Below are 288,358 nucleotides of genomic sequence, written 5' to 3'. Positions count from 1 at the left end.
ATTCTGTCCTTAACACGGATCAGTCGTCCTGTCCCCTTGGCAGAAAAACAGCCCCATAGCATGATGTTTCCACCCCCATGCTTCACAGTAGGTATGGTGTTCTTGGGATGCAACTCAGTATTCTTCTTCCTCCAAACACGACGAGTTGAGTTTATACCAAAAAGTTCTACTTTGGTTTCATCTGACCACATGACATTCTCCCAATCCTCTGCTGTATCATCCATGTGCTCTCTGGCAAACTTCAGACGGGCCTGGACATGCACTGGCTTCAGCAGCGGAACACGTCTGGCACTGCGGGATTTGATTCCCTGCCGTTGTAGTGTGTTACTGATGGTGACCTTTGTTACTTTGGTCCCAGCTCTCTGCAGGTCATTCACCAGGTCCCCCCGTGTGGTTCTGGGATCTTTGCTCACCGTTCTCATGATCATTTTGACCCCACGGGATGAGATCTTGCGTGGAGCCCCAGATCGAGGGAGATTATCAGTGGTCTTGTATGTCTTCCATTTTCTGATGATTGCTCCCACAGTTGGTTTTTTCACACCAAGCTGCTTGCCTATTGTAGATTCACTCTTCCCAGTCTGGTGCAGGTCTACAATACTTTTCCTGGTGTCCTTCGAAAGCTCTTTGGTCTTGGCCATGGCGGAGTTTGGGGTCTGACTGTTTGAGGCTGTGGACAGGTGTCTTTTATACAGATGATGAGTTCAAACAGGTGCCATTCATACAGGTAACGAGTGGGGGACAGAAAAGCTTCTTACAGAAGACGTTACAGGTCTGTGAGAGCCAGAGATTTTCCTTGTTTGAGGTGACCAAATACTTATTTTCCACCCTGATTTACGAATAAATTCTTTACAAATCCTACCATGTGGATTCATGGATTTTTTTTTCCACATTCTGTCTCTCACAGTTGAAGTGTACCTCTGGTGCAAATTACTGACCTCTGTCATCATTTTAAGTGGGGGAACTTGCACAATCGGTGGCTGACTAAATACTTTTTTGCCCCACTGTATATATATACACCCTAGTAAGCTATAGCACTTTTTCCTTTGGGAAGGTACCATCTGTGCAGTCTGCAATTCTGTTGAAGAAAGATGTTGAATTTATTTAATATTTTAATATATTGAAAAATAATTGATTTCTGTGCATTTTTTTTTTTCACACTGCATCAAATTAAGGTTGATTACGTCGATTAAGCATCATGAGGTGGAGCGTGAGGGGTGGGTCCCTATTTTTTATTTATTTATTTTTGTTGTTGCTGGGAGTTGGAACCCTATTAGTTAGGTTGCTTAATATTTACGCTAAGTACTCTTTAAAATACCAGAATAGGGAGGATGGTGTAGGTTTAAGTTTATTAGATTGATCAGTATTGCTGAACTATGAAATATTTTTTTTGCATACAGGTATAACAGAATATCTTTAGTGTAGTTGTTGTTTTAAACTTGAGTATGAACTTATACAAAATGCAGCAAGATATTTAAAAAAAAACCAGTTTTGTTGATTAAAACACACTATATCGGATTCATATCGGTATCGGCAGATATCCAAATTTATGATATCGGTATCGGTCATAAAAAAGTGGTATCGTGCCATCTCTAGATAGAATATGGGTAAAACGCGCATGCGCAGTGCCTTTGTTTACATATGCACACGGCGGCGACGCAGAATGAGAAGAGCGAAAGTGGATCGTTGAATGAAACGGATGAACCAGAATTGATTTGTAAAAATGCTGCAACTTCAGTGGTGTGGAACTGGTTTAGCTTTCGTCCGTCAGATACACAACAAAGCACTATTTTTAGTAGAGCATGCTAGCGGGCCGTGTTGTTTGGAAAATACGGCACACTTAAACTCAATCCTTTGATTTTTCTGAAAATCGACAGTGCCCCTTATAATCCCGTGGGCCTTATGTATGAATTCTGGTTGTGTTTACTGACCTCGAAACGATTTTATGTCGTACACGGCGCTCGAAAATCTGTCAAATGTTTTAGTACGACTTTGCTAAGCTACGAACCCGCACCGCTTGATGGATTACGGCTATATTAGGTAGGCGCCTCGCGGAGTGATACGTACTGTGCTTCAACATAATATTACCGTATTGTGTGTGTGTATATAACCTCTTTTTAAGTTTTGTGGATATTATACATGGTTATGCTGAGGATATGTCGGCCAGTTTCCACTGGAAATGCCTTTTGGTTAAACTGTCAGCAAGGAATTTGCATTTGCACTGTTACGTCTTTATATAACTTTAATGCACATAAAAAACAGCTGCTTGTTTAAGTGAAAATACATTGATGGGGTTTTTTGCACTAATAAAGTTGGGGAGTTGTAAAGCATGTTGTCTAGTGTCAATTATATAGTCAGTCATATCGTTATCGCAAATTTCCAAATGTATATCATGATAAATATTTTTGGTCATATCGCCCTGCTCTACCCATTAGTCCTCCTTTCTCTTTGCTCATTAGGAAAGATGCACCACTGACTGACATCTGCAAATAAGATGACATTTACCAATGGAAGAGGCTGATGTTTCTATCTTCCGTTTCACACCAGTGTTCAAAGAGAGAGTGATAAATACAGAGTTCTTTGTTACCCCCACACAAATGGAAAAGGGAAAAGAGAGAGAGAAAAGAAACCCCAAACAAACCAAAACACACACCCCTAAACACACACACAAAAAAAACAATAAATAAACTAAATTAGCAACAGCAAGAGCAGACAGTTTTTTATTTTCAACATTGTTATCAGGCCAGACCTTCACAATTGGCACAACCATACTAATTAGCAAAGATAAGTACCTGTTAGTCGGTGCAGACTTTCACTTTCACTGTTTAAAATGACAACATCATTGGCTAAATATTAACCTCAACTCCAAATTAAGCCCTGTTATTGCCTGGTTTCTGTCACTCCTGCAGCCTGTACAAAGACTCATAGCGATGTAGAGGGAGCAATGAGTAGACAGCAAGTAGACAGTCTAACACCACAGTATCAAGAGTTAATTTTGATTAATAATAATTTACCAACTTCATGAACATATAATAGCAACTCCAATATTTTGAGCAAGTCGCTTATGAAAAATAAGTTGTGGTTTGGATGTTCAGTTTTATTTGGGGATATATGTGGTAGCCATGTTTTTGCCAGAACAGACGTTTGACCTACGGTAAACTTAATATCCTGCACTGTGATCTGTACAAGGTGAAAAAGGAAGTAAAGTTGCAAGTGTGTAAGAGAGACCAAATGAGAAAGCAAATGAGATGGCTGGCCGTGTGCTCTGCACCTGTTGATCTGTCTGACAGTATGACCTGCTCTGCACAGCAGCACAGCTGAGCTTCTCTGTCTGTCCTATCTATAGACTGGCCCATCCAGCCTTGCTCTCTGACTGCCACATCATGGGCCTGAGAAGGTAACCCGAGCAGTAGAAGTTCGCCATTAAACACTCCTCCTACACTTGAGGCAATAAGATTAATCCACCATATGGGGATATTCACCAAAATTCAAGTAATAAGAAATGTAACAGAAGGCTCCTTTTCCTCTGGTTTATGTCAAAGTAAAGTGACTTGAGTGTTGGGAATAGTGTTGAGAAAACACTTCAAGACATCTGAGCTCTCTGAAAATGTGAAACTTATTAAAAAAAGAAAGAAAGAAAAAAAAAGAGCAGATTAATCGGTACACGATCTATAAAATGCCACTGTAAAACCTGAAGCAAAACACACACTGTACAAGAAGTTAATGTAAATGTCAAAGTTATTGTAAAATTAAAAATAAGTATGTGGAATGAGGAATCTGTATTCAAGGTTACTGTAATTAAACCCCAATTCTCTGCAAAATAAAAAAACAAACAAAAATCTTTCAGTCCGTAATAACTGGAAAATGCCGGGCTGTGAGAAACTGACCAATAACTTTTTAATCACCTACAATTCTTCATAATAAATTCAGCAGTAAATGCTGAAATTTATGTAATATTAATATTTAGATAACATACTGTACATTATCGCAATCTGAAATGAAACAGTCAATATTGAGCTTTTTAAATTGACCTTTATTTATGCAACAATCTGCTAAACAAGATTGTTATGTTGTGTTTGTGCGCTCCATAGGAGACTCAATGCCACATTTACAAGGGAGGTCTGTTTGAGCTTGTTTTAACTCCAGTGGAAATAATTATGATAGCTGATTAGTATGTCCTCTATACTAGTCCTGTAAATAGCAAACCACCAGGTCTCGGCTCTCTTTGAATTATACTCAACCAGTCTTGAAAATGCTAACTCCTCTATGTCTTACTTTTAGAAATCCAAATAATAATTGTTAAAAACAGGTTTTAATGGGGATAGGAGTGGTAGTGATTGTATCCCAGCAGCCATCCAAACGCTTATGAACACAGACTGTAATAGGTGCTTTGTTCTTTGAACTCTTAACACTCCTAACCATATAAGGAAAGTTGTACACTTTCCATTGCAACAGCGACTTGGTGATATCACAAATGAAATCAAATGGACTACGAACTATAGTTTGTGCACAGACACTCCTCTCTCTACATCAAAAAAGACATGCATGGCTTTGTTCAAATAGTTGACTCCTTAGATCCCTATCTGAGGGACAACACCTATGAGGTGATAATCTAATTCTAATACTTGTCCCCTGCTTGATTTGTAAGCTGCCAGTATTCCAAAGATTGAGTGCCCAGTAATGTAAGGGGCCTCAAAACTAGTCTGGTGATGGTGCAGGCTCAAATTCACAGTCACTCTCAGTCGGGGACTGTGCCAAGACTTTAGACTGGTCGACTTTTGGCTCTCCTGACCACAAGGTAGGAGCTGCAGAGGTTTAAGAATCTGGGCAGGTGGTGACGTGAAACAAGTTAGACACTGACCCCTTGAACTCCCTAAACAGTCTAATCTCTGGTTAGCAGCACAAAGAGAATGAGACTTAGGACCTGACTGGGAGGGTTGGATGACTCATGTTTCTATGATGAGCCTGTGTAACTATAAAGAGAGCAAATGGAGCCTTGTGCTTAGAGTTCAAGAATGAGGAACTGCACCGCTTTCGATCATCAAAGACTTCGCTCTTAAAGGTCAATATAAACATCAACTAAAGGCTGATATTTATCGTTAGGTTTAAGCTTTTAAAGGCAAGAAATTATCTGATTTAGCCTAAATTTTACAGGAAAAAAAACCTGCAGAATCACTATTACATGCAAATATGAATTTAAAGATCCCTTTAAAAACTATTTAAAACAATACAACAAGAACCAAAAACAATATTTGCTTTTTCTGCTGTTATCCACAATATTGTGGAGAAAAGTGAAGGAATGAAAGGCTTGTAGTGGAACAAAATGGAATAATCCCAGGGCATGTTGTTACAAGCCAGGCAGCTTTTTTCTTTGCCTGCGTTTTTCCTTCGTGAACAAAAACACTACAAGTGAAGTCAACCTCTGTGGACTCCAAAACAGCCATCTTCACTTGCTTCACAACTTAACTAGAAAAACACAAACATCAATATCTAAATATAGATATGAAGGTTTTTGATAATGCAACTTTGAGCACCACACTTCAAATTAACATCAGTCGCCCTGCAGTCTTCGTACACCTCTCTAATTCAATGTGCTGTTAAACTAAACTGATAGCTAACCTAGTCTGAAACCTGATAGATTGCATACAAGTTCTGCTGAGTAGCCTTTGGTCTCAACTTTCAACCAGTTTTTCAAAAAACAACACTGGAACATCAGTAAGGTCAGCCAGGTTACTCCAAACCTGGGCTCTAAAATTGTTAGCTCAATTTCAAATGGTGTAAAAGCTATTGGTAAATACTTTCCACAATCTCTCAGGCCAAAAGATAATTAACATTTTTAATTCTTTTTGTTTGAATTCACACAAATGTAAGTAAAAAAAAAATACTTCTGTCTTCTTGAAATGTTTCACATTGATGAAAAATCATTACGATGACCTGAGTTTTTTCTTTGGTTTAAGTAATTGCAATGATAGAATAAGGGTTACAAAAAGTAAGTAGACACATGCATTTACATTATAAAGCTTAGGCAAAAGATTTAATCGCCATGTTCAGTTTAAAAGGGCTCTCACAAACCATAATGCTGCTTAGGCAAGCATATGAGTACTGACAATGCTCTTAAGAAACTACTTGGTACTACAACTGGTAGTTTTAAAAAGTGATGGTTCTGTTGCCCGGGTTAGCCACCCTTAAATTGACAAATCAGTCTTCTGTCTATACTTGAAGCCCCCATTATCTCAACGAGGATAAACAAGAACATTTGAGCTGAATAAAAATCTGATTTGCATTGATTCAGATTGCATAAGGGGAACCTTTTATGGAGAAAGCATCCCAGGTTCATTGCAGTAAGCTTCAAAATTAATGTAGGTGATGAATGACCTTACCTCACGAGCAATGCTACTCAGCGCTTCATCCTCTGCTGAGAACCGATCTTTTAGAGGAGCACGCTTTCTACCAGTGCCTTGTGTCCCCATGTTAGTACTGGAACTCATACTGCGTAAGCCCAGGAGATGGAAACGTGTGTTAATTCCTGGAGGAACAAAAGCAGATAAAAATAATTTCAACAAGTCAGTAAACAAAGTCAAATGATAGAATAATTAGACATATGCCTTTTGGCTGTGTTTCACGGTGTATGCGTTCTGCACTCCCAACTCAGACACTTCATATCTCTTATTTTCACTCCTGCAAAAACAGACCCTTGTATGGCACCCACAAGGGCTTTGGATAAACACTTGTGACTGACATGAACCAGCTTTAATGTGACATGCATATAGAAGGAGCTCTGGTAGCTTAAACCAGCCAGAGATACCAACCCAAAACGCAGCATGATAAAGTGTACAGAATGAATAACACAATTAATTAAAAAAATAAATCTACAAACAATACCTGTCCACTGATTACGCTTGCATTTTAAGTTGATGTAATGGGTATTCCACATGCGTTGATAGACATAAGAGTAATATTAGAGTTAACATTATCACTAGACAAAAGCCCACTGTGGATGGCTGGTACAGACACGGGGGGGAAAACGCCTAGTTTAGGATCCGGCTGAGTCAGAGGATCCAAGTGAGACATGAGCACTCCATGCAGACGTTTGATGAGCTAAACCGCGTAGGTCCAAGAGTCAAACGCACTAATCACAGACGCTGCAGGCAACTTAACGAATACTGATCCTTGACAAAGAATAGGGTGATTAGCCACCCATCATTAATCAGCTGGGTTAAGTTACCACCCACTAATAAAGCTGGAATTACCCCCTGTCATATAAGCAAAATAACGGCCTCAGCTGGGTTAGAACAAAAGTAATGCAATGAAGTGAGGCAATGTGTTGCTCCTTAGCGTTAGCTACCAGCGTTAACTACTGTTAGCTAGCTCTTTGCTGAGCTAACTGGGAGTGCTAACTAGCATTTCGTCGTTCCCGAATTCATATTTGAAAAGTTCCCTTATTAGGTTCTCATTGAGCTTTCAGCCCAGCTAACGCTCTAGAAAACGAGAACTATTTAGACGTGTCCATCCCCCGGCAATGACCCCCACCCCCCAGTCCCGAAGACCTACCTAAAGCTAGTTCACTTGTTTAGCTGGGTAGTTAGCTTGGATAGCTAGTGGGGCTAACCTCGACTCTCCAGAGACAGACAGGGCAAATTGGCACTGATCCTCCAGTCATATTTCCCAGCCCCCCAAAAACAATACCTCACCTTCGCGACACCTTTAAATAACCCGCGATACTGTCGAGGTGTTATCCCTTGTCTCCTGGAGTTTCAGGGGTGAGCCATTCGGGTTCTCTTCAGAGATTGTTAGTGTTTTTGTCCGCAGTGACAGCTGTCATCAGTCCGCCTTTCCACCGCTCCTCACTGCCCTCCTTACCCAGTTTCCACACACACTGGTTGGTTCCAAAGGACCCGGATGTTGGAAAAAATTAGGGTGTGATGCTGCGTTCACGTCCCGCAAGAATAATCAGAATCTTAACTTTTTTTCAAACTGATGCAGACCTTCTAGTTTTTGTATTACCATATAATAATTTTAGGCGATAGAAACATTTCTTTCTTTAAACGAGAAATAAATCAACCCTCTTGTATTGTTATTACTATATAAATATCCCTTTGTATTGGACAGTTTCTTGCTTTGATGAGCAGACTTTGTTAAGCTTGCTCACAAATGATATGATATCTGTAAAGCTTGTATCTTTTAGCCCATATTTAAGTACAGTATAAATTTAATGTAGTTGAAAATGTAGTGTAGAATATATTGTATGTAGACTTTTGCCAAAATATTATCTTATTCAAAAAATTCCATCCAGTACATGTTATTATTTTATATTATTATTATTATTTCTTTTTTATGCAATGTTATATTTTTAATTTCAGCATTTACTTTTTTCCTTGTCAGAAGTTTAGTTTGGCCTTATTGATGGGGCTCGGGGGTCCAGACCCACCCACTAAAGATGGTGTACCCCTTCATCGGATTTCTACTGATATGCTTCAACTGTAAGTTCCATTAATTCATAGAAGTTGCTAATAAAAACAAACAAAAAAACACCCTCCATATCGGTTAATAATATTTTAGTGCTTCTTCAGCAATCATGTAACCATCATGACTGAGGAGGTCATGCTGGTAACCTTCATGTTCCTTTGAAACTAAACAGAGGTCATTCATCAGCTGGTTCAGCTATATTGTATGAATGTAATTAATAGAACAAACCGAATACTCCAATGAACTTGGATGTCCGTCCAATAGCATATGGTGTGCCACCAAAGCTGCAGAGGTTACCTAGGAAGGTCAAAGGGCACTGTAGTCACGGCTACATAGTTTGTCCACATGAGGGCAGTAATGTATAACGATTTGTTCTGCATTATGTAAAAATGCAGTGCTGTATGGAGTTACGCCATACTTTCCTAATTGTATGATGTGGATGCAAACATTTATGTCGTTTAATTTAAATGCTGAAGTTACCTGTTTAACAAAATATAGATGGCAGTCTGACAGAGCCAAAAAAAACCAACCCAAAAACAAAACTTATACAAGGGCAGTGACCTAATATTTATATGTGTATGCATGAGAACAGTGCAGAAAACTAGTGTCTTATTAGCAACAACTCCAAGAATATATGCAAACAAAGTACTGTTTATCTCTCTTTGTGTTTTTAGAGCACTTGAACACCTGCAAGGGATTTTCACGCAGAGAACCTGTGTGGGAATTTCCTGACTGACACCCATAACACAGGTTACACGAACTCACACACACACACACACACACACACACACACACACACACACACACACACACACACGCACGCACGCACGCGCGCGCGCACGCGCGCACGCACGCACACACACGTATTCTTATTTTCCCTCATTACAGGAAGCTAATACTAATGACTGTTTTGTCCCTGATCGCCTCTCTCTGTTTGCTGCCGTGCAGACAGGGTTTACTGGAGTCTTAACCCAAAGACAACATCAGCCACACTGTCTCCACACTTCTACTCCTGATTAACTTTCTATGTAGTCATCACTTCAAGCACTAATTAACTACTGCAGCTGTAATAGCTAAATAAATAGGCAACAGATGCACAAGATTGGGTTCAGTTATGCAGCTGCTCATCAGTCACTGATAATAGCGATTGCAGCTCTTTGTTTTTCTGGCTGCTATCTTGGCAGAACATAGAATCATTGCATGTTTGGCAAACTGCCTCAGATGCTATTTCTTGGATTCTTCAACACAGTGTTTTACTGTAACAGGACAAAGCAAACAGCCACGGGACTTGGATATCAGTCTAAAGTAAATGATGTGTGTGAATATCACCGGACAAGCAATAGTGGAGTGGGTGGAGAAAAAAACGGAAAGCCTTGAGGCAGCCAGACAGTACTTAAATGTGTTTTCCTAGTTTTATGGCAGTTTTGACTCATAAACACTTAAACACTTGGCTTGTTTTCCTGGGACCGAGAGGCGTGTACTCAGCTGCAGCAAATCTTAATGTCACTCTCCCTGTTTATAGTATCTTTAACTGACCTTATCACTTGCTTCTCTCAATTAATACGCATTGTGCAATAGCATGTATTTTCTTAAAATATGCTGTTGAGGGTGGATTTGTATAGTTTTGGATGGTATACACCATCAGTTGGTGATCAGTGGTTGGAATAGCCTCCCGCTGCGCTAACAAGACTGAGTGAATTGTTAACTGGTCTGGTCTGTCTTTAAGCCAGAGTGTGCACAGAAAAGAACTAGAGACCATAGAGCCTCGACTTGTAATTACCCCATGGAGGGCAATAGTTCTCCTAGCCTACATCTCTTCGGGGCCCCTTTGAAGATGCTCCATAGGGAGCTGGTTGTAATCAGGACACATGACTCATTGATTAGTTCTTTGCGGTCTTCCAGGAACACAGCACAAGGAGTGGACAAATCCTGGGGGGAGGGTAGTCCCCTCAGAGCTGTGCAGGCAGACTGCAGATAGACTGGAGGTAACGATGCAGGATGGAGAGTGTGGTTTAGATACAAATTAGATCCTATAAACAATTGAATGTGCATTTTTTTTTCTCAAAAAATGGCTATTCATTAATGTCTCAAACAAGAATGTGGAACCATGTGTCAAGAAAGGCCACAAATCTGCAGGTTTTCACTCCAGCCACACTCATTAGTACACTGATAAATAAATACAATGCTAACCAGGGAGAGAGGGACCTAACCGCTGTAGGCTGTAATACATTTTCCTCTTACATTACAGGTGCTGGTTGCTGAATTTGTCGGTATTAAACTACATGTCATCTAAAACAACAGTTTCTACAAGGTTTTGTGCTGCAGAGAGTTAAAACCTTCCAGTATAATGCCATCAGCTGCTTGATAACTTCCATTTTTCTATTCCTTCTCTAATCTCCAAGGCAAGCTTACCGTTACCCCGTGTTCTCGACTATTTCTTGTCCTTCTTGATCTATGATTTCCCCCAAACTCTATTAAACACAAGGTTACAGGAATGCTGTGTTAAACATTTTAACAGCTATCCTCAAGATGAGCGCTGGCTGGACTTGATTAATTGCTACGGGAGTCTCAGCCAACACGGAAAACTTAAGTGCACGCATATAACAAAGTCTAAACACTGAGTAACTTTAGCAACAATTGCAAGACTTTTAGTTAACAATCTGAGTTTTAAATGTGCATTCTTGTGAGTCTTTGTGCTCACCAAAGACAAAAGTTTGTTCAATAACTAATGATAATGCAAAGTTGTGTAAAAACACATAGAGAGAGAAACGAGGTGAGTGGAGAAGAAACACTCAGTACATCATGGGAAGCCCCCAACAGCCTAAGCCTACTGCACTATAACTAAGAGAGGGTTCAGGGTCACCTAAGCCAGCTTTAATTATAAGCAAAAAGGAAAGTTTTAAGCCCAATATTAAAAGTGTAAAGGGTTTTCTGTCTCCTGATTTTAAACTGGGAGCTGGTTCCACATCTTAATAAACTGTAATCAACTACATTATATTATAAACATATACTGTAGGTTGCTAATATATGTTTTCATTCCCTCACAAAGAAGAACATTTTGCCATACATTTCCTGTGTTTTTACAGCTATTAGTCACCGCGTCGATTTAAATTACACGCATTAAACATCCAATGAATGAATTTTCACGTTTTAGGTTTTGTTATTATAGCCAGTATTACTTGTTTGTTCAGTCATAAGTGATGCCAGTCACCTGCGTTATGTGATGATGCCACATAATTATGCAGTAAACAAGTATCGGGTAGTTTTGCAAATAATCTGTTTGAACCTGGTCGTAGAGCTCAAAATAAGTTCACACAGCTCCTAATGAGATATATTTGCCTGTCCGTAAAGATTATAATCAGTAACATAACCAGCACTTATGGCCTCAACACCCAGCTGACGATGGTTGTGCAGAATATAGAGTTTTGGCAGAAAACAACAACAAAGCAGTCATCTTTAAGAGCTCTGCAAAGTATCAGCTGGACATTCTTCGACGATACTTGAGTTAACATTTAGAGAGGCATCTCTGCTAAACAGATTGGGCAAACCGAGTAGATCATAAACATGGTCTTAAAAGGTGCCTTTTGATGTTTTTCGGCTTGCAGTCTGGACACCTGTGGGGTTGAACCCGGTGACTGGCTGTCCTATGTGAGCACGGTGCGCAGGGGGAATTGGGTCATTACGCAGCAAGAAATAAAGCTTGAGGTAATGCTTAAGGCAGTGGAAATTAGTTTTAATTGCTCCGTGCATGGAAAAGTGATTTGTGGTGTAGTGTAAGTGCAGATTTAACATCTCATTTCATTTCATCTTTTGTTAAATTAAAAGCAAACAAACATCCAAATTAATTTGATAATTTGTTCGTGTGACTTTGCCCCTGCAAACTTACATTAATAACACCACACACAGATGCTTTTTTTTCAGTTAGCTGTCATAAGTGATATATGCTGTATGGTTTCTATTTGTATTGGATTGTCCTTTGTCAGTCAAGCATTGTGGACGTCTGTAGCTGATCCACTCTCTTGGCTTCTATGAGTGAGCGTTAGTGATGCGGGGTGTGTCATTCCGGCCTGTGCTGATTGCAAAACAAGAATCAGGGGAGCGTGAAGCTGCAGACAGGCTGCATACACGCCCATTTCATTGTTGATGACCACACCGGAACAACTTAGAGTAGCAGAAAAGGCTCGCGGCAAAGAAAGTCAATCAAGGACTGCAGACTTGTAGAGGCCCATTGATCATATTGTGTCTATGTTTTGATGGATATGAGAACCTTGTGTACTCCAGATGCCACGTTAGCACACTTTCTCCTCTTGTTTGTCTTCATTTATTTTGTGATGTCTGGATGATAGCGTGTGACCTTTCGGAGTAAGACTTTCTGGGTAAAAGCGAGCTATAAATAAGACAGCTGTCACGCAGGCAGCTCCACGCACTCGCCCTGAGCATTTGTGTGTCTGGAGCACTTTTGCAAAAAGGCAAACATTTAAATGTCTATAATTCTTTATTTGCCTGTGTTTAGCATCTTCCTGCCTCCCACCTTTTACAAAGAGAGTGGTTTGAGTAATCTTCTTTGCGGGGTAGGCTGGGCTTATTTGCCAGTTGACATTTGGTGAAAGGGTGTTAGATGAAAAAAAGCACCTCACACCATGAGGTAGTACCCTCACACCAAAACCCATTCAGACATGTTGCGTTTGTGTGTAAAGAGGAGCTCGTTTTACCGCTCTCTTCTCAGTGCTGTGGCAAGTGTGCTGATCTGTGCCCAGAGACTCTTCTTTAGAAAGTATTTTTGTGCAAATAAATAAAGATAGTTTGAATAAATTTGCCTGCTTACTCCTTTTCATTGTTTTGACAGCATAATGGATGTAATTGCATGTTGATAACCGGTTTTTGGGACTTGTTATCTTAGCATTATCATTAGAGTAGTCCCGGTTAATTACATTACTCACCGTATAATTACTTTAGTGGGACAACAAGATGAGGGCAATTGTGCAATAGTAGCACAGGTCAGGTTCATCCATTCAGCAGTTAAAATGTGTATCTTTATTGAAAGAGAAATACTTTTAAGTGATTTTTTTCACGGATCTAATGGGTCATTACATTTTTGGAATCGCTCATTTTCTGCTTAAAATGTTTCAAACCATTAGTGATGCTCTAAATTAACATTATCTTTATGTTTTATTCATTTGTGAGGGTGTTATTCTGAAGGAAAGTGTGCTCATTCATCCTCCAGTACAGACACATTTACATATAATGACAGCAAATCAAGTCAAATCAGGATTTCAGCTACTCTTGAGCTATTACTGTACAGCCTGAGGCCAAAAAAGTTAATAATGCTTTAAAGATTCAGCAATGCTCAATAATAGCTCTGCACTTTTGAGAATAAAGTCCAATTTTAAAGATTAGCTCACTGCAGGACTGATGAGTCTTTATTTCGAGAGTACCCTTTAGTTTATCTGCACAAGAGAGAATATTTTTGTCTCCAGTCAGTTCAAGCAGTGAACACTTTTCGTACCACTCTGAACGATAAAGCAGAAAGAGGGCAAGTCCAGTAAGGCTGAACAACGTGATAGGAAAGACAGGCCCTGGACAGAGATGAAGTAATGGGTCAGAATCTAAGCCCCTCATTAGGCAGGGGACTCGTTCAGGGATGAAGGAAACTGCAGGGGGTTGCAATGTTAGATTTACTATAAAGAAATGGCAGAGTGCTAGGAATGTGTAGTGAAGTGCAAGTCAGCTGACGTTTCTTTGAACTGACTCTTTCTTTCTCTTCAGTTACCACACATCTCTTTGTGTATTATATGTAGGAAACAGGGATATTGCTTTTTAAACGTATATTAAGATTCACATTTGCAGCTCTGGACTGGAAAGTTTACAGTGAGCCACCTTTTAGTTCCCCAGTAACACAAACAGAACTGTTTAAAGCACCATTTGATCACACTGGTCTTGTAAACAGCTTCGGCCAGTCTCAGTAAAAGTGATAGTAAGAGATTTTGTTGATTGAAGTAATCACTGTCATGTTTTTGCCTAAGTACAGTGATTCTAGGTACAATGATTCTTCTTTAGGCTATGTTATTAAAGGGTATTATGGAGGTATTTCAAGTGTATGACGCAAAGGTCCAGTGTGTCTGCCTGATGAATGTGCTGTCTGGGCTTGTCTTCATGGAATGAAAGTAAAAGAGCGACTGGCCTCGTGAAACAGACAATAATAGAACAGAAGAATTTGAAATGAAAACAAAAAGTAACTGCTGATTAAAAACAATTTTTTTATGGCTTCAAATTGTAAGTAGTTAACTATATAGGAATTATTTGAACCACCATTCAAATACAGATGCAGACGAACTTTAGCAACAAGCTAATGCAAAATGTAGTCAAAGTACTGGTCTAATCAAATATACTCCATGACAATGAAAATATTAAATGCCCTTTTCAAATGTATACAACTTAAATTAAATTATACTTATATTATAACTGATTATTGAATTAAACATGAATGTATGTTGTTCTCATAAAAGAAAACACAGAAAATAAATGCCTTAATATTGTTTTATTTTATTTTAAAATTTGAATTAACATTTGCTTGGTTGCTCATGTAAACTGTGGTATGTTTTTGAAAATGAAACTGTACAAAAACCATAAACATTAAATGTAAAACAGCTTTTTCACATTCATTTTAACACACACACATGCGCACACACACACACACACGCGCGCGCGCGCGCGCACACACACACACATTCTTACTCGAATAACACACATATTTGTGGATAAATATAACTGTTGTGGAATTACATTTTCATATGTAAGCTTACATTTTCATTTAAATATAGGACCCTGCAGGAGCCTGAATATTAGTAGTTTTACCAAATAATTCAGAAATAAATGTAATGAAAACTACTGATGAAGCTGTATAAACCTCAGGGGATCACAGAACTATTGCATTTCCTTCATCCTCAGGGTGAAATGACTGAATCAATAATCAATTAAGTGCTTATTGAGATATCTCACTCAAAACCAAAGGTCAGGTCAAACTGAGTCAAGTTAAGGCAAGCCCATTTTCTGTGTCAGGTCTCCACAAATCCAAGTACAAAACACAAAAACACACATAAACAGCACATTATTTTGGAAAGCAAAGCTAGCTAGCAAGCTCAAATGATAAAAGGAGTCGAATAAAAATGAAATATAAATATAAATATTAGGAACAAGAGCTAAAATAAAACAAAAAAGAGGTAAGAAAACAATTACAGTGGACTCGACAAAACCATAACGCGTCTCAGAATAACAGAAAGTGAAAATGTGTAGGTCTTTAGAACTGATTTAGATAGGTCCTTATATGGATGGCAGATATTTCCAGACCAGAGGAAAAACAGAGAAAACCTGCTTGGTGTCAGTGTTTAGGCAGCAGGGGGGCATTGACAGAAATGACTGAGTTGCATGAATATTTGTGAAAAACAATATTACAATGCAATAGTTGGTGAGACTGAACAGACATCAGACAGATGACACGGCTGCAGCACCAGCTTGGCTAAAACTGATCCAGATTATTATATCTCCAGCTCCAGAGTCTGCTTTTTTCTGCAGTGGAGTGAAGTACTGATTTAAATTGCTAAAACAAAACATGCAAACAAATTCAAAAAATTAACATAAATGTTACATGAAGTTATACCGCAGTAATAAAAGCAATGGAAATGCAGTGTGCTTTCACAGTAAAACAATATTCTAACAAAAGTATTTAATCAGTAATGTTTGATCTGAGGATTAAGAGAGAAAATGATTGCTTTCAACATTAGAGGGATCCAGTGTTCTCCAGTAAAAGCAGCTCCACCATACTGACTCCAGCATGTGTCAGGAAACAGCCTCTACAGTAAAGAGCCTTTTGTCAGCAGGGTAGCAGCTTGCTCTGTCATTATGCAACAGCAGCACACATCACTTCTTAACTGAGCTGTTTACATTAGGTGATTGATGACAGTTATTCCCCTGCCACCTCTCCAGCAGGCTCAAAGGTGCATTTAAGGTTTACAGTACTCCATTACTGGTGCATATGCATGCCTTGTTAAGAGGGAACAATGTCTGAGGAAATTGATCTCACACATGGATATGCTGCTTGGACTTCCAGCCCAGATTGTTACTGATGTCAGGCTAAAGTGAGGCCAGATTACTGTCCTCTGACCCTTACTTAGAATCTTCTATAAATACAACCTGGTTTCCTGGTTGACAAATCCACTTATGGGACAGAGATGTCCTGTCTTCTTTGTAAGAATGTGCCATATGTTGATGTCCTGCCTGCTGATGTGATGAAAGGAGCGATGAAGCGGAAGAATAAGAGCAGAGACGTTGTTTGCCATTAGCATTCTCCCCAGTTTGATGGAAAAGTGATGTACAGGCTCAGTTCTTACACTGTTGACGCCTCAGATTAGCTTCCCTTCTGTGGCTGTGTGTTTTTCCTCCACGGAGGATCCATAGACTTCACTGCTGCTGCTGTGGTGACCAGCATCCTGTGCCTCACTGTAGGACTGCCCAAGACGCTTGGTAAACACAGGAAATACAAAGCCACTAAATACATCCCTACTGTGTTTGGAGGACTGCCATGACAACACATAGTGGATCTCCTGGAGAGCTGGGGTGTTTGTTAGGTGGATACACACTGAGATATGCCCAAGCGTTGCCCTTCTGTGCAGGGGCATGCAGCTTTGGCTTATGTGCTGCCTGTCACTCCACTAAAATAAGAAGCTCTCTGGCTGCAGGGACACAGTTTGTTTAAGACAGGAATCTGTTCTTGGCTTTCACACATGTTGAACTCTACTGGAATGCTGGGCTAAAACTCTCAGCCTTAATCTGCTTCATGAATCTTTATGCTGGAGTTTTGAGATAAGGCCAGTGATCCTCATGCGTGCACCATAGAGGTCAGAGCAAGTGCGCGCTGACTTCTCTGGTACATGGATGAGGATCTTCAGACAGCTGCAGAAACGACCGTCAAGGCTAATGTGCTCTATAAGCTGGAGTCAGCTGGAGACAGGATCAAAACTGGACTTTCCAGCCAAACGGTCCCTGCCTTATTGTATTTTTTTTCTTCCTTGCCCCTCTTTTTTTCTTTAGAGTTTAATAGCTTTCCTGACTAGAGAGGAGGAAATCCAAATCTGCACACACATCCTGCAGAGAGGACGTCTTTGCTGTCATTGATCGCACCGAGGAAGAATACGCTTTTTGGTGCAGCTTGTAAAAAGCAGTGAAAAGAGACAGGCATTGATCAAGCTAAAGCACACCCAGCACAGATCAATAAAATAGATCGGCTGGGGAGCCACGAGCATGAGGGCGTCAAATTAAACTGAATGAGGGCTGAAGGCTGCTGGAGAGCAGTCTGACAGGAACCTCTAAAGCTGTGCGTCACCCTATCTGTCATCGTTTTCTTTATTTATTTAATGATTGTGGCATTTGTTAGGTGGCGCCGAAAGGTAGCGTGACTACATAAGCCTACCTGAGGCCATAGTGAGCAGAGTTCCCACAGAATATACTTTAATAGTTGTTTTGACATGAAACTCCCCACCACCTAACCTTGCAAGAGCCACAGACCTGTATTGTTTCAAAAGAGCTTTTCTGTAAAAGTAAAACTGCTTGTACTAACAAAGTGGCACGTGGTTCACTGATCTTTAGCACTCCCTTTCTCCGCTTTTTGCAAAACCATGTAGTGTACATTTCTATGAGTCGCCCGGACATGTTGCTACGGATTTATCTGTTGGATTTGTGCCATTAGTCAAGGCCTATCACTGCCAAATATTTATATGGTTAACTGAATCTACGCAGATTTTCAGCGATGCTTTGATGTTCTTGAACTTCTTCATGTGAAAACACCTCCAAAAGCTCAAAGGGTGTTATGTTTTTGATACAGGTGAAGCCCAGCTGCTCTTATTGTAATGAATGACACACACACACATAAAGATAAGGGATCTTACTTGCATTCCTCCTTTGAGACCCTCTAAACTCTCTGTCCTTCATGTGCAAATCCCTCAACAAGCTGGCATAGTGTGTCCCCCTGGGTTGTCCTGTTCAAAGGAGCTGCAGGGTCAGACTTGGCAGGTCAACCTCAGAGTGCCAGAGTTTACCCCCAAACTATCCCCCATCCTTCTAAAAACACAAGGGCCCCCAGATCTACTATCATCCTTCCTCACGACCCAGCCCCGTGTTGATTTACTGCCTCAGTGCACACCCCGTATAAACATATCATCCTCATGTCATCATCCAGGCCTGCTTCACTGAGCTGACGTCCACATTTGGATGAGTTATCCACTTCTCTGCAGTTAACACCATGAAACATTAGTCATAACCAGGCCAGTTTTCTCCAGAAGCCCCTTCATCTTTGCCTGCAGAACATTTATCAAACACTAATCCTGGTTTATCTGGAAGCACATTCACTCTCAGGTGTTAATGTTTATCTTAAGAGCCATAAATGGGAAGTTCATTTGCCGCCCTTTTAACATATTTATGCCAGGAAGCTGTGGCGCTAACATCCAAAAGCGATAACAGAAGCCTCGCCGTATGTTTCCTTCCACTTCCACAGCATGCAGCTCATACAATATGATAATTAGTGAAATAATAGATTTTTTTCTCTATTTGAAAGATCCTTTTAGAATGGCTTAAACCCCATTTCCTGTCGTAATTCTTCTCTTCAACTTTCCCTACTACCACAGTAAAAGGGCTTAGGGCCAGCCCTCCCCCATCAGCTGCTTTTGTGTCATGTTTCAAAGACCCATTCCTCAGTACAACATAAACAAATGACACTCGAGTGCATTCAAACAAACTTTGGCCCTCTGGAGCTTCAAATTATTAGGTTTCACGTTACGTATTTACGTAAATGTGTAGCGTAAACTGTCCATCTCTTATTCTTATAACTATACTGGCCTTTTATGTTTTTTTTTCTTTTACGAATCTATAAATTAAGCTATGAAAGATATTTTGGAATATTTTCTGTTATCTCTGTGTTTCCTGAAGGTGCAGTGAGTTGATACCACTTGGTCTGTTCCCTGCATGACCCCTGACCCCTGTGATGAGAGAAGAGGCCTGTCCAAATCAGCTCTTTGACAAGACCTCAGGGTGTCCTGCAGTTTGTTAGTGGAGCCAGATGAAATTACATTTGTCTGCTCCACAGTTTTCTGTTTGTTTGACTTTTGCCTTGAGACACTGAAAAAAAAAAAAGGCGAAATAGAGACTAATGCAAAACAAAAGGACAGAAAGGAGGTTCTGAGTTAGGGTGTGTTACGGAAAGAGCCTTATTATTTCCTGCAGTTTCTTAGTGTTGGATCTTTTCCATTGCACCTGCGAGCTGGGACCTGTCTCAGATGAGGGGTGTGCAAGCTAACCACTGTACCTTGGAGACGGAGGCAAACAAACGAAACGGCAAGATACTGACCCCAAGGAAATGTGGCACTTTCCACCATAACAAGCAGTTTCCCCCAGCTGACTCGAATTTAATTGGATGGTCTCGGATGCTTTCAAGAAAATACAGCGTGTGTATTTCATTAGAATTTCTTTATTTGATGGTGCTTTTCCTTTTAAATCAAGTAGCTATTTAAAAAATGTTTGAATTGCTTAAATGAATGAGGAGCACTTGGGATCATAAATCTGTGACAAACAAACAGTTTAGAGCTCCTAAAATTAACAGAATATTGACTTGTTTAAAACAAGCCAGCTGAGCCCATCTTTAACTGGAACACATGGGCTGGAAAGAGACAAATGGGGAGTCCTCGCTCAAAGTCTGAAATATTTTTACAGGTGTTAGGCTCGAGTCCATTACGGTTGGAGCTGTAGAAAGCCACAGCTTTCAAGTGGTCGGCTGCAAACGCTCCCAATGGATTTACGGCATCTTGTGGAAGGAGAGCAGTCACATGTGAAGGACAGGCAAACAGAGTGGAGGTGATAACTAAAGATAGCTAGAGGTCAAAGATAAAATGCCTGTAGCTTGGTGGGTGAACGAATAAACGCTTTATTTTAATAGAGATATTATTTGTATGCACAGATGTGCCTGAAGTCGGAATATTCACGGAAAGAACTGACATGTTGGTAGGTGAGAGTCTTGTTAGTGGCCATATGGGAGCAGTAAGGAGGGTGACGGGGCGTGAGGGAGGTACCTGTTGGGTCTCATGTACTCCTGTCACTCTGATCTTATCAGGGGGCCAGACCAAGAGGAGGACCAGCTGTCACTCTCCCCGCTCTTTTGATGTCCTCCTTCAGAGCTCTCACACAACACTTCAGAGGAGTCAAGGCTTGTTTTTTGTTCATGATGAGAATTGGTGGCTTTGTTGGCGAGCCAGTTGACAAACCCAACAGTAGGGGGAAAAATGCAAGATAAAGCAAGATAGTTAGTGCTCTCTGAGGATGTATGAGGCCCGGGTGGTTCAATTTAGTAGTTTAGAGCCTGAGGCTGGACAAAAGAGAAGCAATTCCTTGAGCTGAAACAGGACATCCTGCTCATAAAAACGCCAGGACATCCTCACGGAGACACTGAAACTGATAAAAACAAAAAGGGGGAAATGTTACCTAATACTTCACAAATACACTCTCCCTTTTCCATAATGAGCTTATGATTTTTTTTTTTTTAAATTGCACACTTTAGGTACAGTCCCACTAAGCTACAAGGGGACTGTGGAGTAATCATTTTCCCTATCCAAGCGTGAAAACACTAGGAGTGGACTGTTTTTTAATAAAAACACAGACATGCTTGAGCGTTAACTAATAAACTTAAAGCATTACTGGATTAAAAGTCAATTTTCCATATCCGACTGATTTATATAATCTCAACTGTTTTTAGCTGAGAGAGCATGTTCACACCTTGCTTTCTGGATCCCTACTTCAATGTTTTTAGCATTTATATATTAACAAAACAGGAGTGGTTTTTAGCCAAGCAGGGAAGGCAATATATATTATATGGATAGTTGGGTGAAAGTGATGAAGTGTTCAGATATTTGTGGTTTCCACAAGATAAACCCAACCACTTAGATTTACAGGAAATGTCCCTGTTGAATTACAGATAGCTTGTAAGTAAGGTCAGTAGTACTGTTAGATGTGGCAGCATTAAAATCTTGTTTCCGTTTCAATTCCTGAACAGTGATAAAATATCATGATTTGCCCCAGTTCCACGACACCACAGGCCACACAAAATACCATTTTACCACAAGGAAGCAATTTTTGGCCTTGGTGGCTCATTGTGTGCTGTTCTCTGGTAGTCACATAACACGTATGCAGAAATCAAAGTCCAAGCATAGCGTTACTGAGTGAGAGGGACAACAGTGTTATATTACTGATTTGAATTTAAACATGCCCACCAATATAAAAAAGCTACTGTAGTAAAAATGTACCGTCGCTTGCTGTTAATATTTCTTTTCTTAGCGACATCAGCATTTTATTATTCAAGGAATTGCACATTATTGTAAATGACTAAATTTGGAAAATACTTTTCCACTTGCACATCTGTCTGTTTGACATTTATGATTTTTAATTGAAACGCCTCAGCAGCGTGTGGATTTATTTAACCAATCAGATGTTACTTTATTATCTGAGATTACTTTGATCTCCATCCAAAACTGTTATTTGTTTACTTTCGTTGATGATCAGATACCTGAGCTTCCACTGAGCTTTGTATTCGCTGTCAAATTGATTATTATTATATTGTCGTTAATTTTGTCTGCACATATCTTCTCACAAATGTGTGTCTTTACATGGATTGCTAATACAATCTGTACTGTAGTCTGCCCAATTATCTGTCTGCCATTGTTTTGGTTTTTTTTTTTCATATTAAAAAAGCTGATAATGTTGGCTTCAAATGCTAGAACCCCACGACTCCCTCACATGCGTGCACAATCTTTGTCTCAGACAATTGCTTAGCAGGAGCGAAAATACTCACAATGCCCTCAGTTACTGAGAGTGCGTGCCCTCCATACACTGCGAACTTTTGAACCAGCTCTTGACCACAGCTTGAAGGGAGTAGAGACAATGGTTAGTAAACATGCTGGAATGAATGAAGGGATTAGGTATTAAATGACAGGATGTGCTTAAAGAGGAACAGGTGGTAGCTGAGAAAGGGCCAGCTAAGCCCTAACATCATGCATCTCCCTGCAGCTTTTTCTCAATTTTCTGCATTTTCATGCTCTGTCTCTATTGCTCTCCATCTTTCACACTTGTCTCTGGTTGCTCATCTCTTCCTGTTTACATCCCTGCTTTTCTAAAGTGTTGTCTCTCTGTTCTCTATCTCTATTGTCCACTTCTACACAACCAACTCAGACTATTGACATTCATTAGATTGGACATTCTGGTCCAGCCCCATTCATATGTACAGTAAGCAAAGGGACAAAAGCCTTCCCACACACTACAGAGCCCATCCCCCATGCAAAGGACTGCAGTTGAGTTGCTGGTTGAATCAGTGGCTTACCTAAAAGCGCAGAGACTACAGTTAAAAACCCAGTCATCTTGTCAACATGTTCGCTCACCACAAAATATCTGGTGACATTTCAAAATACAACCACAGTTTTCACTAAGATGTCATGTTGATAAGCTGTATCATTGCATTTTGCACGTTTGCACCATCAGGTAATAATCTGTGTGTTACTGTGCCAACATACATCTTTTTCAGCTGATCTTAAGTTCTCATATGAGCCAAATCTGCAATCATCCTTCAGAAATCAGTCCATGATAATCTGAAATAAAAACATGACTCGGCTGTGGCTGTTCTCATGAGTCAGTCTGCTTTGGCTCTGTTATCCAACATGTTAAACTAAAGTTAATCCTTCTTGTTTTCTTGCAGAATCCTGGAAAAGCATGAGACCCCCTCCTGGGCTTCCGGGGGGTTCCACTTTGGGCAGGAGAGGAAAGCTCCTCTCATCGGAGTGGTAATGAGTTTCTGAGCTCACATTTGTCAACATAGTAAATCCACATCTTATATCTGAAGCCCAGCACCCTCTTTCACATGAGGGAAGCAACACAGCCTCAAATAAATCATGTAAAAAAAAAGAACTAGATGATGGGAAATATACAAACAAGAAATGAAGAGAATTACACAATAAGCAGCGTGAATTGAAAAAGGAGTATTATATACTGGAGTAACTGTGATGAGGAGATGAAACAGACTGCTTGATGTGATATTATGCGCTGTGAACATGCAGGCAGATTGGGAAGGGCTGGTGTGGATCGGGTTTTGGGATTACCTCGTGCATGTGTAAGAGCAGAATCCCTCCTCCATCTGTGACCCAGTGTGAACCAAGTCAAAATTGAATTAATGTAGTACCTGTCTGTGACACGCCCTTTGTTGTTCTTTTTCTGCTCTCAGTCACGCTTGTTTGTGATATTTACCTTGTTTTGCAGATGTGACATTGTTACAGAATTGCTAACTTCAATCTAAAATAATCTGATTCCCCTTTTTTTTAAATCTCTTGTTATTTTTGGGTCTTTTACAGAGATGGAGCTGTGAATGGACTATTAATCAAATCACATGCATGTTAGCTGAAGAAGTAAGGCGTTCATGCATAATAAGATCACTGTAACTGTAAAAGCCAGCTCAGTGGCGTGCGTTCTTGGCACCGTTTAACTGTCCTAGTACTGAAAGTAAATCAGCATTACACATGCACCTATTTATAACTCCCTGAACACTCACAAGCCTGGACTGCATGTGCATGTAAGGAAACCTAATGTGCTATTTAAATTTTTCTACTTACTTAGGTAATGTACCATCATTGCTTTGATGCTATTTCAATCAAGACTTTTTACAAAAGTATGATATTTAAAAACACTAAACGAAACACCTTTGTTAACACCTTTGACTGGCAGGTGTGAGCCAGGAAGATGTCTCATCTTGATTAGATGTGATCATTTGCCCATGTGTTCACACGTATATGGTGTCAGACTCAGAGCAGAGTGGCTGTAATGAGATCCCACACGACATCTGTAGTCCTTCAGTATGACTTGACCCGTATCCACTGGGAATCCTTCTCCTATGTGTACACAACTTTAAACCCTATAAAATGTCATGGGAAGATCCTGTTTGCAGGTGTTTGCCTGCATACCTGATGCTCAGCGTGCAGCTTTCAGTTCCACCCACCGTGGTTTCATCACCTTGGCAAATTATTTCCCCCAGGTATCCGAGTATAATAACAGTTAAGATCCTGACTGATTCTGCATGAAAACGCAAGATTTTGCGTGGAACGGGCTTGCAGTAGACAGCCAGGCTTGCCCTCTTGCCACGGTCTCAAACAGCGAGTTAAAAGAAAGTTACTGGCTGATATGTCGGACACGGAGGAACACAATAAAGAAAGCCCAGAGACGGCAAGCATAAAACAAGACCCCTGACCTCTTTGTTATGACGAGATGCTCTCTCAGAGATGAGCTGGCCCTACATCTGGAAAGGTCACTGAACACACAAGGTCAGGCCGTCGCGATCCTGCAATACTCAACATCAAAGACAAGTCCAGCTCCTGTCATGCTCTCTCTGAGCTGGGCTGAAAACAACAGCGTTAATCCCACCGACCACTTGCTGACACTCTTACAAAGAGGACAGAGGTCAGCTGGATGTACGAACCCTAATAAGCTGTTTTGATTGTTGCAACTTTGTGAACTTAAAGTGCTGACTTAGATCAGCATGCACCCCCTCCCCCTTTTCCCCTTTGTGTCTAAAACGAATAGAAGAAATGTGCTTCTGCTCTTTATCGAGCATTTCTATTCAAAAGAAAATGCATTTTTTAAACCTCTGAAGGTAAAGTGAACATTTCTAGTTAAAAGAGAGCGAGACTCATGCTGAATAAATGATTCATGAGCCAAAAATAACGGCCTTCGTAATGACTGGATTTGCAGGGACCACATCAAAGCAAAATTTGATCAAATGCTGAAAATGTTTGTCAGGCCTGTAAGCTTCTTAGTTGTGAACTTTGAGGTCACTGTGGCCTCCTGATGGGAGAAAACATTATCAAATATGACCAAAGTAGAGAGGACTGATTTTTGGAAGTGCTGCCTACCTTCATTCATGCCCTTTCACTCACCCCATCTCTGAAAGAATTTTAATGGAAAGATACCGAGGCAGGCTTTTTAGAAACGGGATTATTGGGCAACTTCGTGCAGCTGCCCTCTGCCTAAGCTTCTCATGACAGCTCAGAAATGAGGAGGCTCTTATCATCTGTCATTACTTCTAAATCCCATGTGCCCCTTGCTATACACACCGACTGATTTAAAAACTGCACGTCTCTCCACAGAAACCCGAACCTCTGCAGCGACCGTCATCTAGGTGTCTGTTTGCGAAACTCTAGGAGTGGGAGTGTGTGTTTTAGTTCGTCATTGCATGTATTTACTTACATTTAAACGAATGGGGCTGATAGGTTTAACCCTGTAATTAAACACGACCGGCTGGATTGATTGTTGAAGCTGCGACTTATTAAACCAACAGCTGGGCAGAATCAGGAAAGCAGATAAGGAGCTATCTATGCTAAACTGGGCAGCCACAGTGGGATGTTTGTGAGGATTAAGCAGAGACTTTTCCAACATGACTGATAACAAAGAGAGAGCAGAAGAAGAAGGAAGTTACCAGATAAGACACTGGCGACACTGTTTTGCTCACTGGTTCATTTGAAAAATGTCTACAGTATCTAGCTGTCTGAATATATGAGGAAAAAAGGACACAGTGTACATTAAATATCAGTTTATTCAAATAAGATGATTAACTATAAGCAATCAGCAAAGTGAAAGTAAAATGGTAACTAAACAAGATTTATTTCTCATGTACAGACAGTTATAAGACAGAGAAATGAAATTGTTCAATGCAGCTGCAAGCTATGAGAAAATTCCATTATAGCAATATGTATTTTAAAATAATTAAGTGTAAAGGTTGCATTTTTATACATGCAGTACATACAGTGATTTTTTTACACTTTCAGATTCATTCATACATTGTTGTTTTTTTTTCTGTGTTTTTTGTCATAGTAATTACACACTCAGTGCACAAATGCGATCCAACTTGAATTAGGGGTTTTCTTACAATAGACTGCATTAGATCTTAACAGTTCTGGGAGGCTAAAGCTCTCTGTGTTTTCCCCAGGAATTCTCATTGTGCCTGGAGGAAACTCTTCTACACCAGGGTCATGACCTTTAAGGAGGCTGGCTGGAACCGACGAATCTTCTTCTTCAGGGCTCTGGAAGCTTTGATGCGGCAGGCTGCGGGCTCGGGGCGGGGTGGGAGCTGCTTGAGGGGCCTTCCAGCTGCGGTGGGTCCCAGCGCAGCCTCAGCCCACACCATGCTTCCCTCCTCATCGTGGCTTTCTGCCTGCTCTCCCTCGTACAGAGACAGGCTGCTGTCGGAGTCTGAGAAGGATTGGAAGCTTTGGCTGGACTCGCTATCTCCGAAGCGGTTGGTGGTGTTATCGCTCATCTCTCCCTCGCTGCTTTCAGCGATGGTGGAGTGAAACAGTGAGGCGCATTCAGCTGAATACTCAGACTCACACCTTGGGGGGTAGTGACTGGTAACGTGAAAGGGTGCTGGAGGGTATTTGGCATTAAGACTGTGGAGAAAAGAGCTAGAAGACACGGAGGACTGGAAGGGGAGTGCAGGTCGTATCCACTGGCCTGGCTTGGCACTCATACTCCAGACCATCTGCATGCTCCCTGGTGCCAGAGCGTGGGGCTCTTTTGACCTCAGACGCTGACCACACGAAGCCAGGAACATGTCCGCATCAGAAGGCCATTTGGCAGTCATCTGCCTCTTCTTCCTCTGCTCTACAGGCTGCTCATACTCCAGAGACTGCAGTCTGGGGCTTTTGCTGGACTTTGTAACCACATGGCTGGGATGCGACTTTGGGTGGGTCTTGTGGGCAGACATGAGTCCAGGACTGTAGAGGCTGGAGTCTGAGCCTGAACCCTGTCTGTATCCCTCTGTTTGACAGGTGGGATTTTTCTGGGTCGCTTTCCCCTTTCCCGATCTTCTGTGGTCTCCCTTTCTTCCAGTGCTCATCTCTCTGGTCCTCTCACAGAAGGAGTCAAAGTTTTGGTGCCTCGCAGCTCGAGGCTTCTCGTTGGTTTTCCTTTTCAGTTTCAAAGCCTTGCTTTTACGATCTGCCTGCCTAACTTTGACCTTCTGAGATCCTGCAGGCACAAATTTGGCATGGACAAACTCAGGTGAAGCTGTGTGACTGCTATGAACCTCAAAGCCTTGACTTTCCTCTGCACTAGAGCTATGGGTCATCACCGGTCTTTGCCTGTGATCCTTCCTATCTTGCGGCCTTGGCTCTGGATTTTCTCCACATCGTTTGTCAGAAAGGCTCTTTGCTACACTGCCATACCTTTCTTGTGGTTTATCATTTCTCTTCAGCGATGAATAGGTGACCTCATCAGAGCTGTACTCCTTTATGGCAGCAGGATAGGAGTACTGCTGTGGCACCTGTGGGCCTCTCACCGACTGCTTATGGTCTGCAATACTGACCAGCTCTTGGCTGGAGTATGCCATGCAGTGTCTCTTCTCTGTGAAGTCTAATGGAATGATGTTTGTCATCTTAGTTGGAGGAGGCTGCAGCATAAGCACCTCTTTCTGAGCCACTTCAGAAAAAACACTTTTATCTTCAATGGGTTTCCTGCAATAGTCACTGTGTTTCTCCAGAGTTCGACTTCCTGCATCACTCTGGATTTTGCTCAGACTGCGCTGGAGAAGGTTGTCAATGTAATGTGTCAGTGTCTTTGTCTCATAGGGCTTTTCTAGGGTGTTGTAATTGTTTCCTGGGGGTCCTTGACCCTCTAGTAGTCCATACATGCTTGCTTCACCCCCATTGGAAAAGATGGGACTCTGGAGAGCCACCGCGTGCAGGGGGCTGGGATAGTGGTACTTTTCAGTCCCAATGCGGGACTCCAGATTGCGCTGAAACTTCGGGTCCCCTGTGGAGGTCTTAAGATTTGGACACATTGGGGGTTTCTTTGCATCCGCAGACTTGTAGTAGCCTGGAACTTGAGCCAGCATTCTGTCAAGATCACCTGATGGAAACAAAAACAGACATTAACTTTCCAAAGCTCAGGCTCCTTTTACAAGAAGAAAGACTGTCTTAATAAAAAATTAAGAGATGTCGTTACCAGTTGACACAGGTCTTGGCCGCGCCTGTTCGGAGCCTGTAGCGCTTGCTCGGATCCTGCTGCTGCCCAGATGAAGGCCTGAACCCCGCGGAGGGTTAGGCTGGGTAGTGCTCTCATCAGCAGAACGTCGGCGGCATACATCAACTTGTGGTGGTGGAGGGCTAACGTGACAATTAGAAGGGCTGATGGGAGCGAGGAGAAGGCTTGTTTGTGAAGATGACAGGCTCTCGCTGTACACTGAATTGCACGAGTTTGACAGGGAGCAAGAGCCGCCATCACTGAGCTCATAGAAACCTTGAAAGAAAACGAACAATTCAATGAGGATCTTCTCAGTATTTAAGAGTATGTGTAGTAGGTTGGGTGTATGCTTTAATATAGTGTGCCACCACACCCGAACTTGGCCTGCTGTCACTCTCCAGCTGCTCCGTGGAGGCCTTGCTCACATCCAGCTTCAGCTCACTGATCTGCTGGTCCAGCTGCTGCAAGTGAGTCTTCAGGCCCACATCCTGCTTTCGAAGACGAGACTGAAAAACAGGCAACACATACAAAAGTGTGAGTGGTACACCCTAGAACAAAGACCGTCTCTAAAAAGATTTCCTTAGAAAGGTAGAAGATTTCTAAGCTACACAGTAAAGCTTCCCATGCAAACAAGGATTTCACTCAGAGTTTCTTTGTGCCAGTCTCTGAACAGGAAAATTGGTCTTAAAAGTCAAAGTCTATGTAAGTAATGCTGTAATTCCATTAAGATTAGGTCTGTTGTTTAGATAAAAGAAGCTCTAATGTAGAACCATCAGAAAAACAAAAGCGACTCAGCTGTGGCTGATGATTAACCCCAGCAGGACATGGGGGAGCATGGAAGAAGCAGTGGTGGATAACTCATTTCTCCCCCACAGCGAGGGGCTGGCCATTGTGTAAACTACTACAGGAGGAAAGCTTGGGGGTTGGGGCGAAGCACTGCTTACTTTGCAGCTTGAGTGGGGTATTTACTGTTACAGTGGTTCTTAAAGTGAAATCTCTGGAGTCAGTGCCTGCAAACACACTATTTTATGAATGCTACATTCTCTTGGAAGATCACGTTAGATCATCTGGTTTCTATTTAAACTGAGACCATTCTTGGAAAACTCCCAGTGGTTATCAGCATGATTGCAAAACGCAATTTAAACCTTATGCTGTCTGATGCATTTGACCAGTGCTGCATGTCAAGTATAGCACCCTAATCCCTTGCACTTCCTTTAAAATGCTTATAACAGCAGCCTGCATGGAAAAAGCTTGTCATGGAAAACTCCACAGAGCTCTCTGTCTCCACAACTCCTCTGATGAACAAGACTCCCTTGATTCTTATCCACAGCAAAAGTTCCATTTTTTTTTTAATTTCCCAGCATTAGTGGTTAATGATTGAGGTTTGACCCCCTGCGGTCCTCGTGCACCAAGTGCGCGCGCACACACAGCTAAAAAGTCCTCGGGTCCTGCAGTGAACCTTGATTTATGACACCCATCCTACTTCCTACCCCCAGCTGAGGACATAAAAGTGTGTCTGGTAATAATTGAAGGCGGACTGCACATGAGCATCAGCTGACGGAAACCCCTTCTATACAAATAAACTGTTTATTAAAAATAAATAATAAATAAATAAATGTGAGCACAGTGAAGCTCTCTAATATTTAATGAAAACTGCAATAAAATATCATGACAGCATCAAGCTGTGCATAAGCATAGTATCACAAAAGATTCTGTTGTTTTTATTCTTTATAGATTTTTAATGAAATGATATCTTACCAGCTGTTGCTTCAGGGCTGTCAGGGTCGCCTCCAGTCGCTGCTCCTCGGCCCCCATGAGCCGCGCACCTTCTGAGTCTGCATTGACCGAAGTGACCGGTTCTTCTTGGTCGACTCTCAGCGCCCAGTTCACCATATCGCTCTGTCTGTCCCGGAGAAGCTGCAGCTCGTGCAGCCCTGCCAGAGCAGCCTGCAGCCTCTCTCCGACCCTGCTGCGGTCCACTACGGCTGCTGCGCTCAACATCCCCATACAAGAGCCCTTCCTGCTCAGCATGCTGAATGATCAGCGCCGCCCGGGAACATCCAGAAACACAATGTCGTTAAGGATAACCGCTTCCCTTCTCCCCCGGCTCTTGTTGTGCTGTTTGGATTTTAAACTACCTGTTAGAATAAATTTTGAGTAGAGAATAGAGACTAAGCTCCTCCCACAGACAAAACGGTCCTCCTCCTTATTGGCTGGCACGTCGGTCCCAATAAACATCTGGTTCCAATCCTCCCCATTCAAGTCCTCGTTGACTGAAGCTGCCCAGGCATGCGCAAAGTTCATCTGCGTATTACCACAAGATACCGCAGACACTTTATTATGCGATTTCCATCATTCTTTTGTTGCTATTAATCTCTCCAGTAGCGGAGCAAAACAAAGATCCGGAATCATCTTTGTGGACATCTGCCAATGTTTTCAGGGAAAGTAGACATGTGAATAAAAACGACAAGTATTTCTGTAGTCACGAGACAACGCATTTAATCCCATCAGAGGCGTGAAATTCAACAAATTTGAGGCAGAAAGTTCATCTTTAAATTGGTGTGATCTCGATGGCGCTTTTGAAAAAAGTCTTCTTCAATATAATCTTCATCGGGTTAAAACTCACACAAATCATAGTTGTTCATTTTTGTTTTTATTGTTATTATTTTGGAAATGGATTAAAGATTAAACAAATGCAATAAAAGAGACTGGCCAGTTGATATAGACCAATGACAGATAAACAGCTCCATCGTGTGGTTGAACAGAAAGATACAGTTTATGACACTGGCTATTTTTTTTAAACTCATCATCTCTATAATGAGTTAAAAACAGCTGCTTTAAGCTAAGAAAATGACTAATAAACTCAATTTAGGCTTTTAGAAATTAAACTGCATTTTATTAAGGGATTATAACGACACAGCATTTAAGAATGAAAAGCAATGCCTCACCTACCTCGTGTCACTAAGTGTAGCAGCACAAAGTGGGAAGGTGGTGATGACTATGGATAAACTATGAGAAAATGTATACAGAACTGAAAAGAAAGACAATGATTTTTGATGAGACAGTACTGATATTGTAGGGTCTAACAATATAAAGCAACTTGGGGCAACTCTTGTTGTCAGTTCATGTTGTACAAATAAAGTTTATTTGATATAATATGAATCACGTGGAATGCCCACCAATTACATACAGTGTAGTTTATACATATATTTAATGGGTGAAAAAAAGCCAAAGTTAATAGAGTCAACGATTGGAACAAATCTACACACCCGAAACATTGGAAAGCACAACTTCAAATAAAACCATTCTATGAAGATAAACTCCACAGTATCTACTTTTGAGTAAAAAATGAAAATGTTGTGCCTTATCGGATGAATTTACATATACAGTCACAGTAAAAAGGAAGAAAACTCAAGCTTTCATGTATCAGGACATAATAACAATTATCTCTTTCTAACCAGGTTTTAAATTAAGCAATTACAACCTCACATGAACAACAACACATGCCAAGTTACACTATCATTTTTTATTTAACAAAAAGAGTCAAACTACAGAAAGAGTGTGTGGAAAAACTGCATACGACCCATGATTCATGACCTTGTAGAACAAACTTTGACAAAAAATTGAAGTACTTGTTTTCTGTGTGGCTTTATCAGTGTCTCACCTTGTTGTGGAGGAATTTTGACCCACTCTTCTTTACAAAATTGCTGAGGTCAGTAAGGTTTGAGGACATTTGTATATACACAGCTCTCTTAAGGTCCCGCCCCAGAGGTCTGGGATTGTTGTCGATTGCTGCTGTGCTTGGGATCAGTGTTGTGGTGCATGGCCCAGTGTTAACCACACTTTAGCTGTCAGGCAGATGGCCTCACATTTGACTCTAATATACTTTGGTATACAGCAGAGTTCATGGTCAACTCGATGACTGAATGTTTTCCACTTGTGAATAATCTTCCTCACTGCAGAATCATGGAATTGGCATTTTTTGAAAATGGCCTTATACTCACTTCCCAGTCAGGTTGGTAGTAACTATTACTTCTTTAAGGTCATTACTGATGTCTTTTCCTCCATGGCACTTGAGCGTCAATAGCACTTAAAAGGGTGTATTTACAACGTTGAATTCTCTCAATTTTTTGTGTGTTTGTCACACTTAAATATTTCAGATCATTAAACAACATAAATTAATTGTGGCGTATCGCATCTTTGGAAAGCTGATTTCAATTTCTCCAGCCACACGCAGGCCTGGTTACTGCCACACCTGTTCAAATTCAAATTCAAATTTTATTTGTCACGTACACAGTCATACACAGTACGATATGCAGTGAAATGCTTAGACAACTGCATATCGTACATATCGTTCTCGATCAAGAAACTTGAATTGGACCTGCCTTAAAAGGCAGTCATCATGCTGCAATCAGAGGAAATTCAGAAACAAATGAGAAACAAAGTAATAATCTTGAAAAAGAGGTCTTTGATCTCAACGGGACATTCCTGGTTAAATAAAGGTTAAATAAAAATAAATAAAAATAAAAATAAAAGGTTATAAATCCATTTCTGCAACAAAACATGGTGAGAGCCATTATCCACAAACAGCAAAAACATGGAACGGTGGTGAACTTTCCCGGGAGTGGCCGGCTGACCAAAATTACCCCCTAAGACTGCAGTGATGTCTCATCCAAGGGGTCACAAAAGACCCCAGAACAAAATCCAAAGAACTGCAGGCCTCATTGCCTCAGTTAAGAAGAAAGAAAGACTCAGCTGCTGTTTCAATAACTAAGAAAAACAACCTACTTGATTTTTGCCAGAAATCAGATAAGAAATAAATGACAGAAAATTACTGAGCCACCGCTTCATGCTATGGGGGGCAGCATGCGACTGTTCATTTACAATTAGATAAATAATATACATTTATTTATTTAACAAAAACTACACCGAAATGAAGATACATTGTGTGGAAAAAATAAGTACATCGTCACTGCTTTTATAGGGATAACAGAATAAGTAGCATCTATTTACTGCTAGTCAAATGAGCAGTGCTTGATTGACTGATCATCATCAAGCGTGAGCAAAATTTTGGCAGTTTGCTGATCTGGAGCATTCAGGTGTGCATTAACTCAATGCCACAATAAGAAAAGATAGAGGGCCAATAATGAAATTATATAAACATCCATCCATTTTCTTTCGCTTATCTGGGGCCTGATCGCGGGGAAACCAAAGTGTTCCCAGGCCAGCCGAGAGATATAATCTCGCCACGTGTCCTGGGTCTGCCTCCGGGCCTCCTCCTGGTGGGACATACCTGGAACACCTCACCCAGGAGGCATCCTTGTCAGATGCCCAAATGACCTCAACTAGCTCCTTTCGATGTGGAGGAACAGCGGCTCTACTCTGAGCCCCTCCCGGATGGCCGAACTCCTCACCCTTCGGAGAAAACTCATTTCCACCGCTTGTATGGGCGATCTTTTTTCTTTCGGTCAGTACCCAAAGCTCTAAGGGTAGGGATGTAGCTCGACTGGTAAATTGAGAGCTTTGCTTTTACACCATCAATTGCTACCTTATTGTGGTGGAGGGGTTTGTGTGTTCCAGGGATCCCAGGGGCTTTGTTGTTGGGGGCTTTTTGTCCTCTGGTAGGGTCTCCCGTGGTAAATTGGCCACAGTTCACACTGCCTGGGATAGCAAGACCCTGTCTTGGAGCAAGGCACGGGGAGGGTGCCCAAGGGTGAGCGTCTGATGGCCGGGCCTCAGTCCATGGCATAGCCCAAAAAAAGGGACATGTGCTCACCCTCCTGTTGCCCACCACCCGCACACATTGTATGCTTTGCGGTGGAAGGGGGCAGAGACCCTTGCGGGCCAATCCCCAGCTACCAAGACTAGCGACGAGGACATGGAATATATAAGCAATTATTTCCAACATTAGTTAATTAGTTTCCAATTGTAATTCATTAATGATATATTTACATTATTATTTAATGACAAATTTATTTAATTCATTTTGGCATTTGTGGCCCTTCAATGAAATATCAGGAATGATTTAAAACAAGCAATTCTTGTAGTCCATCAGTTTGGGCAGCGTTAAAAGCAGGTGTAATGTGTTTTTACTATGACTGGACATTGCTGCTGTTCACACTGAATCACAGGTGGAAAATCAGGCTGCCCGAATTGAAAATAAATGTTTGTAAGTGCTAATAAAACAAGCCTCAGAATGAAAACAAAATGAGGCTAATGAGGCTAATTAGTTCTTTGCCTTATATAGTGTACAAAGGTTGCAGCCTTGTTCTATCATGGAAATGTTAGTAGACTCCTAACAGTATGACTCGCAGAACATTTGAGAAAAAAACGAGTAAATTAATTAATTAGTTAAATATATACACAGTTAATCAAATATTAATTTATTTCATTTTAACATTTAATAAACTATTTATCTGTTCATTTCAATTTTTAATTCATTAATGACACATTAATCAACTCTAACTCCACCCATACTTACACATACCCACATGCATGCTACATGGGATTAAGAAAGCTTGACTAACAACAACATGGCTTAAAAAAAATGAAGACACCAGACACTAGAGGGTGGTGTTACACAACTTCTCAATTTATGTGAGAATCCTTTTTACACTTTGCTATATTGTTGGTGCATACACTTTTATGGACGTGGCATTATCGCTCTCACCTGGAATTCTGATCCTGGATGGAAAAATAAAGCCATGTCACTCCTTCACTATGTAGCGGATCGTGAAACATGAAGATTATTTTTAAGATACAAAGCTAAAATCATTTGTTTACCAACCTCTGATTGCACAAACACATCCGCATCACTTTGATAGAACACTTTGGCAGGACCCCCATCAAGATGCTCACATTATAGCAAACATATACAGTGCATTGTGAAGCCCACTCCTTACAGGGATAGCGTCATGTCCTTGTGATGGTGCTGGAATAAAACACTGCTTTGTGATGCCTGGATGTAGCTGTGCCCTCATCGCCTTCAAAGCACTTCCTCCAATGTGACATCACTTGGGGTACTGCTCCAAAAATGTCCCCCCTTTAGCAGGCAAGTACGTACCTAGTTTCTTATCCTCTTCCACTTGGACTTCCAAAAGCACATTTAACTACTTTGCCAGGCCAAGTCCAAAAATATCTATCTTTGTGTGCCTTTTTTTTGCGTGCTGCATTTATCAGCATATTTTCCATCCTCCCACTTTTTCCACACACTTAAGGTATGATAAAACAGACAAAAGCACATGGGTGCAGATCCCTTTTATGGTATTCATGACACTTCTTGAAAACAGCCAAGACAGGACGAGTGTTTTCTACATGCTCAGGTAGATTTCAGAAACAAAGCAGCAGACGATGATGCCACAAACAGGATGCGCGTGATGGAAGGGGTAAACATTAGGTGCTGTCATATGTGGGAGGGTGAGAGGAGGAGGACAGGAGTGGATCCATTGTTAGCTCTGTGTACATGGGAAAAAAAGCTTTTTACATGTAGGCATTTTGACCTTTTAACTTCAAAAGATGAAAATCTGATATCATAGACAAGACACAGGCTTAAAAAAGAAGCAGAATTCCTCTGAAGGGAGTTGCTGATTTTAAGTTATTTCCTGGCCTTGTTGTATTGTCACATCTTTCTGTGTACTGTTGATCTTGTCAGGGGATTCCCATGAAGGCTCACTAATTGACAATCCAGGTAACAAAGCCAAAGATGGGGACTTTCAGAGATCAAAGTGGCCCCTTGTATCTGACAACAGAGCCTCCCTTGCTTTGCCACCTCTGGCCACCACAACACGAGTATCACTCGCTGCACTGAATGAATGAGTCTTGTAGAACCTCACATGGCGAAAACTGCTTTTTTGATGTTAACACGCGGCTGCTCACCAGTCTCCTTCCTTCACTAGAGTTACTTAGAGAGATTATGGCATTAGATTTTATGTCCAAAGTGAGTTTTACTGGGAAAGTTAATGCATCTGTCCTTCATCTGCAGCTTCTTGCACATATATGTGCTCTTAAAAGAAAGGCTGGCGGTAGAATCGCTCTCTGCTGCGGTTTTGTATGTTATGAAACTGTTGGCTTACTTTTAATGCCTCAAGTGATTTTTAATCTAAAGAGATCCAACTCGATCTCGCCCATGAGACATGTCAGGAATTCCAGCGGGCTGCCTGGGAATTCATTGCTCTCAAAGTTCCAAAACAGAAAGCAGAACTGACATTTGTTGATCCAACTTATGTTACTGACCACACTCAGAACAGTTCCCAGGAATTTTTGTTTTTTACAAGGTATTTGAGATATGTTCTGCTTGTGTCTACAGTTACTGACTTAAGAGCAAAGATCAGACAGTCACTACGCAATCCACCATGTAAGTTTCCAATTCATTGCCAGCGGAGCAGATCCAAGATTTTGTCTCTTGATGAAATCCCAGATTAGAGGTTTGTGTGTGTGTGTGTGGGTTTTTAGCCACGAGTTGTCCACGATAAAACATATTGAATGGCCTGTCTAATATTGTTAGAATTCTCCTTTGGGTTAGTTTCATTACTCAATCGGGACATTTATTTAAATAATAAAGAGAGATATTCATTAAAGCAGGCATAACACGGGTTCCCTCAGGTAGAGCATTTAAATCCTGAAAAGCTTATATGAGGTTTGTAAAGATGTCATAGTTTAAGAAGACCCGGAGGATAATTTAATTTTGAAAGGTACAAAATAAATCTTGGGGGCGCATGGGCGTATCTCCAGTGTTGGACCGGACTGATGGTATCGCTCTCTATCATCTTGTCTTGTGTGCTGAACTAACTCTTTAGACTTTCATTTGATTTGCCCTCTGAGTGCAGAAACCCCGCACAAGAGAGAGACCTTTATACTGCAGGCTCGCAAAATTATCTCCTCATCAAATTTTATTTGGGTTGAGCAAATTTTTGTTTATTCAGCAAGTGAAGGAGACTGGCTTCCACGCTGTACTCCTGCAAATCATAAAGACATCAGTCTAAATTAACTGATTTAGTATTGCCTTACCTTTTGAATGCAGTGTGCTGCTTTCAGCCAAGTTCCACTGGATGGTCTATACCTCTTGTGTGACAAGCTGGGAAAGCTGTTTGGAAAGTCCCCCCCCCCACACACACACACACACTTATGTATCCTCAGTGGGATTGGTCAAGGGGCACAGTGTGCTGTGCACAATCGGCACAAATGTGGAGTTTAAAAAAAAAATCATATTTATATGTTTACACCTGCTTCACTCTCACCCTCATATATTTTATAGAGATTTGAGATAACTTATGTGTACCTATGTGTACAGTATGCATGTCTGTTTGGGCTTCAGAAGGAGAAAAACAGAATTAAGACGTTAGTCTGAAAGACATCATTTACCAGGGGAATGGTTACATTTCACGCATGAATGTAAAAGTGTCAAAGTCCATACAAGGGACACTTATCATGGAGAGTCTCAAATGGCCTGTATCTTTTCATAGGCATGGAGACATTCATCTGAGCAGTGGAAGGCTTGGACATCGTACTTAGCTAACCCTGTCTGCAGTGCCCTGGAGACCCATGCTACTCCACAGACTGCAGCATAGGGAATAAACTGAATTCCACACGTGCTAATAAAAAAGAGAATTTTATTATTGCTAATTAGATTTAAATTAGATTAAATAGTTTTACACAGACCACACAATGACACAGTCCACATATTTCCTTGCTGTCATCTCTTTGCTTTGTTTCTAGCCAAACAACAGCAGAGACCAGACACTTTAATTTTCTGCTTTTTTCCAATTGCTGCAGCTGAAAAGATTGTTATTCCCATAAACTGTATATAAAAGAGAGATTTGGTCCCAGGGTCTGTGCTGTGAGCATAGAAGTGACCTAAACTTCCAATTTTTCCAAAGGCCTGCAGGGGGTGACTCCTCTGGCTGTGAAAAAAGAAAGACGGTACAGGAGTCCATGGGGAAAAACAATGTCTCAGTAAAGAGTTTATGGTCTCAATTACCTTCAAGTCTTATTTCATAGAGCATGGTGTTCATTTTGTAAATTATGATCCCATTTACAGTAAAACAGAAGATAGAGCAGGGTATTATTTAGGGCATGACAACCTTGTGATTAACAAGTTGCTACTCAGTGTGTAATGTTCCTTGTTTTCTCAATCAGATTCATCACTCACATCTACATATGAATTAAAAAAAGAAAGAAAGAACAAAGAAGATTAAATAAAAATACTTAAAATAAGGTTTTACAACAGGAGTCTACAAACCAATAGGCGATGACACAGCGGCATGTTTTTATATACAGTGTAGTAGGGGTGCTACTTCTGGACAGAGTTGAGCAATAGCCTTAGGATTTGCAACGAGGTGGAGACTGAAGGTCACTGACATTTCTTCTTTTTTGCCAACAAAGATAATTGAACAGTAGTGGTTGAAACAACAGCTCACTTCTCTGGTCCAACTCCTGCCCAGATTGAAATGAGCTGACAACAATGGAACGGTTTGCAATTAAAATTCGAACAGATATTAATGCAGTGAGCACCCTGTATGTGACTCTTGTTTGTAGCTACAAGTCTACTGCAGAAGACCATTTGATTTTAGCCATTAACTGATCGATCGGTATCCACATTCATAGTTGCCAATAAATGAAATGGAAAAAAATTGAAGAAGAGATGGGAGAAACACCATTCAGCCATGTTATGAGTGCTGATGCTGTCCACTAGAGGGCACTCTGCGAGTTTGTTGTCAGCAGTATGCAACAAACACCTAATTTTATCTGGTGTTTAAGGCTACGTTCACACTGCAGGCGAAAGCGCATCAAATCCGATTTTTTTGACCCTATGCGACCCATATCCGATCATGGTGTGACAGTGTGAACGGCACAAATCCGATATTTTCAAATCCGATCTGGGTCACTTTTGTATGTGGTACTGAATCCGATACATATCCGATGTTTCAGAAAGCGACTGCTGTGTGAATGGTCAAGTCGCATTAAATCCGTCTTTTACGTCACTGACACAAGACAGACGCCAATTATCAGCGCCAGAGAAGTGCCCGAGAAGACATCGTGAACGCTTCCTGGCCATCCGGTGAAACTGCTGGGAAGACAACGTTGGAGAAGCATTAACATTTTATTTGTACTGCATAATCTGCAGATTCTGACAGAAATCTGCAACTATCCTTTGAAGCACCGCTCCTCTAAAACAGCAATAAGGATCATTATTAGGTTATTTACATTATTATGTAAATAACAAAATAACTTAAAGTAAAAATTGGGAAACATGAAGTCCGAAGTCTTTATATTAAGGGCCATCAGTCAAACAATATCGTTTGCTCTGGGTCTAAACAGAGCGAGTTGTGTGTGACGTCTTCTTTTGCGCATGCGGGCCGCTTTGAGCGTTCACACTAGAGCGCATTTGCTGTGGCATTTTATTTGTAGGATTCATCACGCCATCACTTAAACACCTGACAGCAGTTTTATGAGAAAAATTAGAAAAGATTCTGACCCCCCAAAATTCTCTGATATTAGTCCGAATATCAGCCACTAGCAATAAATTTGAAAAATTAAACATGTTCTGTTCAGGTCTAGGAAAGACTAGAAAAATGGCAGCGAGGGGCTGATATCAACAAGAAATTATTGGCTATGGGTAACACAATAAGCCAGCAGTCACAAAAACTTTCCACTGTAAACTGTCTGCAAGTTGTTCCAAGTTGTCCTGCTGTTTGAGTTGTCTACATTGGTTAGGGTAGTTTCTCGCCGTTTCTCCTTGGCTTTTGAATGTAATCATTCTGTGATTCCATGAAGTACACAGTGATTCATTCAGTGCATGAAGCTGTAATGATTGGGGGCTGTGCAGATGGCAGAAGACGGGCATTGTGAAGAAGAATAACGCAGACCACCTAATTTAAAATACATTAGAAATGAATGTGAGCTGCTTACATTTTCGAATTGTGAATTTGGTTCAGAATTAATTATTGTAAACTATGAAGGGCAGCTAGCCCATTTGAATCTGTATGAAATTTACTTTAACAGACACACACACACAATGTGTGAAGCTGCACAATCCTGACCATGACACACATTTGTGGTTCTGAGTCAAAAGTCAAGCCAAATACAATCAGTGTGCCGCTATCACATTTCAAAAACTGATCAAAAGTGTAAGTATACAATACAGGCTTTTATCCACTGTCTCTCTATTGCACAAATGCTCGTGAAGAGAGGAAGTTTTGTTTTCCACCCAGCTTCTGTTATCGCCATCCAGTGAAGGGAAGTTCTGTTGTTAAAGAGAGCTACGTGTAATTTGTTGTGTCCTTTCTCCTGCATTCGCTGTTTATGTATGTTTATCACAATGGTGGTAGGGACATAGAAGCTTCTTTTAGCTACAACAAGTAAATCTCCTCTCCTCCTTTCGGGGGGACAGAGCATGTTGCTTCTTGTACACAGGAACACCAGCAGACATTGCTTTAAGCCATCACAATGAAGTTACAAGACAAACTCGGGAGAACCAAACCTGCCTTGTCTAAACCTCCCTCATGTCCGATCGGAATCTGATTTTGGCATCAAATCTGCGTGAGATGAGTTTGTGCTGAGATCTGTTGCTGGCTTGATAGGAACATAACCACAGGCTATACAGGCTGAGTGCTGAAATGCTGCAGCATGCAGGTGTGCAGTTTTAAGGGGCCTCTTTATTTGCAGAATCCCCTCCTGTGGGGAGTGTGACAGAACTGCTCATGCCCCTAGGCTAACGTTACAATACATCTGTCCGCGCAGAATGGTCGAATTCATCAAATGTGCCCCCGACTGCCCCACTCCCCTCTCCCTTATACACAAATAGAAAAATGTGAGCCCCTGCTTCAGCTCTCTGTTTTTGAGACATGAGAACCTTGCTGTTTGTCAAGACAAATCGATGTGCTGTGTGATTTGTAACCACAACCCGCAATTCATCAAACTGAGGCAAACTGCTGCTCTTTCCCTCCTTGATTGTAGTCAACAGGAAAACTTCAGACTCAGGTGATCCTGTGCCCCTCGGACGAGCAGATTCTTCAGTGTGAATGTGAGAAAATTACACCTGATAGGTGGACGAGCTGAGGCGGATATCGGCGCAAGGAGGCTCAATGAAAATAATACATCACAGCAAATTAATTGAGGAGATCAATCCGAAACCTCAGCCTGACCCCTAAACACTTGATCCTAAACCCTTTCCCTCCTCTGGTGTGCTAATCCTCCTAGAGCCCTCCACGGGAGCTCATGTGGTCGGGAAGCAATGGACCAGAGCCCAATGAGGCTGACAGCACCAACACAGCTGGCCTGCTGAATCAAAGGTTGGGACTGGGACCCGCCTTGGACGCTCTTTCACACAAGTGATGATTGCCAAGGAGAATGAAAACCCTCTCCTGCCCCATGCCCGTGTTGCGCCGGCCCCTTCAGAAACCACACTCCATAGTTAACATTATGTGCTAGCTAGTGATCCGATGGCCGTGAGAGGCATACGTGAGTGTGTTTCATTAGACAAGGGACCACACAAGACTGTTGTTCGGTATTTCCATAAACATTCGAAATAAAAGGCAAGATCTATCAAGAGCACCAGATTAAAGTTTGATTTTGCACAAACAAAGGCTCAGGGCTGCGTTCCCAGAGCCATCATAGAGCGAAAGTCCGCTGAAAAATGTACCTTTTTGTTTTTGAGGTGTTTGCCCACAACCTCTGCAACTCACATGTCTTTAAAATTATGAGCAGACTTTTACTGAGGCCCAAACGGGGAGAACAAGAGCCATTCTAGAGCGTCCTGTTTCCCAGGGCTTTAGTTTTATTGTATTTTCACTCCGGAAGCCCACTCACGAACACTAAATCAGCAAATTTATCTGCTATTTAAGGTAGAACGAATCGAACAAACAGAGCTCAGCACAGTAAGAAAAACAATTGCTGCTAACCGCTCTCTGAGCTAGAGCAATTATGCTTCCCTCCTATCAGGAAAAGAGTAAGAATTAGGAGTGTTTGTAACAAGATAATGCGCAGCAAATGTTTGCAAATTCCTCAGCATTACTCCTTACATATCTAAAGAATGAGAGCTCTAAACTGTACTGGCAGGCCGTTACTCAGACCTTATATGCTGAATGATATCCTCCTTTGACCAAGACTTGACACCTAATATAGAGGAAGCCAAAGGTCAAGCTGTGGAGCACATGGAGTCATTTATAAAATGTCAGAGATCGGTTGTTGGAGGCTGTGGGAAAGTATTATCTGTTGGATGGCTTAAATCCTCCATCCTAGCTTGTCCTTTCTCCTCAGAAGATTCGGCTCACATTATGTTTATGGAAGCAGGGGTGGTGGGGTGGGGGCACATTCTGGTGTAGCAGATGATGGAGCTGTTCTTTTTTCCTAGTTATTATTTATTAGTAATTAATTTGCTGTATTTATTGGTCATGTATTTCTCCCCAAAAGACCTACAAATCATTAAATCCTTCTAGGATCACATATCAGGGAGAGTATTTAAAATGGAACAGCCAAGCGACTATTTAAATAAGCGTTCAAGCTCTGAATTAATGTATCACTGTGTTTGGTTGGCAAATAGATTTTGATGGAGTGGCTGATAGCGCAGACGTGTTTCTGGACAAGACTGGGTGCTGAGTTCCCCAGCTTCTAGAGCCAAGAGCTAAAACACGTGAGCAGAAGAGGAAAATTTGGGGGTGAAATTAAAAAAAAAAAAAAACTCCATCCCTGACATTTTCTTGTGGTGAAAAAGTTGTGAACTACAGGGGAGAAGCAGAGGCCAAGGCGCCATAATATAGCCCTTCTCTCCAAGGCCAGGTCTGACGCAGGGAGTCCGACGCTTTGCAGGTCGGGACAGAGCAGGTCTGTGTGGTGAGCCAACCACAGAAACTCTGTCACCTCTGTGTGCCGCATGGAAACCCCTGTGTGCTGTCGCGGACAGCATCCCGCAACAGCCACATATTGATTCTGTCGATCTGTGAAGCATCAGCTGCATTTTGTTTCCCACATAAAGGTACTTAACAAAAGCTCCTGGTTTAAGAAACTGTAAGAACTCGCTTGATTAGGTGAAATATCTGCAAAACATTTCCCTTTGTTTACTACCCCAAGTCCAAAAAAAGTTGTGATGCTGTGCAATGCCCAGTTTACACTTCTGCTGGGAATCTTTGTAGAGGTTATGACACAATCTAGCTATGTCGCTAATGTTGTTTTTGCTTGTGCTGATGCATTACTTGTTAAAAATGACTTTTTTCCTTCCTGGTTACACTTTGCTGTGTCCATTTTTTCAGGTGCAGATCTATTTGTCCCTCTAGTTTTTCCATTTCTTTGTGCATTCCCTCAAGTCCATTCCAACAATTTCAATAATTTTCCTCCAGGAATTTGCTGATATTTTGAGTGGAGTATTATCCTTCATACTGGAACAACTGGTTGTTATTCCATCACTGAAACATTCAAAATCTGTAGTGTAAAAGTAGCCTGAAATGCACAGAAGGAATTGTCAGATATGCATGTCAGGTTACATTGTAGGTTTTTGGCATAGGTTTCAAAACTGAGGAAAGGGGTTCATTTAAAAACACGTCTAAAAAAAGTTGGGACAGAGGGAAATATGACAATATCATATGATGTATGATCCATATGTTGTCAAATGGTGAAAGGTCTGGACTGCAGGCAACACCTGGACTCTTCTAGTATGAAGCCATGCTGTTGTAATATTTGATTTTGATTTTTTGAATATTCTTGCTGAAATATGCAAGGCAGTGCGTACACGTGGTAGATATATATATTAGTGAGCTGATGTTCCAGGCTGAAAAATGCAGGAAAAATAAGAAACGTTAAAATTATAAACAGACAGAATGTTTTGCACTACAGAAAGTCAAACTTTGCTTTTCAAAAGTTTAATCATTACATTTTTCTGTGTCAGCGAGCTACTTGGTTTGGTAACCAGCTGTTCATGTTTCGTACGTAACCAGAATATTTTTTTCAGTTTTTCTTGAGTACTAGCCAAACAACCATTACTATTGATATCTACTATTGAGGGTTTCAAATCCTTGTAATTATATACATGTTGGAATCTATCAATTTCTGCTTGTTTGTAATTTTAATATTTAGCTCTGATCTTGCAGTGTTTTAGTGGTGAAGTAAATAAAATAAAAACATTTAAAATTTTATATCTTTGTTCAAGAGAGACTAAAATAACAACAATATTCAGGATATGATAGAGGGAAAATGATCAGTCACAACTTTGCACTTCTCAAAAAAAACCCACTCAATATTAGCTGAATATGAATAAACACTGTGCAAAAGTAATGGGCCACCCCTTTCTTTATAATTTGCTAGGAAAATGGGAAAGCTATTTATGGACTGTTAATCTGGAATACCCAAACACTGCCAATGCAGTAAAAGCATCCAGGGGAACACTATCAGTCATTGATTGGCCTCCCTGCAGCATGGGGACACCATAAGACCCATTGCCACTGATTTTCAGTGTAATTTGGCATACTTCAGCCTTTTCTCCCTGTCCCTTCTTCAAGATTGGCTTCTTGACAACCACCCCTCCACTGAGTAAATTTCTGATTAACCGTTTGCGATCAATAAATTGATCAGATCCTTTATCAGCTCTTGGGTGGATGTTTTCTTTTCCCATTTCATGACTTTGATATACCACTCATTTCCTGTAGTATTTTTTTTAAATGTGCCACTTCTTCTTTTACACTTTACACTCTTTACATTTGTCCAGTTTCCTCAAATTTTTTAAGGAAAGGCTGAACACTATGCTGAGAGATGCTATGTTTTTAGGTAATAGCTCTTAGGAATGATCTTTTACTTTATGCCTTTTAAACTATGTGATCTTTGGCATTTTACACAGATTCAACTTAAGAAATTGGAACAAATGATTTTATGATTGTTTTTTGATTGTTTTTTTTTTTTGCAACAGGCTGCTTGAAACAAAGTGCATAAATATATAATTTACAATTCGTTATTTGCAAAGTTGTCATTTATATGTAGAAACAACACTGCTTCATCTGGATCAGGTGTTGAATGATTCATAGGTCAGTAAAAAACCCCAAAACATTTCTCTGAAAATGGTCAGATGGACTGAAAATGAGTGAAAAAGCTGCCAAAATAGTGCAGAGGAAAAACCTTCATAAAGCCTGGAGAACTATTGCTCAAGACCACTTTCAAAAAAATACAATAAATCTGGCTCCTTGAAAGGAAAATAAAAAGAAATGAGTGATGGCTCAAGGCTTCTGCAAAGTACTGAATTAACGTGTAATTAAACGTGCTTTTTAGTAAAATACTTCAGGAGCTGCCACTTATGGTGACCTTTCATAACATTTTAATTTCTTTATGGAGACCCGGTCAAAGTTACTGTATATCACCAAATATTTTTTTAAATCATGACCATTAATTCCAAATTTACCAACATTTTACCTTTTACCAAGCCAAGATAAGGGAAACAGAATATATTAAAAACTTCAATATGCTAGCATTCTAGCATGCTAGCATTCTTATTATTGACGTGTTAGCATACATAGCATTATGTCAAAATACAAACTAATCAGTTTATAGCCTATATGTAAAGACTCATGCTGGGTGTTGTAAGTGTACCACAAGAAATTACTGTCAAGAGCAATGCTTCTTCATCCAGGGAAATAGAGCATGTTTTGTTGTGATAGAATCTGTCTTAGCTTCCGACAGCATGCTGGAGATACAGTGAGGTGCAGCTACGTTAGATCATCCTGCCAGGCTAAACCACATTTGCTGATTAGTTCCTATCTGCCCTCTGCGTGATACGGATGTGCACGGCGAAAAGGCCAGAATATCTCTCTGAGCTATGTAAACTCACCACTGCTGGTCATGGCGCAACAACTCCTTCCCCCACAGATCTGCTCCGAGAGACAATGGCAAAGGTAAAGAACAACATGGCTCTATTTTGCAGGATGAGTCACAGATAGTGTCATCACCACGATGAGATGAAGAGGAAAGTGCCAGGGTGCCATGTCTTTATCGTGACTGCTCATCTCTCGCCCCGCTACATGGCTATGCATGAATGGTTGGTGATAATTTAGTGTAATCATAAATATGGGTAAAGATTGCCTCATTACCTCGTTATCTACCTCAATATCTGGCGGCAGGTTCTAAGAAATGAACGCTCATGTTGCAACTTGATGAAACTTATTAACCCTGATTTTGCGTTAGATAAGATGAGCACAGACTAAAGCCTTGTGAAATGGTCAGTGTAAGTGGCTCCAGCCCTTTGGAGGATCACAAAACGTAAATGAATTTTAAACCACAGTTTCTGTTTAAGCTACATTTCTTGGATTTTATACCGCACCGCTTGAAGTTACCATCATGCCACACACTCTGTGGCCTGTGGCACTGGATGGTTACATCACTCAGTTACATCGACTTGGGTCTAACAGGGAAATGTTACAGCATTTCCCTGTTAAAAAAAGAAAAGTGAGTTTATGCGTGTGTAAGAGATATCCATGACTACAATCAAGAGCATGCAATAGGGGCTTTGCATATGGGAATATGGGCTTGCGTTACCTGGGGCTGAATAGAGTCTGCGAGGCATGTCTCGGTGGCTAAAATGAAGAGGTACATTTAAATGCTAATGAAAAACATTAATGATATGCAAAGAAAAATATCAGGATTGGAAGCAGCGTGGGGAGCCACACACAAATAAGTCACATATAAAAAGCCAATAAAAACTTCATGCAAAATGAGGCATGAATGCTTTCTTGTGCCACCAAATATTAGATTATGCAAGTAATCCTTTCAGTCAGTGATGGCTTGGAATTTGAGGAGGCACCGAAGGCCAAGCCGTGTCAAGCCATCGGCTCCTTTCGCCAGCTCGTCCCCACTATTTGTGATTGATGACTATGGCTTGCACATGACCTAGCACAGTGAGGAGCCTCTTGAGCACTGACCAGCACTGAACAGTGCAGGGTTTTACTCGGTTTACATCATGATAAAAACAGTCATCACCCTCCCTCATATTTCCAATACGTTGATGTTTTCTTGAACGCTGAAAAACATCTTGATATCGCAGCCTTAGATCCTCTCTGTAGGGACTCATAAACTTTACATTTTCAATCAGATGAATTTAGCGCAGACTTCCAACTAGAGCATGGAAAAATACGCTTTTGGTTGATGTCTCCTTCATGGTTTTGATTTCAGCTGTTGTCTTTTGTTGCCAGATATTCATCAGAGTTGCAACATAACCTACGTTGTTGATATTTTCATGGAGAAAAACCTTCGTTCTGCTGGGCTCAAACCCAGCATGGCAACAACTCTGCATTCACGTGCCAGCTGTGAATGTCACACCAGGTTTTATTGACAGCTGCAATGATTGCGTTTCATATATACTGTAATTACCACAGTCAAAATATTGTCTCAAGGCATGAGAAATGCTAAGGGGCAGGAATCTACGCAAAATACACACACAGCTGAGGCTTTGGGGTTTTTTTTGCTTACACTGGTAATGCAGGCTTTTCAGTGAATTTTAGAGAAACCTGCGTCATGCGTGCACGTTTTGGCGTGGAATTGTTCATGTTGAATCATTTTAACGTGACAAATCACTGGTGGAGGGACAGAGATGAAGATAACAGATAACAGAGCGGTGATATGAGAGTGTCAGAAGGGAAGACAAAGTGAGAGAGAGTGGGTAGCGCCTCGCGTTCTTTGGAGTGCACGTCTGAGCTCTGAATTATCTCTTGTGTCTCGGCAGACGAGGCAGAGGGCTAGGGTATCTGTGCTGGTGACTGTACATGAAACATTCCACGCCGGGTTCAGGACGGGGTTCCTCTTGACTCGTCGTCCGTCATTGCATAAAGCTCGCTCTCAGCTGTGAAGCAGCCAGTTCTTTTGTTAACGGCGCGGCGAGCAGTAAATTATCATGGTACTCGCTCACTGTTGAAAGCTCCATCACCTCCCTTTTTCCCTGTCTCCCTAATCCACCTCTTGTGAACATCTGCTCCGATGGCCCACGGAGCACAAGCTCATGCCAGAGCTATTGTGCGCCACACACAGCTGTGGCTGAAGCGTCTGTCTTCACCTCAGTAACATTGCAGACGAACTAAAGAAGATAATCTTTAAAAGAAATGGCAGGTAAATACCTGCATGCTTTTTTTTTAAAACCAGTGATTCAGAACAAGTCTCTTTCTGCTCTGCTGAAACTGAAGGCAAACTTGGACAAAATCAACCAAAAGCCAGTGAGACACACAAAAGCGCCTCATTAAAAAAATACATTCAGTGGAAAGTTGCTGAGCAGGCATGCTCTTTACAAAAATATCCACATTCACACCTGGGAGCCTTCCTGTATAAATATTGCAATTGCTCAGCAGATTTTCACTGCTGTGCTCAATTGCATCTCAAAGAGGAAGTCATTGAGAAGTATCTGGAGATGCGCTCAATATTCGGGCAAGACGCGATCTCCAGAATGCTGTATCTGCGCTGTGTCCGAGTCTCGCTCTTAATTTCCATGTGTTTATGTGGCTAATTCTTCATAATGCTTTTTGGAGAGGAGTGAAAAGCTCTCCTCAGGGAGCGAACGGGCCCAGGTAGCCCTCACATCTGAAGAGTGGCCTAATGGGAAAGCAAACACGGTGATTACCAAGGCCCCTTTACAAGGAGCAGCCTGCAGCGAGAGTGCAGTCCTGCACCTGAGCAAGCATGGGTGTGTGTGTGTGTGTATTTTCTCGCTCATGTAGTGTATGTAGTTGGAGTTGACTGAAGCACGTAGGTTCCTTTCTTTTGTTTGGGCAAGATTGCAAAACTGCATTATCTATGATATGCTATTGCATAAAATAAATGTGGCATCAGTGCTGTGTAAACAGGATTCAAAGTACATTTTAAAGCCTTTTGTGTTAGCATTATGGCAGCTGCCTTATACTTGTTTTTGTAATCTAAAAATGCATTTGGATGAGCTGATGGTGTTATCTAGTAGCAAGCTTGATTAGCAAGCTGCATCAATAAACTGTATGGGTCTGTGGGGATTAATTCACTTTTGGAGCGAGCCTCAAGGGGCAACTCCAGGAATGGAAGTTTGGGGCTTTGTTTATTGTCTTTAGCTCCCAGTGTACCCAAGCTTGAGGAAAAAGGATAAATGTGACTTGTTTAAAGAAATTTCAGAAATATTGGATATGATCTATGTAAAATCAAGAGTCCTACATGAACAGGCCTGACAGTTCACCTCACAGCTACCCTATAAAATATGAGTCTTTGCCCTCGTAAACATGAAATGCAACGGAAATGTGTAAAAATGTAAAATATGATTGGTTTATTTAGAGTTAGAGTTTTACTTTGTAACTATGCAAAAATATTAATGGAAGATTTACATTTAATGACTTAAAGTCAGCATTTTGGGCATACATATTTGAGTGTATGATGAACTCTGGTTAAAAATTACACTTTAAAGTTGGAACAAAACTTTAGAAGACGCACTGAAAAGTCTAAATACTTTTTTATACATATTGTAGCATTCACCACCGGCATCAGTCAGCTTGCTGGCCATGTACGGGTAACTATTGTCATCCCTCCTTTCTCTCCACTTGCCGTCTCTAACACCATCTACAAAAGCACTAAATGTCATAAGGAAACCTTAACATGCTACTGCTATCAAAACTAAACAAAAGGAGTTCATGCAGATTTGTGCACAGTATGTTTACACATAGATGATAATAACAAATAGTGCAAATGTTTTACATGAAGGATATAAATGTGGCAGGCTGATTCAATCAGCAATCGGGCTACTGATTACTAAGACTGGAAAACTAATACAAGCCAACACCGGTGACATGTCTTTGTATCATACTCTCATAGTGTATCATCAAAATTCAGTAAAATGTAATGGTACTGCTGCTAAGATTATTGTGAACTCATACATAACTCAAACGAACAGAAACATGGAACTGGATGTTAAAGAAATACTTTTTCATGAACCATTTGTGTACTTTTAATACATATTTTAAACATATACTATAACATATATTTATCATCTATTTACACTCTTCCTCTTTAAACAACAACAACAAAAAAATGATTCCCAGCATGGAAGCCTGCTGGTGTGGTGTGCCATGTCTCCTCAGGGAGCATATAGAGGGGCTTTCTCTGAAAGCACACGGGCCCTCTTCACTCTGTGTTGACTTAGTAAATTACTTGGGATGTCAGGGCCCAACCACAGCTTATCCTCTGAGAGAGGGGGGTGGGGTGGGGCACGGGTGCGGGAGGTGTGGGGGCTGGGGGGTGGTGGGTGCAGCGTGGCTGTGAGAAAACAAGTGAGTGTGAGAGCGAGGGAGGGAAATCATTGTAGAGGGCTAAGGTGCAGGTAGGAGCCAAAGTGTGCATTTACGAAGAGGAGGCCCGACTCAAGAATGAAAAAAACAACAACAAAACAAACAAAACAGTAATCATGAAATCATTTTTGCACTTTATCTACAGCAGTACAGACAGAGTATTAAACTTGTGCACATAAAAGAATATTTGAGCAGCTATAATGGAAAACGCATGCTCAATTTCAGAATAAAAGCTGATTTTTGGATGATAGCTATTACACAAAATCTCTTTTATGTCGTGTTTGAAGGTGCACAAAACAATCTGATCTTTTTCCCTAAGATATGCATGCTGGTACTCTGCAATCATGACATCCTTACATTCACAAAACTTGTGCTATGTTTGCAGAAAAAGGCACCGCACGTTGTTTTCTGTCTCGTAATGGATCATTTTCAGAGTGCTGTGCTTCTTGTGCAGCCATCCAGGTGCTTGCAGGAGGTCAGTCAAAGAGACTCCTGCAGGACAAACTGCTGTATATGTTTTGTACGCTGGCCCTTGGAACTGTCTGCAGTCTGCGCTCAGGTGAGAGGACTGCACACCTGTGGCAACTCTATCCTGTTTGCTTTGACACCTCGTATGCCGTCTCCTTCAACAACATATCTGTCATGCCCACACCCTCCCACACCAAACACCACACACACATACACATACCACTTTTTTTATGGTATATGCAGTTAACTTGAAATGCACCAATTATGTCCCATCGCTGATTATTTTCTTGTCAGTTTTGGCAGAAAAATTATTAAAAAACAAATTAATTCCAAATATTTTACCTCAAGTGTGGCAAACTGTGTGGCAACCTCTTTCTGTGACAGCAGAATTTCTTTTCTCGCAGCTTAGCGTGCTGTTCTGCATAAAATGTGTTGAATTATGGGCTAAAACGGGCTTTCTGTTTGATGATGGCCTGCTTCCATCAACACTTGAACTGAGTCCTATGATCTGTTCTCTTACACTTCACTGGCTTCTTACATTTTTTTCCCTCTTTTTCCTAATTTTTTTCTTCAGAATCACATTTTCTCCTTCATCTGTCCGCAGATCACGCTAAGCCTTTGATAGAGATGGCAGTAGAGGGGGCATGGGAGCGACGGGGGTGGAGGTTGATGTGCGATTGTGGGTCGGGGTGTCAGTGGCTCCCCCAGGACCTACTATGAAAGGATGTGTCTGAATCCAGGGCCAAGTGAAGACAAAAAAAAAAATGCTCTCAAAGAATAAAGAAGGGCTTTGTGTGTAACCATCTAGCCGTGATCGTGCTACAATCAGCGTTTCTAATTTGTCATAACATGTTTTGCCATTTGTTGACATCCGTCATCCACCCTTACAGAGAAGTTTCCACACTTGGATGCACGCTATTTGGATTACAATAAAATGTGGAAAATGTTCTTCAGAATTAAGTTTTTGTGGTAATTTAACCTCGATGTCACGTGTTTATCCCTTCAAATACAATACAAAAAGTGTGAAAATGTGTGAAGATGGAAAAAGGTGGAAAAAGTTGATTGCCTCACGGTGTAAGGTGCAATAAATCTATTTTTCTTTGTCCATTTTATGTAAATGTACTGTAGATATATGCATACATATTAACTGAGCCCCCAAAAAGTAGTGAAAGGTCCAAACAGTTTAATGTAACAGGTCCGGTATTTTCATTTAGTGCTTTCTAAAGTGGTTTTTAAAATAAATGTTCTTGTAGTGATGGATGTGTGCAGGGATCTGAATCAGCTGCAGCCATCTGGTCTTTTTTTTGAAGAGTCCCATTCTCAGGCCTACAGATCTGAAGCGAAGCGCTAGAATGTCTTCTCTGATATAGACATTCAAAACTAACGCCATAACAGCAGCCCTCTGACACTGGACATTCACATAACGTGACTTCTAAGTTTTCCAGCGTCTAGAAGGAAGGGAGGGCAGCAACAAGAGCCTCTTTCAGAGGCATTTCACCATTGATTACAGCGGCTGACTGCTCCCCGCGTTTGAACAATGCGACCACGAGGCCTTCGTGATTTGTAGCTTTGCTGGATTCGGCACTTTTGATAAATCATTGAATCACCTTTTGGGGAAAAAAAATGAGGTAGAAAGATTAAACCAGCATGAGAACCATATGGAGACACGGGGAGGAAAACAGGGTGCACAGAAAGAGATATGCTCAGTATGTCACTCATAAATGTTAAATTCGCGACTTATATTCTTGTATAAATTAACTTTTGTCCAAATTTATGAAGCAGTCTCTCAAAAGACAGCTTTGTGCTTCAGTTACAAATACAGAGTTAGTCATAGCATGCAGGATTAATGAGGGAAATGATCACGAGACATGTTTACCGTTGGCCTGTCGAGTTGCTTTCCTGTTGCCTCTGGCTTGTTTGTGAGTCGTGTGATTTAGGACTCTATTAATCTACCTCTATGTTGTTCTTGATGTTTGCATCGAGTGACTGGCGGAGGGTTTATGTGAGGTGTACCTCCTTCGTCCTGGACTTGCTTAAAGCTAGAGCTCAGACAGGGAAAGTACAAAGCCTTGCCTGGTGGTCTGCACATATGCCTAGATGATCTGCCCAAAACAGCCTGGATGGTGGTGTGGCAAAGACACACCTGCTTTGTCAACACCATCTTCCTCACTACTGCGGCCAACTGAAAATCCATCCTGTATAATTGCAAAGACTGTAAGGCACCATAGATTTGAAGCAGATTTGATAGGAGAATACTGAATACTTAATCTGAACACTTAAATGGAGTTTGAGCCATGTGTGTAGATCCTTTGTTTCCTGCTGTTTGCTATTTACAAGCGAAGGTTTAAAGTTATTAGATTAGCATTTAGGTATTGATTTATTGCGGGAAATTTGAGAGTTGTGTTACAAAAAGCAGTTTAGGTTATTGTTTAAGATGTTGCAAATTATGTAATTAACCAAAAAAAAAAAAAAGACTAAAGCTATCATTTAAAGCCATGTGAAAAAAAAGTTTTCACAGGACCTTCATGGAGTTCTGTAAAAAACTAAATACTCCCCATGATTTAGTAGCTCGTAGAACCACCTTTAGCAGCATCAACCTGAATCATTTTACTGTCACTTTATTATCTCCCGTAGTTCTTTGAGGTTTGCAGGCATTCATTTATGCACAGCTGTTTTAAGGTCCGACCAATGTTGTCAGACAGATGTCGTTACATTTGACTCTAGAGTACTTTGGTATATAGAGGAGTTGACTGTGAAGTGCCCAGGTCCTGCGGCCCTTCATGCTTGAGAGTTAGTGTGCAGTGGTGGGTGCTGATGTGTTTTGTTTGGGTGGCACTGTGCATTATGGTCAAACATCTCCACTTTGTTCTCAAATGCCAAAAGAACATTCAATTCAATTTCAATTCAATTCAGTTTTACTTACAAAGCTCAAATCACAACCCCCTTTGAGCAAGCACTTGGCGACAGTGGGAAGGAAAAACTGCCCTTTAACAGGAGGAAATCTCCACCTCCAGCAGAACCAGGCTTAGGGAGGGGCAGCCATCTGCTGCGACCGGTTGGGGGTGATGGGAGGAAGTCAGGACAAAAGACACGCTGTGTAAGAGATCCAGAGATTAATAATAATAACTAATGATTAAATGCAAAGTGGTGTATAAACAGAGTGAAAAGAGATGAGTGGGAAGGAAATGTTCAGTGTATCATGGGAAGCTCACAGCAGCCTAAGCTTAATGCAGCATAACTAAGGGAGGATTAAAGGTCACCTGATCCAGCCCTAACTATAGGCTCTATCAAAAAGTAAAGTTTGAAGCTTAATCTTAAAAGTAGAGAGGGTGTCCGTCTCCTGAATCCAAACTGGGAGCTGGTTCCACAGATGTGGGATCTGAAAGCTGAAGGCTCTGCCTCCCATTGTACTTTGAAATATCCTGGGAAGCACAAGTTAGCTTGCAGTCTGAGAGTGAAGTGCTCTCTTGGGGTGATATGGTACTATGACATTTTTATGATACGATGGAGAGTGATGATGAGGAGAAAGATTTCAAATTTAGTTCTGGATTTAACAGTATGGGGGAAAACATGGTCTCTCTTTCTAGTCCCTTACTGGATTACTGATTACTGGATCAGCTGAAGGCTTATCAGGGAGTTTTTAGGACAGCCTGATAATAATGAATTACAGTATAAGTAATAAATAGCATCACTCTGAGAAGTCCTCTCCAGAAGTCTTGTGGCGTTCAGATACAGCTTTGCAAACCTAGGTTGTTCTGCCATGCTCTGTGTTATGGCAAAGAGGCTTTCTCATGGCAACCCTTCCAAACAACCCATCCTTATTCAGTCTTTTTCTCACTGTACTGTCATGAACTTTAACATTTAACGTTCTAATTGAGGCCTGTAGAGTCTGAAATGTAGCTCTGGGGTTTTTGCAATTTCTCTAAGCATTACACAGTCTGACCTGGGGGTGAATTTTCTGGGACATCCACTCCTGGGAAGATTGTGACATTGTGTTAACACACACAAGAATGTCTCAGACTAGCAAACTGCCAAAACTTCTACCAAGAGTAAAATGATGAAAGATGAAATTGGCACACTCATCCAACACTGACACTGAAGCGTGCAACCCTATTAAAAAAACACCGTACCTACAGTGCAAGTACCTTGAAGAGCAGTTGTGAATATTTTTACTTTATAATTTACTGCTTTACTTAAATGGAAGTACAAATCTTTTAGACAGATCCCTTGTTTTTTATTTGTTTATTTTTTCCTTAGCAACAAACAAACCAGAAGTCTGTGATGTTCATCCAACAGAGTGATCCTGGTTTATCACCTTTGACCTCAAAGCCTCACCACCTGAGTGTTGCCGTACCCCCTCCACACACCAACGTTCACCTGATGTTGGGACAGACAACCTGGTTCTCGAAACAGGGGAGGCATGACAGGGCAGGTCACCGGAGAGAGCGCAAAACAAAGAGTCAGATTTCACAGACCCTCTATCAATCAAACATCTTAGAAGCACAGTCCCACTACCTTCAGGAATCCCACTGGCTTCAAAGGGAAATGTGTGAGGGATTTTTTTTCCTCACTTCTGAACACAGGATTGTTGTAGATCAGCGGCAGTGTTTATTGTCCTTTGTTGTAACATCCTCGGGCACAACCTTAGGATGTCACTAAAACCCTTTTGTGTTTACCCATATGGTAATAATACAACGCTGAAATAATACAGCAAAAAAAAAATCCTTTGTTTCCCATATTTGCAAAGTAATACTCAACGCTGCACAGCAAGCAGGGGCAAGATCTCGTACATTCCCAAACACAAATTAAGGCATGACAAATGAATTCACTTACGCTGTTGTGTGTGTTGCTAAATGCCAAGTCTGCTTTGTATACAGCTCGACGAAATGACTGGACTGAGACAAATGGGCATTGTTTTGGTGTGAAAAGCAGCCGAGACGTTTGTGCTGCTTTTCTAGATTTGCCACAGACTCAACTAAATCAGCTCAGGAAGGTGACTATAAGCATTGTTTGCAAAGTGTGTCAACCTCTGCCTCTATCTATTGTTTTTAGCAGTTTCTTTAAATGGTTATTGATCGGCCTGTTTTCAGGTGCTCTATAGGCTGATGTGGTTAGGCATGGATGTTTGCTTTGCTCCTTACCACCTTAGGCACTCTGTCTCCTTCGCACATCTACCCACCTCCTGCCTTGATTTGGCTGTGCACCTGTCTGGTGGAGGCAGCTGTGGGTGGGCGGGCCTTAGCTGTCAGTGGAACATTCCAGAGGAGAAGTCACCCCGTTAATCCCTTGGGTTTAGGCCAGACAGCTCCCCACCTCCTTCCCTCCCACCTTCATTACCTCCAGTACCCTCGGTTGCCTCCCTCTCTCTCTCTCGTTGTACTTTGCACGCGGTTCCCACTCTCAGCCCTGGTCAGGCTCAAATGGAATACTGCTATGTCAAAGTTGGACACTGAGAATGAGATTAAAGGACAAGTAACCCCCCTCCGCATGCACACCAACCCTCCAGCTCCCAGGCCCAGAGGTTTTAATCCCCCCAAATATTCAAGAATGGAAGAAAAAATCATGTCCAAATCTGTAGGCTTATTTTTGGGAAGGAAAAACATTAACAGACACAAAACTTATAGTGTCCATTTTACGTTTATATGCAATAAAACTGTGACTTTATCAGTCTTGAATCAATAATTGTTGTCATGAACACACGTTTTTAGAAATCTGCTGTCCATTCCCTCTGTTCTCCGAATGTGTGCCCGTGTGTGTAATTAGTGGGTGTGTGTAGGTGCGAAGACCATGTGTATAACTCTGTCTATTGGAATTTAAAACAAGAGTCTCTTTATCTCCCTGTGAAATTCTGATGTCAGGCCAGATCCCGAACTTGGCAGCCGCTCCATTCAGCTGGAACACATAAATGAGAAAAGTATCACAATTCACCCTAAAAGCACAGAAGATGACGCTCCCTTCAAGTTTTCCTTCGACTCTGCCGGCGCTCTATCTATAGCAGAACATTTTATCTCGCTCAGTCGGCTGTGCGGAAGGGGTGACTAATGCCGTGTGTGTCCGTGTCCAGCAAGGAAGGCTGAACTAGTTCTGGACAACAGCAACACTTGTGTTTTGGTGCAGGAAGTTTATAGACTACAGATGACTGATTGAAGCAGACAATTGAAGCAAACAGGGCCATATTAAATGTTTTGAAAACAAGTCTGATGTGTGTATGACAATACAGTGCATGTGGAAAGTATTCTCAGCACTTCACTTGTTCCACATTTTGTCAAGTTACAGCCGTATTCCACAATGGATTAAATTAATTTTTCACCTCAAAATTCTACAGTTTCTTCAGCATTGAAGGTCCCAATGAGCACAGTGACCTCCATCATCTGTAAATGGAAGATGTTTGAAACCACCAATAAGGCCTGTATGGTAGAGTGGCCAGACAGAAGCCATGCCTATTAATTAATGAAAGACCAAGACAGACTTTTAATTCATTTGAAAGCCTGATGCTTAACATTGTCCACCCCAGCTGTGAAACTCAGAAACCAGTCTTACTTGTTATCATCTATCATCCACCTGGGCCTTACACAGAGTTTCTGTCTGATTTCTCAGACTTTATATCTAATTTAGTTCTGAGCTCAGATAAAATAATTATTGTGGGTGATTTTAACATCCATGTAGATGCTAAAAATGACAGCCTCAACATGGCATTTAATCTGTTATTAGACTCAATTGGTTTCTCTCAAAATGTAAAAGAACCCACCCACCACTTTAATCACACTCTAGATCTTGTTCTAACATATGGCATCGAACCTGAACATTTAACAGTGTTTCCTGAAAACCCTCTCCTGTCTGATCATTTCCTGATAACATTTACTTTTACAATAATTGATTACACAGCGGTGAAGAGTAGACTTTATCAAAGTAGATGTCTTTCTGAAAGCACTGTAACTAAGTTTAAGAATATAATCCACCCACTGTTATCATCTCCAATGCCCTGTACCAACACAGAGCAGAGTAGCTATCTGAACGCTACCCCAACAGAGGTCGATTATCTTGTTAATAATTTCACCTCCTCACTACGTACGACTCTGGATACTGTAGCTCCTGTGAAAACTAAGGCCTCAAATCAGAAGTACCTGACTCCGTGGTATAATTCTGAAACACGTACCCTAAAGCAGATGACTCGTAATCTGGAGAGGAAATGGCGTGTCACAAATCTAGAGGATCATCATTTAGCCTGGAGAAATAGTTTGCTGCTTTATAAGAAAGCCCTCCGCAAAGCCAGAACATCTTACTATTCATCACTGATTGAAGAAAATAAGAACAACCCTAGGTTTCTCTTCAGCACTGTAGCCAGGCTGACAAAAAGTCAGAGCTCTTTTGAGCCAACCATCCCTTTAACGTTAACTAGTAATGACTTCATGAACTTCTTCACAAATAAAATTTTTATCATTAGAGAAAAAATTACCAATAATCATCCCACAGATGTAATATTATCTACAGCTACTCTTAGTACCATTGATATTAAGTTAGACTCTTTTTCTCCAATTGATCTTTCTGAGTTAACTTCAATAATTACTTCCTCCAAACCATCAACGTGTCTTTTAGACCCCATTCCTACAAAACTGCTCAAAGAAGTCCTGCCATTAATTAATTCTTCGATCTTAAATATGATCAACCTATCTCTAATAATCGGCTATGTACCACAGGCCTTCAAGCTGGCTGTAGTTAAACCTTTACTCAAAAAGCCATCTCTAGACCCAGCAGTCTTAGCTAATTATAGGCCAATCTCCAACCTTCCTTTCATATCAAAAATCCTTGAAAGAGTAGTTGTCAAACAGCTAACAGATCATCTGCAGAGGAATGGTTTATTTGAAGAGTTTCAGTCAGGTTTCAGAGCTCAGCACAGCACAGAAACAGCTTTAGTGAAGGTTACAAATGATCTTCTTATGGCCTCTGACAGTGGACTCATCTCTGTGCTTGTCCTGCTAGACCTCAGTGCAGCGTTCGATACTGTTGATCATAATATCCTATTAGAGCGATTAGAACATGCTGTAGGTATTACAGGTACTGCACTGCAGTGGTTTGTATCATATCTATCTAATAGACTCCAATTCGTGCATGTAAATGGAGAGTCCTCTTCACACACTGAGGTTAATTATGGAGTTCCACAGGGTTCAGTGCTAGGACCAATTCTGTTTACATTATACATGCTTCCCTTAGGCAGCATCATTAGAAGACATAGCATACATTTTCACTGCTATGCAGATGACACCCAGCTCTATCTGTCCATGAAGCCAGATAACACACACCAATTAGTTAAACTGCAGGAATGTCTTAAAGACATAAAGACCTGGATGGCCGCTAACTTTCTGCTTCTTAATTCAGATAAAACTGAGGTTATTGTACTCGGCCCTGAAAATCTTAGAAATATGGTATCTAATCAGATTCTTACTCTGGATGGCATTACCTTGGCCTCCAGTAACGCTGTGAGGAACCTTGGAGTCATTTTTGACCAGGACATGTCCTTCAACGCACATATTAAACAAATATGTAAGACTGCTTTCTTCCATTTGCGCAACATCTCTAAAATTAGAAATATCCTGTCTCAGAGTGACGCTGAAAAACTAGTTCATGCATTTATTACTTCCAGGCTGGACTACTGTAATTCATTATTATCAGGATGTCCAAAAAACTCACTGAAAAGCCTTCAGCTAATCCAAAATGCTGCAGCAAGAGTCCTGACAGGGACTAGAAAGAGAGAGCATATTTCTCCTGTTTTGGCTTCCCTTCATTGGCTTCCTGTTAAATCCAGAATTGAATTCAAAATCCTGCTCCTCACATACAAGGTCTTAAATAATCAGGCCCCATCTTATCTTAATGACCTTGTAGTACCATATCACCCTATTAGAGCGCTCCGCTCTCGCTCTGCAGGCCTACTTGTTGTTCCTAGAGTATTTAAAAGTAGAATGGGAGGGAGAGCCTTCAGTTTTCAGGCCCCTCTTCTGTGGAACCAGCTTCCAGTTTGGATTCGGGAGACAGACACTATCTCTACTTTTAAGATTAGGCTTAAAACTTTCCTTTTTTCTAAAGCATATAGTTAGGGCTGGACCAGGTGACCCTGAATCCTCCCTTTGTTATGCTGCAATAGATGTAGGCTGCCGGGGGATTCCCATGATGCATTGAGTTTTTCCTTTCCAGTCACCTTTCTCACTCACTATGTATTAATAGACCTCTCTGCATTGAATCATATCTGTTATTAACCTCTGTCTCTCTTCCACAGCATGTCTTTATCCTGTCTTCCTTCTCTCACCCCAACCGGTCGCAGCAGATGGCCGCCCCTCCCTGAGCCTGGTTCTGCCGGAGGTTTCTTCCTGTTAAAAGGGAGTTTTTCCTTCCCACTGTCGCCAAAGTGCTTGCTCATAGGGGGTCATATGATTGTTGGGTTTTTCTCTGTATTTATGAAGCGCCTTGAGGCGACTTTTGTTGTGATTTGGCGCTATATAAATAAAATTGAATTGAATTGAATTGAATGCCTCAGTAAAAGTCACATGACAGCCTGCTTGGAGTTTGCCAAAAGGTACCTGAAGCACTCTTGGACCACGAGAAACAAAATTCTCTGGTATGATAAAACAAATATTGAACTCTCCAGCCTAAATGCCAAGCATCATGTCTGGAGGAAACCAGGCACTGCTCATCACCTGGCCAATACCATCCCTACAGAGAAGCAGCATGGTGGCAGCATCATGCTGTGGGGATGTTTCAGTAGGAACTGGAAGACTAGTCAGGGTCAAGGGAAAGATTAATGCAGATGAAAGATGAATGTACTGAGACATCCTTGATGATAACCTGCAGTCTGGACCTCAAAGGTTCATCTTCAAACAGGGCAACGACCCTAAACACACACCTAAAATAACAAAGGAGTGGCTTCAGGGCCACTCTGTGAATGTGCTTGAGTGGCCCAGCCAGAGCCCAGTGTTGAACCTGGCTGAACATCTCTGCTAATAAGTCTGAAAATGCCTGCGCACCCACACTCCCCATTCAACCTGATGGCACTTGAGAAAGTCTGCAAAGAAGAATGGGAGAAGCTGCCCAAAAATAGGTCTGCCAAGCTTGTAGTGTCATACTCAGATAATTTGAGGTTCATGCTGCCAAGGGTACGTCAACAAGGTATTGACCAAAGGCTGTGAATACTTATGTAGATCTTATATATGATTTATTTAGAATAAATTTAAAGCATTATGGGATATCGTGTGTAGATTTTTGAGATGAAAAATTAATTTAATTTGTTGGACTGAGGCTGTGACATGACTCAATGTGGAACAAGTGAAGCGCTGTGAATACTTTCCAGATGCACATTATGACAGAAAGCTGTATGAATAGGAAATAGATTGTCTGTCTTTGTATGAAGGAGAAAGAAAATCTACTTACCACTATTTTCCTATTTTATTTATTTAGCATTAGCATGTATTTGTCTCCCAAATGCACTCATACACTCTATGGACTCACCCTGCCTAAGCTCACTTTAGGCTCCAATAAAAACAGTACACACAATTTATGCTTACTTGAACAAAGTAATCCCATTTAAATTGTATAATGAAAGCAAACAACCACTAAGAAAGTTGCACTAATTAAGCCACTGTAGCAAAAAGAATTATTCAGAGGGGAGGTAAAGTATGAAAAGGCCCCTTGTGTGAATTCACCTAGTCCTTTATGCTGCTTATTTTTCGTTTGCACCCCATTCATTAAAAAGTCACACCTCCTCTAGCAATTCATTTTCTTGAGTGTAATGTCAGACCGTGCTCTGCCATACTGGCTGGACTGCTGGGGAAGCAGTAAGAGAGAGGCTCCCAGGGTGCACGCTGTCCTCATGCTATTTACCCACAGACCAGAACCCCCTCTGAAGGCCAGGGGGAAGCCATGGCTGGGCCAGAGGCTATTAAAGCCCTGATGGCTTTTGACAGTAATTTCTTCATGAGTCCACAGCCCGCAGGGCCTGCCAGCAGTAAGATCGGGTGCCTCCTCTTGCCCATTAAAGCACACAAACTGTGCCCACAAATCACGCTCAATGGTATCTCTGTGCTCAGGGAGTGTGTTTGCACATATGCGAAAGAGAGAAGTGAGGAAGCACGACTAAGGAGAAGAGGAGGGGGGAACTGTGAGAAGGTCCTGGTAACTGGGCCAAAAGGTTTGGATGCCTTTCTTCAACTACTCCATCAGTTCAGGCAAAAGTCCAAGCCATCAGGGAAACATATTCGGAAAACCACACCTTGACGTGAAGCCAAATCATAAACTGTGTTTACATGCATTTGAGCCCAGGGGAGTAGAAACTACACAACAAAGCTCTAGCATTGTGTTGGTTATGGGACGGAGCTTTGGTAGCAGACATCTGGCTTGCTATAGGTTGATGCATTTGCTGGTACACCTGCAACTAGTATGGTGACCTTAACAGATTGTATGGTTGTTTGAGAAAAGCAAATGTTTTCGTGGGCATGGTGCTAACATCACCTTCAGGTTGACAAACCAGGAACATGGTTGGAAATTTAGAATTAGCAGATTGTATTTTAGTACATAGAGCATCACAGATGGCTGGAGCTAATCAAAAGGTGGTTTTTAAAATTATATATAGACAGGCTTGGTTGGATACTTTGTTTCTGGGAAACAGAAATCTAAATATCCTTACTACTTTAGGCCTGTTGCTTCAGATATAACTTTTCCTTTGCTGTGGATGGAGAGGGGACTTAAAAAGGCCGTAGGTTATCTATAGCTAATCCACCATCGGTTATAATCTCTCCTCTGGTTCCCCTGTGGTGTTAAAACCAGACCATTGGGTCGGATTATATCAAAGAAAGGAGAGCAATGTGCTAATCATAAATTAGAGGATAAGCCTGAGTGAGCAGGTCAGCCTGAGGTCAGCCGCTGAGCCCTATAGAGGATTGTATGTGTGAAAAGCCACAGCTTACCACTTAGCCTCAACATAATAAATAATCAGGCAGGAACAATGTACAGTAGTGTAAAGTGTCACGGCTGCTCTGAGCTCAGAGCTGTTTCTTAACAAAGAATCTATTGAAACTTTATTTTGACTCTTTGGGTTTACATTTAAGTATAGCATAATCAACCATACATGCGCGTGCACACAAACAGAAGCTCATATAATGCCCTTCTAATGGGCACTCATACTGTACAGAGCTGAGAATAGTCTATTTATCTGTCTTCAGTCAATATGACAAAACTGTAAAACAGTACCATCTATTTTTTTCAATTCTCCAACGTTGCCTTAGGGGAATTGGAAAACTGTCTTTAAATGGGATGATACACGACCTCTGCTATGTATGACTAATACTTGGCTCTTAAACACTGTGTCAACAAGGTGTTTTATTAAAGACACAGCAAGAAAAGACAAAATGGCAAAGACATTACAAGATTTATATAACGAGGGAAAATACAGAAGACTAATTGGATCCAAAGAAAGTCGCTGACCTGATTCCTCCTCTTTGACACATTAAGCAGACACAAGGAGCAAAATATATAAAAGAGTTCTTTATTTCTAGTAATCATGAATATATGCGAACATGTAGAATGTTGTTTATGATGCATCTTCCAAACATTCTTGCAAACTGCTTTACAAAGTACAGGAAAAGATGAAATAGGTCAGTACGTGAGAGATGGTAAGGTTATTGTAGCTGTGTAGGAAACGATCAGTATAAACACCTCGATATCATTAATACAAGAAGAAAAGTAAACTGGGGAGAAATGGGCACAAAAATGTAACATCAAACATGAAAACTTAGACAACTTTCAAAAGTACACTTTTTAGACACAAAAGGACACATACATTGTATGTGTTAAATATTTTTTGTTTTGTCAGGACATAAAAAGCTAACTACATAATTCACAGATTCAGCAGTCTGTTTAAATACCTCATTTCTACAAAGTGAATTTACATTTTTTTTTTTTAAAGTACAAAGTGCAAATACTATGGTTTCCATTTGCCGATTGGTGAGGGCGGATTCTCCAGATGAGAGGGGAAATCACTGTTGTAGGGCTTAGCCTTGCTTCTTTGAGGGATTCTAGGAAGAGGAAATTGAAGTTACTTCATTTGAATGTGCCCCTTTTTCAGAAATACACATTTTAAGGACTGCTTCAGTCAACACTACCGGAGACAATAACATTTCAGTTAGGCTGGAAATATGCAATGAAGGAAGAGTGTACTTACTAGTTTACTGGTTAAGCCTTCTCCTGGTATGGACCCTTTAGGATAAAAGAAACGTGACATGAATTTGAAGTATTATGGAGAAACTTTTGCAGAGTATAATTGTGCTGCGTAATTAAGCACTGCTGTTAGTGGATTCTGTTATTTGCAAGTACTGTAGCTAGGTGCTAGCTGGCTAATTATCACTTAAATGTTTTTAGTTGGTTAAAAACTATTGTTTTCCAGCTGACTCTGGTACAGCGTGCTGTAAAACATTATATTATGCCATTCAAGTGCTAATTAGACAACTTAGCTTACTCTTTTCAGGGGTGGGCAACTCCAGGCCTCGAGGGCCGGTGTCCTGCATGTTTTAGATATCACTCTGGGTCAGCACACCTGAATCACATGATTAGTTCATTACCAAGCCTCTGGAGAACTTCAGGACATGTTGAAGAGGTCATTTAGCCATTTGAATCAGCTGCGTTGGATCAATGACATATCTAAAACCTGCAGGCCCTCGAGGCCTGGAGTTGCCCACCCCGCTTTATGTCATCACTTGGCGTAGGTCACATGTTGCTGTTGGATTTTTGTTTTTGAAATGTGATTATAACTGCCCTTTGTGCATCACTTTGTCATATGGATGAACCCAAAATCTTTCTGGTGCCTCGTTGCCCCATTACTGGGCAATAACGTTTGGAGGAGAGGTTTAAAAAACTATGTAGCACAAATTTAGGGTGATTAGTTTACATTCATCTAACCTTCTTCCTTGGTCACCCCAAGGCAGCCCATGAGCTCCTGAAGAGACAGTGCTTTGTCATTGCTGATGTCGCAGTACTCCACGAACTTCTTAACACACTTCTTTGGCTTGGACTTCTTGCGCAGGAAGCGTTTGAAAGGCTTGATCTCCTTCTTTCCAATGTCCCCACTGGAGTTTTTGTCCAGCTGACTGAAATACCAGTGGACAACCCTCTCCTCCAGGGTGTGACTGGGGTCTGGCTCAGCCACCCTAAAGGTCAGGTACAAATCAGATTATCAGCAAGTAATCACATCTCTCTTTATGCAGCAACTAAAAAACAACTCAGTGAAATGCAGTCGCTCACTCTCAGTGGGGAAAAAAAGCTTTTCCCACTTTTCAGTGCACTCAAAATTGGTGAGTGGCATACATTTATGTGTTTGTGGTGAATGATTGAACCCACTGATCCATAACTAACCATAGCATGAATATACACACTTTGAAATGTCATACCTTCCCGCAGATGCTGGATCTGTGACAGCGTGCACCATGTCTGTCGACAGCGCGTCAAGAACACTTGTCAGGAACTCTGTTTTCTTAGCCCCGGGACAGCCTGGAAAATCAACCACAGATACATCGATGTGTGAAAGCAGGAATTATGCCCTTGTATGAAAGCGAGTGTGCAAACAAAGAGATTCTCTTGCAAAAAAAGCTTTGCAATAATGTTAAATGCTCTCATCATAGGTGGCCCAATAAATGTCTGGGGAGGGATGTCATGTAACAGCCGGCGTAGTTTTAATGTAGACGTCACATAAAAAGAGAAAAGAAACCCAGGACACTCGCAGTTGCTCCAATAAAGAATCAGAGCTCCCCTCCTGTGGAGGAGTGGAGGAAACCTGCCAATCATTGTGCAGTGTTTTTTCTTTCCACAGGTATAGGCATACCTGTTACTATTAACAAGATTTTACTAATTACTGAGGTGTTTGCTTTAAAGATATCCAAGCAGAGAGCAACAGACAAAATTTAGAACGCGATGTTCAACGTGTGGCGGGGTTACTCTATAAATGACTGACAGAGAATGGCAATATAATCAGACCATGAACCTATAGGGTGAAATGTGTCATTATCCACCCAGTAAAAACTAACAGTAAAGCATTATCGCATGCAGACTGATGGGAAAAAATTAAAATGAAGAACAACACTGGGTGAATGACCCTAATGACAGTAATTGTCTGTGAGCCCATTTTAAGGGTGAGGAGACCAAAGTTATTCCTTTAGAGCTGAAGGCTACAGAGACCTGAGGGATTCCAGCTCTTTTCTCCTTTCTCACAATCTTGTTTCCCTGCGCCGTTGGAGAAGAAGAAATTGTCCATAGTTTTCTGCTTTTTTTATGGCCCAGGCCTGCGGGGCCCGATTCTCCTGTGTTGGAGATAATAGCATGCTTTGCGTCTCTAACAGGTGGCGACCAGCATCGGCATAAACATCCAGCCTCTGCTCCACCTTTCAGGGCTTTAGCAGCTTGTACCGAGACCAAGGTTTTAAAAAGTCACATCCAAACTCTTCCGCGGTCTCCTTTACACGTTAAACAGACTTGTACTTAACTTTTAGTAGGCCCTCCCTGGCTCTTGCCCAGTAAAATATCTGACCCACCTGATAATAGCCAAAATGGTGCCTTGTGGACCTTCTTGTGGTAAATTAGTCTAGACAGTCAAATAATTGCACCCTCAGAAGGCAAAGTGTTTTTTTTATCTGGCTTCTAAATGAAGAGAGGTTCGTGGGATGCAGTGAGACTTGTTTGAGGCTCAGTGTTTTTCATGGAGAGCACCGGCGCTCTCTGTAATGCTGCAGGAATCTTAGCACGTCTGCAATTCATTCAGGGAGGGAAGCCATCATGTAATGTTTCAGTCGTTTCCTCTTAGCAGCAGTGCTTTCACTGTGGGGGTGGGACAGATCGGCTTCTGTATGTCTGGACACTGTTTAGCTGAAGGGAAGGACACGAATGTGCCTGCTGTCATTTGAGGGAAATTGTGTCTGGCCATTTTCCGTCCATTTCAAGGCTGCAGCAGTACACGGCTGCTGTCTTATTCCATAATAATTATAATTATGTAATACCAAAGTTTGACAGCTGCAGGACAGAATCAGGTTGAGAAAGCCTTCATGATTTCAATGTTTTTTCTTTTTGAAACGCAAAGAGCTGCACCACCATTCACAAGCCTCCATATATCTGCGGCCTGTAAAAAGTTGGCGTGTAAGTGCGTGTTTACATGTGTGTGCCTGTGCGTTACTGTCAGTAAGGAGCAGTGTTTTTGTACGGAGCCACATGGGGCTGAGCCCTGTCAGCACTCGCGGCCGCAGCTCCCAGCGCCTGCCCCAGTGCTGTCCCATGAGCCTGCTGCGGGGATAGAGTTAGCCAAATACTCAGCTTTACTTTCCTGGCTCTTCCTGGGCAAGTTGCTCCTTTCTCAAGTCTCGCCCCATAAACCTCTCAACACCAGCTCTTCAACAGCAAATGGGTTGCAGCAATGTGAAGGCAACGTTTATAATTATACCTGGATCGTACAGTAACACGGTTTACAGCCATTGACGCAATTGCTCATAAAGAAAACAAGATGCTACGTTTTTTTCTTCTTCTTCTTCTTCTTTTTTTTTTTACTGCATGAGCATACTGACTGATCAGGTGCAGATTTTTTTTGACAGGTTTAAAATTCGGTCTGTGCAACTTAACACATGCAGAGACATAATGTTTCAGTCTTAGGGTCTTTCTCACGGGATAGCGTCGCTGCTTTTTCTTCTTTTCTTTTTTTACCCCCATTGCCACCGCATACTTTCTGGAAAGCAAAAGATGAATAGCATTTGGTGGTCTACCAACCATTTATGTCTGTCTATGTCCCTCTGTTTTATATTAACTGTACAAGAATCATTGATGCTTGAGCAGAGACAGAGTGCTGCTCTCCTGCTAAACGCAGCACCTGCGAGCAGAGAGCTCAGCTCTGGCCTGGCGCACTCTTACATAAACAGTTGTGGAGAGGACTGGAACAGTGGTGGCTCTGTTCACATGCTGCTGGACTATTAACATGTTTACTAAACCACCAAAAAAAATTGCAAATTAGCCAAGCACCATTCATCTTTAAACTGTGATTTGGTTGTAGGCAGCGGTTGAACGCTGTATCTCTACTTCACCTATCTTTGGCTTAATGAGAGGTACAAGTTGTGCAGTTACGTGATGAGTAAAAAAAGCGAGTGCAGCCGAATGAAAGCTGGCGCATCTTTAAAAATGGTTTAGTCATCTCAGTGTGGTTTTGAATGTGAGTTTCATCACAGGGCAAGAAGATCATTTTAAGATCCACGTGCATACAACAACTTTAACTACAACTTGACTTATTTTTAATGTAATATCTCCCTTGCTTTAGGAAAACTGGACATGAGACAGTTTTCCAAATTTTACTAACCACGGCAGAAGTCTCCTTGAAAAGAGTCCTGCAGCTGCATTTTCCTTCCAAAGTGACACATGTAAGTCAGATACTTTTGGCAGGTTACCGAGACCTGATTCTGTTTAGCGTCTCCAGCAGAAAGTTGTTAGTTCAAGTCCTACTTCCAGCATGAAGAGAAAGTGAGGCAGCACCAAATCATGTTTTAACTTTGTCTACATATAGCAATAAATTAGCCAAATGTTTTAGCCTACGGAACATGAATGAACAACTTTTTTGTGCGCATGTGTGTGCTTGTGTGTAAAAACAGTGAATGATAGGATAATGTAACACATTAGCTAATTTAACTCTGAAAAACATCTTAAAAACCCCTCAGTGCTTAGGCCCAGTAATGTATTGGCAAGTAGTTTGTTTTCTAAATATGCCTAAAAATAATGAAATATGCAGTAATTTAATTAATATTTAGCCCTATATGTTTGTAAGTAACATTCACATACTATATGCACCCAGCACCAGCAGAGTTTCACCTGTAACTAAGTCCGCTACATGACCTCCACCCCCAAAGTGATCTTCTGCCCTCAATATAGTTATCTACACTGTTATCAATCCCATGATCACCACCTATCTCTGGCATCCAATTATCCATTATCACTCACCTCCCTGCTGTTTCACCTCTTTGCTTTCATCCCACTATGCTCCAGCTTCCATGTCACTCGAAGATGAATTCTCCCCCAATCTGTCCCTATCTCCCTGCTTATTGACCAACGAAGGGCAGGGTCTGGCAATCCTCAACTTTTTAACAAGCGTTTCCTTGACCAACAGCACTAATGATGGTTTTACACACACGCATAGTTGCACTGTTATCACAACCTTGGAAACGAGGCAGCAGTTAGAGGAAGGCTGCAGAGGAACATCCCCGTGTGGTCTGGACACAAAGAAAAAACAGAGACCGAGTCCAGTTTTGAAAAACTTACCTTGGAGATGTCTGCTTTTATAATGGTCCTTAGGTTTAGCTGGGTGGGCCCTAGCATTGCCATCACATTTTGGCTGTTCATACCTGTGACAGAAAATGCACCACGTAAAAAATAAATAAATACAAAATCTGTTCAATCAAGGGAAATGGGTGAAAGGGACTGTCAATAACAGTGAAACTATCTTTACTGTAAAGTCAGAGAGGACTCCCATGCTTTCCAATTACCCATTGCAGTTAAATCTTAGGGATAGAAATAACTGTTTTGTGGCAAATCCAGGGGCTGTGAAACACATCCAATAAGAGGGGAAGGATTTGGAGCTGGTATGAGGATAGAAATGGGAAGGGAGATAGAAGTGTGGGAGACAGGGAGCGTGGGACACAAGGAAGCTTTCACAGTCTCCGTCGCAGAGCCCAGATTGCTGCTGTGCAAGTGGGCCAAAAGCTGGCCTGGGACAATGAAGAAAATCCATGCTTCCATATGCGTGCTAATGTGCTGTCTGGCACTCTGCCTGGAGCCTTGTTAATTTGATACCCAGCCATGCTGCTCAATAAGAGTGTACCAGTTCTCCAGTCTGCCAGGCTCACTGACCTATGACCTGCCACTCACCAGACCACCGAGACACTCTGCGCCATCAGCAATGGAGATGTCCATGTGTGTTCTTAGACGTGCAATCTCACAAGTCTGACATTTATGCAGTTTTACAAATCCCTGATAGAAAACCTGTTTTTAATCTCTGAAATTTATTTTTTTTCTAAGAGCTTCTTTTCAGTATTTTCAAAGTTTGCAGGGTTGAGAGCCTGCAGATATTAAGACCTGTTGTAAGATAATTCCAAATCTAGTTTTAGAACATTTAATGCAGAAGATGCTTGCCAAAGGGCAAAATGCAAGGTCATCTAGTTGAGCAGATTCTCTTTCTTGTGACCTCTCTGCTCTGTTAAGCTTGGCTAATGATCACTTACCTGCTTTGTGTAGCAACTTTTTAGTTTGTTTCCCACACAGAACAAGGCAATAAATGCCAAGGATATTTGCACAGGGTAATTAAGTACCACACATAAAGGTGCAAATATCTGTATACCACGTTGTTTTTTTTGTAGGTGATATTTTGCCCACCTTGTAGAGGTCCCAGGTATGGGCCGTCCAGTATCCACAAGCACACACCAGCAGTAGCCAGTAGAGGGGTGGCATTGGACAGGCTTGTAAAGTCCTCCTTGGGCACAGTCTGGTACAAATACAGCGTCGTTCTTGTGCTGCCTTGCCTCTTCTTGGGCAGAAAGCTTCTCCTGGTCACATGACGAGGCTGGGAAAGATCAGAGGTTATATAGGAATCAGCAAAGGTATTAGCGTATTGGTCACAAGAACGTAAGCACACATGCATGTGGTCTATAACCTGAGCTTTTGTTTTGATGGTCTGGGTTGTGTGACTTGGCAAACACTCACTCCAGAGAGGCACATTTGATATGAACAAGAGGGTATGTTTGAAGTTTAAATTTGGACTTAGTCCTAACCAGATCTGGCAACCACATTTGGAATTATACAACGTGCATTATGGTTGAATTAATTTCTGTATAAAAGCAAAACGCATGCAGCTGCTCTCTCATTCCATTCTAACCATTGCTGCAAATCCCCGAGGAGGAGGAGGAAGAAGACAAAGGGGTGGAGGACGAGCGCTCGGAGACAGGGTGTGTAGACTGCTATATCAGCCCCCCATGGCACTGTTTACGGACATTAACGGGCTAATGACTAAGCACGGGCTCCCCGTGCCCCAAGTTAAGTAAATATTTGGACACTCAACTGCCCTTTGTGGATGTGTGTGACAGCGAGAGAAACAGACAGGACAAAGGCAGCACAGTGGTCAGTTGGGGCTATGCTGTCAAACACCCACACAGACCGACACATAGCTGCAGGATACTGTAAAGTACCACAGACCTATATGTTTATATGTTCAGAATTCCCCTGAAAAAGTGCACGTTCCTGTCTTTTATCCATACATACAGAAAATGAAGTGGCTTGATGGGATTTTACTGAGCCTCACCAGGATCTAATCAGACGTTTTTTTTCCTGCACAGCAGCCGCATTAAACAGAGGAATGGAAGGAGAGCTCTTCTGGCCATGAGGGATTTTTATCTCTTCCTCTTTTCGGTGCTTGCCTCAAGGCTCGCAGGCTTCTGCAGGATTATGGATATCCCTTTTCTTTGTTTATTTTCATTAGAGATCTTTACCCACACAAAAGAGACCAAATGAAATGCCTCCCCACTTTCTCAACCAACTTTCTTCGCTCCAGTTGTTCCGTATGGGCTCTCTTTGTTGGAGCGGGTGGGGTTTTTTTTCACCCCAATACCCCAAAGAGCATGTGGTAATCAAAACCATCAATGCTGCATTTCTCAAGCTTTTTATTGGTTGTAAATTATGATAATGGGATTCACACAGAAATGCACACATGCACAGAAGTTTCTCGTCTCTAGGCCAGCCTAAAATACTATTGTTTGTTACGAAAAGCTGCACATTTCCGAGACAACTGAGCTTAACGCGCGTGTTTGTAAAAAGAGAGCAGGATTGACCAAGCCGACTGACAGAAAATCATCTGCCCGTGCCATGTGAGGATATTTACAGGAACGCTGCAATGAGAAGAACCACAGAGAAGCAGATCCTCAAAGCCTGACGCACTCCAACACCAAGATGTATTGGTTTCACAACCCGCCATCTGTCCTTAAAAGACAGGAACAGCCTCAAACCACGATTGCTCACACAAGCTGGAAAAACACAGCGGGCTTTCAGTTGAGGTTTGCAAACACCCGCTCGCCATCATTAAGTAAAAAGCGGCCTTTGAAAACTCACATGGTGCTCTGGTTCTATTGTTCTGTCGGCTGCGAACCTGCTCCGTCCACAGAGTGGGGTACTGGGAATTGCTATCTGAAAGAAATCACCAAGGCAGCTTCATTAGCTTCAGTCAAACACATGCTCGTAAATCATCTGAAGCAAACCAAAACTCACAGCCTGTAAAATGCACATGAAGGTTATCATATCTCAAACTGCTGCAGTGGATGCGGATAATAAATTGCATATGAAAGCTGTGACCAGAGTTATAGCATCAAAAGATGGGTGGGTAGGCTAGAATCTATTATTTATCAAATGATCGCATTAGCGTGACGCCGTAAAACGCTACTTTGCTCAAAAAATATATAAACTAGTTATAAAAGTGCTCAAATGCAGCAGCTTTCCATTCTTTATCTTTGAAGTAAAACGTGGGAAGCAACTTTTCTACATATATAAGTACCACATCCTCCTGCTACTGCATAGCTGCTGGTTATTTAACTGACAAGTTCAATATTTCTGGCAGATTTCGATAATACTAATTTAATGACTCATTTTCTTATGCTACTGTTGGACTATGCTTTAGAATGAAATATGCTTCACTTGCTGTATACAATACACAAGAAAAAAAATTTCATCATATCTCATCATTACAAAACAGTGTTTTACTATAACGTTTTCCACAGTGACCTTTTTGGAGCATGGTGCTGTAACTGACTCGGGCAGGCTCTTCTGCCCATTTAAGGGTTTTTTTCTTTTGAGTCAGTCAGCGGTATGTCAGTAAACACAGGCACAGGACCAAACATTTTTTACTCACAGTCTGATGAATAACAGCTCACCTTCTTCGTGTTCGGGAGGCTGAGGATCGATCACTAGGTCGGTGTCATCTGCATTTAGAATGGAGAATATTTGCAAGGAGACTACAATTACGAGAGTACGCTAGATTAGAGAACACTTGAACTATGTGAGATTTGCACATTGCCCGGTCAAGAAGGATGGAAGCAGAGTTAGAGGGATGAAAAATGACCAAGAGAGGCTGCACGTGTGCTGAAAACTGAAAGATGTGACTTGCAATATGAGAAAAGGAAAGCTAGGAATGTAGTGGTCACATATTCCAATGGTATCACGTCATGCAACGGAGGGAGATCACAGTGCTACAGAGGACAGATTTTGATCAATTATAGTAAATTAAGAGAGAATTAGGACTGATTGTCCCTGATGTTCTTCTTCAATCTTTCATTTCCTGCACTTGGATTAGGAAAGCTGTGCGGAGGTGGCGGCGGCGCAGAAGAGGGTTAAAATGCAGTAGCCAAGTTTCAGATGAACCAATTAACAGCGGGAGAACTGAGTATGTTTGTTTGGTCTCCGTTTGTTTGATTTGTGGTGAGAGACAGCGATGGAGGTTTTGGAGCGCTTCGGGTGAAACCATGGCTGTAGGTGTGGTTAACCTCAGAACTGGTCACTCCTCCTGCTTGAAGTAAAGCCCCATTAATGTATGAGTCAGAGAATCTCTAATGGTTGGCTCCACAAACAGGGATTAGGCTCAAATACATTTTCTTTAACAATGACTTTCCATGGCAAAGTCAAATACAGTTATGGCAGCCATTCATCTCCTCAAACACGTAAGGTGGATAAAAATACGTAGAGTCTGTGTGCAGTGTAAATAACTGAGGCAGACGTGTTATTACTCTGCTCACTTCAAGGATGGAAATGCCATTTCAAAAAGTGCATTTATGATTTGGATTTATGATAAACCACTAATGGCCTATCTTTACTTTGTGGCCTTTTACATGACTGTAACACCTCTTTAAGCATGTGCCAGGAAACCCCCGTGCTATTTGTGGTCATATGGCATTAGTTTTACTGCTGTTTGTCAGTCGTCAGCTGCATATGATTCCAGCATGTGAATTTGTTAAGTCAAGTAACAGAAATGGCTTTATTGCAAAATGCTAAGTGCACATCTCTTCCTACTTTAAGAAATGCTGCAAAGGCAGCTGTGAAATGGCTTCTTTTTTCTTTATTTTTTTTTACTGATGGGCTTTTGCTGAATCAAAATATTGATGCAATCACTGCTATTTTGAGCGCTGGCACACCACAAACCTACAGTTTATTCTGCTTTTCACCACCCTGTTTATCCAACCAGTTCAGATTGAACCACAACCAACCCCTCCACCTCTTTTCCTCCCTCTTTCCTTCTCCCACAATCCCACCTCCTCTCTCAAATTTTGCATTCCCACTTGATCTATGCGTAATGACTTGGCTGGGTTCAGACAGACGCTATACCCAAGACTGTTTACACAGAGAGAAAGAGAGAGACAGAGCGAGAGAGAGGCACAGACATGAATGTCACACTGACAGGAATAACCCATCTGACAAACACAAGTGGATGTGCACACACTTTCTCTCTCTCTCTCATGCAACCATGCACTGTCACATACAATCACATAATGAGTCAATCTGAATGAACCCAAATTGTACTCTTTGTGAGTCAAATCACAGCAGTTAAACAAATTGTCTCTTAAGAGATGAGAAAGCTATACAAATTTTGGAGCGCAGTCACAGGGAAGCTTAGTGGTTGTATATCTGGAAGAGGGAAGATGCTTGATGAGAGACACAGAAAAAGTAGACTTGAGTGTGAACATTTCGCTGTATCTTATGACACTGTGGCTGAAAAAGGAACCAAAATGGAGAGAGGTTAGTGAAGGAGAACTTAAGATAAGTCAGCGGTCCTCCGGTCTTGCTCCTGCTGCTTGCCTGGTAAAGACAACAAGCAAGTTATAGGCACCAAAGCTGCCAGTGGTGTGCAAAGTTTATCACACACTCTTAACTCAAGACTGCTTTTATATCAGCCTTCAGGCAGCTCGAACGTTCATGAATTGACAAAATATTAGTGAGGCAAGCCTAAACAGGCGACCTGTCTTGAACATCTCTGACAAAGATGAAGACAAATAGACAGATACAAAGGAACACACACACACATTCTCAGTGCCAGCGTTGATAGGTACATACATGCACACGAACAAACACAAAAGCAAACATGCATCGCCAAGGAGCCAGCGTGCCTATGAGGGGGAACTTTTCTTGAATTCTCACCTGATTTACCAGGCTCTCTTGTGGTTGTCTTCTCCTGCTTTGATCCTGAAAAGCAAAAGGCTCAAATTAACTAAACATTCACAACCGTGCTGCTGATTTTTCCTTTTTGACAGAGACAACAGATTGGAAATCTTTGGCACGCTTTAAGAATAAAATAGGCTGACACACGGTAACTCTTAACCCCCTACCCACTTTTATTAAAGCCACCTAATTTAAAAGTAACACGCTGCAAGTCAGCTGGAATGTGTTTTATGAAATATTTAGGCTTCATATCAGCTTACCCCCATACCCTAACCCTAACCCTGCCAAATGCAGCAGAAACACTGCTGCAGCAAATATTACTTCTGCAGGCTTCTTACTATTGAGACAGCAACAAACTACAAGGCAGCCCCTTAGATGCAAAGGGATTTGATATTTTTAAATTTCACCTTTACTTATACAATGGGAGAGACAGTGCGTCATCTTCAAGACTGACCTGTTTTAAATATGTTAAAACATACACGTCATATAATCAGCTAACTGGAAAAATACAACTAAAACTAAAAAGACAGTAACAATAACACATCATGAACAGGAACGGCCATCCAGTAATCTTTTCTCCTTTGTCCTTAGAATTTGTTTAAATTCCTTGAGTTCAGTTAAACTGCACAGCTTCAAATCCTGTTGCAATTTGCTCCAAGTATAAGGAGCATTGTAAGAAAATGCTTTTTCCCCAAGTTCTGTATGTGGTGAGGGAACAGTGAATGTAATAAAGGCTTGTGAGCGGAGGCTGTAATTACTCTGTTTAGGTGACATACAGGAAGTTAGATACAATGGTGGCAATTCAGTTATTGATTTATAAATGAAAATAGACCAATGTATAGTCTGTGTGTAGACAGTGAAGGTAAGTTAACCAAAGAGTATAGAGTACAATGGTGGGTACAAGTTTTACATCCTGTGATGAATCTCAAGAGGATAAACCACATCCAACATCTGTAAAGAGCTAACAGCAGTGTTCATAGTGTTTGGCAGATGCTACCCTCCAGTGACATTTACATTCCTCGCAGCTGAACTTCGTTTCTCAATTCTGCAGCACAGATTTTCTGCCAGGCTTATTTTTACTAACGCCCCATGCCTTGAGCAACACTCAGTCCTCGTATGGCCCTCGAACCCTCTGGCCGTCAGTCCACTCGCTGACCGCTTTCCCACAGGACTGAATGCTACACCCCCACACAAACATAAAATGCCATTTTATGCTGTGCTGACTTTGATTTATCATCATTGCTACACTGAATTACTGAAACCAAGTGTCATACGTCAAGCATATTACAAAATTAGATGCCAAGAGCTGAGAACTGCAAATCTGAAAAGACTTGGGTTTTACTGACCTTGGCATCGAGGTTTCTTATTGGCCACTGCTGAGCCACTGATTGGCCGGCCATTGGGGGTAACACACCAGCAGTATCCAGTGTAGCTATGGCACTGAACCTGCAATCAAAACAGCATACACACACAGAGTCAGTACAAGCTGCATTTGGAAACCCATCATGTTAGAATCAAATGAAATGAAAGAAGAGTTTTATTTGTGCGGAACAAATGAGAATTTTTAGAAAAATGTTGACTGTTGGTATGGTTGTTAGCTTTGGCTTGTGCAGTAAAGTTAATATAATTCATAGAGTGTTGTTCGTTACCTCGCTGTACGTGCCATCAGGGTTGCAAACAGGCACAAAGACCTGTGGGAAGAGCTTCTTGGCCTGCTGCTCTGTGTACTTCTTCTCTGCTACACATCTGGATGTATCTGAGGAGCATCACAAATCAGCAAAATCACTAGACACGCTATTTTCTTATGGTCCACAACTATGTAAGCAACATACTTAAAAAGTCAGAAGAAGATGTCGAATTTTACAGACGATGAAGAATAGAAGAAACATGCAGGGAGAGAGCAGCGACGGAGGGGGAAACAATTCAAGACATTTCGGAAGCAGCAGATACTTGTGTGGCTGGGAATAGAACCAACACCCCCACTCTTATTAGGACAAGTCAGGCAAGCCTGCACACCGCCTGGTGGTAAAGCCATTACTGAGCGAGACAGCTCATGCTGCTCTTGTAAGAACATTCCAGTCACCCAAGAAAAGGGCTGATGCACGGGGAAAACCTGACCCTTCCTTAATGTCTGAGTCTGCCTCACTCTCCTCTAAAAACCTCGACCGTCTGAGAGGTTCAGCCAAGGTTGTCCTCTCAAACTCAGCAACTTTTCATCCAAGTGTGCCTCCAGTTTTTGCACATCCCTCAAACCAGTCTTCCAAAGCTGCTTTATCTCACCTGGCCAGCAGCAGCAGCTGTACAAATGAGTCTGATGGTAACTCAGTGTAATGCAGTAGCTACTGCAAAGTGCTGGATGGGCTTCAAATCGCACTGAAACAATAATTAATGCCAAGTTTAAAAACATTCACCAGTTTGATGGCAGTCTTGTTGCCAGCATGGCTTCTAGGTAGATTAGCCATGTGCACTGCTTTCTCTTACTCTAGTGTGCACCCTTTGTGTGTGTGCGTTTTGCTGACTGGTGAGGAGAGCAGGCAAGATGCTGGATGCTCTGGAGGGAGGAAAACAGTGAATTGAGGAGCTCTAAAGTTAGCTGCAGTGGAAAACCCCAAAACCATCATCCTTCTCCAGGGGGCTCTGACCAAAAAGCTGACTGGAAAAAATGACAGGACACTTGAATCATCCTAGCACAGTGATAGAAAACAAATGTGGTGCCACTCTCACCATCTGCACAATCCCATCTCTGTGCTTTTAGGCAAGGCGAGACCTCCGGTTTATTTCGGGTGCTGTTGCTGTGTCTATACTCCGCCCCCCGCCCCCCTATCCAGAAGCAGTAGGGGGGTCCAAACTCTTATAGACCCGATGTTATTGACGCATACAATACGACTTTCATGGACCCTCGTGCCTTTCAGCTTCCTGGCTGGAATCCTCTATTCTGCGTCCCGGCACTGTCCGCCACATCCAGATGTCCGCTTAGAGACGTTGCCATGGAAACCCAGCACGGGCATAAAATTGTGGAATGCTTTTCCATCATATGACACCTCTTTTTAAGCAAACTTTTTTGCTCACATTCCCTGTATTAGAGGTCTAATGTAATGCGGTAAGAATGGGTCATTGTCCCCAGTCTACAGAGCGATGAACTAGCAGTATAGAGTGAGCCTGTGGGGCAGGGGTGAAAGGGTTCGGGGCTGAAGAACTGGGGTGTATGGGTTCTTCTTCCTTCCTTCAACGACTAACAATGAGAGAGTGTGTGAGCTTCCTGACCTCACAGGCTCTCCTTCCCTTTCCCTCTCTTCAACTTATCATATATATAAAGCTTTACATCCAGGATGATGAAATCTTTGTCACGATTTGTCAAGATATTTCTGCAATTTCCATAAATGAGGAAATCACTCATGTAATCAAAATAATTCATGATTTGTCAAATTAATGATGCGTCTCTCATCACACAAATGGTGTGAAATTATAAAACCACGCAGGCAGCAGTAAGCCCCCACTTCTACAGTGTCAAACCCACTTGTCCTCCCACCACTCAAAGAATCAATTATGCTGAAATGAATTTAACCCACAAGTTTCTACTGTGACCCCCCTCTGTGCATTTGAGAGCATCAGGCGGCGATGAAGCGTGACTCATGACCTGACCTTTGCATGGCCCTCGGCTGACCTCCAGCTGGGAGTCGCGGCACTTGGCTCGGAGGTACTCGCAGCGCGATGTGAAGGTCCTGCCATCGGAGGCGCACAGGGGCTTGCGAGGAGCTCCGCTGCATTCCATGTTGCAATCCTTATCCTGATCCACCCGCAGGAACTGCACAAGTGAGAAGGGAGGAGATAAGCAGAGAAATCAGTTGCTAAATGAGCCATTTCTGGGAATAAGTGTACTCTGCACCAAAACATTTTAATCTGCACACCAACAGGTAGGAGTTTTGAGGAATTTAGGAAGGCTGGGAGCTGGTGCTGATGGAGCAAAATGTATTTTTGTGAAAACAAGCTACAACAGAAAAAAAAATGCCTATTATTAAAAATCAAGTGCAAGAAGACACTGATAATCTGTACAAGACAGACACAAAGATGGGGCAGTGTTGCTGCAAATCTGCAAAGGTGCAGCTGTGCTTTGTCTTTGTCTAAAGGGCTAAAGAGGACTTGACTAACACTTCCTCTTTTCTTTGTCTGTGCCAACACCTGCACAGGTATTCACCTGGAATCACTGCTAAGGATGTTTTACTCAGCCATGAAAAGAGGAACAAGGACAGGAGAATCCAGGCTCAACGCATCGGATCACCTGTGTCAATGCCACCATTGTATCTGCCACCACGGTATGAAACTCCCTCGCCAGGCCACACAATGGGGCCGTGGTGGTGGAAAAGGTGGGGGGTGGCAACAAGCTGTGACGGCTACAATGAATTAAAAGACAGCGAATGGGTACCTGAATAAACTAGATGTCAGCGGGGTTTGTGCTGCTACAGTGTGAGCGGCTTCATAAAGTTTGCATGATTCATTCACTTTGGGCAGACTGAAAAAACCCCAAAAAACAAACAAACTTGATACTCATGCAGATGCAGGTGCACTTTCAGTCAGTCTTATCCACAGAGAAATACCTCGGTGAACTTTTGTCTCCTCTTTTAATAGAAATAATTGCACATATGAGACACTGTTGTTTTGTTCTAATTTTCCTAGATTCACAAACACCCCAAAAATCTCTGCATGTCATCTATTATACGGCAGACAGATAGACAGACAAGTGGGAACTTTCATCCACTCCCACTTATCAATCTGTGGCAAAAACCGTTTGCTAAAAAGGCTGTGGTAATGCCAAAGACAAAATTTGTTGTGTCTGACATCTTACAAATATACTGAGGAGGAGGAGGGGCAACTCCCCCTCCCCACCCCCCGCATTCTGACAGGCAGAGCTGCAGGGCTGCATGCACCTGGAAGAGGGTTAACAGGTAAGGTAAAGTTGCCCTGGGCCAGTGGGAGGGAGGTGTGGGGGGGGGGGGGAGGTAACACAGATACACTCTGTCAACCATGCTCATAAATCTCCCAATGGGTAGATCAGAGATGGTAGGCCCGTTCAAACACACTAGAAGAAGGAGCTGTGAGGGGGAAGATGAATGTGTTGGAATGAATCAAAGATTTTCGAAGGGTAAGTATAAAACTGTCACGAGGAAGACAAGAAGCTTTATACAGTGTCACAATGTAGATGGAGATGATTTTTGGGGCTACATTCATTTATAGTCTGTTGTTCTGAAATAAACAAGAGGTCTTACTCTTACTGTCTGTAATAACATGTCACAAATCATCAAACAGTTATCCTTTTAAGGCAGAACTGGGGAAATTATCCATTATATGTTTGCTCTCTCTAATTGATACCTGATCAATATAGAACACTTTGCTGTGACTCCAAGCTCTGATGTTCTTAAGATATTTAAAAGTAGAATGGGAGGCAGAACCTTCAGCGTTCAGGCCCCTCTTCTGTCAAATAAGCTCCCACTTTGGATCCCTTTCTACTTTTAAGATCAGGCTTAAAACTTTCCTTTTTGATAAATCCTATAGTTACGGCTGGATCTGGTGACCCTGAACCCTTTCTTAGTTATGCTGCTCTAGGGCTAGACTCCTGGGGGCTTCCAATGATGCATTGAACATTTCCTCCTCTCTCACATCTTCTAACTCTGTTTATACACCACTTTGCATTTAATCATCAGTTATTCTCAATCTCTGGCACTCTTCCACAGCGTGTCTTTTGTCTTGTCTTCCTCCCCTTATCCCCAACCAGTTGTGGCAGATGGCTGCCTGGTTCTGCCGCAGATTTCTTCTTGCTGAAAAGGACTTTTTCCTTCCCAATGTTGCCAAGTGCTTGCTAATGGAGAGTTGGTGTGATTGTTGGAGTTTTCTCTCCACCATGAGGTGATGGTTGTTATAATTTGGTGCTATATGAATGAAACTGAATTTAATTGATCTGTGCAGAAGATTCCTGTTCATAAAATATTAGTGAAATCAAGATTGAATTTGAAACAAACATCTGCACTTTTTGTCTTCAACTAAACACTTAAGATGTTCTATTTTTGGTTGCTTATGTATTTGGCTCGCTCTTGATAAACACAAGATCTTACATGTCCTGCCCCCACTCCCTCATTGCATCTCTCAGCTGTTTGAATTATTTGCATCATTGCATTTAACTGACAGAGTCCCATTAGTACAATCCTCCCTTCCTTCTGTTCCTCTTCTCTCCAGTGCTACTAGCTTCACACACAGGTAAGGAGGGCATACGTATTCAACACAGAAAGTCTCTCATAGCTCCCCCTTCACATTCAGACAGTTCTGAAGCCAATTACTACACTGATGGTGTCTTAGAGCATCCAACCCCACTTGGTGGTGACTGTCCAGCACTTGCCACAGCCAATGTACTGCCACTACACCAGCATTAGCCCCTGCCAGCCAGCAGACTGACATCGCAAACAGAGTCATTCAGCGGCTCAGCATCCTGCTAGAAGTCTGCTCTCCAGCACACACAGCATAGTGCCAAGCTCCAGCAAGTTTACAGTGAAGCTCCAAGAACGCAGCATGGAAAAACACAGTTGAAATCATGAAATCAGCCACCCATGAAATCAACCACCCAGACTCAGTTTCAGACATCCGAGTATTTATTTCTAAGTCGTTTCAAAGTTGGCCACACTGAAGGAAGTACAAAAAAATAAGATGTGAAAGTGAGGGAGAGGAAGAAACTTTGGAGACTAATGGTGCTTTGAGGGCTTCTTCCTCCTGTGTCCACCTAATTGTAGTTAGCTCTCTGCTACAGATCTCTGTGTGTTTTTTGCCTGTGGTGATGGATGGGTGAGGCTGAGGCAGAGCCCCGACACTCCCCTGATGTCTCATTCCAGCCTCTCTGAGTCGACACCATCATCCTGCACAGGAACATGGTGGAGAGTGATGGATGGCCTCTGCTTCAGCTACATGCGGCACAGACTTCCACCCTGAATTATCATAAAAGGAGACTCGTGCAAGTCTGAACACGCATTTTGACTCAAATCAATTTATTGCTCAAATCCCACTCCCGTCTACTTGCAGACATCTGGCGCTCACTTTCTCTGTTTGCCTTTCTCTTTATTTGGCCTCTCTCATGATTTTTTCCTTTTGTTCTTTGTGGGATCTCTCTTGGAAGATGCTTTTTGCATCTGCTCTAATAATACAGGAGGTTGGCAAAAGAACAAGAGACAGGCAAGAGAGGGCGAGGCGGGTGGAGTGTAAGGGAAATTTTTTTTTTCTAAGATCAACCAGCATACAAATCAAATCCTATTACCTCCCCCTGGCTCGACGGCATTGTGGGATTGAATGGGGTATGGAGGAGGCGAACCTCCAGCAGAGAGCGCATTGTAGGCTGATAAGAGCCTTCTGGGCTGGGAGGCCCCTGCTTCCAGCGCCTTGAGAGGCCCCTCACACCACAGCCTCACAGGGTCAATGGGGGCCCCAGCTGAGAGCTGTGGCAAACGTGTTAAATGCCCTTGCCGGGAGTTTCCTGTGTGGATGCTAGGATGCAAAGGGAATCATTAGTTTCCAGCATGGTGGAAAGGGAAGAAAGTGTCAGCCTTTAACCAGCCTACTAACTCAATCAAAGGAAAAAGGCATTTAATTGCTTTGAAAGATGTTAAAAAGAAAAGGAGGTGTCGCAAAAGGCCAGTGATAGTCATGTGATAAAGAAACCCGCCTCTTTGAGCAGGTGGAAAATTTTAGGAAAGCACTTGGGGGGCAACAGGGCCCATGTTAGATCAAGATTTCTACATAAAGATTTGAAAATGAGGCAGCCACTATTCTGTGTGCCCTCATCTTCTCACACACTATTTCATATTTCCATAAACAATGGAAAAAATTGGTCTCATGAATAACCCTGGGCAAATATCTCATATATTTAACTGCCTGTCTGACCTCAAATATGGACAAAATATAACATGAAGACATTTTCTTTTAACTAGTAATGGTCTCTCCTGTATATGTTAGACAATAAGCCATTAATCACTTGCAACCTTCTTTGTATAAGAAAGTTTCATGTGTTATTCCACTAAAGACAGTCTGATTAGCCCGTGTTGGGAGGTACGGCACACAATATGAAACAAAATTAAACTGAGGCACGCAACAAAGTAGAGAAGTTTCTCGTTCTTACACTCGTCTCCAGAGCACAGCAGATAATGTGTCATATCCACACAACCACAAACACAGCTACACCTGTGTAACCTTTCTATTAAATGACAGTAAATGGTATCAACCATGGCACAAATAGAGAAACGCTCCTCACACTAATTATCTGTAGCCTTGGTCTGTGTGTGTGTTTGTGTGTATCAACTCAGTGAAGCATCTGCTCAGTACAACACTTCCTCCCACATTCCACAACTCTGTAGTGCCGTCAGGCAGAAAGGATCTCCGACCCTTCACCTGAAGGTTAACAACTCATGGCCATTTGTTTCCAATTGGATACCGAGGCATCTTCTCCAGAACCATAAATACTGGTGCTGGGAGAGGTGGCTGTCACATCAGCCTCTAAATCAAAAGGGGGAGCCTCTGACAATGCACATTCCACTCTCTATTAAGTGTCCTTTAGCACTGTACCTGCACTTGATCATGGCCATGAAATTCCCCAGAAGATGCACTTTCTGTCAGAGTTTAATGTAAGATGGAGAGGATGCTGCTGTAAACAATGCCATGTGCTTTAATGCAGAAGATCCCGGCAGCTCAACCTCTGAAGAGCAACTAGAACAACAGGAGCAAACCAGACAGAAAGGCAGCAGAGCCGAGAAGCTGGCAGGCAGGTTACAGCAGCAAAACCAAACCTGCAAAGGATCTGCTGCACACCCACCAACTGCTTACAAACCTGTAGCCTTTGCTGTGCCAACACTCTGTAAGCTGTGGCGCTCAGTTTACATGACTGACAAAAAACACAGAGCCATTTTCTCAGTGCACAGCTCTAGTTGATGCTCTCTTGAGCTCTAAAATGGATTTCTGCCTCATATAAAACATCCGACTAATACAGCCCACTTCTTTTAGAGCAAGATAACCTCAGACTCAGACTTCGGTGTAAGAATGTGGCACAGTGTAGTAGTAATTGACTTCAAATGCGTCATTATAGGTATTGACTATTTTATTATTTCAGATTCTTAGACTAAATAGATCACAAGAAGCTTGACTTTTAAGAAAAGGGTGTGTAGGAACTATTTCTTTTATATTAAAAAATATTTTCCAGATTGTGAATTTTGGAATTTTATTCATAGAAAGCACAAGCACATCCTTTCCCTTTAAAACAACTTTTACTCATGAAATTGAATGACATTCATTCCGGGAGTTAAGTGCCTCCTCATACCTTGAGAGCGGAGAACTTCTGAACGCCTCCAGCGCACTGTAGACAGAGGAAGACCAGCAGTGGACAGATGCGCATCCTGACGCAGCGTGGTAATATACTCTCCAAATTACGCACGGTCCAAAATCGTGTTGGCAGGAGTTCACCTAGGCGCAAAACTGTCTATGGGAGAAGTCAAAAATTGTTTAAAATCCGCACCAGTCCTTTCGAAGAAGTCACTGGGGGTCGGTGGTGTATTTCACGTCGTTTCCTTGGTTTCGTCTGCCAGCCCGTTTGTGTAGACACGCTCCTTATTTCTGGCAGTCCGATAAACCCCCCCGTGTCCCTGACCTTTTCCCCTCCCACGGTGTCTCTTTCTCCCTCTCTTTAACTCAACTTCGTTTCTCCACACCCCCTTTTCTGCTACACTTGATTCTGTGGACTAGATCCCTTATCGGATGCAGGCGGGTCCCCTAGTCAGTCAGGTAGGCGTAAGCTTACGCCGTCAGCTGCTGGTAGTCAAACACGTCAGGTATTCTTTTCTTTCACGCAAGAAAGTGGTGTGAGGATGCTCAACCCCAGTGAAGAGAAAACACAGGAAGGGGTCAGAAAGTGTCTGCTAGGTGGATCAGCAAATACATTTTCGTTCTGGTGGACGCATACGCAATCACATTCAATTTTTTGATTATACGGCTATATACAATTCTCAAAACAAAGTTAGACAAGCCCCTGAGTTTCACACAATACAGATTAAAAAAACAAGGGGCGCCTAGAATAACAGATATTTAGGCAAACCATTAAACCATTCTCAGCTTTGTAACTATATGCTGTATGAGCACGAATCAGTTTGCAGTTTCTTCCCAATAACTCTCCATTCGCCGAGTCCACGGCCACTAGTGCAACGTTTCAGAGCGTCCCATTACGACTATAACGCCACCTAACGGTAGATGATAGTCTTCACAGCCTGCTCGATACACTTCATATGGTCAAATAGCTGTCGGGGATTTCGAAATTCTACACAGTCAGTTCTGACTTTTGCGTTTGTCAGAACTCCGCGTACTGTGTTTTCCACAAGTTTATTTTATTCTCCACTAGAAAAATTAGGCTGAGTTTTCAACATACATTTTTTTTGTGCAAGAATCAAAGAAACGTGACAAATAAGAACATAAAGCCTCAAATTATATCTGTTCCTCTTGGTGGTTTGTTTTTCAGTACCTGCACAAGAAGCCCTTCAGTAGGAAGGCATGTCTCGCCAAGAGTCCGTTTGTTTCCCGAATATATGTTTGGTCAAAACTGGTGTAGCCGAATTAGTATCATTAGTCATCTTTACAATACATTATGGTGAGTAAAAAGCACAGCTGTAAACAAATGGACAGATGCCGTCTCACGAACAGACACTAGCAAAACAATGAGGTTCATAAAATACATTTATGAAACCCTAATCAGAGCCCTAGCTTGCTCTTGTTCTCAGTTACACAGGTTTCATTCCCTAAGAGAAACTTAAGAAGAAAAAAACGCGGAAAGAAATGGTTATTCGTTTTTAAATTCACCACCCTCTACATATTTTTTGGCTTTTAGAAGAGATATGCGAAAGTTTGAGAATCAAGTGTTTCTTTTCGTGAACAACAAACTCAATTTCCCATAGTGCTCCAATTACGATGCGTGTCACTCCTACGTCACAGCTACTTCCTTCCGCTTCTTCCCATCTCTCCACCGCCAGCTGCGTGGTTTAGCGGCGGTAGCTAATTGAGCACATATTCTCTTTTTTCACTCCAGCATCTAAACTAGCTTGGACTAATAGCTAATACAATGTCATACCACGACGAAGAGGATGTAAGTACACATTTACTCCATCAGACATTTGTACGTTTTGACTGCAATAACAATGGCACACTGTTAGCTAGGTAGCTGTGTAGCTAGCTCGACTCCACCGGCATAGTATAACAGTGGCTTCAATGAGTTAGTGTGATATAAATTTACTCTTAAACCCTGCTTTAAGACAATGCAACCAAAAAAGTAGCTAATTGTCTGTAACTCTTTTTAGTGCATTTTTATTATTATAAAATATCACTATATAATCGATCAGGTGGTCGTTTCTCGCTGGGCAGATCAATATCAGATGCTGTAGCTGTATCAGTAACAAATGCCTGATTGCTTTGTTTCCTTACAGTACGATCCTTACTCCTACACAAACGACTACGATCTGCACACTGGTAAGTATACAAATAACCATCCCTTTTATACTCATACTATCTATTTTTACAGATACAATCCTCTTGTTTAGTCAGTCACACAACATAAGTAACTTTTAGAGCAGATTAAAGGATGTTCTTTTAATTTTCCTTGCAGGTGACCCTAAAGCAGACCTTGCCTACGAGAGGCAGTATGAGCAGCAGACCTACCATGTCATCCCAGAGGTGATCAAGAACTTTCTGCAGTATTTCCACAAAACCATCTCTGACTTGATTGACCAGAAGGTTTATGAGCTGCAGTCCAACCGGGTGTCTAGTGAGAGCATTGAGCAGAAGATCTACGAGATCCAGGACGTCTATGAAAACAGGTAAACTTAACTCTGTGCACATAACTCTCACACCGTGCGTGATCAATATGCTGACTTTTTCATGCTCTTACCTATCAAGCTGGAACAAGTTGACTGACCGTTTCTTCAAGACCTCTCCCTGGCCAGAGGCTGAGGCCATCGCATCACTTGTTGGCAATGGTGAGAGCGTTATCCATTACTTGTTCTACTTTTGATTTTGTATGGATAGTATCATTTTTATTCTTTATTGTTTGAGTGTGATTTAAAAAAAAAAAAAGATAAACTTGCACCGCTTAAGATTATTATTATTTATTTTATATATTTAAGATTTTATAAGAGTTTTAGGCCTCCTTTGTGTGGTTCAGTGGAGATGTTTCATGTTGTTTTTGTCTCTTGTGTTTTGCAGATGCTGTGTTTCTCATTCTCTACAAAGAACTCTATTACAGACACATCTACGCTAAAGTCAGCGTGAGTAGCTGCTAAATATGAACAGTCGTCTGTGTCTTTTTTATCACTGTCCAAAAAACTTTCTAGAATTTGGTTGGAAAAAAATATTTTCTGTATAATCAGGGTGGACCAACTTTGGACCAGAGATTTGAGTCCTACTACAATTACTGCAACCTCTTCAACTACATTCTCAGTAAGGAGCACATATTGTCCATACATTTTCTCTGATCCGTTAGTGCAAGAACAGCAGCTATATGAGATCATTGTTGACTCTAAACAGATGCTGATGGGCCGGCCCCCTTGGAGCTGCCAAACCAGTGGCTCTGGGACATCATTGATGAGTTTATCTACCAGGTACATTACAGTGTTTTTAGAGTGCATGCTCAACAATCAATAAGATCCAAATAAAGAAAAGGGCTGATAGCTGTTGTTGTTAATGTTATCATTACTTTAAGCACCAGATAGGTGACATATTAATGAAGATATTCATGGTCTTTAATGATCACTAGTCCACGTGGCTAGAAAGCATATTTAAAATCCACTAACAAACATCTCTTCCACCTTCAGTTTCAGTCGTTCAGTCAGTACCGCTGTAAGACAGCCAAAAAGTCTGAGGAGGAAATTGAGTTCCTGAGGAGCAACCCGAAGATCTGGAACGTCCACAGTGTCCTCAATGTTCTCCACTCCCTGGTGGACAAGAGCAACATCAACCGTCAGCTTGAGGTCTACACAAGTGGAGGTAAAGAAGAGTGTTTTTATGATATTTATAGAAACAATGGAGTATTCATAGAAACCTAATTATTTTAAAATCTTGAATTATGTCAATTTAAGGCTTTAGAGTCCAGGACTGTATAGGTCGTGAACATGTTATGTGTTCTTGTAATGCAGGAGACCCAGAAAGCGTGGCTGGAGAATATGGACGTCACTCTCTGTACAAGATGTTGGGTTACTTCAGCTTGGTCGGGCTTTTGAGGCTTCACTCTCTGCTTGGTGACTATTACCAGGCCATCAAAGTCCTGGAGAACATTGAGCTCAATAAGAAGGTACGACCTTATTTAAGACCTCATGTAGAGAGAGGTCTGGTCTGCTCCCACTAGTGATGATGAGCGCTGGGATTGAGTGTCATTATGGAAATGTGTTGTTGGTGTTGTTTCCTCTTGTCCTAGAAGGATTGATACAATGCTGACAGATACTGATGTTTTTAATTTAAAACAAACAAACGATATTCTCCGAGGATTCTTGTGATAATTTGACTCGACACAGTTTCTGCTTTATCAGTCTTTATGCTCATGAAATTTAATGTGGGCAAAGTGAAGTTGCAGTAAAAAAGAAGGAACTCATTAATTTACCTGACACATTAACAATGAATAACTATTATAATACTTTATAAAGCAAATACATAATTCACAGTTCTCAGTTCTTCAGTAGCACGGAGTCATATAATTCATTTCATCTCAGAGTTTAAAGTTTCTATTAAATCAACCTTTGTAGCAACAAATAAAGTTTGGCTGATCTGTTGAAATTAAACATTAAAAAATGACACTGCTCATTTTCTCTGTAATTCATATTTCTGCATATTTTTTTTTCTCCCTATCTTTCAGAGTATGTACTCGCGTGTTCCAGAGTGCCAAATCACCACATATTACTATGTGGGTTTTGCCTACCTTATGATGAGGCGCTACCAGGATGCCATTCGAGTCTTTGCTAACATCCTGCTCTATATCCAGAGAACAAGAAACATGTTCCAGAGGTCAACGTATAAATATGAGATGGTCAGTAACAGCAGTGGTTTTATTGTCTTATCTTTAGCTGTAGGTTCTTTTACTTATGTCTGTACAGAACGTGGTGAGAGAACTTCAGACAGCAACATTTGGGATGCGCTGATTTTCTTTAAAATGCTTTGACATGTGAATAATAATCAGGCACTCTCATTGTGTTGGATGATCAAACAGTATTATGTTTGGAACAGGTGTCATAATACCTGTATGTTTTCTTCAGATTAACAAACAAAATGAGCAGATGCACGGCCTGCTGGCTATCGCTCTGACCATGTACCCGATGCGCATCGACGAGAGCATCCACACCCAGCTGAGGGAGAAGTACGGAGATAAGATGCTCCGCATGCAAAAGGGGTAAGACCTACACTCACTGCCTTGCTTTACAACATGTTTAAGTTGTGAGTCAGTCCTTTTCTGTTTTACTGTTATGATTTTGTATTATGTAGAATGTTATATAAAGTGTGGAGCTTTGCTTATGGGATATGGAATCAGTAATGTATGACTTTATTAGCATTTGTGCTCATAGCCTCAAACATTTCTTTTGATGCAAATGTTACTTTTACCATCTCAGAGATCTGCAGGTGTTCGAGGAGCTGTTCAGCTTTGCCTGTCCCAAGTTCTTGTCACCTGTAGTGCCAAACTACGACAACGTCCACCCGAACTACCACAAAGAACCTTTTCAACAGCAGTTGAAGGTCTTTGCTGAGGAGGTGCAGCAGCAGGCCCAGCTCTCCACCATTCGAAGGTGAGTCCCCCAACTTGTGAGTATGTGGAGGTTGTAGTTTTACCTGTAAAAGCTGGAGTAATGTACAAAAATATCCTGAATCTCCTCCAAACGTTTTGCCACACTTTACATATTTAAATCCTTTACATGAACTATTAGATTGTGTCTGAGTGCTTATACATGTCATCTAAGTCACAATATGTCATTGTAGCTTCTTGAAGCTGTACACCACCATGCCAGTAGCCAAGCTGGCCGGATTTCTGGACATGACAGAGCAGGAGTTCCGCATTCAGCTGCTCGTCTTCAAACACAAGATGAAGAATCTGGTGTGGACCAGCGGCATCTCAGCGCTGGACGGAGAGTTCCAGTCTGCGTCTGAGGTCGACTTTTACATTGACAAGGTGAACATCTTTTAAATGAAAGTGCTCTTTTTGATGTTTCTGTGCTGCTGTTTAAATAGCATGTCACAGGGCTGGATGGCTCTGAGGAATGCCTCAGGTGTTTAGTTTGGGTAAAATTAAGCATAAGATTTAAATTAAGTTTTACAGAAGTTAGATATGTGGATGTGGCTTGTTGTACTTTATATTTGATGGCATTTTCCCCACAGGACATGATCCACATTGCCGACACCAAAGTCGCTCGTCGGTATGGAGACTTTTTCATCAGACAGATCCACAAGTTTGAGGAGGTAAGCAATCGTCCATAATGCCTCTGAATGGGAAAATATTTAATATGTTTCAGATGCTAACTATTACAAGGTGTAACAATCTAATTTGAATATTAAAAGTTTGGAAATTAAACAGTTGTCTCTAATATTAAAATTAAAAACATCACCTGCTCCTTTGGTTTGCCCCGCACTGAAAAGATTTTGAATACAGGACTAATGATCACTTCTTGTGTCCCTACAGTTGAACAGGACTCTGAAGAAGATGTCAACCACTGCTACCACTGTGACATCAGGAACCGCTACAGGCCGATGAGACATCACATCACGTCTTCTAATGCCTCCTTCCAGTTTTTTGACAGCTATTATTAATGAAAAATTTTCTATGTAATCTAATAACAATAAAAGGATGGATTGGAGTGCAAACTAATTACTTGTATGTTTTTGCTCCCTAATACCAGGTGTGTTCCACTAGGAGGCAGTATTTACCACCTCACCACAGTTGCTAAGTCTTCTTTTGTAGTGTTATGTTCCTACTTAAGCTTTTGTTTGCGGGTAGAACAGACGTCAACTGTGAGGTAACTGGGGGACTAATATTTAGGTTTATTAATGTTTATTTTCAGATTCCCAAGCTTTTTGTTCCTGCCTGAGCTCGTTCTGCTGCATCAGACACCAGACATATGGCAACATCTATTGAGGTCAGAGGCCATTGCATAAGTCTTTTTATTACCACAGACCATCCCACAACATTTCCCAACACAGATCTCAGGGCTGGTGACAAAAATGACAAAGAAATAAAAACTTACAAAATGGGAATATAAAAAATCATTATTTTTTAAAACACACCACTCATCAGAAACAGCATTAGTTGTCCTGCAAAGGAAAACAGAACGACATGTCACCATAGCACAAAATACACATACTCAAACATCCAAAGTTGTTCCCTACCGATTTTGGTAAGCCAGCATATTTTTTTTTCTTCAAAAATATCTTTTAATTCCGTCACATATTCTAGAAAATAAAAAAATAAAGCAAACATTGCTCATTGGAGCATGACTTTTACTCCCTCAGGTGGCAGTGTAAAGTCTCTGGGCACAATGCCTTCTTTATGTCTAGAAAATGGGATAATTCATAGTTTCCCCCATTTATAAGTCTTTATCAAGGCTTTCTCTAACTGCCCTTAATATCAAAGATTTATTTACTCCCTGTAACCCCAGTACCAGATAACAGTCATCCTTCATCCACCATGTTCATCATTTAAGAAGTCTTCCTCTTCTTATGCAGGTTCTTGCTTTAACTGTGACTGACACAGTTATGCTCTTAAAAGTGAGCTGGACTAGAGTCTGAATGTTCTCTGCTGCTCTTCAGACGATCAAAAAGAGCTCAGGCCTCCTCATCCCTTTGTGTGAGGCGAAAACGCCACTCCGTGAGCATCACTGGGAAAATACAGAGGTTCCCCTGTATCCATAAAGTGTTCATCAATAAAGTCCCAACAACAACATCTAATATCTCATTCAACACAGACATAGGCATCTTTCAATAAGGAAAAATATCAGCGTGATAAGGAATTGTTATTGTCTCAGTCTCCCATTGACGGCCATCCGCTGGTCTGAGTGTGTGTAGCATCATTTTTATTCTATTTATTTATTTTGAGTGTGTGTGTGTGCGTTTGTGTGAGTGTCTGCAGTCCAGGCATGCCTTCAAAAAGTTTAGTGAGAATGAGGCACCTTCTGACGATTTTAAGGTCGTGGTTCAACAAGCTTCTCCCACAGGGAGGCTTAGTCCCTCTTTTCCACTCAGCTCTTCAAATAAAAGTTGATGAAACCAGTTTTTTTTTCTGTCTCGCTGAAGGAAAGTGTCAAGCTTGTCACTTTCCTTTATTAATATGTTTTCTTTTTAAATAAACCATCTCTTGACAAAATCCAACATGGGACCGTTTCCAATGCAAGATCCACCGACGCTGACCCAGTGCTGCGTTCGTCCTTTATCGGGATGTCTCAATGATGCACTGACGTTCGATGATGATGTTCCCTAGACTACACACACTGCTCCTCCAGTCCTTCCCAAACTTATCAGGGTGGCGGTGTGAAGGCACAAGGACACACACACACACACACACACGAGTCGTGGTTTGCTCTCAGACCAGCGAGGCCTCGGCTAGTCATAACTCTGTGATCTCCAGCGGACTCTCAGACAGGGTGTCCCCATCCTTGTGGCGGTGCATCGGGGTGGACTTTGCAGACTCTGTACGGGCGTTGCGCTCAGAGTACAGCACCCCATCAGAATTTAGTGCCTCCAGAGAACGTGCCAGGGCCCGCTGGTCGTCCTCAGGCAGGCTGTTGAGGTCAGACGTGAGGAGCGTGCCTGTGCTGCCGTGGACCACGTGCACACCCTCAGACCCTTTCAACTCCACAGGAAGCTTGTGCTTGAAACGGAGAGTGCCCCGACCTCCACCCATACCCAGATGCTCATCGTCCTCGTCATCCAAATCGCTCTGGATCAGCTGTTAAAGGAGGACAGGAGAGGAGAGGGAGAGTGAATGAAGCTGCTAGCTATTAATGCTGGGATTAAAATGCATTAGGTTGACAAAGAAATAGCTTTGACAAGGTGCTAGAAAGGAGTAAATCAGTGGAATGAAACAGAAGTGAAATTAGTAGGTCACTGGAAGAAAAACACTTGAAACAAATAATCAGCAAATTTTAAGCTTAAACTCTGTTTGACCTGAAGTCTGGTTCACAGTACACGAGAAAGGAGAACCAGCAGGAAGGAATCATGTCAGAGTACTCAGACAAGCTGTCAGAAAGGGAACTGAGAGAAACAGAAGATCATTCTCCAGCAGACAGCAACACCTTCAGCAGGTGCAGAGAGCTCGTCCGTTTTTTGTAGCCCACCTCAGTGACAGATGAGATGTCTCCTTCGGTTGTGGATGCTGTGACAAGCCGTGCTGCAAAGAGCTTTTTCAGTCTCAGGTAGTCGTCCAGGACCACCTTGAGCAGGGAACCCTGACAGGATGGCAGTCATGATCAAACATAGTATGTAACACCATCCACCTTTGCACACCCGCGCTGTCACAGGACAGATAAATAAGAATCCAGAGCAGGAAGGCCTATCCCTGAAGGTACGTTAAAAGCCTATAATAGAGTCCTCAGGGTCTGCCTCTATATTTTATACTCAGGACCTCCTCCACTTCTTAAAAATAGGGGAAGGCTTGAGTTCTGGGAAAAGAAACTGTCCCGACAATTATGAGATGGATGGAGCAAAAATAAAAAAGAAAGTATGCGCATGTGTGAGTGCATTACTCCTGGTCTCACCTTGATAGGGCCCTCTCTCATGATATGGCCCAGTTTAGCAATGTTGTCGTACTCCTGAATTGCTGCCCTCAAGTAACAATCATCCTCAGGTTTCGCTTGAGGCTCTCGACCAAATGTGCCCTGTGAGAACAAATGATGAAAACGTTATGGTAGAGTATTTCATGGTAAACGATACAAACTCCCATATTCTACATCTCTTGAGTATTAAAACACATAGCAAAATTGTATCTATTAATATACTTGGGGTGTTATTGAGAAATACAAATGGATGTTGGTACTGACGTGAGTGCGTGCGGGGCTGTTCCACAGGTCAGTTATCTCACTCAGGTTCTCAGGCAGGTCATCCTCATGGTCAGCCTGAGCAGCCAACTCAAGGTTGCGACAGAATGGGTCCAGCCACACTGGATTGGCCCTGCAGAAGCATTAAATCCATCAGTGAGAGGTTATACAAAGGACCTTGCCTTTGAAGGCATCAAAATAAGCTTCAAGAAAATGGTTAATTCAAATGAACTTCCTGATCTATGGAGAAAGGAAAGAAATGATTGGATTATGTGTCTCTTTTCTCATAATTTGTTGTGCTATAGAAATGCTGAGGATACCTAATTATGGTGAAAACAGCTCAAATAGTCATGACAATGCAGTTAACTATGATTTTTACAACTATTTTGTCTGTAAGCTAATTATAAAGCTAATGTGCAGTTAGCTTAGTTTGATATAATGACACTGGAAACAGCTAGCCCGGAGCTATGCAGAGATAACACTTACTTACACTTAACACTTACTAATTAACATGTTAGTCTTGCTGTCACACGTTAAAACAACACTTTAGGGTTTTGTGGGGAATTAAATTCCAATAATATTTCTTGGGGTTGCAGGACGATGATTTTTAACTTTCAACTTTTTAGGTTGTTCACTAGTTTTGTATACTGGTCTTTTTATTTTCTTGAGCATTTTGGAGCATTTAATTCTTGTTATAATTTAGTCCTTTTAATTTGTTCCCTCTTGTAGCTTAAGATTAAGTTAAAACGTTTAGTTATGGCGCTTACTTCCTGTTTTATTTTGATAAAATCTAGTGGTGTCTAGTGTTTAGTTTTACTTCCCCTCCTGTATCACTGTCTTTCATTATTGTCAAGTGTCTTGTCTCTCTCCTGTGCCCTGCTCTTCTTCTGTCCTTTGTTGCAGTGTCTGTTAACCTCCTCTGTTATATTATTAATAAATACACTTATTAAGCATTTATTTGTTTATTGTTTTCTAAGTCAAGGAGAGGCATGCCTGAAAAAACAGAAGTTGTCAAACAACAAAAATCAAGTGAGAACTTTGTTGTAAGTGAGAACTTCTTGTAAATAATGTTAGCCAGTAAAATGTAAAAATAAAGCTATTATCTTACCCCTCAAAGGAGTACTTGTTAGTGTTGGGCATGTCCAGGATATCCATTAGTCCCTGGTTTCCTGTGAGGTAGAGGAAAGTTCAATGTAATGGAAAAACAGCTTTGAGTTAACTGATATTTTGTACTGTACATCAGCAGATAGCAAAGTCATTTCCTGATCAACAGATAAAGGGACCGTCCCATCAGTCGAGCTGCTTCTCACCTGTTGATCCTGCGACAATTGCTTTCAACTTCCTCTCATGTCTGCGTCAAACAAAAAGACACATTATGAGATCATAAACATGTTGATCAGCTGCTCAGACTGGTAGCGTGACTGAGCGAGTTTCAAACAATGTAAACAAATGTGCCTTAATACAAAATTCTTACACTCTGCGATAATGCCAATTCATTGTGACAAACAAAATCCCCGCAAAGCACAGCAGCACAGCCAAGATAATGATGACCAGCTGTGAAAGAGAAAAAGAAAGACACCTTAAAAGCACCAAAACCAAATAACATCTGCAGCAGGCTGGAGACTTCCAGAGTTGGCAGCTTTGCACACCTGCAGAGTAGAGATGTCGTCTGGCAGTTTGTCCCCAACAGCTGGCTGGACATCCACAACATTGTATTTTCTGAACAGGTTTCTCAGCTGCTCTTTGTTTTCATCGATCATCTGAATAACCCTGGAAAGTATTAAAAAAATCGGTTCAGAATGTGTAGTCCTTATATAAAAAAGGCCTTATTGCACTGGCCTTATTATTCCTAGTGTATGTGAATCAAAGTGCAACCACGCTGCTTTGGAGCGCTAGTGCATACACGACCTTTCAACGTCTAGGATGGTGTTGGTCTGATTGTTGACAACGTGGATGAGCATATCAGTCTGAACATAGCTCACTCTGCCCTTCTTGTCCACATGAAACTGAAAAAAAGGGTCAAAGATGTCAGATATCTACACACTGCAAACAAATCAAAGCATTTCTCTAAGAAAGCCTAACCTGTATGTCATCTAAATTGACAATAGCACCGGTGATGTTGGAGAGCAGGTTGATGAAATCTTCCTGGTTTGCACGAACAAAATCGGGAATCTCATTGAAGACTATCTTGACCCTCTGGTCATCCCGGAGAATATAGATATTCACATTAGTTGTTGTGCTGTGTCCAGCAAAATCACATGCCAAAATCTCAAGCTGAAAGTAGCCGGGATTAAAGGCTGTGAAGAGATCGTAAGTGCGGATGATGCCATCTGTCAAACCTGGGGAAATCAAGGGACAGCATTGTTTCTGTGTAAGAAATTTGCTTCACTCGGGAGCAAAAAGACTTTTGTCACTGTATGTACACCAGTACAACTGAAACCATGCAGAAAAGATCTGAAAATAGGCGGTGGTTTAAGTAACTTTCTCTGCGTCTGCGTGGGAAAATGGTTACGGGAAGCAAAATGTTCATGTGTGAGAACGCTGTTACTATTTGTTAACTCGGTTTTATTGAAGCCATTTCAATTCCTATAATTTGTTTGCAAACGAGTTCAAAGTCTGAACTTACTCATTTGTGACAGAGTCGTCCTTATCTTTTAAAACAATATGTGAACAGTTTTTCATCAAGTTTTTATTATGAGATATTTGACATCTGCATTTACTTTAAATCTCTCGCCATTGCTACACAGTGTTTTTGCCCTCTAGAATTCAGAAATACTTGTTGTGCAAGTTTCTTAAATTTCTTTTTTCTCACAGGTCAAAATGTACCCAAGATTAAAATACAATGCATTTTGGTTCTCCCTTCAGAGGATTTGCATTACAGCAATGCATTATAGAAACGCACCGATGATGAACATATTGCCAACATCCTCACTGCCGTTGCTCTGTGAGTGGAAGTAGCGGATCGTAACAATGTGGTACTGGACCACGCTGTTGTTGCCTATATCATTATCTATAGCCACCAACTTGATAAGCTCTGAGCCCACTTTGGCGTTTGCTGCAACTCCTAAAACAAGAAAGAAATGTATAAAGTAAATGTCGGCATCACATAGTCCATCATACAGATTTATGCAGGAAAGCAGGTTACCTGCAGTGTACTCTGTCTTCATGAAGCGTGGTGTCTGGTCATTGATGTCTTCCAGTTCAATCCGGACATCCAGCAGACTGGGGTCTTGAGCCGGATCCAGAGCTTTAGCCCGTAATGACCTCTGACCCCTGGGGGGAGTCCAGCTCTTGTTGCTGGAAGCCTTGATTATGATGGAGTAGACTGGGATCTCCTCTCGGTCCAGATCTTTGAGCACTTTTAACTCTCCATCTAGACTCAAGCCAAAGTTTCCGTCGCTGTTTCCTCCTTCAGGAAGAGACACATTTGGCCACATTAAACACTGAAGCTTCAAAGAGCGAACAAAGACAGCTAGATCCATACAAATGTCTTCATTATTCTCAAGCTTTTGAAGTACAAGGACTTTCATATGGCCACACAATAGAGATACAATAAGTTGAGAAAAACTTGTTTATAATCTTCCTAAATTCAAGACTTTGGCTACATCAGTTATTGAAGTGACTGAGAAAAAAAATCACAATTAACAGCAAAAACATGCTACTGTGTGTAAAGCACCGAGTGACCTGCAATAAAGTAGTAGACGATTGCATTGGAGCCCTCATCGGCGTCCACAGCTCTGGTTATGTTGTCCACAGTGGTTCCTGGAGGGGAGTGCTCAGGCACTGTCAGCTTCTGGTAAGGCAAGCCACCACGCTGGGAAGTGCACACACACACACAGACCATGGGAAAATATTACATAAAAACACATGAACACAATCTCTTATGTACAGATGACCACATTTATGATGTATTCCTAGATCTGTGTGCTCACAGGCGGTTTGAGGAAGACAGGCTCATTGTCGTCGATGTCCGACAGCGCCACCTGCAGAGGCTGTGTGGTCTCATAAGGCACTGGCTGGCCCATGTCACGGGCCACAATAATAAGCTGAGAGAACAGTTTGCACAGGGTTAGCGTCACATACCTACAATTACACCAACTGAAAACACAAACAAACTCTGGTGACTCACGCTAAGCAAGGCCTGCTTCTCTCGGTCAAGCTTTGCAGTAGTAGTAATGACTCCAGTCACGGCATCAATGTGAAAGTTTTCCCAGTCTCTGTTACCGGCTCCCGTCTGCAGGAAGGCATAGCGCACTTCTCCATTGAGCCCCTCATCAGCATCTGTAGCATGCACTTCATACACCACCAGTTCTGGACGTTGTTCCTGTACAGAGCAAAGAAGGGCAGTGAGTGTTTGTGTGACTTGAACTAAATAACCTATCTATATTACTCAAATGCAAGAAATCTGTGGTTTATGAGAGGTTTCTATATTGTGATATGGTATGATGTCTCTCAGTTGGAAGATAAACAACTCTTGAAAGACCACAACCAAACCACAATAAGGGTTATTTTATTAGAGCCATTTATGATACTGATGGAGTGTCAGACAAATATGACTAATCCACATGAAATACATTTTATTAGCAGTGTATTAAAAAGGAAGTAAAAGTATAAGTTCAACTCTTCACAGTAAAACCAGTGACTCATTTCTTTTGAGCATTATAGTAGCACTAGAGTAAAGAAATCAGGACATATATATCCTTGCACAACAGAAGCGTACGGCAAAAGCACATGCTGACAACGATGACTTAAAGAAGGCTGTGAATGCAGATGGTACCTCTAAGATATGGATGATAGTTCCATTGGCAGGCCTAACAAACACAGGTCTGTTGTCATTGACATCTATGACTATGATGATCAGGTCCGCTGTGCCCCATAGGGGGGGACGCCCCTGGTCTGTAGCCACCACAGTCAGGTTGAAACGTTCTGACGACTGAAGCAGACGTCGAGATCGCACCAGTCCTGTGTTTGGATCCAGGGAGAACGCATCTGAAAAAGCGCAAGAGAAGACAAAGTTGTGATACTATTCTCTTTCCACCAATTATACAAGTGATTAAAAAGTAAAGTGTGGATATTTATTGGAAGAATTCAAGCTGTACCTAAGGTAGTAACTTTTAATTCAAAGCATAGTTCATTGAAAAGATTTAGTCATGTGACCCTATTGAGGATTTTATTGCATCTTGCGTTTTCATACCTGAATGGGGTCCTAACATGTTGTAGAGTACTGCACCATTCTCGCCTTCATCCAGGTCAGTAGCCTTTATTGTTATCACGGAAGTACCACTGGGCTCATTCTCAAACACACTGGTGTTGTACACTCGCTCTGAGAAGCGCGGCCGAAAGTCGTTGATATCGAGAACAGTCACCAGGACCTGATTTGACACATTATAATGCAAAAGGATATTAGGGATAGTATTAGCTTGGGCTTTAAGATCTGCAGAGTTTAGCTCAGCACGCAGTTAAAACAATAGTTCAAATTATAAAAATTATATATATATTATAAGATAAGCATTGGCTTCAAATTCATAGATTCTCCTGGTCGACACCCTTAATAAGTATTTGATCAAGTGTTTGCATGATTTGCTATTTTTTGACTTTGACAACACAACTTGTAAAATTGGCCTATTTCTCATTTCCATAAGGGTTCAATGAATCACCCAAATACTAAAGACATATTTACAATATTGTTTATGTGTAAACCAAATATTTTTGCCATCACGAACTACGATTTCTACCTGGACAGAGTTCTCTCGTCTCTTGTTTGGACTGTCGCCGGGATTGTCTCGGGCGACAGCTGTTAAAGTGTAGTGATCCTTTGTCTCTCTGTCTAGAGGGGACAGGATGTAGATCTCTCCCTAACGCAGAAGAGAAAGAATGATGAGGGGAAGAAGTAAAAGTGTTGACTGGGAGAACATATAGTTGACTCTGTGTTTATGACAGAACAGAAGTCAAATACGGTCAAATATGTACTGTAGATATTTTTAGATCCTTTTGCATAAACTTGTGTTTCCTGGTAGTATGCTCCTCAGTCCTGCCAGGAGAGATAACACAGTAAAACACTCCTCACTACTCAATAAATGTTTATTTTTTTCCCCAGAGGACAGAAATTCCACATTTTCAGTGGAACCTGCTGTTCAAAGGTTATGGATTGCTTCGCTTTAACCTTTCCACTAAAATCTCACACAGTGGAATGTTACATTTACTGTAACTACTCTGAGATGTTTTTGTTACACTTTAAGCAAAGCTTTGTCATTTTGGATTTTCTAGGAAATGCTAAAACAAAACTCTAATTGCAGAAACAAAAATAAAGCAATTTTATTTACACTAGATCAGATTTTGCTGGTGTATGAGTTCACTTACAGTAGATGGTCTGATTCCAAACTTGCCCTCTCCATCTACCAGGCTGTACTCAATCACTGCAAAGAGGCCAGAATCAGCATCTGTAGCACGGACGCGAACTATGGTGGTGCCTAAGTCTACATTCTCAAACACAGGCTCCTACAAACAAGAAAAAAAGAACAAAAAAACACTCATGCAGTACAATGCTTGATGACATTGCAAAGCAAGCTCATTTTTACAGTTAATACACTGGTGGCAGTTTACTGTGGTGAATTAATTTCATGGATTTTGTGTGCTCTTATTCATAATTTAATGACTTTGTTATTTCTCGGTTTGCTGTGTTTTGTCCTTTTCGGGCTCACGTGCGCTGGTACTTTATTTAATTTAGACATAGATGTAACTAATGACACTAATAACACTGGCATCCTGAGGCTTGTACTTCTCCTGCGGTAGGCTCTTAAAATCTCCACAAATATCAAGTTTAAGCAGTGATCACAGAGAATATAGAAACATTTTAAGCAACAGTCCTACACAAATTTGCTTCAATTGTGTTCGTGTTTCTTAACGTCCTCTTTAATACCTGATATGACGGTTGTACAAAGACAGGGTTGTTGTCGTTGACATCTACAATACGCAGATAAACTGGCAGCTCAGCAATCTTGGGAGGAGTGCCGTGGTCCTGAGCACGAATTGTAAAATTCAGCCATTGAACCTGCTCAAAATCCACCGTCTGGTTGGCTACGATCTTACCTAGAAAAAATGGTATCACAATGATAGTCACGGTCAACATTCATATACTATAGCCTGTGTTTAGATTTTAAATTTGCATGACAACAAGTACGGAAAAGTATAATATAAACACAATTACAATAAAAACAAGTCAAATAAAAAAATAAAGCTAGTAAATAGTAGCTTGTAAATCTCATAAACCCATATTTTCACAGAACAGAACATGGCTCAGGCGGTTGGGAATCGCATCTGTAACCGGAAGGTCGCCGGTTCGATCCCTGGGCTCTCTGTCCTGGTCGTTGTGTCCCTGGGCAAGACACTTTATCCTACTTGCCTACTGGTGTTGGCCAGAGGGGCCGATGGCGCGATATGGCAGCCTCGCTTCTGTCAGTCTGCCCCAGGGCAGCTGTGGCTACAACTGTAGCTGCCTCCACCAGTGTATGAATGTGAGAGTGAATGAATAGTGGTATTGTAAAGCGCTTTGGGTGCCTTGAAAAGCGCTATATCAATCCAATCCATTATTATTATAGAAAACTTATTTAAACTGAGAAAATGTACCAGTTTAAGAGAAATAGTTTCTTATTTTGTTCTGTAGCTTATGAGACATTCAAAGTGTTTGCAATTTTAAATTAAGGAATATTATTCTGAAATCCTTTTACAGATGCAGTTTTTTTTGCCTCTGCCCTCTTTACTTCTGAGTTTACTCTCAGTTTACTTCATTAGTTGCAAAATGTTTCAAAATGTGGCACCACCCCAAGTTCTTTGAGACATGTCAAATTCAAAATGAGCTAATATTTTTCATTAAATATAAAAAATATTTCAGTTCAAACATGTGTTTTTGTTGTATACTGTGAATAAAATAAGATTAGCAAATCATTGCATTCTGTTTTATTTGATGTTCCAAGTAACAGCATCTTAAATGAAAGCAAATCTAAAACTGGTGCATGCTGCGTTTGTTGACAGCATGCAGCCAACGACAGCCCACCAACTGAAGGGTCCTCCAGTCTAACGTATCCCCCTCGAGGCAAGTGAAGCAGTTGGTAGATGATCTGGCCATTGGGACCCTTGTCTGGATCTACAGCTGACACTGACAACAGCGTTGTGCCTGGCTGAGCTCCTTCTAAAATCTTCTCTGTGAAGTTAGTCACTCCAAAAGGCCGGAAACGAGGAGCATTGTCATTTACATCCAACACGTTGATGGTTAATCTTGCTGTAGAGGAGATCATGATATGAGAGATAAGTGGAAACTACTTAGGAAGTCACTTATAATAAACTGAAGGTTAAAGAGTCACTTACCATTGGGAACACTGCCTGACCTGTCAATAACATCGCTGGCATTGTCATGTACAGACACAATGATCTCAAATGTAGCTACCAGCTCTCTGTTGAGAGGGTTGCGTACAAATACCGCGCCTGAAAGTCCATATAAAGACACACAAAAGACCTGATATAGCCGGTATCCATCATCATTACTCAAAGTAAAGCTTTTTAGATCTAAACATACAACGCGGTAGAAATATATGTCTCACCTGTGTGTAGATCAATCCCAAAGGACTCCTGGAGCCCATCCACTGGGTTGTTCCCATCATCCTTTGCCTCCACGGAAATAATGTAATACTCCAACCGCGGATGCAGATCAGGGTCCTCGGCAGTCAGCGTGGCTACCACCACACCGGGCGGAGTGGACTCATTGACGTTTATCACGGTTACAGGCTGTATAAAACGTGGCCGTGAGTCGTTGACATCATCCAGGATAACAGTCAGGGTGGCCGTGCCAGACAAAGGGGGTGTGCCGCGGTCAGTTGCTATGATGACAAGACGGTATGATCCGCGCTCCTCTCTGTCAAGCGTGGTGTTGCCCACTAAGACAGCGCCAGACAGCGCTTCGACCACAAAGCGGTCCTCTGCGCCACTTTCCAACCGATACGTCAGCCATCCGTTAGAGCCAGAGTCAGCATCGGTGGCAGACAGTTGAGTCACCACAACACCTGGAAGAGACAAAGTAATGACTGGAGAGCAAATATACACACACACATTGTGATCAAGTATCACTACACCGAAGACAAAAAGCCCCTAAACCTCATACAGTGGAGGGGTAATACTTTTGTTTCAAAGTCCCTCCTCCCATCCCACTCACTGACCCAGATCATAGAAACAAAGCAATGCACACACCAGTCGGGCTGTTTTCAGGAAGTCGAACGCTGAAACTGGACGGGCTAAAGACAGGAGGGTTGTCATTTTGATCCAGGATGGTAACTGTGAGAGGTACGCTGTTGTTTAAACCTCCTATGTCCTCCGCAACCAGAAACAGCTCTACACGAGGCTCCTGAAATGCCTCTCGGTCCAACTTTGCTCCCTGGCGCACAAGTATCACACCTGGAGGGAGATACAGACTTTACCATCACACTTTTTAAAAAAAGAAATCTTCTTTCTTGTTACTGGAGAGTCACAATGTTACCAGTATCAGCATCTACGGTGAAGAGGTCCACCCTGGGTCCCAGCAGGCGGTACTTCACCACAGCATTACGTCCAATGTCTTTATCCTCAGCTAGAACTGGTCCATTTAAAACTGTTACAGTGGTTCCTACAAGACAGACTAAGATGTCAGGAATGAGGAAAAAGCTGTCCTCCCAATTTAAATCAATATGTGGTAAAAAGAAAAGTCATCTTAATTATTACACACTGAAAATTATTCACGTAAAATTCTTTGCTCTTCTTCTTTAAAAAGTAGTCCTTGTTTGGGGATAGATTTAGGCCTGTCACTTATGCTGACTTTAGTCTCACAATATTTCAAAAATAACATTGATCATCAGTCCTTACAAGGTAAAGGACTTTTGGAAGAAGTCTTCTGTACTGTCCCCAGGTCACGTGTTTGTTATTTGTGTTTTGAACAAATGTATTTTGTGTATCTGAAGTGTATTTATAATACAAGGCTATTTGTAAATCACTCGACAAAGTGAAAAAAAAAGCCTTTGCTGAACACGAACTGTGTGTAAACAGATTCAGGAAGTGGGTTAGACAGTGCTACAGACCATGTTGCTCTGCCATGCAGTTATAGGTTGCAAAGGTAGACACACACACACACACCCACACACACACGGATGCTACCTGCAGCAGAGTTTTCTGTGATTTCAGCCCTGTAGCTGCTCCTGGTAAACACAGGCCTATTGTCATTCTCATCCAAAATGGTGATAACCAAGAAGTCTGAATCCTGGTGTGTGGGACAAAAGATTCATGGAAAGAAAATGCTTAGAAGACTGTGTGACACAGCAAGCAAGAGACAAATATAGGTCAGTCAACCTGCAAACTAATATAGAGATATCAGACGTCAGATCAGACAGATTTTGCACTACTTTGTTGCATGCACTAGTGGACTGCATTCAGACTCTTAGCGGTTCACATCTCTGCAGGCAAGAAGAACAGTTTCACACCTTTTCCCACAGATGCATGGTGCGTTTAAAGAAAACCTCACAACTGCAGTTTGATGAACTATGTTACTCTCGCTTTAAGTAAAAAGACCACATATGAACACGATGCAGGAAGTAAAGTATCAAAAAACAGGTGGGACATAGGTATAAACAGAAGTGTCTTATAACTCTTAAAGTATCAAAATTATGTAACTTTCAAAGATGAACTTCATTTGAACTCACGTATCACTGTACCTAGTAGAGCAAAATGGGCATAGAAAACCTTAGATTGAAAGTTTTTCTATTTTTCTTACATGAATCCACCGTTTGCACTTTGCACTTGTTACATTATATAACTTTTATAGTTGTGATCAAAGGTTTATATACAGTCATCATGGGCATGAATGTCATGGTAAATTTGTCACCATACAACTGAGTGGCGGGTGTGTCGGGGCTGGCGGTGTTCTTCCTGGGTCCACCTTGAGGCGGAGTCAGGCAATCTCCTTCACCTCCCTCAGTGGATTTCCTCCACTATCACTGCCTCCACCCTGCCCACTGAAGCTCTGGATTCCCTGCCACAAAACCATTCACTTGGGTTCACGACGACGCCTCCCAATTGGAAAACCGCTCTGATCCAAGTAAGCAGCCACACCTACTGAATCACTCCTCAGATTTCCTGCCTCACTTTGCCTCATTGTCTCTGTTCTCCCTGTGCCCTGGAGGAGACTGTAATCCTGTTCTGGTTAAACCAGTCATCTGTGCCCGTCTTCCGCTCCTGAGTTTCCCTAAGAAGTCTCCCCTCCACCTCACTGACGCTCCGCACATCTTCCCCATATTGTACATATTCATGTAAATAGTTGTTTAATATCTTGTGGGCTTGTTGTGGGTTTTGGTGTTTGTAAATGGCTTTGATATCACTGAATAAATCAAGTGTAAATTCATCGCTGAGCTTACTGAGTCTGCTTTTGGGTCCTTTCCCTCAAGCTGGCCTCCAGGTCACCTTGTGATAAACATGGGCTTTTAAACTTTTAAAACTTCGAAGTTTTCTTTTTCCAGTACAGCATGCATACATGCTTTTGGTAGACATTAACAAGCTTTTGCATAACTTAGGCTGGATATTTGACCATTCTCCTTGGTAGATTTGGTAGAATTCATATACTTTAGTTGGTTTCCTGGCACATGCTAGTTTTAAGCATGGGGTTAAGGTTGGGGCTTTAGGAACACCAATCAAAAAGCCTAACGTTTACTGCTTTATCCACTGGAAAACCAGTTTTGATGTGTGTTTGGATCATTTTCCTGTTGTAGCACCCAGCTGTGTCAAGTTTCAAACATCAAGCTGCTGATTTCAGGTGAAGTTGATGATGTCTCGTCTGGCCATAAAATCTATTCTCCAGAAGGCATTTGGCTTGTCCATGTGAGTCAGAACTCACCACCAACACAACGCAGAAGCTGGCCGCCCCTCCCAGAGCCTGGTTCTGTTGCAGTTTTCCTGTTAAAAGAGTTTCTCCTTTCCACTGTCATCAAATGCTTGCTCGTAGGCGTGTCTGATTGTTGGGTTTTCTCTCTGTTATGGTGGGCATCTGTTATTGTACAATATAAATCAACTTGAGGTCACTGTTGTTGTGATTTAGGGCTATATTACCCATTTGTGCCTTGTTCATCGTTCAAACTAAAGCAATCACCCAGAGTTTGAAGGGCTCATTTACATTTCATTCACATTATGGCAAGTGCTTTCGTGAAACAACTATTTGTGCATAACCTAAAAACCATGCTTGCAGTTAAATTCCCGAGATAAGCTGCAAAGACACACTATTTTATTTGCAGGCAGATGGGTTCATTGGTCTCTCTGTGAAACTGTCAGGGTGATAGCATGCAAACACTTGCAACAAATGCACACAGGAGAGTGAGCTTACCCTACGAGCGATGCGGGGATTCTCGGGGTTGTCTTTGACGGTGATGGTGAGTGTGTATTCAGCTACTCGCTCTCTGTCTAGTGGTCTGTTGACCTGGACGACACCAGTCTGTGATACAAACAAGAGACATATTTCACCCTTATCTAAAAAAAAAAGACAAATTCATATCCTGTCACATAAGCTTTTTATTTATAGTCTATACACAGCTAATGTATTTAGCTGGACTGCAGATTAAAGGGAGCCTAAACACTTCCATAGGTTAAACTAAACTGATAAACTGATCTGGGACTAAATCTAGAAGCTCTTGGATGCTTCTTTATCTTCCACCACCTGCTCCACCTTTTTCAGCCTAAACCCCACCACCCAGTTCTCTCACTGTGTCATTGATGTAGAAGGCTCCATCCTGGTTGCCAGCAGTGATGTTATAAGTGAGCAGTGCGTTGCGTCCGCTGTCTGCATCTTGCGCCCGGACTCTGGCCACAGACGTGTGTACTGACGCGCCTTCACTTACACTTGTGTTGTAAGGCAGGTTAAGGAGGACCGGGTCGTTATCATTGATATCAAGAACATAAACCCCCACCAGCACCTGAAAAAACATAAGAGCCACCTTTAAAAATAAAGGCATTCAGTTCAAGCTGGTTGAACAGCTATTAATAAACCCATAAAAACAAGACTTTATTATGATTTTTTTATATTGTGGGTTATGTGACATAAAGAGATTAAAAAAACTACAGCAGTCATTGAGGTGATATATAGTATCCTACATGTGGTTAATGTGTATAGTAAGCAAATAATAGAACTAAGCCACATTTAACACACAGTAACAGACATGGCAGAGTGTGTGGGTGCTTATGTGTGAAAGCGTGGCCCACCGAGCTGTTGCGAGATGGGGTTCCCAGATCTCGGGCTGTGACAGTGATGTTATAGAAGGCAGTGGTCTCTCTGTCGAGCTCTACATCCTTTCTCACTCGAAGCTCACCCTCCACTGGGGAAACCATGAACTCGTCTGACAGAAAAACATATAAGAGAGTGGAGATGCATATCAGTGTAGAAGGGGGTGTTCCTAGGCTTCTTATGTGACGTTATCTAAAGGTTCTCTACTTCACTAAAGGTGAAAAATGTCCCAGACCTTCACAGGACGCTGGGGATGTCCCTGAAACGCCCTGCCTCGGTTGTGAAAATGCTGCACGTCCCTTTTATACGACTATAAAATTTGGTTACTTAATAGTCAGGTTACAATGTTGCAAGGACATTTTGGACATGTTTCCAGGAAGTGTTACGAGACGGTGCCCTTCACAATAACTGTAATGTTCTCAGGATGTTCAGAGACGTTTTGAGGGATTTCATAACAGTTTACCGTCACCACAGCAAATCAGTCTGATACGAACTTTGGAAATCTCCACCGGTGATGCTGTACTCCACTTTGCCGTTGAGCCCGGAGTCTTCATCCCTGGCTCGGAGCGTCCACACCCGAGGCCCTGGCTGACCTTCAGTAACTTCAAAAGGTCCCTCGTAGGCTCTGGGAAAAGTGGGTGTCACGTCGTTTATATCCAGGACGTTCACCAACACCTAAAGAGGGGACAGGAGGGGAGAGTCAAATGAGAGCTGGTACACAGACGAAGGCGATCCTCGATAAAATGCAGAATGCATGTGGGAGGATTTCTATGTGTGTGTTATTCTGTAAATATAAATATGAGTGTTCGTCATCACTGTTGTGCTAGATGTCAGGCGAAGAGCAGGTTTTGGACACTGGTCCGTAGCTGTGACCACCAGCGCATAATGTCCGTTGCTGATCTCAAAGTCCAGCTCCTTCACAGCGGTAATTCTCCCCTAAATAAACACAGCATTAACAGAAGGTTAACATTTTTCTGCTGCTGCTTGTGACGCTTCAGCATAACTGCTCTTATGTCTCACCGTGATGCTGTTGATGTTAAAAGTCTGGATCAGGTTGCCTGAAGCGATGGCATATCGCAAGGTGCCGTTCAAACCCTCATCTGGGTCAATGGCCGTTACCGTAGCGATGGTGGCACCCACTGTCTCCGGTCCCTCGCTCAGCACTGTGACGTACTCCTCTTCGGGGAACTCCGGGGCGTTATCGTTCTCATCCACAATACGAACGTAGATGGTGGTTGAGGTCTGCATTACACACAGAGAAACACAGAAAAGCATTCACAGCTGCATGCTCTGTTTAGAGTGATTTTATTTATGTGAATGACAAAAAAACGATTAACTTGTGGCAACTGAGGCTGCAAGGGAGTCTCAATATGAGTTCATACTTCTTTTGTATTGCAATTACAATGAAACTACAATGAGTTATCATCAGTTGGGCGTGCAAAGGTCAACAACACAACAAAACACTTGTGATGCTCTCATGTGACACTGGATATTCAGCATTCACTTTATATGAAGGAATAATAAAACAAATAAATAAAAACAGGTGCATTGTTTGCTGAAAGAATATCTTGTGAGAACCAAAACTGCAAAATCATGAAAGTGAGCCATAAAGCCCAGCCTGTTCCAACTCATTTCTGGTTGTTCAGATCTTGACACATCAGCAGAAGTAAAGGTATCACTGCAAGAGATAAAGGTCATGCAAGTTCCTGCTCCACCAGTTCCCCAACCAGTGCTGCAATAAGAACGAGCGACTAACCTGGCCCTTCAGGCTGGGGGGGTTAAATTCGTCATTCGAATTTTATAATGCTCCAAAAACAAAACCCACCAAGTGATAACCTGAATATCACCACAGCTTTGTTTACTCTAAATAGTTTTTGGCAAAATCAAAAAAAAGAAAAGACGTCAGTAAAACTTTCAAGGCCCAAAGGTGAAGTGCGATCGTTTTTCACAGGAAGATCAATTTACTTGTAAAAGAGCTCTCTTACTGTCACGTTTATGTTTTGTGTCCTCGTGATGCCACTGGGGTCATCTCAGTCTTAATTGTGCCTGAAAAAAATCTGATTGGAAACAAACAAAATCCCAGTTTGCTACAAACTGGATACTGAGCATTCGCAATAAACATTATTGAGATTTATCAGAAATATATTCTACCACTCCAAAACACGTCTTCCGGCCTGCAGACTATCACAGACTAAACGTCTAGATATTTCTAGACATACCTAACTAGAAGTAAAATCTTACAAGTCAGCAGACATTTCCTGATATTGTGACATCTCACAGATATAGTGGTCAGATATGCACCAGTCTGAAAATGTCCGTTAACAGAACAAGCTCATTTAGAAACAGTTTAATCACATAATTAGGGTTTGTTTTCTCCACCAAAAGACTCCAGCACCCTCAATACTATGTGCAACACATGTCGAGTCAACATATGTCTTGATGGTCATTTGCTAACTATCGTGTGAAAGCTAACAATAATATAAACAATGACTGAGCGAGCTGATAAGGTAATACTTTGGTGCGATTACAGTATGCAGATGTAAAAGCCTGCAGGCTGCCCCCAAAAATGTGATGATGCAACATTTTAAACTTTGCACCACTGAAAACAGCTCAAACTCTTTTAATATAAGTCTAACAGACAGGAACACAAAAATAAATATATACATAATTTTTAAATCCCTTAACATTTATATCAACATTGCCGTTAAAAAACAAACTAGTATCTGTGAGGCTCTTTTTGCGAGAAAGGATAGTGGGTGGGTCACTGAGAGCGAGAGAGAGAGAAAGGGAAACAATGAGGAGGAGCGAATAAGGGACTGTCACGCTGCTTCACAACTCAGAGAAGCTGGAGAGACAAGGGACGATAAACCTCCCCAACTGTTCTGGAGTAAAGTTCAGACAAGTCGCCTAGTTTTAGACTGAATGGGAAGAAAGTTGAACAAAGGCTACTTGTAGATCTAGTTGAAAGCCAAATGTTGTTTATCCGGACAGCCATGGAATGGGTCTCACTCCGTCGCTCATCAGTCTGGGGAAAGAAGTTCGTGTTTTGGTCGCTTTTGCTTTGCATAGCTGGAGGTAAGCACACACGTCCATCCTTTTAAGACTCGCTTAACTGGCTGATCCGGGCGTGTATGAACTTGTCAGTTGTGTTGTTTAGTGAGCGGCTAGTTGACTGGAGTCACAGATGGATTCTCTGTTTTAGAAAAGTCACCTGTCACACACTGATATATATATATATATAGATAGATCTAAAAAGCATCTAGATGGACAAAACAGCCAACTTGCTGTGTCTTACGTGTCTGTACCAATGACAGTAAACCCTCTGCACACTCTGACTTTGATATTTTAACCTCTGTTAGCTTTTTACGACATGCACTTGAACGCAGCGACCCTGTAAGCCCGTTATTTTATCTCGCGTGTCTCTAGGTTTTTACTGAGTTGGTTTGTTGCTGTTTTGAGACAGAACATCTGGCGTGGAGCTGTTTAAACTGCCCGCCATGGATGCAGCCCAGTGGAGTGTAAATCCACCTTAAAGTCAGCGACTTTGAGCTTGACGAGATCAGAAGACCCCCCCCCCTCCCCCCAGGTTTCAAAACAACTTGTAAAATAAATGCAGCGGACACGAAAAGAGGCGGCTGCAAAAACGCAAGAAGTTGATCCTCTGAAAGAAGTTGAGGAAAAGACTTCCTTGTGCGCAAGAACTGCACATAGTTTATCTTTTTAAGACGTCCGTAGGTTTCTGTTTTCTTGGAATTTATTGGGGATTCAGCTGGGAGCTGCGATCATACCCACACTTCATTTATTTATTTTATAAAAGGGAATTTGGGATTGGCTGAAGTTTAGGCAACTGACGGCGGAGGAGAGAAGAGATGCAGCTGTCGCCTCCGGGGTGTAGGGTCCTTCACTTCAAACGCCGCTTAAAAACTCGGGAGAGGTTATCAGCTTTCGCCTTTAGGATTTAAATAAGCTCACCCAAAAGCGAATGTAATGTTTTACTTAAACTCTATACAAATCAAAGCGTTTCTAGAGCAGTTGCTTGTGGGGATTCAGGTATAAAGCCAAAACATTCAGTGACTCAGATATACCATTTGATATGTTTCTGAATTGTTTATGCAGCACAATGAAATCCGTATCGTTTAAGACAGTTTCCTCCTTTCAGTCTTGTTATGTCTTCCTTGTTGGGACGTTTCCTTCCTTTCAGCTTATGATGAAAACAGCTGTTTTTGCCACTGCCAGCAGTGGGTGTCTTCCCCATAAAAAAAAACTGGAACCAAACGGTGCCAATTTTCCAACCAGTGAGTAAAAATAAAATTACTCATTCTTTCTCTGCCTCCTTTTCTGCTCGTGTTGTGGCAGGGATTGTGCTTGGTCACATGTGCCAGATGGGCAAATCTTTTACCTATGCAGCAATAAGCTGAAGATGGGGAGGGGGAGGCCCCGTCTTCGGCTTGAAATTTTTCTGGTCATCAGATTTTGAAAGGTCTGTGCATTTGTAGTAAAATCATAATATGAGTTATCAAAAGCAGCGGCCTTCATGCTGCTAGCAAGGGGTTTTCTCTCGCAAGGGCGTTTCTCTGAACAGCTCAAGGACACAGTGATGACCACTGTTGGTGGAACCTTGACTCTGCTTTCAACCTAATGCGACCTGAGATATGAAGACATTAAACTGTGCCAGAAAAGGTTTAACACTGGACGATGTAGTGAAAAACAGGAAGGCAAGGTCAAAGTAAAAAGAGGAAGTTAGTTTATAATAATGAAGTCAGTTTTTAAAAATGATGTAATCCCCGGATTTTTACCATTTTTGAAAAGACAGAAAGGCCCACGTCTGCTCATTTCCACGTCTGAAATGAGAGGCCACCTTCATTTTTAAAGTGAGGAAATAATTGTGCAATCGTGTTGTAAAACTTCTCACAAAGCTGTCATTACACAACCATTTACATGCCATTTATTATGTCAAGAAGAAAAGAAAGAGGAAGACAAATTAAACACACAAAGTGCACACGTTATTTTGGAAAATGCTGCCACAAATTTAGTTTACAAAGTACCAAGGGGCACATCAGATTATTATAAGAAAATGTAAATCTCTAAACGTTGACCTGCAGCTGTGACCCATAACCACTTCCCTTTGTGACAATGTAGAGTGTAGAGCAACATATTTAAAAGGCTTCCTGTTGCTGAAAAGGTGCATCTGTTTGCCATTTCATGCCAGGGGCTTTAACTGAAACTCTCTTACTTTAGAGAGGAGCTCGTCTCCTGCTGCTTTCACTAACACCCTGTAATGGGTTTGATCATCATTACCATTACAGTGGGTGTGAAAAGGGCAGGATATGTGTTGGGAAACAACACTTGCAAGTAGAGGATTAATGCAGTTTGAGAAAACCAGATTTATCTGAAGGGTTCAGCAGCTTCTGTAACATGAGGTAATATCACCGTGCAGACTCACCACAGGGTTATTCAAGACGTCAAAGGTGGGGAAATTTTAGCAGGGTTAATATATGTTTAATCAGCACAGACTATCATTCATGTCTGAACGAAAGAAAGCTGTCAGTGGCAACATGTCCTAAACAGGTGGCATTCTGCCTTAATACAAAGGAGGGCCTGTTTCTGGGCCCTCGGGGGCTATCAGGATTCTGAGAACAGTGATCAGAGGAGGAAACTTATATGTATAATTGAGCCAAAAACACGTCTGTTGTATACATGCAAGAGAAAATCAGACTGTTCCAGACACATGGCATAGCTTGTTGGTTTGGAAACCACATCGAGACAGCTCAGGTAGTACCGACACTGCAAACGCCACCCACTTGGCATGCTAAAAAAAATCATGTTCATTTCCTTTGAATACCTATTTAAAGATCACAGCGTTGTCGGTAAGAAATGTGTGTGCACATTAGCTCTTCCAAGCTGTTCCCCCAGCAATTAGTTAACATTTAGCTATATTTACCGAAAAAAATGCTGTCTTTACTCTCGCCTTCGATATGCATCACTTCTGTGAAATAGGTCTACAGAAAGCTTAAAGAGCTGTCAAAATGAAATTAGGAGAAGAGGAAGGTAGGGTGGGTGTGAAACAGGAGAGGCGAAGGGCTTCCTCTCCTATTGTCCCACTAGGAAGCCATGAACAGTGGGGGGATAAAAGTTTCACTTTAATCACCATCCCAGGTCTTCCTATTGCTTTTCCTAACACACAATGGCTCCAGTAGAGTTCAGCCCCGAATACAGAATTATGGCATCGACCTAACATTGTGTTACACACACACACACACACACACACACACACACACACACACACACACACACACACACACACACAGGATGCACACATACTGTGCAAACAAATGTGCCAGCCAATGAAAGAGGAAAGGTGATCGACTGTTCTGCTGTATTTAACAGCAGCTGATTCTGTTAATATTTAGACAAAAACACTTGTGTGCTTATTAATTCTGGCTTGTTTGCACGGTGCAGCTTCCCCTTACAAATAAGTAGCACTGCCAGTAAGAGCCAGCAAGTAGTTAAATCCACTCTAATCACATTCAAAGCAAAAGTTTCTGCAGGCTTAGACGCATGTGGAAGTGCTTTCAGTGATTCACAAAAACATGGGTAGTTACTTTGGAGATTTAACTATCTAAATTATACAGCTACATAGAACAACATAACTGAACTTGTTAGGGAACTAATAAAACATGGGAGCTTTTAAATTACTTTTCTTTCTTTGATGAAGCTTGTCAGCTTATTTTTTTCATAACTAGCAGGGGAAAAGACTTTAAACGAAGCAGTAGCTCTCTAAGAAAACTATTAATAGAGAACGCACCGCAACAAGCAGGTCAGCAGAACAAGTTAAAATGAATCTGTGCAAACACAAAGAGTTAGGACCAAAGTTTTTAAAGTTTGGGATATGGCTGTAATGCGGCAGGCACAACAAAGTTAATCCCCCACTGTTTGAATGATCAAGTAATTGTGTAAGTAATGTGTAAACTGGTTAATGTATTGCCTCATATTGTAGGAAAGCTGATCTTTAGGGTTTTTTTTTAAATAGTTGTGTAGACAAATACAGTAAAGATGTGCTAGGAAATAATGACTGGCATTTTATACACATTTAAATAGTTTAATCAAGACTCTGATTTACAGGTTAATCCCCAACATTAATAGTGAGCATAAATCAGCAGGGACAGTCATCTCCAACGCTATAATTACTGGCATTGTGGGTAGTGGTCCAACCTGCTCGAGGTTTTTATCACATAAAGAAACACGAAGTTTGCAACATCTGAAGTTTGGCTTCATGGAATAATGAGCAAGAAACGGGGAGTGGAAGTGTTTATGTGCTGGGATAACTCAGGAAGGAAGTCCACTCCCCAAATTCTGGCATTGACTGAGACTCCACCCTGACTTTCCCAAACAGAGATATGGACACACACACATACACACACACATTTACTGTAAAATTTTGCCATGGTGTCATTATAAAAGATACACATACGTGGGCAAACTCTTCTTTCTCTGCAGTCCACCCACACACGCACCCGTGCATGCAGCCTTCCTGTAACTTTTGCAGCAGTAAGCATTCTTTAATCATCTGTTACAAAGGCAGATCATTACAAAATAATGAGTCCGTTGACAAAGCTAGAGAATGACAGCCTTTTTACGCTGCTCTTTTACAACATAGCGAGGCGTTATATAGGGTGTGCATTTTCCAGATCATGTGTCTGCTTTAAAGTGAGGTTCTGAGAGTGGCATCACACTGCCTAGCCTGAGGATGAGCTAATTTTGTTGTGTTTTTGCAATGCAATAATCATTGAAAGCACACAATTTATGTTTATCTATTCATGCATTCCACTGCAACACTGAAGAATTCACAACAGGATGTGGTTGAGGCAGAGAGTGAGAGAGGGAGAAAGGTTTATGCAATAAGCTGAGAACGAGCTCACAGCTGTGCAGCCGGTTTCCTGAATGTACATGAGTGTGTGCAGAAGATCTTTGAGCGTACCATCCTTTGAGATATTAATACACATAATCGATACACAACAATTGCTGTGTATTAATACCAAACAGCAAGATGATATTTAAAGTTAATAAACAGAACTTCAGTGGGATTTTTTTTTATACTGTCCCCATTTTAAGAGATGAAGAAGTTCCTGCCTATATTTCTGTAGCTCACAAAGAGGAACAAGAGATTTAACTCCCTCAGGACATTTGTATATTTTTCAAGACAGCAAACTATGCATGATTTTTAACCACAGTTTAAATGTACAAAATAGGAAGCAAACTTTGCACAAAAACCCAGGAAGCATGCAGAAGTGTGCCACTAAAGCCCATGTTAAGTTTGGCAGGTGATAAAATTACTGCTTTTACTGTGGTTACTTGTGCAATGACTCACTGTACCTGGCAGGAACTCAACTCAGCGCAACTTTTAGGTGTGCAACTAATTTCAGCAGACCTGCCATTTATTTTCTACATTAATTTCAAATTGCTCAAAACATGTTATTATCAAAATGTCACTGTAGGGTTTTATCCTTTGCTTTTTTAAAATCTTTCGTTATGTAATTTTTCCCTGGCAGTTTGTACCCTGGAAAGGCCCGCTGCCAAACCAGATGCGACTTATATTTGTACTTCCTTTTTTCCTCTGGTTTTTCTGGGTCATCTGTAATAGACAGCTATAGGGAATTTGTGTGATCTGAACCGAACAGAATAATAACAAGAATGGCTATTATTGCTTTGACCTTGTGACTCTGTGTTTGTCATTATGGTGAAATATAGTGCTGGAGACTTAGTTTAGTAAGTCTTTAGTAGGAACAACCAGAAAGGTTGCTTTGAGTACTTTGAGCTTTATGGGAGTTGTTGAAACAAAATAATAATAATAATAATAAAGCAATATATAAAACATCAGCAAATAAAAGACTCATTTTTGTTTTTGTTTTATTAGAATGAAGAAGTATAAACTTATATGATCCTACTTCTCCTTCCTGTCTTCTCGTTCCAAAGTTATACCAGCAAATGATCCGTCAGTGACGCACTCCACACTGATATGTATACGTAAAACATGTGCAGTTATACATCTATACATCCATTCAACTATACTATACATATCTGTACCCTTGGATTGACTCACACTCACAGCCACTTTCTTACACTTTACTCTACACCTACACTTTATCCCAATTTTAATAAATAATCATATTTATACTACATTGAAGTGTTACTAAATAAGCAAACAGAAATAAATCAATATGGCACAGTCTCACCCATGAGTACACACAGTGAAGATGCAAATGATCTGAGAACTCATTTGCATCACTGTTGTAGTTGGTGTGATCCTATTAAAAGCTGGCCACAAGTTTCACTGTCCCGCCTCTTTCAGTAGCGACACCCTAACATTAGCATCCCTAAACTTAAACATTTCTATGGATACGTAGAAAGGAGGAGGTACCATCTCAAAGGAAGTTGAATGCACTACATTCTTCCATTGCTTTTGTCTTTTCTCTCTAGCTAAAGGTGAGACACACCACGCCCAGCCCCATTCCACGCTGATTGCTTCTCCTCCCCACCTGTACTACACCTGTCCTGAAGGTGCAAGAGTCAACATGACGTGCGTCCAGAAAGGTACCCTGCTTTCCCCCAACGATGTTGTGAGGAGCACTTGGCTCTTCACAGCCCACAGTGACCAGCACTGTCATCCAGGAATGGGCCCAAGGAATTTTTCTCACCCACACCGTAACAGCACATTGCCACCAGGAGTGAAGATGGATCGCATGGGGCACAACCACTGGTTGATTCTAGAGAATGTGAAACCTTCGGACCAGGGCCGCTACTGCTGTGGGATTCTAGAATTCAATAAACATAGCTTGGTGCAGAAAGCCTACAACCATGTTATTCTACAAGTTATACCGCGTAAGTATGTCAAACGCTGTGAATGTGCACTAAGGTTATCAATAATATATTTTGCAAGAAGCTCAGGAGCTGATGTTGCTGAACAGTGAAACTGTTTTGACACGAGAGAGAACCGATTTATTTATCTCTTTCCAGCAAGGAAAGGATTTCAGAATTGCACTGTCTGGGATCCCACACCAACTGCAAGTACTGCAAGTAAGTATGAAACATTATTCAGGCCTTCAACCAATAAATGTCTGAGGCAGTTATTTCGTGATGTTATTAAACTCACAGCCTGTCTGTTGCTTCCCTAGGCTCTGTGCCAGTGGCCTTGGCTATAACAGCCTGCATCGTGGCTCTGCTGTCCCTGCCTCTTATTCTAGTGCTCGTGTACAAACAGAGGGAGAATTCACCGTTAGGAAGACGTATGTATTACTGATGTGCACAAACAGCTACACACACACTCACACTTAATTTCCACCTTTGGGCCACATAAGTCTCTCACACTGGACTTCCCATAGTGTTTGTTCTGACACGTTTCCTGTCAGTGAGCTCGATTAACTGTATTTCACACAGTAGGAAGCGCATTCATAGTCTTTTTGTAGTGTTCCGCTTTGTTTCAATTCATTTACAATGGCCCATTTCCTATTTCCTCTCTCCCAGGTGGACAAGAGCTAGTGAGGATGGACAGGTAAGGTTTCCCACAGGCAGCTGATCTCAGCGACCAGCTTCAAAACACAGCTGCTCCTTAGAATAATAGACTGTGAACACGGTGGCCACAACACTTGTGACACAATAGCTAGATTAAACCCACTAGCCTCATTAAAATAAACTAGTTAAAACCATGTATACATTTTTTTTCTTTTGCCATGATGTGTCCTGTATATGCAAATCCTACTGCTAATCATTTAAGTGTAGTGTTAAATTGTCATTACAGAAAATCCCTTATTAAATCCAAAGTGACAAACATGAAACTCTTGCATGTCTCTAGGAAAGTTTTGAAACAGTTTACTGGGTCATATTGAAAGTTGCTCACTTGTAATCATGCTTCTTCTTCATGTATGTGTGTGTGTGTTCAGTGAGGCTCTGGGCCATGAAAACCCAGTGTTTCGAGGGGGATCACCAGAAACAAAGACCCGCACTGTTTCTCAGATCATGACCAGGCAGTCATCCGAGACAGGTCGCCACCTGTTGTCTGAACCGGGAACACCCCTTTCTCCTCCGGCACATGGCGACGTATTCTTCCCAGCAGAAGGTAGGACCCCCCCCACCCTGCCTCACAACTTGTACTCATACAATATTCATGCTGAGACTGAGTCGCTGACATAAGGGACCTTCCACTGGTAAACATCAAAGCCCAAAAAGGCAGTGCAAGTCATCTCACTTTTAGAGGTCATTTACATGGCTTAGTGTGTTATATCTGTTGTTCCGATATTCTTATTGTTGTGAATGAATGCAAATCACTTTGTTCACATTTATTTCACACTCAAAAAAAGAAACACTTAAAAAAACAAAAATGAAAAAGTACCGGGATATGCGTGTAACTGCATTGCACACAAGGGTTTTGCAAGACACCTATATCAAAATGTGCACTCAGTCTGGTAAAAGACTGATGCAATCAAGAACCACTAGTTCTTTCTGTGCTTTTGCTGAAACATCCTGCGTTTGGTGGAAGTGTTGGTGGAAAGATGCTCGTGAATTTGTAGTGCGTAGCTGCACACTCAAAAACAGCTGGGCTGAGTCTTGCATGACTCTGAAAATATATTGTGTAGGAGATTTCATCCCCCCCGCACACACACACACACACACACACACACACACACACACACACACACACACACACACACACGAAACCACCCCCTTACACTGTCCTCTTCTTAATTCTTCTCACAAGTCATTCTCCACCCATCAGCACTCTCATTGAACACTAATGGCTCCTTCAGTTGTTCCTTCTGACTCAACTTGAAATAATATTGAAACATTAGACACGGTTAAGGGGTTCAATCCTTAGTGTTTTTCTGCCGATTCCTGGGACACCTGTGCAGACATTCCAGGCATACTGAGGCGGATTGCCCCCATTTCCTTATAGCACGGTTTGAGATGTGCATGGGAAGAGGGTAAGGTACAACTTACTGAGTATACAGCCTTAAGCAACCCATAAAGGTTTCAACACTGTAATAGGTGAATATATGGACAAGCCTTCCTGAAGCTCAAACAGAAATGAGAAACATAAACATAAGGTAAAATTGTGCCATATGCTGCAGTTTTCGCCTCTTCAATCAAACATTATTCTTTTACTGGGGAGCTGGACGCCTTTTCCATTTCTTGGTGTGATCTCTATGTTTCCCGTCTGCAAAGAAAAGTCAAAATTATTGATAAAACCTTCATATGTTCGACATAAAAAACAATATCTTTGACATTTGTCAAGGAGGATTTTCCATGCCGGAGCTCATTTCCTTCAGTGGTCCACAGATGTTATGTTGAAATACACAGCTTCTCATAAGGTTTCATGTTACATGGATGGAGGCCACACTTTAGCTTTCTTCTTCATTTTTTCCAACTTGCTGACCTTAAACTTTGCGGAATTCAACAAGCAGCACTTCCCTGTTATCGCTAGCATGTCGCAACCCAGACCCAAGGCCTTGTTGTTCTGCTTTTTAATGAGTTTTCAGAAACACGAGTAGTTCTGTGGAACTGATCAGTCTCCATGTGTGTCTGTAGTACTCTGAGATGTGGGAGTTATGGAAAAAAAAAAGTTAAAAAAAGGAAATTCTTTCAATTTTTTCATTTGACTTTTGAAAGATCAGGTATGTTTGAGGCAGGAAGTGCACATTTGCATGTTCGAACACCCCCATATCTAATTTTCCACATAACAAAAAAAGGAAAAGAAAAGAATTGTATGTTTGTGTAGGTGGATAGTGATACCTACAATGATTTCTGTGCTCTCACTGACATGCACTGTCTTTGCTTGCAGCTGCCATCCCTGAGTTTCCAGAGTTCCTGTAGGTTTCAAGAGGAGCTGAACCTCAATCATCACTCAAACTGCTGATCTGGAAACAGCCCCGCAACTATCTTCCTCTTCTCTCTGCCTTCAGACGGACGCTCTCCTTCGAGCCATCTCAGAATAACCCCGGATTTTAGTCTGTACATTGTCTGGACCCAAGGAGGGAAAAAAGAAGGCTGCATTTCTTTGATTCATAAACTACTTCCACCTGCAACAACAGCTGCAGGCAAAAAGTGAACTTTGGCTCGTGACGACTTGTTGTGCTTCATTTTACATCCAAACACTGGCGATGGCTTGCAAACCATTCATTCGAATCAGGTACCTCGTTTGGATGAAACACACTGCTTATAATAGTGTTGGCACTTTGCGTGACTGTCTGTATAATTTGTGTCAGTATTGCGGTTTCTATATGTCAGCAAGCACACCAACCAAAGATCCATGCTATAGAAAATGTGCAGGGGTGGCATGTTGTTTAGGGCAAGTCAAACCCTAAAGAACTCACAATGATTTCTGTAAATTTCCTGTGTCACTCTTGTGGTTTCTTTGTAACTGTAAGGGGGCCAACCGAAGACTTATTGTAAATCTGTCTTTATGTATTTGCTAAATGCACAAGCTGTCTAAGAAACAATCCTATGTAAAAGACCCCACACAAGACTACTTTTTAACTTGTTGATGTTGTAACCTTTACACAAGAAGGCAGGAAGGTTACATCTCCAGGAAGCAAACAGTGTTGTTTTTGTTTTCTTTCTTCTTCATGTTTTTTTTTTTTAAAACCGAACAACTGGTGTGAGGACGACTTAACACCCTTTTCTCCCTTTAGTCATTTGACATAAGCCGTCTGCACCAGCGAACTCTCAATCATCAGAGAAGTGCCAAAGGTCTTGTACAAAAAAAGAACAGTTTTTGCTTTTACAGGCATTATGCTGTTCCTCTGTTTTAACTTGAACTTGCCATGTTTTCTATTTCTTCTTTGCTACCTCAGCTATGCGTAAACTCTGTTGCTTTAAATACTGTCTTTCCTTCCTGTGCTTCCAGAAACGCAGCCCTTCACAGTGGCCTTAAATATTCTCATAAAGTGCTGAAAATTGCAGGAAGAATTTAGAAAAAGCATTCAGAAAAGACGTTCTTGCTTGTGCTCGTGTACAGTTCAATAATTCTAAACAAAATGTTTATTGTTTTTTACTCTTGAATGTAGCTGATTTTTATTAAATAAAGAACAACAACAAAAACCTTAAAACAGTTTAATCACTGCAGTGGAAGTAAATCTTTTATGAATATTTTTGTTTTTTATTTTTTTTATTTGACTGTGGTAAAATATATTGTAGTATTCATTTGTATTTTATTAGTACGTGTGCAATGGGGCTGTTTGATAAATATCAAATATTTCAAGTGAAAGTGCGGGAAAAAAGCTTTAAAATGTTAACCTAAGATCAGTGAACACAACTTGGCTTAAGAGAAGAAGGGCGAACGTATATATGACAGCATTTTTGATATTATTTAGTGTGACTGTAAAAACCACCGGTGGGTTTTTTTCACACTGAGGTGTACAGGAGGTGCTTGGAGGAAATCCTCTCTAGAACGATGTGTAGCAAGTGTACAGTTCGGGTTATTATGTAAAGATGTTTTTATTCTCTAAGAGTTAATGATTGTTTTTTGTGTTTAAATGCTTGTGTTTTCCATTATGCCTGCTTATGTGTGTCTGTGTATGTGTGTTTTTAAAAAAAATCTGGACTGTGACCACATGTTGACATGAGCGCAAACGTTAACAAAATACAAAAAGGCTTGTAATTAGCATGTTTGTTCTGTATATTACCGCTGAATCCTGCTATTAGTGGCTTTTATAATAAAGTGGCACTTTAAAGCCTTGTGTCTCTCAGTTGTTCCTTTCAAATGGCAGGTCTCCAAAACTATTACATTACAAGGACATACTGCACTTCTGTCTGGGGAGCCATCACAGATAGAACAAGGTTGTTCCACTTGTGTGCTTCTAAGATGGTGCACACCAGAGGGAGACCGGCATTGAGGAGAGAAAATGATAAAACAAGCTTAGCATCTTGTTTCATGAGAAAAGACAGAGCTAGATGACTGATAAGTGAAAATCCCCGGTGATGGCCATTGTTCTCTTCCCAGCTTTTTCTCCAGCTTTACATTGACTATTTATACAATGCATTAAAAAAATGTGCATTATTATAGGTGTAAAGTAAATTTATAGCACAAAACTCAAGTACAAGTTACATGACAGTGGATGCCTTTGTGACTCATACAGTACTGTACATTATTCCTTCTGTATAAGCACACAAAGGGGAAAAGAAGAAATGTGAATTGTGGCTTTCGTTTTGACAAAATGAAAGCCATTTAACTTAAAGAGAATATCAAGAAACCACTATATTTGTCTTCCTGCATTTTATATTTGCCATATTTGTGCCTTAATTAGGTCAAGCAGATAAGAAAGCATTAAGCAGACCTTAACAGAACCCGTGTCTCGGACAAGAGTGTGAGTAAGATCAAAACTGTTATGTATAAGAAGCTGAATCCTCTTAACCAGTATTATTCAACTTTACTCATCATCATCATTTGTCCTGAAACTCACCTTGAAATTTCATTTAAGTATATTTCCCAGTTATTATTTTAACATCTATTTCTTAAATATAACACTTACATGTGTTATTTGAGAGCTTATATCCATTATTAGTACACTGAAAATAACCCATCTGTCTGCATACTGCTGGAGCCTATGCTAGGTATCATAGGGGCAAGAGGGAGGGTACACCCTGAACAGGTCGCCGGGCCAACACATGAGTCCAATTTTTAAAAATGGGGTAAATTACAAATCCCCAAATAGCGCTCGTAGGTGTCTGTTTTGTTTTCCCAACACAGCTGCAGTGAGTTTACTTTAATATCAAGTGCCAAAAATAACACATTCTTTTCATCCACTGAGCTGTGGCGTCTGGCAGTACTATTTACGTCACAACACAGATTGCGGCGGCGCTACGTGTTAGTAAATGTGGCCCATAGAGGCAGAACTATTCATGTCTACCTCATGCATGCACACTTACAAACACAAAAAATGGTTAGTTATTTATTATCCTGATGAATTCAGATTCAATACTCTCAGTGATCTGAGAGTAGCTAAAGGAAAAAATTGTTGGAATTGATATTAATAAGATATGTTTGCAGCATGTTGTAATGCCATGCTTACTGCTGTGCCCTACCGACAGAGGTGGCGTGCCGTCATCTTCCACGGTGACCGTTAGTCGGTACTCGGCCTGGCGCTCTCGATCGGGAGGGGATGGGCGCGTCACCATCTCTCCGGTCACTCGGTCCATGCGGAAGGTCAGGTCCTGGTTTCCAGCAGTGAGATAGTAAAACAGCATGGCATTGGGACCGATGTCCCGGTCTGTCGCCATCACACGGACGACTGATGTACCTCCTCCAACGTTCTGCAAAATACATCAAAAAAGAAGCCTTGTTAAATTATGGATCATCTGTGGTAGACTATAATAAAACTTACCAGCTGAATACTATTTCTGTATACACTGACATCACTGGCTTGCTTAGCTTAGATCGTGTGTCGAGTGCATCCCTACCTCATTCACGCTGACGTTGTAGCCCCTCTGGCTCTCAACAACTGGCGCATTATCATTAACGTCCAGTATGTTGATGGTGAGAGAGTGGTCCGTGTGTCTGGGAGGTGAGCCATTGTCAGTGGCACGGACCTAAAACAATACATGTGAACTGATGTGCATTAGAACACAAGCCTCAGCATGCATTTTGATACCTGGCATTAAACCCCACAGAGGATAAATAAACGAAACGCATGCACTTTGAATACTTTATTAAAATCTGTTTTCATTAACATCAATAATATTAAAACATGACGAGTAAATGAAAAACACTTGTGCCTTTTGTCTCTACAGAACAACAGTCTCAAAAAATGTCTATTTGGTTTTCAATTAAAAGCATCAAACATAAGGCCTGGGGGCCAGAATCGGCCCAGCAAACACTCCAATCTGGCCATTGAATGGCTTTGGAAAATGTGAAGTAAGATCTCGGACTTGAAACTGTATTTTCTGAACTTTTTGTACTAAAGAAAGACCTCCCCCATTGCCATTCATCCTAACAAGTGTAATTAATAAACTCTTTAATGGTTAAAAAATTAAAGATGTTTTTTCATAATCTACCACAGAGATTTTTCTTCGAATTAATAAGAACTTCATGTTTTATAATTACTGGACTGTCTGAGTCTAAGCTACCAGAACTTCCTCTGTAATTTTACACGCTTCTTAGAATTTAACCTCAATGCGTCATACTGACCAAGACTCAATGTTGAATTGCACTTCTTTTTCATATACAGAGACATTTCAATGATTTTAATATCTAATTAAACTTCCTAAACAGTGACAGAAATGGGGGTTATGTGTGTGGCCCAACATGTAAAATGTGTTTGGAGTTCCTGGTTAAAAGTATGACAAGTAATTAGTTCATTGTTGCGCTGAATCAGGGATGAGGTGTAAGTTTAGAGCATGAATGTGAAAGAGACACAGGTGTCTGGTAAAACTGTCCTATAGTAACTATAGTAATCTGACCTTCAGTAGATAGCGGTCTACAGACTCCCTGTCCAGAGGAGCATTGACATAAACCTCTCCGTAAGTGTTGTTCACAGTCTTGATCATGAACACATCTTCCATGTTGCCTGCCACCAGAGTGAAATTGACCTGGCAAAGAGCAACAAGTCAGAATGAGTGAAAGAAAAATGGGGGCAGACAGTCACTGACTGAATGTCAGATGATTACTTCTACTTACTGCAACCAAAAATGAGAGTGTGGGTATTTTTAATAGCTTTTCTTTCACATTAAGAAAGTAAATTAAGAAATAAGAAGTGAGAGTCCACAACCTGCGCAGTAGGAAGTAGCAAAAAAGGAAAATGTGATACTGGCAGCTTAAGTTGGCCATCGAGATGCCAAAATCTAAGAGAGCCGATGTGAAACTGAAATAAGTTTAATTTGACTTCTTGTATTGCAATCTGAGGAAGTAAATATTTGTAGTACTAGTGCCAGATTAAGAGATACACAACCTAAAATAAGGGAAACACAAGTTATAAATGTCACATTCACTTTTGAGATGCCGGGAAAGCACGCTTGCTTGATTCAGGATGTGTTAGGAACTAAGAAGTGAAAAAATAAAGCACCATATTTGGGAAGCAACGTCTTTTTTGCTCTTTGTCAGCTGTTAAGTGCAGTAAAACGTAAAGTAAAAGATATGATATTAAGCGCCACACACAGAAGATCTTTCATTATTTTCTGCTGTTTTAAAAAAACCCTCACCAGTCCATTTAAACCAGCATCTCTGTCCCTTCCCAGAACTACTGCCACCTTTGTACCCTTGGGTGTGTTTTCCGGGATGGCGCGTGAAATATCAGATGTGATGTCAAACTCTGGACTGTTGTCATTCTCATCCAGAATGGTGATGGACACCTGTACAGAGGTACGATCGAATGGAGGTTAAATTCCACATTTGCAAAGTAATACTTACCTTGAACATTAAATAAACCCGGGCAAACAAAACATAATGATCACGTTACACAGCAAACGCATTTACTGTTGTACTTAACATTCCCCATAAAAAGAACGTCTTACCTTCTGCAGTTCCAGAGAGGGATGCAATTAATAAAAGAGGAAGGCCATTAGCTTTCTGCGCCAGAATAGACACAAACACATGAAGTAATAAATCCACAAGGCACAATAATAGGAGGGGTAGGCCCGAAACAACACCATTCACAACAAAGGGGCGTACCACAGTGGAGTCCTTTTTGGGTCCTCCATCATCAGCGACAACAGTCAGCGTGTACATATCACCCTTTTCTCTGTCCAGCAGGCCTGTCACTGTGATGCGGCCCTGAAACAACACACAGACACGCATCAGCAGATACGGTAACCATCATAGAGTCCATACAAGATGTAAGTCCCAGTGTGACAGCGACGAAAACAGAAGAAAATTAACAAGTATCACACAAATCAACAAAGGAATCCCCATTTCTCATCTATCAAAGGAATCAAATGACTTCAAAGCACCTAAAGCACTTTGATCAGCTTACAGTCATACAGCAACACGAGTGTTAGCCTAAATCACCGGGGACGAGGTGTTACTGAGTCGCATTGCGGTTAATGGATGAAGCACACATGAAAACAAGGCATGCACACTGTGATCAAATCATCAGTGACCTTTCTTCCACCTCACCGTGACGCTGTCTATCTTGAAGAGGGCTAGAGCTGCGGGCGACGTGTCGGGGTCGAAACGGTACTTCAGCTGGTTCAAGTTGTCGGCAGACTGCGCCTGCACCTGGACCACCTCTGTGCCTGTGGCGATGTTCTCACGAAGCGAAGCCTCGTAACCAGCGGAGAAGAAGGCCACGGCCTCATCCAGCTCATTAAGTAACGTGACGTAAACGGTGCAGAAGCCGCGGTGGAACGGCGGAGCTTGGTCGGTGGCTGAGACGTTCATGAGGTAGGAGGTCTTGGTCTCGTAGTCCAGGTAGTCCACAGTGGTAACCAGGCCGGTGCTTACGTCCACCTCAAACTTGCGGTCTGAGCCGGATACGAGGGCGTAGGCGACGGCTCCACCATCACCTGAACAGCAAGAGAGGAAAAAGGTGTCATTTCAAAGAAAAACAACTTATAATAAAAAGGTGTTTTTCCCCCCACCTACTGTTACTAAGAATAACAACTTTAAAAGTTTGTAACATTGTTTCGATGAAGCTATAGTTACAAAACGTAACCTTTTTCCTCAAGTCTATTTTTTATTAATCACAGTTGTCAACGCTGGTCTTTTGGCTATATGATGTTTATTTCGGTTTCAGGCCTGATCCTGATCTAATGTTTTGGAAAATGTATGTCACGGCACAAGATGCGTCAGAAGCTGCCTAAGCAACACTTTACCCAACGGGAAGTGAATAAGAGGAAGTTTGTGCCATGGAGCAGAAGTAGTGATTTAAATGCCAATTGCGATGTTTCGTGCGCACCATAGTTACAAAACCAGAGGGGAAAAAAAATAAAGAAGAGGTTGGTTTGTTCTCTTTGTGGAGGCACCCACTAGTGTTAGGTTTATTGATCTGCAAGCTGATGATCAAAGGCACAAGCTATGCTAAATAGCACAGCTAAATATGTATTTCCATTTGGTGTTAGATGAAGAAAACCTGATGCTGAATGGTTATTAAAAAGATCTGGAATCAAACATTCCCTTTTCTTGCCATATTTGAAACCGAACTTACCAGTATCACGGTCAGTGGCACGCACCACAATCACAGAGGTGCCGATGCCAGCGGTCTCTCTCAGGCCCAGACGGTTGTACTGTTGCTGGGTAAACACCGGCACCTCATCATTGGCATCGTCTACGTATATGATCACCTGAGGAGGAGACGGTTCACATTTCCTAAATAAATATATCGAACAGCCACATAAAAGACAATAATTTCACCTCCAAACAAATTGATTATAATGCACATATAATATATTTTTCATCGGATGTGGTTTCTCTGCTTCTCACCCTCACAGAGCTCCTCATGCTGCCCTCATCACTGTTGTACGCCTCCACTTCCAACATATGGGAGCTGCTGGTTTCTCTGTCCAGAGCCCTGAGGCCTCTTGTCACCAGTCCGGTGTCTCTCTCTATACTGAACAGATTGTTGCTGTTCCCTGCATGCATCACAAACACGAGCGCACAGACAGAGAGACAGTGAAAGGAAGGGAAGGTGAGATGAAGCCAAGAGACCTGAACAAAATTGCACATTTAACCTAGGTTTACTGAAGTCCACTGAGTGGGTCATTTCATTTGCTGACATGGCAAATTCAACTTGTTTAAAGAGCCCGTCATCACAAGTACTCTGACTCTTTGGCAAGACCTGACTCATACACACTGAGTAAAGCTAAAGCACAGGAACCAAGAGGAATGATCAAATCAGTGAATCTTGAGAATTTTACTATGTTGACAATTTTCTAAAGAACGTATCTTCACAAAGCTGCCATCACATATTTTGAGACTGTGTTTAAACTTGTAGACATTCAATCAGCGAACAGGATGACCACGTGCAAAGGTTTTCTAAAGGACTGCGACACTTACCAGTGAGGATCCTGTACAGGACTCTCCCATTCTCTCCCTGGTCTGCATCTGTAGCTTGAACCTTTACAGACCAAAAATGAAAAAACAAATAAAGACATCTGCATTGTCTTAAAACATCTGCACAGGATCACGGAACTTAATCAAATGCTAAATAACATGGAAAAGCAAACCAGCTCCGGGAAAGGAAACAGCTCTGCAGTTGTTTTTGCTTTAAAATTGGCAAAGGCACGCTTTAAAAAAAGTGATAGTCTAATGGCAATTATTGCAACTTTATGTGAGAGCTATCATTGCTCAAAACTAAAATCATGACAGACTTAAACAGTTGGATTTGGTTACCACAAGGTTTGAGCATCTCAGTTTTTCTAGTCTCTTTCTCCGATGACAGACAGAACATTTCATATGCATTTTTAATAATTGTCAAGGCAGAGGGAGAAATCTGTATACTATCCCATGCACCACACATTGCCGGGTGCCCAGTGTCTTGTTGCCACAACAACCTCTTCGCAGCTTGGCAGCAATAAACTCTCTCTCTCTGTGTTACAGGCAGATGGCCAGAAACACCCAAAAAAAGCCAATCTCAGCACAGACAGCACGACTCCACAGCGTACACAGATAAACAGTGAAACCTATTGGGATGCTGGTGAATGGGCCATGTCATACGACTGACTTTCTGAATCCAGCATTGTCGCCGGCACTGGATGAGGCCGACTTTATGTCACACCTCGCTTCTCTGTGAATGTGTCAAAATCTGTGGAGGTACCTACAAAGTGCAGACTTAACTGCACACAGAAGAAACGCTCATTCAAGCACATTTACATGTGCAGTCAGGTGCACGCATATAGTGAGACCCACACTCTCGCGGTCTCTGTCTTGCCCTGTGTGTCCTCCTTTGCGCGCTCTCACTCCCTCCGTGAAGAGGGGCCCAACTTCAGTCTCATTAGTTTTATAAAGAGATGTAGAGAGGAGAGGAGAAAGAGGAGGTGAGGGGAGGGGGAGACGGGAGGAAAAAAAGTGGCTGGGGGTCAGATTGGTGAGTGATGAATAGGGCACTACACAGTGGAATGCACCACTTGGTCCATAAAAGGGGGTGCATGAAAGTGCAAGACTACATTGCGGAGCCAGATGTTGGAAGTGCAACCGTGTGGTGTAGACGCACAGCTTTTTTTAAAATCTAAGACTGTGTGTGACTGACAAAATATTTTATTGTCTTTGGCTCTGTGTCATTAAAGCAGCTGAGACGTATTACTTCTGTGATGCTGTTCCTGAGACTTTACCCCCTTTTCAACCCCGTTCCCCTCTTCCTCCCCAGCGTTTCCCCCTCTGTTTCTGGGAAAAGCCGTAGTTTGAGGGGGGAAAAACAAGAGCGTGCAGTTACAAAGTGTGGATCTACAAAACAGATCTGACCTCAACTACTGGAACGAAGCAAAGTTCTGCTTTAAAGTCTCCAAAGTGTCAGCGTGAGTATATATTTTCAAGGGATTTCAGCGTCAATATTAATTGCTAAGAATATACCACAACAGTAAATTATTGAAATCACTGGAGATGTTATATTGCTAGAATTCATTTTGTTTCTACTAGAAATTAATTATTAGTGAAATTGCGTGCACAGTCAGTTAAATTTGCAAATGTGAATCTGACAAACAAAGCGTGCTAGAAAAAAGTTTTGTTGGTTTCAAAACTAGCTGAGTAGTCAGATCTGGAGGAGCAACAATGTGGGGAGAAACAGAGGGAGAGCACCTTAGAGCCAGGCTGCCGAGCTTAAGAACAGCGCGTCTAATCACGAATATGTGCAAGCTACAATATGTGTGGGTGAGAAAGAAAGTTTGTGTTTGAATAGCTGTGTGTTTGTGTGTGTGCATGCATGCGAGTGCGGCGTATGTGCTTGGAGGCGCTGACTAATGAACTGACTCTCTAACGAGCCATCCTGCTCCACTGGCCTTTTCACAGCTTTCCTGGCATTTGGTCTTAAAAATAATTTCACGTCCCAATGTGTTTCCCTTAAACCGATAAGCCATGCTTTGTCTCCACTGAATTAAGGACGATGACATTTACAAATGTTACTATGCTGAAGATGGGAGGGAGGGATGGGGGTGGGTAATTGGAGACTGGGGTAGAAGAGGTGGGTTCCTTGCATTTTACAAGAGGGCAATTTAATAAACCCAATTTGTTTTACATTGAGGAAAGCCTGTCAAGCATTGACTGTTTTGTAGTCCTTGATTTAATAGCTACATAATTGCCGCAAATGCCAAACAGTCCCTGCATCTGGCTGTGCGTGCAGGCGTTTCTATGCATATTTGTGCATGTGTGTCATTGTGTATAATGAGCTCTTGAGTGTATGAGCCTAATTAAGCAAAAACATGAGAATAGGCCTAAAATAAACCTAGTCAGCAAAGTTAGGCTTGGCTGGAGATGCAAGCACGTCAAGAGAGCTGTTATGGCACTTTGATGGAGGCTGACCACACACACAGACACCCATACACACACACACACATGCATACACTGAAATTAGCCAAATAGACTAAAACCAACACTCACACAATCTCTGAAACATCCTGACTAATATAGCTTTCTCCTTCCAGAACCGAGACAATATGAACACCACTGATCCGGGCTCCAACGTCACCTTTACTTCTAACACAGAAAACATCACTCTGTCCACCCTCACCACCACTGCCACCTCTGTCACCATTCGACAGCCCCCATCTTATTCTTCAGACATCCACGACCCAGAATTCACCATCATGGTGGTGCTGGGGCTGTCGCTGCTGCTGGCAGGATTTGCAGCCTTCCTGGCAGTGTGCCGGCCCTCTGAACAGGACGGGGACTCCGAAGCGAGCTGCGGGCCAGGGGAGAGTTCGACTCGTAGAAGGAGGACGTCCAGCGAGCCCCAGCTGAAGGTGTGGAAGAGGCTGGGCTCGTATCGGCGTTCGTACAATCTCTCCTTCAGACGGCCGCCTCATCGCAGGCCGCAGGAGCGCGAGAGCACACGCGCTCCCCTGCCTCCAACTCAACAGACAACACAGCCAGAGGCCAGCGGAGAACCCCACCTCACTGTGCCTTGTCTATTCGACTATGTTACCGAAATCTGACTTGAAGAGCACCTGAAGGACGATTGACTGTGCAGCAAACATCACTAATACCAGGAGAGAGTGAAGAGTGCATTTATAGTATTTCTCTAACCTTCTTTGAATGCTAGGTGGAGGAAACGCAGGAAAAGTATTTAAAATGTAGATAATCAAAAAGCATATTTTTGTTACTGATCCCAGGTTGAAGTTTGGATCACAGGTGATCTTTTTCATCACAGCTCTGTGCTATAGTCACAAGTGACTTTACAGTGAGCAAAAGAAATCAATACAGAAAATTTTAACACAAGACACCAGCAAAACGACTTGGAGGCGAAAATTAAGCCTCAGATGACAGAATATCACTTTAGTCTGTTTCTATATTTTCACTCAAATTCAAGCATCGCTACCCAACATCACACCTCTTGTTGCTCTGATGCACCGAAACCCATCCATCTGGAAATTCACACACCTTAAGACAAACACAGTCACGCTAGTCTCAGATTATGGGGGGACTCCCTGTATGGACAAGAAGACAAATGTAACTCAAGCCAAAAAGAGATCACTGTAACTCACTCAGTGTGTTTTAAGGAAATAAATTTGAGTTTTAAATTCGCTAACAGTGCCATTTCTGTCAGGATGTGTTTTGCAGTATATATGAGCGTGTGTTTGTGTGTGGTCGTGTGTATTTTTCACCTGAAGGATGCTTGTTCCTCGGGGAACACTTTCCAGTATGCTGGTCTCGTAACTGTTTTGGAGGAAGATGGGTCTGTTGTCATTAACGTCCTGCACCTCGACGAACACGGTAGCCGTGCCTGTCCTTCGGCTGCCAGCCGGACCGTTGTCTATGTGCAAAAACAAACACGTTTGCATCAGTTTCAAGGTTAACATCAATTTTAGACATTGATAACAGAAACAGACACACTCACTGACACAGACTAAATAATCTATTAATCCTCCTAAAAGAGATTTTTTATATAATATACTTGACTCATTAAAAACTGGGTCATTTTCAGCTGAATGAGGACAATGTGCACAGTTTTACATTATCTCTGCTTCTTCTCCCAGCGCTGGCGTCTCTGGCCTCTTCAGCAGATAAGCTACCCCCACTCAATGCTTTCCAAAACAGGAAAACCTCCGAGTTTTTGTTCTTTTTTTTCCACACAGGAACAAAGGCAGTTGAGCAATGGTCTGAAATCACTGCAGATGTGCAGGCAGTTTTTTTTCCTTACACCATTATCATGCATGCACAAAGAAACAAGAGCAGCTTTGAAGATAAACCACATTATTTAAATATATATATAAACACACAGTATGTAAAAATGACAAAGACAAAAGATCAAGTTTTATGACACACCTATAGCTTCTATGATCAGAGTGTACGCTGCTTGCGTCTCTCTGTCTAGACCGACCACTGTCCGAACAATGCCGTCTCTGAAACCCACGCTGAATTTACCATCCTGATTACCATCTAAAAATGAAAAGAAGTCACAGTTTTAGAAATTAAGCGCATTAATATCTGTACGTAGTAAAAGGCACATGCAAAGGAGCTCAGTACATACACAAACTCTCACATGCATGGATGGATTGAAGGAAGGTACGGGTGGCACACAAAATCTCCCGTGGCTTTAAAAACTTTAACTCAAGAACACAGAAAAACACCTCCCACCGTGACCTCTGACCTGTGATGAAGTAGCTAAGTTCAGCGTTGAGACCCTCGTCGTTGTCAAAGCAGCTGAGGCGGGCTACAGTGTGGTCTCTAGGGACACTCTCCTTCAGGGAAACATTGTACACGCGAGGGTTGAAGGTGGGCGTCTCATCGTTTACATCCAGAACTGACGCACGCCACACACAGAAAGACACGAGGACACACGGATAGATGCACATGAGGACAAATAAAGGCAGCAGGGTGGTGCAGTGAGTAGTACATTTTTTTTTCCTTTTTGCCTTTCTTGCTCAGGTGTCCTGTTCTCTGGCTAATGGCAGCAGATTTTCCAATCTTCTTCAGTCACATCCAGAGCAATCAGCCCAGTCCCCATTTGGGGTTTTACAAATCCCACCAGCAGGTGGCAGCATTTTATTCAGCAGATGTTTGAGAAATCAGAGGTGGGCTATTTGCCGTAATGAAGCAACTCTTTATTATTTCATTATTTTGGTTTTCAACTTTCCCATTAGGGTAATTTCAGAGAAAGCAAAGGTAAATTAAATCTGAATCTCTCACCTATGACAGTGAGGGTTGACGTAGAGGTACGAGGGAACTGTCCTGCATCATATGCAATTATCCTCAATTGGTACTGTTGGATCCGCTCACGATCCAGGACTGCTGATGAGGTGAGGACGCCAGTGGAGATGTTCAGGTAGAAATCGAGGCGAGGCATTCCCATCTGTAATGCTAGTGTAATCAAACCATTCTTATCTTCGTCAGGGTCCTCAACCTGGATCTACAGAAGAAAGAGAGGAAGCGATACAGAGAAAAGAAAACCCATAGAAGATTACTCACAGGGTAACAGATAGCAGATGGTGAATAAAATGTGGTTAAATTGTGTTTATTTTAACTGATTAAAACGTATTATTAAGTGTTGCAGTGTTATTTGGCAGTCAAGTCTTTTAAAAAAAGTGAGAAATTCCTTTAGGACTTTGTGTTTCTGTCTGTCATCGCCTATCTTCACTAAATATGGTGATAATATAATCCTCATTTAAAAGTTGGGACAGAAAATATAAATAAAAAAAGAATGAAATTACTTTGACATTTAATAATTCCAAATTTAATCACAATAAAATGCAGGAAACACAACAAATATTTAAATTGTTAAAATTGACCATTTTGAGAAACGTGTATATGGATAGATAGAAACATATATATATATATATATACATATATATATATATATATATATATATACATATATATATATATATATATATATATATATATAAAAGAATAATAAAAAAAATTACACATGACATATAATGTAATTGCAAGGAGGTATTTCTGTAGTCTATTGATTACTAGATAGTGGAAAAGGGGTGGGATTAAATAAGCTTATGCTTCTTCCTGCTCCTTTTTGAACATGAAAGTTATTTGTAGTTGTGGTTGATCGTTTTACTTTTGTTTTGCTTTGTTCATTTGTCTCCTTTAATTCTATGCTGCTGTACTTTTTCAACATGTTCAAAATAAAGATTCAATCAAAAAAATCAAAAATCAAAAGTGTAAGCTCATTTTGAATTTGATGACAGCAGCAAGATTGTTGTTGCTCAAGACTTCTGAGTATTCTTTGTCCTATTTTTGGTTTGTGATGATTCAAAATGATTCATTATGATTCATGATGTTTCATGATTTTTCATCTTGTCCGCACTCTTCTGCTCTGAAGCCGTACTGTTGTATGACATTAACTGCGGTTTAGTATTGTCTTGCTGAAATATGGAAGGCCTTCCTGGATGTGAGCATGTGTCGCTCTAAAACCTGAATATACCTGTCGTCATTGATGGGGCCTTTCCAGATGTGCAAGCTGCCAAGCCAATAGGCACTAACACAGCCCCATACCATCAGAGATGCAGACTTTTGAACTGAGCACTGATAAGAAGCTGGATGGTCCCTATAGCGGCAACCTTCGGTCCTTCTTTGGCGCTTCTGCAAAACGTAAAGTTTCTGACTCGTGCTCTTGTTAAGTCTCTTGGATGCCTTCCGGTAGCAAAAAACGAGGCGAAGGAAAAAAGGGGCAAAATAAATGTTTTGCCCCTTTTTTCCTTCGCCTCGTTCTTTATCCTTCGATTTGTAAGGAAAATAAATGTTTTGCCCCTTTTTTCCTTACAAATCGAAAGGTACAAAACAAATGCCTCTGGTGGGAGCTCCGTTTATATTCCCTTTGTGTTACAACAAAAAATGACATTAAAACGGCGACGGTCAGAAAACCGTTGCTCCACGTCCTGCTTGCTTACCTAACCTTTTACCCACACCCCTCCGCATGCGGGTCAAATACACACCCCCTTTACGACATCCACCAACACTTTACAACAACAACAGACTAACAAAGCAGGATTAATTTATGGAGCACAGCATATTACATTATAACCTAAAATGATCAAGATTATAATAAAAACTTAAAGATCATGACAAATACTTAAATATGGCATGATGTAACTGAGTAAAATATTGGCCTGGACTTGGCTCCAACAGTCCCTGTTCCCTTTAATCCAAAGGAGTCAGTATCCATGTTTTACAAAAGGAATTTCAAATTTCAGTCAGTTTGACCACAGAACAGATTTCCATTTTCCCTCAGTCCATTTTAAAGTTTTGCCTCAGAGAAGATGGCAGTGTTTGTGCATCATGTTCACATACGGCTTCTTCTTTGCACGACAGAGTTTAACCTGCATTTGTGAATGAACCTTGTAAATGCAGACCTGTCTGAGGGCCTGGAGATCATGGACTGCACAGATTTTTAGAGACTTTTAATGATATTATGCACTTTAGATTTTGATATATTCAGTCTGCACAATGCTTCATCAAGGAAGATTCATCTGAAAATCTTCCACAATTTGTAGAGATAATTTACCAATAGTACCAGTAGTCAGATGGTAACAAAAAGAGGGAAATTAGTCCGAACAGAGGGGATTGCACTACCAGAAGGCAACATTGTAGACATCTAAAAAAGCTACAAGTACCTGGAAATTACAAAGGGAAATGGGAATCATAAAGAAGCCATTAGGAAAACTGCACCCCCCAAATACCTGCAGAGAGTAAGGCAAGTCCTGAAGAGTCAGCTGAATGAGAAGTAGAGGATCTGGGCAATCAACACCTATGCCCTGTCACTGATCAGATACCCTGCTGGGATAATAAGCTGGCCAAAGGAGGAGGTAGAAGCTACTGACATCAAGACAAGAAGCCTCCTCACCATGCATGGATTGTTTCAACCCAAATCCAGCACCTATGCACGCTAAGCGAACAGAAGGAGGCCGAGGACTAGTGAGTGTCAAAACCAGGATGTCCAGGATGAGACAACAAACATCCATGAGTACATCAGGAATATGACCACAACCGACTGCGTGAAAACCTCAGCCAGAGAGAGTGGTAGGGTCCTCAAAGAGGACCTGAGCTTGAAGGATAAAGACCACCAGCAGGGCGAGAGGGGAAATTCTTAGATTTTTACACGTCCTAGTGCATTACTGGGTTATAAAATGAAATCCATGTAACAAATTGTAAGGAAGGATTTATGATAGGACAGAGCATAAAATAAAAAAAGTGACTAAATTAGTCACTAAATAGTATTAAATAAAACAATAGGGATTAAACAAACTTACGCTTCTCCTGAGTCCTTTTTGAACATGACTATTATGATTTTCACTATTAATTTTTTCCTTGCATCATTTTAACATGTACAAAATAAACCCCAAATGCAATGGAATACCATTTTACAAAGCACCAGTCTTTTATTTTACCCTAAAAAATGAGAATCCAATGGGAAGTCCCTCAGGTACTTCAGCCACAGATGGCAGATTAAGGAAGGTTGGGTCATTGTCATTGAGATCCAGCAGGTTGACAAGTACTGTGGTGCTTGCTGATGCACGCAGTGGAGGTGTACCACCTAAAGAGGGCGCCAAAGGGATAGATAAAGATATATTTATATGCACGCACACACACACACACACACACACACACACACACATACACACACACCATATCTCATGGTCAAAGGAGTTTATTAGCCACCGTAAAGAGTTTCATGGTCAACATAAAACTTTAGGAATGAGGCTTGGAGGAAGAGGCTCATCGCTGAGAACTGAAAACTATAACGTGATAATGATACATTACAATTTAAGCTTGCTTTTGGATCCCCTGTAATTAATAGGAGCATTTTACAAGCACAAACCAACATCATACTGCAACACACTACTCACGGTCGACAGCTGACACGACGATAGTCCTCATAAGAACCGTGTCCCTGGGGTTTGTGCTTTCCCTGTCCAGTGTTACCCCACTGGTGCGGATCTTCCCAGTACTGCTGTTGATGGTGTAGAAAGGATTTTCTGGATTGATACTGTATATCACTGTCCCATTCTCCCCATTGTCAGGGTCCACTGCCAACACCTGGACACAGAAACCAGTAAAGAAAACCCTTTACTTTCATTTGCCTGAGCTCTTCAGACAGCTTCCTCAAAACCGTTTACTATACACACATATATCACCCACATATAGAGATATATAAAAAGCTAAATTAGTGGTTTACTTTGCAAAAACAACTTAAAGATGAAGGGATGATCTGCAACAGAACTTTTCTGGTGAAAAAAGAAAGGAGGAAGAGGAAGGAGGAGGAACAAGAGAGGGAGGGAAAAGAATAACAGCAGCTGAGCATCGTGTACAATTCCTTTCAACTTTCCGAACACATCAGTCAGCTAAAAGAAAAATAGTAATGTCTCATTTTGTGACACAGAGTTGCGATGGGTGATGAATGCACGAAGCCGGGAGCCCAGCTAAAGCACAGGCTGATTTTTAAAGAGCTGATCAATTATTCAAAGCGCTGACTAAAAATGCTGGAAACTGGTTAATTGGTCATTAGAGGAACAAAGGTTTTGCAGGTATTTAATTATTAAGGGGACATGGTAGGCAGGCATCTCAGAGCCTCATTGATTAGCAACTGCACAGACAAAGGCAGGTGATATAAGACAGGGAGAAGTGCCTGACCGGGGCCCGTTGAAATGATCAATTCTGGCCCGAGCAGAGCACATTAAAAGATGGAGAGCAAATATATTAGCCTTGTCTATTGAACTGTGGTCCTCGTCTGACTGCAGAGAGGCAGAAAAGGGAATATTGTTTTGAAAGGCGATCTTCGAGGAGGCTTACGGTGTGTGTGTGTGTGTGTGTGTGTGTGTGTGTGTGTGGAGGCTGCAGCATTGATGGTGGGGTTCTCTGAGATTTGAGTGGGCTGATCCTTGCACTGGACACAGCGGCCAAATTCATCGGCTCACTGGACACCTCCAGGAGGACTCAGCAGGTGGCCTCTTGTCACCATGGAAACACTGGCTGGGCCAGGGATACACTGGGGCCAATTACAGGACTGTAAGCCTGGGTGGTCAGATTTATTGAAAAATGGTCAGAGGAGCAACTGTGTCTGTCCACTGTGCACATGGAGACACATACAGTATGCAGCGCAGTGCTGGATGCACCATGAAAGAAGTCAACTGATGAATAACTACAGGAGATTAGGAAAAAGTGGCAACATTTTAGCAGTGCAAAGCTTATCTACCATTTCTTTTTCTCCACCGTTTCTTCATTTCACTTTTTTTTGCACTGCAAGATGGGTTCTTGCTTATTTCTCTGCGTAGAAGCTGAATAATTTGCTTTGCGTATGACTGCGGGCTACATTTTAATTAGCAATTGGACTCCCTTAATTACACTCACTGACGCCTCTTTAATTAATGGACAATCAGGGCTTAATTAACAACAACACATTGCCAAAGACACCGGCAGGACAATGAGAGTTTGGGCTAATAGAGGAGTTTACTTTGTGATGACCTATGCATGACGGCCATTTGTCCATCGATAGCCGAGTATGTAAGCAGATCTATATTTCAAATGTTGTTCTTCAGTTAAAGCAGAAAAAAATGGATGATTCAATCTTCACACTTTGATCACTCTGTATCTGACACTGAGTATTTTTTTAAAAATTAAAAACACATCTTTGGCATGCGTTTTCAAAATCAGATTAATCAAATTAAGCTGCAAAATACTGATTCAAAACAGGAAAAAAAAAAAAAAAACGAATCAAATGACAGCAGTGCACCAATCAAAAGATATAAAAAATTCAGTAACTTACTTCTAAATTCATTCACCACCCGTCCTACACGAAACTACTCCAGGACCACAGTACTGACTTTCAAAGTAATTGCAGTCCCAACATGTGCAAAGTTCAGGCTTTTGCCCCCTTTTAATATTCTCGACCTAATTTCAAGTGGTTTTTTTGCTGCTATGGTACAGGACGTTTTTGAAAAAATATATAAAAAATATTCAAAAACATGTACATGTGTTCAAATGGTTAGAATTTCTTACTGTAATGTTAATAAAAAAAAGTCAAATTAGTCAAATTAGTCTGAAAACCTAGTGTTATTTTAAATAGCTCTATAATAACTCTCCTTCAATCACCGTGAAGGAGAGGTCAGAGGTCACACCCCACTCTACACCCCTAAAATATCAGAATTGATGTAATTGTGTTTACAGACAGAATGACACACATGCTAGTGAAAACATAACCGCGTTGGTGGAGATAATAAACATGTAATTTTAGTATTATTATTACAGTGTGCCAATGTTACTATTAGTAAGACCACCTAATGAATCAAGTTACAAGTTGGGCTAGAGACACTCACAGAGATGACATCAGTGTTGATAGGACTCATCTCAACTACGTTGGCATTATATGGCTCGTCTCGCCACATGGGGGCATTGTCGTTGATGTCCAGGATGGTGATGTTCACCTAAATTCAGCAGGAGAGGGAAATTATTGTCATTAACTGACTATACTGATGCAATATGATGAGCCAAGTCCGATTACTAGTACCTCATAGCTTTTATACTACAGAAAAAAAACATGCCATGGAGCGTCTATGCTGACGAAGCAGAATTTATTGATGTCAAATTATTGGTTGATGAGTGATATAAAATTGTTACCGTGGCAATCCCAGTCTTCTGCTGTGGGCCCACGCCTCCATCCACTGCTCTGACTATCAGGATGTACTCTGACTTCAGTTCACGGTCAAGCAGTGCTGTGGTAGTAATCTCTCCTGAAACACACATGGTATCAGATCAAAAGTGCCAAGAAAGGAAAAAGAAAACAACAAGAACAACAACAGCACACACTCAGAGAGTGCAAACCCCCGCAGAGACAGCTCACTTTACTTTAGCAAACAGTATTATATTTTATATGTATTCATTTTGTTTTATTTGTTCTTATTAAAGGTACTTTAAGAAGTTTGTAGAGTAGTAAAAAAAAGATTTCTTTTTCTTTTGATGAGGATCGCTGTGGACACGGGGTGCAAGCCAGTCACAAAGTGCACAGAAGCAAAGTAACCAAAAAAAGGTTGTGCATACACAGATTTAAGTAAGCCATCACTTCCAGCATGATCTTACAGTCAAATCTAAAATCAGTTTTCCCTGGTACAAAGACACACCATGCACACACATGTACCTGAGCGTGAGTTGAGACGGAACTGAGAGGAGCCCTCCAGGGAGTAGATGAGTGAGGCCTGGCCAAACTCCCGCGAGGCGTCCAAATCAGTAGCATTCACAAGCAGCACAGTAGCCCCTGCAGAAGGGGGGGGGGGGGTTAGACATAAAGAAAGTTACAACTCACTGAAGTGAGAGACAGTATCATGGAGAAAACATGTGAAGTCTAGGAAAAGGGAAAGAAGGCAGGGATAGACGAGCAGCAGAGACAGACTGAAATGGCAAACACAGAGCTAGTGTCTTCACCGCCCCCATCCACAACTCGACTGATGGCATGACAGTGAGTGGGTTTATGGATTAGTGGATTATCAGCTTGTTTGGCACAGCCCATACTTGGCACAGACTTGATCAATACCCTGGCAGGCAGAGGGGATGAGAGGCTAGCCAGAGCCGCAGGGTTAGCCCTGAGCGCAGCCTTGCATCCCAAGCCTCGGGCCTTCAGCTCAGGGCCAAACACTTTAGACATAGTCTCCTAAACCTCGAGCCCCGGCCCAAGCAGCTCAGCTATGCGCTCCTTCAAAATCGGGCCCGAGGAATAAAAACTGGCCAGGATCTGGCAGAACTCGAGACAGAGAACAAGGCGGTCAAATATCTCATTTCCCTCTAGCGACTGGAAACTAATCTATTGTCTGGGATGAAAGAGTCTTTTGAATGCATGCATGAGAATGAATATAGCATCCAGTGATTTCCCTTGAATAGTCAATATCCTATTCTGACTGAGAATTTTAAAACATTATGCAAAATCAAAACAAATAAGACAGTGCAGGCCAGAGGATGGAAATAAAATAAAACATTTTAAAAAAGAAAAAAAAAAGGAAACACAGCCCCAAGACAGCAGAGCCATTTGTTGTATATCCTAATAGTAAGGCAATTCGAGTGAGTGGTGACTGTATGTGCAACACATGGTGTTTGTCTGGAGTGTTTAAGTGCTGTGTTGGCTGCGCCGACCAGAAAAATGTATTCTAGCAACTAAACTGTAACCCCAAACGTATGAAATGACTCACCAGCGATAATGTTCTCGGGGATTTTGATGATGTAGGACTGTTTGCTGAACTCGGGTGGGTTGTCATTTTCATCCTGGGGGAGGTACAAACATCAACAACAGCTTGAGTCAATGTGCTAAACAATGAGAAAATGCTAATGTTGCTTAAAAAAGAAGAGTTGCTGAAACTGTCGTCACACATTAACACTGAGATTAGCAAATTTGGGAATTAAGACAGTGAGAAGCACAAACGTTTTTAATAGCATCAGTGCTGGTGGAATCTCTTTGAAGATGGCTACTGAGCTGAAAGACCCTATAATATATTATTTTATGACTTCAAACACTTTGTCATGCCGGCTGCTGTTTTCACTGTCCAATCAGAAACTATTTTGTGGCTACTACACTAACTATCCCACCAGTGAATGCAATGTTAGGTGTTTTGTGGCTTTAGGAGAAAGAAAGTAGGCTGGACAATAAGTGGATTGATGCTCAAGCTGAGGTAGATATTAAAAAAGAAGACACTGTTGCAACAATATATGAGAAAATAGTTAGAAACATTATTATTATTGCTTCTAATGGCACTGCCTGAAGCAAAAGAGTAATCAGGGCCTGTATACTGATAGGAATCACGGACTAGAGCGTGCTACAGCTTCTGCTGAAAAACAGACTTTGTAAGAGTATTTACATTTCCTCACAACCTCCCACTCGCTGAATTAGACTATTTCACACCAACACATCCAGTTGTGTGGCTATTCACAGAGAGTTTCCCCACTGTGTGAGCCGCTGAGAAATGTTAACACTTTAACAACAGTCACTGGCACTATTATCTAGCTGGGCTCTGTGCTACGCTGGCGCAAAGCATTGTGTGTATGTGATGCTGCCAGCCACTGATAAACCCCTGTGGTGTGAGTCACGACACTGTGGAGGACAGCAAGAGAGAGAGAGAGAGAGAGAGGGAGAGCATAATGAATTTGGCACATCTCTCCCAGTTGTTTTACACAATATTTCTCTCTCTTGTAGGATGTGTACAGATATGATTACTGTCCGTGCATATCAAAGAATATTCCAACTGGATTCATCCATTCTACCGCCATTTTTTTCCCTCTTATGAACAAAAGGTTTCATGTCTAATTGATGGCTATCATGGGAAATGAGCTTAAGAGCCAGCAGAGAGACTGTTTATTAGTGTTGGGTTGTTCGTTATATTTTTACAGCTGTATTTATTGCACCTTAGCAAAGGTCAATATTCATTCTTTTTTTAGTCAACAAAAATACAATATTACACCTACAACCTGATTAATGTGAGAATTTGGACACATATTAGACAGCTTTCTGTGACCACAGTTCCAACGCGAGTCGTCTTGAACGTGCAAGCATGATGTCATTACTGCCTTTAATTAGGACATTTGAACGACCTCCGTTCACATCAGCATTCAAACATGGTTCAAAGATAACTTAAAAACCCAAAAGCATCATGAAATGAAACCATATAGGTGAAAATTTCCCGTGCATAGCATCACAATACGGTCTGTCCCACGAAACAAAAGAGAATTCTTCATGTACACATTTGCAGGGAAACATGCATCAAAAGCTCTGAATCACTATCTTGTAGGATCAGAACCCAGAACCTCATGCAGAGTGTTTTCTTTCCTCCATCCTTTAATATATTAAAACATCTGTGATGCAGTGCGGGTGCGAGTAGACAGCTGTGACTTTTTCTAGTGCCTCAAAATAAGACATTTACTGATAAGACTGACAAGCGAACTGGAAGCTCAGATAGCTGCACAGACTGCGATAAAGCTGCAGACAAAGTTGCAGTGAGACACGGGTTAAAAGGATTGAGAAGGTAAACAGTGAAGGAATACTGAAAGCAATATGTAAGTCAGAAACATATGAAACAATCCACCAGATGAGGCTGGTGACACCTGTCACAAACTGCAATGTGGATTTTTATAAGTATAAGGAAGCTCTGTGTTCATTCACTACATATGATATAAGAGCTCTGTGGGCTTCTTTCCTATTTTTTAAAGGGTTTGACAAAAGTGTCTTAAAAGTGGGGAGACTGTAAGGATTTCTGTCGCAGGGTCTGGAATTAGAAAGAATCTCAGCTTTGATCAAAATAGTTACTATATAAAGAAGTTATTTACGTTGTGAAATATTAGTTGCAAATAAAGTCAATAAATGGGCATCTTTAAGTCTTAATGAATTACATGCAGGTTCCACATCAGCTAATCTTAAGAAAGAAAACAGAGGTTGAAGGCCGCTAGGGTACTAGTAACTTTTTTAAAGTTGTGTTTATAATCCTAAAAGTGCCAGCCGCTTAAGCATGCTGCACAATGGTAATGGGGAAATGCATGTTTTCTCTGATAGATTTAGCATTACTAACCTCTGTGACCTCTGTGCAAGCACTCTAGTTACACTGAACTGTTTGAGCCCTCTTAGACCTACCTTTCAGGTTTTATTTCCTGGAACAACTAACAAACCCCTGAACCCAGAACAACTAAACTTCAAATCACATCTGCTTGCGGGTTTGCTGTAAATAACTTTGGAAGAACACCATTCAAATGTATTTGACATCCCGGGAAAAGATGCCATCCCGTTGGTGATAATGTGAGGTCAATAACATTTTTAGACATAAGCAAGGCTTCATAAAAGCTGCTATATGCCGATGGACAGTACATAGCAAGACGTGACAGTTGTTGCTTAAGGTCATTAGTCTTCATCTAAGAGAATGTACAAAGCACCGGATGGTAGAAAACGTTCACAGCTTGAATAAGGCTGCATACTTGTGATGTTTATATTTGGGTTATGCAGGTGGAAAACATGCTGAAGATTTAACCAAGTCAAAAGCTGTGTACTCGCAAAATACTGCTCTGTGTCTGCATTTGTTGACAGCTGTCAGCAAAAACTGCAGGAGGAACTGATACTTGAACCTCCAGTTGTGGCTGTGTGTCATTAAGTTGTTGCTGTTGTGTGTATGTTGCAGGGTTATACTTACAATCACCTCCACCGTAACAGGAACAGTGCTGTTGAGGGCTGGATTTCCCCCATCTTTGGCCATCACTGTCAGATAGATCATGCCCTTGGGAACCATCTCATAGTCCAGAGGTCTGATGACACTGATCACTGGAGGAAGGTGCACAAACATCACATCTTAGTAAAATTGCTGGTCAAATAATTATTATAATCCCAAATAATCCAAGCAAAAACTTACGTATAAACAATCCTTGGATATCTAATCTGTTTTTAGCTTAACGCGCACACTCTTAAACTCAACCACATCTGCGTACCTGCGTAACCTTCCACCATGATGATACGGAAGTAATCAGGGAAGGCCGACGCTGAAATGATGGTATATGTCAACACGTTGTTGGGAGGAGAATCTTCATCTGTAGCCTGTGATTGGGCACAAGGTGTGCGAGAGTAGACGATGTTAGTGACTTGTGGCTCAGTAGGCCTTTTTATACATCCGGTGTGTCTTAATGGTGGCAGACGTAATGCTGGAAGAGTGTGATAGCATGCTGGCTTAGCGGAATCAAAGGTGTGCTTTGTGCACAAAAGCTTCAGCTTTCTGGATCTGCTTTCTACACATGCATACAGTACATTACCACCTCCACTGCCGGCTTCAGGGCGGTACCTCAAAGCACTCTTATTTTGCCTTTTTACCTTTTATATGGAGCAGTGAGGTGTAATAATGGTGGGGTTTTCCCACCTTGAAAAGGGAGTGCAAAAGAAGCTATTGACAGGCAAAGTCTCGCAGAGTGCGATGGGACAGATGTTGCATTAGACAGTGATAATATTTATGACTATATGTCTGCACAGCATGGGTGTTTTTGAGTCTGAGTGTATATGTGCAGCCAGGAAAGTGTCAGTCAGCGTCGATATGTTATTGGACAGATTAAAGCTGATTCTGGCTATTAGTGGCGCAGGCGTCAATACTGGATGAACACCAACCGAGCCTAGACAAGCCAAGCAGGCAGAGGACAGATGAAACCGTACTTTGCAGGTCTAATCCACAACAACAACAACAACAATGATGACACCCCCTCATTATTCTCGAGTTGGCAGGAACTTAAACACGAGTCCTCCGGCTGTGAGGGGAGTCTACTGGGCCCTCACTGGCATCATTAGAGGCTGGACAGGCTGTCAAAAACACTCACTTGTTTCCCTCCATAACACAAATCTCTCCTCTTTGATTTAACGCCAGAGTGTTGAGTAAGCAATACCTTTCTTCCCCCACAACTTCCTAAGCTGTGGCTTTCTCTTCCAGACCGTCTTCCTCTATCAAATTCCGACAAATAGTTTTGCATTACCACTCAAAGGTAAGAGGAGTTGGGGGCAGCAAATCAAATAGATGAGCGGCTAAGGAAGCAAAGGAATAAGGAGTGTTGAGAAAATGAAAAAAGATTTAGCTAGAAAGCATAAGCGCAGTGGTAGGAGGCACAAATCTCCAAGGCAAAAAGCAAACAACACAAGAGCCTCTCTTTGCTTTGTCTCTCAAAACACCCTCTCCTTCTATTTCAGCGTTCTTTCGTTTCCTCCATCCCTCCCTGTTTTCCTGGAGTACTCTGTGTGTGCGTGCGCGCACATTTATTTGTGTGTGCACAAGAGGTTCCAAGGCATACTGCTGACACACACAATTATGCGACCGGCTCCCTCCCTCCCCTTCCTCCTGAGGCGGCGTATTAATATCAGCAGCGTTTAAGGTTAGCTCAGACTAATCAAACACAGCGAGCCAAAGCACTGAGCCTGGCCATCAGCTCGGTTCCCACAATGCAAAAGGCAAACTGCCATAGTGTAACCGTAGCAGCGTAAAGCCACAAGGGATGTAATAATCTTTCTCTTGTGGGTGCAATCAAAGCAAACACTGACCCACTGGTTACCACTGTGCCTGCGCACCACTGCCTTATGTGTGGCAGTGACTGATGGCCAACACAGTAAGCTGACCTGTTCTTTTTGGATACAGTGCAGACAAACATATTACTGCGTGATTACAGTAACAGAGAAGGAACACGGAAGAAAGACGAGAAGGGCAGCAAAGCCAAAAGGTCTGGGAGTCAGATTTGTGGTGGGGTTTGAGTGAGATTCTGTATAGCAGGGTGTAGTTTTTATGTGAATGTACCAAATAAGTGCAAGAGAACACGGGGAAATATTCTGTCTCAGTGCTCAGTGTGTGGAATAATTTCATTTCAAATCAATAATAAATAAACATTATTTTTTATCTTACAACGTAGTTTGTTTATTGCAACCAAACAAACTGTTGCTATGCGGCACTTCAATACCATTATGGATGTTGATCTTAGTCTCGAGTGTTAATATTTAAAACCCGCGATGGTCACAGGTGTATGTTTATGGGGTATTTTACAGCAGCTATAAACGGGACACGTTTACAACACTGTCTTGTAAAGAGCATGTAATTTTGCCAACAAATTGTACAGTAAGCATGCTTTAAAAACTCCACCGCCTTTTGTGTGTAGGTGCTTCTTCGACCTTATGCGTTTATAATCACCCTGATTCGTGCCACTGACTGCACAGTCTGTTCGTTCTCTCGCAGAGAGCCCACGTACGCCTCCTTTTGGAAGAGTGGCGCGTTGTCGTTGACGTCCAATACGTTGACTCGGACCCTCCCCGTGGTCTCCTCCCCACCGCCGTCCTTCGCCAGCACAGTCAGCGTGAAGCGGCGCATTAACTCATAGTCAAGGCTGGCCTGCAGAACGACCCAGCCTGTCTCTTCGTCAATTGAAAACCTGCAAGAGAAAAGTGAGGTTAGAGGCCCATTTTTTTCCTCCCTGTGACTACAAGTGCACCGCACTAACTTTATTTCATAAGATTAATATGGCTAGCTCTGGCTGTAAGCACAGAAACCCCCAACACTGTCCCACGGACCACTCTCTACCACAGGAAATTTACATCTTTGGACTATAGCTCCAAAGGGGCCAATTAATTCTGGCAAGCAGCCCCAATGAAACTAGAAATCCAGAGAGTAGTTAGAAAATGACACAGCTCTGGGTGAGAGCCCAGTGGTCCCATGCAACTGGCACCCAAATCTTTTGTTTGTGAAAGGGAGCCAATCAGGAGAAAGCTGGCTTAAGAGATGGAGAAGGTAGCTAAAGACAGATTTTAAACTGTCATGCAAAGCTGCTCAAATATATATAATACAGAGTTGTGAGCAGGGAGGTCCCCGTATTGTGTTAAATAAATAATTAAATTATTTTGTTAAAGACAGAAAAATATACATATTATAGGAAGCCACAGTAATGGTGGTCTTTTAAAACACTGGCGATTATTAATGAGTGAATTATGTGAGTGTTAGTTTTTCTAGGTGTTTGTGGCCTGAAAAGAGCAGACGTTGAGATAAGCGCCAGACATTGTTGTAGCTCAGCTGTCTCTGGTGATGCTGTGTGCCAGAAACAGTGCGGTACAATTGTTAACAAGGGGCCAAATAAATGAAAAATTAATGTGTTTGTGTGTGTGTTTTTGTGTGTGTGGACTGATTGACTATGTGTAAGTGAGTGTGTGTGTGTAGCTGTGTCTTACTGGTCTGGCTCATCAGTGAAGTAGTACCGCACAATCCCAAAAGTGCCTGCATCTCCGTCTGTGGCCTAGACGGGCAAAAACCCCAAAAAACAAAAAGAAGACACACATTTAAAATCATGTTTATTTTTGTTTATTTGCTTCCCAGTAAAGTTTTACAGTATGTTCAGTTCCTGTCGTTTGTCGATTTTAATTTTTTATCCTGACTTTTTTTTTTTTTTTTTGCTTCTCATCCACTTTAACTTTTGAGTCACTTTCAATTTCAAGCATCATTTGGCTAAACTATTTTCATGTGGAAAAAAAAGTTTTGTGCCATGTGTCTGTGTACCTTGATTTTCTGTGCTGTAGCCAATTAGGAAGGGAAGTTAATGTTGAACTTTTGCGACATGATAGCAAAGACACATTATAATCTTTTTTTTTCACAAACCAGCCATGAAATATTCATCCCATTCGAGACAATGTATCTGTTATGCTATTCCTCTGCATACATTTGTGCCTGTCTGTGTTGAAGTGTGGGGCAGCATGAGCTCACTTGTCATGACTGCACTTTGCTCCTTTTCCTAAATTTCTCACTCTAACAGCTGTCTATGACTCTCTGATAAAACATGAAAGCCATGCTTCACGCTCCAAAGGTGTTGATTGGATTAAGTCTGATGGGAGGAGTGATACATTTTCCTCACCCGCATGACCCGCAGTTGCCTTAAAAGCAACAACAATTGCTGTCATAAGTTTTGCAGATAAAAGGGGTGTCAGAAGAAATACCATAGAAAGAGCAACACTTTTAGAAATCTTGTGCTTAATGAAATGCCACATTAAAGCAATCTGTCTTTGAAAAAACACACACAAACACACACGCCTGCTTGTGTACATGTGAACTGGCGTTGTGTTGGCGCTGATGGATCGAGGCTGGAGAGGGTGTTGTAATAGAGTTTCACTTGAGTGCCTCTACAGTCAGTTGAAGGGCCAGACTCAAACGTGTCTGCAGCCTGCTCTGTCAACCACAGTGCTGGTCTCTGTGATTCAGTGATGCCCCGATACCGACCTTATTATGTGGACCTCTGCGTACACGTGTGTGTCCAGAGTGTGTGCTTTTTTTTTCTGGAACGCAGCTGTGACATGTCCTTGTGAGCGCGGATAGCTGCAGCTATCAATGTGTTTTCCACTTCCTTCTAAAAATTACCCTATGCTGTTTAGCTGAAGCTTGTAATTTCACAGAGCTTCGAGTACATTGTCCGGGATGGCAAATCGATGTTTCTTTTTAATGTCCGAACGGCCCTTTCTCAGTTGTCAAGTGTAATGGAGCACATCCTGCTGAACAAGTAGAGAGCGGGTTGCTAAATACAAACGGAGTGTTTGGAAATCCAGTCAGGTTCTAATGTTAACCTTTGAGTTTTCATCTATTGAGTCTGAATGACTTCATCATTTAATGCCGCTCAGCTGGCTGCCCCCCCCTTCTCCGTCTTTGCATTGCAGCCCATCCCTTCTCCACTATCTTCCCCTTTTGCCTGCTGTCTTTTCCTCACTTTCCTCCCTGCATCCGAGCGCCTTTCCACGTTCTCCCCTCTCCTGCACGTATCTCCCTTAGCACACCCTTGGCCCTCGGTGCCTCCCTCCCTCCCTTTGCTCCCAGGTGAGTGACAGGCCCATAAGTGCTCCAATGATAGTGGCAGGGGTGTTAGCGTGACAGCTATCGAGGCAGTGACAGGAGCCCGAGCCCAGCCTGGGAGCCAATGTCGCTTCTGCTGCTACAGCCGAACTGCTCTCGCTACGACAGACAGACAGACGGGGCAGAGCGAGAGACAGGCAGGGAGAAAGAGAAATGAAGAGAGGTAGACGGCATCCACTCCCGTCCAGTCATTCACCAGCCAAACAATCGCCATGGTCCAGTCACTTTGCCAACTGTATGTCAAAGACTTTCAACTTTAGCCACAGAAGGCCCTCAGCAGATGGACGGCAGAGACTGGTTGGCAGAGGGATTTTGCAGCCACTTAGCATCCTGGGAATCGGAATCATTGACACCAGTGTATTATGCACTTGCCCCTCGTTGCCATGGCAGCTTAAACTTCTTTCTTAGTCAGTGAGTTGGAGGTGATAGAAAAGTTGAGGTGGGGTGCACAGGGAGAGAGTGAGCGTAGGACTTAATGAGGAAAGAAATGACATGGAAATAAAGCTGGGCAATGTGCCTTACTAATGTGACTAAAATCCTAGCAGACAATTACAACCACCATTTAAAGTGCAGTGATGGTTCACGCGGATAAATAGTTTTCATGCTAATGGATTCATGAAACACGACTTTTTAGGGAGCCACTGAAATAACTGAAAAGAGAAAAACTCAAAAAGAAAAAAAATAAACTGTAAAGGAGGCATTCTGGTAAGTGAATGCTGTATACCAGGATAGCACAAAACACTTTAGGTATATCACTACTGTGTTCTACTACTGTGTACAGACTATGGTGCAGATGTACTGATAAATACCGGGCCTAGACTGTAACAGCGCTGAGGAGGAGGGCACTGAGGTATCAGAGTCAGCGTCCTGATCAGAGTCCAAACTAAATTGTTAAGAAGTTTCTGCACAAAGAGTCACAGTGCTGCTGATTGCCACTATAAACTCTGCAAACCCTAGGGTCCTCAGGCAGTAACTACAAAGAAGAAATTAGTTCTCAGTTGACCAGTTTGGTTAAATGATGTGTTTCTTCACATCACAGGGGCAGAGCCAGTAGGCAAACACAGTTCTGTGTGTGTGTGAGTACCTGTGTATTTACCTTTGTATTTTGTATTGGATGGTGTGTGTATGTGTGCGCATATGTTTGTGAACATGTGAGAAGGATACACATGGACAGAGATTCATAGGTTCATTCAGTTTTGAGGTAAAAATGCACCCAAACCATTTACAGTATAAACAGCTATTATTACACTCAATTGCTTTCAAGAGAAAACGGAAATGAGAGCTTCCCCTCAAGGATGGCTGAGAGACAAGGCTAGTCTGTGTGCGTATGTGTGTAAGTTAGGGCTGGGATTGAGGGAGTGGGGGTTTGCAGGGCCGTTTTCCTTAGCGAGGAAGCTGCACGGGCTTCTCTATCTTGAGTGAGCTAAAATTTGAATTGATTGGCTACCAAAATTGCTTTTTCTGCAGGAGCTTTGGAGGCATGGAAAAGGAAACCAATTACTGCCTGTCAAAGCATGCTGTCAAAATAGAGATGACCCCCAGTCCCAACACAGACAACCTCCTCTGTCTCAGTGTTGCACACCTAAACACAACCACAAAGAAGGGATAGCAAATGCGGACCCACATGTGCACATAAACAGTAAAAGTAAAGCTGTCCAGTCTGTGAGAGTGACTGTGGAGGAGGCGGTCCACAAGGTTATCGTCCTGAACTTGGGTTCCTCTGCTCTGGTTAGGTTTCCACACTACTGATTGTGGCAAAATCATAGATTAACATTCATAAATGCTACGTAAGAATTAAGGCCCAGAGAACAATCATTTAATCAAACACTCCTACATCATTGTGAATACTTAAATCAGTACACGTACAGTACGTTACATGTACAATGTTCTTTGTGAATAGATAGTGCTAAACAGTTTTTAGTGTAAATTTGTGCCTTTTGTTTTACACAATGAATATGGCGCTTACAAAGAAGACGAAGAAGAACCTCTTTTGCCATCTCACTATATACGATATATAATTAAAATAAAAAAAACATGATAATTTAACATCCATGTCTATTTTTCTATACATAAGTAAAGTGAAAAATGGACATAGTTATATATAGTTATAAATAAAAGACAGAGGTATTTTCAGGTCTGAGACGTAAAACCAGTACAAGGTGTCTTAAAACTGCACTTTTTTTTAAAATGACCAGCAGGTAGTGAGTCCTCTGGATGCAAAAAGGGTGGTATACAAGTCTTTGGTAAAACGGCCATCGGCTTCCTTGTCTGTAACCTCAGGCTCATTTATCACGTTGTTAGGCAGTAAGCGTGTAGTGTCGGTTTCACAGTCAGATCGCATGACGCATCCTTTTTCAAAATAAAATGGCGATGGTGAACCGTACTTCACTAACTGTCAAAATATACTTCATTAAAAGAATTCTGTCACAACAGCTCTGCTTGTTAATCATCAGCAACAAACTTACAAACCAGCAGTCAGAAGTGATTAAATTGCTTTGAAATACTGTATACACATGTCACATGGTAATATCTTTTGATATGGCCATGTGGTCCACATAATAAGTGAAGATGCCCTTGCTAAAGTTTAGGAACTCCACAATCAACATTACGCAACTTCTTTAATGAACAGATTAATGCAGGCTGTAGTGGTCTAAATTAATCAGATCTAATTGACATTAAAAGCTTAATTAAAGCCAGTGTTTCCTGTGTTGTGCATTGGTGGAGTAATGTAAGTGAACTTACACTACAAAGTTTGGGGAACACCGAATTGCTTTGTTCAACTTGAATGCTGCTTTCTGGAACTTGAAATTGTATAAGCAGAAGTAAATGGTTGGATGGATGGATGGATGGATGCAATGCTACTGCAGACAGGAGAAACAAAATCAAATTAAAGCTGTTTCATCATACATATAGGTGCATTATTAACATTATTTAATTTAAGTTGTTTTAAGTTACAGAACAATGTAATTCCATCCTTTAACAATCCTCTAAAGAACATGGATTTAAAAAAAACTGGCGAGCTGACTTAATTATTCTGTAAATTAACATCAACATAACTGACAGGGGACAAGTCAACAAGTCACATTCCAACCGAAGACGTGTGAAAAAGTGAATTAAATAATTTAAATGTAATTTAAATAATTTAATTAAATAAACAGGTGTTGGCTTTCACTCAGATCTCTGTTTCTATGCCCACAAACTAACATGGGACCGTATAGAGCCTGTCTGTGTCTCTGATCAATTCTACAGAGCAAGACTCAGCAGAGCAGCAGCCTGGAAAAAGCACAGAAACTCAGATACCACGTCGGGGCTATTCAGACATGTGTCCAATTAATGATCACATATCCTGAACATCTACTGACTCAACACTCCTGTGACTGAGCTAATGAGTGAATTTTATACATTCTTCTTCACTTTCATATCGGACACACGAAGCTGTGCGATAAGACACAAAACTCAAACCCCAACAGCAAAACTGAAATGAAATACACCTCCCCTCCTCGGATCGCACTAAGACTGACCGCTCCTCTCTCCAGCTGTGACCTAGAGCACCTGCTTGGGGTTGATGGGAGCTGTGTGTGTGTGTCTGTGTGTGTTTTTCATGGCAGACACTTTAGTGCAATGAAGATGGCGAGTGTACATTTACGACTGCTTTATTTCTTCAAACCATTAACAAGCAGGTGGGGGTGCTCAAAGCAACCGCCGCCTGCCGACAGGATTGAACTGCCTGCTTCTATTATCTCCTGACCACCCAGATAACAGCAAGACAACGGGAACGAGAAAGAGATAAAAGTTTAACGCTTTTCTAACAATGTCTCCAACAAAGAGGAGGGGATGTTTTCACGGCACACTGTGGCAGCTTGCAAGATAAATTCTGTCTTTGCATGAATATGTAGCCACTTTATCATTTTCCATATGTAGACCTCTGGAAAAGAAGTCTGTGAAAGTGAGAAGAGAAGCGAGGAGTAAGACAGAGAAAGAGAGATGACTCTAGTGTGGGCATAAGCTATAGACAGAGTTTGAGCTTAATGCAGTTCTCAGCGTCTGGCAGCTTCACTTTACCAGCAGGTCTTGATTTCCCCTCCTCTGTCTCCCTGTGTTCCTCTGGCCTCAGTGATGAAGGAATGACATTAACACAAGAACAGGGAGGATGTAGAGACACGATAAAGAGTAAAGAAAACTCTACAAAGGTGATGTATGCAAAGGGAAAGACAAAAATGTGTCTATAAATAAAAGTAGTAGAACTGAGGTCAACAAATTACACAATGACAATGGCAACAGCAGAAAAATGCGAACAAACAAACAAACCAAAAGTACTTTTAGATTTTCAGTAGTGATTTATATAAATGTAAAGTGAGCATCATAGAATTTAAGCTAAAAATATGTTAATTTGAAACCTTCTTCTTGAGTCTTGTATTAAAGATACATTATTTTCACATTTTATAGACCAGCTAATGCTCTGACTAAACATCACTTGTAATTTTAACACCTCCTGTGACCAAAAGCTTCCAGTTCTTAACAAATATTTCAATATTGTCCAGATAAAAATGAGCCAACATAGAAATCAAACTGGAACGGGAGCTTATAGTGTACCAACTCCTGGAAAGCACTCGCTTTTCATAACTCTCAGCGTCTGTCGATTCACCCTCTGCGCCGGACTCCCATTCACAGCCCATTTCACAATGTCAGGACACCCATGATGAGGGCCCCATTATTAACAGAAACTCTGTATGAGCATTCAGTAGCAGGAGAGAGCTGGTTTTCACCCCTTTTATTACAATAATGAATTATAATTGCTGTTGTGACTATTACCCTAAAAAACGCCTGTCTAAACAGTAGCGGTGGGTTCATCTGCGACTGTAATTTAAAACCACCCACTTGAGGCATTTATCACTGTGCCTTAAAACGCAGAGCATCTGCACAGAACTTGTAAAACACACATCACGGGAAGGTTACAAGACAGAAGGAGAAAGCCGCTAATACCAACTATACGAGGAGAGAAGGGGGAAGGCAAACTCCAGTATGCATAATGTGCATATTTTCAGTGCTCGGTGGATAGAAAGCACGAGCACTAGAGAACGTCATCCAAGCAGAAATGGGCAAAGAATCACAGAGCGAATCAGAGCAACACCTGAAAACCATTAGCAATCTAATGGTAAAACAGAAAAAGAGGAAAAAACAACAAGAACTGAGGGCATACGATAAATAAGAAATGAAAAAGGCAGATTTTCTGAAACCCAAGGAGAGGAAAAAAAAATCACAGTGATTCACTGATACGAGCAGCTGCTTGGTTTCCCCAGGGTAAGGAACAGACAGAAGAACAGAGCGAGAGAGGGAGAGAGAGAAAAAGACCCAGACAAAAGAGTAAATCACAATAAATATTTATAATGATAAGTAATGCTGCAGACCATAAATATTAAAGAGCCGCTGCTTTTGCGCATGTGTGTGTGTGTTTGTGTCTGTGTATCAGTGCGCGCTGGTATGTTAAGCATAAGTGTCCACGGGGATGCAGGAGCGGACACTGAGTAATGCATTTACTAACATTGTGCATAAGCTCTGATCAGATGAGCTATGAATATTAACCCAAAAAAAGCATTTCAGATTGGCTGTTTGGCACTTCTTTTCTTTTTTTAAACAACTAGGAACCAACATGCATACATTCAATTAGCATAGGTATAAAGAATTACCCGCCCTCTTTACATACAAGCCACTTTCAGCACAGTATTAATATGCTACACAGATACAAAAACATTTTCATTCTTAGGAAGCACAACAACACAACAAGCAAGAGAGAAACTACTATCAGTCTCTATGTAGTAAAAAAGTAGGGGATGAATCTTGACTGGACGATCCTCCCTGTTATTGTTGTTCCTACATGGCAGATCCAGACTGTCCTACAGCATTACAGAGGGTAATTTCTCACTTTATTGCAATAGCAAAAATGTTTTCAAACTGAATGAGCCTTTTTTTGACCAATAAAAGAGCAGATTCAACTCCGATACTAATCCAGGCATCATGATTGTCTAAAAAAAAGCTTTTCTTCTTTTCAGTATAATGATATTACCTCATTGCTGTCATATAATGACAAGAGCTTTCTAAAAAGCTTAAATGATGCTTAAAGCCAGGTTAACATTATTATTGTTGAGTCCCTAGGCGGGCACATATTCAGGTAGATACAAATACAAAGACTGTATGGATCAGTGAATTTTTCGGACATTTATGATGTTCCTTAAAATTATGTAAATTAGCTGGCTGATACACCAATCAGGTATCACACTATGGCCACTTAGAGGTGAAGTGAATAACACTGATTATCTCTTCATCATGGCACCTATTAGTGGGTGGGATATATTAGTGAGCTAATGAACATTTTGTCCTCAAAGTTGATCCTTTAAAAGCAGGAAAACAAAAGCACAAGTAGTAAGTCAAATAGTAATGGCTTCACAACTTGGTCAGAGCATCTCCAAAACTGCAGCTCTTGTGGGATGTTCCCAGTCTGCTGTAGTCAGTATCTATCTAAAGTAGTCCAATGACAGAACACTGATGGATGAGCCACAGGTTCATGGGCGGCCAAGGCTCATTTGTGTACATGGGGAGCGAAGGGTGAACCAGGGGGTTCAACCCAACAGACAAGCTACTGTAGCTCAGATTGCTAAAACTATACAGTGTCCATTCTGACAGTACACAACAAACAGTGTACCACAGTTTGTTGTTTGTGGGGCTGCCATGCCACAGACCAGTCGGGGTTCCCGTGTTGAAAGCATCAACACGGGAGGCTGTAGCTCAGGTGGCAGAGCAGGTCAGCCACTAATCAGAAGGTCCGTGGTTCGATCCCAGGCTGCATCCTGGCTGCATGCCAAATATCCTTGGGCAAGATACTAACCCCGTGTTTGCCTACTGGTGGTGGTCAGAGGGCCCGGTGGCGCCTGTGTCCGGCAGCCTCCCCTCTGTCAGTGCGCCCCAGGGCAGCTGTGGCTACAATGTAGCTTGCTATCGCCAGTGTGTGAATGGGTGGATGACTGAATGTAGTGTAAAGCGCTTTGGGGTCCTATGGACTAGAAAAGCGCTATACAAATGCAGGCCATTTACCAAGAGTGAGCACATGAGCATCTGAACTGGACAACAGAGCAATGGAAGAAGGTGGCCTCGCCTGAGTCATGGTTTTTTTTTTTACATCTAGGGAATGGCTGGGTGCGTGTGTGTTACTAGGGAACACCTGGCACCAGGATGCATTATGGGAAGAAGGCAAGCCATTCAGGTAGCGTGAACTGGACCATTGAGCAATGGTCTGCTGGGAAACCTTGGGCCCTGACATCCATTTAAATATTACCTTGAGACTTTTTGACATTACCACCTACGTAAACATTAGTGCTCCTTTTTATGGAAACAGAATAGCTGGGCTGGACGAACATGTCCGATCCATTTGGACTTACAGGATCTGTTGCTAACATCTTGGTGCCAGACAGCACAACACAACTTCAGGGGTCTCGTGGAGTCTGTGCCTTGATGAGTCAGAGTAGGTTTAGCAGCAAAATGGGGACCAGCGCTACATTAGGCAGGTGGGCATAATGTTGGTGTATCACTTAACATGATTATCTTAAGGTATATCTATGATATACATGATAACAAAACTGCACTACACTGCAGGTACCCAACAGCCTCCTAGAAGACACACCTATGGTATCAATTTCAAAATCCTATGTTGCCTGGTTCTCGAGTTATTGCATTCAAAACTTTGCGTGTCCACACCGCCTGCCTGACCAACGAGGCCTGGCCAATGAGATGATGACCACGTGTAAACTCAGTTGGTCCTTACCAGGTCTTAAAATTAGTTAAATACACGTTCAGATGAATAACAACACATGACATATTAAACTGGGTCATTACTTATTTAACAACCATTAAACAAAAATGGAGAGGCAACCTGGGAACCTTCCAGTCACCGAGATAACCACATACGCCTCTGTATACCACAGTACCCTAGTATCAAATCTGAGGCCATCTGTCCGACAGTTAAAGCTTGGATGAAATGACTTCACGCAACATGTCAATGATCCCAAGTTTAGCAGCAAATCTACAACAGAGCCACTGGGTGGAAAAAAAGAAAGAAAAGAAAAACAGAATCAAGGTGCTGAAATGGCCCAGTCAAAGTCCAGACCTCTACCTCAAGGAAAGTGTGCATAAACGAATGCCCACAAAACTTAATAAACTGAAGCAACGTGGCAAAGAAGAGTGAGAAAGAATTCCTCCACAACAATGTGAGCCTAATAAAGTATTAAAAGAAAGTGATTACTCCAAGTTATTGCTGCTACTAGGGTGTAATTAGTTTTTCACACACTGCTTCTGCATTTTGGCTTAGTTTTTGTTAAATAAATAATGACATTGTAACATGTCATGTTGTTCATCTACGGCTCTATTTAAGTCATTTTTGAACGTGGTAAGACCCAAACAATTTTTTTAATCATGACCAAGAGGGGAATAATGCAAACCAACAATGCAGTAAATAATCTTGTCAAACACTTATTTACCTATATGTGTGTTCAGTAGTTTCTAGCACAGTGTGTAAGTATGTGTGCCTGTGTGTTTGCGGCTGCATTTTGAAGATGGCCCACCAGGGTACACTGATTAAGAATGAAGGAGTTATCCTTCTGTTTGGTACAAAAACATAATTTGACCACCATCTGTTGCATTTTACAGCCACCTGACAGAGAGCACTGTGAGTTCAGTCTAGCCTGGTTATACTGTGATACCAGGGGCACAACTCCAGCAACTGCTGGTAAAGACTGAGACAGGTATGCAGAGTATCAGAAAAATGACAATGCAACTGCTGTATAAACAAGTCCAGCAACAATTAACAGCACAGTTGCATAGAGCTATAAAATATCAATGTTAAGTAAAAATGTAATAAGTGAAACACTAGCAAAGGTCTTTATGAATTAATTTATTCACAACTAATGTTCCATCTCAGCATGATTTTCTGTGCTTGGGGATCAGGATAATTTGACCTTAACAGTCAGGTGATAGACAAGGTAGGTTATTATTTTACCTGGTACAGACCGACTTGAGTGGAATTTGAAGTGTTCTAGCATAAGATGAATATAGCCTAGGCCACTTTTGAATTCCTGCACTTTAAAATTTATGGCCAGAACAGAATATTCATTTAAAGACATATGATTCATTACATTTTACAAAAGGATCATGAGCTTATTTATCCTTTCTCCCCTTTATTTTCTCTTTGAACATTACGAACCAGAAACAACAGCTTGATGGATTTAACATCTTCTTGTGCCTCACTTTGGACATATTATCACTTATTTTATAAATACATGCACTGCCAGAGCCAAAATAAATATGTTATCATTCACACAAACACACGCGAGGCAGACGAAGCTTGTTTGCTCCGACTCCAGCATGAAAATAAACACTATCGGTGTTTTTCACTGGATCACAACCACTCTAACTTACTGTCTAAATTACTAATTAACTACATTATGACAAACCCACATAGGTAAACAAATCTATACAAACAGATTATTAATATGAGTCTTACAGAAAAGAAAATAGAGAAGAGCCAAAAATAAATAAGGACTTTGGTTTTAGGCATCTTGTGTTGACCTTGAGGGTGTTCAGAGAGATTGATGTGTCCATGCATATATACATTGACCAGCCATACAATCACAGGGGAAAAACAGTAACAGGTGAGGGGACTAATTCCTGGTCATTCTGCTACAATCCAATGGTCTGCTGGGAAACCTTAGTGCAAGAGATTCATTTTACTTATGCTCACTCCACCTAACACAGTGTTTGAATCCCTAGCCTCCCTAATGCTGGACAAGGCACTCTAGAACTGCTTAGGAAAGTGTTGCAGAACACAAAAGCATCCAAACCAACGACCCGAGTAACCTTAGCTATCCCAGATCCCAAGAGGATGCACAGCAAACACACCTGTTCAATGGAACAACCACCAAAAAACCTACAGGCCCCAAAGGGTCAAGCTCTGACCCTTCAGTACATGGAACCAGGGTCTCTGCATTTGATGTCATAGCATGTCTAGCAGAAAGAATGTGGCAGGAGATTTTTAGGTTCTGTGGATTGCTATATTTTTCCAAACATAGCCTGTTATGACAGTATCTTAGATTTTGCAGTATTTCCAGTTAGTTGTGAAAGGCAATCTGCTGTACCACTCCCAGCAAGTACATTTTCCCTTTCAGTGTAAACAGATCTGCCTCCAGGTCTTGGCAGGGTCTCTCCGGGTGATCTGCCGGGAGCAGTGGGTCTCTGTGGTTAGCATGCTCCTCAGTGCAAGTTTTATTTTCAAAACTAGTTCATTCAGTTGCTGACTCAAGCTAGACTGTCATATACTCCACTGCACGTGCCCTGAATTTGGCTATGCATAGATGTCCCTTATGTAGACCACTGAGGACTGTGTTTCTTAAACTTACAGCAATGACCAGGTATGCCCTCTTCATGCCTGTGCCAATATATTATACAAGAATCTTCCCGTGGACACTCTAAAATCACAACATCATTTATGTGACACATTAATCCATCCAGACCTACAACAACCTCTGACATCATGCTCTTTTAGAATAGGGGCCAAGTGATGTCATAAAGGTTGTTGGTTTAGCAAACTCTTTAGCTAGAGGGATTTACAAAAGACCCATGTTACAGTCAAGACTCAGTGAGCTTAGTGAAGTCAACACATATGTAAGGATCACTTGTCTTTTTAGACACCACCATCATACTGCTATCCAGTGGTTCATCAACTCTCCTTACTCCAGTCTTCTCCATTCACTCTAGGTCTTTCTTGGCTTTCAGAGTTAGTGATAAGGGAATCCATTGTGGGGTCTTTAAAGAGAACAGCATAGCACTGGGTTTCAGTTTGACGGTAAATAGGTGCTACCTCAGACCAAGACCATTGCACACCTTCAAATATTTGTTCTTCAGCGTCTCTAGGCTGACACTAACTACTTGAGCTACCAGGCCTAGCACCTCAACAACAGGTATGCTGAGCAGAGAAGAGTGCAGATGCCAAGGAATATGTTGTCTTCTTCCTGAACCTTATACACTGCTCTTGATGAGGCACACACTCTTTTATAATGGCAGATCGAACAGTTTGCTGGACACTCCACTTTTGGGGTCTGAGGGACTTTTCCACATTTCTAGCATTTAGACAGTCTACTAGTCTATACATGTTACTGGCTGGGCTTTTTTCCCCTCTTATTGAGTTTCTTCTTCTCGTGAAGATGTTTATCTCTGCTCATAACGCTATCTAACAAGCATGTCTCTCTTTTTCCCACAGTATCCCACCCACGTGTATATCTTTATATCCTAGAACCAGCCTGTCTTTGATTAGCTCATCATGAAACATGCAACATAATTGCAGCGTTCTGCCAAAGAATATAAATCAGTAACAGATGAGTCCACAGTTTCATTTTCTCCTTGTTTTCTCAAGTTAAAGGATGATTTTTCATATACCACATTTGTTTTGCCAATAAAAAAGCTGTGGAGTCCATCTCTCACCGTAGCATACTGACAGACAAGTTCAGCCCCTCCTCTTGGCGTCCGCTTCATCACCCATGCAGTACATGACTGAATGTTTACCTGGTTGTCTTCTGATGTTGTGTGGAGATTACTAGCTTGCTGAAAACACTCAAACTATCTACTCCATTTCACCCATTTCTAATGTTTGCTGAAGTCAAAAGGCTCTGGTGGCTTTAGCCGAGTGTCACACTTGGCCTGGAAACGGGGCCTTATCCACGCCCTGCAGCTGCTCTAACTCCATTGTCTGCGATCTCACCCAGGCTTTTCCAAACGCCGGTATATACTATCCCACTTGTCACACCATGTTTCCTTACCATTTAAACTCATGGGAAATCATAGAGATCCAGTATCCTGGCACAAGCATCCATCATTGTGCACAACTTTAGTCCCTAGTACAACAAAAATAACATTACCCAGAACCGTCTGGGCCTCCTTATATTTCCGACATAACCATCGCACCACAGAGGACTGCTTGCTGGCTGTGGCTCAGCTGTTTGATATGGGAACTGGAAAGGATTGAGCTTTGGGAACGGCCAGTTGGTCTAAAGTCTTGAACACAGTAATAAAGACTGGATTGTGTAGTAACATCTTGCTCCTTAGACTGGTGTAGTTTAATTTCATTTCATTGTATTAATATAAAAATGTATCTTTTCAAAAAAAAAATTGTTGCTTCCCTTTGGACTTTAAATATATTCTTTATACAGATTGTTGTTCGTGTATTATTGTGGGGAAAAATAAAATAAATTCTTTAGTTAATATTGGTGCTCCCATCTCTGTCCTTGGGCTAGGTTGCGCTGCTCTCCCCTGTGGACCCAAAACAAAAACGAATAAACTAATAACTAATAAATAAAATAAAAATCATATATATATATATATATATATATATATATATATATATATTTCGACAGCAGATGGCAAAAGCTGCTGCCCACAATAAACAGTTTAATGACTGTAAGGCACAGGTCTTTTCTTTGTCATCTCAAAGAGTGTAGCTGATGAACAGAAATAGAAATTCTGTGTTGTCCCAGTGGCTGAGCCTTAACAGCAGATGTCTGAGGCAGGCCACATTTGATTATTTCTGGACGACTTCCTCCTTTGTAGCTCATAGAGACGGTACGAGAACCTCAGCATTTCACTGGCCCAAACTTAGGCTACGTCCACACGTTTTCTCTCAGTTTTGGCCTCCCGTCCACACTGAGATAACGTTTTCCCCGAAGGAAAATGCAGCGTTTTGAAAACGCTCTTGAAAACGAATACATTTGAAGACGGTGCTTTCACGTTGCAGTGTGGGCAGCGAAAACGGAGACTTTTGAAAACGATGACGCATTTTAGCAATGTGATGCAGTCATGTGACCAATTAAACAAAGATAGCAGTGGGCATTATACAGCAATTTTGTTTGCTCTCAATTTTGACAGCCCTATTAAAGATTAATATCAGTTTGTACAAGCTTCAGATAGCTTTTCTTCAAATTCCTTAATTCTCACTCACTTTTGCAACTTTGTACTTTTGTGTTACTCGCAGCAACAATTCCACCTCATTGTTAGTCCATTTACAAAAACTCGGTGCTTTTCCTCAAAATTTTGCAGTGACGTTTCAATGAGCCAGAAAGTAAATAAACGAAAGTGGTGTGCGGATCGATACTGAAATATCGATTCTTCCGATACTAGTAATTTATGTTCTAGAATCGATTCTCATATTAAAATATCGATATTTTAGTACTTTGGGGTAAATTTGTAGTTTATCATTAACAGGAACACAGTGGAAAGAAACTATATCATTCGGATCTTCTAAATTTGAAGGAACTACTTCCTCTTACGCCTTTCATAGTCATATGCAAAATACGGCTGTATAAATGTGTCGCAGCCCCTGGCATGTGCACTCAGAACAATGGCTGAGCGTAAACGGAGTCATGTGTGGACGTATTTTACCTCCACAAACAGCCAAGACGCAGTTTCCGATACATGTGGCAAGACAGTGAGGTGTTGTGGCAACGCCACTAACCTCGTCAAACACCTCAGAGTAAATCATATCACAGAATATGATGAGCTTATGTTGAGGCGAAGTGAAGAGGAGGAGGACAGGTGCTGCTAGGGCGAGACAGGCGTCTCTCGCGGAGTCCTTTAATGCTGCAGGCAGGCAACGTGTTCAAACAGTGCACAACTTCAAGTTTTTTTTTATTTCTATATGATTATTCTGTACAGTAGTCTGATGTCCTGTAATCATTATGAAGCGATATACTTATATTATTATTACTACAATTACATAATACAATTATATATTGTGGCGTGTTGGGGGAGCAGCTAGTTCTCTCCCATCATGCCTTGGGACATGTGCTGCTGTTTAGATGTTCTTGTTTTATTGTTTATGGTTACGTTACTTTTAACTGTTATCTTGAATGTTGTGTTTACGCTGTGGTGCAGAGTCACTGACAGTTGTTGTTTTGTAGAGAGAGTGCTGTACCCTGAGTGAGTTCTGTTGTGCTGTTGTTGACCCCTGAGGCACACTGTAGCAATGGCAAGTGTTTTAATATAGAGCTCCCCCTACCAGTTTGGGGTTGAACAGCAAGTTCAATCTCTCTGTGAGCTTCTTTGTTAAGGTTCCTCTGCATGCCACATAGGTGTCAAAAGAGGGCTTCCAAGAGCATGGCCACTATTTTGAAAGAGGAAGAAGAGCTGAGGAAGATTGAGGAGCTTATCACCTGCCTGGAAGCAGTGAATGGAGCACAACCAAAGAAGTAGGGAGATCCCCGGGCAGCAGCAAACCAGCCAGGGGAAGATCTGTTGGGCTTACCAGATGGAGCCTCACACCCCTGCCCACTGGGAAGCTGTCGGAGCTGCAAAGGCATGCTGCAGGCTCCAAGACAACGAGCAGCCAGCCAGCCTCCACTCAGGGTGATGCCTGGGAGCAGCACACCCTCATTGCTGGCAGCTGAGGGGGACAACGCCAATGCCTCCTGGACCAAGTACAGCCGACACTGCCACCAGGGGCTCCTGTCTGGGGGAGCATGAAGCTGCCACGCTATAATGGGGAGGCACTTCCAGAGACCTACCTTATCCAGGTACAGCTGGCTGCTCAGCTAAATGGATGGTCAACAGAGGAGACAGCTGTCCAGGTTGCCCTCACCTTGGAAGGCAGGGCCCTGCAGATCTGCACAGATCTTCAGCCAGAAGAGTGTTTAAGTTGGCCTGCTGTTGCCAGAGCAATGCGGAGCAGGCTTGGCCTCCGTACACATGCAGATGATGCCTGAGATAAACTTGCCAGCTGCCCACGGAGACAAGAGGAGAGTCTGGGTGCCTATGCTGCCGACCTTCGTCTTTACGCACAAAGACGGTACCCTGGTTTTGATGCTGCAGCACAAGAAGAGCTTGCTCTCCAGGCTTTCGTTCGGGGTCTCCAGCCAAAACGACTACAAGAGCACATCCGTCTGCATACACCGGAAACCCTGGCAGCAGCTCTAACTGAGGCAGAAAGAGTGGAGCATGTGCTCAGCTCAGGTGCACGCAGCCCTGGCACAAGTCACCGAGTGTGTCAAATGAAGTACAAAAGGAGCAACCAGGAGGAGATGGCCCTCCAAACCACCATCACACCACCCTGGCGATCTCGGCGAGGGAATAGGCCAGCAGGTGGCTAATCCAGGGACAACTGCCATCGGTGTGGAGAACCAGGCCACATTGCACGCCTGGCACCCCAGCTGCCGTTAAACTAAGGCGGGGTGGCACAATGGAAGAACTGCCCCCCCACCACCAATCTGTCCTCCGAATCACACTTGCGGGTTGGCTGGCTTGCCAGACACAGGGACTGTATCCGGACTGTGACCTTGCTGGCACCACCTGTAGAGCCCTGATAGAAACTGGATCTACGCTTTCCTTGGTACAGGCAGGAGTCCTCCCTGGTACTGACAGCCCAAGACTGCAGGGTTGGCAGCCTACTCAGCTCCACATCACCACAGTCACAGGGGAGCGTGCCAAAGTTAAAGGGGAAAGATCCCTCCTGGCGACTGTTGCTAACTGCACTGTGGACCACCAGTTCTGGCTAGCCGGCATCCAGGACCAATGCATCAGTGGTCTGGACCTGCTGGCCAAATGGGAGGCCACAGGGTACGTGTCCAGAGGAATCCTTTACCTGGGCACGGAGGCTGTGAAGCTCCACACCACCAAGGAAGTCCCGCTGCCTGCCTCCACTTTTTCAGCCAGTGTCAGGAAGCCTGAGGACCTGTCGCCGCTGGCGGTGGAAAGGGCCTCTCCTTCACCAGCAGTACAGCAACTGTCCACAGAGACCAAGCAAGCTGTCGAGGACTTATACCAGAGGAGCTGCGAGGGTCTCCAGGCTGATCAGCAACGGCAGCTGTGGGAGATACTCGACTTGTTTGCCGACATCTTTGCAGCCAAAGATGCGGACTGCATGCAAATCAGGCTGGTACAACATGACATTGACACTGGGGATGCACGGCCCATCTGCCTCTGCCCTCGTCGCCTTCCCCTTGCCAAGCGTGCCGCAGCAGAGCAGAAGATCAGGGAAATGGCAGAGGTGGGCATCATCGAACCCTCAGACAGCCCCTGGGAAGCCCCGGCCGTACTGTTTCGGAAAAAGGATGGTACCTGGCAGTTTTGTGTTGACTATCGTCTACTCAACAGCATCACATGCAAGGACTCCTACCCATTGCCCTGGATTGACGATGCCCATGACGACATTGCTGGGTCCTGCTGGTTCAATTCCCTCAATTAGCGCAGTGGCTACTGGCAGGTGGAGCTGACGCCAGAGGCCCGCCCAAAGACTGCTTTCTCCATTGGTCAGGGACTATGGCAGTTTAAGGTGATGCCCTTCGGCCTCTGCAATGCCCCAGCCACATTTGAGCACCTAATGGAGAGGGTTCTACATTCCCCACGACCGCTGTGTGGTCTACCTGGATGACCTCCTTGTCCAAGCAACAGACTTCGAGAAAGCTTTGGCTAACCTGACTGCTGTTTTCCATGCTATCCGCCAGGCTGGCCTTCGTCTCCACCTCAAAAAGTGCCACCTCTTCCGAAAGGGGACGACTTTTTTGGGTCACATTGTCAGCAGAGCTGGGGTTTCCACTGATCCTGCGAAGGTGGCTGCTGTGAAGGACTGGCCCATTCCAGGCAATACTGCTGAGTTGCGGAGCTTCCTTGGCCTGGCATCATACTACCGGCGTTTTGTCAAGGACTTTGCTACCATTGCAAGCCCCCTGCACTGGCTCACACAGGAGGGCCGAGAGTTCCACTGGAGTGAGGACTGCGCTGTGGCGTTTGATTGGCTCCGATCTGCACTGGTTGAGGCACCGGTGCTAGCCTACCCAGACCTGCATCTTCCTTTTGTCGTGGACACCGATGCCAGCAACACGGGCGTGGGGGCTGTCGAGAGCTGCTGACCATCATCCTGGGCCTCTGCCATTTCAGACCCTACCTCTACGGGAAGAAGTTCCTCCTGTGCATAGACCATGCATCCCTCACTTGGCTGCTCAGCTTTAAAGAACCGGAGGGACAGCTAGCCCGGTGGTTGGAGACGTTGTAAGATTACCACTTTGAGGTTCGTTACCGGGCGGGACGTCTCCACACCAATGCAGATGCCCTCTCCCGACGCCCTTGTGAGGAAGAACAGTGCAGGTACTGCCAACACCTGGAGGACCAGGAGGGCATGACTTTAGTGATAGCGTCACCACAGGGTGGCCATGAGAATGACTCTGTTCCAGGTGGGCACTGTAGCAGTCTTCAGGTCCAGTCCGCTGCAGGGCACACTGAGGGTCTGGAGGCCATGGATCCCAAACAGCTGCAACATGACCAGAACCAAGACCCTGCCCTTTCACAGGTTCAGTGTTGGATTGGGGCCGGTCAGAGACCATCATGGCCAGAAGTATCTGCACTGGACCTCAAGACCAAGGCTTTCTACTCCCAATGGGCTAACCTCACAAGCCGGAACGGCCTCCTCTATCACCGCTGGCAGGCTCCCGGGGGTCACCATGAGGTCTTCCAGCTCTTGGTACCTCAACAGTTGCGGTCCAGGGTCCTCCAGCTGGTCCATGGTGTGGCGGGGGCAGGACACTTTGGAGTTACCAAGACTCTGCGGCGACTTCGGTCTCGGTTCTACTGGCCCAGGTGTCGCCAGGATGTAGAGCTCCATGTCCATCTGTGATGCCTGCATGTCTCAGAAAGGGCCTTCCCAACACTCTCATGCCCCCTTGCAGCAGTATCAGGTGGGGGCTCCCATGGAGTGGGTCGGAGTCGACATCCTGGGACCCTTCCCCACCACTGGCCAGGGGAAGCGCTACATCCTGGTTGCCATGGACTACTTCACTAAGTGGCCTGAGGCCTATTATGCAGTCCCTGACCAGTGTGCGGGGACCCCGGGTTGGACTACCTCCACAACCTCCTGGCCCGGCTATGGGAGGTGCACCAGTTGACCAGGCAGGCTCTCCGAGACGCAGGCTCCCAGCAGAAGCGAGCTTCTGATAGCTGCTGCAAGGGGGAAGGACTCTCGCCAGGTCAGCATGTGTGGGTCTACAGCCCGGAAAGGAAGAAAGGGCTTTCCCCCAAACTGATGAGCCAGTGGGTTGGACCCTGCACTGTTCTGGAGAGGCTGTCCGACGTGGTCTACAGGGTGTGACTGGTCAAATGGAACAGGGTGGTCGTACTCCTTCGTGATCGCCTGGCACCCTATCAGCCCTTGAGTCCAGAGACTTTGCTATGGACATGCTGGTTGCTGGGGACAGCTAACCACTCAGGTGGGGGCTGTGTGGCATGTTGGGGGAGCAGCTAGTTCTCTCCCATCATGCCTTGGGACATGTGCTGCTGTTTAGATGTTTTTGTTTTATTGTTTATGGTTACATTATTATGAAGTCACTGACAGTTGTTGTTTTGTAGAGAGAGTGCTGTACCATGAGTGAGTTCTGTTGTGCTGTTGTTGACCCCTGAGACACATTGTAGCACCGGCAAGTGTTTTAATAAAGAGCTCCCCCTACCAGTTTGGGGTTGAACAGCAAGCTCAATCTCTCTGTGAGCTTCTTTGTTAAGATTCCTCTGCATGCCACAATATTGTATTATGAAATACAATGAAACATTACATTTTTGTCGATACCACCCTGAATTTTACTTGGTATCGGATCGGAAAGGAAATCAGTGGTATCGCACATCACTAATAAATGGCAGACAGAAATGAGGCAGGTCGAATCTTCTTGCGTTTCACGCATGTGCAGTACTGGAATGTGGACGCACAACTCCGTGAAAATGACTGAAAACGCTAGTGTGGACGCCGAGTGTTTTGAAAACGCCATTTTCAAATCTATGTGTGGACGTGGCCTTAGAGCAACCCCCACCTGGGATAGGGTGCGCAGCTGCTGATGAAGGTTAAGGTGTTAGGAAATACCACCATTAAAGGGGTGGGGGATGTCACAAGGTAGAATATTTGGGTTTATGTCCTTTGCCTGTTTATTTTGTGCTTGTAGCATTTTAGCTTTTTTTTCTGCTTGTTGTTGGTTTTATTTGTTTTTAGATGTCTTGATTTTAATTGATATATGTGTAGTTTTAATAACCTGCCAGATTTAATGACTGTAAAATTGACCTAAATAAAGAGTGTGAGAGAAAGCTGCCAAGGATTTCAGCCTGGGGCAGGTCACTGAGGAACATTTAGTAGCTGCAATATGGAGATATAGGTGGGAGATCTGATCAATACCCAGAGATATTATAAGTAGCCTAAAGCAGAGGAACATGGGGAATGCCAGCGTAAGATGCCAAAGTAGAAGATGTGCTGCCACAAACACCTTGCCATTACTAACCGACCATAACGAGACCCAAAGCTAGATGCTATAGTCAAATCTGGAGGAGCCAAAGGGCAGAGCCCAGAGCTTCGCACACCTCTGTTAGTAACCTGTTTCAACTCTTTGTAAAGCAGCTGGACTAGTGTCGGGATAGCAGGAGTTCCAGAGGGGCATTCGGGATTAGGAGCTGTGTCGGTATCAGAGTTGTTTGCAGCAGCTCTGTTTTACCAACAGCACTGCCCAGTGTTGTAGTATCAGGAGGGAGGCACAGTGTTGAGGGAAGAGGTGTGTTTGCTGTCTGTGGCAGGCTGTTTGATATGGGGATGGGAAAGGATCATGCTTTGATCTGAAATCTTGGACAGAGTAACACAGACTGGACTATGCTGTAACAGCATGTTTGTCAGGCTGGTGTAGTTTATTTTATTTCATTTGTTTTAATGTACCGGTGTATATCTTATGAATAAAGTTTTTTTGACAAGTTAAGTTTCTTTTCCTTTAGTATTTTAATGCTCAACTGTTTTACTCTTTTTAGTCACTTTTATTGACTTTTATCGAGTCAGGTTACCTTCTATTTACAGATTGTTTTCCTTTTATTATCGAAAGGGAAATTAAAATGTGTTTTTTTCCAAACACATCCTTGCTCCAGTCTCTGTCCTTGGGCTAGGTTGCATTGCCTTCCCTTGTGGAATCAAAACAAAAACTAATAACTTAGAAACAAGATTTCCCCGGCTCTTTAAAACCTAGGTGGCAATATCATTAATAAAGCAAGTGGAAAGTTACCACTTAGCCTTGGCCCCACAGAGCAAAAGAGCACAAACTTCACCACAGATACAGAATTTGCAAGATGAAGAAAACACGATTCCAGTCAGCAAAAGCACTGTAATGGCCATCAAGTAGTATTACTGACATCAGACTATGTGTAGAAGTCTCTAAACATGAAAGCGTATAGATGACTAGAGATTTTAGAGGAGCTGCAACATGTCAGTGGGAATATTCAAGTCTGGAGCTGTTTGCCTTTTCCTGGAGTTGGACACCTGCACCAAATGGATTCCTCTCTTGCCAGAGACAAGTGCTCTTTCATTTCTGTAGAGACAGGAGACGCCATCTGCATCTTTGCAAAGAAAATTTCATAGTGCAGAAAAAAGAAAGAATCCCAACTGAAACAGAAAATACTTTCCAAGCACCATGTGAAGACCAAAGAAGGTCAAAGAGTACAGACAGTCATGGACTTTCATCTGACGTCAAAAGTATAAGCTCCACAGCTTTAATATTAAATACTGTATATACTGTACCCTGTAGGTGTGTATGTGTCTGTTATTTCTCAGTCTCAAAACCCACCTAGAAATGTGTACTATATTAAACGCCTCTTTAAAATGCATGTTACGTCTCAATCTCAGAGGACTAATGTCTATATCAGTGCAGTTTTGTGTGTGTTTGATAACAGGTCAGACAATCGAAACCTTTATCTAACAGGGTATACGAGTTCTGTCAGTCATGCCAGTGTATATTCCTCACTGAAGCCGTCACATTTCATTCTGTTTACAGTCCACTCACTCCCCACAGCCAGATATCAGGATTCCAAGGCAAACCACATGCTGCAGCACGAGGCCAACACCAGCTATACTTATTGGGTATTAGACGGCCCTGCAATCTCCGTTTCATGAACAACTGGTCTATAAACACTATTGATTTTCACACTGTGGTTTTTGGCACATGTTTCTAGTGGATTGTGGGCGTTCATCACAGCGATGACTAGTAATGAATAATAATGCAGACTTATGAGGAGACAGTCAGAGATGCTTTTGTTTTTTTGTTTCCTCATCTGATTAAAGCAGTGGCTGCAGGTGCTAAATGGTGGGACCCTGAGATCATGAGGTGGAGCAGCTACAAAGCTACTTCAAGCTATGTGAAACTACATAACAATGATAGACATGGAGGAAATAAATAATGCAACATATGATAAAAAAAATATCCTAAACTCAATTCTTAAATTGCATTATTTTGTATGGAGTCATGCCATTATTATTGACATCTGTAATTTCAATACAATATGAAAAGCAATACACCTTAACCTCCTCTGATAACAACAATCCAATTAGAACTGGCATTTCTACAATATGCTTCAATTTGTTACAGATCAAAGAAGTTTAGCGTAATATGAAACTTTAAATCTTAATTCTGAAGGTAATTTTATCTGGCCCAAACAATGATATGGACTAACCACACTACTGTTCTCTCCCTAAACCACTGTGCTGTCAGTAATTTGGTTAACTGTGGCCCAGTATAGTAGATGAGAAGGTAACTGCGTTTTTCATTTGTGTTTTTCAGTTTCAGGCACTGCCTTGCTTGGGTCACATTAAATTCTTACTCGTACGGGAAAGTCTCAAGAGAGTACCGGGTCACGTGGGCTAAACAAACACTTCAAGATTTCATCCCCAATAAAGCAAGCCCTGTAAAAGTTACTAGTACAAGCCAGGTTTTATTGTAATCTGTTTGGAGCCATGTTAAGTTTCTCTCCAGGAATAAATCCCCACTCTGTGAGTAATTTATCACGTTCCCAGCTGTGTAAACACCACACAGCGGTTCACTTAGAAACTCACCAGGATGCGCAGCAGCGATGTACCAGGTGGTGTGTTTTCAGGGAGGCTGATGTTGTAGAGGGGTCTGCTGAAGATGGGGCGGTTATCATTCTCATTGATTAGTTCAATAAAGATGCGGGCAAATCCCACATGATCCGACATGGATTCATTTGCATAAAGCTGAGAGAGAGAGAGCAAGGAACAGAAGCAATGAATACACACAGACACATGAATGTTTCCTCAGATATAAAGAATGATTAAAGGAAAAAACAACAGATTATTATGCATGGAGGCTGTTGGTTGCATTCTAAAAAGTGTAATCTGAATTTGCTACTGAAATAATTTATTTAAGATTTACAGTGTGCTACTCTGATTCTATAAACAACTCGGGGTTAAACTGAGGTGACAAAATAGCAATTTCACTGTTCAAACAACTCGGTGCTGTTTAGAAAGAGATATTGCTCCAGTCTAACTGTGCCTTGTGTCCAAACAAATCAAAACACTTTTCAAGAAACATAATGAAGTTACATTCGGATTTTCTTTTTCACAGCTCTGGCTTGGTCCACAGTTCATTTCCATTGATTATAAATCTTTAAGCTACTTTAGGCTTTTTAATAGATATTATCAAAAAAACCAACAGCTATGCTTTGTTGGGGTGATGCAGGTTTCTCAGGTAAATCTACAGGGCACAACTACTCAAACTAAGTTGAAAAACTTACTGAAAAACTGAAGCTGCGAATCTGTTCGTAGTCCAGCGGCATGGCAACCCTCATCCTGATGTCGGCACGCCCTTGCACCGCTGTGGGGGAGATGGTGAAGTATTCTGAATTGTTTCCTGTCAGAAACACTTGGAACATGCTGTGCACCCCCTGCCATAGGAAGGATAAGAGAGAGGATAGAATAAGAGCAAGAAAATTGTGTTTTTAAAAGATGGAGCACAGTCAGGTGGCAATATATACTGAGTCTAATCACATTTAATTATAGGGGGAAAAAACATGTCTATCTATCTCGACAGGATAGATAGACAGCATACATATTTTTCACGCATTTATGGCTGTTGTACCTAGAATGATGTATATCAAAAGCCTGCACATAGTCTAGTAGTGTTAGGTAATAACATGTACTAACAACAGTGTAATAACTGTATGATATTCATGTGTTTTCATTTAAATATTTCTCTGTCTTTGCTGGTAAAATGATAAAATTGCAGCTATACTAAAGATTAATGTATCGCTGATGACAGGACACGAGATACTTGTAATTTATACCTGTACAAATGCATGAATGATGTGGAAGGGTTATTCTCTTTTTCTGACAACGCTGTATTTTATTCTGTTGTATATAGTATCTTATTCTTCTTATCTTATCGTATTCCAGTGTTTTTCTTAATTTTTGCTACTGTAACTTTGCACTGTCCACTTTCTGCTGTAACACAACAAATTTCCCATGGGTGGGACTAATAAAGGTTTTCTTATCTTATCTTATTTTATTTTATTCCAAACTTTTCTTTCAATATGTCACATGTTTGTGTTCGTACTTTAAAATAATAGATTATTAGAGTTTTATATTTTCTAATTAGTTTTTTTTCTGGTTATTATGATCATATATCATATATAAATCTACATAGCCAAATACAAACACAGCCTCAACAGAGTCACTTTGATATGAACATATTTCATATTTCTGGTATTTTATTAGTTAGTTTTCTGAGCACACAATATTATTTCAGTTAGTTCATTTATTTTCTTGAAAGTCCCCCCACCTAGTTTTAATTTTGAGTTGTATTTAATTAACAATAATAAATGATCTTCAAAACCAGGATCAGCATGTAGGCAGCAGCTTTTTTATTGTCAGTCTTGAGCAGGATGTTTCTTTTCTGAGAACAACTGTGAAATATGTTGAACGCTCATAATGAAGCAGTTATAAAAAGGCACACCAAACAATGCACCAGTGAAGAAAATGTTAAATCGAGACGGAACAAGCCAACTCGAAAATTCCTTCAGGATGCATTTGGCGTGGAGGAGTGCACTTTGTACAAAAAGAACAAAGTGACAAGCCAGAATATTAATAACAGTAACACTGAAAGGTCCAACTGTGATCAGACATAAGAATCAAATCATAGCCCATACCACAGATTCATCACTTCTCCGTCTGTAAAACTTGGGTCACAGTTTAAGTGATACACAGAATTTATTCCCCATTTATTTCCCACAGAGCTCTAAGAGTAAGTCAGACTGCATGAATACCTAGCCAGAGAAGAAAACCATATGCTTTGCGCACATTGTGTGTTTTATGAGAGAGGAAAAGGGGTTGACGTGATCCCTGGTGACAACCATGACTATCTACCTCAATCCAGCTACATTCGTTTGTGTTTGCTTTCTAGCTCACTGCAGCGTAAGTTGCCAGCACAATGTTTATGATTATGTAGATTATGTGAACATGAAGACTGATTTAGAAATACTATGTTTTGTGTCATTGCAGTTATGTGTAATGAAAAAGTATATATATGAAATTTGGAATAATGGAGGGAAAAAAAACCCCAACTCATCTTTTCCTTCTCCACTTCTTTTTCCTCAGATAAATCCCCACGTGCAGATGCATTATGGGTAAATATAAACCAGTGACATCACATCTCTGAAATACCTGTGGCTTTCTTGAGCGGGAGAAAAAACCCCATCTCTAGGTCCTTCCTGTCTTGATGTATAAAGCTTCAGGGCAGCCAATCATGTAGCCATTGTGGCAGACAGAGGAAGACGGGTGGCGTGGTCAATTGGCATTATGCTGCCAGTTGAAATAGCCCCCTTGTTTTTGTTTTCGTCTGTGGGAGAACCATTGTGGCTGATGACTCCTATTTAAAAGACCATCCAATATGCAGGGATGTCACCTCAAACTGCCCATAAACGTAATTGCCCGTCCATTTGCTTCTGCCTTTAGAAGCCCCCAATAAAAGCATCCTGTCAGATGCAACTGCCACAAAGTTTAGTGACAAGCTCCAGCAGCAAAAAGTTTTTAAAGATGCTAGCCAAGTAGAAGAGGATATGAAGGCAGCGACAGGCAGAGAGGTAACTACCACTTGTGTCATAGTCTAAGAAAAGAAATGTCTGCCTATAATCCCTTACACATGGAAGGAGTGAGATTACAGAGCAGGTGTAGTGGAGTGTGAATGAGTTTGTGTGTATCGGCAATGACATGCAGGTTTAAAAGATCAAAAAAGCAATAAAAAACTGCAAGACAAAAAACACCTCGTGGGCTTTACTCCTTGCAATTGATGTACTCGTGGCTCTATCACAGCAGAGTAACAATGCAAGACTGGTAGAGTTTAAAATGCCCCGGAATACGTTTTCTGCATTTTCTCTTTATATTTTTTCCATGTGACACTTTGCTTTTTAAGCTCTTTTTGATGTCTTTTGTTTTGTTGCATGATGATGACTTAACAGTGAGCTGGGGCTGCTAATGCGCCGATTCTGGTAAGTGCTTTCGAATGCAGCATCTACGGCGAATCTAGTAAATTAAAACCGTCTCGGAGCCATTCCCCCATTTGCAATAAGCAATCTTAGCCCAGATATGTTAGGTGCCTGGAAGCCTCCCCTGAGCGAACGCTGATATTGGTGGTGGTAAAATGTTGGTTGCTAACCTACAGAGAGACCTCTTATCTCATGCCAAGGTGTCTGGGTCGTCACCCCACCTGCGTGCAGCAACACGCTTGCAGTGCTCTCTTCTCTGCTTGCTGCTGGAACACAGGCAGAAGCAAACACGCCATCCCTAGAATGGATAAACAGACCTGCTGCTAAATATTCCTGCTATCTCTCCTTTCAAGTGCTGTATTCCTCTCCTGACTGTTTTCTTCCTGCTCCACCAATTACTACGACTTATGATTTTGCTCCTCTCCTCTCCCCTCCGCAAGTCTGTTTCTCTTTATTCTCTACCTTCTTTTCTATCCACTTGACTCACAGTTATCTGTCAAATTCCACCCTGGCGGCTGCTGCGCCTGAATCAATCAGAGTTGACTAGTTTTCAGCTTATCTGCACCCTAGGTGATTGATTTTCCTCGTTAGGTATAATTTGATGCTCTATCCCATCTCTTCCAGAGCAAATTAAATTGTAGTCGAGTCCAATGCGCTGGTGTGAGCGAGCGTGTGCATATGTGAGCGAGGGAGAGAGAAAACGAGTGAGACAGAGCAAGCCTAAAATGTTTGACTTCTGTGTATATTTTGGTGTCTGAGTGTATGTGACTGCGTGTCACCACAGTAGGCTGATAGATACAGTAAATGGGAAGTGGCGGGCAAACCAAAGGAGGCTGTAGCACACTCCTGCTGACAATCCACACAATCCACATGACATAGTGAAATATAGTTTCACAGAGTGGCTGATGTCCTTTTTTGGCTGTGCATTTATAAACAAGATAACAAGATAGATTAAAATGTATCTTGTTAGCTTGTTAGTGCCGATCTATTCCAACTGAAAGTAAAAAGTCTGAAATCTGATAAAAACAAACTTTGAACTATCAATTCTGCGTGTTCCAATCAGGTTTATTTATTGCACTAATCACATTCTCTTCATACTGAATATTGGATCTGCTTGTATGATGCAGGAATGCAAAAATACATCTAACATTTTGTCACATCCTGATTTACTCTTGTTCTCTTTTACACTAGCATACTGTACTGTACAATAGAACTATGTAGCAAAATTAAAGGTCTAAGGCAGACAGAATATTAGAATGTGGTAAAGACAGCATCTTTTATCTGATATAATCTTTAAAAGCATGCCAGGATTGAACTAATCAGTATCCCACATGCAAAGACAACTTACAAAAGATCAATGATAATATTTTAGTATGTCTGTATCTTACCAAACAAGAAATATACTGTCACATTTACCTATTTTCCTCAGTTATGGCACTGATGAATGCCTAAAGACATGCTTTGTCTTTGTTGCATGATTTCATGATTTTATCCAGTTAGACATTTCATGTTTCCCCAAAATTAAATTAAAAGATTTCTAACAAAACAAACAACAGATTTCGTCTATCTTTGCTTATTTTCTATAAATTTTTAGCTTGAAGATGTCACACTGTGTCCATTATTCAAATTATTGCAGTTCAGTAATGATATGAATAGATAAATACTCACTTGTAGCATTTTGATTAATTACCACATTTCTGACAAAAGCCCCACCAGGTTTACAAGAAATGGTCGATTGATCATAATCCACCCAGGGCTATCACCACAGGTGGGTAAGCCATCAGCATTACTAAAGGGGGAAATTTCACCGGCTAACTGGCCACCCCTAGATGAGCCTGGCTCACAGCCCTGAGGATTGCTAGATGAGGACTTGGGGCAAAAAAGTGTGTTGAATATTTGCAGTTATTCATCAGAAATTGTTTACTACTCCTTTTTGGACATAATTTTGAAAGGTCACTGAAGTTGTCACTGGAAATACTTTAATGTTTGATTGTGTTATTGTCTGCCTATTTTGTGCACCAGGACTTTTGACGTGTAAAGTTTTGCCAGCACTGATCTAAGAAGTCTTCAGTTGTGGGCAAAAACTGGTTTTGTAACCGCTAAATTCAATCACTGACATGAGAATATTTGCAACAGATGCCATGAAAGTCACTTCAGATGTTCCGGACATATTGCATTCATTCCTGAGTCTGATCAAATGTTCTTGTGTAATTAAAAGAAAGGTGTTGATGAGAATAGAGAAGCCAAAAACGTAATGCCTCCCACTACAGCTGTTGTCAGCACAGGGGCATACAAATGTTGTGAATAGTGGAAACCATTAAGATGTGATCTACCCACCTCGTCCTTATCTTCTGCCTGGATGAAGAGGGGCAGGGCAAAGCCCACCTGTGCCAGTTCGGTGATGCGGACCCGATATTCAGAACTGTTGAACTTCGGGGCGTTGTCATTCTTGTCAATTAACAGGATGGTGAAGGTGGTCACCACAGTTGCCCTAGATGGACTGCGGTCATCATTCAGCTCGGTGGCCTAACAGGAAGCCAGAGCAGGAAATGTTCATCAGAGAGAGAAAGAGAGAGGGACACAGAAAAAAGAGAGAGAGAGACATAGCGAGAGTGAGAGAGAGCGATCCATTTGATTGGACTGAAAATGTCATTCTGGATGGAGACGGTCAGCACGCAATCTCACTCGGTATTTACAGCTGTTCATTTATTGGATCAAAAGGTAGACAGACGGCCTAAAAGCAATCACAGAAATAGGCTCAAAGTGAGGCCAAGAGAAGGCCAGCACATGTACATCCACACATACACACTCATACGCATGAACACACAATGAGATTTAGGTGAAAGAAGTCCAATTGAGGAGACACAATTACACACACTCTGTTTTTGCCTGCCTCAGTTATTGAAGATGGCTGCCCTCTGAAATGAAAAAAATAGGAGGGAATGATAGAAAGGGGCAACCACTGTCTTTTATTGACGAACGAGTGTCACAGGCAATAGGAGGAGAAGCAGAAACAACATGCTAGTCTGGATAATCAGATAGTTTAGCCTCTTTCGTAACAGTGCTCCAGAATAATTTGACCTCCACCTCCACGTGCTCAGTGCTATCTAAGCTGCCTGAAGTTGAGAAATTAGTTGTATTACTACGGCACACTCCAATCAATAGCAGCACCGGCTAAGAAAGCACAAGAAGAGGAGAGAAAATTTAGAGAGGAGGGAGAAAAATCCATATCTTATAAATAAATTTTTGGGTGACATTTTTTTCTTTTCCAGCCTTTTTGCTCATTCTACTTTTCTGGTTAGTAATTATTGATTTCAATTAAAAAGACAAGCCTGAGCCTGGAATATGTTTGCCAGAATCTCTTTTTGTATTAAACCTCAGAGCCAAATGTATCTCAATGGTCTCTCGTATAAAAATGTCACGCGACCTGCTTTTTATTACCAATAATTGCAGCCAAATCAGTAAATGCACAAACGCCAGAGAGGCCATTTCTCTTAAGGTGTGGCAGATTTGACTTGTCAAGCTATCAAGATCACGAATGGAATATTGTAACTACACAGAAAAATGAGGCCTTTGTTCACAAATCTTTCTGCTTTCAGCAGGACTTGGAAATCCATTTCACGCGCCCTCACACCCTGTGGGAACCACTCGGTGTACAATGGTGGAGGAGAAGAAATAATGACAACAAAAGTGGAGGACTGGACAAGGTGGCAAGGCTCCGGGTTGGGAGGTGGGGGGACAAGGGGGGGGCGAGAGGGAAGGAGTGACATGCTAAAAAGCCAAGCGAGACAGACTTGGCTCATGGAGGGATAGAGGGATTCAGAGATCACACCTACTTCAAACAAGAGAAAAGGGGAAAAAATGGAGGAACAAAGGAGGCCTCAGCATTAAGGAGGACTCTAAATCCTCTTCCTCTTTCTTGTTCTCTGCTCCCCTTGTTCTAATATCTGCTCATTCAGCACGAGCCTCTGGAGGGGACATTATCACAGAATCGCAAGCATGAATATGGCCACTAATGAGCCCAATAAAAGCACTTGAGTTTGTCAGAGTCTCATTTGTGCAGAAGCATATTGACAAAGCATCTAAAGATATACTGCACGCACATCATACATATCTAGTTCTAACTGATTTCCTGCATAAGCGACAGACTGTATATCCAGTCTAAGAGATCTGTTTAGTTGGTCTTTGGAGACTATATAGAACACACTTTCATATCAAAGTTCTCTCTTAATCCAGCGGTGAAGCAGCCTTTCAGTCTCTTCTCTAGCCTACGACAGTCCCTCCACACAATAACTCCCCCCACATTCGGCAGCTCACCCTGACAGTCAGAGAGAATCCTGCTGAGTAGAGGGGGTTTTCTCTGTCCAGCTGCCCATTCACTGTCAGGGATCCACTGATGTAGTCCAGGGCAAAAACACTGTTTGTGTTTCCTAGATGGAGTGAGAGAGAGAGGGAGAGAGGGAGACCAAAGAAAGTCAGAGAGAGAAACAAAACCTGCATAGTTGATAATTCAACATGTCTCCTGGGATACAACAAGAATCCTTTGGAAGGGAAGGTGGTGGATGAGCCATGTGCAAGTCTCTATTTCATGTAATATGGATACTGCATTCACTGTGCTGTCTTTTATCTCTGTACCTCCCTTAGGCTGGCTGACCTCCTCCAACCTGTCCACAAGCTGCTTCTCCTAAACCCGCTTTATTTCTGTCACACTCCCCTTCCCTTTTTCACTTATTTATTGAGTTCATCTGTAATTTATGTAGTGATAATGCTGTCAGTAACTGACTGCAAGCATAGTTACACATCCCGGGAACTACAAGCATCGTGGCTGATATCGGAAAGATCTTTTTTTATTATCACTGTTAGTGTCACGGAGACTTTTTTAAAAATTAAATAAATGGGCTACTGTTTTGTTTGTCTGTGAATTCTCATATGCAGGCATAAAACCATTTGTGCGTGCACCATGGGTCTCCTGTATCATTTGTGCTGCTGATTGGCAGTTAAGTCGCGATAAAAGCATCAAAGACGACGCATGCTAGTAAGAAAGGATGGGATGTAGGACATCAAATGTTTTTAAGTTTGAATTTAAAACAATCTTTACTTAGAAACTAAAACCCACAGATGAACTTCAAGAACATATTTGGATGTATAATTTGGTATTAATAGAATCTTATAATTCTTATAAGAATTTCTTAAACTGTAACATAATATGCTTACAATACAGATTGACTGCAGTCACCCCTTTTTGCATGGGTTGATAAATTGCATTAACTTTGTCATACTCCATGCACTCCTTCAGAGAGGAGCATTTCAAATTATGAACGCTGCACTGTTCTCATTAACAAGTTCAAGTGTGCCTGGTGTTATCCATTCACTTCAATTAAACAGGTTAAAATATTAGACCGAGGCCCACTTGAGTCCTCTTCTAATATTTTCTTATTCCCTCTATTCCTTTTCAAATTACCGTCCTTCTCGTTAACTTTCACACCTCTCTCACACTTTTCTGTGACACTTTCTCTTTCTGTCTCTCTCTCCCTCTCTCTCTCCGACACCCTGCTAATTACACCCAGCAGATGGAGAGCACAAACAAAAGTACACCCAATGGCCCTCACCTCTTCACTTTTAATGTTCTCTTGCTCCAGCCCCGCACTGCCTGGTATCTCCCTCTCTCAGATCAGATGCTCAAGTCTCACTCAGAGAAGCTAATGCCTTTACACTTTCAGTGTGATCCTTGGCGCCGATGATGTGTTATATGAGACGTGAATAGCCCTTTTGAAATCTCTGGTAAGTAGCACTTTATAAATGTGAATGTTATTACAGCAATCTGTTCAGCTGAAGGCAAACAATGGAGGAGACAAGACTAAATGAGATCAATGAATGAATGGGAAACATACCTAGGACTAATTCAATTACGCCGTGTTAACATGGAGCACTTTAACACTTTTAACAGCGGCCACCACAGCAGGTCATCTGTGATGTCGCACACTGCAGGTTAAACAGGTTAATGTGAGGGAATGATCAAAAATCGAATAATGCTGAACAGATAAAATATAATCCAGCCGCAACCAAATCAAAAACATCTGACAAAAATGAGTACTACACATCAGCACACCATTATGCTGCGTGCCAGGGTGGTCAAAAATAAGGCCCAGGGCACTAGAATTGGCCTGGAAAAGACTAGCACACTGGACAGCTTTAGAAAATATAAAGGACGGCATCGCTTTTCAATTTTTACCTGTAGTTTCAGAGGTTTTACAGCTTTTCCTGCTAATAAAGACGTTTCCATACAACAGTAAAATAATAGATACAGTAAAGTTTTTTTTTACTATTGACTATAGAAATTTATGGAGTTTTTATTGATTTGTTTTTACAATGGCTCCAGTTAAAAAAAAAGTTAAATTGTGAATTAAGAAAAATTTTCATTTTGAATTATATTACACAATTTAGGTCGTAGAATTTAAGTCATGCTGACAGATTTGTTTCATTTTTTTGGGACACATTTATTTATTGGTTTTAACAAGTTTTACATAATGCACCATAGGTTTCTTTCCTTTACTACAGCAGTATTTTTCATAATGTAGAAAAACTAAGTCGCACTGTTGAAATTGCACTTCTTTTTCTTATACTGAGATATCTGAGACATCTAATGTGTATTTTAACGTGCTTATACTGAGATAGGAGAGTTTGACTAGTCTGGTCCATTTGAGATTAATGTAAGCTGTATGTGGCATTCGATGTAAAACGACTCGACATCCCAGCTCTAGTTTAAGGCACGTACACTACTAATGTCCCTGTTAGCCCGCTTTGGGGAAATTTTTAAAATTTCATTTTAACATTTCCCCATCAGTGAACTGCGTGTACCAAATTCATGCATGTAAGAATTCAGTCAACAACTGGCCTGCATTAAATGACCTGTATTCAAAAATTAAATTTGAACATGCTAGCATCATAGACAGGTCACATTTAACTAAAACTTGTTATTGAAATCTTAAGCACCACAACATTTAACATGTATCGCTTTCAGTATGGCACAACTCTGAACGAGAGACACTCACACGATTGGACTGTGCATGCCTCCTGTGTCAAATTTAATGCTATGTTTGTTATTTGCAATAGCATTAAGACATTAAAGCATTTGTTTAGGATGCTCTTTTGCTATTTCCATGCAGAAAACTGATCGTTCAGTCTGCACCTGTGTGGATGGTCGGAAGCACCTGCTGCAGTACGCACACTTAGAGGGACTCTTTTGGTGGCAATGACAGCGAGAGCTAAACATTTACAGGTGTGGTTACACTTCACCATAGTTGATACTGAAGCCTTTTGCACATATGGCAGGGTGTTTTGTGGCACACATCAGTGTTGTGTCTGAAGGAGAGGGCCTAGAGAAAAATAAAAAATGAGCTCTTGAATTTATTTGGTTTCAAGGCTAACATTACTCCAGTTTTGGCAGATTACAAACAAATGTATACTGGATTTACTTTAAGGTCTATTCAGTAAAAATGAAACAGATCTGTCTGAAATACTATTTGAAGTTCTGGCCAGAAATTTGTTGTAGCTAATCCCCCGGTTTTGTCCTAATAATATAAATCAGTCATAGTTTTTGTAGCTTACCAACTATTACTTCTTTTACTTTACTTTATTCTTCTTTTTACATTTTGAGACATGATTGCTTTTCATTAGCTTTTGCATGATTAAACTAACTTCCTTTAACTATATGACATGATAAATGCTATTTTCCCTTTTTCTGAAATCCTACATTCACAAGTAAGAACACTGTGAACCTTGACCTACACTTTGAGCGGGATTAAGAAACATTCTCTTTCAGATAGGTTAGAGTAATAGCTGAGGTCTAGACTTCAGAGAAACATGTTGAGGTAAGTCTATAGTATACAACGACTAGGGGTCAACAGATTAACCCATGCCTGCGTTCCCCACTCCCCAGTCGGCACTCTATTATTGCCCTATATCTAGTCTGGAATGGAAGGGAGGGAAACTACAGAAGAATGAACATTGAGGAGAGGAGCCAAGCTAGCAAAGAGAGCAAAGCTTTGGGGTAATTGGCCTGGACTGAGGCCAAAAGGTGGAGAGTAGGATGTAGAAGGCACAGAAACTACTGCTGATCATATCCAGCCTACATAATGAATTTAGTTATGTAACTGATGACAAGTGGCATCTATCTATCTATCTATCTGTCTGTCTGTCTGTCTGTCTGTCTGTCTGTCTGTCGAAATATAAAGATGCTGACAAGGATTAAAACCATCATAAAACCTATCCTTCAGCTTCGAGACTACCTTATTGATGAACTGCACAATGACTAGTGAGCCAATAAGCCAGTAAGTCTGATGTTTTCCAAGCTGTTGGCTAACATTAGACTTAGTGGCTTATTTGCCTTAAGTCAAATATAATACTTAAAACCCCCCAAATTTTTTAGAGGCAATCGCTATGATTAAAACAAACCAAAGAAACACAAGACCATCAGTATGAAACAGCCCCTCATGGTCAGCATTAATAATTCCTATGGTCACCAAAATGATTCCCAACATTAATTTGACCAACAATCATTTTGGGCCATTTGCTAAAACGGCAGATGCTCTTATTTTTCTTTGGCCGACAGTCCTAATAGGTCTGTGAAGGTTCTCAGTCATCCAGGTCATCGTAGTCAAAGGAGCTTGCAAAGAAAAGCGTCTGGACTTCTTTAAGTTGCTTGAAGACGTTTCACCTCTCATCCGAGAAGCTTCTTCAGTTCTAAGGTCAAATGGTGGAGAGTCCCTGATATAAACCTAGTGGGAGTAACCCCCCACAGAGGGACAAAAGGACCCCCTGATGATCCTCTAATCGCCTGAGCCAAGGTGTGAAACTGGGTGTGGGTCCCAATAGGCCAGAGTTTCGGGTGTGTTCATTGTGAAACCTGGCCCCACCTTATCATGCGAATTCCTGAGGTCAGATGGCCCAGGATGTGAGTGGGTGTTAAGGCGTCTGGGAAGGGATCTCAAAACTGGATTATAGATGGCAGAGAGTTGGTGTCGTATAACCCCGCCTCTGTTCAAAGATGGCCGCTCACAGTGGACATAGATGGCTTCTTTCACTCCTCTTTCAAACCATCTGTCCTCTCTGTCCAAAATGTGAACGTTGGCATCCTCGAAAGAGTGTCCTTTATCCTTAAGATGCAGATGGACTGCTGAGTCTTGTCCTGTGGAGGTGGCTCTTCTGTGTTGTGCCATGCGCTTGTGAAGTGGCTGTTTGGTCTCTCCAATGTAGAGGTCTGGGCATTCCTTGCTGCACTGTACAGCATACACCACATTGTTAAGTCTGTATTTTGGCGTTTTTTCTTTCGGGTGAACCAGTTTTTGTCTGAGCGTGTTGCTGGGTCTGAAATGCACCGGGATGTCATGCTTGGAGAAAACTCTCCTGAGTTTCTCTGATACACCGGCTACATAGGGGATGACAATGTTGTTGCGTCTGTCCTTCTTATCCTCCCTCGCTGGTGTCTGGTCTTCTTTTCTGTGCCTCTTTGCTGACTTTAAGAACGCCCATTTAGGGCGTTTAGGGCGCCCAGACACCAGCGAGGGAGGATAAGAAGGACAGACGCAACAACATTGTCATCCCCTATGTAGCCGGTGTATCAGAGAAACTCAGGAGAGTTTTCTCCAAGCATGACATCCCGGTGCATTTCAGACCCAGCAACACGCTCAGACAAAAACTGGTTCACCCGAAAGACAAAACGCCAAAACACAAACTTAACAATGTGGTGTATGCTGTACAGTGCAGCGAGGAATGCTCAGACCTCTACATTGGAGAGACCAAACAGCCACTTCACAAGCGCATGGCACAACACAGAAGAGCCACCTCCACAGGACAAGACTCAGCAGTCCATCTGCATCTTAAGGATAAAGGACACTCTTTCGAGGATGCCAACGTTCACATTTTGGACAGAGAGGACAGATGGTTTGAAAGAGGAGTGAAAGAAGCCATCTATGTCCACTGTGAGCGACCATCTTTGAACAGAGGCGGGGGTTTACGACACCAACTCTCTGCCATCTATAATCCAGTTTTGAGATCCCTTCCCAGACGCCTTAACGCCCACTCACATCCTGGGCCATCTGACCTCAGGAATTCGCATGATAAGGTGGGGCCAGGTTTCACAATGAACACACCCGAAACTCTGGCCTATTGGGACCCACACCCAGTTTCACACCTTGGCTCAGGCGATTAGAGGATCATCAGGGGGTCCTTTTGTCCCTCTGTGGGGGGTTACTCCCACTAGGTTTATATCTGGGACTCTCCACCATTTGACCTTAGAACTGAAGAAGCTTCTCGGATGAGAGGTGAAACATCTTCAAGCAACTTAAAGAAGTCCAGACGCTTTTCTTTGCAAGCTCCTTTGAGTCCTAATAGGTGTGGAACACTGAAAATGACCACTATCGGAAGCAGGAAGACAATGAAACACAGGATCAATAACACAGAATATTGCAAAAAGGCCACATGTAATCAATGTAATAATCCTGCAGTAACCGCTAGACCCAAGTATCTTGTTAGGAGAAGTGTAGTAGTGTGTTGTTGTAAGAGTGTGCATGGGGGGGAAAAAACACAAAAAAACTGCCACTTTGTGTTACGCACTAGTGACACTAAGCTGACACAACATTCATTGCAACATTTCTTTTTGCCTGATGGGAGAGGCAGGCAAGTTGATGTTGACAACAATTGTTAGAGGTGGTGGGAGGGTAACGCGCATCAGGGACTTAGACCCACTCAGTGTGGGCATCTTGCCTCTAAATTGCTTTGTCAGCTTCAGTGGCCTGACTAGAATGCCAATCTTCTCCAACAGCCGCCCCTTGCCCGGACGACTGGGTGCTCACCTGGCCGAGCGGCTATCGTGCATACACAAACACGCGCATCTACAAAAAGCTCTAGAGTGCCGTGCTGTAATGTACATTTGCGAGATAACAGCAGGCTGCTGGTTGTACTCTCTGCATGCATCCGTTAAGAGGCTTTGACTCATTGCTTCAGGTTCCATTGAAGGGGCCTTCCACCTAGGCACCGCTGTGTTGAGCTTGACCAGAGAGACAGACTGAAATTACACAGGGTGACTCAGAGGTGCCACTGAGAAAGAAAATATAATCATAATCTAATTGCTGATGCAAAGTGTTCTCCAGTGCTCTGCTAGGACACAGTGATTAGACCCCCAACGGATGAAAATTGCTGTTCAAAGATACACACGCACCCAAATTATACACAAATAGCAATAAACTCTTTATTTGAATTTTGAAATTCAAATTTGTTACTTCAATTTGTGTTTTGTGTGTGTTAATATTTTGCTGTTTCAATTTCAAACTCCTAAGAAGAAATTCAAAGATTTGTGTACGTGTGTGTCAGAGTGCATCTAGTGTTAACCAGGAGAGTTTGACTCTGTGATGTGAGACTCCAGGGGATTAGCCATGCTCTCACATTACCAACAGTACTGGACTGGAAAATGAGAAAGCATGGCATGATTTTGTCTAGAGTGGGCCTGCACACTCAAATTCATCCACTCACGCACACACCTCGAGAAATGCCCACAGGCACTGAGACACACACAAACTCACACAAGCAGCTCTTATTTTCTGGGAATTTATAATGTGCTCAACAGCTTCAATGGCCAATGCTACAATTACAAAATAAAAGAAATCCAAATAATTTGCCACTTTTGAAGAATCTCGGCATTACCAAAGAATAGGTGGAAAACACGAGTGTAGATCTCATATTATGTATTGACAAACACATTTACACCCTTGCATCATTAACAATGGAGTGAAGGCTTATTTCCTGAGAACAGTTTTGTTATTGAAATTCACTCCCTCACAAACAGCAAAGGAGCGAGTGTAGACACAGGGGGGAAAACATGCTAGTGATTCTGGGCGACTTCCGTGTTCTAAGTTGCAAAAGTGGAAAACTTACACGTGTAGTTATTATGGGAGGATTGCCCTGGAAGCAGAAGATATAAAGGATCTGGTCTGATGAGTTCAACTGGGTGTGCGACGTGTGGATAACAATGACTTTCTCCAAAACTCGAGCTTTTGAGGACAGCCGAAACAGGACTTCTCCGAGTGTAATCGCCATGACTAAGCTAGTGACAACTGTTTTTTCTAGTTGGTGACAACACCATGGGGGCGCTGGAACATTCTAGTAATGTGATATGGCAAGCAGCCAGTGCTTAGAGGCTCGGGGCTAAGATTTTGTGTACTTTGCTAAATGTACACAAATTAGTGTCACTTTTAAGGATTACGCCTACAGGCATTCATATTAATGATGAGGTTTTAGTTATTGTCTTCAAACTACACTCGCTTCAAAATCTAAATGAACAGCTTCTCACTTACACTGATTTGCTTATGCACGTGCTCATCCGTGCATTCACACAAACCCTTTAGTGTATGACAGCTACTAGTGCATATGCATGTGCTCCTGTGTGTCTGCGATGTGAAGTGATAATGCCATTGGCAGACAAGCTGCATTTCATGAATACTAAATGAATTAGTTTCATCAAAAGTTTTTTTCTTCAGAAAAGATTCAAGGACAAGTATTGTCTGAGAATGTGTGGCAGATGAAACCGACTTCTGTTTGTAACCACAGATCACTCAGGTTGACACAGCTAGTAAGATGCACGTAAGCGGTCTTTGTGCTTTGACCCTTCCTGCCACCTGAAGCCCTAAAGCCTAACTTATGCTGTAACCTGATGTGCAGCTCCAGAGACGTGGGTCCCCTTCATTGCCAGCAACCTGTGTAAATGCTGTTAATGGTGTTGGCCATTTGCTAGGCTACGTTGCATGCTCTGCACAGGTTCTACAGATGTATAAATTAAGCTTTACTTTCATGTACATACAACCCACTTTGATTTTAAGTGGGCATCTCATTTCTGTCAGTATATTCAGCAGCATGTCTCACTTTTTGTACATAATAAAACATACTGCTGTAGAAAATAAAATAAATCTGTCAGCATGACTTAAATGATAAGTAATAAATGTGAACTTATGGAAAAAGTACTGAAAGCTCATTGCCCAGACAGCTGTAATTATAAATAAGATTTTTTTTTTTTGTATTTTGCAAAAAATGTCCTTTTTCTGGACGCATTGTAAAAAAAAACCAAACAATAAAATCTCATAAAGTTCTATAGTTGATAGTGAAAAAACAAGAACTTTTCTGTCATTTGATTCTTTATCTATTATTTCAATGCAGTATGAATGGGAATGGGGAAGGTATTTATTAGTAGGAAAACTTAGTAAAATATAGTTAAAAGTCTAAAATATATGCCCTCCTTCACATTTTCCAAAGCTCTCAAATGAGCCAGACCAGAGTCTCTGCTAGGCCAATTCTGACCCCCGGGCCTTTTGTTTGACACCCCTGCTCTAAACATTTAGACAAATGCTGCTTTTCCAGTAACGAGTGGGCGGATTGCTGAACAACAGTGGAATTTTTTTCCATAGCAGTACTTATTGACTTGATTTTACAACAGGCACTTGCAGCCACTTATCTTTGAATGTGCTTAGTGAATCCAATGAGATGTTAGCCTTTTGCGCCTCTACCAAAAGAACTAGTCAAATTTGCTTGTTCTGTGACATTGCACATGATCCCACACCCATCGACGTGACATGATCAGGCCAAGCTTTTGGCTCTTCTACCTGCAGCTGAACATTTTCTCATAGCTTAGTTTTTTATTGACTTATGTGTGAAAAGTGAAATTAACAGCTAAGTAAGAACAACAACAAACAAAAGAAAGAGGAAGAGAAGTACAGTTTACCTCTACCCTGCTGGCCAACAACAATACTGTTGGTTTGGTAACGTTACAAATAATTGAAGACACAGTCATCCCATGACCATTGTTGGAAGTGTGTGGGTGGAATGGGAGAGTGTCCAACTGCAGTTTGGATAGGGCATAAATCCTACTTTATTACATATTTATTAGGAACAAACAGCATTAAAACATTCTGTGCGCTTCCTCCAATGACTTTAGCTCAAGATGCCACTGACCTAACCTAACCTCAGACCAACACAATTCTCATCCTGGTCACAGATAAATGTATCCACGATCTACAATCTTCAGGTCTCATGAAAAATAATTAGGCTTACAGCTATTGATTCCTGGATTTGGTCTGTCAGCCCAAGACGTCACAGTCTCTTTTCAACTGAGTATTGAACTGGCAGTGTGGTCTTATCGCTAGTGTGTGTATTTGAAGTGTATTTGTAGCAGCGTGTTTGCGAAAAATCTTGTCGGTGTCTCTCAGTGAGACTAGGCTAGACTGATTTACCCTATTATCTGATTTTTTGCAGCGTGCTAGACAACACAAAGTCAGTTTTTGCACAGAGTACAAAACAGCAGCGGGTTAGAAGACAGCAGAAGAGGAAATTGGATTTGACATTGGGAAATGCTGTTGTTCACAAGCCAATAGCTTAGAATATCACTTCTTAAGGCCAGTGGTGTCCTCTTTATCCAAAGGGTAAATGAACAGAACAGCAATTGATAAACCTCCAGTGTATGCTGGAAATATAACAAAAGCAAAATAGACCTTTTATTACAATTAAAATACAGACCAATAACTGAGATCAATAGTGGAAAAGAATTTGAACAGCTGTGCAGTTTTTGTGCTCTTTCACGATGCATTGCTCTGCTAGCAGGGGCTGATGCCTTTGAGGAGGGTTGTTGCCATGCGGGGTGTCCTTGTTCTTCCACCACATCCAGTTGGCTAGCACATGTCAGAATAACATCCACAAAGATGTGAGCATCATGTCCTCACAACGCAGCAGATTTTGCATCATAAGGAGATGATCAGTATTATTGACTTCACATTTTAGTTGCTGTAAAGCTGAGGCTGATCACACCATAACAAAGTGAGGCCTGGACTTGGCTGTGATTGCATTTGATTGCTGCACTCTACTAGACTTCACTAGTCCTGGGATTGTGTCACAATCAGCATCCCGCAGACTATCTGCCTTCCCTGAGAGATTACATAGCACCGGGCTGTGGTGAGCCTCAGAGCGTCTAATTGAAAACCAGGAGAAATTCCCGTGATGCGACAGTGACAATAAGAGCTCCCTATAGAATAACAGGTATTAGGCTTGTCCATATTACAACATGTCTGCTGATACAAGTTAGGCAGTAGTCGCATGGAATCAGAGCATCAGGGTGTAGCAGTACTGAGAGATAAAGATATGTGGGGAAAGACAGACAACGGGAAATAATCGCCTTTACAACTTATCAGTGTGTCCAGGCAGGAAATGGCATGGCCGTACCTGTGACACCGCTTTGCTGAGGGCAGGCTAGAGGATGCCCCCCTAATACTAAGTGCAGTGGACAGTGGACACCTGTTCTGTCTCTGTGTCCATAGGCAAATGTGTACGTGCAATATGTGGTCTTGCTCTTCAGGTTCCTGACAGACTTCAAAATACCCAGTGATGATATTGTAAATTTGTACTACTTTAGCTGCAAATTAAATAACATCTTTGCTGCAGTTTCCCAGCACGAAGACGCTACAATGAGAAAGGAAGAATGGTCTAAAAGGAAAGAAAAGTGTAGCGATGGAAGGAGCTTAGAGTGGGATTAGTTGTGCTTGCATGTGACAAAAGCGATAGAACCAAGCACACAAAGATAAACAAGAGGCTGATATGAAAGGCTTGGGGGATGTCCTTTCGTTCTGTGAGACGCAAGGCTGACTTTTATTCTGCTTATTCTTACACTATTATTACAGCGCAGAGGAGAGGCTACAGAAACTTTACACAAGCTTAACTCTTATCCTAACGGACAGCAGTATTTTTGGGGCAAGACTGCTTGCCTCAAGTCCTCTATAATAGAAATCACAGAAAGCAAGACAGAAAGTTCTTTTTAGCAGGTAAAATATGTTCAGTAGGTCAATATTGGGTATTTTTTATATTTCTTAAGATGAATACTGTGCTTTAATATCTGTCTGTAAGTGTGAAGTAGGTGATCTGTCCGAGCATATATGTGTGCAGATAGACATGAGCATGTAGCGAGTAGACATTGTGCTAAAATGAGTCCATCTGGGCTTTAGAGTGATAGTTCCTCAGGTTATTGGGGGTGTCATTGAGACTGACTAGTGTTGTCTGTGTTTCCCCCCTGTCGTCCTCAGGGATGGGTTTGAGCAGATGATGGCTGATGTTTTGGGATTGTTTATTGCTTGAGTTGCTGTCCAAAAGCTATGATGTAATGCTATAGATGTGAATAATGTAATACAATGCTATGGCAGAAGCTCATTGGTGCAGAAGCTCATCAGTCAGAAACACCCCGGGTTTGTGTACTCTTTGATCTTTACCTTTCTTTTTAGTCGCAATTTATTTATGTGCTTAGTTTCTTCTTTAGCTCTGCTGTAGCTTGATAGCATAGCTGAGCATCATCTCAGTGATGACAGAGGTGCAAAGCTGTTATGATCTTATCTTTTAGAGGGATTAATCTGACAAATCTTTCCAAAGATCTAACAACTTGAGTCAAAGTTGAGATGCTAGTGTTAGAGGAGAACTGTCATGGGAACATGTAATCTGATATTCCTGAGAGGAACAGGAGTCACAGCAAGCGGTGAAACAAGACTAAGCACGCAGATATTTGATTCCAAAGACATCTGGGTGCCAAGTATCCATCCAACCATCCATCCTGAGGTCAAATGTTTTCATACAGAAACACCTGAAGCACAAGCTACCCCAAGGAGGAGGAGCCACAGATCTACTCCCTAGTCTCCTGAATGACTGAGCTTCTCTTTCTTCTTCTTTTTCTTTAAAAAAAGGTTTTTAATGTGTATTTAAATTTTATTACATGGCAGATGTGTGACTGAATAAGTAGGAAGAAGGACCACTAAGAGTAATCAATAAGGATCTGCTGCACAGCTTTCCCAAATAAAAAGCCTTGCAAAAATGACAAATACAATAATCGCAAAAAGGCATGCTGGACTGATTTTATTTCAATTCAGCATGCCTCTCAGCACTAAGGAGCATGCTAACATGATTACTACAACGTGAATTAAGTATTGTCTTTTAATCTTGTTTGCAGGCACATTGCATGGTCAATGCTGCTTTTAAGCTGCTTTTAAGCTGTTTTGATGATTATACTGCATGCCCAATTTAAGATATGCAGGAATCAACATCATTAAGTAATAAATGCACGAAATAAAAAGTAACTTGTATATTTGGAGCGACTTTAGTACCACTGACAATGATGAGCATTAAGTAATTTACCGACCATCAACTCAGAAGAAAGATTGTGTTTTAGCCACACTTAAAAAAACCAAAACTCTGTCAGGAGTATACATGAATATGTTTGTTTGTTTAAGGCAACAGCCACTATAGGTGTGCGATAAAACCTTTCTTTCTCATTTCCAGTAATTGAGGAATTGTTGGAGCATTTTGGGTCAGAAAACCCCCCACAGATGTTTAGAGCAGGAAAAATCCAGTGGATAGTTCAGCAGTGGGCTATTGCTAAAGTGATATATAATGAGAGCAGTGAGTCAGAGGTCCAATAAGAGGGCTAAGTCTCACCCTGTGGACCGGGGATTTACCATCAGAACCGCTACCCTGAATCTCCTTCATCATAACAAAAAAATAACAACTGCAACACTGCGGGCAGAGCGCTGCTGTGATTCTATCTCATGTACACATCAAATCCCAGATACACTCCTCTGATTGGAGGAGGGAGAGGAAATCCTCATCTTGAGTACCACAATCATTAGCGTGAATCACAGCTGCAATTAAAACCTCGTTTATCTTAATTACTGAACTAATGAGACGAGTCCCGCAGGAGTGAGCCGCAGTCTCAGAGGACACTCGGGGTGAGGAGCGGGAAGGCAAGAGAGGAGTCATGCAGAGTCACACTTAAGTCTGCAAACAAGCACGCCCTCGCACCAATCTCAGCAGATAGACAGAGGCATATGTGTAAGCGTGCATGTACAAGCACACACATATAGAGGCTACACACACATATATCCATGCAAAATGCATCATCATATAACCTTACCCTCCCACCTTTATCTCCTAGCACTACATCACCCTTCAACTTCCATTATCTATCAAACTTATAATGATTTTATCAAGCCTACAGACTCCATCTCCATAAGGGCTTAGTGCGGTGCTATAACTCTTGATTTTGCAACGACCGGGAATACATCGCACCACCTAATTAATGTCTTTTTAATGCTTTTCTCCTCCAGAGCTTAACTCAGCCAAGCTCAACTTTGCAACAAGCACAACACACACAACAATACAACATGTGGCAGCAGACGGTAAGTAAGACTGAGTAGGTGTGTGCACTGAATGGGAGCAGCAGGTTTATGGTGAGCTCAGTAAAGAAGTGGGCTGGGCAGTGGCCTCTCTGTCCTGAGCATACAGCTATCAAGCGCACACACTCACAAATAATGCATGGCTGCGCACATGTGTGGACAAAGGGTCAAATTCCTTCGTTCAGCTGTGAGATTGCGCAGTGACTCAGCAGATGGTAGAAGACTGAATATCTTTATCACCACAAATTCCCATGGTGTGCCAAGCATATCAAGCGGTGCCAGCCCTTATCAGCCAGCTGGCAATAGTGGAGGCACCGATGTCCCTCCATCCTGGCCATTCTGGGCTCAACAGGGGGCAAGCAGAGTTTAAAGGATACAGTCCACAGACGGTTGTAATCCTCCCAATGGGTGTTTATTTTCCACCACGCAGATCAATGTTTCAGTCCTGAAGGATCTTTGAGGGATTGTTCGTCCTTCAGGACTGAAACACTGATTGTGGTTGAAATAAACACCCTGCAGGGGTATTAAAGAAGCATTGCAGCAGTGGATGGACAACAGAGTCAAAAGTGTTTGTGTGTTTTATCTTAATAGAAATAGAGATGCTTCATGTCTCTCCTGATTAACTATGATTCAGGTTTGTATTCTCAAACAGGCCGCACAAGTCTGACTGATACGCTCAGCGGCTGTGATGCATACAAGCAACACAACTGGGTCAATTACTCAGATATAAATCATAATTTAAATTGACTATTTGCCGCTCACAGAAGCTTTGTGACAGTCAAGAATAATTTATAATAGTGCTGTCAAAATTACTGCATTCTTTTTTGTGAGTCAATTGTAATATCTGACACATTAGAAAGAAAAATGAACACAATTAGCACGGCTAGATCACTTCACAAGTTGTGTAGGGTTCTGTAAATTGCACAGGTGGCTCACCGTCCCCGTGTCAAAACAGGTGTTAATGTGCATCAATGAGGAGAAAAAAAGAAACAGCTGAGGGTAAACTGATGGAACAGTCATCAGGTAAACTTGTTTTCCATTCTCTTCAGATACGATGTCAACAAATAGCACTAACATTAAGTTAATGTGCAGTCAACTCTCGATCTGTCTGTGTCTGGCCTGCATCCACTTCCATGAGTTCTGCTTTTCTGGCACATGAAAATACATTCATATCCATGTGCACAAAAAAAAGTCTGCCTTCCAGTAATTAACTCTATAAACATTTGTCCAGGCCAATTACCCTGGGGCAACGTTGAAACTTAAAACGAGCATGCTTAAGTTTAAAATAAGGAAATGGACTCAAGCAAGATGGCGTCACAGTGACTACTGATTTGGAGAAAATTAAAAAAGGTTGATTAGCTGGGTATACTGGGCAATATGATTACATTTCTCTCAATAAATATTACTAAGTATTCATTCAAGCCACAGGACTGTGCAAAAGCCTTCAGCTACCTGTCATTTATTTATCATTTGATAGGAAAATAGGAGATAAGTGCATCAATTTATAGAGATATTAGACAGTCAACATGCTTTTAACGAATTCGGCAGTGTGTTTGGGATCATCATCAAGCTGAACTGGCAGATATGCAGTCCCAAACCTTGACGGAGCCTCCACCGTGTTTTACAGAGGGCTGCAGACACTCACTGTTGCACCTCTCTCCTGTGTAATTTGATATACTTCAGCCTTTCTCACAATAACCAAAGAAAGTCTTTGAAAGATGTTCAGAAAGTCTTGATAAGTATCGCCTCACGAGCTCTTGAACAACAGTCTTGCTACTTTGAAGTAAAACATAAAGAAATGAGTGGTGATTCAAGACTTTTGCACATTACTGTAAGTATGGGTTATTTATATTTAATATTAATATTCACTTCCACTTATTCCACTTAGAGGAAATTAAATTCTATATTAATTCCATGCTTTTTTCCATTCTTCGATCAGAAGCTTCAGTCTTAAAAAGGTAATTTATTGCAATTAATCCCAGCAAATCTTTTCATTAATACCTTTTCTTTTAAACTGATTAAGAGTTGTAGTTACAAAATAATAGCATCTTAAAAAAGAGAGTAATTGACTACAGCAGGAGGAATTTAGGATATTGTCATCATTATGTCATTAAGCTGTTCTGAGTTATGCTTCCTGCATTAAGAGCTAACTGTAAGATAAATTGGCACAGGTGTAAACATGACAGCTGAATCATTCACTTAATCTAGTTATATTCATAATACTGGGGTGCATTTAAAGTTTATCCTGTTACATAGTCAGTCAATATTACTCTTGTTGTAACTTCTCCCAGATATCCATCTACACCTTTAGCGCAAGCTTAACAACGAGTTTTACAGGATTACGAAGCATGTGAAGCCAGTTTTACAGAGCAAAGTGGTGCAGTGGCGCATAAAGATTAAGACACAAAGCTACAAAGTGTGTGCAGAGTTAATACGCAATGCTTTTGCTGCATGCCGTTAGTACTCATAACAATAATTATTTCACGAAATCTTTATATTAATTTGATTCCTTGAGCCTCGGAAGGATGAATATAGTATTCATGTCATTACAAATACCTGTCTATCCCCAGATACGGATCAACACCAAAGTTTAACTTTAAGCAACCTTGCCCCAGGGTCAATCTGTCCACCAACTTTCATGAAGTCAGTTCAGTTTGTGAGATATCTTCCTGGCAGACAGACAGACAAAGCAACTGGCAGGCATAAACATCATATCCTTGGCAGAAGTAAGAAAACTGAGTATTTAATGCAGGATCACTGCTTCATCCTTATCAGCACCATACAAGCTGTACAACTCCAAAGTAAAGCTCTCAGATATAGTAACACCAACACAAGTCAGGGATTTCCGAAGTGAGCTTAATATGGCGGTCATTTGTTTTGGCCCTTTATCTCAAATCTAAAACAAAATCTTAAAGAAAACAAAACAAAAAAAACCGCAAACGGAGACGACAACAGAAAAATCGTGGCATCCTTCTCGTCTGCCGAAGGTAAAATTTGTCACGCTGACAAATCATAATCCTGTTTTGATGGCACAAGCCAACTTAAGAATGATAACACAAAATGAAAGCTGACTTCTGCATAACTGAACCAAAACAGTGATTAATAAATGCTCAGAGCCAAGCCTATTCTCCAATTCTGAGGCGCTCCTCTCTGCTGTTATTGACTGTTGTGCTTGATGAGACTTGTCTATTATTACTGCGGAATTATGATAAGAGGTGATCGATTCCCCTCTATGTGCTGCGGATGTCAGATCGATTATGTGACTCAGACCTGTGATGATGGTGTAGCCGATTCCTCTTGGTCGACCAAGATCCTGGTCAATGGCTGTTATCTTCCGCACTTCGTATCCCTGCAGAGACACACACGCACGCACAAATATAACCTGTAAGCTGCATGCAGTCTTCACAGACACATTTTTTTAGTTGTTGAAAAGTAGTTTCCACTTTAATCAGAGAAAAAACAATAACATCAAACCCTTGGGACACAGTTAGCAGTTTTTGCTAAATAAAATACAACTACATGCTATTTTGTCCTCTGCTATGTGCACACAGGATGATAGACGCCTTGAATGTGTTTGAAATCTCCCTTTCTCTTTTCTTCTTTTAAAAATCAGGACAGGATACCTTAGTTTATACCGGTGAATCAAATATCTGTAACCAAAGCATCAACAAGCTAACAGAATATTCCTAGGCATATCAAAACCGTAAATATCCACTTATCTCTCACAAAGACGTGCCCATCAAATTTTAAAGCATAACAGTATCGTATTTCCAATCCTCCTTTGTATCTCTTCAATGGAGAGGGTGGAAAAAAATGTAAAAAGTGCAGGCAAATCACAAACTATTTTTTCTTTATGTGTGTTATTAGCATTTCATTGGGGTTTATTTCTCCTTTCATTGTTTAGAAGTTCCCCTGCTGCGTCAATGACTCTGCTACTCAACAAAACCACAGTGTGACAGCTGAAAAAAGAGAAGAAAAAAAATCAAAACGAAAGACAGAAAGCTATTTGAAAAGTCTTTGATCCGCTGAGCTTTCTCAGCCTTCTTGCCTCAATCAGACGCAGCGGTGGTACTTAAAAACCCCTGTGCTGCAGTGTGAGATTGAGAGACCTTCCCTTACTTCCTTCCTTCTCTCCTCCCTCCCTCCCTTACTCCCATCTCAGCCCTCTCACTCACACCCGAGCAGGCTGCCTCCCATTGATCCTGCAAATTGTGTCTAAGACGTGTTTATGCTCCATTTCTGCCAAAGCATCTCCTGTCATTGACCAATTACAGCAGAATCAATTACAAGCCTTTTAGAGAGACTGATTCGCACCTATCACAAACTGAGGGGGAAACACACCCACACACACACACAAATGAGAAAGATGCAGGGACATACTAAGAGAGGAATAGAGAAAGTGAGTGTGGAGAAGTGATGCTGAAGTAATATGAGCAATATTCTCGAGCTGTCCACACAAGTGCAATATGTTCAATCAAGCGTCAAAGATACAATCCCTCCCCTCCTTCACACACATGCAGACACACACTAACATGTATACACTGAACCTCTTCTCCCTCTTTTCATCCTTTCATTTCTAGCTATACAGTGCATTACCCCCCCATCCTCCTCTCCTTCTCCTCATTGAGTTGACAGCCAAATTGCGTTTGTCCTAGAAGGGGCTTAAACGTCAGTCCGAGCACAGATTCACAGCTATAACAGCTAAAAACCCTGCCCTGTGATTTCATCTGAAAATAATAATAATAAAAAAAAGCATTTCTTCTACTCCTTTGTCAAACTTTTCCCTGGATGACTGCTTGATTGGCCCAGGAATAAAAGAAAGACAGAAACAGAGAAACAAACAGGCCGCCAGAGAGGGAAAGGTAGAAACAGAGCGTGCGCACTTACACCTTTGAGAAATGACCTATGACAGGGACCCAAGTTTGATATCTCTACGTGTAAATGTCAAGGGCCTTGAGAACAGTTGACACTCATTCCGTCACTGTACGCCCTCGGCTTATCACCACCAAACACTGCATAATGGAAATGACACAGAATACCACATGAGGTCATTGAAGGAGTGTCTGTGTATAAGTGTGGTGCTGCTGCGGGCTTGTACTTATGTGTCTGGCTTTAAGCACTGTTGTAATCCTGTGTCTGTAGTTGGGTCAACAGGGCTAAGTAATAGATTTCTGATTTTGGCTGTGTATCTGCCGTGACCTGCTCTTACATTGTAACTGTAATAGGATTAGACACTGCCCCCTACTGTTAGAGGTAAGAGATGAGGCACTCCGAGGCAGTATTACTGAGGATTAAAGCTTCCAAGCTGCTGTGATCTGGAATCCACTTACTAATGTTAACTTTACAATCCAATGTAATTGGACTCTTTTTAAAAAAATCTTCCCTCTTATTCCCTCATCTAACTTTATACCTGGCTTTTTTTCTTCTCTCCGGTCACCTTTTTCTCATTCCACCCCGACATCCTATTCTCTTTCCATACCCTCACACCTCCCCCCTTCCTCCTATTGTGACCTTCCTGGTGACAGTTGATGAATCAGAGAGTCCGGGAGACACCGGGCTTCGACTCCGTCACGCCCCGTTAATATGCATGCAAATGTAGCACTTGACATTTCTACTACAGCGCATTCGGGCTGGGAACGAGGGACGTGCGGGTTGTTGTGTGAGTCGGGGGGCTGATATGGGTGAGAGACTGGGGACGAGACAGAACGAAAACTGATAGAGTGAGAAACCACAATCGGGACGGACAGTGTTATGCCCCTGTGTGTAATTCTCTCTCTACAAGTGGAAACATCAGTAGCTGGACCATTAGCCACCTGGGAACTGAGTTTAAGAGCTGAGCCAGGAGAGTGAACATAATGGTGTACAGAGAAACAGACATTTAGTGTATCACATACCCATTATAAACCTACTTGAAACTGAAACAAAGCTACGGCCATTTTGAGTCCCTAATGTACTTCATGTTATACCCAGACTTCATACACATGCCACAGTATGAGCGCATAAGACCAGAAATCCTGTAGCCCTTGTGACCTTTGGCAGGGGCTTCGCATCTATGGATGAGGATTGTAAATCTATAACAGTAATTACCATCTTCAACCACCACAGTGCTGTATATGGGGGCACTGGACTGAATTTGGGTGCATTTCCAACATTTCCAGTGTTGGAGGCTCAGGAGTGACGATAAGATGTGAAATATCATGCCGTCATTCAATTAGAGTCAATTCAGTTTTTTTTATAGATGGGCGATCGTGGCTCAAGAGTTGGGAGTTCGCCTTGTAATCGGAAGGTTGCCGGTTCGAGCCCCGGCTCGGACAGTCTCGGTCGTTGTGTCCTTGGGCAAGACACTTCACCCGTTGCCTACTGGTGGTGGTCAGAGGGCCCGGTGGCGCCATTGTTCGGCAGCCTCGCCTCTGTCAGTGCGCCCCAGGGTGGCTGTGACTACACTGTAGCTTACCATCACCAGTGTGTGAATGGGTGGATGACTGGATAGGTAAAGCGCTTTGGGGTCCTTAGGGACTAGTAAAGCGCTATGTAAATACAGGCCATTTACCATAGAGCCCAAATTACAACAACAATCACCTCAAGGTAATTTATAGTGTAAGGTATGGCCCCAAAAATAATACAGAGAAAACCCCAACAGTCAAATGACCCCTCTGAGCAAACACGTGGCAAAAGTGGGAAAGAAAAACTCCCTTTTAACAGGAAATAACCTCTGGCAGAACCAGACTTGGCAGTGAGGAGAGGGAGACAGGACAAAAGACACACTGTGAGTTCAATTGTAAACACATAGAGGTGAGTGAAGGAGAAATGCTCATAGCATCATGGGAAACCCCCACAGCCAAGACCTGTTACAGCCTAACTAGGGGAGGATTCATGGTCAGCTGATCTACTATAAGCTTTATCAAAAGGGGGAATTTTAAGCCTAACCTAAAAAGTACGAACCATCTGTATCCTATTCAGATTGGGAGCTGATTCCACAGAAGAAGGTCCTGAAAGCTAAAGGCTCATTCTCCCATTCTGCTTTTAGAAACTCTTTGTTTTTAATCATATTTCTTTGCACGAGTTGTATACACCTACTGAATAATCAAAGAGCAACATGAGCATGAGACAGGAGGAGCGGGATATGAGAAATGAGGTAAAATATAAGTTGAATGTTCTGGCATCAGAGCAGGATGGAAAGAAAGAAAAGACGAAAGCTGCTTGAAGAGGGTACACACTGTGGTGGTGAGATGTAAAGTGGGACTGTATTACTGACCAGGGGAACATCCTCCTCTATGTTGGTACTGTAGGGCAGATTGGTGAAAATGGGATCCATGTCTTGGACATCAGTGATGGTGATAGCCAAGCTGGCAAGCCGTGACAGAGGTCTGATTTTGTCTTGATCCTTTCAGAAACCAAAAAACACAAACAAACAAACACAGTATACATTTAACAGCGCTAATGCAATTTTGCTAACAGAGACTAAGTTTTGATACTGTATGTGTGCTGACCGTAGCGTTGACGGTGAGCTGGTAGGCTGTCGTCGTCTCATAGTCCAGAGCTCTGGTCACAGTGACAGTGCCTCGGGCTCCATCAATGGCGAAAAAGGCAGAAGGTGGCTGAAAGGAGAAGAGAACACTGCCCCCAGTGCCTTGGTCTGGATCGGAGGCGTTTACCATGAATATGGATCTGCCCACTGGTGTGTCCTGAAAGACACATCAAAGAAGACACACAGAGAAGTGAATATATACAAACAACAACCCAAGTGTATGCAGGAAGATATAATAATAATGGATTGGATTTATATAGCACTTTTCAAGGCACCCAAAGCTATTCATTCACTCTCACATTCACACACTGGTGGAGGCAAGCTACAGTTGTAGCCACAGCTGCCCTGGGGCAAACTGACAGAAGCGAGGCTGCCATGTCGCGCCAACACCAGTAGGCAAGTAGGGTAAAGTGTCTTTCCCAAGGACACAACGACCAGGACAGAGAGCCCAGGGATCGAACCGGCGACCTTCCGGTTACAGATGCGCTTCCCAACCCCCTGAGCCACGGTCGCCCACATATCTCCTATAATTACATTTAAAAGTCAGAGAAAAATAAAGAATGAAGCAGGTACAGGTTTTATTAACTACGAAAGCAACAGATGGCAGTTTAACTTAATTAATAATTATTATTATCCAAAACAATTTGGTTGTGATTGCGATTGATCCCCAGCAGTGTTTCCCATGAATAATGACATCTAATAACAAAGTATTTGTAGTCCATCTGGATAAATAAAAGCAATGATTTCAGTAATACAGCTAAACTGACGCGAATGTGAAACAATAACCCCAACGTTGGTTTTGAGTTGCCCGTGGAGATCAGGCACACAAGACAAATTTATGGCAGACTTAACCCTCTTGTTTGCAAGTGAAAGAGCAACTTGCCGGGGTAAGGCAAACTGTTGTTGTTACAATAATGCATCTATCCCTACAACAGAAAGTATTTCTTGCGCTTTGCTGTCTGTAAATATATGCATTGCCTATCTGTGTTGCCCACAGAAATGGTCTTGGGTATCAAAAAGCTAAAAGCAAAGATATATGAAATGCCCAGAAAGGCTGCAAGATGCTACACCAGAGGGTCATGTGTGAAATAAAAAACCAAACAAACAAAAGAAAAAATTAAATAAAAAAAAGAGAAGGCTGTATAAAGACACACATTTTCCAGGTAGCCCGAAAAGTCTGTGGAACAACGGCATCATTAATTGGAATTTTATCTCAAAACAGCCACAAATACATGCACGATTAATAAGAAATGAGAATGTGTACAGGTACAGAGGGGAAAGGACGTGAAGGAGGATGGGACGCATCCTGATATTCCACTAAAAAAGAAAAATAAAATCCACTTGCACAGGTCTTCTACTCTCTCCTCCTGTTTACCAGACCTGTAGACACAGACCAGAGAGTGTGTGTGTGTATGTGTGTGTATGTATGGGTGTCTACGTTTACGTGTGTGTGTGGTCTTGTCTATCGCAGGGGCAGAGTGTGACCACATGGGGAGGTCATAGTGTTGAACTGAGCTGGGCCCTGAGCCAGAGCTAAAGTGACACAGTAAGAGAGCAGTTGACCCCACAGTCTGTCTGCACTGGTGTCAGGGGAGTGTAGAAGCCTATTTGCATGTGCATGTGTGTGTGTGTGTAAATAGTGGTGTGTCAGAGTCCATGAAACTGTGTAACTGTGTGTGAACGCCTGGGTTAGAGGGGGTAGACAGTATGAGCAGAATCAGACCTCGCGTGGGCATATGTGTGTACGCATTTGTAATTTGTGTAATGAAATGTGTGCTCTGCTCTCTCGGAGTGGTCTCTGCATGCAAACATAAACAGCATCGCAAACGGGTCTGTCCAACCACATTAAGCTAGACTGCCATATGAGAATTTAAGGAGAGCAACAAATGTCAACGAGAGTAACAGAGCAAGTTTTTTACCCCTGGAATCCTCGCTGTGTTGTGTAATGTATGCAGACGGGGTCCCGGATCGTTTCTCAGATTTATGTAGTGAAAATTAATATAATTTACTTTTTTTTTTTTTTTTTTTTTTTTTAAAGTAGGTCTGAAAGTTGTGAATGCTCAGATGTAATCGGAGGCCTCGGGTTAACATTATATTTCTTTTAGTGCAGTTGCTCTGACTACAGGGAACGACACTGTGGCAATAAGAGCGAAAAAGGAAGAGCAGAAAATCTATTTCTTGTTAGAAAAAAATGAAAATAAAAACTAATTTTTAAAAATTGAGAACAACAACCAGAGCTGACAGCTTTCAGTCACTTTCCATGCTCTGCTCTCTCTTTTTGGGTCCCTGAGAAGCTCTGCTGCATCACTTTGAGTGTAACCTGGCTGACAATTGCCGAGTGAAGGAACAGAGTTACTAATCCACTCCCCCACAACAATAACTGCATTTGAATAAACATCTAAGCTGCATTTCTCTGATATATTTAATACGTTTGTCAAGTTGTCTGCTTAGGAGGAAATTGGAAACACCTCTAAAGGTACCCCACAGCCTGCAGCGCGACACCCGAGCACAGCAACAAATTAATTGGATGAAAATATACGCAATCAAACTCTAGGTGAATTAATTAAATACTGTTGCATGTAACGTGTGTGTGTGTGTGTGTGGAATGGATGTCGACATTATCAATTCTGCTTTGATGTCAAGGAGGCAGTTTGATGGTTAAGTGTTGTGTTGGGTGAATGCATGTATGTGTGTGTGTGTGTGTGGCACTTTTTGGAAAAAGTGTTAGGATGATATCTAAATGTGTGTGTGTGTGTGTGTGTGTGTGTGTGTGTGTGTGTGTGTGTGTGTGTGTGTGTGTGTGTGTGTGTGTGTGTGTGTGTGGATAAAGAATGTGATCTGATGTATCCTTTTCTTCCCCTGAAGCATGCCACCTTCTATCTCTCTTTGCGCAGCAACCTGTGAAACAATAACTCATAAACACCGCCAGGGTCAAACGCCGCAAGGTTCGGTAAATAACGCAACGCGCTCATATATGTAAACGCACACGCGCGCACACGCCAGCACCAGTTTTGATCTCTCAGATTTGACAGAGGCACAGCATTCAAAGCACTTCAAGCAACAACAGTTCAAAGCTTTGCCAGGATGTGCAGATGACCAACTCTCAGCAGAATGTGTCAGTGTGCCAGTGTGGTGCTGCTCAGGTTAGCGGGCTCGCCTGCGTGAGGGTGAAACTCGCGTCTGAGCCGCTATTCGATTTTTTTGGAATCTCTCCCTGAAAACTGAATGCGAACATTAACCAGTCACATTATTCAGTCTTATCTTCTTGCTTCCCTTTAGTCTCTGAAGGTCAAACTGCTCAGTTTGCATAAACGGTGCATTTTAATACTAAGAGCAAAACAATAAAGCAACCTATTTAAAGAGTTTCCTTGGATCGTCAGCTCCTCTTGATGGATTTCTCTGCATTCCAGCAGTCCAACACTAAAGAGAGCTCCACGGCCTGAAATATTCTCTAAGCAGCCACTACACAATACTGTCTTCTACTAGCACTTTTCTCCTTTCCAATTGGTCACAGCACCCTTCCTATTGGGCTATTGATTGGACTCGTGTGAAGTCGATGTGAGTGACCAGGCGCAAAATACAAGGCAGTGAATAATTCTGGTTTTATTAACCTATAAGACTACGCAATCATTTCTCCATAAATGAGACAGACAGTAAACAACAAGGACACAAGAATGGGTGAGCACTGGCAGCTAAACTGGATACTACTGAATGCTAGTTGAGAACCATGTATGTGTCACTACCTATATCTTCAAAAGAGCAAAAGCCAATTGGTTTGTCACGGCACATATTCCAGCATATAAGCCTTGACAGTGCTTTGCAGCTTTTGAATAAATGGGGCTATTTCCTTGGGAAGAAGAATGTTAAGTGGAGAGATGGTTGAGGAGGGATGAAGACAGTTCCCTGCTGTGTCTTATCTGAAGTGCACTGTGGGAATCACTCTTCTCCCTCTGAGAACTGCTACTTATGAAAGAAGGAGAAACATACAGCAGAGATATATAGAAAGATAGAGACGGAGGAGCATTCTGTTTATGGTACAATTCAAATATTAACTGAGAGCTAATACTAATTTTGTGTCACAGTAACGCTGAAATGCATAAAAAATGAACATAAAAAACCCTCAAATGCAAAAGTGCTCCCACTAAATACTCCTACTAATATTTAAAATGAAAAAAAAAGACATTTTTAATTGCTACCTGTGTTATTGTAATCAGTTTGATAGATTTTACAGAACCTACTAACCTAATAACAGAGCAAAAAAAAAGTATCCTTACATTTCTATAGTCCAAAAAATTTCAAAATACAATTATGCTGCAGCACCGATCAATGAAAGAGTGAGAGAAACTGCGGCATCGATGAAACTTCCCAGGAGCTTTGTGGGCATCATTGTGAAAAGGAAGAAATCAGGAAGCACATTTCTGACTTGGCCTTTCAGCCAACTCAGTAAAAGTTTAAGGAAGGAAGGCAAGTGACCAAGAAAGTAGTGCTCACTTCAGTAATACCTCTGAGATCCTCTACAGATAGATAGATGCTGGACAGTTGCCTGTGCAGCATTACGTCAATTAGGCTGTAGAAGTGTGGCTAAAAGAAAGTCATGCCAGTTGTCAGACAGCACTTAAAAGGCAAAGCGCTGGACGAAGAGTACTCTATGTCATAGATAATGTATATAATATCAATATACGTCTGGTGAATTTCTTGGTACATCACCTTTCTTATCAAGCATGTTGTGCACAGTTTGCAGTAGCCAAGGATTCTTATCAGGGACAGAGACAAATCCTTGAGAATAAATAGCTTATGCAAGACACACTTAACCAAAATATTTCAGATCACATCCTATCATGCACACCCAGAGGACGGTGCTGGGACCGTTTCTGAAAAATCGAACAGTCCAAGATTAGCTGAACACCTCTGATGTGCTCAGTGAAGTCCTCTGACTAACATAGGCAGCAGAATTTTTTAGGAATGATTTCCAATTAATATCAATTAATAAACCTTAAACAGTGTAAGTTCTACTCCAAAGCAAATGAAAACGTACTATTTCAGTGTTTCATCTTAACTCTGCAAAGACAAAAGTATGAAGAAGGTCGTAAATGTGACACGAAAAAACAGACTACAAGTTGTAAGGAGACTGAAAGAACGCAGACTGCGATAAAAGGAAGGGGAAGACAGAGAATACAGATGAGGAAATCAAACTGAAGGCCTGTCACTAACAACCATGAGACATTTCTAATAAAGAAGGGGGTCCCCATTCGCTTTTAACTTTGCCTCTGCTTTATCGTACGGTGTGTTTGCCCTGCCTTCTCCACTACTAGTCCTCCATGTTTAAAATTTCCGGTTTTTAATGGCAGCGGCACTTCTGAGGCCACAGAGAGTCAGAGCTGGATGGACCAGGACTACACGCCGCAGCTTCTCTGTCGGACTTTAACAGGGCTTGAATCCCCTGAGGGCTGGACCTGTGAGGATTCCACTGGTTAAATGTCAGCGGTCTCCTCTAGGAGTCCTTGAGGGAGCAGTCCCTACAACGAGATTAGACTCTGTCCAAGAGTGCACTTAGTTAATTCATTAGTGTGTCACTCTCAGTATGGAGCCAAATTCATTCACACTGTTGTGTAAAGGTAAATTATGCTCTTCAATTGGACGAGCTTAAAAGCTCCAAATTACTCTATTATTTATTCAATTAATTCGACAAATAGTTAAACACGGCTCTTACAAAGCAGAAGAAAATACAGCGCTCGTTAAAGAGGAGAAAAACAAGTAAAATATATAAAGTTAAACATTTAAAGCTTTTGATATTACAGTTCCTCAAAGACCGAGGATGTGATATTTAATACAGCTCACGCTGGTAGCATATCGCTGCTGCTCATTAAACAAAAGACTGCAAAAACAGCACCAATACTTTGCACTTTGCTTCTCTCTGAGGAAATGCAGATTGGTCTCCATCAGCCCCTGAATTTATGCCATAATGCGTGTATTTTTTGAACAAGATAAACAATGTTTCATCACAGCTAGTTAGTATTCTTCTAGTATTCTTCCTAGCACATACTGGATATGTTTAATACATTTTCTGACGAAGTCTAAGTTCATTCGTCTTGTAAAAATAACCCGAAGCCCTTGATGCTACTTTGGATTCACGCCACCATGCTTCTTCCTTCTTAAGTGCTTCATTTGCTCGGGATTTACTTATCTATGATATTTATAACAGCACAGAAACTGCATTGATTTCACTGCTCAGAAAAGACAGGTGTATTGAGTGTGAGCTTTTCTAGCCACATGGTCTAGAGATCAGTGGTGATAAGCAAAAGATGCGGCTCTTTTAAATACTTTTAAATGTTTTATTGATTGGGCCTGTGTCAGCTGGAGCTTATTTATCTACTTATTTAACATGTTTGGGTGGCAGAAGCTTCGAAGTAAGTGAAAATTTTTTAATGATGGTATACAAGCTGAATAAACCACACTCTTGCCCAACATGACAGTTTTTGCAATGTTTCTGAGTAGAGCACCTGAATGCAACTTAAACAAACCTTAAAAAAAACATCATATCTGAGAAAAGTGTAACGACTTTTTTTTTTAATGAAAGGGATATTTTATAATAATTAGTATTTATAAATCAGGCTTAGCAAAAAATTTCAACAGTTGATTGTGACATATAGTCACCTTAGATCCTAGCAGAGTAAAGCCAGAACAAATATGAAACTTTGTCATTTCAAACCGTATGACGATGTGATTCACTATATCTTAAAAAAAACCCAACTTAATAAGACAAATGGATTGACAGAAAGCAACTAACTGAACGTCCAACTACTCCAAATGTGTGGCCCTGCTGCTGTCGGCCAAAAATCCATCTGCGACCCGTCGATTAAGCGAGTAACTTGTAAGTTAAAAATGCTATCACTACGATAAAAGTCACGCTAAGTTTTTTTATCCAACCTAGTAAAGCCGATGGCCAGCCTACAGACTTCTAAGTACAATGTTTTGTTCTTATTTTGTCAGAAATGTTAAAGACATGGTGATTTGAAGGGGCAGCGCCTGGGTTTCGGCTCCCTGCTGCTCGCAGCGCCAGAGGCCCAACTGTTCACTACAATAGAGCCATGATTACACCTACACTGCTCAGAAGGTTTTCAGTTCCTCCCCAGCTGTCTGCTCTCCGCTTGCAACCCAGCAGGCATGTGATTGTACCAGCTCAGCTCGCCCTTTCACTTTCTGCCTCGCACAACCTCTGTCCCTCCATCACTGCCTCCCACATGTGGCACCTTGTCACACTACCCCGACATTATTCCGACCTATGTGAGGGAATGTATTTCAAATGAGGAGAAAGTGCAGAACTGCAGGGCAGACAGATGTTCCCTTACAAAAAAGGGTAAATGATTTGACCAAGAAAACATGGCTTTGGTTTCTGATTAGCTGATTCCTGTTAGTGTGACAACTTAACGGTTTAAAACATATTTTTAAAAATTAATGGTCCAGTTCTCCAGGTAAGAAGAATAAAAAGCACTATTGCTATGTTACCAGGAAACTAAGGCTACGTTCACACTGCAGGCGAAAGTGCATCAAATCCGATTTTTTTGACCCTATGCGACCCATATCCGATCATGCTATGACAGTGTGAATGGCGCAAATCCGATATTTTCAAATCCGATCTGGGTCACTTTCGTATGTGCTACTGAATCCGATACATATCCGATGTTTTAGAAAGCGACTGCTGTTTGAACGGTCAAGTCGCATTAAATCCACCTTTTACGTCACCGACACAAGACTGAAGCCAATTATCAGCGCCAGAGAAGCGCCCGAGAAGACATCGCGAACGCTTCCTGGCCATCCAGCGTAGATGTCAGTGAAACTGTTGGGAAGACAACGTAAACATTTTATTTGTACTGTATAATCTGCAGATTCTGACAGAAATCTGCAGCTATCCTTTGAAGCACCGCTCCTCTCTTAAACAGCAATAAGGATCATTATTAGGTTATTTACATTATTATGTAAATAACAAAATAACTTAAAGCAAAAATTGGGAAACGTAAAGTCCGAAGTCTTTATATTAAGGGCCATCAGTCAAACAATACTGTTGCTCTGGGTCTAAACAGAGCGCGTTGTGTGTGACATCTTCTTTTGCGTATGCGGGCCGCTTTGAGCGTTCACACTAGAGCGCGTTTGCTGTCGCATTTTATTTGTAGTGTGAACGAGCAGTAAAAAAAATCGGATTTGATCAAAAAATCGGAATTGAGCATTAAGACCTGCAGTGTGAACGTAGCCTTAGAGCCAGTACAAGATCTCGCCATGCTGATTACTAAAATTAACAGTCAGTGTTGTCGTACAATAAAGCAACATTTTTGCATTCAAACATGATATTTTTATTGAAACCTATGCTACAAAACAGTCGGGAATTCCCACAAAGTGGAAAAAATTTGCAAAAAAATGTCCTCTCTAATGCAGGTGTCACAAAGTGCTTTACAGCTTAGTCAAAGAATATGAGACAAGTAAACAGGAGCCGTCCACACTGACGTTAGGCGAGCTGTTTAAAGTCATTTAGAGGGCAATCTGAGAACAGTGCCTGTGCTGTGTGATGCTAACATTTCTCATTGCTTCCTTTGCTCCTTCCTTGCATCTCAGCTAATCTCTACAAGGATGTGAGAGAAACATGTGAGGAAGAGATTCAAGGTGGAGAGATGTAAACTGTCATGGTTCCTGGGTCGTGGACTCAGTCCTTTGAGTTTTGTCTTTTCTTTATTCTAGTTGTGTTATTAGTTCCAAATTTTGCTTATAATTTGAGTTTCATTGTATATTAGTCTTTAGTTTCCTTAGTCCATTAAGATTTAAGTGCCCTTTAGCCCTTTTTTGGTTCTCTGTTTTTAGTATTTATATTCTCAGACTTTTTTTAAGATTAGTTATCTGGGTTCTGCTAATAGTTATAGTTCATAATCAATTTCTTGTTTTTTGTTCTTCCTCCTCCTTTTCCTTCTTCATCTCTGTGTCAGGTGTTTAGTTACTTCCTGTCTTATTTTGTTTGTCTCTTGCTTTGTGTGCATTGTGTTCATTTTTGCTTCCTCTTTGTCTCGTTAGCTAGATTCTGCTCGACTGTGTCTCGTTTTCCCACAGTCTTCTTTCTCTATTGCCTCCAGTTTGCCATCCAAAGGTCACAGCAAAAATCCAGACTCTTCAGGTCAGGCAACATTTTTAACATTTTTGGTGTTCTTAACTGTTTAACAATTTTTCACTGCTTCAAGGTTCAGTGTGTTGTGTTCGAAGATGCTCTACTGCATACCTTGGTTGTAACTCATTGTTATCTGAGTTACTGTTGCCTTCCTATCAGCTCAAAACAGTTCGGCTAGTTTTGCTCAGAGAAGCGCCACTTGCTGGATATTTTTTTTTTCCAGACGATTCTTTGTAAACCCTAAAGATGGCTGTGTGGGAAATTCTCAGTGGATCATCAGTTTCTGACCTGCCTGTCTAACATGCCAGACAGTTCCCCAAACCTTCTTCACTCTGATGCTCAGTTTGAATTTCAGCTCAACTTGACGATGCCTATATGCTGCTCCCATGTTACTGCCTGATTAGATATGGGCACTTACAAGCAGTGGTGTACTGAATAAAGTGGTCAGTGAGTAAAATAGATCCTGAAAAAATACAGGCACGAACTGCACAGTTACATGGTATATACAGTATGTAAGACTTTCTCATATAAATAGGTGAGGCCATGAGCTGGCAATAATTTCACAGTATGTAGTTTTGGCAGAGATGCTGAAGCAGGTGAATCACAAGAGTACTTAAATTAATCATAGAGGTGACACACAAAACCATATTTCACATTTGAAATTAGCTTATCAATAATTCACTGGTATTGAAACAAGATAAAGTGTCCTTCATCTGCGAGGTTTCGATAGCAAATGAGGAAAATTATACAAAAATGATTTATACCCTGCCAAAAAGAGTGCGGTTCATCTTACTTTAAAACTTTGGGGTTTTTAACCCTTATTTCTGTTTGTGTGACTAATACTTGTTCAACTATGACTTAAGTCCACATTACTTATCTCATGGCTGTGTTGTGTGTTATATTTATAACGGTGGCCTGTAAGTTTCCAGAAACATGTCCAGGATCCCGAGCTTCGGGAAACCTAGCTTGTGGCTTAACATTCATTATTTATTGCAAAGAAACTCAGTGAATAAGGTCGGTGATGAAACCATGTAGCAAAACAAGCCCACTTCTCAAGGGAGGTAATAGCAAGTTTAAATACTGTATGTCATGGCAGTAACATTTACAAACCAATGAAACAGCCCGTCTCATAAAAAAATATGTCAGTAATTACAATTCCACTCATGGTAAATGTTGTGACAGGGCTTCCTTCATAGCCCGTGATTTCCCAGGGGCAGTGAGCAGTAGTATGTACCTGTGATAATGCGATGGAGACTGGACTTGGGGCTGAGGTGGAAATGGGAAACCCACCTCATAAAGCCCTCTAACCTTAGGAGACCCACTTGTAAAGCTTACGTGTCTGATACCATCATTTCAGCCAGAGTATTGAGTGTTATCTTGAGCCAGGTTTGAGCTAAGAGACTGAATGCGTGAGTGACAGCGTGGAGTCTACTGCAAACTCCAATTGCAGGTATGATGCTTTCTCGCAGTATAATTACTGTTAGTGAGCTCAACTCTGAACATGAGGGATGGAAACTGTGCAGACACCCAGTGTGCTTTGTTCATAATTCACTGAATTAGCAGTGATAAGCCAACTGCCTGTACTTGTCTAAGTGTGCTTTGTCGAGTAGAAGTAGAAAGTGAAATCTGTCTAAAAGAACATTTCCAGTTGCTTTGGATCAATTCTCAAAGTGTTTTGAATGTTTAAATGTGGGATCCTTTAAGAGAACACACATCAGAAAGATGTGGGTGTTTTAACTGTTAAGGATTTTAGTGCAACTATTTACAGTGTGGACAACTATTGACTGTCTTTTAGAGCGAAATAGCTGAGATTAAATTTACCTAAATATGCTACCATTATTATTTCATGGTGTAACTCATCACCTGCAAACAGTCTCTATAATCTAATAATCAAGATTGACTTTGCTGTAATGCAGGTTGTCTTCGTTTACACATGAGTAACTGTGATACTATTTGTATATCTTTTATTGATTGATGTTTTTCTGTAGTTGCTTCCTTGTGGATAGACTTCCAGCTGGTACTGGTGAAAGTCTGCTCTAGGAACAGAAATATACATTAGTTTTAAAGTTTTAAAGTTAAAATAGTTTTAAAGTTTTGAAAGATTTTAAATGCAAGACTGTTTTCTTTACCTGTGTGTTTGAGCCAAAAGAGTTCCCAGCCATCCTGAGTGTCATTCAAAGGTAACCTGATAGGCATATCTGCTCTCATTTAGATCAAAGCTTGTAGGCCAAGTGGGGAAATGTGAATTTAATAGTTGCTGCCTTTTCTGTTGTATTGATTTAATGTTAATAAAGACTGTTATGCAAGCTGTGTGTTGCCTTTAGTTTAGTTTAATATGTAACCTTATACAATTGTATCAGATATGGCTTAGGACTCAATTAGTAGCAGTCAATAACAGTCTGGAGTCTGCTGCTGGACCACAAGTCACTGGTGGGCAACATATTTTTATTTTGTTTTGTTAGATTTTCTGTGTCGTTGAGTGTTGCTGAATAAATCCCTGGTTGGTCGGCACCTTATCTCTGCCTCAAGGATCCCACTTCAACCCAGTCACCAAACCAATGGCCATCCTAACCAGGGGCGTAATTTCAAGGGAGGTTAGGGGGGTTATGACCCCCCCCCCCCCCCCCCCCCCCCCCAATAATAAGACCCAACTAATATATAACCCCCCCCCCCCCCAATAAAATTATGAATTACGTTGCATAAATAGGCTGTTGATTTTCCTTACTCATTTCAGGTATTACCAGCAAAATAGTTGCACGTTTAATCATCTAGGAATTTACCCAGATTTATTTATTTATTTAGACAGAGATCTTGACACCCCCCCAATGTTCAGCACAAAGTTACGCTGATGATCCTAACACTAGCCCCAGAGTCGTACATGTATAAGACTTATGCAGGACTTGAGGTAAACAGAATTACCAGTCCTGTGTAAAGTTTCTTTTTCTGTTACTGCAGTTTATTGTACTGTGTGACCATAGGAGGAAAAATATTTCCCCTCACACACTTGTAAATCTAAGTCATCTTCTTCTTTACAAAGCAGAAGAGAAAACATTGTGCTCTTAAAATCAAGATCCGAAATTAATTTTATCAATGAAAGTAACTGGGCTAAACCACTATTGTACATTATAAGATGAAGAAGAAGCACTTATCTGAAAACTCTGACCACAAGAATTTGTCATTCTGGTAGCTTGTTTTGAAAGCCTTCTATCTATCTATCTATCTATCTATCTATCTATCTATCTATCTATCTATCTATCTATCTATCTATCTATCTATCTATCTATCTATCTATCTATCTTCAATTCATATCTTTATCCACTTTGACCTCCAGATCACAACCCAAATAAACATTTTCAAGCTGAATTGGAGACAAATTAAATCAACATAATAATGGGCTGGATTGGCATGAGCCACCAGACTCTCTGGATTAAACACATTCAAGACTGACCTGAAGCCATCTAACCATGTATATACTGACAATATTTTATAGGCATGCCTCTCTAACAGTTATCAGTCATTTTCTAATGGCAGTTAGTCTTTCCTCTCTAAATCGTTTGACCCCCCTCTGTTAAACTAGTCAGTAAGGCCTAATACGCTGCAGTAATGTGGTGCAAGTCTTTGTGTACCATACAGGAACTGATGTCCAAAAAGTGTCTTACATTATAACCTGCTTTTATTCCTTCTTGTTCTCTCTCGCTCCACTCTATGGTCCGTCTGCGATTTTCTGGAGAAGCACTCAGCCGAACAAAATGATTCCACACCAGCAGACAGGGAGAGGGGCCACTTTTGAAAGGCAAAGACAGCCTCCCAGTGTGTGTGAGAGCGTGTGAGTGTCAAGGATTCATGATGTGTTCCTGTAATTTCCATTTAGATCTTTTTGAGGGGCTTTTTTTGTTTGGCTGATATTTTTCAATTTTAGTGTTTACTATTTTCAATAATGGAGTATTAATTGAAAAGTCTTATGTTGCTTCAAGTTTGGGTGACTATTTAAAATAATATATTTTAAAAGTAGGACTTTGTTTGGGGAAAGGTTTGAGGTAGCAGTAATGGTTAAAGTAAGAGGATTATGAGATAGGGAATCAATGCCTCCAGTGGATGGCGTGTGTTTGTATGTATGGGTTGGCTATTTTCTCCGTGGAGAAAAGACAACATATTTATCTCCTTATCAGTCTTCTCCCAAAACTGCCTAACCCCCTGTCAAAGCTCATGGCTGACTGCCTCCAAAGAGCTGGAGCTGTTTGTTTAAATGTAAAGGTAATCAGGCCCAGCATGCTGCAGGAATCCACAGAGCCAGAGAGAGACAGATGGGTAGATCCCAGGGGAAGGGTACAAGGACAGGCCAAATCACATCAGCCAGCTCTGCAACCTTTTTTTTTTTTTTTTTTTACCTGTTATGGAAAGTTATCCATATCGGTTTAGAGTACTAAAAGTACAACTCATTTTTCCTGCCTTATTTAAAGCAGTTACCTGTAGCTGTGGTTGAAACTATTGCTGCTTGGAGGTAGGGAAGCTCCTTTTTCTTAAATTTCTCTCAAATTCAAATGCAAAAGTTTGTAGATGGAATGCACATTTTAAAATTGACTTTGACAGTCTCGTGAGGACAGCTTAGTGTACATAGCATTCGGGTAGCAGCAATTTTAGCTCACACTCACGGAGGTTTTTGCCAGTTAAAATGTCATACAGCTGCTCGTATTAGCTGACACGAGCTATTATATTCATGACTAACTTAACTTAGAGCTCTACAAAGGTTTGTGTGTGGACGGGTGAAACATTGCTTCAGTCCTCTGAGACTTGAGGCCATTCATTTATGCTCTCTTAAGGTAGAGATCAGACAAACTAGTTGAGCGAATTCTTAAATCCTGAAGTCTACATCAGAGCATAATGCATTTCTGGTATTTGTCAGGCTGCAAATAGATCTTATACTTCTAAATTCTTCTCTAATTGGTTAGTTTAGTAAATTCTGCTTTTTAGCATAGTGCATTTTTAATGATTTTAGGCAAATTAATTCATGTTATTCATGTTATAAGCCGAGCTCCCAACTAATGGCTTTCCATTTCAAGGCTGCTATTACAACATAAGAGGCATGCTGAAGGTGTTAGCATCCCAGTGTCCAGATAACATTATAATGCTGCTATCAAGAATAATAAAAACGATCAAACAAGATAAATGAGCTTCATTTGCTTCATGCAAAAATGTAGTTGACATGAATCAGTGATTACCAGATTACCAGTGACTGCTTAATGGATAACAGTGAAAGATGATGAATCCTGTTTCCTTTTCCTACTGTTGAACATCTTGTTCTCATACACAATTTTCCTGTCCTCCCCAACTCCCTTTTTTAAGAAGTCATTTTTTTAAAATAGAATTAAATGCAAATTAGAGTAGAGCTGATTATCATATAAACGGCTGTTGCCTAGGGGGCAAGACACTCTGGCTTTATTTATTTATTTTGTCATATTCTTCACAGTTCCCCATAAAACTCTGACTTTAATCAGTCTGCACTTTCTTTTAAAGACATAGGGGAATTTGGGACTGGTTGAAGGGAGGCGCGCATTTCTGTGTATGTGTGGGCAGCCTGTATTTGCGCTTCTGTGTGTGCATATGGGAGGTATGTGACCAAGAGCAGAGCGTACGCCTGTACAGCTTCATTCTGCACACTGCTCAATTAGCTCTTGATGTTTTATTTTACAGGTGAGCGCGATCACCTGTAAAGGTACACAGCTGGAACAATAACGCAAAGCCCCATAATCCAGTAGTGAATGGCAATTTTACATAGTGGTCCAGAGGCTTTTTATGGCAGCTGGATTATGTTTGCAGTCACCCACCAGTGCAAGTGATCTGATTTGAATTCACTGGGAGTGAGGGAAACACTGTAAATGGGTAATTACCCAGAAGTAACATAGAGGGGAGAGATGAAGTGAAGTAGTGGGAAAGGATTTAGGCAAAGACCTGCAGATTAAAGATTCCTTGTAACTTAAAATTTGGGAACTGACCTCCAAACGGGCTGCGTGTGTTGGATGCTAAGACTTGGTATCTTTATGTAAACCTGTGAGGGCGGGGCTTCACTTGAAAAATTGTTAATTTGCTAATTTGTTAAAAAAAACACAGATGCTCAAAATTTGATTTGTGGTACTTATTTGGGTTTTTGGGGTACATTTCAAGGTTTTAACATTTTGCATGCATTTAATGAGATGTCTCAAAACCCCTACTGGGGGTCAGAGTATAGTCCTCTCATTGCTGTAGTTTCTTTGTAGCGTGACCATAAGTCTACTTTGCTCTTAAAAATCATCAGTGATTGATATATTTATCTTGTCAGTATTGACACACAAATTTCACTATTTAAGCAAAGGGCTACGTTTTCTTTTCTACCGTTTCTCAATGGGTTCAAGGAAACTAACCGTGTAAAGCCTGAACTATGAAACTCACTTAAAAAAGAAAACAAAAAGCTGGAGTTTATTGAACCTTCTGACCCCCCCCAAAAGAAAGCATATCAACTTGCATATGTGTGTTTTCATTTTGTATCAGTTCTTTCTAAATCCAACGTTTTTGTGAAATTAATTGCTCACAGTTTGTTTAACTTAAACAAACTAAGGGTTTAAGTCAGCAGTCCCCAACCCCCGGGCCATGGACCGTTACCAGTTACCAGACCGTGAGTTGCTTGTACCGGGCTGTGAGATTTGAGGCTCGGGTGTGAAATTTATGGTTTTCAGCGCTTTTATCAGTTTTTATCATTATTTTTCATAGTTTTTATCGTTAACTCATTTTCCCTAGGTCTTTTTCCATGTGTTAGGAATAAATCTTCTTTGTTTTTTGGTGCCGCACTGGTTTTATTTTGTTCTATTTATCCGCGACACCTTAAAGGCTGGTCTGTGAAAATATTGTCAGACATAAACAGGTCCTTGGCGGAAAAAAGTTTGGGGACCGCTGGTTCAAGTTACAAAAAACCAGCTGATGATGTAGATATAGAGGACTTAAAAAACATAATTAATAGGTTAATAGGTCTTATATATTTTTGGTCACCTAACAACAGTCTGGATAACTGTTCTGATCTCATCCACCTGTCACCATTTCTCTGCCTCTGGCACAAAAAGATGACATCCCCACAACAATAAAACATCTTGACAGAGTGCGCAGATAGGTTGGACTAACTGGCAACCGGTAGCTCTGACTGAGGGTGCGCATGCTTGTCTAAAAGTGATGATGCTGAAAGACTGAAAACTTGTCCAATCTATGACTCACTAAGTTTGTTCTAGGATAGCCCCCAGCAATGATGACAAGCAGTTTAGAGAAAGGACGGAGCGATGGATAGGCGTTTCTATCCCTGCCCCCCACATACTCATGTCTGATCGAAGGAATCTTCTACAATTCTAAAAACTCAATTTTTTTACTATTTCATGCTTTTACCCAGGATATTAGTGACCTCGCATCGCAATTTTCATGTTCTGATTCATCACCCTGCATGGCCTGTGTCCACCACTCTTTTACAGTGGAAACATTTTGGTTTTAAAGTAATATTTAAACAATCACAAGTGGAATTCACCGTGCATGTGCAACAGTGCTAGTGTTTAAGGCTGATGACCAAGGGAAGCTGCACTTTACACATGCCATTATCAAACGAACTGCGATGCCAGGGTTGCTGTTGAGGCCATCTCATCTAAACAGCACACGGGATTTGATGCACTCTGTGCTATTCAAAAGATACCCTGCTCTCTCTCTCCCTCCCCCAGTGCCTTTCTTTACTCTCGCCTTGTTTCCCCAGTGTGCCCTTGATTTCAAGCTTTTTGTGTGTTTTCACTTCACTCTGAACTCTGTAGCCCTGAATCTCTCCATTCTGTAGTCTGGTCCTATAGGTACGCTGCACTCTATATCAACAACTCTCTCTATCTGTAGCCTTGGGCATGGGGTGCCACGAGGGCATAAGGGGGCTCTACTTCCATGAGTCTTAATGTCTCAGGTGTCTCTTTGCACACACCCACTCACACAGACACCAGTAGAAATCTACATGCTTCTTTTTCCAATGCATAATTCACAGACTTCAAGCAACTGCAGACACATCTGACCACATATAAGCAGACTGTCCTTCTCCTGCACTATGAACCCCAGTACCCCTTTCATTTTCATGCATTATTCTAGGATTTTAAAAGGCCAGTGGTTACTCCCCAAAGGAAAGCTTTGATTTTCAGCAGGGACCCAAACAAGCACAATATTTTTTAAAAAGTTTTAAAAAAAAGGGTGTTCTTTGGATTGGATGGGTATTCTTATCAGCTGAGGGACTTTACGAGATATGTAGTTTTCATTTTAACAACTTCAAGGGACATTGCATTTATTGATATGTTTATAAACAGGAGGCAGCAAGGACGGCAAGCAGACGTATCTGGTAGAAATGATAAAAAACTAAGAAAACAAACACAGATAGTTTGCCACCTCTGCCACTCAGGTGGTATACTATGATGGGTTCTCATAGAAATTTGCTGTCATGTCAGTATAGAAAATGCATTGTTAGGCTAGTAGAAGCACATCTACATATAACATAGTCCTCTGTCCTGTAGTGAATTAGACCACTCAGAATAAACAGATTTTTTTAATGTGAGAAAAAAAAATTTTCTGTCCAGTAGACGCATTCCCAATCTGGCAACAGATGCAGCTAACTTATCAGCATAAAGGGAAATGGGCCTATTTTTAATTCACTCAGTTGTCCTACATAACTATCTATGGAGCTGCAGTATATTTCCCGACGTGTCAGTATGTAGCACTCGTGACTAAGAAGAATAAGATAGACGTATGATGATACATCAGCAGTGTGCTGCAAAGTAAACATAGCAGTGGTCCTGCAATCGCACCTTCTGTTTATCTGCCTGAATAGAATAGAATGGAATAGATGCAAATAGATGAAACTAAATGTAAATGTCAGATACGGGAAGACAAACAGATCTGAACAGACTGACAGCCAGTACACAGAAACCACTGCACTACCGGGGTCCGTTTGCAATCACTTCATGTAGCTCTGCAGTAGAGAAGAGTGGGACAGAGAGATAATCGAGCAAAGAAAAGTACTGCATGTAGGAAGAAGATGGGCATAAATGAGACAAAAACACTTTCACAGCCTCTTTATTACAGCAAAACGTAGCTGAGAATTACTAGGTGGGCTTTGTGTATATTACATGATGATAGCTAATTAAAAAGCAAGGCAGAACTAATAACACCAGTACAGAATGGCAACACATATAATCATCTCCCTTTTCTTTTCCTGTCTTTTTTTAAGAGGATCATTAGATGAAAATTGGTACTTCCAAAGCAAATATCTCCACCATTTATTTCCATTGTCTCATTTTCCTCCTCGCTCTATCTTAATCTCAATTATTACAATGTGATGTTGTCAAATTAAATTAACATCTTGTTGATGAGACGTGACACCAGTGATGGAGTGCTCAGCAAGTGGAGTGTCAAGGATTGTCTGTGTCTTTAACTGTCTCAGCCTCCTTTGCTCATTCAGCATTTCATAACACCATTTTATTATTTCATTTGTAGGAAATCTTATATTACCTCATGGTAACTAGAGACTCAGTTTTCCTCCCCACATGTGCTTTATCTATAAGATAAGTCCTGGCAGGGCACTGGGGGGAAAGGAGTGGGCGAATGCACTGTTCAGTTATACATCAAAGCTCTTATTTTGGGCACATCACACAATATGGAGACGAGAAGGGGGCCGTCGCCAATAGGGGTTTCACAAAAATGAAGTGGAATCTTGGTGACTGTTGCTATTATCAGTGTTCACTGGGGACGGGCAAAACTTGCTTATAACACAAAATATCTAAATGCAATAAGCCAAAGATTTGTATCTGAAAGACTGTCTGAGCTGTCATTCAGCTCATTGACTTTAAACAAAGCAAACAAAAGCAAACTGTTACAGAATAACAAACTCCTCATGACTGTACAGTACATTTTTACATTATCTTTTGTTCATTAAAAGTGAGGAGTGGTCTATTCTTTGGGTACCTAATTATACAATGTCAGTGTGCAGCATTCCTTTCCAACTTCCAGACCTCAGTAATGTGCAATCCTACAACCCGTTGTCCTTTCTTGCTCGTTTAGTTTGACACAAAGGGTTTTTTTGCTGAGCTTTTAACTGTAATCACTGGAAGGAATATAATTTTGAAATGTACAAACACTAAATGATCACAGAAACAACACAGTGCCATACTGAGACAGTGAAGTCTGACAGAAAATAAGAAAACGAATGGTGTGTGAATGGTGTGTTTAAAGATTAAATCAAAAAATCCCCAAAAAGGAAAAGTAACCTGCTAGAAACCAGCACGTGCTTATTTACAATATATAATTAATATCCCTTTTCACAGCTCTACTAGGAGCGTAAATGAAATATGACATTTGCTAGTGGTAAAATTAAAATAAAACCAGTTTATGCCCTCCAGGAACAAAGACACGCAGGGCAAATCTCTTGCAACGATATACAATCTAAAACCTCTGGGGCATATGATCAAGCAATGCTATGATTGGTGATTCAAAAGAATGAACAAAACAAGTAACATTTAGTTACATTAGAAAAATACTATCACTTAATCCTTTCAGCTGCTGGTGGCGGGTTGCTCAATAAGAGGACGTGCCAGACAAGATGATACTAGACATATCTGAGTGACTAGTATGACAACCTGAAAATGAAGCAGATATCTGACAATCATGGGCTGTAAGCTGGAGCTTAAACATCTGTTTGTCACTTTAATTAGTTAAAGAATTGTTTTTGTTACTGCAGTGCATGTCCGCTGCAACACAGCTCGCTTAAACCTGGAATCAAAACTTTAAATACACAGAAGAAATGGCACCAAAAATAAAAAAATGGCAATCTTGCATGTGGTTAACGCAATGTGCATGATTATAAACACTTAACCCTGTCATAATGCTACATTTATAGTGGAGGACATGAAGGACTATGAAGGAGGAGGAGACTGTAGGTACCATATGTAAGTACAGTATTTCTAAACCTGTTATTCGATTTGCACTGGGTGAGAAGCAGGGATGGGTTGGGTGGACCACTGGCAGACCACCAGACTATCACAGGGGTAACACAGAAAGTCACACCTACAGCTAATTTATAATCACCAACAAACCTAATATGCACATATTTGGACTGCGGGAGGAACCTCGACAAAACCTATGAGGAGTGCATGTCACACACAAAAGTCCCTACCTGCCAGCTGGTTCAGACATCCCTTGTTCTTGTATGTGGTGACTCACACGACTGTTAGAATAACACCAGTCTCTAGGTAAATTTTATTCATTTGTTGTTGTTGTTTTTCAAGGTAGAAAGTCTACAATATTAGAGAAAGAACCCTAAAAAGCAGATGATATCCTATGAGCAAGCAACTGGCGTCAATGGGGAGAAAGAACAGGATGGGACCCCTTGCACAGCTAGATTCGTGGAGGGGCAGCTATTTGTGTATGAGGGTGAGAGAGAAGAGATAAAAGCAGCATAAAGAGACTATAAACAACAAACAGGACAAAACACAAACTATGGGAGAGCGTAGTCAATAGTTTTACCGACATGCAGCGATACAGATAAACAGGGACTGAATGTGACTGAAGGGGAAGGGTTGAGTGAATCATTGGAAGTTCCCCCAGCAGCCATAGCCAATTACAGCATAACTGATGGAGGATTCGGGGTTACCTGATCCTGAAGCAAGTTTTAATCCTAATCTTAAAGGTAGAAAGAGTTTCTGTCTCCTGAACCCCAACTGAGAGCTGGTTCCACAGGAGAGGGCCTCGATAGCTGAAGCCTCCCATTCTACTTTTAGAAACTCTAGAAACCTGAAGTAAACCTGTGGTCTGTGAGTGAACTGCTCTACTGAGAAATGATGGTACTGTTAGGTCTTTGATCCCTTTCTAGTCTAGTCTGTTAATACTCTCACATTATTGTTATCGATCAACTTCTTCTTCTTTCTCCTTTCCTCTATAGTTCCACTATATGCATAATTTTTCTTTAGACCCTCTATCCTTACCATTTCAACAGTGAAAGTGACAACCAAAACAGATTTGCAAAAATTGGAAAGGTTATAAAAGGGAGGGGGGGAAACAAATGTGTAGGCAGGGAGGGGGATTCTGAAACACAAAAGAAGACAGAGAGAAAGAGTCACTGAGGATTTTGCATAATGCTGAATGGAGCCATGGTGAGGATAAAGGCACTAATTGGAGCTAAACAAATATTTTTCAGACATTAATTTCTTCCCTTTTTTAGTAAAACTCTTTTTTTAATAACTATTCTATGATAAGCCCCATTCAGATATAGGATGCATATCATCAGGTTATGACAGTTGTGACAGTTTTTTGTCATTCAGGCATACAGATGAGTGGCAAAAGACGAAAAAATAGAAACTACTGTGGCTGTCATACGCTTTGGGGGAAATTTTGCTGTCAATGTTTTGGCCCCTTACAGTGAAGGTTCTTCTAGGGTGACAGTCTTTTCAAAGAAAATGATGTAAATCATATACTGTGGCACACTGCAGACCCCAGAACCCAAGCTAACTAACACTTGTGAAAGATTTTCTACATATATAAAGACCCATGTATATATGTAGATATTAGGGGTGCAACGATACACAAAATTCACGGTTCGGTTCGATACTTTGGTGTCACGGTTCGATATTTTTTCGATACAAAAAAAATGTTCATGCCTTTTTAATTTGTCATTTATTAAAATTATAAATATATATTTTAACTCAAAAGTACAGTTTTTAAATTTAATGTTGCTGAAACAAAAGTAATTAAAAAAATAAATATATCTCAGGGCTCTCAAAATTTCAAAATCCCTGGTAGCCCTTCGGGCAGGGACTCTTCAGTTTTTGGTAGCCCAAAATAAATGTAAGTAGCCCGAATAAAAAAGAGAGCAATTTTTTGATTGATGTTTTGTTTCCTGCTTTGTTTCCTTTACAATATTATACATTAAAGTATAATATTGTAAAGGAAACAAAACATTAATCAAAGAATTGTTGAAAAACAAATTACAACATTGTATAAAAATTACAGTCATCAACTCAAATACTTGGTTCTAACTGAACAGAAATTTCTATGAACTTGTAAGAACTGTGTAGGACATGAATCAATCTGTGTCAGATCCTGAATTTGAAATTTCCACTGAAGTCACGGGTAAGAGACAAGTGGAACCAAGATCTAGGCCATTTGCTTTTTGAAGTTTGCAAAGACTGCTAAATTTTGCCAGTGGTAGTTCACTCTTTGCAACATAGTACGCTGTTCTAAACAGATTTTTCAGGTTTATTTTTAGTATGTTATTTGCAATTGGTGTTTGTTCTGGGAAAGATATTGCAGACTGAGCAATAATGCATTTCTTGCATTTCTCATGGGTTCTAATGGGGGCCTTTCTTAAAATGACTGGTCCCAGTAACAAAGGCGCTTGTCGACTCGGAAATCGAGAGAAAACCAACAACACACCCGGCAGAACATTATGTTGTTTACACGGGTGCACATAAGTGGTCCGCATGTGCGCATTCGCTGTCAAAATAAAAGACGCGCACCAGATAAGAAGTTGCAACGCGCGTTTGCGTCCATATAAAAAGCACTGTTTTTGTCCGCTAGAGTGGGATTTTCACGGCACATTCCGCACCACATCTCTGTGCGTTCATCATTTGTTTGAAGCCAGCTCACCTCCTGCAACCACTTTTCCGAGAATACGTGCTTCTTTTGTGGTTCGGACTCCTTCTGACATTTCTTTGGAGGTGGAGGAACACCAAAGTAATTGCTTAAAGGAGCTTCTTCAACATCTTTAAGAGTTTTAAACAAATGTCTGTCCTCCTCCAGAAAATCTTATGTATGCAAACACGCGTTGCAACTTCATATCTTGTGCGCGTGTGCTGGTATCATCAAAGATGAGCTTGTGGGGCCTTTTCGGGTTGAGGATGGAGTCAAGCTCAACTCCCAGTCCTACTGCCGGTTTCTGGAAGACACCTTCTTCAAGCAGTGGTACAGGAAGAAGTCTGCATCCTTCAAGAAAAACATGATTTTCATGCAGGACAATGCTCCATCACACGCGTCCAAGTACTCCACAGCGTGGCTGGCAAGAAAGGGTATAAAAGAAGAAAAACTAATGACATGGCCTCCCTGTTCACCTGATCTGAACCCCATTGAGAACCTGTGGTCCATCATCAAATGTGAGATTTACAAGGAGGGAAGACAGTACACCTCTCTGAACAGTGTCTGGGAGGCTGTGGTTGCTGCTGCACGCAATGTTGATGGTGAACAGATCAAAACACTGACAGAATCCATGGATGGCAGGCTTTTGAGTGTCCTTGCAAAGAAAGGTGGCTATATTGGTCGCTGATTTGTTTTTGTTTTGTTTTTGAATGTCAGAAATGTATATTTGTGAATGTGGAGATGTTATATTGGTGTCACTGGTAAAAATAAATAATTGAAATGGGTATATATTTGTTTTTTGTTAAGTTGCCTAATAATTATGCACAGTAATAGTCACCTGCACACACAGATATGCCCCTAAATTAGCTAAAAGTAAAAACAAACTAAAAACTACTTCCAAAAACATTCAGCTTTGATATTAATGAGTTTTTTGGGTTCATTGAGAACATGGTTGTTGTTCAATAATAAAATTATTCCTCAAAAATACAACTTGCCTAATAATTCTGCACTCCCTGTAGTCTGATTTGTCATAACTTTTCCGTTTTGTGGTAAGCTTTTCTTTGGCTGTCACTTCTTCACCCTGACGTCTCTTATTTGGCTCAGCAGAACTAAAATATATATCCTGCTGCTTTTACACACACACACATAACGGTCAGCGATTCTCTGCGCGATCAACCTCTCACATGTTTAAGCTTGCTGCAGGAGATTTCACTTGTCATGTTTGCATAGTAAGCTAACGATTGATAAGACGATGTCAGAGGAATTGGTGCGCAAATTATCATCACTCACCAATCAGTACTGTCGCTCTCTATACACAGTTCGCGCGATTGCAAAGTGAAAGCAAAAAACAAGCGCAAATTCAAACACGATTTCAATATGTCACATATTGACAGTGGCTCACCGATGCCAATGACATAATTACCCAGCTACATTTCCGAAAGAATGCAAAAGCATTGACATATATTTTTCCTTCCTACAATAGCCCGACGGGCAGGGCAGAGATAGATTTTGGTAGCCCGACTGGAAAAATCTTTTGCAAGCCCTGTGTTACAGGCATGGCCCTTTAAGGATGAAGCCTGATGGGAAATGTATTCGGGATGTGTGTAGCGGGACTGCCTGGTGTGTGTGTGAAGAGAGAAAGCGGAGAAGGGGGAAAAGTAACGGTTAGCTACAGAAGAGACGAAAAGAAAATAAATAAAAGGAATATAATAACTCCCTCGACAGCCAGAGTTGTGTCGGCGATGCTCGCTGTGAGTAAACTGTTTCAGCCCACTGTACGCGGTGTTCGTGCCTTAGAGAAGAAATAAAGTTCGGTGAAGCAGTTTCCTACGCCTCCTTCGATCTTTTTGCTAGCGGAGTTGACCTGTATAGTAAGCTGTTGCCGGCTACGAGTCAGTTACGGAACCTTCAAGTAACTGCCAGAGGTTTCCTTACTACGGTTCGGGGCCGCGGATCTGGCGCGGTAACACCTGTATCTGATTGAGGAATCACTCATCTTTGGAAAAGAGAGTTTATTACAGAGAAATGGCTCTTTCCAAAATAAAAGCTATACTATACGCTTCTTCTGGGCTATATTCTCAGCAGCATATTGTAGCGGGTCAGGGCTGTTCGGGGTTCTGTTTGTACAGTTATGTTTTGTTTATGTTGCCATAGTGACGGGTGACGCCCTCTCGCTGCGACGGTGTGTCCTTCCGGGGTCAGAGGGCGCCCTGTGTGTTGTTGTTGTTGTTGCTGTGCGGTTGCCACGCTGAGCAGTTAGCTAGTGGCAGTGTTCTTCTGCAATGTCAATAAACGGCTGTGCTCCCTGGCTAGCTCACGGGAAGCAAGGCCAAACGACACCTCCGTCTCCTCGTTGTCTGAGCTCGCCACATTGGTGTCAGAAGTGGGATGATGGTGGCACCCCATGTTCTGACCCGAGTGACTTTTCCCCCGCCGGTCGTGACCGGCCGGTGCCCCAAAAGAAGGCACCTGGACATTTGCAGGACTTTGTGTAGGGCAATGGGGTCGTCGGGGACGACTGACCCCTTAGGTGGGGGGCTATGTAGCGGGTCAGGGCTGTTCGGGGTTCTGTTTGTACAGTTATGTTTTGTTTATGTTGCCATAGTGACGGGTGACGCCTTCTCGCTGCGACGGTGTGTCCTTCCGGGGTCAGAGGGCGCCCTGTGTGTTGTTGTTGCTGTGCGGTTGCCGCGCTGAGCAGTTAGCTAGCGGCAGTGTTCTTCTGCAGATGTCAATAAACGGCTGTGCTCCCTGGCTAGCTCACGGGAAGCAAGACCAAACGATACCTCCGTCTCCTCGTTGTCTGAGCTCGCCACAATATTAAACATATCAGGTCCCCATAAGGAGAATCATGTGCTAACGGCTGTCTAAATGACTCGGGTAAAGTTTTTAGCATGCATGCTTGTTGTTTTTGTCTGCTTCCACTTGTCTTTGCACTAGGATGATGTCGGCGTAAATGTGCAGTCATATTCGTTGTGTTCCCACTAGTGCTGTCAGCGTTAATCTCGTTGAAATGACGTTAACGCCACAACACGGCAAATCTCCGTTAACGAGCTACCCCTGCGTGGGGCTAGACGGCCAACACATTAACGAGCTAACTGCGCTAACACACTAGTTCCCACCCATGTAATTGAGCATTGCGTGGCACATCCAACATACTGTTTTACTTTAGTCCATGACGCGCTTACCTTCAGGGTCATACGTCACATGAAAACCAAAATAATTCCAAACGCCAGATCTGAATGAGGGTGGTGGAGGTTCAATTTGCCATGTTGCAAGGAGAGCTTAACTTCTGTCTCGCTAGCTTGCCCTGCGCTCTTCCTTCTGACGATGCTGTCTGTGTTGAACGCTCAGTGGATCTGCGCTCGACAGTGCAGCCTAGGCGGAGTAGTCGAACGCAGATTCACTGAGCGCTCAACACAGACAGCATCGTCAGAAGGAAAGTTGATAAAATAAATTACAAATTTTGTATTGTTCGATACATATGCGTACCGAACCGAAAGCACTGTATCGAACGGTTCAATATCGATACGAGTATCGTTGCACCCCTAGTAGATATATATATATATATATACACACAGAGTTTCAGAGAGGTGTAATGACGCTGTCGTCGTGGCACATGGTGGCCAAACTCTGTAGGTGACTTTCACGGCAATGTGTCTCACAGATTCATTCAGCCAGTGATGGAGAACGTTTGTCATACACCGTAGATTAGACGGTACAACAAATGATGTGGTTGAATTAAGTAAAAATTTTCTTACTACATGATGGACAAAAATCTATATTTTCCCATATTTCTGCGGCATATCCTATTCACCAAACTTTTAAGTGAGCTGAACAACTCAAAAGTGACAACAAACATCAGCGCTCACTACACACAAACACGTCCCATTATAGATCAGACTGGTCTAATCTTTTGTGCCGATCCGTTAAATGTGCTGTGTTGAAAGAGATAAGTACTTATGGAAAAGACACCGGGGTGCTCATTCATACATGTAGCCAACACGTACAGATGCTGTCAGATTAAATCGTGTATTTGAAAGGTCTAAAAAACACAAAAGTGCCATGAGAGCTAGCACTCTATCTTCCTCTGTCTCCTATACACACATAAACATTAACACAAGCAGCTACAAAATATGGAGGGACTGACAACATGCGTAGCTGTCTTTTATGTTGGCAAAACTCGTCAGAATTCACAATTCTGCTAACGGAGTGTTAGAGAGAAGGAGAGTGCCAAAGGCAGGGTGGGGGTGGGCACAGAGAGGTGGGAACCACAGACTTGAAAGAAAGGGAGAGAGGGAACGACAGGTTGATTTATTCAAAGAGTGAGGAGTGGGTGAATCAAACTTTAATGGCTTTTGGGAGTGAACACCGTTCTCCCTCTCCCTTCAATCTTGCCCCTTTCCAGGCTTTCCTTGTGCGCTCTCACCTTACTTTCTTTACTCCTCGCTTTTTCTCTCCCCTTGTCTCCCTCTCCCCGAAATACACTTTCCGATGGTCACTCGCAAACATGAGCCCTCCCTTTTTTTGACAGACAAATTCTCCACCCATCTCTGCGTAGCACACAAATCAAGGTGCTCTTCATGCTCAGCGGGATAAAGTAAATGACAGAAAGATAAAGAGAGGAAGAGAAGGTGATTTACCTTCACGAATGGCAGAGTATGTGATGCCCTGGCAGTATGTGTTGTGTTAACCCTTGGACTGGAAAGGATGCGGGAAAAAATTGGTGTACAGGCTCGACAATCTCTCTGACAACTCCCTTAAGTAGCTATTTTGTCCAGAAAGGCTCACTGAAGTCTAAAAATTAATCAGTCAAAAAAGAAAAGAACCTATTCCATTCAGAATGAGCAATGCAGACATGAAGTTCAGCTTACCTATTGCAACACTTCAGAAAAGTAGGCATGATGTAAACTGTTAGCTGACAACAGAGGACAAAACATAGATCTCAATTTTCCACTCCCCACACCCAGTCCTCAGTGTTGGGTGTAAGGCGTATTAATGTGCCACGTGCTAATTTTTGTCATTACATTACAGATACAATTATGTTGTTACTTGCAAAGTAACAAAGTAACAAAGATTCTGCCCCTATCTGCACATTGGGCAAATTAAAAAACACGTTTTTTTTCTTCTGCGCGGTTGTGCTACAGTCAACTGATGTCAGATGTGTGTGAGGGCAGGAAAATAAATGGTGGAGCAGTCTACTGCAGAGATATGGACTTACTTTAAGGACAAGAGAGTGATGGTAAAGCGCAAACTGTGTTCAAGATGGAAACGACTGCATTATACTGCTGACAGAACTCAAGTCCGCTGAAAGCATTTGCACAGACAGCGAGCTAACGCAAAGCTAGCCAAGAACCCAGAGTGATAAAGATGAGTGCATTCCCACCCCGGCCCAGCAGCCAGAGCCTGAACTTCAACAGGTAAAAAACAGCAGTGACGAGCAGTCCTGTTTATGTTTCTGAAATAGAACCACTGTGTCAACTGAAGTGTCTTTAGGCTGGTTTTGACCGTTGCGTTGTCGGTTTATTGTCGGTTTTGTGTTCATAGGTCCTATGTGTGTCCTCATTACGATAGGGTCTGGGACAGTCTGTTTGTATAACATCATTATGAGCCAATGTGTTTCAGGTCATTTTATAGATTAACAAGAGAGTAACGTAATGAGCAGTGTAATGAATGACTTTCTCTGGTGAGTAATTAGGTAATGTACTGCACTACTTTTAAGAAAAGTAACAATTACCCCAACACTGCCAGTCATATTATTCATCGCCTTTCTGCTTAATTAGTTACGAGATTTTCAAGCGGACTTTATACTATTTGCGCCAAAGGCTTTACGTGGTTAGAAATCATTTTTGGTTTTTCTCTACATTTCGAACAGCATCCCATTTCTTCTCCAAAAATGGGGACGTACAACGTTTCCCTAGGATTAGATTCTGTGCACCAAAACTGTAGAAAGTGGAAAGTTATAAATGGTGCCTTAGGTGAGTAAAATATTGACTGCTTCCCATTTAACCTTCTCACTTTATCCATTTTTTTCCTCTTTCTTCATAAATCCCTCCATCCCTCCCTATGGGGCTCAGGGTCTTAGTGTCAAGCAGAATTCTCTTCGAGGCCTGCGCCTGTCAACCAGCCACCACTCAGCTCTGTAACCACTAGATTCAATTTCACCATAGGAGAGACCAGGAGAGATGATACTAATATAATTATGGGCCAAATCCGACTTTTAGGAGGTAAAAAGAGAGAGAGGGGGAGAAAATGAAAGAGAAAGGGAGTGAGTTTGCGAGTTTCATATCGAAAGCAGGTGTGTGTTTCTGTGCAGTGTGTTTGTGTTTGCGTGCAGTGCATATGTGGGATATGTAAACACTCAGTAACACATATTTCATGAGGATAATTTCAAAAGAAATGTATTTCACAACAAGCAAGACTTTTGTTTTCAAGTTCTCAGACAACCTTGCAAATGTAAAGATATAAGGCATCCATATACTGTATTTGCTTTTTAGGCTAAGATATTTTTTTCTTACCTGGTAAACAAATTACCTTCAGATGCTGCAACCCGCTAAGATACAGGGCAGAAGGTGATAAAATAGTAGAGATTGAATTTCAGCTTTCAGAAGTGAACAAAGGCAAAGAAGAAAGGAATATAACAGATTTGTCTATGTTCTACCTGACAGCGACAGAGGGCACATCAAATAGCAGGTGCCTCTGCTTTGCTGCCAAAGCCTACATCAAGCACTAAACAGCTCATTCGCAGGCATAATAGGAGCTCTCAAACACCCTCTGCCAATATTATCTAAAATATGAGTGCATTTGCCTCTGTGTTTGTGTGTTTAGCATGTGAAATGTCTTCATGCTATCCATCTCAAACCTGTGGGAGAAAGTAGTAGCCAACAACGGAAAGCTAAAACAATGAAGATTTGAATTCCACACGTTTATAAAGCAAACGCATAAACAGGTAAAACCCTCTAATTAATCAAAAATATGAGAAAGCAGATAGATATTTGTCTAGCTAGAGTTTCTAAGAATGAGTCCTAATAGTATATTTCTATAAAAAAGAAAAGAAACAAAAACAGGCACAGCAACTCGCCAGAATGGAGGGCTTTTCTTTCTTTAGATGTCTGACTTTCACCTGAAGGGTTTCCACCTTGGGTTGTTCTGCTTTATATCATCAGCCATAGTTCATCAGAGATTACCGTAGGTTAGAGAGGGACACTGAGATACGGCTGATAGAAAATAGAGGCTGAGGAGGGATTTGCTCACCTGCCTGACATACCTGAGAGACAGTAAACAGATAAAGTTTGGGTATATATCACTAGGAGCCTCTTGCCTGTCTGCTTGTTTGCCAATACGTTTAATCCATCTATGCACCGCATTACAGCGCTGGTCAGAAGTCGGCTATACAATCTCATGTGCATCATTACTGCGTTATCAAGACAGGATTCCACTGCATTGCATATCTACTGTAGGGAGGGGTGAATGAGAGTATTGACTAGAGGACGAAAAAGATATGCTACCTGAATTCTGCAATATTGTGAGTGGAGGGCTCAACCAAAATAAAAAAAAAGCACATTTTACTATAGTGATGCTTTGCAGGGGTCATTGGAAACTGAGTAGAGATAATGGCTATAAACTGTCATGATACGTTGTGTGGCAGGCAGGAGAAGGACCCAGGATGCAGATTCACAGACACGGGGATAAACTCAAAAAACACAGCTTTATTGCTGGCCACGAGAAACAATACAAAATAAACTAAAATGGGAAAACTAAAGCATGAGATGTACAAGGAACCGAACCACGGGGAGGATAACACACAACATGAGGGAGAACGCGACGCCGAACAGAGGGAGACTCAGACAGAAATACACAGAGGGTAAACGAGGAAAGTGGGCACACACGGGGAACACAGGTGACACTGATAATCATAACGAGACAGGGCGGGGTGAACTGAACATGACATGTACAGGCACAGAGGTTCAGACAGGAGGAGAGAGAGCACGGGGAAATACAGACATAACGGGCTGGGGAAACATGAAACAACCACAAAGGGAGACGAGGGCTCATAAATACATAGAGGGCACACAGGGGGGAGAGAGAGCACGGGGAGAACTTAGACATAATGGGCAGGGGAAACATGGAATAAAACATAAGGAGAGACGAGGGCTCACAGATACACAGAGGGGCACACAGGGGGTAAAAGCCATGAAGGGAAAACACTTAGGGAACAACACAACAGGGCAACTCAGAAAACATGGCCTAACTAAGGAACGAAATACAAAAATACAAGGAACTAAGAATACTGGGCCCACATGGCCCAGGACCATGACATCAACTCTGAATAAATGTATCTGTGTGAAGTATATGTATATATATATATATATAAAAAACACCCAGCACGCCCCTGCGGGCGGTTTATCCTTCAAGCTCGGGTCCTCTACCAGAGGCCTGGGAGCTTGAGGGTCCTGCGCAGTATCTTAGCTGTTCCCAGGACTGCGCTCTTCTGGACAGAGATCTCCGATGTTGTTCCCGGGATCTGCTGGAGCCACTCGCCTAGCTTGGGAGTCACCGCACCTAGGGCTCCGATTACCACGGGGACCACCGTTACCTTCACCCTCCACATCCTCTCGAGCTCTTCTCTGAGCCCTTGGTATTTCTCCAGCTTCTCGTGTTCCTTCTTCCTGATATTGCTGTCATTCGGAACCGCTACATCGATCACTACGGCCGTCTTCTTCTGTTTGTCTACCACCACTATGTCCGGTTGGTTAGCCACCACCATTTTGTCTGTCTGTATCTGGAAGTCCCACAGGATCTTAGCTCGGTCATTCTCCACCACCCTTGAGGGCATCTCCCATTTTGACCTCGGGACTTCCAGGTTATACTCGGCACAGATGTTCCTGTACACTATGCCGGCCACTTGGTTATGGCGTTCCATGTATGCCTTGCCTGCTAGCATCTTGCACCCTGCTGTTATGTGCTGGATTGTCTCTGGGGCATCTTTACACAGCCTGCACCTGGGGTCTTGCCTGGTGTGATAGACCCCAGCCTCTATGGATCTTGTGCTCAGAGCTTGTTCTTGTGCTGCCATGATTAGTGCCTCTGTGCTGTCTTTCAGTCCAGCTTTGTCCAGCCACTGGTAGGATTTCTGGATATCAGCCACCTCCTCTATCTGCCGGTGGTACATACCGTGCAGGGGCCTGTCCTTCCATGATGGTTCCTCGTCTCCCTCCTCTTTCTTGGGTTTCTGCTGCCTGAGGTATTCACTGAGCACTCGGTCAGTTGGGGCCATCTTCCCAATGTATTCTTGGATGTTCGTTGTCTCATCCTGGACTGTGGTGCTGACACTCACCAGTCCCCGGCCCCCTTCCTTCCGCTTAGCGTACAGCCTCAGGGTGCTGGATTTGGGGTGAAACCCTCCATGCATGGTAAGGAGCTTTCTTGTCTTTATGTCAGTGGCTTCTATCTCCTCCTTTGGCCAGCCTATTACCCCAGCAGGGTACCTGATCACGGGCAGGTACGTGTTGATGGCCCGGATCTTGTTCTTACCATTCAGCTGACTCCTCAGGACTTGCCTGACCCTCTGCAGGTACTTGGTGGTTGCAGCTTTTCTAGCGGCCTCTTCATGGTTCCCATTCGCCTGTGGGATCCCCAAGTACTTGTAACTGTCCTCTGTCTGCAATGTTGCCTTCTGGTAGTTCAATCCCCTCAGTTCTGACTACCTTCCCTCTCTTTGTTACCATCCGACTACACTTCTCCAGTCCGAACGACATTCCAATGTCATTGCTGTATAGCCTGGTAGTGTGGATCAGTGAATCGATGTCTCGTTCACTCTTGGCATACAGCTTGATGTCATCCATGTACAGGAGGTGGCTGACAACTGCTCCGTTCCGTAGTCGGTATCCGTAGCCAGTCTTGTTAATGATCTCACTGAGGGGGTTCAGGCCTATGCAGAACAGCAGTGGGGACAGAGCATCTCCTTGGTAGATCCCGCACTTGATGGTGACTTGTGCTATGGGCTTGGAGTTGGCCTCTAGTGTTGTACGCCACATCCCCATTGAGTTCCTGATGAAGGCTCTTAGGGTCCCATTGATCTTGTACAATTCTAGGCATTCCAGTATCCAGCTGTGGGGCATTGAGTCATAGGCCTTCTTGTAATCAATCCAGGAAGTGCACAGGTTGGTCAGTCTGGTCTTGCAGTCTCGGCTGATTGTTCTGTCTACCAGTAGCTGGTGTTTTGCGCCTCTGGTATTCTTGCCAATTCCTTTCTGTGTCCCGCTCATGTATTGACCCATGTGCCTGTTCATCTTAGCCGATATGATGCCTGACAGGAGCTTCCATGTAGTACTGAGGCAGGTTATTGGTCGGTAGTTGGAGGGGACCGGTCCCTTCTTGGGGTCCTTGGGGATCAGGACCGTCCGGCCTTCAGTTAGCCATTCCGGGTGTCTCTCGTTAACTAGTAGCTGGTTCATTTGTGCTGCCAGACGCTCGTGGAGTGCAGTCAGCTTCTTCAGCCAGTAGGCGTGAACCATGTCGGGCCCTGGTGCTGTCCAACTCTTTATACTGGAGACCCTTTCTTGGATATCTGCCACCGTGATGGTTACTGGACCCTGTTCAGGGAGGTCGCTATGGTCAGCCCTCAGATCCTCTAGCCACTGAGCATTGCCGTTATGGGTTGCATCCTTCTCCCATATGCTCTTCCAGTATTGCTCCGTCTCCAGCCTTGGTGGTGCTGTTCTCTTATTGTTCCCTTGCCACTGAGAGTACACCTTTGCTGGTTCTGTGGAGAACAGCTGGTTTATTCTCCTGCCTTCTATCTCTCTGGTGTACCTCCTCAAGCGGCTGGCCAAGGCTGTGAGTCTTTGCTTGGCAGTTTCCAAGGCCTCAGGTATGGACAGCTTGCTGTATTTCTTAGGCATCTTATTTGTCGCACCTTTCTGCAACTCCGTTAGTTGGCTAACCTCCCTCCGTGCTACTTTGATCTTGTCCTCTAGCCTCCTTCTCCATGGAGGGTACTGCCCCTTGTCGCTGTTCAACTTGTAGCCAAGCATCTCACTGATCATATTTGTGTTGTTGATCATATACATATATATATGTATATGTGTGTGTGTGTGTGTGTGTGTGTGTGTGTGTGTGTAAGCGAGAATGACAAAAAGCAAAAAGATGCTGGAGAGAACGAGGATTAGATGAGAATAAATGACTAAAAAAATAAAAAAGAAGGAAACTGTGTTCAAGAACAAGGATTGTCTGAACAGCAGGAGGTGGCACACACTGGGTGCACTTAACAGAAGCTGTTTCTGGTGGCGTTTGATATTATTTCAGTGGCACTGACCGGCTCCCGGTGGGTGAGTGTAAGGGTCAGGCAGCTGAGCTGAGGAGTGTGTGAGGTATTGGGAAGGTTGGTCTTTAAATAACGGATGGGCTCCAAATTGCTCAGATCTCGGTGCTGCACAGACGCACACTCAGCAAAAGCTTTTGAGCTTGTCAACAGAGGGCTCCCTTTATAGAGGACTATTTGTTGAGTTTAGGAAATGTGAAAAAATGCTTCTCAGTGTGTTGTACGTTCACTCTGCCTTCTCATCCAGTAATGGATTTGTGTTGTAGCCCATCTGCTGTTCCATCAAAACATTATTTTAGGTAATAGTTGTCGCTCTTTGTATCCGGTCTCTGCTGCTGGCTGCCTAACTGTGTGGATGCTGTAAATCTGGCGAGCTCATTAGCACTGACAGAGGGAATGCTAGCAGCCCACCTGCTCCCCTTCACCCTCTTTATGGCTCTACAAATTAAAATGACATTTACACACACTCTCTGCTACTCTGCCTCCTGCACTGCTCACCTTGCCACTCACATTGCTTCATCTGGACAGTGCCGTCGAGCCTCACTTCATAACACCTCCTGTCCTATTTCTTCGAAAAACCCACGAGAATCTTTGTGTTGTTTCTGGTCTTTTCTTTCCGTCCTGCGTTCTCTGTCACTTGCGGTAAATCTCATTGTTTGAATCCTTTGTTTGTCGCCTCTGCTTTGTTACTTCTGCCACTCTTTCATCCTCCACACTCATCGCCGTTTCCCATCTTCTCCTTTGATGCGCTGATGGCACTTTAACCCGCAGTCATTGTGGCATGTCCAGTGAGTGACAGCATGATGAAGTGATGTTGCAGCATGTTTGCTTTGCCCGCTAAAGGTCGCTTAGGGTCACGGAGGTAATGAGGCCATAAAAATGCAGGTAACTAAAGTTGCTGAGAAATAATATAAGGTGGCGAAAAGGGTAGAGGAAGGAGAAACAGGGCAAAATGAGGAAGAGGCTGACTTGAAATGAAGGAAAACAGTTGCCAAAACTGGCAAAGGATTTAAGTGGAAAAGAGAGCGGCTTAATAAAGAGCTCTGTGCGTACTGATTGGACTGTGTGCTGCATTGTGATTGCAACGCAGTCGTGAAAATATGAATGAAATTGCAGTGTCTCATTTTTTCGAGCAAAGTACGCAGTTTAGTTCACTGAGATGTGTGATAAAACATATTTCACTTGCATTAGTCTAACATTGTGTTTGCACACACACACATGGTTTGCATGTTTTCTTTTCAGCGATGGCTCACTTTACAGGCTTACACTATTTCCAATGTAAAGAAATGCTGGGGAAAACTCGGATGTATGTACTGCCTGGGACTACACTGGAGTCTGATTTATTTCCACTCTCTGTAGCCTCAAACAAATAAGCTTAAATTTTTTAATCAATAGGATGCCAGGATTGACAGCAGTAGTAATTCAGTAAGTGATGCAAGGGAACTAACAGTATGTGAGTGACTGAGGGTCAAACGCAGCCCTGTTTAATGGCTTTCTCAAGGCTAAACTGAATCCTGTTGTTTGCAGAGCTTGAAACGTCTGCATGTGGACTATAAGTGAGTCCCACACAACTTAGCGGCGGTTCAATGCAATGGCCTGAGAGAATCTTCCCTGGTGGGTGATCTAAACAGCCTCGTCTAAACAGTCCTTATTTCTCCCATTTATTTGCCTGACTTTATGGATTGGGAGAGAAAAAGCCAGTGGCTTTGAAGATTTGGTGAAGACTCACAAAGGGGTATGTGCTCAATATAAACACAACAAGACTTGTGGATGTGTATGTGTTTGTGTGTGTGTGTGTGGATTTCAGTCCCTGTTTGAAGTCCTCCACTCTGGCAATTACTTCATATCAAGGATTAGATGAGGGAGAAGGCATAGACGAGACACAAAGATGGAAAGAAGTGAGAGCTGAGAAGGAAGGTAGCCGATTCAGTGGGAGGACAGAGAAAGGAGAGAATAGAGATTGAGGTTTGCACTGGAGTTTTCTCTTCCCTGCAAAGGAGGCTGTACACATTCTCTAAACATTAGCTGGAAGACAACTCCTGAAATCGTGGGAAGATCACAGGTGCAGCAAAACACTGCTATTTCCAGCATGGCAAAGACCAAAATGCACTATGAATAGGAGATGATCACCATAAATCAGACGTAGCCACTGTGCAGATACAGCTGTTGCAATAGGCATGACGGTGAGGTGAATTTTATTTATGTTTCCTTAGTGTTTCTGAAAATTCATTGCAGCTCTTTGTTTTCCAAAGTTTTCATCAGTTTGAAGTACAGATTCCAGAGGAAAATGTTCTTCTACTGGAAATAAAAGTTTTTTGTTTACTTTGACATTGTTTTGATGTTCAAAAAACCAGCAAATTATACAGAAATTGTCTTGCATATGATGACTTTTCTTTTTCATGTATACCAGAGTAATGAATAAAATCACAGTCTCATTTCCACTCGAGTACAATCGGTAAATAACGTCCGGGCATCCTCACCTCTGGAATATTGACAGTGTATGGCTGCCCGTGGAAGTTTGGGGCGTTATCGTTCACATCTCCGATCTGGATGTTAACTGTGTCTTTGACCACCTGGGGAAAGAAACACCTTGGTTAAATAGTTCCAAAGCCACTGCCACACGTTTCCTGACAAAGAGTCAATGTAAATGTGACACAAAGCCACGATTCAGAGTCAAAGAAAACAGGACAGGTGTGTGACAGAATTCTCGCTGGGGAGACTAGGTGGAATGTCACTTGTTTCAGCAATTATACTGTGTTGAGTCGGACAGGTGTCATGTAAGGAAGAGAAATAAGGGTAAGTGTAAAAGTGAGAGACTGAAAAAGAGACAGATTGCAAGGCCTCTGTGTGATATGAGGTCAGGCTATATGCAGGATGTCAGCGTGTGAAGAAATGTGTCACAACTATGAACGCAGTGCAAATCGGTCTCTTACCTCTTGATTGTCACTCACGTAGAATTCAACCTGCATCTCTGACTTGGTCTGGTGGAGACAGAGATCCATATCAGCACAAAATTTGCATAGACATGTAAAGCAAAGGAGCAGAGCAGAAAATCAGAGACAGAAAACAAAAAGGAGCTACAGAAGCCACTCTGAGCTCGACGTCCTTTGTGCTTTTCCCCTCACATTGTTTTGCACTTTTCGGGACTCTTTCATCATTTGATAATTTACGCCGCGTATCCTATTTTCAAAATTGTTCTGTGTGTCTTTTCTTGTACCCGGTGCATTTGCTTTGGTAATGTATGAGCGTGTGTGTAGCATTTAGTATGTGTGTGCACGAGTTTGTTTGTTTGTACCTCACGGTCGAGTTGCTGTCGAAGCCAGACCACACCGGTTTCTTTGGTCACAGCGAAATACTTCATGGCCTCTTCTCCTGAAACCCCATAGATGAGGGGTTCGCCTTCAGGATCATCTGCCTTCAGCTGGGCCACCGATGAACCTGTCAGCGAGAGAGTCAAAGGTCAGAAGTCCTGCAAAGTCAAAGTAGGCATCAACAAATTTTTAATGACTGAGCCAATTTAGAAAGCGCTGATTTGTGAGAGCATGCAATTCCTGAATATTCACACAAATGCAGTTGTCCTATCAGAATTTCCAATTTGCATGTTACATGTAAAAGTTAGCCTTGCATTAAAAATTGATCAAAAAAAAAAATATATATATAAATAAATACATCAAAATAAAATGCAAAAGAGTTAACAAGGTACCATGATTGTGACAGAAACTCTGACTTCTCAACATTATATTCAAGGAAACCTACTAAAAAAGAGAGAACCACAACAACTATATGTTGTAAAACTCCAGATGTCCTGGTAGTGTAACGGCTGAAGACGACTTGAAAACACACAAAGGCTCAGCACAAAGAAATGCAGTAGCGTGCAGGAGCAAAGGATTTTTAATTGGAGCTGCAGCAGCTCACGGGCTTCATTCATCATAAACAGTAGAAGCTGGCTAATCAAAACCAGAGGTGGCGTGCTATCATGCAGGTTAATCCGCCACGCTGGACAGATGTATCATGAGGCTGTGTTTAAGAGCGGCACAGAAGACGGTATCAAGACCTCCAAGCTGGTTGGCAAGGCTCATTACCCTCCAGGGTCAAACTGCCTGTGCACAGCATTGTAAATAATATTATATATATTAAAAAAATTAAGAAATATATGAATCCGGGAAGGATTAGAAGCTTTTTCACAAATATCAGAGGCAAGGTTTTCCTCACTAAAGTCCAAAACATACAGTACATAAAATACTTTAAGATACCAGTCACTGTCACTTCACAGATACCTAGTTTGAAATTCCTATTCATTTCTGCCCTGTGCCTCTGATCTGTCCGGTGACAGACTTTGCCCGTGTTTGTTTCCTGCCTCTCAACCTATCATAGCTGGGATGGGCTCCAGCACCCTCCTCACTAGCTGCATAAGTGGTTGGGAAAATGAATGGATGGACTAGAGCGAGAACCCAGCCAAGCCAGTGTATTTCCCTGGTCCCAAGCCCAGATAAATGTGGGTTATGTCAGGAGGGGCATCCGGCAAAAATCTTTGCCAAATCAAACACACGGCTCATCAATGATCGGTCGGGGTCCAGGTTAAGAATGACCGTCCTCAGTGTTGTTGGCCAACAGGGTGCCGGTGGAAACTGTGCTTGTGTTGGCCAAAGACAAAGGCGGAGGATTGTTGTCACGGGTTGGATGACATGGAGGGAGATTAAGGGATCGGCCGAAAGAAGAAGAAGAAGAAGAAGAAGAAGAAGAAGACTATACCAAAACACTGTGGGCTTATCTTTGCCTTGTAACTGCTATTTGTGCTCACACTGTTAATGCAAAAAATGCTGTTTGTAAATTCAAAAATGTGAGAATTTATCCTAAATGTCAAGACAGGATAACCTCACGGAAACACAGAAACTTAATCTGGGGTGTAATTTTCTTTGACTGCCTCTTGACCTCAGGGTGATATATGCTGAGGTAAGCATTTGACTGTTAATTAGGAACAGGTTTGTTTTTTTAAAATGAGTGCATGGACAGAAGAGAAAATAAACAGATCATTCAATAATTGCACAGACACAAACACTTGTCCCCCCTCCCTGGCCAGACAACAGAAGTGAAGCCAAACTAAATCAAATCTGTCACTTGCGCACCACACTGCTTAATACAGTGACCAATTAGGCTTCACAATCACACACCCCTCTCGTTTTATTAATACACCCCATTTTCTTATGAAAGGGTGGCAAAAATGACTAATTAATATAACGATTTATGAACCCCTCTCATTGCAGTCTAATGAGATTTATGCAAATTCAGCTGCTTTCAATATGAGTTATAATTTGGTTGAAGACGGTGCAAATTAAGCATTTTACCCCATAGTCATCAATAATAACTGTTTTTTTCCTCCTCCTTTTGGCCCTCTCGACTGTGAACGAATTGTCTGCTCCACATGGGTAGACATACACTTGAGTGAAGGATAACAAATGTTCATTTCAGACTATGTATGAGAGACAGTCTTGTGGAAGATTAACTCTTACTGCTGAGAAGAAAGATGAACCGAGACCAACTTACTGAGAATATGAGTTAGATTCTCTGCCCTGATTAGACAAACGAAGGGCTGCTCTAGATGCTAATATATTATATCACCAAATATGTGTGCAGTTATATATTATTGGAATAAATAAATTTTTTACATAGAGATTTAGTGCAGAGACCAATAACACTGCCTGAGAACTTCTCTTCTGGCTCCTGTGGGTCAGTTTTGTTTTATTAACAGATTTTTTTTAACCTTGCCTAAGGTTATAGACATTAACAGAGCAAAATGGGTGTACTTAGATAAAGACAATAGGATCGACATAATTTATTTTGTCCTCAAATATGGAAATTTCTGAGGTATTAGGATATTATACTTTGGTGAAAGACATTCTTAGCATAAATTAAGGTAGAAAAAAGATTTAGACATTTCAATAAACGACAAATTGTAGAAAAGTGGTTAATTGTATCATTTTGTTTTGGTTTTTTTCTTACAGATTTTTGAAACACTGTGTTTTTTCATTTCAAGTTATTTATGCTGTGTTAGTTTAACATTAGGATTCATTTTCAGGATTGTGGGTAAAGAAAAAAGGTGTAAAATACTTTGGGTCATGATTTAGGTTGAAGTATTAACATGTAAGGTGAATGTTATGTTTTGGTTAACGTAAGGCAACTAATGGTTATAGTTTAGGTTGGAGTAAAGAAAATGAATGTAAGTCAGTGCAATGTCCTCTAAAGTCACATATACACAGCTGTGTTTGGGTGTGTGTGTGTGTGTGTGTGTGTGTGTGTGTAGCGTAGGTATCCCTCTAATGCTTATCTCTAACACTGTGACACCAAGCCCTTTCGCCTGACAAATGATGCTATTTAGCAGCAAGTGATGCCAGTATTACTGTTATGAATGATACAGTGCACATTAATATTGCCCCCTCCCCATCCCTTCTAGTCTGCAACACTGCATTCATGACAAGAGCAATGGGCGAGAGGAACCATCTCTCTACTTCACCTTTCTCTCTACGATTGTCCTCGGAACCTCTTACTTCCTCACTTTTCTCTCCACTTTTTGGTTGTATTCACGTTTGTAAAGTGACACTAAAGTCACAAAGTCAGAGACATCGTCATTACCAGGACAGCAAGAACTGCCATCATGAACTTGATCAAGATGCTTTGTGTGTAAATATAACTAACAATCAGAGAGAAAAAAGTTAAACAGCATAAAACATTAAAAAAAACCGAAATTAGACTTAAAGATTTGAGTTAACTGATTTGAGTTTTTTTTTTCTGTTGTTGTTTGTTGGTTGTTTTGTTTGTTTTTGTGTTGTGAAATGTTAAAAACAAATAAAGACTTCAATTATAAAAAAAAAACAAAACGAAATTAAATCTAGCCTCTCATACAGCATCCTACACTGCTGCAACCAGTGAATCACAGCACAGATCCTGAGGGACACCTTGTGCATATCTCTGTGACATCCGCTGCTTCTGGCAGCATAGGAATGAGAATGAGTGGGTCAGAAACACAGCAAAGGAAGGTAAGCCCACAAAAACATCTAGGGACTGAACTGAAACAGCTACCGCATCTTGTTAGATTTGCAGATCAAGTATCTGAGACTTTCTTCTTAAGACCCCACAAATTTCAGATTACTCATTCAAGCTGTGAAGGTTCCATAAAGATGTTGAATGAATGTTAAATAAAAACACTTTCCACCTGCTTACAGAATCAAAGAGGACGGATACCTAACTGAGAAGCTTAAAGAAAACAATGAGAGCATTTAGGTTTAAATGTCTGGGCTGGAGTGTGAGATGGCCACAATAAGGAAACAGCGAAAAATGAGGGTAGATGTTAGTGGAAGGGAGGAGGAAGAACAATGATGTTTCTTAAAGGGAGTAACAAATACACCCCATTACTGCAAGCACTTTTCCAAAAGCATGAGTTCGTAAAGACAAACCATTTTTGCTTCACTATGTCAGGACTGAAATTCACACTACCACTATAGGCATAAGCCTGAAACTGAGGAAGAAGAGGAGGAGGAAAAAAGCAAGGAAGACTTGCTAACCTATAGAGAGCAACACCTGGATGTTTTACTGAGCCCAACCTTTTAGAAAAGGCATGGGGGCCCGTGGGGGGAGCTAAATCAGCCGCTGGAGGACATCAATCCCTGCTGGATCAATAAGAGTCGTGCGCGTTAGACGGGGACTAGCCTCGGCCCTGCCCTGGGGCCTCAGGCTTGGGAAAGGAAAGGGGCTGTAGGCCAAAGCCCTGTTTATTATGTTGGTGACATCTCTAGACCTCTCGTTCATCTGAGTTCTGATTCACTGGGACAGGCACTGTCAGCACTGCAATTTCAGGCATGCAGTGAATTATAGCTTTAAATTTTATGGAGCACAGAGGCTTAATGGATATATGGGCAATGTTCAGCTGTCTACCAGCAGGGGCAAACAAAAAAAAAGAAGAAAAAAAAGAAAGAATGGATGAAGCCACCTCGAACTATATGAGATTGACTGACTGTGCAGGATGGTGCTGGAGAGAATCTTGATCTTTACCTGCTCTGTATAAATACTTGATGGGTTGTCTTGAGGCAGGGCCAGTAAGACTGAAGTCATGCAATCACTTGGCTGATGAGTCAGTATGATGCCACTCATGTTACTGCACTGTCTATCCGCTGACAAAGAGAGCCTTCAAACACATCAGCAATGCCAAGCTGAAGCCGCGCTGCCTCACATCAATCACTGCCATCAAAAATTCACACAGGAAAACACTGTCATAAGTTAACTGGCAGCATGAGCTAATTTCATACAGCGCACTTCTACTTTAAAGTGAAGCATTTGCCACTTTATAGATTACCACGAGAAGAAAATTTGAAAACAGATTGTGGTGAGAAGCAAAAATAAATTTCACATCTGTCAAACAGAACAGTTGTGATTATGAGAGTGTGACTCCAAGCTACAGTGCCGTACACTTTTCAGCATCACAGATAGCAAGCGCAGAGCTAAAGCACAAAAGCAAACGAGAGCATGTGCAAATTATATGCCATTGCAGCACAATGCAAGGACGCAAACACTCATATCATAAAAAGCGAGAGCGATAGAGTAACCTGAATGAAGCAACAGGGTAATATCCGATAATGTTGTTCCATAAAGCTGTGCTATAAACTTACACACATACAGAAGGAAATTCTACTGAATATACTCGGCTGCAATAGCTATCAGCAGTCCCTGTTTGTGGTATATCTGACAGTGTGGTAACAGAGCATGCACACCCCAATGCACCAGTCCCTGTTCATGTATATGGAATATGTGCTATGGTGAATCTTGTTAATCTGACCTATTACTGACTTTGTCTTAGCTGAGGTAAATACTTTACTGTGACACTGAATTTTAGAAAAATCTCAGTCTGTCATGGACATGATACTGAAGAGGTAAGTGTGAGAGACAAAATCAAGATGAAAAGAGTTTGGATTTTAAAGAAATCAGGTATGCAAAACCTGACTTCTGCATATTCTGGTCATTTATATTTTATGTTTTATAGAAGATCCGTTTTGGTGCTGAGATGTGGACAAAGAATTTCTGGCCAGTGTCAGTATGTGAGCTGAAATCACAGAATACCTCACATGCATGTGGAATATTTCTATATTCACCATATATAAAAATATATAAAAAATACGGAAATAAGGACAGAATATGTCCCCAAATCAGATATTGAGACTCAACAATAATAATTTTATCAATTTTTTTAGACCACTTCCCAATGTAAGGTTCATGATACAGTCATGTTTTTAATGGTTAATCCACCTGTGTGTGCAATCTCTTGAATCAAAATGATAATTTTTGTTGGTATGCATACATTTTGACATTTACCGTTTTACAAAAACTAGTAGTTGATTAAATCAACAAATTACGGTTATTTACCTGCATTTCCGGACAGAAAAAAGTTTAAATAAACAACAATATATAAGTTTTAAACACATTTTGGAGTAATTTCTAAAATATTTGCATTTTCTAGTCTTGTTGTGCACTGTAGAGATGATATGTTTAATACTTTCATGTGTTTGTAGCTGTCTTTCTTATGAATTCATTATATATATCTGGAGCATCAGACAGCAGCAGGATCCATATGAGCATTTCTGAAACAAGGGAGGTATTAATTTGTTAGTTACAATAAATGATCAATGATATGGGGAAAGAATTAATCTGGATGTAATAAAATAACTTTTTGCTCTTTTCCACACCTCACACAGGTGAGGTGCAATGTGAGATCCTCACAACACATCCTGAGTGAGTGAAGAGACAGAAATGGACTCTCAAGCATCAAGCACAATGCACTTCTCAGTTAAAACCCTCGGCAGTCATAGCAACGTACAAACTTAACTCCATCAGTCAATTTGGCTCATGTGAAACACTTTGAGACTAATTTATGAGTCAGATTCCATCAAGGGATTTAAGCAGTTTCAGACTCATGCTTTTAAGAGACCTCTTGGGGGCATATGCAATGAGTTACACCCTTGCCACCAGTCAAAAACACAGCAAATGAATCTTTCTTCTATTCCTTTAGAAATAAGATGGAAATGAGTTAAAATCAACTCATTGCTGCTTTCTATGCCCACGGTGTTGTGCGCTTTGTTAATGTCTACAGATACAGGTTGCCTCGGGGAAGCCAGTTGGACGTAGAAGTAAACTAAACAGATCTACCTGGAATGACAATAGTGTGGTGGCCAGAAAATAAGTGCTTGGACCTCCATTTCCATATAAAGAGAGAAGTACGTGTTTGGGAGGCATCTTTAATAGCTGAAAAAAGGATGCATGCTGTTAGTTTATATCCCCGTAGGATGAAAATAAATACGGAGACTGACAGTAAAACCTTTTCCCCCACGGTGGTCAGTTAAATAGCTAACAATAAAAAGACGGGAAAAAAGAGAAAATGGCTCACCAATAATGTTTCCAAGTCTTTATGTCTCAAATAAACAAATGCAACCCATTTGTAAATTGAAAACTGCAGAGGACTACAATGTTCCTGTTGGGTAGTGGACACAAATCACAGCTAGAACCCTTTAAAGGATGTTATATCTGTCTGCTGCTGCAAAACAAAGTAGATTTACCACACAAAAATCTTCCCAAAAGTTCCTCTGAAACAAAACATTTGCCGTATTCCATTTCATCTTCCTCTCATTCACCTTTTCTTCAGCTTCCTTTCTCCTGTATGCACGTGTACTTATGTTTAAGTGTTCACACACGTGTTGGTGACATCAATAACTGGAATCGAGCCAAAGACAAATTGTACCTTGAGTCTGGCTTTAAGTGACTCCTGTGTTTCAACAACATACACCATAAGAGTCCTTGAGAGGCTGTGTATTAATCCGACAGATTTATGACTAAATCTGTCACGGATGAGCGGACACCCTCTGCCTTTTCTTTAGCCACTCCTGAGAGAAATACACGCCTCCTAAAGCACACACTCAACATCTGTGCGTATAACTTTTGTGTACAGCCTGAACATACTCAGTAACACAAGATAAACATATTTATAAGCTATGAAAATGTAGAAGTACTCATATTGATGTACATTTCCTGTGGAACCTCTGTTTAAGTGATTAATGAAATGTCTGAGAGAAGCACAAAGAAACACGCAGTTTGACTGTGAATGTAGCATATGTAGTGTACAGATTCATGGCTGTCTTCTATAGAAAGGAGGCAATCGCTATTAGAGAGCTTAAAAAGGAGGCGAAGTGTACTGGAAACAAATGGTTTGGGTACCTGTTCACAGCTTAAAATAAAAATTCTTCCTCACTATGCTGTAACCTTGCCAAAACAGAACAAAGTCAAAGTGATCTGTTTGTTTCCTGTTGAGATTCCAGAAGAAGAGGCATCAAGGTTTTTGTGTATTTTAAGGTGCACAATGATGAATGTCATAGGGAACTGCAACTCTGTGTTATGTGACGGCTGTGTGCAGGCAGGAAAAGGACCCAAGGTGCAGACTCCAGAGACAAACGTAAACTGAAACAGCTTTAATACTGAACTCAAACAGAACAAAAGTAAGAATCCAAATAACTTACACAGGCAGACAAAACACACAGCAAAATAAACGGTAGATCACAACACAGACACAGAGAAACACAGGGCTTAAATACACAGAGGGAGCAATCAGGGAATGGGTAACAGGAGGGAAACACAGCTGGGGCAAATCAGGCCTAACGAGACAAGGGGAAGCGAAACCAGATACATTAACCTCAGACAAGGACCTTCAGAATAAAACAGGAAACATGACACAGACTGAACTAAAGACACAGACTCACACGCACTGCAACAGAGGAAACAAAGACGTGGGACCAGGGCAGACACAGACACTGACGGGACACGGGGATATAGCAACTAAGGATACACAGAGACGCGAACTAGACAAGGGGATACAGCTGACAGGGGAGACAGAGCAACTAGAGAAGACAGAGACATAAACCATAAGACAGAACTCAAAGAACCAAAGACTAGAAATAATAAATAATATAATAAACTCAAAAACCCTGTGTCAACGACCCAGGCATCCTAACACTCTGATTATTTTAAGTATATTTTAAAGACAAAAAGAAATAATTCACATAAAAGAATACCATTAGAAACTCTAGCAAATAATTTTTGAAGCTGACTTCCGTCCAGACACGAATCATTGGTTGCCTTGCGTATGATAAGAGCGATCGCACGGCGATCTGAGGAAGAGGCATTTGATTGGATGTCCGGCTCAGGATTGGCTTTCTAATACACCCAAATGTTGAAGTGATGAAAACACTGACTGACAAGGCTGTGACTAACCAATCACGCTGAGAAACTTGGAGGACAGTGAAGGACATTAGTGGACAGTCATCCCACGCATTGGTGAAGGGGGACAGACCTGTCACTGCAAATTCACACGCAGCTCCATTCGGTCTCCGATCACACAGTAAAGCTCTTTGCTCTTGCTATTTTCTGTTCCATCCCATCACAGTCTTGCTGTTCCCCCACTCTCTCTCTCTCTCTCTCGCTTTCGTTTTTTGTCATCCTCTCGTCACGCTCCGTCCTGCTTGTGGAGGCCAGACAGAGGGACACAGGCAGCGCTGATAGGAGTGGACAGGTGGCTGTGTGCTGCTAAGGCTTCTGGAGTGACGGCTCAGCCAGCCTGGCCTGTCGTTGTCACAAAAGCAAATGCCTGCCCAAAACACACACATCCAACCCAAACCGCACCACTCCTGCCAATATGCCAAAATGTCCATCAACAACGGCACTTTGTGAAGAATGCCCAGTTTTTTCATTTTCTTTCTTTCTTCATGTCTTGCTCTTTTCATCTGTTTTTTCTTGCTAAGCTCAATTTTCAAGCCAGTTCTTATTCTGTTGTTTACCTCTCGTTTCTCTCCCTACATGCCCTCCTCTCCCACACTGGCCCTCTGCTGACCCCTCCAGGACTGACTATTACCTCAGAGTAAGCTAAATCATGGTCGGGTAATGGAACATGCCACTTTCACCGTGAAGCCACACACACATAAACACATCCACACTAAAACAAAAGCTTCTCCCTTTTGACCTTTTCTCTCCCGTTTACATGTTTATCATTTGTCCCCTGTATTGCTGAAATATAAGGTTGATGTTGTTTCTGTCAGCCCTGCGAATGTGGATGGAGATGTTGGGGGTAAGGCAGGAGCTAGGGTCAAGAATGAGGCTCTGGCAAGTGAGAGGTGAGCTAAAGTTCTTGTTGTCACTAATATGGAACCCTTCTGAAATAAAAAAAAAAAAGTCCTGCTTATTCTTTAAAAAAAACAACAACAAAGAATAAAAAGAAAAAAGAACAACAAAAACTGAGACAAAATGCAGAAGTGTGTGAAAAAACTGAGTGATGATCCAGTAGAAAGACGGCCTCATGTTTGACTTTAGAACACTGTGGTGTACAGAAGAGGATGCCCAGGTCCTTTTGGCTGTGAAACAATCCCAAATCATCATCCCTCCACCACTATGCTTACTGTGACGTATTTGTCTTGATATGCTGTCTTTGGCCATGATGCACAGCACCACATTTGGAGAAAACCAAACATCTTATCTGTCCAAAGGACATTGTTCTAGAAGTTTTGTGGTTTGTTTAGATGCAAGCTTGCAACCCGTGCTGCAATGCTCAGAGAGGATTTCTTTCTCCAGGCAACCCTTCCAAACAGGCCATACTTGTCCAGTCTTTTTCTCATTGTACTGTCAACAGCTTTAACATTTAACATGAGGCAACATTCAGCTGAGGCCTGTAGAGTCTGTAGCTCAAACTCTACAGGCCTTTTTGCAATTTCTATGTATATATTGCAAGGAACTGCATGGAGACATGTTGTAGACTAAGATGAGTTGCACTGAAGTGCATTCTAGTTCCTGGAAAGCTTACAAAATGCCCATGCTTTAAATATTTATTAAATAACTACCAAGCTATCTGAGCACCTCAGGTCAGTAAAGTAATTATTACTGGTAATACTAAAGCTGCCAATCAATAAATACTTGTCATCCTCTGTTATGTGGCATGATGTTCAAGAGAGGTTCCAAGTACAAGACACAGTCTGGAGAGGTAATGAGGAAATGTCTTTACTGGCAAAGCACAAAAATGAGAGAAACAGTCTAAAAGGTACGAGCAAAAAATACAGAACCTAAAGGAACAGGATTCATGAGGAACACTGCATGTACAAAGACAAGACTATATACATTTACAAAAGAGTGATTACACAGTAAAACAGGGCTACATGTAAAGACAGTAAAACACACCTGTTATTTTATAAAACTCTTCTCAAGTTTTATAAAAAGCAGCTTAATGGAGACTTGTCTGTGGAAATAAATGTTTGTTTTTTTTGTTAACACTGAAAATACCGAAAATGGTGTTGAAGTATCCACTTCAGTGTCTATCTAAGTGTCCCGCCTTGTCTAAGGAACAGTTCCAGCTGAAATGCTTCAGACAGCAATGGTAACCTTTCTGTTTTTATCAGCAAGTTCTCAAGTCGCAGATATCTCTTAACAGCAAAGGAACAACACAACTTTCTCAAAGCAAAATTGGAAATCTTGGAAGTAGCATTGATGCTGACCGTCCATGCTGCTAACTGTCGACTTCACAAGTTGCCACCGACATGTATGGATTGGATGGGTTGTTACCGACACCTGGAGAAATGTCAATAGCACCCTGAGAAATATATTTAGTTTGGAAAATGGTGATGTTTTCAATACTTATTTTGTAATTTTTAACTATATATTAAATATATATTTTCAACAATGTGTCTCACTTTTTCTATGTGACAAAGAAATGCTGAAAAATTGCATTTCTGCAGTAGATGATGAAAAATCAAATGAACGTTAGTGCAGCAAGAATGGCCATGTTAGTAAAGAGAAAGCTGTAAAATTTATGAAAATACAGCTAAAAGTCCAAATTTTATGCATTTCTTCATGTTTTCCAAAGCTGTCCAGTAGGCCAGATTGAGTACCGTATTTCCCGGACTACAAAGCGCACCTGAATATTAGCCGCACAAGCTAAAATCAGGGGAAAATCCTGTTTTGTACATACATTAGCCGCACCTGACTAAAAGCCGCAGGTGTTTCAATGTTGACTTATCATATGTAAGAGAATATGCACAAAGGGAATTGTCAGGAAAGAGATGGCTGTTTGGAGACACACCCCTTTTATTAATATTTTGAAAAACAAGTTATGGGTACATATTTGCACATGTAGTACATAACAGTAGCCTACAGCACACCAGAAAAATAGATTCGGACTACCTTTTAGGCTCAGGTGCAGTGACACGGCTTTAACAAGAAGAAAAGTCAGTCATTCACCACCATCTTCCTGCGCACTAAAACCACCAAAGTCCTCTCCTCCAGTGTCGGATACTAACAGGCTCAGGATGGCTTCGTCATCCACTCTCCGCTTCTCTCCTTCGTTGTCACTTTCAAAACCAAAGAAATCCTCGTTGTCAGTGTCAGAGTCGAACACCCTCTGAAGGGCCGTGGCGGTGTCCTCCTCTCCATCATGCAGCAGTCCAGCCCTTCGAAATCCGTTGGTGATCGTGGATGTTTTCACACTTTTCCACGCTGTCAGAATCCACCGGTGGAGTTGAGCATAACTTGCTTTTCGCAAGTTTATCGCCGCTCATCATCCACGCCTCCCGCTGAACGCGTACCGCTACTTTGAAGTAGGGTTCAAAGCTTGTGCAAAAAGTAGCGGCTTATAGCCCGACAATTACGGTAATTGCCAAGCCAATTCGTGCCCCCGGGCCTTATGTTTGACACCCCTGGATCACGTTATTATAGCATCACATTACTCCTATTTTATTGTTGGAAACTTAACATAACTTAGCGGCAGCAGCCAAGCTCGGGAATCTCTCTGGGACTTCGGCCTCACCAGACAGGTGTACCGTAACAGTTGCAAAACGACACTCTGGTCTGGATGCCGCCCGAGCATGTCTGATCCCGGTCAGCTCCAGCTCAGTTAGGTTTAGCTGACTAACTGGCCAAGTCAACGCCAGCTGGACTTTGTCTGGCTGGGCAGAGGTACAACCACAGCTCTATCTTCAGCTTCTCTTTCTCTCTTGCTCTCTCTCCCTCTCCCACTGTCTCTCTCTCATGTCCATCTGCTGTGAAGCCCTCTTGCTCTCATTGCCTCCTTTGCCAGTATCTATTCCAATTTCTCCATGTGTGTATCACTTTCACATCCATGTTTTCCTTCACCCCCTTATTGCTTCAGCCTGCCTCTTCCCTTCCATTAATCCTTCATTCTCTCTTTTTCATTTTTTTCCTTCAATATTCCTCCAGCACTTTCCTCCCATGATATTTCCCCCCCAATTTTTCTTTTCATTTTTTCTTCTTTTCCCTCCACATCACATTTCCTATCTGAACTCCCACTGTTTTCTGTGTGAGACAGGTAACAGCTGGAATTACAAAGGTAGAGAGAAGGGAGGAGATGCACATAGAAAATAAAGGGGACGAGATGGTCACTGTCTGAAAAGCTTGGCTGAAAATATATTAAGCTGACCAGTACAGGACTGCAATGCAGACATGCCAGAGCCTTAAGTGTGTGTGCGTGCATGTATGTGAGTGTCTGTGTATTAGAAAGAAAAGGAGAGAGCATGAGTGTGTTGAAGAGGATGCCCTGTGTGTGTGTGTGTGTGTGTGTGTGTGTGTGTGTGTGTGTGTGTGTGTGTGTGTAAACGCATATGTCCAGACTGTTTGTTACGCTGCAGCTGAATTTGCCACCATCACAGTTTTTTTCCCTCCATCCCATAACACGCCGCAGTTGTTTTATGGATTATAAATGAGCTCATTATCTGTAGTGCTCATTAGCTTTAGGTCCTAATTAGCCAAAATTAATATTGTTTCCTGACAAAGACATTGGCACTGGCAAATTGGCAATTGACCTCTTTGGTCAATCTGGGGAAAGGGACACAGTGATGAGGGGGGGCATAACCCCCCCCCCAAAAAAAAAAAAAAACCAGGACAGATCTGGACAATGACAGCTGCTCTGGTTTATCGGTTTGCGACGCCGCCCCCCTCCGCCGTGTCGTCCTCAAACTCGCGAACAACAACAAACTCATGAACAAAACAGCGTCTCCTTCAGCAAGACGCACTGTCATCACTATCACCCGAGAACTGTGACAGGTGTGGGTTAAAAGTGAGCACAAACAACCTCGTATTTTGTATGGTAAGTGTGCGAGTTTGTGCTGGCGTGAATGCAGGTACCTTACAATACACAATGACTGACAGCGGAAAAGCTCAGAATCTGTAATAAAAATAAATAAATAACTGGAGACAAACAGCAGAGAACAAAAAAAACACCAACCAACCAAAAATGGGGGCTAAAAAGAAAGGCAGAGAAGACAAGCTTGCCTAATTCCTTAAAAAAGTGATCCGCACTTCTAAGTAGGCCTTGTGTCACACATCATCTCGGCTGTGAGATAAAAGGGACGAGTTCTATTATACTGCAGTCACTCCAGCTCACCACTGCACCAACGTGAAAAACCACATAAACATTACAGGATACAGATACAAACACACTCACATGCCCTCTTGGCCTTTTACGGAGCTTACAGCAAACACGCACATATTTAAAAGAGCTACCGCTAAAGTCACAATGTATGAACGTGTTCTGAAAAGGCTGTAGTGGTTTTGCATGTGAATGTAAGTATACTGAGAACATAATCAGACCAAAATTATTAAAATAGAATAAATCAAAGGAAGCACATTCGAGCCAGGGACTGGTCCACAAAATGAGGGACAGAGTGCAGGCACCCCACATGTCAGTTAATTCCATCTGGCACCAACACAATGGCCTTTATGAGAACAAATGTCAGCTTTCAAGACAAGGACGAGATAACCTTTCTTCATAGAATGCACACCAGCCTCTGACGACCCAACGGTGATATTACACACTGCAAGCCGCAGGATATAGGCTGATCTAGCATGCCATCCAAACAATAATTTGAAGGTTTAGCAAATATCTTGCTCCAGAAGCAATCGCATTTTTGTGATATGTAAAGCAAACAAAAACGTAGTATTGTTACTATCGCAACTTTGATGCTGCTGATGGCAAAAATGAGGTGTTGCAAAAAAAATGTGCACTAAACTCAAGTCCTTGCCTCAGCTGGAACTCACTTTCTTCTATCATGCTCGGGTAATTTTCAGAAAATTATCCCAACCTAGTTAAGCGATTTTTGAAAATCATCTCTTGTGGTATTTGAGACCTTCTGAGTTTCAAAGACCATTAAGAGTTTTCCATGACATTTAATTTCTCTTTTTTTGAACTTACATCTTCTTTATAATTAAAAAGAAGGCCTTTTTCCGTATGCATAAAAGAACCCCGAGCCTATCTGTATCAGCATTTGAGTCACGACACTAACCGCCATATGCATGTCCATCTTCAAAGGAGCAAAGAGAGACAGCAACAGATACATTCTCACAAACACACACATGGAAAGAAATGCGCACATATATGCATACCTCCTCCTCAGCTTTCCTGCACTGGAGCAGAGAGAGGTGGTCGCTGATGTGAAACATCAATTTCCAGGTTAGCTGCTCTGCGTGGCTCAGGCAGGTATCAGCCGTGACCCACCTGGGCCAGATAAGCAGCTGCGAGAAGCTGATCCGCCATCCAGCAATGCACCCCTCACTACAGGAGAATGGGGTAACATGTGCACACATACAACTAACACATACACATGCTCAAATGCATAAGTAAACAAAACAGTAAAACCTGAACAAATAAGTACGTTTGAGGAGAAAGAATGAAAAAAAAGAAGCTAAATATAAAACTACATAAATGCATAAGTACTGATCAGGTGGAAGGCAATTCCTCTGGATACCACTGCGATTAAACTGGGTTTAAATCCGAGGCATTTCATTTGCACACACACACAAACGGATCAACAGACTGAACTTTTTACCAAAGCTGATATATTCGGGTATTGATTGATGATTTTGATGTTCCCCCATCTCACACTCTAAACTAAGTAGCTCACAAGTAAGTGTCTTGTCCAGTGACACAGATTAGTTTGTCTAAATTCTTGTGCTGTATATTCTTCAAACTCTAGAGACCCGCATACAGATGAATTTCATTCAAACCTAAATTTCATTTGGGGTCTAAATATGATTATCACGGTGTGAGAGCCCAGCTTCGATTAGTCAGCTAATCTAACAACTGCCACCGTCGCGGTGAGGCCTGTCAGCTGGGCGCTGGGCGCACTGGCAGCGCTGCTCAACCTGGTGTCGCAGCACATTCCCACAGACAATTTCAATTAACTTTTACAACCCTGAGAAAGATCTCACAAACAGCCTACAGTTATTCACACTTCCGCCGCCTTTGTATTTTTCTCAACGTTCTTACACTGTCTGGTCATAAGACAAAAAAACTGTCACGGTTCTGGGTCAGTTTGACCCAGTATTTTGAATTATGCTTTTGGTGTGTTTTGCATTTTGGATTCTTTTCTTATTATGATGATAATGATGATTATGACTTTATGTTTCGGTTATTCTTGTTTAGGGATTAGTTCGTAGGTTTTTGTGTTCTCATGTTTATTGCAGGTTTAGTTCAGTGTCTAGTCTATCTCTCTGTGTCGTGTCTGCGTGTTTGTTTAGTGGTGTCTTGTTTCCTGTTTTACTCTGAAGGCTCATGTTCCCGTCTTATGTCAGTGTTTCTAGCTTTGTTCCTTCTGTCTTATCAGGTCTTATTCCTCCCAGCTGTGTTCCCCTTCTGTCTCTAATTTCTTGATGACTGCCTCAGTGTATTTAAGCCCAGTGTGTCTTTGTGTCAGTGTCAGATCGTCTGTTATCCTCACCTCGTATTTTCCCTTATTGTGACACTGTGTTCATAGCCTTCTTAGTTTACACAGTGTTCTCTGTCTTCTTAGTTTTCCCAGTTTCAGTGTCCCCTAGTGTTTTTGTTATGCCTGCAGCCACAATAAAGGCTTGCCTTATTTTGGAAACCTAGTTCTGTCTCCACTGTGTCTGCTCTTGGGTCTACCTCATTCCTCACGCCGGCGCGCCCCGCCGTGACAGTAACCCTGTATGGAGCGGGGCACACCACAGAAGCAGTATGTGTTAAAGGAGATAGGGAGATAAAGAGAGATCACTACACTCTGAAATGTCTAAGAGTCCAACTCTGACGAATTACAGCTAAACAAACCTTAAAAAGGTTGCTGACCTGTGAAGATGATTCAGAGCATGACAATAAACACTTTTATATCACCTCCACAAAGACCTGTTTCAAGGTGAGCCTCAAATGACCAGGAATACCTACAAAATTATAAACAGTCAACAGTAATCAGGCAGTGAAATTAAATGAAAAATTACAGTTGAGCTTGCCGAGTCGTTCCCGTTAGTCAAGTCAAAAGTGACATATCAGAGCCAATCAAACGTGGCCTTTCTTGATATGATGGTTTAGCATTTAGAACAGGTTGTTCACCAATTAGGAGGTTGGTAGATTGATTCCCCAGCTATTGCAGGAACTTGGGTATATAAAAACGTGCTGGTCTGATTGGGTGAATGAGGCGTGTGAGTTTGGGAGCTCACAGTAGAAAAGCACTATATGAGTACCAGTCTATTTAACATTTACACTGCAGCATAGATTCAGTTTAATACCACCCATAGAAAAAGTCTACACTGTTGGAAAGATAGTTTTAAAGGTATAATGTTTGCTTTAGAAATTTTTCATGCAGAACGCATGACACTGCTGCTAAACAGCAGTATATACAGACAAGAAAAAGAAGTCACTGAAAAGAAAAAATGACAGATGGTTAAAAAATCTTAAAATAAAACTTGCAATGATTTTGTTAGGTGTTAGTTCCCAGGATTAAGTTGGCTAACTAAGGCCAAAACGGCTATAGTTAGTTCATAATAATTTCACTTCATGCAGCACTTTTCAGATATAAATGTTGGAAATATTTGGGGGGAAATTTTTGTGGTTGGCTGAAGTAATAAACTGTTATCTTTAAGAATGACATGTTTTTTAAAAAACACAATCGTAACATGTTATTATGGATTAACAATTCCACAATATATAGCTCTTATATTTACAGATAACGCTGAAAGCTATTGTTCCAAACCTGGTCTTGACTACAGTTTGACAATGAAATATATCAAATTACTGTACATCAACTGTTATTTGAGTGGTGAAAATGTTACTTTTCTCCTGGACAAAAATTAAATATTGAGTGGCTTGGAGGGCACATTCCTGGAAAACATGCCAAAAGGCTGCATTGGAAATGCATACTGTGGGTAACATTTCACTCCACCACACCACCAGTATCATTTATCATTCCAAACTGAGTAAGACACAGCATACCGTGCGGGCAGGAAAGCAATGACAAAGTCAGATACTTAGAAAGAAAAAAGACGAGTGAAAATTAAGCGTGTTCACGATGTTTAGCATTCAAGAAAAAGCGGAAGCAATGTTGCAATGACGACCTGTGTGTTAAGCGTTTGCACGGGCCATAATAGCACTAACATATCACGTGCTAGGTAAGCGCAGACAATATAGCACAGCACAGCGTCATGATGGATGGTGTGTTTGCAGACACTGCTGAACTGTGGACCCCATTATTTCCTGGGGGAGGAAAGGGGGAGCAAAGCACCACCGGGGAGAGATAAGGGATGATTGACTAAACCAAAACAGAGGTCCCTCTTGGATGGCAGTCTGCTGGCATTATTGGTAAGCCATTGTGGGAGTCAATGCACCACCTCAATGACAGCAGCGAGCTGTCACAAGATGTAAAAAGATCAAGTGTATCCCCTTCCTAAACTGAGGTAGGCGAAGACTCTTCATGTGGAGAGGAAAAACTTCCAGTCATTAAGAATATCTCCCGGACATGTTAGGACTCATCTCCTGCCGAGATCGGATGGTTCAAACCTCAGCAGGAAGGAATACTTCACATCTGCAGCTGGTAGATAGGATTTATAAAACCAAGACGCGCATGCACAGCCAGAGACACAGTCACTGTCGTGCACAAAGCACATCCACCAACTCAAACTCACAGTGACAGATGCAAAAGCAGTTGCCAGAGATTCAAAAAGAACACATACACAGCTTTCTGATTTGGCTAAATGAGGACTAAACGTGGGAGTAAAAACAGACCAATGGGCTGCCCCGCTAGGAGTAACAATAACAAACATCTAGAGCATGCATGCTGCCGAGAGACGGTCCCAGATACCAGCTGATATGCTAAAAACAACTAAATAAACACTCGGAGGAACTTCTCCTGTCATTTTCTCCTGACAGTACCCTAATTACCCTTTCTGTTTTTTAAAAAAAAAATCACTACTCATATTTATTTACTTCTTCTTTTATGTCTTCTGTTCTGTTCCAACATCCTTTGTCCACAGAAAACACAAAGGACGGGCAAAAGATTCCTGGGCATGTTCCAGTCCTGTTAAAGCCCTCCAGTGTGTTGAGGTATTTAATATGTCAAAAAAATTAAGGGTTCACAATCGTTCTAAATGCTTTTGACTATGCTTCCTGATGAGCAAGTAAAAGATTCACGGAGAGATAGACCCTTTCAAGGCTAACACTAAATACTTGAAAACATAGCAACTTTCTTGAACTCAGTGTTTTGCTTTTTTTTTCTATATATTTAAATATATATTTATATATTAAATATATATTTAAATATATTTAAATGTGACAAAAAATGTGACAATTGAGTTTTTGATCGAATGTTTGGCTGATTACTTTAGAGCACGTGTGAGCTCTTTGCACCATGTTGAAAACGTGTGTTAAAACTGTGAGATCTTAAGATTTTTTTCTGCAAGAATGGGACAAAACTTTAAGTTTAATATTATTCAGCAGGTTTAAAAAATTTCACACATAACTGTTAAAAACATTACATCTTTAAAATGTTACACATATTAGATTCCTGCTTGTTCAAAAATAGATGTTGCTGTCCACCAAAACAGAGCGGTTTGGTGGACAGCAACATAGGTCAAATCAAAGTAGTGCAAAGATAATTTTAAGTATATTTATAATATACAGTATATATACAGTATAATATAACATCTATGTGGTAGGAGGAGCAGGTGTTAGTGTTAGGAAATGCTACCACAGTGTAGTTGGAGCCTTAAAATGAGAGAAAATGTATTGCTGGATGATGCAGAAGCTCAGAGCCAAAGATGGGGGAGTCTGTACCTCAGTCAGTGGTTCACACCAGTAGTGTCAGCCAGGTATGAGGTTTTTCTCTCCAAGCAGGTAATAGTCTGGCCAATTATTTGATCAGCAGCAGAAAAAAAGCAGTCCTCATCTGCAGCCAGGTGCAACAAATGGGGAATTAGATATGATTTCCAAATGCCTCTCAAGGAAGAGAAAAGCCTCAAAGGAGCATTCATGTTTCTTTAGTCATTTTCTGAACATTAAAATCAGTCATGTCTGGTTCCCGAGAGATTTTCATTGCTGCAGAAATATGGTTCAAAACACTATAGTGCTACACTGAAAATGTTATTTTCAAGGTAGCACAACTGACCTTGAAGTCTGTCTTATCTTTCCAACAAATCTTAACAAAAGAAAGTCATTTGCACACTTGACTAAACATCAATACAACTTCAATACAACAAAATCTTTAAAAGGATAACTTTAGAATTTGTACTGATGTAACATAAGTAAGACAACTGAAGTGTCAATAAAACATAGGCAAATTTACACCCTTTTTCAGGGCATTCATGCATGCCTAAATCCTGTTTCAGTGACTCTAAAAATAACTGATATTTTTCCATCTCTGTGTGTGGAGTGAAGCTGTGGAACAGACTAAGTAAAGAGATGAAGCAATGTCCGAGCATGGCACAGTTTAAACAGCGGTTTAAGGATATGGTTTTTGCAGGGTACAGGGAGGAGGGAGAGATTTGATGGGGTGTTCTTGTCCAATATTTTCATGTGTGTGCAGGTGCACGGGTATGTTGGTATGGGTATATATATCTGTAGGTTGTGTATCCTTTGAGGTGTTACTGGGGTTATTGAAAATGTGTATATGTGTGTATGTGTATATATATATATGTATGGATAGATAGAAAGATATATATATATATATATATATATATATTAGGGGTGCAACGATACACAAAATTCACGGTTCGGTTCGATACTTTGGTGTCACGGTTCGATATTTTTTCGATACAAAAAAAATGTTCATGCCTTTTTAATTTGTCATTTATTAAAATTATAAATATATATTTTAACTCAAAAGTACAGTTTTTAAATTTAACCCTAACCCTTGTGCGTGTTTTTTTATTTTGACAGCGAATGCGCACCTGCGGACCACTTATGTGCAGCCCTGGTTATTTAGCTCGTCATATTGCAGCCACAGAAATTCTTTTGTCCATGAAACCATAAAGCTGCACTTTCTTTTTGCCTTATAGTCTGATTTGTCATAACTTCTCCGTTTTGTGGTAAGCTTTTCTTTGGCTGTCACTTCTTCACCCTGACCTGTCTTATTTGGCTCAGCAGAACTGAAATGCTTTTACACACGCACTCACATAAGCTCAGCGATTCTCTGCGCGATCAACCTCTCACATGTTTAAGCTGAGGGAGATTTCACTTGTCATGTTTGCATAGTAAGCTAACGATTAATAAGACGATGTCAGAGGAATTGGTGCACAAATTATCATCACTCACAGATCAGTGCTGTCGCTCTCTATACACAGTTCGCACGATTGCAAAGTGAAAGCAAAAAACAAGCGCAAATTCAAACGCGATTTCAATATGTCACATATTGACAGTGGCTCACCGATGCCAATGACATAATTACCCAGCTACATTTCTGAAAGAATGCAAAAGCATTGACATATATTTTTCCTACAATAGCCCGACGGGCAGGGCAGAGAGATTTTGGTAGCCCGACTGAAAAAAATCGCTAGCTCCAGGACGTCGGGCTAGCGATATTGCAAGCCCTGTATCTGATTGAGGAATCACTCATCTTTGGAAAAGAGAGTTTATTACAGAGAAATGTCTCTTTCCAAAATAAAAGCTATACTATCCGCTTCTTCTGGGTTATATTCTCAGCAGCATAAGGAGAATCATGTGCTAACAGCTGTCTAAATGACTCGGCTAAAGTTAGTAGCATGCTTGTTGTTTTTGTCTTTGCACTAGGATGATGTCGGCGTAAATGTGCAGTCATATTCGTTGTGTTCCCACTAGTGCTTTCAGGTTGAACTCGTTGAAATGACCTTAACGCCACAACACGGCAAATCTCCGTTAACGAGCTACCGCCGATCGTGCATGGGGCTAGACGGCCAACACGTTAACGAGCTAACTGCGCTAACACACTAGTTCCCACCCATGTAATTGAGCATTGCATGGCACATCCAACATACTGTTTTACTTTAGTCCATGACTCGCTTACCTTCAGGGTCATACGTCACATGAAAACCAAAATAATTCCAAACGCCAGATCTGAATGTTGCAAGGAGAGCTTAACTTCTGTCTTGCTAGCTTGCCCTGCGCTCTTCCTTCTGACGATGCTGTCTGTGTTGAGCGCTCAGTGGATCTGCGCTCGACACAGACAGCATCGTCAGAAGGAAAGTTGATAAAATAAATTACAAATGTTGTATTGTTCGATACATATGCGTACCGAACCGAAAGCACTGTATCGAACGGTTCAATATCGATACGAATATCGTTGCACCCCTAATATATATATAATTCATATAAAAAATACACGTAACATATAATGTAATTGCGAGGAGGTATTTCTGCAGTCTACTGATTAGTGGATAGTGGAAAGGGGGTGGGATTAAATAAGCGTATGCTTCTTCCTGCTCCTTTTTGAACATGAAAGTTATTTGTAGTTGTGGTTGTTCGTTTGCCTTTTGTTTTGCTTTGTTCATTTGTCTCTTTTGATTCTATGTTGTTGTACTTTTTCAACATGTTCAAAATAAAGATTCAATCAATCAATCAAACTATATATAATATATAATAATAATAATTATTATTATTATAGGAATAACACATTTTAGTATTATTTTCTGACAATGTGCTCTAATCTTATATTTTGCCATCTTGTCTATGGAAGTGAACACAGAGTGAAAACATGTTTAAATGTCTGATGTTCCTGATGCTTTGATGCCACAGTGCACACACACAGAGGCCTCGCATTCTTCGACAGCTAGGTTTGTCATGAATAAACGAGACTTACTTTGCGTCAGCAGAAAGAAAATGAAGATGTAATGTCACGACACAAATAAATGATGCACAATAATTCAAAATACATACTTGAAACATTGGTTCTGATAACACAGGGTTATTGCTGTGTCTGCTCATTTAATCTCTATATACTGTTGAAAAACGTTAGTGCTAAAGTAGGTTAGACTGCTAAGAGATTATTGGCTATTTTACCTTTCTGATCCAATTTATTTGCTAGCATATTTTTACATGCCAGACAGGGAGCTGATGTACTTTTTTCATTGGTTGTTTGCAATAAATAAAGGGAAGGACACTGTATTAAAGGGAAGAAAGAAACTTTGAAGTTTCTTTTTCTTCCATCATTGTATATATTTCCTTTTCTTAAAGAAAAGGAAAATTGAAGTTAAATCCAGGTGAGACCAAGTCGCACGTGCGCAATTACGCACTGCTGGCACGGTCTCTGCGCACAGAAAATCTGCGTTGCGCACAAAAAAAATCTAACCTGAATTGAAATTAAAATTAATACTTCAACAATCCTGTTTTGCAGTGTTAGTCAGTGAGTGACTGGCTGCTCCCATTTGGGATTAGAACGATGCCAATTTATCCCATAGTTTAGCCAATAAAGCATATACGCAGCCAATCAACGTCATTGACAGGCTATGACAGCGTCCTTATGTGCCGACACCGGTGTTTTAGTTAGCAAAGCGGCGTGGCTGATGTGGAGTGAAGCCACGTTAATGACAACGTGTACAACCATTGGAGATGTGAGCAGGACAGACGGAACAATTGATGGAAAAAGTGTGGACTTTATACCAGTTTTTAAATTGTGTTGATAGGCCACGTAAAACCAGAGTTATGATAAACAAAAATATGCAATGTTTGGTTTTCTTCCTGAATACTATCGTTGTTTATATTTACTGCGGGAAGAAACGGTAAAAACGGCGTTTTATAAGAAAAAAGGCTCGAAAGCTCTCTCCGCCTATGAGCAAAAACAAACCCCACCCCCCTCTTCCTTTCCTATTCGTCCAAAAAAGTACCATGTCAATCAATCAAAAAATGATATGGCAATGTGGCATCTAGTTGTTAAGAAACGGGGTGAATTTTTAGGACTGACGGCGGTGCTTTGAGATATGAGAGATTTGCGCAATTTAGCGCAAATCTTGTGCAGTTAGTGTGTAGTGTAGTCAATAGTTTTATTGTGTGTGTCAGAACAATGAGGCGACTACTGAATGTTACAGGTGTTACAGGAGTGATACATCTCCTGTTGTCAGGCCTGCAGGTATACGGCTGTTGTTCTCCTTTATCTCATAGTGGACAGAAATTAGAAATAATTGGTGTGGCATCAGCTGATTGTTCTGTAAATAGTTTGAAATGTTTATTTAAAAATGCCTTGGCTGCATTAAAAAAAAAATAGCTGCAAAAAACTTTGTTGTTTGCCAAACTGAGTTACTTTTTTGAAGAAGTAACTATATAATTAATTGCCCAACATTGGTCATTATATACTGTATTTTGGAGACACAGAGTTACAGATTCTCTCCCAGACCACAGACTCATATTACAAGTCAGAGCCTTATAAAAAAAAAAGAAAAAAAAAGAAAGAAAGTTGAACTCCAATTTTGAAAACACAAGTTATTTTTACTTCCAATAGTGTTAACATACTACACAGGTCAATGACTAGATTTTTTTAAATTTTCATTGTAAGTGGGCTAAAGCAGTTAATTAAAAGTAGTCTAACATAAATGTAAATGCTGTAATTTGATTATTTTAATAAACCATGTAACTTGGATGGATTAGATGCCGGCGTGACCACAGTGCACGCGTCTGATGTCGCTCACAGTGGTCCAAGGGACCGCTCAGGGAGTTTGTGTGTTCGCTCAGACACGTGAAAAATTAGAGGGAACATTGGTCGGAAGGCTACCTCATATGTTAATGGCCAACAGCAAATTCAATTAGAATATTATCATACGTTGATTTGAATCAAATTATGCCTTTATTGAGTTGGAATGTTTTTTCAGTGTTACATTTATCTTTTTATTGACAGCACAAGGGCACAGAGGAAGAGAATGAGAGCAGGATGGTGACAGCAAAAGAGAGAGAGAGCAAAAAGAAAGAAGTAAGAGTCAAAATCAACCGCATAGTTATAAATCCAAAGTATCTTCTGTTTTGACCACATTCACTATATTTATATCATTACACTGGGACTTTTTAGGACAACCTGACAATAAAGATTTGCAAAATTGAACAAGTCCAGGTTTATGATAGATTGTTTTTTTTAAATATCTGAATAATGTTGCGTTGATGACTTGGTTGAGTGCCTGTATGTGGTTAAGAAACTGGTATAATGTTGTGCATGTTTCTCCTTTGATATTGCATCTCCTCTACTACAAATAGTTAACTGGCTGTAGAAAATTCTTGTCAACATGATATTTGTCTTAGGTTTGACAATAAGGGTGCACCCTAAAACGGGTGTGTTATTGAAATCTGGGATTATTTTTCTGAATGATTCAGAGACACTATAATAGGTAATACAACTATTTAGGTTGCAGAAAGTTGACAACATGTGCCAACAGCATATTCCCTTTAACCCTTTATATTAACTTCAAGCACACTATGATTGGGGGCTGAGCTCCCCTAAATCTAAATGCTTGATTCCACAATCGCCCCTGCCATGACCTGTTTAATACCAAATTTGTCTATGCCGGTTCAAACACTTGCTTTTAGATGTCAGATAAAGACAACTCTATCAAAAAGTATTGATCCAGTAAAAATAAAAACCATTCACATTAGGACACCATCAACCCACAACAACCCACAAAAATTATAAATACCGCTTTTTCAATGCATGCGGGCAAGCTGACAGAGCCGATCGACCGAATTAGAAGGCTGAGAAAGAGACAGTGTCCAGAAAACAGAGAGTTGACGAGCCACAGTTAATGCAGAGCATGCTTGACAGTGGGGAATTGGCTGGGGAGAGTACACAGACATTATCAACACATTTAGGGGAACACTTTAATAAGTTCTTCCTTGGGGCTACCTCTTGCTCTTTAATTATTATTGAATTGGGTACGCCACAGAGCTAATTAAAAGTGCAAGGTATTTACTGTGGCAGTCGAGGAATGTGAGGGTGCAGAGGAGAGCAAGAGAGAAACGGGAGAGGGAAGACGTTCTGACAGAAGGTTGTTATTTTAATTGTTTTAATAGTGTCCTGGTAATGGGAGATGCAGCTATGGCTCTACATCCTTCATGCAGACTAAAGGAGAGAGGGAGGGGGGGAAAGTGACTCGAAGAGCCATGCTTCAGGTCTCGTTTAGCTTCTTCTAAAATCAGACAGAAAACATGAGAAAGAAGAAAATACACTGTAAGATAGGAAGATCTAGTTTGGCTAATAAAAAACCTGGCATATATATCATATATGCCAGTCATGTATGTCCATTATGTGATCTATAGGAAATAAAGACTTTTTTCTCTGTTCAGGTTGATGATGAATATGATCAACTTACAATAACTCAAAGGGTTGCTTCAGAAACACATCTCCTACATTCATGCAAACAGCACACAGAAGCTTATCTCCTGTTGTTTTCTTGGACCTCTGAGGATTCTCACTTCCTTGGTAAAAAAAAGAAAAAAAAGAAAAGAAATTATTTTGAATGATTATAAAAAAACCTTATCCCACATAAATGATCATGGGTTGGCATGAGGTTAAAGCACGAGCCAAATTGTTGAACAGAACGAGGCAGCAAAGCCTTTTGCTTAATTGGCATAAACTACAAGACATACACCAACCTTCCCAGCAGAGTGTGGAAGTTTTTGCGACAAATGTTGTGTTTCCACAAGTTAATTACATAGTAGAGAGCTTAATCTGCCGAATCAGGGCAAAGTGGATTAGGAGATGAGAGCATTTAATCAAAGTGTTCTCTCTGTCTAATTACACATCCCATTTCCTGACACAACACACACTGTTATCTGCCATTGCATTTAAACACCAGCTATTCTGTTTAGCTGCCCTCCCCTCCAAGACTGAATGATCGCACTGCCTGGATGTGACAAAATAAATAAATGAATAAAAGTCACTGAATGTGAACACATGTAGACTCGAACTAAACAGAGATGCGCACACAAACACACGGACATGCAGAGACTGAACATAAATGCGGAGAGGATTTGGTTCCAAACAAAACATTAAAATATATGTTATAACATGTATCACTGTATAACTGCAGTGTACAGCAGACCACTAATGCAACATAATCACAAGCATCGTTCATGCCAGGGTGGGCAAAAGATTTCTCCTGGGTCCTCCTCACTCGTGTTTTAAACTGAAATTGTTCTTATTTTGGGCATGAAAAACAATGGAACCTCTGTTGGACTCAAAATAATCAGTATAAGGAGAAATCTGAAGAAGAAAGCGTAGGAAAGAAACAAGCTTTCTGGTTTCTGTTTGCTTGCAGACTGATTTCTGCTGACCAGTCATGCGTTTGTGTTTGGTGCAAAAAGAACTGTAGTTGCTGAAATATAATCTCAAAACTACTGTCTATCACCTGACCACAATTTTGCTTCCTAAAAGCAAAATTTTATTTATTCAAAATGGTCAGAGCACGTAGCAGGAAGATTTGGCTCACCGACTATATTGGAAGCGCCCACAAGTTAGCCGTTGTCCCCGGAGTCATTTGACCAGCCAGTATGTTGACAGTATACAGTATATGTCACTTGTGTGAGTTCACACCAAGTCACAGCCTAATCCCACTGTGTTACATATGCATCTTCAGCACACATCTGCGCAGCATCCTTCAAACAACTTGTGCCAGTTCCCAAATCAAATCCCTTGCTGCTGAGAGGAGGAGAGAAGTGAGTGAAATATCCATGTTTGGATGTGTTCCCTCATCTGCCTGATAAATATTGTATTGAATGTGTTTTTGCATGGTGTACGAAGGCATGAGGATACTGACTTAGAGGCCATGTGCTGAAGTTACCGATCTGCTGAAAAGACAAGGCCAAATAAAAGGTGTTTTAAGTGTCTCCACGAGTATCCATGTACAGCAATTTTCCCAGGCTGTTTTTCTTGTACCTGTTATACTAATTCTTGGTGTCATCTCAGACAGCCCGCTCACACGAACCACTGTTACACCACCACAATGACTTAATCCAGCAACCTCCATGGTAACCGAATGTAACCAATCACTGTGGCTGTGGAAACCTGATCATTGCGCTCAAGTTGAGCAGTTTGGCTTCCAGTCAGCCAGACAGGTGCTCATTTACGTTCATCAAATTTGTGTGAAAATAATGGTCTAATGAAGTACAGAGGAACATATTAAGTTTTGAATATGATTAAATCGCCTCCACTGTGCCCTGAAAGGCCAATTTAACACTTCTTTATTCTTTGCACAATCTTTGCACCGAACCTTGAGATGAGAAAATATGCGGGTTCTTTTTCATTATGGCCTTTTATTCAAATGAAAAGCAAGCGTAACGTCAATCCAGTGCAGCTGTAATTGCTTCTGTACACCTACACTTGTAGGTGTTTAGGTTGAAAAAGAATCTTAAGCTATTATTCACTAGGTCACATCCTTTCCTCACATAACACACCAACATTTGACTCATAGGCTCGTGTGGTTGTGTGAGTACATTTGTGTGTTTACGTGTTTATGAATTGGAAGGCCTCCTAGAGGAGGACATCTGCTGAGCTAATAAACGATAATCTTGACAAATTGTCACTGTCTGATCATTCAAGCCGGCTTCACAATCACATTACTGAGTAAGCCATTACAGACCGGGCCAAGGACATGACTGACAGCTCTCTAAACCAATGGAGGGCGTTGCTGTACCAACGTCCAGCTGCTTGAGAGGAGGACAATAATTCATGGCCTAAGAGCAATTGGAATGTGGAATGGAGTAGTTAGGGAAATTAGTAATGCCACCCACTAACATATCCATGCCCTTCACTGGTTAGAACAGCAGCTGAGTTTATGAAGAGATGGCCTTACGCCAGAACCGACTTTGTCCTTTTGGATAAATATGGCACACCAGGCAACTATTGAGGGCAACGGTGTTTGAGGTCATGATTATGCAGATTTACAGTAGGTCCTATTGTGGGATACAGTAGTCTGTCCTGGCTATAGTACAAAACATTTAACTGAGATGATGACACTGGAGATGACATTGACAGCTTGATGGTGCATTTTAAAAACGCAAGACAATGCCCGTGACATGCAACCACTCGCAGAAAACAGCTCTCAGGGTGTAGACATAAGTGAACAATTTAAGACTCAGACTAGGAGTGTTGACAGACTGGTAGAGTGTAAAGGTCATGTGATAAAAAACAAACTCCTAGAAAATCAATCCACTATAAAGGATTTTAATTCCAAGCCACTGACACCCTCAGAGATGATGAAAAGCCTGACATCTTAAAATTGCCCTGTCAATCACCACAACCAACAGAAATGACATGGAAAAAAAAGAGAAAATAAATACAGGGTATAATAGAGCCAAAACTAGTGGGACACGTAATGAACAAGCTTATAATCACACAAAGGTACCCGATGTGGACGAGTTCTTTCAGACATCAACATCAAGAGGAGCTGTTGTGCAAGCTTAATATTATATAGCATAAAGAATCATTCAGACAACCAGACTCATACATATACACGCATCATGATAACGGACATCCATTTCCATCACTGTCAGCGTTTTTTATGACATTCCTCTTGACTTGCTTTTTCTTCCGCGATTTGTATTCAAGGAAGAGAGGACGGAACATATCTGTGCAGCGAGTACAGCGACGAAGCCAAAACAAAGACTAACTTACTTTAGACCTTGTAGACGCATCACACATAACAGTGTATCCCAGCCTTTTGGAGCCACAGCACATATTTTACATTAGAAAAATCACACTGCCAAACAAAAATGTCACAAAAAGTACATTTTCAAAATACGAAGTATAAAAATGTACTGATGTGTGCTGAATCTACTCACCAATAGGTGTGTCTTCATAGATGAGAAGGTAGGTCGAGAAGAAGTAGTTCAGGAAACGTGGTGGCTGGTTGGAGCCTTTGGGGAGAACAGAACAATTCAAGATACATTTCACTTTTTTTTTTAGAAAACTTGTCCTAAAAACAACAAAAAGAATATTTTAGAAATCTATTAAAAACTTGAACTTTTAATCCCAGGTTAACTTCTTCTCTCAGAAGTCAGAAGTTTACCACTAAAAGCATTTTTAATGTTCACGAATTTAAGTAATAACTGCAATTTGGCATTTTTATCAAAAAATAATAATGTGCTTTGATGAATTTGAGAATTCATGAATAGCAAGTGTTGCTCATGGTCTCTGATTGGTCTTCCTGTAATATTTTTGCACATAGCTGCTTTTGTTAAAATAAAAAAAGGGGCAACAGCATGTTTTGATTTCTCTCCCTCTCAAATATTTATACAGCAAACATCATAATATGAATGTCTATAAATCAAACTGCACTACAGCTGTGTGTTCAGTTCATGATGTTAGTCTTGCAGGCAGCATTAAACTTTGATTTGACTGCAAAATCAAACTTTGGACATTTTCTATTTTCCCACCATTTATCTTGGATTTTGTAATCAAAGCTTTCTTTAATAACCTCAAGGAAGCTTTTGTGCAAGTTGGGTGTTTGGGTTTTTCCTGCTGTTCTGTCCGTGTTCGCTTCCCAAATCTCTCCCTCAATTTTCTCAACTGCTTATCCTTCTCAGTGCCACTGGGTACCTGGAGCCTATCCTAGCTGTTAATGGATGTGGGCCGGGATACATCCTGGAGAGATCGCCAGTCTATCACAGGGCTAGTCTTTCCTCATCCTTGATTTTGTTATCGTCACTCATCCAATTTTCTTCTCGCCTGCCTTTTATGATCCAATCAGCTTCTCTTCCCTGGTCTTTGATGGTGAATCGTTCATATTGTGTCCTACATGTCTACCACCTGTCCCACAATCGCTACCAGAGTCTAGACTCCTGGTGTCCTATCCTAAATGCCCAAATAACAATTTTTTATTATTATTTTAATATTATAAAAACTTTACATGAATATTTTTTTAATTTTAATGGTGCACATCTAGTGCAACGTGTAGGTACTGTGGTATAAAATGCGTCAATAGCTGCACTTTTTAAAAATGAGCTACTTTTTAATTCCTTTAAGATAAAGGAATTAAAAAGTAGTGGAGCAGTGGAGCTTTATCTTTGATAAAGCTCCACTGCAGCTTTATCTTTGATGTCTTCTCTTTGTATTAATTTTTAATGACAACTGCTTAAATTTAACAAACAGAAAAACCATCTGCAAAGACAAAAGTAGGAAGATCTACGTATGGGAGGGATTGTCCATTACAACACAACAGGTTAAAAGGGCCTGTTAAAGGGTTAATAGCGTCCCGTGTTTGGCGAGTGTTCTGTAATGTCAGAAGGCAGAGCAATACAAACTGTTTTTTAGGGGGAAAGATCAGCGAACAACGCTGATGGTCTTTGATCAGCTGAACAAGCCGGCAGACCACAGAGACAGTGAAGCAAAAGAAAGGGGAGGCCAACTTGTTTGAAGTGAGAGTGCTTGATAGAGTGAATAGGTGCTTTGAAAGTACGAGCTTTTTGTTCAGTCATGTGCCCGTCTGTGCAGAAGAAGATGCTCATCTCTGGCTTGCCTCTAGCGCTCAAGTGCCAAGAACATGGAGCGTGCTTGACAGGGTTTGAAGATAGTTAGGGTGAGGGTTAATAAGCTCCTGTCCGTACCTGTGGTTTACACCAGGCTTGGTTAAAGTAATGCGGATTGATTACAGCTACAAAATAATCACAATGATGATCATAAATCCAATTTGCTGGATCAGGGAGGTAATGCTCAAGAGAAGCACAAGGTCAGTGTGCTAATGGGGTAGTTAGAAGAGGCAAGAGAAAGAGAGGGATTTAAAAGGTGAGGAGAAGAAAGAGGGAGCAACACGGAAAGAAAATGTGCGAAGTGAGAGACTGGAGGACTCCAGAGAAAGAAGATCTTGATAAACTCATTGCGCTTGATGGAAAGAGGTTGTGACAATCGCTTAATAACTTTCCATGCTGTTTCAGCGCTGCGTGTGATTGGAGGTGTCTCCTGCCTGTCACTGAGAGACAGTTACCATGACGTTCCACAACAGCTGAGCTCTCCCTTGCTATATCTGCCCCCCCCAAAAGCCTTCATACTCAGCAAGGAAGCAAACCAGACATTTTTTTCTTGGTGGTGCTTATGGCTTAACACTAATAATGTGAGACATTATGCAAGAGACAGTGGGGGAGAGTAGAGAAGGAAAGCGTGAGCGAAGGAATGATAATGAGAAAAAAATGGGAAATAGGATTGAAAGGTGCACAGGCCAGGAAAAAAGTGTGGGAAAGCATCATTTAGCGCAGGAAACAGAGAAGGAAGCAGGACAACTACTCCTGCTATCAACCTAATTAACATAAACTAGCATCTTCCTGTTTTGCCTAGTAACTGATAAAGATACTAGAAAACCCATAGTTATTCGTGATACCTTATTTGACTAACAAAGGTAGATCTGCAGTTAAATGTTGACACCACATAAATTTTTTAAAGCCTTTTATTCTGGGAAGTTTGACTGATTTAAAACCTTTTCAGTTATTCAGTTTCAAATTCACACTGTTCTACATATTCACAAAAATAGCTGCCAACTAAAACCACAATTTGCTACTTTTTATCCACGGTCATAAATCAAACTGAAATGCATCCACTACTGCAGGGATTTATGGTAACTGTATAAAATATGCAGCATAAAGACCTTTCCCTAATAACCAACACTCGACAAAATGAAAGTCTAGTCTGTGGATTTACAGATCCTTATTCTTCGCAGCCAGGACTTACCTTCACAGAAAGAGTGGAGAAAGAGGAAGGCAAGGAGGAGCTTGGCGACTGCCATCCTGCCACCTAAACCCACACTCCTCGACATCACCTGCACCTGATAAAAGACAAACACAGAATACAGACAGATCATTTTGTTTACCAAAACTAGGCCTGATCCTCAATATATCAATGAAAAACAACATTTCATCCTCAATTTTACAAGCATTTTCTTGGGTTAAGCCCAATTTTCATTGTTTATTTCCAGATGAATTGAGCCAGAAGTTCTTAATGGCTTTTAATTTTTTATATGTATATATATACATACTGCTCCAATTTAAGTTACCACTTACATGTTTATAATTATTATTATTGGACTGCTTCAGGACAATGAATAGCTTGAACCCATATGGCTGTATGTAAATGGCATGTGGGTGTAATGTATTTGAATTATATGACTGGTGCTTTAGCTTTTTTTTTTCATTATACTTGTCCTATTTCAAATGGTGTCTGCAGTATGTTTTATGGTGAACCTGGTGAAGCCCACAAGCTGAAATGTGTGTGTCAAATAATACAGCTGTCCTGTACACTACAAGTATTGCTGGAGCTCTCTGGCCATATAATACCCCAACACAAGCACAGGGTATATCACAAACAATCAACTCATTTCAAAGTCCTTTAATTCACCAGTAACGATCACCGCACGTACTGTTAGAAAGACAGTTTTCGTGAGTTTCATGTGGTTGCTGGTACAGTAGGTAGCATAACAACAGCAGCGGCTGCAGTGTCTCCAGACATGCTCGCAAAACTATGGGGCGAGTTTGACTATCGTATGGACATATGCAGTGCAGGGGACACACTGAGCACTTCTGAACATTCGTTTTGTATGTTAAACTTTATGTTAAGCCAAGTATTTTGAAATGTACTTCTATGTCCATATGCCGTGCCTTGTTTCAGCAGGGCCTCACAGGTAGGCAAACTCATTTGGTGACAACTTAATTTTTGAGTGTTATCTTTCCAAATCCTCCTCCTTCCTGAAGCCCACTGTGCCATTGCTCACAGTAAAAATGGTGCAAATATAGGGCTGCTTTTCCTTCACGTATCTAATAGCAAAGAATGGCAAATGACTAAAGAGACACCAGCGTAAGAAGCATGGATATACAATTCAAATACTGCTGTGGTGCCGTTAAAGGTGTTCTGTATGCAGTGGATTCAATTCCAGCAAGGCAGCTAAAATTTACAGGTGAGTGAGAAAGAAATTTCAAGTAAAGAATAGGCTGTCATTGCTTATTGTATAAATATGTGTGTGAGTGTATTTGTATGTGTATATGTCTTTATTTTAGCTATGCATGTGTGTCCCTTTCAATAGGCACATTTGTTTTCATTTGGATTCTAGTTTCCTCTGCATTATTTTTATTTCAATTCCTGTAACAATGCAGTCTGTATGGCTGTCACTATTATTTGTTTTACCTCATCCCTTCATCCTTTCCTTCCCCCCTCTTTTATTCACATGAATTTATCTCTCTGGGACCCTGAACACCTGGCTTTCAGGGGAGTTTTGTTTTGAATCCGCCAAATACTGACATTTAGACAAGACCCCTTACTGCCACATCTGAACACACTGGGCAATTCTTCACTGCAACAAATTTCCCCATGTAGGACAGAAGTCCTTTAATGCTGTGAAAGGGGGTTTCCTATGACAACCGAACTAGATAAATGTAACCAAACAGTAACTGAAAACAAAACACATCAGTGTCATTATTTATAAAGGCTGATAAATTAAAATTTGATTGAGATGGAAGAAACACCCTTCAACCATCTTAATGTGGGAGAATTTGTCCACCAGAGGGCACTCTGCAACTTCCCTGTTGGTAACACAGGTGTAGAATAGCAGGAACACAACAACTAACTGATCCAAGCAGAGAGTGTGAACAAGAAACTCATGACCCCTCACGAAAGTATTTATAAACTCTACAGTCAAGTAAATAACTACACATAAAAATTATTAGGGAAATCCGTTTATGTTTCACATGTCCGATAGAAAAAATGGCGGTTAATAGTATATCAGAATATCACATATTTGAATCATCAAATATTGTTACTGGTCTTAATTGGTATTTGACACAATGTGTCAAACTTGTTAAATACAATACAGCTGTACTAAATATCTGTTGTGCAATATAAATCATTTTTATTTACCCTGTCCTACATATTAATGGTGGATATTTACATTGCTGTCTGAAACAGATCCCTCAGTCCATTACCTGCACACACACAAACACACACACACGCACACACACATATAATCCAGACCCTTACTCAGCCATCCTCCAAATGCTAACGGACATTTCTGAGATGACAAATGGGTGAATATGACTGACGGATACTGGTCGAGACTGACACATTAGATCTGAAAGCGTCGGGAGCAGCCATGGAAAATTAAAAAAAGTCTTACTGCATCAGCATCGCTGCTGTGACCTGGATGCAGGTGGATTCGTTATTAAACATTCTCACAAACATGCATTCCCCCAAAAGTTGCAGATGGACAATGCTGTAGCTGGAGGACGAGGGAATCTCACACATCGACCTGCCTCCTGTTTTATCTATGTGTGTAACCTGGATTGTGCCTATCACTCCAGGCTCCTATCACGGCCTGCCTGAGGCATAAGCAAAGTAACCAGCTGCTAAGTACTGCTTTGAGCAAATGACAAACTTGAAAGTTATTCATAATAACTTAACTCTAAAAATTCAGTAAAAAGTAAAAAACTGCATTATTTAAATTTGGCAACTTTTATGCACTGATCTTCTGCAGGAGCACACTGTTTCTAGTTCTCCAGTCTATGCTAAGAATGCTTCCTGTCAAAGCTGTGGCCCTTCTACTTAATTTTCATTTCTGTGAAGAGACAAAAGTTGCCGCGAGCTAAATCCGATGAGTAGGCTTGGTAATGAGCAACGACTGCGTTGGTCCAGCCAAAGAAATTTACACATAAACACACTGGAACAGTGTGATGCACCACAGCTCAGGTTGGTTCCAGAATTTTTTTTTTTACCTCAGACCCTTCAGGACATGCTATGACTCTATGATAACAGTCTGACCCTAGGGGACAAACTCGTGGCGCATAATCCTCAAAAACAACAAGGATAATCTTGGTTATGTTCCTGTTCCTGGAGCCTGCATGCTTTTTGCACTGTAAAGACTGTTGTTGAGTCCCCATGTCATAGCACGTAATGCCAATGATGAGCCTTGATATGCAAGTTGGAACTAATTATTAGAACCTTTTGGGTAGTGTGCTCCCCAGGGAGAGCAGATAACAGCTACGGGGCACCAGAGTTCCTGTTCCACACACTGGTTTTGGTTTAGGAAGCGTGATAAAGTTTTAATGATTAGCTGCACTCACAACAGTAACAACATTTATAATAATGCAGTATTTCGAAACTTTTATCTATTTTTCAAAATTCCTGTTCAGAAATTAAGATGACGGTCTGCATCAGCCACTGATTACTCCTATTTTTATACCAACATATGAGCCACAAGACAGTTAGTGAACCATCAAACGAATACACTGTAACTGACATACTGCTGTCAGCATGTGCTGAGGTACACTCAGCTGCTCCTGCACCTTGCGGGGCTCTCATCATTCATCCAGCTGTGAGAGAATTATGCAGCAGCAGATGCCAGAAGCCAGATCCGTTTTCACTTTCTCTTTCCATCGTGAATTATGGCCATTTATGATCTCACATAGTTATGACAGTATTGGCCTCATTGTTAGAAGAAGATTTGACTCTCTGTCTGATGTTCACACCTCTGCCTGCCCCTCAGCGTCTACAGTATCTGCGGTGTGATTCTTTTAGATTAATGTGGTTTTGATACATTTTGCCTTTTGGCTTCCAAACCTTGAAAATTTTATAGATTATTACAGACATATTACACATGTTTACATATGATGGACAACATGTCTGTGGTCAAAGCAATAAAGTTACTTTCGAATATACATGGACAATCTCCCTCATTAAACTGTAGGCATCAGAAATAGGATGATTTTACATGTTTTGTTTTTATCTGACAACACATAAGGACGAGAAATGAATCAAAAATAAGTCAAAACCAGCGTTTAGAACTTAAGCCCCATGTTTGTTAATTCTGTGATTTTTTTTCCCCTTTAAAACATATTACTGTGTGTAGTCACACTATGTGTATTATGTATGTTGTTGTAACACCATGTGTGTTGAATCTAACCTGTCCAGTCTGTAACATGGAAACATCATGAAGGAAAAGTCAAACACTAGCCGACTGCACAACTGAAGCATTGTGTTCCAACGAAAAATGCTGCATCCAAGCTTTGGACACGTAACAAAAAGAAGGAAAGTGAAAACTCAGTAAAAAATCATTTCAGCAATGCTTGTGTAGGTTTGCAGTTTGATTGACTGGTTTAATGCTTGTTTTGAAACACATTATATTATAAATTTAGCAAAAAGAAGCATAAATAAATGTATACTGTATTCAAGATGGCAGGGCAACATGGCCGCTTCCACAAATCAACTGTGTTTTTTTAATGGATTAATTTTAAGTTTCTGAGAACGTATCAGTTTTTCAAAGATCTAATCACATAATGTGATCTTATCACACAAGCCAATTAGTCTGAAATACAACATATTCCCAACCACTCTTGTTAGGTTGTAGTGCAGCTTGAAACATTAATGAAAATGAAATGGTAATTAGATTCGTTAAGTATTTAACTCAGCCTATTGTGTGAACATGTGCAGTTCAACATGCATACAGTATGTATCACTGCAATCACTTCACAGTAGGGGAGTGTGGGAAGGTGAAGGGTTGCAATCAAACTCGGCATAGCTCCACGGGAACACTAACCATGGCCACGTGTCTTACACACTGCAAACTTAAAACCAATTCTTTGATAGCAGACTTTGTATAAACGATGTACAAAAGCGAAACTGGAGAATATTTCTAAGCATGTTCAAGTAATATGTGTCCACAAACAAAAAAAACAACTTTGTATAATCAAAGACACAGATTTAAAGAATATATTTGTTTTTAATATTAAACAAGTTTTTAAAAACTGAACTCAAAATGTGCCAATTAAACTGCAGAGGACATGACTCAGCAGGAGGTGGTCCTCAAACTAACCTGGGTCCTTCTCCAGCACCGTCCCACTCCACTGGTAATACTGTCACCATATATCAATCCTTCACCACCAGCTCCCCAGTTTCTGTCAGAGCTACTGTTCATCTTTCTCCCATTTCTGTTTTTTCTACCTGTCTTTTCCATGTTTTTCACTTTTTAGTCATCACATTTTTCTGCTATTAGTGTTTTCTACATTTTTCTGATTTACCACGCAACTCGATTCTGAAGTGGGGTAGTCCAGAAAATGTTTGAGGACCGCTGTGCTAAGCTTTGGAAGAAATCATATCTACTAAAATATAGATCAGCAACACAACAAATACATATTTTTAAGGGCCGTGCTCTTTTTATTTGTGGGTAAGTACATCTCATCGAAACTACACTTCAAAAGGAGAACCTTGGGCTGTTCTTGAGACTTGCTTGTTGTGGTTAAAGGAGCTTATCTTTACCTGTAAATGTTGGATCACAAGTTTCTCACACTTACGCACACCACAATTTAAGTCCAATAGTCCACTTACTGTCTGTTTAATATTTAGGGAAACATTTTTATACACGTCGTGGTGGTAAAGTTTAGGATAGCGGTGATCCATGTCTGTGTAATGGTTTACAACCCCACAGTTTATCTGACAGTGATATACCTTATATAAAGTTAAGAGTAATGTCTGAACCCAGTGTGTTCTGTCCAAAGAGGCTTGCCTTCCCACATGGTGTCTCCTGGCTTACACCACTCAATATTATTGATTACATGGCAATTGTGTCTGACTTGCTTTAATCTCAAAGGCACCGTTTTCAGGGGAGAGTGTTGGACCTCAGCAGGCAGCCAAATCTGGGTTATTACAGCAAATCAATGAGTGATTTCGGCTTGCCCTTGGTGCTCATAAAAAAGCCATCACTCATTAGCACAGTGATCACAGACAGATTAGCAGACATTTGGCTTTGTCAGGGAGGAGGGAGGGGCAGCACCGCTCTGATGAGCTGAGTAATGTCTTCCTTCCCGCCCTCCTGATCTCTTCATCTCCAATATGACATGACTTTCTGAAACCCTTAGTCAGCAAACCTCACTTACATGACAAGAGTGCAGTGTAAACAGGATGCCATTTGGACTGCAGGGCATGCAGTGCTTTCTGAGTAGAAATTGTAATCAAACTGGCACAGATCCCTGATTATGAGTGAACTGATTTCGTCAAAGTTTGGAGAAAATCAAGCCAATAGCCACTGAGATACTATATCCTGGAAAACAACACATGTCCAGCAAACTACCTAACAGCATTGGTAATAATCAAAATCACTTTTTATGCTTCTGTAATGGTTAAATCCACCAGTGTGAGCAAGCATTTAAATTAAAATTATATTTTTAATGCTCAGAATTTTCAAATTTACTGTTTTATAAAATAACATTTTGAAAATTAAAAGGTGTTATTTTTTTTATTAAGATGCTAAATTACAGTTGTGTACTTTCAGTCCAGAACAGAACAAACTAGCTTTAGTGGTTAAATGTTATGCTTGATTAGTTTCATACTTCTCAGAGAAGTCCGGGTGTGCCGGCTCAAATTTGAGAATAAAAATGTGAATACTGTTTATTATTTGCTTACTGAATAAAAATGTAATTTTTTACTTTTAATCAGGTTTTTGACTGATTTTTTAAAATATTTCTGTTTTATTGTTTTTATGACAGTGACCTAAGCCCAGTCTTCTAATAACCATGTGAGTTGTCATTCATACAGGGAGTGCAGAATTATTAGGCAAATGAGTATTTTGTCCACATCATCCTCTTCATGCATGTTGTCTTACTCCAAGCTGTATAGGCTCGAAAGCCTACTACCAATTAAGCATATTAGGTGATGTGCATCTCTGTAATGAGAAGGGGTGTGGTCTAATGACATCAACACCCTATATCAGGTGTGCATAATTATTAGGCAACTTCCTTTCCTTTGGCAAAATGGGTCAAAAGAAGGACTTGACAGGCTCAGAAAAGTAAAAAATAGTGAGATATCTTGCAGAGGGATGCAGCAGTCTCAAAATTGCAAAGCTTCTGAAGCGTGATCATCGAACAATCAAGCGTTTCATTCAAAATAGTCAACAGGGTCGCAAGAAGCGTGTGGAAAAACCAAGGCGCAAAATAACTGCCCATGAACTGAGAAAAGTCAAGCGTGCAGCTGCCAAGATGCCACTTGCCACCAGTTTGGCCATATTTCAGAGCTGCAACATCACTGGAGTGCCCAAAAGCACAAGGTGTGCAATACTCAGAGACATGGCCAAGGTAAGAAAGGCTGAAAGACGACCACCACTGAACAAGACACACAAGCTGAAACGTCAAGACTGGGCCAAGAAATATCTCAAGACTGGTTTTTCTAAGGTTTTATGGACTGATGAAATGAGAGTGAGTCTTGATGGGCCAGATGGATGGGCCCGTGGCTGGATTGGTAAAGGGCAGAGAGCTCCAGTCAGACTCAGACGCCAGCAAGGTGGAGGTGGAGTACTGGTTTGGGCTGGTATCATCAAAGATGAGCTTGTGGGGCCTTTTCGGGTTGAGGATGGAGTCAAGCTCAACTCCCAGTCCTACTGCCAGTTTCTGGAAGACCCCTTCTTCAAGCAGTGGTACAGGAAGAAGTCTGCATCCTTCAAGAAAAACATGATTTTCATGCAGAACAATGCTCCATCACACGCGCCCAAGTACTCCACAGCGTGGCTGGCAAGAAAGGGTATAAAAGAAGAAAAACTAATGACATGGCCTCCTTGTTCACCTGATCTGAACCCCATTGAGAACCTGTGGTCCATCATCAAATGTGAGATTTACAAGGAGGGAAAACAGTACACCTCTCTGAACAGTGTCTGGGAGGCTGTGGTTGCTGCTGCACGCAATGTTGATGGTGAACAGATCAAAACACTGACAGAATCCATGGATGGCAGGCTTTTGAGTGTCCTTGCAAAGAAAGGTGGCTATGTTGGTTGCTGATTTGTTTTTGTTTTGTTTTTGAATGTCAGAAATGTATATTTGTGAATGTGGAGATGTGATATTGGTTTCACTGGTAAAAATAAATAATTGAAATGGGTATATATTTGTTTTTTGTTAAGTTGCCTAATAGTTATGCACAGTAATAGTCACCTGCACACACAGATATCCCCCTAAAATAGCTAAAACTAAAAACAAACTAAAAACTACTTCCAAAAACATTCAGCTTTGATATTAATGAGTTTTTTGGGTTCATTGAGAACATGGTTGTTGTTCAATAATAAAATTATTCCTCAAAAATACAACTTGCCTAATAATTCTGCACTCCCTGTATATATGCACACCAAACTCCAAATAACCACAAGCCTTAAGGAACTGGAGAAAACATAACATAAGCAGCTTCCAGTTCTCAGATGAGCCGAAGCTGGTCCCTGCTGATTGGCTTGTTGAGAAAGCAGCTGGAGTGAAACCTCCCTTCAATAAAAGATCACTAACTCCCCACTAGCAGATATGGGGGACTGTAGATCACATGCCAAGACAACACTGTTCTTCCAATGGAGATGCCTGTATCGGCTTTGATCCTGTATGGGCTGACAGTAGTGCCTTGCAAAACACGGTAGGGGAGAGGGAGCAGCTTACACAGAACCTGAGGAGATGGTAATTATCCAGAACAGCACGGGAGCACTGAATGGCGCATCATTACAGCAGCCTGTAACAAAACGCTTGAAAAGGTGCAATTGATACACCCTGTCCCGTGTTGACCAACGCCACAACGTGTGAAAAGCAAGTTACCATCAGCACTGGGTGCAACACATTCAAATGTATAATAAGGTTTTGCTGTTCCTAAATTCAGTGATCACATTACAGTTACTAATAAAACAATTATGGTCTTACTGGCGTGACCCAAGAGTCTGTCCTCAGCATGTTCAGTGTTACATGGGATAATAACAGTAACAACAGGGTTTCAAGGATGTTGGAGCAGGGGCAAGGAAAGAGTGCAAAAATAGTGTAGTGCTTAAAAGAGACATCTGGTGAAATATTTCACAACTCAGTTAATTAACAAGATGATTCAATATAAGAAAAAATTACCATCCCAGAGGGATTTTACATGGAAAAATCTAAAAAATGAAATGCCTAACCATGAAATGATTGCCAGAAATCCAAGTTTCTTACAAAATTGAGAGTTCATTGAACTATCTCGCAAATCTGTAAATAAAAAAATTAATTAAATGTTAATTTCCATATTTAACGGTTAATTTGCATCTTACTTGCTGCCATTTTTTTATTGTTCAAAAATGTATTGTTTTTCGGGGGGGGGGGATCACACTGATGATGCAGAAGTCTCCAAGACTCACAAAAAACTGCCTGCATCAAATATGATACTCAAAGAATTAAGGGGTTAACAAATATGAAATAACAGCATTACGGCCAAAAACCAATAAAAGCCCCTCAGAGGAAAGGTTCTGCAGTGAAAATCCCTACATGGGCTCAGGGATAATTTTTAAAAGTCTAGTGAACTGTTAGCAAAGACAGTGTATCACTCCAACTACAAATGCACTGAGAGTTAAAAATGGTAAATGGCCTGTATTTGTATAGCGCTTTACTAGTCCCTAAGGACCCCAAAGCGCTTTACACGTTCAGTCATCCACCCATTCACACACACCTAAAATTCTAATATGCAAAGAAGAGAAAAACATATAACATAGATCCACAAAAGCTGCTGCCTTCTGAGCTCATCTAAGATAGACTGGGATGAAGCTCTGGAAAATCCAGTGCTCTAACCAATCAAAATTCGAATACTTTGGGGAAATCACGGAGGCTGTGGGCTAAAGAGCACAGGGACAAAAATCAACACCTGTGACAGAGTAGGCATGTGTTATTGCAGTATGGTAAAGGAGCACATTTGTGGATATACAAGTCTTTTAAATGTTTAGGTGATTGAATGCTTAAGCGTGGATGATAAATGATGATGATGTATGTACGCTATGAAAGCCGAGAACGGTTCTGAAGGAATGTCTTTAATATTAATTTCCCAGAAAAAGTGAGAACAGTTGACTAGATCCATATTCGACGCAGTGAAAAACAAACACAAAATGATGCACAAAAAAAAGTATCATAATGGGCTTTTGTGTGGGGAAAAAAGATAAACATTACAGCTCGTTGTCTCATAAGACTTTCATTTAAAACACCACGGCAGAGTCAGACAGCTGTATCTCCTCCTGTCATCTCCTTTTTCCTAAGTGCACACTGACAACGCAATCTTAATGCTCTTATTTTAGGCTTTTATGTATGTGGTGTGAACATAATGATATACTAGGTGACTTTTTCCTCTCATCCATCTACTGCTAAAAAGCCAAGATCCATATACTGTCACGTCCTTGTTGTTCTCAACTCCACTTTCATTTTACTCGATCACAATGTTTTTTATCTCCACTCCTGTCAGCCATACAGTAGATACCCTAAAACAGCTCTTTTAAATTCTTTCCCTTCTTTTTATACCATAATCAGAGAAATATTTCAATATACACTAAATTTCCCTCAATTCAGGGCTAACCTGTGATTTTTCTTTCTTTCACGCTCAGATTCTGTGACGCTAAACAAATTTAACTCCCTCATAATCTGAACTGATTGCTTCCTTCCCAAATTTTCATGTCAGTCATAAAACGCCTGTATTGTCACCAGGCTCTTTCTCCACTTGGCCTTCATGCGCCGCGATGAGCTTGGTAACGCTGTCCCAGCAGAGGCCCGAGTGTATATCAGACAACATAAACACAGACAGCTGTGTCACAGGGCAGCCGATAGCCTGTAGAGACTCATTCATCTCCTTTTGTCTCTGTCTCTGTTAGGATACAGTCATGCTACTCTGCCTGCACTTGACTGTCTATTCTGTTTGAAAGATTAAAACACAACATTTAGCAGCTCCTCTCCGACACAGATGACCTTTGCATCCCAACCATTCACCTCAACGAGTCCTGCCTCCCATCTTTCCTCGCCCTCCCTGTCTCTCCTCCCCCTCCATCATCTTTCATTCTGTTCCACTCCGACTTCAGGGCAGTATTCCAGGCATAAATACCAACAACAAGGATTTGTCACAGAGCTGCCATTAAATTGCTGTTTTGTTTGTTTTACATGGCATGGTTTATTTCCAGGGGAGAACGCATTTCAATATGGTAAATGCTACTGGCTTAGATATGAATCCCCAGTGTTTTCACTACAATGAATAAAAAGCTTCAGTCTTCTCCGTAGGGAAATTTCAATTTCTAAATTCCTTCATAATGGTTTCACACTTACACAATAAAGAATCAATACAAGGATTAGTAGCAATAGACCAGAACAGTATTATTGTGGATTGTTGGGTTTACAACCAACTCTTTTAGCCATCTCCTTCACTGTGTTCACATCCGTACGGATGGCAGCACCTGTAAAACAACTGGCTGAGCTAAATCGTCTCCTCTTCCCTCTCCTCTTCTCCAGCCTGTTTTCTTCAGTTCTGCCCGACTGCCTTGGCTGATTTAATGACCACACGTAGTTGGACCAGGAGAGAGGCTGGTGCAGAAATTGGAAAAGTGGGAAACATGCAATGGCTATAATCATAGGGAATGTGGTGTAGTTATTAAAACTGAAAGTCAAAAGGCCGGAAACCTTTCATCTGTGAGCTTTGTGCTGAAAGCTGTCATATGGAGAGCGCTGTGTTTAATATACATGTGCACTGTACATAGATGACAATTTAAAAAAATCTGTTAAACTCAATTCTGACTTCTAGAAATCTATTAATTCAAAATAAACAAACATACCAATAACTAGTACCAACTCAGCCATCACTTCTTTGTCACTCAAGAGCAGGTACACAGCCTGTTCAGATGCTTTTACACCTGATAATTAACAGCAGCCCTTTCCCAATGGTTCCACTCACAATTTCCACAGATTAGCTGAGCTGCAGCAATTATGCCAACACCACAGAACAAAATGACTTGCCTCATTTTAATATCTATCACTTTTCCACACTCTTCATTATCTTCCCACTTTTTCCTCTTACGCAAGTTTACCTTTCTTAAACTTTACAGTACTACAGCTTTTTCTTGTCTTTATCCTCTGCTCTGCTTCCTGCCTGAGACCTCATACAACAGTCCAGTACAGTCACCATATCTGCAATTCATTCCTCTATCCCTCATATTGGGTTTCATTTGAGGCTGTCAGTCAAGGCGTCTGTCAGATATGGACTCTCCGTTTCACTATTTTTTTCTCCTATTTTTGAACTTAAAGAATGACAGTGACTCAGAAAGGGCAACTGTCAAATGCGTGCTTTCCCCACATAATGCATGAAACACTGAAATAGTTTCTCTTCAGTTTATCACACGCAGAATATAAAACATGAGATTCTTTGAACAGAAGGTCACGTTCTAACAATCGTTTTAAAGGCTTATGAAACAAGCAAATATAGTTTTTATGGTATATTTTAACATTATAACCAAAGTCACAATAGCATAACAATTATATTTGCACTTACAGTATTAAGCCAGAATATGGGATTACCAAGGCCAAAATGATCTTGCAGTGGATTACAATAAAAGTAGTGACACTCTTTCAGTTCTCAGAGGCACAAAAATCTTGGTGACTGTTTAATTAATTAATCCCGATTAAAATTGCAGCTGCTGGTTACAATGTTTAATCTGAATTATACTGTTTAAGGCAAAAAGATATTACTATATTAGCCTTGATCGCAAGTGATTCATTACTGCTTTGGTAAGAAGCTTGCTCACATAAATAAATACATGAAAACACATATAAAGTGGATTTCTGTCCACTTTATCAGGTTTACAGTTTGAAAGAACTTGATTGGGCTACTCTTTCCTCATAGTCACATATTTCACTTTGCTAGAGGCAAGCATATAAAGATGTCATTCAGCTTCATAACAACCTCAAGTACACAGGCGCTACTATGCAAAGCTGCAGCATCACCTATTTATGAAGCAAATCCACACACACGCATTTATATATATAAAAGTTCTAAGTAAGCGTTGCGTCGCAGCGGTGTTCAGGTGACACATGAATAAGTAAGTGGGCACCGGGGCGCTTCCCAGCAGGCACCTCTAGAGTCGCCAGGGCTACCTGAGATAACACCGTACACCTGACACCTCTGCGCAAGAATGCACCCTACCTCACATGTACGGACTCTTTAGTTACTCTGACAAAATAACGTAACAAGAAGATACAGCAGCAACAGTTGGACGGAGGCATTCCAGAAAACGACCCAACTTGAATGAAGTGCAGGTGCTGGTTAATGTCCAACATTTCTGTAAAATTTGACCACATTAAAACATTAATTGCATCACCAGGCAAGTAGTTCCAAAACTCTTCTTTGTGCGGAAATTGAAAACGCACTGCCTCACCAAATGCCGAAGTCAGAGACATATGTGAGCATAAAAAAGTCGCAAATTGCGGCACATGGTGAGTGAAGTGCTAGAGCAGATCACGCAAAACATTATTGATTATGTGGAAAGCTCTCCCCTGTTGCAGTCATCACTCCATTTCTGCTTTGTGTCCACAAACTCATAACTGTGTGATCATGTCATTATCATATTGTCCTACCTTCCTCGTCCGTGTCCGTCGCTGGCTGGGCGCCTTTAGACTCGATTGCCTGTCCTGCTGTGATGCGTTACCAAGTATCTGCTCCCCTCTCCCTCTCTCCTTTCTCCCCTCTCCCTCTCTCTCTCCGTGTCTCTCCCGTTAGCTTTACTCTATCACCACCAACGCCCCGGTGATTGCAAATTTCAAATCTCAGTGTTCAAAATTGCCACTGCAAACCCACCAAGCGCAGCATAAATCATCTCTTCTCCGAAGCTCCCATAATGTCCAGCGTTATACTCACTGCTCCATAGCCAGGGTAGCACTCCAACAGGCACCATAACTTTTAAATATTTTTTCTTTCACATTTTTTCACCTGCTTTTCGCATAAGCCCCCGAGCACAAATCCTTTCCCATATGTCACCACATGATTTGCATATTATGCTTTTATTGGGGCATTGACTGACTGCAGCTTCTTTTGCAAAAGCAAGCATACAGGAATGGCCCGGCTGCTGCGTTTAGGTCAATGGAAAAATGTAAAACAGATATTTTGAAAATCATCTGCGCGCTTCACCAAAGCAGAATGAATTTGGTGCGATTACACAGATCTGTTTATGAGCTTCTACATAAGCTCATGAGCTGATATATCGCACAGATTAAATTTGATATCAGTTAATCACAGAGCTCATTGATAAGAGGCGAATAGTCAGTGCGATACCACCACCTAGTGTACATTATAGGAATTACACGTATTACATATTATAAGAATTGTCGAAATAAGGCAACCTGTGACACCTACATGAGAAAATTATTGGGTTTCTCTCTTTAGTATTATAGAGGCTTTTTTTTTTTACCCTAAAATTATAATTCCACGAATTATAACTGTAATATCAAAGATTTGTTTTTAAATGAAAATTTTAATGCAATCTCCTTCTCTCACAGTTTTATTACATTATACTAACTTACTCTCACATTTTTAATTAGTTTGTCTGTACAACACTTTGAATGGATTTTGCTATGTAACGTAAATAGATGTCTTTGATCATTTTCTTTAACTTTCTTGGAAGATCTGCAACTGAAACTATGAGAAATATGTGATGTGTTTCAGCTTTTCTGAAATCAGCACAGCAAAGAAGGACTCATCCAGGCTGGAGAAACTGATCAGGAGGGCTAGCTCTGTGGTCGGCATGAAGCTGGACACTCTGGTGACAGTGGCAGAGAAAAGGACATTAAAGAAACTGATGGACATTATGGACAATGCTGGGCATCCTCTGCACACGGCCATTAACAACCAGAAGAGTCTGTTCAGTGACAGGTTGCTTCTCCCAAAGACAAGAACTAACAGACTTAAAAACTCCTTTGTCCCACACGCCATCAGACTGTTTAACTCCTCTCTGGAGGGGAGAGGGAGGGGAAACAGGAGGACAAAGGAGGGAACAACTAAGCTGTAGTGCCTCTTCACCTCACTGTGCAATACCTTTTGTGCAATACTTTTGTAAATAGTCAACGGTGCAATAGACTCAATACTTGAAATGTGCAATTCACTTGTATTTTTATTTTTATTCCTATTTATTCTATTTATCCCCTTCGTATATTTTATTTATATTGTCTCTGTATTTATATATATGTGTGTGTGTATAACTCTGTAACTTCTGTCGGTGCTGTGCTTTTTTGGAAATCGAATTTCCCAGAGGAACCCACCCGAGGGATTAATAAAGTTCTATCTTATCTTATCTTATCTTATCTTATCTTATCTTATCTTATCTTATCTTATCTTATCTTATCTTATCTTATCTTATCTTATCTTATCTTAAATCAGTAACACTAGCAGGTGCCTGCCAAAAAGAAGCTGAAACTTGGTTCTGCTAATATATGCCATATGAATATGGCATATATTAGCGTATATTAGCCAAGGGCAAGAATAACCCCTTTATTACCAGGCCGGTGATATATAGAACACTTGCCTCCATCAAGAGACTGCAGAATTCACTGCAACATGTGACTACACAAGGGCTATAGATCACACTGTACCTGTGCAAATATAGGACTGTATTAAACTTTTGAACTACCCCTCATTTTTTTTATATTTTGCTTCCAAGGAGCCAGATTTTCTAATACATTTTTAAAGTGGTCTTCAGCAATAGTTCTCCAGGCTTTGTGAAGTTTTTTTTACCTCACCATTTTCAGGTCAAGTGTATTTATTAAGACACTTAACACTGCCTGAGTCATTCAAGCACAAAAAGGGTACCTAATGCAATGGATGAACACAGCAAAGAACCAATTTTAAATTGTATCTTTAGGCACTTTGTTACTATCGGCCTCTCTGGAATTTCTTTTTTGTATTTTGTTTTTTTTCCCATTTCTTTAGCTGAATAGAAAATTCGACAGCCATAAAATTCCCAGATTCCCAGAGAACTATTAGCCAGAAAACTTGGCATATTTTGACATGGATTGCAGTGTAGATTTTAAAAAAAATCTGAGGAAACTTGATGGGTGGAAGACAAAATAAGAAGTGGCAGGTGAAAGAAACTGTCTACATCAAAGACTTGTAATGTGACCTCAGATCAAATGAAATGTTGATTCCACTCTCAGTGGAAGAGTGACCATCATATAGCCGTTCCTAACAAATGGAAACAGAGACAAAAGGCTCAGGTATGCCAAAATACACAAAAACTAGACTGAAAATCAGTGGCATCACTCTTATGGAGTGGACTGGAGAAGTCAGCAGAGACACACGGCCAGTGCAGTGAAAGCCTACCTGGACAGTAAACAAACAATGGAACTCCCTCAGTCATGAATTGGCCTCCTCAGTGGCGGGACATCGACATTACTGAAGCAGTGTGGGATCATCTGGACAGAGAACAGAACAAAAGGCAGCCAACATCCAAAGAAGAGCTTTGTGCGTCCTTCAGGAAGCCTGGAGGACTATTCCTGAAGACTACTTGAGAGAGTTCAGGCTGTGTTTAAAAACAAAGGTGGTCCTACCAAATTTCCCCTTTTAATCTCTTTAGAATTGAAAAGTCTTTGCCATATATGCTTTATTTTAATTTATGTTTGCCTGTGTTTTATTACACCCTCTGTACCTATTTCTGAATTTCTATCAATAGTATTTTTGGACAATAGCATCTACAATACTGCACTGTGCCGACATGACAAGACTATCATAACAGTGCCTCCGGTTGTGTGTGCAGGTGTTTTAT

General features: G+C 41.5%; 7 protein-coding genes across 24 annotated transcripts in view; 3 read left to right on the top strand and 4 right to left on the bottom strand.

Annotated features, from left to right (window-relative positions):
- The window catches only part of lrrfip2 (leucine rich repeat (in FLII) interacting protein 2), a 23,531-nt gene extending 15,644 nt beyond the window's left edge, over positions 1 to 7,887 (bottom strand). For 7 of the 16 annotated variants that reach the window (XM_014409990.3, XM_004559661.5, XM_004559659.5 and 4 more), the window contains exons 1-2: positions 7,689 to 7,887; positions 6,378 to 6,523 (exon numbers count right to left, since the gene is read on the bottom strand). In XM_014409990.3, the coding sequence (XP_014265476.1) occupies positions 6,378 to 6,485 (108 nt within the window). In that variant the 5' untranslated portion in view covers positions 6,486 to 6,523; positions 7,689 to 7,887. The remainder of the gene's footprint in view (positions 1 to 6,377; positions 6,524 to 7,688) is intronic. The other 9 variants (XM_012921455.4, XM_004559663.5, XM_076891875.1 and 6 more) reach the window with 3 other exon arrangements.
- An 18,220-nt stretch (positions 7,888 to 26,107) lies between these two features.
- dact2 (dishevelled-binding antagonist of beta-catenin 2) lies at positions 26,108 to 30,694 on the bottom strand. The gene is made up of 4 exons (XM_004559672.4): positions 30,310 to 30,694; positions 28,925 to 29,057; positions 28,534 to 28,827; positions 26,108 to 28,437 (listed from the first exon to the last, which is right to left on the bottom strand). Exons 1-4 carry the CDS (start codon positions 30,580 to 30,582, stop codon positions 26,549 to 26,551), a joined length of 2,589 nt encoding a protein of 862 aa, XP_004559729.2. The 5' UTR covers positions 30,583 to 30,694; the 3' UTR covers positions 26,108 to 26,548.
- A 33,094-nt stretch (positions 30,695 to 63,788) lies between these two features.
- On the bottom strand, positions 63,789 to 85,294 carry smoc2 (SPARC related modular calcium binding 2). 3 transcript variants are annotated; one of them, XM_076891869.1, is made up of 13 exons: positions 84,859 to 85,291; positions 79,158 to 79,320; positions 77,165 to 77,271; positions 76,862 to 76,961; positions 75,495 to 75,539; positions 73,241 to 73,321; positions 72,426 to 72,500; positions 70,701 to 70,887; positions 69,591 to 69,673; positions 65,702 to 65,801; positions 65,214 to 65,461; positions 64,480 to 64,514; positions 63,789 to 64,333 (listed from the first exon to the last, which is right to left on the bottom strand). In XM_076891869.1, exons 1-13 carry the CDS (start codon positions 84,931 to 84,933, stop codon positions 64,310 to 64,312), a joined length of 1,323 nt encoding a protein of 440 aa, XP_076747984.1. In that variant the 5' UTR covers positions 84,934 to 85,291; the 3' UTR covers positions 63,789 to 64,309. The 3 variants fall into 3 exon arrangements, with proteins under 3 accessions (XP_076747984.1, XP_004559730.1, XP_076747985.1); XM_004559673.5 differs by having other exon boundaries at positions 73,241 to 73,288; positions 84,859 to 85,277; XM_076891870.1 differs by lacking the exons at positions 63,789 to 64,333; positions 64,480 to 64,514 and having other exon boundaries at positions 65,209 to 65,461; positions 84,859 to 85,294.
- A 1,212-nt stretch (positions 85,295 to 86,506) lies between these two features.
- On the top strand, positions 86,507 to 91,416 carry eif3s6ip (eukaryotic translation initiation factor 3, subunit 6 interacting protein). Its single transcript, XM_004559677.4, has 15 exons — positions 86,507 to 86,667; positions 87,005 to 87,047; positions 87,184 to 87,394; positions 87,474 to 87,553; positions 87,780 to 87,841; positions 87,944 to 88,013; positions 88,101 to 88,174; positions 88,388 to 88,559; positions 88,709 to 88,863; positions 89,422 to 89,592; positions 89,819 to 89,952; positions 90,170 to 90,343; positions 90,534 to 90,723; positions 90,930 to 91,010; positions 91,231 to 91,416. The coding sequence occupies exons 1-15, from the start codon at positions 86,644 to 86,646 to the stop codon at positions 91,300 to 91,302; spliced, it is 1,713 nt and encodes a 570-aa protein (XP_004559734.1). The 5' UTR covers positions 86,507 to 86,643; the 3' UTR covers positions 91,303 to 91,416.
- Positions 91,417 to 91,691: 275 nt separating this feature from the next.
- On the bottom strand, positions 91,692 to 285,269 carry cdh23 (cadherin-related 23). Its single transcript, XM_076891868.1, has 69 exons — positions 285,183 to 285,269; positions 271,525 to 271,618; positions 268,647 to 268,721; positions 238,851 to 238,993; positions 238,489 to 238,536; positions 238,036 to 238,128; positions 201,391 to 201,585; positions 201,156 to 201,284; positions 197,171 to 197,249; positions 179,973 to 180,085; positions 177,993 to 178,181; positions 172,911 to 173,060; positions 172,213 to 172,371; positions 148,634 to 148,698; positions 147,606 to 147,843; positions 145,387 to 145,492; positions 145,095 to 145,222; positions 142,119 to 142,191; positions 141,077 to 141,193; positions 140,560 to 140,672; positions 140,259 to 140,366; positions 137,793 to 137,982; positions 137,334 to 137,479; positions 134,119 to 134,338; positions 133,580 to 133,732; positions 133,255 to 133,368; positions 132,594 to 132,742; positions 128,836 to 128,896; positions 128,263 to 128,411; positions 127,988 to 128,123; positions 126,958 to 127,346; positions 126,514 to 126,615; positions 126,357 to 126,359; positions 126,045 to 126,194; positions 125,307 to 125,435; positions 124,308 to 124,436; positions 123,933 to 124,160; positions 108,879 to 109,100; positions 108,675 to 108,794; positions 108,353 to 108,533; positions 107,837 to 107,970; positions 107,341 to 107,550; positions 106,965 to 107,072; positions 104,753 to 104,855; positions 104,103 to 104,228; positions 103,817 to 104,020; positions 103,174 to 103,632; positions 102,941 to 103,057; positions 102,630 to 102,854; positions 101,496 to 101,665; positions 100,937 to 101,074; positions 100,312 to 100,431; positions 99,771 to 99,948; positions 99,354 to 99,565; positions 98,706 to 98,900; positions 98,509 to 98,622; positions 98,261 to 98,390; positions 97,722 to 97,985; positions 97,479 to 97,640; positions 96,659 to 96,915; positions 96,485 to 96,582; positions 96,226 to 96,346; positions 96,051 to 96,130; positions 95,887 to 95,927; positions 95,685 to 95,745; positions 94,580 to 94,709; positions 94,298 to 94,417; positions 93,878 to 93,988; positions 91,692 to 93,489 (listed from the first exon to the last, which is right to left on the bottom strand). The coding sequence occupies exons 2-69, from the start codon at positions 271,607 to 271,609 to the stop codon at positions 93,148 to 93,150; spliced, it is 10,107 nt and encodes a 3,368-aa protein (XP_076747983.1). The 5' UTR covers positions 271,610 to 271,618; positions 285,183 to 285,269; the 3' UTR covers positions 91,692 to 93,147.
- On the top strand, positions 110,684 to 122,581 carry vsir (V-set immunoregulatory receptor). The gene is made up of 7 exons (XM_004559675.6): positions 110,684 to 110,933; positions 117,336 to 117,737; positions 117,873 to 117,932; positions 118,031 to 118,141; positions 118,380 to 118,407; positions 118,796 to 118,971; positions 120,691 to 122,581. Exons 1-7 carry the CDS (start codon positions 110,831 to 110,833, stop codon positions 120,720 to 120,722), a joined length of 912 nt encoding a protein of 303 aa, XP_004559732.1. The 5' UTR covers positions 110,684 to 110,830; the 3' UTR covers positions 120,723 to 122,581.
- LOC101486634 (uncharacterized) lies at positions 129,995 to 132,508 on the top strand. Its single transcript, XM_004559674.4, has 2 exons — positions 129,995 to 130,292; positions 131,415 to 132,508. The coding sequence occupies exon 2, from the start codon at positions 131,427 to 131,429 to the stop codon at positions 131,922 to 131,924; it is 498 nt and encodes a 165-aa protein (XP_004559731.1). The 5' UTR covers positions 129,995 to 130,292; positions 131,415 to 131,426; the 3' UTR covers positions 131,925 to 132,508.
- Positions 285,270 to 288,358: the final 3,089 nt, after the last annotated feature.

The sequence above is a fragment of the Maylandia zebra genome, linkage group LG13 (genome assembly GCF_041146795.1).
Source record: "Maylandia zebra isolate NMK-2024a linkage group LG13, Mzebra_GT3a, whole genome shotgun sequence".
NCBI classification, from domain to species: Eukaryota; Metazoa; Chordata; class Actinopteri; order Cichliformes; family Cichlidae; genus Maylandia; species Maylandia zebra.
This window is presented reverse-complemented; position numbering and strand designations above follow the sequence as displayed.

What these genes read in the sequence shown, in the direction of transcription:
- vsir (XM_004559675.6), top strand. Translation starts at nt 110,831, where the DNA reads ATGTTGTTTATCCGGACAGCCATGGAATGGGTCTCACTCCGTCGCTCA. An exon ending in GAATTCACCGTTAGGAAGAC is followed by an intron (nt 118,142 to 118,379) that starts GTATGTATTACT and finishes CCTCTCTCCCAG; the next exon opens with GTGGACAAGAGCTAGTGAGG. An exon ending in GAGCTAGTGAGGATGGACAG is followed by an intron (nt 118,408 to 118,795) that starts GTAAGGTTTCCC and finishes GTGTGTGTTCAG; the next exon opens with TGAGGCTCTGGGCCATGAAA.
- smoc2 (XM_076891869.1), bottom strand. Translation starts at nt 84,933, where the DNA reads ATGCGCATCTGTCCACTGCTGGTCTTCCTCTGTCTACAGTGCGCTGGA. An exon ending in TAAAAGCAGACATCTCCAAG is followed by an intron (nt 65,802 to 69,590) that starts GTAAGTTTTTCA and finishes TTGATTTTCCAG; the next exon opens with GCTGTCCCGGGGCTAAGAAA. An exon ending in GATCCAGCATCTGCGGGAAG is followed by an intron (nt 65,462 to 65,701) that starts GTATGACATTTC and finishes CCTGACCTTTAG; the next exon opens with GGTGGCTGAGCCAGACCCCA.
- dact2 (XM_004559672.4), bottom strand. Translation starts at nt 30,582, where the DNA reads ATGCTGAGCAGGAAGGGCTCTTGTATGGGGATGTTGAGCGCAGCAGCC. An exon ending in TGACAGCAGGCCAAGTTCGG is followed by an intron (nt 28,828 to 28,924) that starts GTGTGGTGGCAC and finishes TTTTCTTTCAAG; the next exon opens with GTTTCTATGAGCTCAGTGAT. An exon ending in GCCAAGACCTGTGTCAACTG is followed by an intron (nt 28,438 to 28,533) that starts GTAACGACATCT and finishes TGTTTCCATCAG; the next exon opens with GTGATCTTGACAGAATGCTG.
- eif3s6ip (XM_004559677.4), top strand. Translation starts at nt 86,644, where the DNA reads ATGTCATACCACGACGAAGAGGAT. An exon ending in TTGATGAGTTTATCTACCAG is followed by an intron (nt 88,175 to 88,387) that starts GTACATTACAGT and finishes TTCCACCTTCAG; the next exon opens with TTTCAGTCGTTCAGTCAGTA. An exon ending in ACATTGAGCTCAATAAGAAG is followed by an intron (nt 88,864 to 89,421) that starts GTACGACCTTAT and finishes CCTATCTTTCAG; the next exon opens with AGTATGTACTCGCGTGTTCC.
- cdh23 (XM_076891868.1), bottom strand. Translation starts at nt 271,609, where the DNA reads ATGTCGAGGAGTGTGGGTTTAGGTGGCAGGATGGCAGTCGCCAAGCTC. An exon ending in GCATGAGGAGCTCTGTGAGG is followed by an intron (nt 128,124 to 128,262) that starts GTGAGAAGCAGA and finishes TCTCCTCCTCAG; the next exon opens with GTGATCATATACGTAGACGA. An exon ending in ACTGGAGGACCCTTCAGTTG is followed by an intron (nt 101,666 to 102,629) that starts GTGGGCTGTCGT and finishes CATTTTTTCTAG; the next exon opens with GTAAGATCGTAGCCAACCAG.
- LOC101486634 (XM_004559674.4), top strand. Translation starts at nt 131,427, where the DNA reads ATGAACACCACTGATCCGGGCTCCAACGTCACCTTTACTTCTAACACA.